At 46.9% G+C, this 254466-nt stretch overlaps 1 protein-coding gene, 1 long non-coding RNA gene and 1 other non-coding gene across 4 annotated transcripts; all 3 read left to right on the forward strand.

The window, feature by feature from the left end:
• Window positions 1–18036: 18036 nt before the first annotated feature.
• On the forward strand, window positions 18037–155481 carry ADCK1 (aarF domain containing kinase 1). Of its 2 annotated transcripts, XM_004010823.5 has the most exons (11): window positions 18037–18112; window positions 41149–41294; window positions 45628–45711; window positions 79733–79936; window positions 112926–113084; window positions 123831–123989; window positions 131382–131498; window positions 146545–146694; window positions 148139–148336; window positions 152392–152585; window positions 154065–155481. In XM_004010823.5, the coding sequence occupies exons 2-11, from the start codon at window positions 41160–41162 to the stop codon at window positions 154234–154236; spliced, it is 1572 nt and encodes a 523-aa protein (XP_004010872.1). In that variant the 5' UTR covers window positions 18037–18112; window positions 41149–41159; the 3' UTR covers window positions 154237–155481. The 2 variants fall into 2 exon arrangements, with proteins under 2 accessions (XP_004010872.1, XP_027827887.1); XM_027972086.2 differs by lacking the exon at window positions 41149–41294.
• Window positions 155482–174288: 18807 nt separating this feature from the next.
• Window positions 174289–191931, forward strand: LOC132660087 (uncharacterized). Its single transcript, XR_009601310.1, has 2 exons — window positions 174289–188294; window positions 188797–191931. It is a non-coding gene; the product is annotated as an uncharacterized LOC132660087 (long non-coding RNA).
• An 11518-nt stretch (window positions 191932–203449) lies between these two features.
• TRNAS-GGA (transfer RNA serine (anticodon GGA)) lies at window positions 203450–203521 on the forward strand. The gene has a single exon. It is a non-coding gene; the product is annotated as a tRNA-Ser (tRNA).
• Window positions 203522–254466: the final 50945 nt, after the last annotated feature.

Below are 254466 nucleotides of genomic sequence, written 5' to 3' on the forward strand. Positions count from 1 at the left end.
TCCAATGAGTCAACTCTTCGCATGAGGTGGCCAAAGTACTAGAGCTTCAGCTTTAGCATCAGTCCTTCCAAAGAAATCCCAGGACTGATCTCCTTTAGAATATGTAATTAAAAAAAAAATTGATGATGATAGTTACTGCTAACATCTGCCAAGCCAGGCACTGTGTTAGGAAATTAACAGATAATATATCATTATATTTATGATCTTATTCAATGGTTATGACCTCCCAGTGTTAGTCTGTTCCCAGGACAGAGATGTTAACTAACTCTCCCAATGTTACACAGGTAATAGAATTCAAAGGTAGGCTTGTCTGGCTCCAACACACTGATCAACTGCTCTTTTGACTTAGAATTTTTTATTAAGTAGGGAATATTAAATGTTTCCAGAAAAGTAAGGTTTCAGGAAAAGGGGAATTCTACTTCACTATAGGTAGAAACATAAGTGGATGACCTTTCTAAAGAGTGATTTGGTAGTTGTATTAAATACCTGAAAATGCCTGGTCTTTTAAACACTAATTCTACTTTTTAAAAATGAGTGGTACCCTCAAATAAAGATTTTCAAGGATGTTCATAGCAGCAACATTTTTAGCAGTAAAAATGGAGTTTTGAGTAAATAAATGTTAGAAACTAAAACACTATTATAGCCATTAAGAACAATGCTTTAGAGTTTTTAAGGACAAGAAAGAATATAATATCTTAAGTGAAAGAAGCAGTACAAATAATATTCACAGCAGGGTTTCTTTAACATGTATTATTTAAAAGTCAAGAAGGATATACTGTAAAATGATAGTAGTGATTATCTCTGCAGGGTGGGATTATGGATAATTTTTCTTCTTTTACTTTTCTGAAATTTTCAAGTTTCAGCCATGAACTTCCAGAATATTTTATCAATGAAAATTTCAAAGGTCTTAAAAAATAGAACAGGGAAATGAACCTGATGAATTCACCGTTGACTTTAACAATTTTTAATACAGGCCAGTCTTGTCTATGATCCCCTTTCCCACTTCCTCTGTTGGATTATTTTGATGCAAATCTCAAGCATCATATTTCATTTGTAAAAACTTTCATTATGTTCTTTAAAAGACAGACTCCTATTTAAAAACACAGCCACAGTATCATTGTCATGCCTAAATTTAAAAAATCCTTGATATCATCAAATATCCAGTGCTTGAATTTCCCTGATTTTGTTAAAATTAGGTTTCACATTAAAAAAAACAACAACGTGTTCTTGGGTTTTACTTTACACGCACGTGCATACTTGCATGCAATTTGTTTGTCTGAATCGAGATCCACTGTGTTAGGTTGATATATCTCATGGAACAGAGCAGAATTCTGCAGAGCCCCTCCAAGCACAAAGGCCCCTCCATGTCTCCTGCCTCTTGTCTGCAGAAAAGCTGGTCTCCCAGGCTTCTCCCAGGCTTCGGAGAAGGCAATGGCACCCCACTCCAGTACTCTTGCCTGGAAAATCCCATGGATGGAGGAACCTGGTAGGCTGCAGTCCATGGGGTCACTAGGAGTCCGGCACAACTGAGCGACTTCACTTTCGCTTTTCACTTTCATGCATTGGAGAAGGAAATGGCAACCCACTCCAGTGTTCTTGCCTGGAGAATCCCAGGGACAGTGGGCTCCTGTCTATGGGGTCGCACAGAGTTGGACACGACTGAAGTGACTTAGCAGCAGGCTTGCTGGTGTCACAAAAGTGCTCAGTCCCAAGCGGTTAATGATTAGGACAATAGAGTCACAGAATCCTTCAGCATGAGTTGTTTTCCAGATTCTGTGACTGTCATCACAGGGAAAAAGCTAACTGCACGACGACCAGATGGCAACCGTGACATAAGCTGCTCTATCTTGGGCAGTACTGAATCTCTGGCTAGCACAGTCCCAAGCACTGGCCTTAAGAGAATGGGATTAACACTACTGCTCATAATTATCTGTATCTTTTCGGGCATCAAAATAATTATAGCTTGTTCAACCCATATACGTAAGCAGGCAGCTGAAAGTGTCAGCACAGAGAGGCTACAGACCCGTGTCAACATCTTGTGTGCTGAGAATATGGTGCCCTATGTTAAGTGAAGTCGCTCAGTCGTGTCCAACTCTTTGCAACCCCGTGGACTGTAGCCCACCAGGCTCCTCCATCCATGGCATTCTCCAGGCAAGAATACTGGAGTGGGTTGCCATTTCCTTCTCCAGGGGATCTTCCTGACCCAGGGATTGAACCCGGGTCTCCCGCACTGCAGGCAGATGCTTTAACCTCTGAGCCACCAGGGAAGCCTATGTTACCCACTCCAGTATTCTTGCCTGGAGAATTCCATGGATAGAGGAGCCTGGCGGGATATGGTTCATGGGAGTGCAAAGAGTCAGACACGACTGAAGCAACTTAGCATGCATGCATGCTAGCATGAAGTTGTCATTGTTCACTCACTAAATCATGTCCGATTCTTTGTGGCTCCATAAACTGTAGCCTGCCAGACTCCCCTGCCCATGGAATTTTCCAGGCAAGAATACTGGAGTGGGGTGCCATTGCTTCCTCCTGGTTATCTTTCTGCCCTAGGGACTGAACTTGAGTCTCTTGTGTCTCCTGCATTGCAGGAGGATTCTTTTTTTTTGGCTGTGCTGGGTCTTTGTTGCGGTGCGAGTTTTTCTCTAGTTGCAGACAGCAGGGGCTACTCTCTAGTTGCCGTGCTCGGGGGCTTCTTACTCTAGCGGCTTCTATTACGGAGCACGGGCTCTAGGGCACAATGTCTCAGTAGCTGGGGCTCCGGGGCTCCGGAGCACAGGCTCAATAGTTGTGGCAGGTGGGCTTAGCTGTTCCATGGCATGTGGGATCTTTCTGAATCAGTGATAGAACCCCTGTCTCCTGTGCTGGCAGGCGAATTCTTTACCACCATTAAGCCACCCTGGTGGCTCAGACAGTAAAGCATCTGCCTGCAATGTGGGAGACCTGAGTTCGATCCCTGGGTCGGGAAGATCCCCTAGAGAAGGAAATGGAAACCCACTCCAGTACTATTTCCTAGAAAATCCCACAGATGGGGAAGCCTGGTAGGCTACAGTCCATGGGACAAAGAATCGGACACGACTGAGTGACTTTACTTCACCAAGCCACCAGGAAAGTCCTGGCAGGTGGATTCTTTACCACTGGCGCCACCTGGGAAGCCCCCTTCATCCATAATTTCACAGAAATGGAATGATGTTCTGACAAGTGGGGATTTATAAGTAGCTTTTTGCAGAGAAGAGCTCTCTGCAGGAGGCCCCTTTTGTCTTGTCACTTTAGCAAAGCTATTGTAACTAACCTTAAACCAGGCATCTCCAGCCCAATCCACTATTCAAATCTTTTGATCACAAAATACTTTGCTTAAACTGTTAGTTCTTTCCATTCACCAAAGTAGAAATTATTAACAGATATTATTTACAGAAGTAGAAGTAATTAACAGATGAACAGATCTTTTCCCCAGCTTCCCCTTCAGTAATCTCATGGAAAAACTGTGAACGAGACAGCATGTAAGGTAGGATCAGGAGGAGTTGACAAGCCTGCACGCAGCGGGAGATGACGATGAGTCCCATCCCCTGTCTTAATGATTAACTGACATCACTTCCCCATCTTCCTTTTGAAAACTTTTGTGGTCAAGCAGAGTCTTCAGAGTTGGTTTTAGGACATAAGCCTGTCTTCTCCCCAGAGTGCTGACTTTTTAATTAAAAGTAACATTTGCCATTTCGACCAACACTTGCCTCTTGAATATTGATTTTCTAGTTGTGGGCAGTTGGACCTGAGTTCAGTAACATCAAATCTCTTTCACTCATAGGTTCCCCTTCCATCTCGTTTATTGTTTTTTTTTTTTTCATGCAATATTTTGTTTGCTTTGAGAGGTTCCCATAACCTCTATTTTGTATATTTGTAATGTTGTTCCTTCTCTGTTTCCTATAAGTTCTTCATTAGGTCTAAAGGCCTGTTTAGATTCAGAGTTTTTTTTTTTTTTCTCTTTTCTTCATTTTTGTGGTGGGGTTAGGGGAGGGAATAAAGGAATTTCACAGATAGTAGTGTTTACTTCTATTAGGCAGATCCAAAGTTGGTGGTCTTTCTTGTGAGGTTAGCTGCCATTTATGATCATTGTTACACCCATAAATCATTAATTAGTGATGTTCTATCACTCCTTTTCCATTTATTAGCTGGAATACTTCGGTAAAAGAGAATCTTCCCTTCATCAGTTATTTGGCTACACTTTGGAACAGATCGCAAAGGAAAGAGAGACTGAATGCTCAATTCTTTCTCTCTCTTTTTTTAATTCTTTCTCTTTAATGACCATCTAATTATTATAAATTAGATGGTTTCCTACTATTCTTTACACGTGACTTATTTTTTTGAGCATCATTGTAAACTTCATGAAGTTAAACATATTTGATGTGTGTCAATCCATTAATCATTTTAGCAGATTGATGATCAGCTTGCCCCAATTTTAGCAAATGGGAGACTCTTAATGTTGACTTCTGAATACTTTCGACCCAGCCCCCATAGTTTTCGATAACGTCCATGCTTTCTGGAATGATGAGATATTCCAGGATCATCTTCTATATTTCCATTCCCCAGATGTGAAATGAGACACAGAAACTACCCTTTGTGGAATACTGCTAAACAGACAAGCTGATAGAGAAAGTCTGAGGAGGAGGGTATATACTCAAAAGATTGCACAGTGGAGCTTACTTCTGAGAATTAAACCACATTTTTAAAACTTAGGGTTTCTTGTGCTGATTTTAAAAGGATTTTATTCTCTTTGGAAACTTTAAAAATAGAAAAGCGGACAGAAGAAAACAAAACCCACCTGCAATCCTATAATCCAGAGACAATTTCCATGAAGTTGCTGTATATCTTTCCAGCCGATTGAGGGGCATTCCAATAATTCTTTGGTGCCAGTAGACACCATCAGGGACTTGCCTGGGTTCTCTCAGCAAGTAAGCGAGAGAACCTACTCTGGAACTCAGCTGCTGAATCCTGAGCTTCACTGTGCTCCACAGGTAGAAGGAACGGAGGGCTCTCCCCTCCCCCAGTATTACTTTACACATTTGTCTATATAGCACTATAAAAAAATCCTTTATTGAATTTGTTACAATATTGTTTCTGATTTATGTTTTGATTTTTCAGCCACGAGGCATGTGGGGTCTTAGCTCCCCGACCAGGGATAAAATCCATAACCTCTGCACTGGAAGACAGTCTTGACCACTGGAAAACTGATTATACAATTACAAAAAAAAAAAAAAAATCTCTGTCTACTACCACACTATGGATTTCTCAGCAGTGCAGGGGCATCATTTTATTTACATCAGTGTTCTCAAAACAAGGTCTGGTGTTTGGGAATGGCTCAGGACCTGGATCATGGCAGATCTCCAGTAACTGTTCCTTTTAGGCAGGGAGGCGGGGACAATTCGGTCTCCGTGTCCTCCCACGGACCTGCATTGCAGGTGTCCTAGATTTTCCTAGACTGACCTGGTTTTCTCCCAAAGAAACAGTTTGTAGCACCCCAGCATTTGAGAAATAGGATATCTTCTTCAAAGCACGATGTAGGAATGGAGAGGGTGTAACCTTTCAGACATTCCCTGGTGACGCAGCCCCCTTCAGCCCATCAGTGTTCCAGAGAAGGAAGCCACTGTGAGCTGTTAACAGCCAATACTCATAGCAGTTGGGTGATGGGCATACTAGCTGGTCAAGGGAACTGGACACTAACGGTGTGTGTATCACACCACCTAAAATTGTCTACCACCAGAAGCACTTAGTTTAGAAAGTGCTATAGTTTAGAAACTCTGGGTATACACGATGGCATTTTTTTTTTCCATTTTATTTATTTATTTTTTTTTTAAATTTTAAAATCTTTAATTCTTACATGCATTCCCAAACATGAACCCCCTCCCACCTCCCTCCCCATAACATCTTTCTGGGTCATCCCCATGCACCAGCCCCAAGCATGCTGCATCCTGCGTCAGACATAGACTGGCGATTCAATTCACATGATAGTATACATGTTAGAATGTCATTCTCCCAAATCATCCCACCCTCTCCCTCTCCCTCTGAGTCCAAAAGTCCGTTATACACATCTGTGTCTCTTTCCCTGTCTTGCATACAGGGTCGTCATTGCCGTCTTCCTAAATTCCATATATATGTGTTAGTATACTGTATTGGTGTTTTTCTTTCTGGCTTACTTCACTCTGTATAATCGGCTCCAGTTTCATCCATCTCATCAGAACTGATTCAAATGTATTCTTTTAACGGCTGAGTAATACTCCATTGTGTATATGTACCACAGCTTTCTTATCCATTCATCTGCTGATGGACATCTAGGTTGTTTCCATGTCCTGGCTATTATAAACAGTGCTGCGATGAACATTGGGGTACATGTGTCTCTTTCAATTCTGGTTTCCTCGGTGTGTATGCCCAGCAGTGGGATTGCTGGGTCATAAGGTAGTTCTATTTGCAATTTTTAAGGAATCTCCACACTGTTCTCCATAGTGGCTGTACTAGTTTGCATTCCCACCAACAGTGTAGGAGGGTTCCTTTTCTCCACCCTCTCCAGCATTTATTGCTTGCGGATTTTTGGATCGCAGCCATTCTGACTGGTGTGAAGTGGTACCTCATTGTGGTTTTGATTTGCATTTCTCTAATAATGAGTGATGTTGAGCATCTTTTCATGTGTTTGTTAGCCATCCGTATGTCTTCTTTGGAGAAATGTCTATTTAGTTCTTTGGCCCATTTTTTGATTGGGTCGTTTATTTTTCTGGAGTTGAGCTGCAGAAGTTGCTTGTATATTTTTGAGATTAGTTGTTTGTCAGTTGCTTCATTTGCTATTATTTTCTCCCATTCAGAAGGCTGTCTTTAAAATACTTAGGAATATATCTACCTAAAGAAACTAAAGACCTATATATAGAAAACTATAAAACACTGATGAAAGAAATCAAAGAGGACACTAATAGATGGAGAAATATACCATGTTCATGGATTGGAAGAATCAATATAGTGAAAATGAGTATACTACCCAAAGCAATTTACAAATTCAATGCAATCCCTATCAAGCTACCAGGCACATTTTTCACAGAACTAGAACAAATAATTTCAAGATTTGTATGGAAATACAAAAACCTCGAATAGCCAAAGCAATCTTGAGAAAGAAGAATGGAACTGGAGGAATCAACTTGCCTGACTTCAGGCTCTACTACAAAGCCACAGTCATCAAGACAGTATGGTACTGGCACAAAGACAGACATATAGATCAATGGAACAAAATAGAAAGCCCAGAGATAAATCCACACACATATGGACACCTTATCTTTGACAAAGGAGGCAAGAATATACAATGGAGTAAAGACAATCTCTTTAACAAGTGGTGCTGGGAAAACTGGTCAACCACTTGTAAAAGAATGAAACTAGATCACTTTCTAACACCGCACACAAAAATAAACTCAAAATGGATTAAAGATCTAAATGTAAGATCAGAAACTATAAAACTCCTAGAGGAGAACATAGGCAAAACACTCTCCGACATAAATCACAGCAGGATCCTCTATGATCCACCTCCCAGAATGCTGGAAATAAAAGCAAAAATAAACAAATGGGATCTAATTAAAATTAAAAGCTTCTGCACAACAAAGGAAAATATAAGCAAGGTGAAAATACACGATGGCATTTTGAATGCAATGCCTTAGGTCATGTTTTGTGGAATGTTTGGAGGAAGGGGGGCTGGATGGAAGTCTAGTCAAGGAAGACAAGGAAGTGTGTGGAGCTTGACAATGCTTGTGGTGATACGCATGGGGAGGAAGAGAAAGATGGGAAAGGTTATAGAAGGACGTGTCAAAAGGGACTTCCCTGGTGGTCCAGTGGCCAAGACACCACATTCCCAATGCAGGGGGCCCAGGTTTGATCCTTGGTTAAGGAACAAATCCCACATGCTGCAACTATGACCCAGTGCAGCCAAATACATAAGTATTTTAAAAAATAATAAAAAGAAGGAAGTATCAAGAGACTGAGTGAGTAATGAGGGGTTGAGAAGAATGAAGGGAAAAGGATGACTTGGGTTAGAACGTGGGGGCCTGGGAGAACAGAAGTGCCTGGGAAGGCATAGAGATTTGGGGTGAGGAAGCCAGCTTTGTTCTTCTGTCGAGACATAGAGAGCAATTCTCCAGTGTGAATGTTTGTGTAAATATCTTCTCCTTTGCTTTTGTCTGGAATATCCATCGTTAAAAAGTAAGGATTTGCTGCCCCCCAGATTTTAGCAGGGCTTCCCAGGTGGCAGAACCCGCTTGCCATTGCACAAGACGTAAGAGATGTAGTTTTGATTTCTGGGTTGGGGAGATCCCCTGGAGAAGGGCATGGCAACCCACTCTAGTATTCTTGCCTGGAGAATCCCATGGACAGAAGAACCTGATGGGCTACAGTCTATAGGGTTGCAGAGTGTTGGACATGACTGAAGTGACTTAGCACGCAGCACAGATTTTAACAAAAGAAGCAGACTAGGTGGTGGTCAAAACCCATCTGCCTTGTCTTCCTACAGAAATGGCAACCCATCCACCTGCCCCACAATTAGGGTAAGGCCAGGGTGTCAGGAACTCTCAGCAAAGCTGTAAGACTTTCTCCTCTTTCAGGACTGAATTAGTCCTATACAGCGAGTCACATTTCAGTTGCCTTTCTGGCCAGAGGGTCCTCGCTGCCTCCGCTGCCCTCCCTTCCTGGCAAGAGAAGAGTGGTATGAGATTTAATTTCTTAAGAAAGCTAAAAAAGACACAAAGATCGCCAGTCTCCGTCTCACGTGAGCCAAGATCGTCTTTGGGTGAAGAGGGTCAGTGCAGACAAAGGCGCTTTCATCACTTGCGATGCTTCTCTCTCTAATTATAGAAAGTATTTAGCTATTGTTCCCTAATTGCTTGCTGCAGTTGGGTTTCAGCATTGTTTTTTTTTTTTTTTTTTGACAAAAGCCTAGTTTCTGATGGGTTCTTTTTTTTTTTTTTTCTGTCTTGGTCCACTGCAGTATCAGCCCCTGGCTATTCCATTGGAGAACTGAAGGAGGTGGTATGGGATTTCTAGAGAAGCCACTTTAACCCTTTAATTGTTCCGATGGCTTCCTCCCTCTTCCTCCCAGTGGCCTAATAGAGAAAGACAGTTAACATTTACTGAGCATCTCTTTAGAATGTGCCAGGAATTGCATAGATTGTCATATTCAATCCTTGAAGCAAGGTTGAAAGGCAGATATTATTTTCCTCAATTTGCCTATGAGGACTCGACACAGGAAGTTTTACAGCCCGTAAGTGACTGGGTCAAGGTTCAAACCCAGTGAGTTTGCCAACAAAGGTCCGTATAGTCAAAGCTATGGTTTTTCCAGTGGTCGTGTATGGATGTGAGAGTTGGACTGTGAAGAAAGCTGAGCGCCGAAGAATTGATGCTTTTGAACTGTGATGTTGGAGAAGACTCTTGAGGGTCCCTTGGACTGCAAGGAGATCCAACCATTCCATTCTGAAAGAGATCAGCCCTGGGATTTCTTTGGAAGGAATGATGCTAAAGCTGAAACTCCAATACTTTGGTCACCCCATGCGAAGAGTTGACTCATTGGAAAAGACTCTGATGCTGTGAGGGATTGGGGGCAGGAGGAGAAGGGGACGACAGTTGATGAGATGGCTGGATGGCATCACTAACTTGATGGATGTGAGTCTGAGTGAACTCTGGGAGTTGGTGATGGACAGGGAGGCCTGGTGTGCTGCGATTCATGGGGTTGCAAAAAGTTGGACACGACTGAGAGACTGAACTGAACTAAGCTAAATAGAATATTGATACTGATGTTACCACCACTGGAACAGAATCAGAGAATCTTGCCCGCTCACCTGAAAGTGCCTATTTCTAGGCTCTCTGACTCCGTAAGGATGCCTGTGGGACTCCTAAAGGAGGTCTGGCATTCCTATGCTGGTTTATGACACATGGAGAGATGGTGGCAGCGATAAGGAGGAAAGCTATCCCACACTTAGGGGCTGCAGCAGTCAGGGGCCTGTGGAAAACAGATGGCACATTGGAGGGTTTAAATCCAGAGCGCTGAACGAATGGACTGCTTTGAGGAGGCATGGATGTTAAGGGGAAGCAGCTGGGCGTTAATCGAGCAGGAAGCCATCGTCATCCCTGCTGCTGCTGCTGCTAAGTCGCTTCAGTCGTGTCCGACTCTGTGCGACCCCATAGACGGCAGCCCAACAGGCTCCTCTGTCTCTGGGATTCTCCAGGCAAGAGCACTGGAGTGGGTTGCCATGTCCTTCTCCAATGCATGAAAGTGAAAAGTGAAAGTGAAGTCGCTCAGTCGTGCCCAACTCTTAGTGACCCCATGGACTGCAGCCTACCAGGCTCCTCTGTCCATGGGATTTTCCAGGCAAGAGTATGGGAGTGGGGTGCCAATTGCCTTCTCCTCATCATCCCTAATCATCCCTAAATCTAAAGGGGTGTGGGATGGCAGTGGTGTTCCTGCAGCCCGGTGGGAACTGGGACCAGGGCAGTAGTGCTCCATGGGAGATGTGTCAGGAGAGAAGCCCGGCCGCTGTCAGAATGGAGACAGGAAGGGCAGGCGCACACGTGGAGGGTGTGTCTGTGTGTGTGTCTGTGTGTGCAGACACAGGGTCTCTCTCTCCTTTGGCCTCCCTGCCTCCTGCTCACACTTACCACTGGCTGTACTCAACTGGAAGACAGAGGGCAGGTGTGGCCTGGGGATGCAGCCTGTACTGGTCAGCCTCCTGGGCACAGGGCAGGGCAGAGAAGGGTGGAAAGACACAGAGGGAGGACACAGAGGCTGTGCAGCCCTGGGGCTTACTCATGCCTGCCTTCCCTGTCAGTCTATAGGGATAGGACACTGCTTACACACTCAAAGAATCATGGAATGTGAATGTTGGAAGAGCCCTTAGAATTCTGCCCATAGAATCCCTTTACTTTACAAAAGGGGCTTCCCTAGCTAGCTCAGATGATAAAGAATCTGCCTGCAGTGCAGGAAACCTGAGTTTGATCCCTGGGTCAGGAAGATCTCCTGGAGAAGGGAATGGCAACCCACTCTAGTATTCTTGCCTGGAGAATTCCATGGACAGAGGAGCCTGATGGGGTACAGTCCATGGGGTCGCAAAAAGTTGGACACAACTGAGGGACTGACACTTTGCTTTACAAAAGGGGACACTGAATCCCAGGGAGGGGGAAATGACAGGTCCAAGGTCAACTGCTAATTAGCATAGGCAGGACTGGAACCCAGCTCCTTAGCTCCCAGTCCATCATGCCTCTTAATGTGAGACTGGTAATAAAGGATTACTGCTGAGCCAGCTTGCCTTTCTCCTGATAAAACTGCTCAAAGGTCTCAGGGTGTATTTTACTTTCACCCCAGACATTTGCCTCAAATGATTCCCTTTCTAAGTAGATCTGTGATCATTGTGGGTTGCCCATTCCAGAGAGTGGGCTCTGAAGTCAGACTCATGGGTTGGAAGTCCAGCTCTGCCCTTCCACATGACCTTGGTCAAGTTGCTTAACTCTCTGAGCCTTAGTTTGCTCAACTATAAAATGGGGACAATGATGATATCTACGTCATGTGTCATGATGATTATATGAGAAAATGTCTATACTTAAAGCACTTAGACTACTGTCTGGCAATAATAAGTGCTTTATAAATGATAGCATATGTGTGCTTATAGAACATCTATTAGAATATATAAATGTACATGGGAAATACATATATAGTCCAAAAAATAGAATTGGAATTCTGCTTAAGAATTTATATGCATTTTCTTTACTGAGCTATATCGGCTATTTTTTCACAAGGAATTTTTCTTCTCCCTTATGACAGATAAGAAAAGTGAAGGGTATGTCAATTAGATTTCAATAAAGCTGGAGGAAAAAAAACCTGAAGAGCCTGGGTGACGTGCTTTATGTGGGATTTCTCAGCCAGTCAGAGTCAGATAAGAAATCCCTGTTCTCCATATCACTCTAGCCCCTGGGTTGGAAATTAATTCCAGATTACTTATCTTGACTTATTTCCTCCCAGGTATTAAAGAAAATCCCTTTCAACCTTCCATCAGGTTCAGGCCAGTTTGACCACCTCCTGGGGCAGGCCTAGCAGGTTTCTGCCCTTCCACTCTACTACATAAATTTTTATGGATTGGCTTGCTGATCCTCTGGCAAATGCTAAACTGTCCTCTGGGGTAGCTGGATCCTGACCTTCTGGTTCTGGGTCTGAGTCAACTTCCTTTGTTCTACTGGAACATTCTAACTTGGGCAGGTGCCAACACAAGATTCAGGCCAATAGCCCGTGCCTCCTTCTGCTGCTGCTTCTGTGGACAGACTCCTGCCAGCATTGCTCCTCTCTGAGATGCTGCTGGGAGCTAACGCAGCTTTTCTGCTTTCTTTACCACAGACCCTAAGCCCCCTTGTTCCTTCCTCTGCAGTGCTCTTTTCTCGTAGCCTCAAGGAAGAACCTTGTACTTTGGTTTCTCTTGCTTTTCCTCTGGTTGGCTATGGGATGCTTTCTCACAGATGGTCCACCTCTGGGATAAGCCACACAACATCCTGAACAAAAACCTCTCTTGGACGGCATTCAGTCAGTAAATACACAATGTGCCAACCCAGGTTGTGCCGCCCCAGAAATGCACCTGGGACTCTGGGAGGTTCTGGGAAGAGTGAGTTGCTTCTCTTCATGGTTTTGGTTGCTCAGTGCATTTTCCACTTAGTTTCTCTGTTCATGCCTCATGTCAGTTTAAAACCCTTCAATGTGGGAATTCCCCGGTGGTCCAGGGCTTAGGGCTCTGTGCTTCCGCAGCAGGTGGCATGGGTTCGATCCTTGGTGGGGGATCTAAGATCCTGCATGCTGCATGGTGTGGCCAAAGGGGGGGAAAAAAAAAACCCCAAGCAAACAACAACCACCAAACTTTCTACAGCAGAAACCAACACGACATTGTAAAGCAACTATCCTCTAATTAAGAAAATAAAAACAAACCCCAAACCCCACAAAATGAAAAACAAACAAAAAGCAACCTTCAGCGGCTTCCTATTGTACTTGGACTAAAACCCAAACTGTCGAGCCCTCTAAAGGTCCCCTGTGGCCCAGCCCCTGCCTGCCTCTCCTACTTCCTCCCATACCAATCTCTCTGTTTAGTTACTCTGGGTACCTTCCTGTTCCTCAAACATGCCAAGCTCTTTTCTACCCCTGGGCTTTTGTGCTTATTGTTCCCTTTGCTTGGAATATGCGTCCTCATCTTCCTCGTGGTGGACTTCCTTATCCATTGGGTTGTGACTTCCTCAAAGAGGCCTTGTGTGACTACTCTATCCAAAGACACAATACTGATTGCATCCAGTTACTCTTTACTACACTCCTCCTCCCCTCGCTTTCTTCCTTCACAGGGTTTATTACGTCGTGCAACTATCCTGTATGTTCTTTGCTAAGTCTATTGTCTGCCTCCTTTTCCATCTCAGCCAAATGATGCTCTGGGAGGGCAAGGACCTTGCCTGTTTTCTTCACTATTATATCCCCAGCACCTACTGTGCATCACAGTGCTAACAGTGTATCAAGCATTGTGGAACAAAATCCCTGCTCTTATGGAGCTTATATTCTAGTGGAGGAGACAGAGAACAGCTGTCTTAAGCAAATGAACGATGTAATTTCAAGTACTGATGAGTACTTTAAAATATAAAGCAGTGTAAGGGGATAGAATGTGCCTGAGGGAATGCAGACGGGTGGTGGTAGATAAAAGTGATCAGGAGAGGAGGTGTTGAAAGAGAGAACAGATTTCTGTGACAGGGCAGAACTTCGAAATTCTTGGGGGACAGCAAGTGTAAGGGCCTTAAGGCAGCAGCCAGATTGAGAGGTTGAGGAACAAATAGGAAGCTGGTGTGGCTAGAGTGTGGTGTGAGCCAGAGGAGAAGGGTGGGAAACAAGCTGGAGACAGAGGGAGTGGTAACATAGCCATGTGGAGAAGGAAGGGTTGGGTAAAGAGTTTGCATTTTCTTCTAAGTGTGATGGGCCACATCTGTACAGCAATAGTCAATTTCCAAAGCACTCACGCTGTCTCACTTGATCCTCACAAGAACCTCTGAGGTTAAGAAGAACAGATGATAGTTAATATCTTTTATCAGGAAGGAAACCACCATTTGATCACTTTATCAAGAAGAAAGCGAAGTGCTACCAAATTAGAAAACTTGAGTCATACAGTTCAAACAAGGTGATTTATTAAAAAAAAAAAAAAGTTTGTTTTATTTCTTTGGCTGTGCCAGGTCTTAGTTGTGACATGTGAACTCAACTCTTAAGTTACTCTTAAGCTGTGGGATGTGAACTCCTAAATTGCAGCATATGGGATCCAGTTCCCTGACCAGGGATTGAACCTGTACCTCCTGCATTGGGAGCACGGTGGCTTAGCCACTGGACCACCAGAGAAGTCCTTCGTACGAGAGTCTTTAAATCAGTGATGTTTAACCTTGGCTATGCACAGAAATCCTCTGGGGGAGCTCTCTGCAAAATACTCCTATCTGGGACCTGTTTCCTGCAGATGGATTTAAGAGGTGCAGGGCATGGCCCAGGAGGATTGTTAAGGCTCTACAGGTGACTCTATGGGGGCTGAAAGCACTGCTTTCGATATACCCACTTTTCACTACATAAACTGCCAGCTTGACAGAGCTTTCCCACTAAGCCGCCCATTAAAATCACAGGGGAGTTTTCTTAGAATCACAGAGGCCCAGACCCCAGACTAGACTCTAAAAATCAGAATTTCTGGGGTTCTGGGGACTTCCCTCTAGGTCCAGTGGTTCAGTTCAGTTCAGTTCAGTTCAGTCGCTCAGTCGTGTCCGACTCTTTGCAACCCCATGAATCGCAGCACGTCAGGCCTCCCTGTCCATCACCAACTCCCGCAGTTCACTCAGACTCACGTCCATCGAGTTGGTGATGCCACACAGCCATCTCATCCTCTGTCGTCCCCTTCTCTTCCTGCCCCCAATCCCTCCCAGCATCAGAGTCTTTTCCAATGAGTCAACTCTTCGCATGAGGTGGCCAAACTACTGGAGCTTCAGCCTTAGCATCATTCCTTCCAAAGAAATCCCAGGGCTGATCTCCTTCAGAATGGACTGGCTGGATCTCCTTGCAGTCCAAGGGACTCTCAAGAGTCTTCTCCAACACTACAGTTCAAACGCATCAATTCTTCGGCGCTCAGCCTTTCTTCACAGTCCAACTCTTACATCCATACATGACCACGGGAAAAACCATAGCCTTGACTAGATGGACCTTAGTGGGCAAAGTAATGTCTCTGCTTTTGAATATGCTATCTAGGTTGGTCATAACTTTTCTTCCAAGGAGTAAGCGTCTTTTAATTTCATGGCTGCAGTCATCATCAGTGGTTAGGACTCTGAATTTCCTTGCAGGGATGGGGGGTTGGAGGCAAGAGGTGGGGTTTGTCTAGGAACTGGGATCCAGCATGCCACCCTAAGAGGCCAAAAAAAGAATTTCTGGGGTTGGGGCTCAAGCACTTGCTTGTTTAAAATCACTTTACGTGCCTATCTGCTTTGGAGCTACCCACATTTATTTTTAAATTTTTCCTGTCTGTTCTTGTCTCCTTTATTGTTTCTTTTGGGGTTTATGCCTTTTTATTCCTTTTCTGTCATTTTCATGGAACTTTAGGAAGACATGAATTTAAATGGGTATACCAAACATACCATGTTGAACTGGAAATTTGCTAAATTAAAATTAAAAAAAAATATTTTTCCTGGTCACACTGCACAGCTTGCAGGATCTTAGTTCCCTGACCAGGGATGGAACTTGGGCCTCTGGCAGTGAGAGCATGGAGTACTAACCACTGGACCATCAGGAGATTCACAAACCACTAAATTTTAATTATAAAAGTTATACGCACACACAAAACAAAATTATATGCACATTCACTGTAAAAAAAAAAAAAACACTACAAAAGGGTACAGTATACACTGAAAGTACTCCAGTCTCACCTTTCCCATTCCCGTTCCTTAGGGTTAGCTGCTAGCCTGCTTGTAACAATTTTATAAAGTTCAATTAAAGTAATTGTTTTTAATGTATTTTCTCTCTGTAGTTTACAAATTTCCATTTTAATTTAAATGTCTTTATGCCTTTTACTGTGTTCTGCATCTTCATGCTTTTTAAAAAAACTATTTTTATTATTGCTATTTTATTTTTTGACCATACTGCTTGGCATATGGGATCTTAGTTCCCCTAGACCCCAGAGATCAAACCTGTGCCCTCTGCATTGGAAGTGTGATGTTAACCACTGGCCCACCAGGGAAGTCCTCATGCTTTTTTCTATAACTTTTCCTGCGCCTTGGCTGCTCCCTAACACCCTTCTCCTGGGGGCCCCCCGTTCAGCCTTTGATTCTCAGCCTATCAGGTCTTAGTTTGCAAAACATTTCAAAATCGCTTGGGCAAAATTAATGTTTCCTTCTTTGTGTTCTTATACTACTTTGTTCATGACTCTATCTTAATGCTTCTGATATCATTTGGAAATTATTCATTTTCTTGTCTTAGCACCTATATATTGGTACTTCCCAGGCAGTCCAGTGGTTAAGATTCCGAACTCCCAATGCAAGGGACAGAGGTTTGATCCCTGGTCAGGGAACTAGATTCCATATGCCAAAAGGTGTGGCCAAAATATTAAAAAAAACACACAAAAAAACACCTATATATTGCAAACTTGAGGTGGTGGGGGCTGTATCATGCACCTCTGTACTACTGCTAGTTCTGTACTGTGGCTTTTACTGCAGGTGTCTTCTCCCAAGTGGTCTTGTGTTTTTCTTCATGCCTTTTGATGAGGGAGTTCTTAACTTTCATGTCATCCACATTTACCAAAGTTTTCTATACCATTTGTGCCAATGCTATTTAGTAAACCCTTCCCCTGAGATAGTAAGTAGGAAATTTTCCTTCAGAAGTTCTGATTTTACTTTTTTCTTTTACATTCTTTAATCTATTTAGAGTTAGATTTTGTGTTGGGGAACCAACAGATAAGCAGTTGGTTCAGCTCAGGTACTGAATAATCTATCTTTCCCTATTGATCTATTAATATAATGCCAGCTCTGTCATATATCAAGATTCCACATATGCCTGGACTGTTTCTGAGCTCTCCAGACTGTTTCATTTCCCCCCTTGGCCTATCCCTATACTAATATCCCATGTTCTTAATTTTTATAGTTTCATACTAAATGTTGATATATAGAAGGATAAGTCCTTGAAACATGTTGCCCTTCTTCAAGAGTGTTTAGGCGATGCTTTGTCCTTTGTTTTTCCATATAAATTTTAGCTTAGCCTGTTGGGAAATTTATTAGAATTGCTTTGAATTGGTGGCTCAGAGAGTAAAGCCTCTGCCTGCAATGCAGCAGACCTAAGTTCGATCCCTGGGTGGGGAAGATCCCCTGGAGAAGGAAATGGCAACCCACTCCAGTATTCTTGCCTGGAGAATCCCATGGATGGAGGAGCCTGGTAGGCTACAGTCCACGGGGTCGCAAAGAGTTGGACACGACTAAGCAATTTCACTTTCTTTCTTTGAATTGGCAGATGAATCTTCCACCCCATCTCTACCCGACATGAAGTATTAATAATAGCTCGAGATGTTTGTAGAATGAATGAAAGTCTGATGAACATCTCCAAAGTACATCTTACAAACAAACATTCCATAAATAGAGGTCAATGAATCAATGGATGAGGGACAAAGATGACTAAGATGGATCAGCAACTGTGTAAAATTTTTCCTTGCCTGTTCGAATACCTTATTTTAAATACACAAAGCCACAACTCCATCCTCTTACTGAACATAAATCTATGACCAGTTTGGAAAGCCTCTTGGAGATAATTCTTTTCAGCGCAGGCAAAGAAACAGGCTACCTGCTACCCGCAGGTCAAGTGTCTGCGACTCCTCGGCCTCCGGAGGTGGAGCGTTCCAGAGGGAGCGCGGTGTTTCTCCGGACCCGTCCCCGCGGCTGAGAGCACCAAAAAACTACAACTCCCGGCAGGCCGCGCAGCGCCCCGGCTTAACCAAGCGCAATCTGGGGGGTGGCGGCAAAGTTGCCCGCGAATCCCCGCCGCCTAGGCTGCGGCTGGAAGCCTAGCGCCGCGTCTTCTTGCTTCCCCACCCTGGTGAGTAGGAGCAGCCCTCCTTCGGAGGCCGGAGCCGGACCCCGGCCGCCTGGGGCCGCGGGAGCGCGGGGAAGTCGAAGTGGACGCGCCTCCGCCGGGGCCGCCGGTCGGGAGGGGACCCTGCGCGAGTGCCCTTGGCACCCGCGGGCCCGGCGCGCGGCCACGTGATTCGGGCGACTGGCAGGGCCCCGCCTCCTCCGCGGCCACTCCTGCCGGCTCTCCCGTGGGCGGATGCGGGGCGCGGCCCCGCGTGTCCGGTGGAGCCGGCTGGAGGAAGGCAGCCGGTGGCTCACCCAGACCTCCTCAGGCCCTGTGGCCCTGTGGCCTCCGGGGCGCAGGCGTTCCGGGGCCTGAGCGCGGTCTGGATCAGAAGCAAGGGCGCGCGGTTATCTCTGCCCTCCGCTTGGGCCCGCGGCGCCCAGCAACTCGCCTTATCTGTAGCACTGGCTGGGGCTTCCCTGGTGGCTCAGATGGTAAAGAATCTTGTTCAGTTCAGTCGCTCAGTTGTGTCTGACTCCTTGCGACCGCACGGGCTGCAGCACCGCCAGGCTCCCTGTCCATCGGCAACTCACGGAGTTTACTCAAACTCATGTCCACCGAGTCGGTGATGCCATCCAAGCATCTCATTCTCTGTCGTCCCCTTAAGAATCATATCTGTCTGAAATGCAGGAGTGCCAGGTTCGATCCCTGGGTGGGTAAGATGCCCTGGAGAAGGGAGCATGGCAACCCACTCCAGTAATCTTGCCTGGAGAGTTCCCACGGACAGAGGAGCCTGGTGGGCTACGGTCCATGGGGTCACAAATAGTCGCACAGGACTGTGCCACTTTTTCACTTTGCTGGGCTCTGAGTTTCTGGATTGCAGGGTAGACTTGTGTTGATGACAGCCGGTTGGAGAGCTGCCTCTAGAAGACATCTACCAAGTACAGCCCTCTCCCCAGGTTAAGTGACATTTACTTTGTACTGACTAGGAAGTCATTCGATTCAACAAATACTTATTGATCACCTGCGTGATTCTTGGCACTTGGTGCTCAGGAAATGTTTGCAGAGTTGAAAGTGACTTTGTGCCTTCACACGTTGTTTTAAAGCAGTAGTTCTCAAACTTCAGCATGTATCAGAATCACCTGAAGGGCTTGGTACAACACAGAAACCTGGACCACATCCCCAGAGGTTTTGATTCAGTAGGTCTGGGGTTCCCAGATGAAAGCTCAGTGGTAAAAAAAAAAATCCTCCTGCCAATGCAGGAGATGCAGGTTCAATCCCTGAGACGGGAAGATTCCCTGGAGTGGGCAGTGGCAACCCACTCCAGTATTCTTGCCTGGGAAATCCCATGGACGGAGCCTGGAGAGCTACCGTCCATAGGGGTCATAAAGAGTCCGACACGCCTAAGCAGTCACACACGCACAGTTCTAGGGTGGGGAGCAAGTATTTGCATTTCTAACATGCTGGTTTGGGGATACACTTTTGAGTATCACTGTTTTGTAGGAAAAAAAAATCCTGTGAACTTAAAGCACCAACTCTTCACTCCTGGACCTGGGCTTTTCTATGCTGGTGCCCGTTTAACTTTGGTAGTGATAGTAAGCATGTACGTATTACTTTGTTCGTGGTAACTTCCCCCACGTTTTATACAGATTTTCATGTATAGGTCTACATGTGTCAGTTTTCCTGAGTTACACCGTATTTTATCATACTGTGTCTTTGCTTGGCCATTTCTCAGCAGCCCTCAGGATGTAAAATTTGACCTCTGCTGGTAGAGTTTACTTTTTTTTTTTCCTTTCTGATATACACATTTTCTTCTCACACAAGGGACCTGTAAGATAAGAATAGTGCTTGGTTCAGGCATCCACCCCTCCCCACCACGACTCACTGAATAAATTATTTCCAGTTAGCTATATGCATCAGAGGTGCCCAGCAAGCCCTGTTCTCATCCACCTTGTGTGCTCTTGTTTGGATCAGATACACTTGTATTCAAGTTCTGGCCTCATCACTTAGTAGCTTTCCAGCCAGGTTTCTTACCTTTTCTAAAACTCATCTTCCTCTGTAGAATGAGGGTATAATAGGATGCACCCCAGAATGCACTTGGGTGAGTTTCATGAGATGTTTAAGCACCCTGTTCTTCCTGAGTCCCCCTCTCTCTGGATGAAATGAGTGGTAAATTCTACTCCTTGCCTGGGTGAGATTTATTTTTCCTGTCTACTCCAGGACTTTGGCATCAGCTGGGGATTCCTCAGCATTGATTTGAGACATCAAGTCAATGGATGGCATCATCCCCTTGGTTGCTTTTTGTCTACATCAGTAGCTAGACCTCCCTGAAAACCTGATCACTTTCCAAAGGTATTATTGGGTCTTTTCCAGTCTTGGGAGCAGACCAAAAGAAATACTGTTCATCTGTCTAACAGTCTTTCTAGGAAATGGGAGGGGTGCTGTGGTCACTTTATGGGATTAATGGGATTAGAGCCTTAAATTCTTTCCTCTGTGGTCATTCTCACCTGTGCAACCAAATAGGATGCAGTGATTCTAGGCTTATTGTCCTGGAAAATGGCTTGGGAAACAAGCAGCAGATGGATGGTAGTTGAAAAGACCCAGCCCAGTGAACAGTAAGTGCTTGGTTCCCTATTTCTGTACAGGGGATGGAATTGGATTTGACCATTTTATCAGACTCTGCTCTTGCCTTGTCTCATGACTTGCTGGTATGTTTCCTGTGGTCCAGCAAGATGGATACCATTCTCATCCTTGACTTGACAATAATGTAGCTCTCCTAAACGTTTCATAGCCTGGAGTGGTGGCTTCTAGTGAGGTGCTTTGATTGATCTTGGGACATGCTGTTGATTTCTGGGGTGCCAAGCAGTGACGTCCCTGTGCCTGGCTCTGTTTGGGGTTCGTAGAGGGTCAGAAGTCATAGTGACTGATGCAGTTACTTGAGAATGGAAGTGAGAATGATGATGATTGGAGGTCTGCATCTGGTGATTGGAGTCCTCAATCAGGAAGGTCTGAGGTCACGTACCATAAAGAGATAGCGCTGAAGGGATTTCCCTTGTGTGTCTATGTGTATTAGTTGCTCAGGGGTGTTGGACTGTTGGTGATTCCATGGACTGTAGCCCGCCAGGCTCCTCTGTCCTCTGTCTACTCTGCCGTTTACTAGCTGAGCCACCTGTGGGTAAATCCCTCACCCTTTCTGCCCCTTGGTGTCCTCATTTATCCCTGGGGGTGGCGGTGGTATTTGTCTCACGTCACTGTGTGGTGAGGGGGATGTGTGGAACAGGTGTCCTCAGCCTCTGAGATCTAATGCCTGATAATCTGAGGTGGAGCTGCTGTGATAATATTAGAAATAAAGTGCATAATAAATGCAATGCATTAGAATCATCCCAAAACCGTCCCCACCCCTCACCCTAGTCCATGGAAAAATTGTCTTCCATGAAACCGATCCCTGGTCCCCAAAAGGTTGGGGACTGCTGGTGTGGAATAACTAATAAGATAATGAGTGCAGAGAGCTGTGTGAAGGTCAGTTATTGCCAGTATTATTATCTGTTGGTTAGGTTTTGGGGTCCAGTGTCCTCAGGCACTCCCCCTCCCACCCTCAACTGAAAAAAAAGCAGGATGCGATGGTATGAGAGACAACTCAGGTGAAAGTCAAAAAGGCAAGTAAATAGAACAGGGCAGGTGATTCATTAGCAAAAGGTTTAATAATGAAAGGTGTTTCTCATCGACAGACATATTTCACGGCTGACAGAGTCTTTTAAAATACCCCGAGGGAAGCAACTCATTTACATGTTAAAGACTCACTGGCAGGTTTTGGAAAACTCCAGCTCCAGTCTATTTAGACACAGTTGGGCTCCTATGTCATCTATTTCTGTTTTTCAGTTTCCACCTCTTTTATTACTGAGGACATTCGCATGAAAGCTGGGACTTGGGAGTTGTGTCTCCTTCAGAGCTGCTTCCCCATTCAGAGGCGGGCTCAAGGCCGGGGAGGCCTGTCGCCTTGAGGGCCAGGCCTGGAGGGTGGTGCAACCTCAGGGGGATGGGGTTGGGGAGGGTGGGCTGGGAGCTGGGGCCAGGGATAACTGGGGGAGGATGGCAGCCTTGGGGTTGTGATTCTTACCTGGGGACCTGTGATGTTACTGACTCAGTACAGGTCTCACAGGGTGTAGTTTATCCATCTCAGAAGGCCTCCAAATATGAGGTAGTTAGTTTTTATGAGCTAGGTCATTTCATAGGCTAATAAGTGGGAGGATTTATCCTATTTGGGGAAAGGGGTGGGGACCTCCAGAAATTGGAAATTCCCACTCCCAACAGTCAGCCTCAGAATTGTCATGGCACCTGTGGGTGTGTCATTTAGCACGTGCTAATATACCACAATGAGGAGAGGCTCAAGTCCTGCTGGAAGGCAAATCTTCTGCCATCTTGGGCCTAATTGGTTCTAACTAGTTTACGTCGTTTCTTTAACGGCTATGCCATTCTTTTAAAGGTTGTGCCCTGCCCCCTTCCCTCCTGCTTCACTTTCAGTGAGGTGGGCGACATTGGAGAGTTAGAGCAGAGGAATGCATGGTTGGACTTAACGTTTCCATGTTGAGGATAGACTGGAATATTTCACTCTTTCATTCATTCAGTGGCTTTTTTTTTTTTTTATTAGCAGGGTTACTTTTTCATTTATTTATTTGTTAGTGAATTCTGCCCTTCACATCCAGTGGAAAAGGCAGACACTGGACCAGATTATTAGATGTGAAAGCAGTGCACAATAAGACCAGAGAGGAAGGAGCAAGGAAGGCAGGAGGCTGACGGACAGAAGGCTTCATAGAAGGTGAATAGAGGATTGCCTGCGGGAGATGAGGCTGGAAGGGTGGATTGGGGTGAGAATGGGGGGGGTCTTGAATGCCTTACTAGAGAATTTGGACTTTTTGGTAGATAGTAGGGAAGTCTGACAGAATGTGGTCCACTGGAGAAGGGAATGGCAAACCACTTCAGTATTCTTGCCTTGAGAATCCCATGAACAGTATGAAAAGGCAAAATGATAGGATAGCGAAAGAGGAACTCCCCAGGTCGGTAAGTGCCCAATATGCTACTGAAGATCAGTGGAGAAATAACTCCAGAAAGAGTGAAGGCATGGAGCCAAAGCAAAAACAATACCCAGTTGTGGATGTGACTGGTGATAGAAGCAAGGTCTGATGCTGTAAAGAGCAATATTGCATAGGAACCTGGAATGTCAGGTCCATGAATCAAGGCAAATTGAAAGTGGTCAAACAGGAGATAGCAAGAGTGAATGTCAACATTCTAGGAATCAGCGAACTAAAATGGACTGGAATGGGTGAATTTAACTCAGATGACCATTATATCTACTACTGTGGGCAGGAATCTCTTAGAAGAAATGGAGTAGCCATCATGGTCAACAAAAGAGTCTGAAATGCAGTACTTGGATGCAATCTCAAAAATGACTGAATGATCTCTGTTCGTTTCCAAGGCAAACCATTCAGAATCACAGTAATCCAAGCCTATGCCCCAACCAGTAACGCTGAAAAGCTGAAGTTGAATGGTTCTATGAAGACCTATAGACCTTTTAGAACTAACACCCAAAAGAGATGTCCTTTTCATTATAGGGGATTGGAATGCAAAAGTAGGAAGTCAAGAAACACCAGGCAAATTTGGCCTTGGAATGCGGAAAGAAGCAGGGCAAAGACTAATAGAGTTTTGCCAAGAGAACACACTCGTCATAGCAAACACCCTCTTCCAACAACACAAGAGAGGACTCTACTCATGGACATCACCAGATGGTCAACACCGAAATCAGACTGATTATATTCTTTGCAGCCAAAGATGGAGAAGCTCTATACAGTCAACAAAAACAAGACCAGGAGCTGACTGTGGCTCTGATCATGAACTCCTTATTGCCAAATTCAGACTTAAATTGAAGAAAGTAGGGAAAACTGCTAGACCATTCAGGTATGACCTAAATAAAATCCCTTCTGATTATACAGTGGAAGTGAGAAATAGATTTAAGGGCCTAGATATGATAGAGTGCCTGATGAACTATGGAATGAGGTTCGTGACATTGTACAGGAGACAGGGATCAAGACCATCCCCATGGAAAAGAAATGCATAAAAGCAAAATGGCTGTCTGGGGAGGCCTTACAAATAGCTGTGAAAAGAAGAGAAGTGAAAAGCAAAGGAGAAAAGGAAAGACAGAAGCATCTCAATGCAGAGTTCCAAAGAATAGCAAGGAGAGATAAGAAAGCCTTCTTCAGCGATCAATGCAAAGAAATAGAGGAAAACAACAGAATGGGAAAGACTAGAGATCTCTTCAAGAAAATTAGAGATATCAAGGGAACATTTCATGCAAAGATGGGCTCAATAAAGGACAGAAATGGTCTGGACCTAACAGGGGCAGAAGATATTAACAAGAGGTGGCAAGAATACACAGAAGAACTGTACAAAAAAGATCTTCATGACCCAGATGATCACGATGGTGTGATCACTAATCTAGAGCCAGACATCCTGGAATGCGAAGTCAAGTGGGCCTTAGAAAGCATCACTACGAACAAAGCTAGTGGAGGTGATGGCATTCCAGGTGAGCTCTTTCAAATCCTGAAAGGTGATGCTGTGAAAGTGCTGCACTCAATATGCCAGCAAATTTGGAAAACTCAGCAGTGGCCACAGGACTGGAAATGGTCAGTTTTCATTCCAATCCCCAAAAAAGGCAATGCCAAAGAATGCTCAAACTACTGCACAATTGTACTCATCTCACATGCTAGTAAAGTAATGCTCAAAATTCTCCAAGCCAGGCTTCAGCAGTACATGAACTATGAACTTCCAGATGTTCAAGCTGGTTTTAGAAAAGGCAGAGGAACCAGAGATCAAATTGCCAACATCACTGGATCATCAAAAAAAGCAAGAGAGTTCCAGAAAAACATCTATTTCTGCTTTATTGACTATGCCAAAGCCTTTGACTGTGTGGATCACAATAAACTGTGGAAAATTCTGAAAGAGATGGGCATACCAGACCACCTGACCTGTCTCTTGAGAAATCTGTATGGAGGTCAGGAAGCAACAGTTAGAACTGGACATGGAACAACAGACTGGTTCCAAATAGGAAGAGTACGTCAAGGCTGTATATTGTCACCCTGCTTATTTCATTTATATGCAGAGTACATCATGAGAAATGTTGGACTGGATGAAGCACAAAATTGGAATCAAGATTGGAATCCTGGAATCAAGATTGCCAGGAGAAATATCAATAACCTCAGATATGCAGATGACACCACTCTTATGGCAGAAAGTGGAGAGGAACTAAACAGCCTCTTGATGAAAGTGAAAGTGGAGAGTGAAAACATTGGCTTGAAGCTCAACATTCAGAAAACAAAGATCATGGCATCTTGTCCCATCACTTCATGGGAAATAGGTGAGGATACAGTGTAAACAGTGTCAGACTTTATTTTTTGGGCTCCAAAATCACTGCAGATGGTGATTGCAGCCATGAAATTAAAAGACACTTACTCCTTGGAAGGAAAGTTATGAGAAACCTAGATAGCATATTGAAAAGCAGAGACATTACTTTGCCAACAAAGGTCCGTCTAGTCAAGGCTATGGTTTTCCCAGTGGTCATGTATGGATGTGAGAGTTGGACTGTGAAGAAAGCTGAGCACTGAAGAATTGATGCTTTTGAACTGTAGTGTTGGAGAAGACTCTTGAGAGTCCCTTGGACTGCAAGGAGATCCAACCAGTCCATTCTGAAGGAGATCAGTCCTGGGTGTTCATTGGAAGGACTGATGCTGAAGCTGAAACTCCAATATTTTGGCCACCTCATGCGAAGAGTTGACTCATTGGAAAAGACCCTGATGCTGTGAGGGATTGGGGGCAGGAGGAGAAGGGGACGACAGATGGTGAGATGGCTGGATGGCATCACTGACTCGATGGATGTGAGTCTGAGTGAACTCCAGGAGTTTGTGATGGACAGGGTAGCCTGGCATCCTGTGATTCATAGGGCTGCAAGGAATCGGACACGACTGAGCGACTGAACTGAACTGAGGGAGGTAAGAGTGATAAGAGGGCTTCCCTGGTGGTGCAGTAGTAAAGAATCTGCCTGCAGTGCCGGAGCTGTAGATGTGGGTTCAATGCCTGGGTGGGGAAGATCCCTTGGAGGAGGGCATGGCAACACACTCCAGTATTCTTGCCTGGAGAATCCCATGGACAGAGGAGCCTGGCGGGCTACAGCCCAAGGGCTGCAAAGAGTCAGTCATGACTGAGGGGACTGAACACACACACAAGAATGATAAGAATGTACTTGCACTGGGATGATGGTGACTTGAGTGGCAGAATGAAGGTTGCCTGGGATGTGGGAAAGTGTTTGGAACAGGGAGTGGTCGAATGGCTCAGGCAAGATGTGATGTGCTTCCCTCACTCGCCTTTATTAATTGTACAAGGTCATGCTGGATTCTTGCCCCTGAGATTTAGGAGTTCTTCTGCATAAGCTCTTCAGCTTTGCAGAAAAGGAGAAATGAAACTTAAAGTACCAATAAGGAGAGGAAGTCTCATTTACTGAGCCTTTGTTAAAGCAGCATCTCATTTCATTCTTGCAGTGGCCCTGTGAGGTAGGTACTATCAAGAACATTAAAAAAATTTTTTATTAAAGGATAATTGCTTTACAGAATTTAGGTGTTTTCCATCAAACCTCAATATGAATCAGCCATAGGTATACATATGTCCCCTCCCTCCTGAATCTCCCTCCCATCTCCTCCCCCATCCCACCCCTCTAGGTTGATACAGAGACTCTGAGTTCCCTGAGACATACAGCAAGTTCCTGTTGGCTATCTATTTTACATATGGTAATGTAAGTGTCCATGTTACTCTTTCCATACATCTCACCCTCTCCTCCCCTCTCCCCAGGTCCATAAGTCTATTCTCTATGCCTGTTTCTCCACTGCTGCCCTGTAAATAAATTCTTCAGTACCATTTTTCTTGATTCCACATATATGCATTAGAATATGATATTTATATTTCTCTTTCTGACTTACTTCACTCTGGGTTCATCTACCTCATTAGAACTGGCTCAAATGTGTTCCTTTTCTTGGCCGAGTAATATTCCATTGTGTATATATACCACTTATTTATCTATTCAACTGTCTGTGGACATCTAGGATGCTTCCGTACTCTAGTTGTTGTAAATAGTGCTGTGGTGAACAATGGAATACGTGTGTCTTTTTCAATTTTGGTTTCCTCAGGGTATATGCCTAGAAGTGGATTTCATATGGTGGTTTTATTCTTAGTTTTTTAAGGAATCTCCTTGCTGTCTTCCATAGTGGCATTATCAGTTTACATTCCCACCAATAGTGCAAAAGCATTCCCTTTTCTCCACACCCTCTCCAGCATTTATTGTTTGTAGACTTTTTGATGAGGGCCACTCTGACTGGTGTGAGGAGATATCGCATTGTAGTTTTGATTTGCATTTCTCTAGTAATGAGTGATGTTAAACATCTTCATGTGTTTGTTAGCCATCTGTATGTCGTCTTTGGAGAAATGTCTGTTTAGGTCTTTTCCCCACTTTTTGATTGGGTTGTTTGTTTTTCTGCTATTGAATTTATGAACTGCTTGCATATTTTGGAAATTAATCCTTTGTCAGTTGTTTCATTTGCTGTTATTTTCTCCCATTCTGAGGGTTGGCTTTTTACCTTGCTAATAGTTTCCTTTGCTGTGCAAAAGATTTTAAGTTTAATCAGGTGCCGCTTGTTTACTTTTGTTTTTATTTCTGTTACTCTAGGAGGTGGGTCATAGAGGATCTTGCTTTGATTTATGTCTTCAAGTGTTCTGCCTATGTTTTCCACTGAGAGTTTTATAGTTTCTGGTCTTACATTTAGGTCTTTAATCCATTTTGAGTTTCTCTTTGTGTATGGTGTTAGTTCAGTTCAGTTCAGTTGCTCAGTCCTGTCCGACTCTTTGCAGCCCCATGAATTGCAGCACGTCAGGCCTCCCTGTCCATCACTAACTCCTGGAGTTCACTCAGAGTTGCGTCCATTGAGTCAGTGATGCCATCCAGCCATCTCATCCTCGGTCATCCCCTTCTCCTCCTGCCCCCAATCCCTCCCAGCATCAAAGTCTTCTCCAGTGAGTCAACTCTTCGCATGAGGTGGCCAAAGTACTGGAGTTTCAGCTTTAGCATTATTCCTTCCAAAGAAATCCCAGGGTTGATCTCCTTCAGAATGGACTGGTTGGATCTTCTTGCCGTCCAAGGGACTCTCAAGAGTCTTCTCCAACACCACAGTTCAAAAGCATCAATTCTTCGGCACTCAGCCTTCTTCACAGTCCAACTCTCACATCCATACATAACCACAGGAAAAACTATAGCCTTGACTAGATGGACCTTAGTCGGCAAAGTAATGTCTCTGCTTTTGAATATGCTATCTAGGTTGGTCATAACTTTTCTTCCAAGGAGTAATTGTCTTTTAATTTCATGGCTGCAGTCACCAACTGCAGTGATTTTGGAGCCCCCAAAAATAAAGTCTGACACTGTTTCCACTGTTTCCCCATCTATTTCCCATGGAGTGATGGGACCAGATGCCATGATCTTCGTTTTCTGAATGTTGAGCTTTAAGCCAACTTTTTCACTCTCCACTTTCACCTTCATCAAGAGGCTGTTTAGTTCCTCTTCACTTTCTGCCATGAGGGTGGTATCATCTGCATATCTGAGGTTATTGATATTTCTCCTGGCAATCTTGATTCCAGCTTGTGCTTCTTCCAGCCCAGCGTTTCTCATGATGTACTCTGCATATAAGTTAAATAAGCAGGGTGACAATATACAGCCTTGATGTACTCCTTTTCCTATTTGGAACCAGTCTGTTGTTCCATGTCCAGTTCTAACTGTTGCTTCCTGACCTGCATACAGATTTCTCAAGAGGCAGGTCAGGTGGTCTGGTATTCCCATCTCTTTCAGAATTTTCCGCAGTTTCTTGTGATCCACACAGTCAAAGGCTTTGGCATAGTCAATCAAGCAGAAATAGATGTTTTTCTGGAACTCTCTTGCTTTTTCGATGATCCAGTGGATGTTGGCAATTTGATCTCTGGTTCCTCTGCCTTTTCTAAACCCAGCTTGAACATCTGGAAGTTCATGGTTCACGTATTGCTGAAGCCTGGCTTGGAGAATTTTGAGCATGACTTTACTAGCGTGTGAGATGAGTGCAGTTGTGCGGTAGCTTGAGCATTCTTTTGCATTGCCTTTCTTTGGGATTGGAATGAAAACTGACCATTTCCAGTCCTGTGGCCACTGCTGAGTTTTCCAGATTTGCTGTTATATAGTATGGTGTTAGGAAATATTCTAATTTCATTCTTTTACATGTAGCTGTCCAGTTTTCCCAACACCATTTATTGAAGAGGCTGTCTTTGCCCGTTTGTATATTCTTGCCTCCTTTGTCAAAAATAAAGGTACTTCTAGCTGCATGGGTTTATTTCGAGGCTTTCTATCTTGTTCCATTGGTCTATGTTTCTGTTTTCGTGCCAGTACTATACTGTCTTGATGACGGTAGCTTTGTAGTGTAATCTGAAGTCAGGAAGATTGATTCCTCCAGCTCTATTCTTCTTTCTCAAGACTACTTTGGCTATTTGGGGTCTTTTGTGTTTCCATATGAATTGTGAAATTTTTGGTTCTAGTTCTGTGAAAAATGTCATTGGTAATTTGATAGGGATCACACTGAATCTGTAGATTGTGTTTGGTAATATAGTCATTTTCACAATATTGATTCTTCCTATCCAGGAACATGGAATATCTCTCCATCTGTTTGTCATCTTTGATTTCTTTCATTAGAGTCTTATGATTTTCTGTGTACAGTTCTTTTGTCTCCTTAGGTAATTTTATTTCTAGTTATTTAATTCTTTTTGTTGCAATGGTGAATGGGATTGATTCGTTAATTTCGCTTTCTGACTTTTCATTGTTAATATATAGAAATGCAAGTGATTTCTGTATTGATTTTATATCCTGAAACTTTCCTAAGTTCACTAATTAGCTCTAGTAATTTTCTGATACTATCTTTAGGGTTTTCTATGTATAGTATCATGTCATCTGCAAACAATAAGAGCTTTATTTATTCTTTTCTAATCTGGATTCCTTTTATTTCTTTTTCTTCTCTGATTGCTGTAGCTAGGACTTCCAGACTATGTTGAATAATACTGGTGAAAGTGGACACCCTTGTCTTATTCCTGATCTTAGGGGGAATGCTTTCAGTTTTTCACCATTGAGAATAATATTTGCTGTAGGCTTATCATATGTGGCCTTTACTATGTTGAGGTAATTTCCTTCTATGCCCATATTTTAAAGAGTTTTAATCATAAATGGGTGCTGAATTTTGTCAAAGGCTTTTTCTGCATCTATTGAGATTATCATATGGTTTTATCTTCAATATGTTAATATGGTGTATCACATTGATTTGTGTGTATTGAAGAATCCTTGCATCCCTGGAATAAACCCAACTTGGTCATGGTGTATGAGTTTTTTGATGTGTTGCTGAATTCTGTTTGCCAAAATTTTGTTGAGGATTTTCACATCAATATTCATCAGTGATATTGACCTGTAGTTTTCTTTTTTTGTGTTGTCTTTGTCTGGTTTTGGTATCAGGGTGATGGTGGCCTCATAGAATGAGTTTGGAAGTGTTCCTTCCTCTGCAATTTTTTGTAAGAGTGTTAGAAGGATAGGCATTAGCTTTTCTCTAAATGTTTGATAGAATTCTCCTGTGAAGCCATTCTGGTCCTGTGCTTTTGTTTTTTGGGGGATATTTTTGATCACAGCTTCAATTTCAGTGCTTGTAATTGGGTTGTTCATAGTTTCTGTTTCTTCCTGGTTCAGTCTTGGAAGGCTGAACTTTTCTAAGCATCTGTTCATTTTTTCCAGGTTATCCATTTTATTGCCGTGTAGTTGTTCATAATAGTCTCTTATAATCCTTTGTATTTCTGCATTGTCTGTAGTAACCTCTCCTTTTTCATTTCTAATTTTGTTGATTTGATTCTTCTCTCTTTTTTCCTTGATGCATCTGGCTAAAGGTTTGTAAATTGTGTTTATCTTCTCAAAGAACCAGCTTTAGTTTTATTAATCTTTATTATTGTTTCTTTCATTTCTTTTTCACTTATTCCTGCACGGATCTTTGTGATTTCTTCTACTAATTTTTTTTTTTTTTTGGTTCTTTTTCTAGTTGTTTTGGGTGTAAAGTTAGGTTGTCTATTCGATGTTTTTCTTGTTTCTTGAGGTAGGGTTGTACTTCTATAAACTTCCCTCTTTGAACTGCTTTTGCTGCATCCCATAGGTTTTGAGTTGTCGTGTTTTCATTGTCATTTGTTTCTAGAAATTTTTTGACTCCCTTTTGATTTCTTCAGTAACCTGTTGGTTATTTAGAGATGTGTTGTTTACTTTCCATGTTTGTGTTTCTTACAATTTTTTTCTTGTAATTGATATCTAGTCTCAGCATTGTGGTTGGGGAAGATGCTTGATATGATTTCAATTTTCTTAAATTTACTGAGGTTTGATTTGTGACCCAAGATGTGGTTTATCCTGGAGAATGTTCCATGTGCACTTGAGAAGAAGGTGTATTCTTCTGCATTTTGATCGAATATCCTGAAGATATCAATGAGATCCATCTCATCTACTGTATCATTTAAGACTTGTGTTTCCTTATTAATTTTCTGTTTTGATAATCTGTCCATTGGTGTGAATGGGGTGTTAAAGTCTCCTACTATTATTGTATTACTGTCAATTTCTCCTTTTATATCTGTTAATGTTTGTCTTATATATTGACATGCTCCTATCTTGGGTGCATAGATATTTACAATTGTTATGTCTTCCTCTTGGATTGATCTCTTGATCATTATGTAGTGTCTTTCTTTATCTCTTATAACCTTTATTTTAAGATCTATTTTGTCTGATATGAGGATTGCTACTCCAGCTGTCTTCTGCTTCGCATTTGCATGGAATGTATTTTTCCATCCTCTCACTTTCAGTCTATATGTGTCTATAGGTCTGAAGTGGGTTTCTTGTAGATAGCATATATATATAGGTCTTGTTTTTGTATCCATTCAGCCAGTCTGTGTCTTTTGGTTGGAGCAGTTAATACATTTACAGTTAAAGTAATTATTGATATGTATGTTCCTATTGCCATTTTCTTAATTGTTTGGGGTTGATTTTGTAAATCTTTTTTCTTTTGCTTTGTATTTCTTGACTATATAAATCCCTTTAACATTTATTGTAAAGCTGATTTGGTGGTACTGAATTCTCTTAACTTTTGCTTGTCTGAAAAGCTTTTTAGCTCTCCATCAATTTTGAATGAGATCCTTGCTGGATACAGTAATCTTGGTTGTAGATTTTTCCCTTTCAGCACTTTCCTTTCTGGCCTGCAGAGTTTCTGCTGAAAGATCAGCTGTTAAGCATATGGGGTTTCCCTTGTATGTTACTTGTTGCTTTTCTCTTCCTGCTTTTAATATTCTTTCTTTGTGTTTAGTCTTTGTTAGTTTGATTAGTATATGTCTTGGTGTGTTTCTCCTCAGGTTTATCCTGTATGGGACTCTTTGTTCCTCTTGGACTTAATTGACTATTTCCTTTTCCGTGTTGGGGAAATTTTCAACTATAATCTCTTTAAAAATTTTCTCATACCCTTTCTTTTTCTCTTCTTCTGGGACCCCTATAATTCGAATGTTGGTACATTTGATATTGTCCCAGAGATCTCTGAGACTGTCCTCAGTTCTTTTCATTCTTTTTACTTTATTCTGCTCTTCAGAAGTTATTTCTACCCTTTTATCTTCCAGTTCACTGATTTGTTCTTCTGCTTCAGATATTCTTCTATTGATTCCTTCTAGAGTATTTTTAATTTTAGTAATTGTGTTGTTTGTCTCTGTATGTTTATTCTTTAATTCCTCTAGGTCTTTGTTAAATTGATTCTTGTATTTTCTCCATTTTATTTTCAAGGTTTTTGATCATCTTCGCTATCATTATTCTGAATTCTTTTTCAGACAGTTTGCCTATTACCTTTTCATTTATTTGGACTTCTGTGTTTCTAGTTTGTTCCTTCATTTGTATAGTATTTCCTAGCCTTTTCATTATTATTATTATTTTAAAACTTACTGTGTTTGAGGTCTCCTTTTCCTAGGCTTCAAGGTTGAATTCTTTTTTCCTTTTGGTTTCTGCCCTCCTAAGGTTGGTCCAGTGGTTTATGTAAGCTTTGTATAGGGTGAGATTTGTGCTGAGTATTTTTGTTTGTTTTTCCTCTGATGGGCAAGGAGAGTGAGGTGATAATCCTGTCTGATGATTGGATTTGTATTTTTGTTTTGTTTGTTGTTTAGATGAGGCATCCCACACAGGGTGCTACTGATGGTTGGTTCATGCTGGGTCTTGTATTCAAGTGGTTTCCTTTGTGTGAGTTCTCACTATTTGATACTCCCTAGGGTTGGGCAGAAAGTGAAGAGGAACTAAAAAGCCTCTTGATGAAAGCAAAAGAGGAGAGTGAAAAAGTTGGCTTAAAGCTCAACATTCAGAAAACGAAGATCATGGCATCTGGTCCCATCACTTCATGGCAAATAGATGAAGAAACAGTGGAAACAGTGTCAGACTTTATTTTTGGGGGCTCCAGAATCACTGCAGATGGTGATTGCAGCCATGAAATTAAGACGCTTACTCCTTGGAAGAAAAGTTATGACTAACCTAGATAGCATATTAAAAAGCAGAGATGTTACTTTGGCAACAAGTCTAGTCTAGTCAAGGCTACGGTTTTTCCAGTAGTCATGTATGGATGTGCGAGTTGGACTGTGAAGAAAGCTGAGCGCCAAAGAATTGATGCTTTTGAACTGTAGTGTTGGAGAAGACTCTTGAGAGTCTCCCTTGGACTGCAAGGAGATCCAACCAAATCATTCTAAAGGAGATCAGTCCTGGGTGTTCTTTGGAAGGAATGATGCTAAAGCTGAAATACCAGTACTTTGGCCACCTCATGTGAAGAGTTGACTCATTGGAAAAGACCCTGATGCTGGGAGGGATTGGGGGCAGGAGGAGAAGGGGACGAAAGAGGATGAGATGGCTGGATGGCATCACTGACTCGATGGACATGAGTCTGAGTGAACTCCGGGAGTTGGTGATGGACAGGGAGGCCTGGCGTGCTGTGATTCATGGGGTCGCAAAGAGTCGGACACAACTGAGCGACTGAACTGAACTGAACTGAACTGAGGGTTAGTTCTCTGATAGTCTAGGGTCTTGGAGTCAGTGCTCCCATTCCAAAAGCTCAGGGCTTGATCTCTGGGTTTTTTTTTTTTTTTGCCAGGATTCAGTCATTATAAGATCCTTAAGATCCAGGTACCAAGTCTCTCTGTGCCTGTAGTCAGTAAGGTTGATGAAGGCACCCTGAGTCCTGCACCGAATACATAATCGATCTCCATCTGCTTCTTCCATTCCTTGAGAAATTGTGTCCTCAAAAACCCTCCATTACGGGGTCTTCTAAAAACTGTTTTCAAAAATTCTTAATTTTTCCCACCTTCAGAAGTGAAAGGTCACAACGGGGAGATGTGTGAGTGAAGCAGGCAGTTAACCCGCCAGGGAAGTTGAGTGGCCCTCAGGAGTTCAGAGGAGTTCCGAGAGCATTTTTTGTAAATCAGAGTCTAAGAGGCTGTGAAGGTCGCAGAACTGGTAGGCAGCAGAGCCAGGATTCTTCCCGGCTCCAGAGGCTGAGTTCCTGACCCCTGGTTGCTCTATACCACCTTCTCAGTGTCAGCGTTTCATCAGGCCCCACAAGGACGGTCCTCATGGGCCTCCTTGAACTGATGATCTCAAAGGAGAAAGGTGTGTGAGGACCTGAGGGCACTCAGCCTAATTTCAGGCCTGCTTCCGGGTTCAGCTGGGAACCTGCGTCTTGGCAGAAACAAGGTGGAGGGACATCAAGTGTACTGTCCCTTTTGATAGAAGATACTGCAGGCTGAGGCTGTAGAGAGCAAGGCGGAAAGGTGGGGTTAGGTGGGGGACTGCCAAAATGTTAGAAGTGGGGCATGCAGAAGTTGATGGACTGGGGAGTAGTAAGACGCTTTACTAAGCCTGCCATTGGGCAAGGAAATAGCCCACAGTGGTGGTGGTAGTGGTGGTCATAGTGTTACTGGAAGGGACCCCTTCCAGGGCCTGGGAGTGGGCTCTTGTCTAATTTGGAAGTGAATTGTCTGAAGAGATGCACGTACTGACAAACCAAAGGGCTGTATTGAAAAGTGGTGTTTGAGCAGAGGGCAGCAAGGTAAGGGAACCCAGGAGACCTATGCTGCCAGGTGGCTTTCAGTCTCAGGTTCTATGGAGGTTGGGTTACCTTTCTGGGTTGTCTCTGGCCAATCATCTTGTTTGTGCCTAAATCTGGTCTGACTCAGGGTCCTTCCTAGTTGGGTGTGCATCTCTCAGCCAAGATGGATTCCATTGTGAGGATTTCTGGGAGATTGGCAGGACATATGGGCTGGGCTCTCCTCTTTCCTCTTGACCCCTCCCAAATTCTTCTTGGTCCAAGATTCCCTAACAATAGTGGCTTCTACTGTGTTCTTGCTGTGTAGGTGGCACCTTGCTAAATATTTGCATGATTTCCTCATTCCTCATCACCTCATCAGGTGGGCATGGCTTTGATCACCCCCATGGCATAGACAAGGTCACAGGACTCAGTGTAAGAGAGCGTGTTGGGGCTCAGACTCAGGCCACTGGATTCTGGTATGCTTATTCTCAACCATGGTGCTCTCTCTTATCTGAAAGGAACCAGGGATAGCCAACCACTAATGCCAAAGAAGCAGAAGTTGAACGGTTCTATGAAGACCTACAAGACCTTCTAGAACTAACTCCCCCCCAAAGATGTCCTTTTCTTCATAAGGGACTAGAATGCAAAAGTAGGAAGATACCCAGAGTAATAGGCAAGTTTGGACTTGTAGTACAAAATGAAGCAGGGCAAAAGCTAAATGAGTTTTGCTAAGAGGAAGCCCTGGTCATAGTAAACAACCACTTCCAGCAACATGAGACTACCCTACACATGGACATCACCAGATGATTAATACTGAAATCAGATTGATTATATTCTTTGCAGCTGAAGATGGAGAAGCTCTATACAGTCAGCAGAAACAGGACCAGGAGCTGACTTTGGCTCAGATCATGAACTCCTTATTTCCAAATTCAGACTTAAATTGAAGAAAGTAGGGAAAGCCACTAGGCCATTTAGGTATGACCTAAGTCAAATCTCTTACAATTATACAGTAGAAGTGACAAATAGATTCAAGGGATTAGATCTGATAGACTGAGTGCCTGAAAAACTATGGACAGAGGTTAGTGACATTGTATAGGAGGTGGTGATCAAAACCATCCCCAAGAAAAAGAAGTGCAAAAAGGCAGAATGGCTGTCTGAGGAGGCCTTACGAATAGCTGAGAAAAGAAGAGAAGTGAAAGGCAAAGGAGAAAAGGAAAGGTATACCCATCTGAATGCGGAGTTCCAAAGAATAGCAAGGAGAGATAAAAAAGCCTTCCTAAGTGAACAATGCATAGAAATAGAGGAAAACAATAGAATGGGAAAGACTGAAGATCTCAAGAAAACTAGAGATACCAGTACTTTGGCCACCTCATGAGAAGAGTTGACTCATTGGAAAAGACTCTGATGCTGGGAGGGATTGGGGGCAGGAGGAGAAGGGGACGACTGAGGATGAGATGGCTGGATGGCATCACGGACTCGATGGCCATGAGTCTGAGTGAACTCCGGGAGATGGTTATGAACAGGGAGGCCTGGCATGCTGCGATTCATGGGATCACAAAGAGTCGGACACGACTGAGCAACTGAACTGAACTGAACTGAGGGATACCAAAGGAACATTTCATGCAAAGATGGGCACATAAAAGGACAAAAATGGTATGGACCTAACAGAAGCAGAAGATATTAAGAAGAGGTGGCAAGAATACACAGAAGAACTATACAAAAAAGATCTTAATGACACAAATAACCATGATGGAGTGATCACTCACCTAGAGCCAGACATCCTGGAATGTGAAGTCATGTGGGCCTTAGGAAGCATCATTATGAGCAAAGCTAGTGGAGGTGATGGAATTCCAGTTGAACTGTTTCAAATCCTAAAAGATGATGCTGTGAAAGTGCTGCACTCAATATGCCAGCAAATTTGGAAAGCTCAGCAATGGCTACAAGACTGGAAAAGGTCAGTTTTCATTCCAATCCCAAAGAAAGGCAATGCCAAAGAGTGTTCAAGCTGCTGCACAATTGCACTCATTTCACATGCTAGCAAAGTAATGCTCAAAATTCTCCAAGCCAGGCTTCAACAGTATGTGAACCAAGAGCTTCCAGATGTTCAAGCTGGTTTTAGAAAAGGCAGAAGAACCAGAGATCAAATTGCCAACATCCGTTGGATCATAGCAAAAACAAGAGAATTCAAGAAAAATATCTACTTTGGTTGCATTGACTATGCTAAAGCCTTTGACTATGTGGATCACAACAACTGTGGAAAATTCTTCAAGAGATGGGAACACCAGACCACCTTAACTGCCTCCTGAGAAATCTGTATGCAGGTCAAGAAGCAACAGTTAGAACCAAACATTCAACAGCAGACAAGTTCCAAACTGAGAAAGGAGTACGTCAAGGCTGTATATTGTCACCCTGGTTATTTAACTTATATACAGAGTACATCATGTAAAATGCCAGGCTAAATGAAGCACAAGCTGGAGTCAAGATTGCTGGGAGAAATATCAATAACCTCATATGCAGATGACACCACCGTATGGCAGAAAGTGAAGACGAACTAAAGAGCCTCTTGATGAAAGTGAAAGAGGAGAGTGAAAAATATGGCTTAAAACTCAACATTCAGAAAATGAAATCATGGCATCCGGTCTCATCACTTCATGGCAGATAGATGGGAAAACAATGGAAACAGTGAGAGATTATTTTCTTGGGCTCCAAAATCACTGTGGATGATGACTGCAGCCATGAAATTAAAAGACGTTTGCTCCTTGGAAGAAAAGCTGTGACAAACCTAGACAGCATATTAAAAAGCAGAGATATTACTTTGCCCACAAAGGTCTGTGTAGTCAAAGCTATTTCCAGCTGAAGTAGCTCAGCTGGAATTCCATCACCTCCACTAGCTTCGTAATCATGTATAGATGTGATAGTTGGACCATAAAGAAGAACTGATACTTTTGAACTCTGGTGTTGGAGAAAACTCTTGGGAGTCCCTTGGACTGCAAGAGATCAAACCAGTGAATCCTGAACTAAGTCAACCCTGAATATTTATTACAACGACTGATGCTGAAGCTGAAACTCCAGTAGTTCGGCCACCTGATTCAAAGAGCTGACTCATTAGAAAAGACCCTGATGTTGGGAAAGATTGAAGGAGGAAAAGGGGATGACAGAGAATGAGATGGCTGGATGGCATCACTGACTCAATGGACATGAGTGTGAGCAAGCTGCAGGAGATGGTGATGTACAGGGAGTTCTGGCTTGCTGCAGTCCATGGGGTCACAAAGAGTCAGACAGGACTGAACAACAACAGGGAGGGGGTAAAGGGGACACTGCAAGCATGGTTTAATTTATTCTTTTTATCTACAAACCCTTTACTTGCAGAGTTAGGAACTGATCCCAGGAGTTGGGCCAGAACATTTGTGTTTAGTGAAAGAAATGAGTTTCTTAAATTATCCCTTTAAAAATAATTGCTTGCAGTCATCCTCCTGGGGTGAATGCAGTCATCTGGGGTGTGAATGGGTAGGATAAACTTGGAAGGCTTGTTTGGGGGCATGGTTTCACTGAGGAATTTGAACACATGAAGCCTCTATTAAAGATGAAATATTAACAAGAATGGTTCTCAAACTTTGCATAAAAATAACCCATTATGTTTCCTATTAAAATGAAGATTCCCAAGTCCTACCCCCAGTGTTGATTCAGCGGGCCAAAGGGTGGGCTTCAGAAATCTTCATTTTTTTTTTTACTGATACATCATTATCATTATTAATTTTTAATGAAATATAGTTGATTTACGATGTTTCAGGTGTATAGCTAAGTGATTTATTTAAGCATATTTTTGTTTTTCAGATTCTTTTTCCATTATACGTTATTATAAGATACTGAGTATAGTCCCCTGTGCTCTGCAGTAGGTCATGTTGTTTATTTTATACATAGTAGGGTGTCTCTGTTAATCTCAAATTCCCAATTTAGCTCTTCCCAACCCTTTCCCCTTTTGGTAATCATAAGTTTGTTTTTTGGGTCTGTGAGTCTAGCAGAAATCTGCATTTTTGAAATGGCACCCAGATTGATATTTTTTGCAAGTGTTCTTCTAACCACACTTTAGAAATGTTGGCTAGGAAAAGAAGACTGCAGAAGGAAAAACAATGGGATTATAAAAAGAACTGGGTCCCAAAAAGTCAAGAAAGGAGAGAAAAAGACACAGAACAGGTAGGAAAATAGAAAGCACAGAAGATGATAAAATTAAGTCGGAATACATAAGTGACTATATTAAATGCAAACAGACAAAACCCACTATATACTATTTAGAGAGACAGTATAAAGTGTAAGTTGAAAGTAAAAGAATGGAAAAAGCTGTCCCTGTGGATACTTTAAAAAAAATCTGTGACTATATTATGAGGCATGAGTCAAAACTGACTTTAAAGAAAGTGGAGACAAGGCTATTTGCAGCAATTGTCTCCATATGGAGGGGAATCAGAGGCACAGATCAGGGAGGGGATGGTCATAGACTGAGTCCAGAGCAGAAACAAACGGGGTGATGACCTAAATTTTCCTGCTGCAGGGAAATTTCCCCCTCTGAGTCTGTGGCGGATTTGTACTTGCGGGTGGCTTGGTGGTGGCGCTTCTCCTGGGTGGGTCTTCTTCACTGGTAGCTGCAGCTGTGGTCAAGGATGTTAGATGGAATGTTCCTCAGAATTGAAGGGGAAGGTGCCTGTTGGGTACAGTGGCCTCAAAGACTGTGCAGCCACTTGGTGGACTGAGCGGTCCAAGTAGGGTGGGGAAAGTAGCAGAGAGCTGGGAGCCCACTTGGTTCAGCTGAGCGGAACTGTGAGTTTGGTTAATCAGAGCATATCTGCAGGGGGACCTTGAGCCGTAAAGCAGCCTATGGGACTGGGAGTGGACGAAGCGATAACAGCCATGGTGTTGGCTTTCAAGGAGCTTACAGTCTAGAAAAGGGGCCGTCTATATTCCATCCAAAAGAAATAGTTTGAAATTCGATCAGATGTGGAGGGCTTACCTGGCAGCTTCTGAGCAACTGCCGTTTTGGCGGTGGCCCCTTCCAACCTGGGCCAAGAGGGCTGACGATGCTTGTGCGAGCTTAGTGGTGTAATAATAGTTTTCAGGGAACAGAAGTTACCATGCTCTCGCTTCTCTTATCTAAAGCAGTATGCTTGACTACATATTCATCATCCTTTCTCTTATCCGCTTTGATTTTCTTCTTGGCACTGATTGCCTGCCGTTCTTCTAATACATACCTTATGGTCTGCCACCCCCTCTAGAGTGTTAAGAACTTTGTTCTCTTGGCTCTCTCCATAGTGCCTAGCACAGTGCCTGGTGCTGTGAAAGGAAGCACGGCTTTGAGCATTGACCTGTGCTGGATACTGCGCTCCGCATTTCATACATGTGATCTCATTTTCTCCCAACAACTAGTTTTTTTGAAATTTAGTTTTTAGTTTATATTGTTTTGGCTGCACTAGGTCTTCGTCACTGCGCGTGAGCTTTCTCTCGTTGCGGCGTGTGAGCTCAGTAGCTGGGGCTCTAGATCACAGCTTGGTCGTTGTGGCACATGGGCTTTAGCTGCCCCTTGGAATGCGGCATCTTCCAGGACTGGGGATCGAACCCTGGTTCCCTGCATTGGCAGGCAGATTCTTAACCACTGGACGACCAGGGAAGTGCTTCCCCAGCAACTTTTGAGGTAGGTATCATCACATTTCTCAAATGAGGCAATGTGGATGCAGTGAGGTTGAGAAAATGACCCCAAAATCGTACAGTCTGTTAAGTTGCAGAGCCCGGATTTGAGTTTGGCTCCGTCTGACACTCTTTAACTGCTCCCCTTCCTCTGCTTTCCCGCTGCAGGGTCTGGGGACATGGCCAGAAGGGCTCTCAAGCTCGCCTCATGGACTAGTGTGGCTCTCGCTGCCTCTGGCATCTGCCTCTACAGCAACAAGTACTTGGACCCCAGCGACTTTGGTGCTGTCAGGGTGGGCCGAGCAGTGGCCACGGTAGGTTCTTCTCCTTTCGGGAGGGGCAGAGGGACTGCAGCACTGCTTGCAGGCGTTCATGCATGTGGCCGATGGACTCGCCAGTCTCACATATGTGGCGATCCACATGTGCGAAGCCCTCACTACACATTTGCACCGCCATGGAGGTGCACTGCCCCCCGCGCTGCCCTGTGTCCCTGTTCACACAACCTCTGCCATCCTGAAGTTAAACATAGAGTGGGATTGCCCAGGGTCTCTGTTCTGGAAAGTTACCTTTGCAGAACCTTCCATATCTTATTTTAGGGATCGACTCATCAGGCGGTCTCCTCGGCAAACACATAGGGAAAGAGGCATTTGCAGCTTTGCTTAAATCCTAGCCGAAAACTTGGTCTGCCTCCAGTGAGCTCCTAGGAACGGTTCATGACGGACGCAGGGCTCACACTCAGAGTGTCGGGGCCTGAAAGAACTTTGGGGATGTGCCCCAAGCCCCAGACTAAGAGAAGCAGAGCCGAATATTCGACTGTTGGAGGTTTTCTCCAGTGGCTCAGCGTCATGTTCTGGTGTGATGGTGCCCTCTGTACCTCTGTTGAAGGCGGCTCCTCCAGACAGCGCTGTGTAATTGCTCCGTGGTGGGCAGGTGGCCACACGCTTCGCGCCTCCTCTCCTCCGTGGTCTGCTGTAGGATGAGCTCATGCGTCCCTCCCCTTGGTGCAGATATATACTCCGAAGCACAGTCTGTCTGGGCTCTCGTCTGATCATTCCTTTAAATTCTCCCCAGCCTGGCTCAGACATGGGGCCTGTTCCTCAAGGTAAACTGGAACTTATCATAGCTCACGATAAGCAAATAGACACACAGGCCATGGAATATGCAACGATTCCCACGTGCTTGCTAGGGGCCCTTTCTGAGCCCAACATTGTCTTATAGCCTTCAGGGGTAGAACCGAACTGTCTTGAAAGAGCTTCTGGTTGAGGAGTGTCCACACGTGGATGGGTCAGAAAAATAGTCTAAAGCCCGGGATTGTGTCAAGCTGCGTGACTCAGGTGATGGCTGCTGTGGGACCTCAGACACAGGAGTGAGTCCTGTGGGCTGGGAGTCAGGATGCATGTCTTAGGGGAAGCGGGGTTGGATGGAACCTTAGGAATTTGCATAGTCAGAGAAGAGGGAATACGAAGGTATAAGTCTGTGCTGTATAAACCAGCTGCTGGGTTGTGCGTTCTTTTCTTCTTTAAATAAGTGGTTTATTTGGGGATCATTTTAGGTTTATAGAAAAGTTGGAAAGATAGTACAGAGTGCCCATATGCCCTTCATCCAGTTTCCCATAATATTATAATCTTACGTGACCATGATACATTTATGAAAACTAAGAAAGTAACATTGGTATATTGCTATTTGCTAAACTCCAGGTTCTGTTCAGATTTGATCGGTTTTATGCTGTTTCTGTTTCTGGATCTACTCCAGGATATCACATTGCATTTAGGGCACTTGATTTTTGTTTTTGTTTGGCTTAGTTTTTTTTTTTTTAATTTTTATTGAGGTTATTGTAGATTCACTGGGCTGTATATTCTTTAAAGATCCAGGCTCTGGTCTTTTTTTTTTTTTTTGAGGGGGAGTGATATTTAAAAAATCCTCTTATTGAACTATGGTTGCTGTAGGATATTATATAAGTTACAGGTGCACAATATCGTGATTCACAGGTTTTAAAGGCTATGCTTCATTTATAGTTATTTTAAAATGTTGGCTATATTCCTCGTGTTGCACAATATATCCTTCTAATTTTATACCTGATAGTTTGTGCCTGTTAATCCCCTTCCCCAATTCTGCCCTTCCCTATTTCCCTCTCCCCGCTGCCATTGTTCAGTCACCAAGTTGCATCTGACTATTTGCAATCCCGTGGACTGCAGCACACCAGGCTTCCCTGTCCTTCACTGTCTCCCGGAGTTTGCTCAACCTCATGTCCGTTGAATTGGGGATGCCATCCAACCATCTTATCCTCTGTTGCCTCCTTCTCCTCCTGCCCTCAATCTTTTCTGCATCAAAGTTTTTTCCAATGAGTTGGCTCTTTGCATCAGGTGGCCAAAGTGTTGGAGCTTCAGCATCAGTCCTTCCAATGAATACTCAGGACTTATTTCCTTTAGGATGGACTGGTTGGATCTCCTTGCAGTCCACGGGACTCTCAAGAGTGTTCTTCAACACTGACGCTCAGCCTTCTTTGTGGTCCAATTCTCACACCTGTCCATGACTACTGGAAAAACCATAGCTTTGACTAGATGGACCTTTGTCGTCAAAGTAATGTGTCTCTACTTTTTAATATGTCTAGGTTTGGTCATAGCTTTTTTTCCAAGGAGGAAGCGTCTTTTAATTTCATGGCTGCAGTCACTGTCTGCAGTGATTTTGGAGCCCCCAAAAAATAAAATCTAGGGCTCCAGAAAAAATTGCTTCCATTTTTTCCTTTTCTATTTGCCATGAAGTGAGGGGACCAGATGTCATGATCTTCAATTTCTGAATATTGAGTTTTAAGCCAACTTTTTCATTCTCCTCTTTGACCCTCATCAAGAGGCTCTTTAGTTCCTCTTCACTTTCTGCCATAAGAGTGGTATCATCTGCATATCTGAGGTTGTTGATATTTCTCCTTTCAATCTTATTTCCAGTTTGGGATTCATCTAGCCCAGCATTTCGCATGATGTACTCTGCATAGAAATTAAACAAACAGGGTGACAATATACAGCCTTGACATACTCCTTCCCCAATTTTGAACCGATCCATTGTTCCATGTCTGGTTCTAACTGTTGCTTCTTGATCTGCATACAGGGTTCTCAGGAGACAGTAAGGTGGTCTGGTATTCCATCTCTTTAAGAATTTTCCACAGTTTGTTGTGACCCACACAGTCAAAGGCTTTAGCACTGTCAGTGAAACAGAAATAGATGTTTTTCTGAAATTACCTTGCTTTCTCAATGATCCAATGGATATTGGCAATTTGACCTCTGGTTCCTCTACCTTTTCTAAATCCAGCTTGTATATCTGGAAGTTCTCTGTTCATGTACTGCTAAAGTCTAGCTTGAAGGATTTTGAGCATTACTGTGTGATCATGTGAAATGAGCACAATCGTATGATAGTTTGAGCATTCTTTGGCATTGCTGTTCTTTGGGATTGAAATGAAAACTTGGCTTTTCCAGTCCTGTGGCCACTGCCGAGTTTTCCAAATTTTCTGGCATATTGAGCGCAACACTTTGACAACATCATCTTTTAGTATTTGAAATAGCTCAGTTGGAATTCCATCACCTCCACTAGCTTTGTTCATAGTAATGCTTCTGAAGGCCCACTTGATTTCACACTGCAGTCTGGCTCTAGGTGAGTGACCACACCATCAAGTTTGTTCTCTACATCTGTGAGTCTGCTTCTTTTTTTATATCCTCTAGCTTGTTGCATTTTTTAGATTCCACATCTAAGTGATACCATTCAGTATTGTCTTTCTCTGTCTGACTTATTTCACTGAGCATAATGCAGGCTCTGGTCTTAATTATCCTTGTGGACCACTCAGGCCGGGTCTTGCTAGCGGCTGGTATTCAGTAAGTATATGTGGAATGGAATGAAACTTTGGGAGTATAGACAAAGGAATGGATTTGGGAATATAGACAAAGGACTCTTCTTAATATCAGCCTTGTTAAGCCCCTTAATTTCTAAGGGCCTCAGTTGCTGAATTCTAAAAAGGAAGGTTTGGGCTCAGCAACCCTCAAGGCTCCTCTGTACCTGAGATCCCTGGGAGCCTGTAACTTTCTGATTCATCAAACATAAGGGAACCTCTTCCGGAGTTTTGACCAAGGGACCTAGATTTAAAACTTATGCTGTTAGAGCAAGCATAAATATGAAATGGTGTTTATTTGTGATACAGAGAGATGGGATAAGTTTATCCAACAGCATTCATCTAACTAGTATTTGTTGAGCACTCACCTGGGCACTTGGCACTGTGAAAGATGCAGGGGATACGATGATGAATAGGAAGGATGCGCCTTTGTGCTTATACAGCTTAATTTCTAGTGAAGTGGAGACTGACCATATACAAGGAAACCAATGAGCAAGGTAACCTTGGATGGTGGTTTGTCATGATAAATAATTGGGAGTTCCCAGTGGGTGGGGGTCTCTTTAGATTGAGGGTCTCTGCAGGGGTGGTATTTGTGCAGAGCCTTGACTGATAGGGAGAAACCAGCTAGACCAGAATCTGGGGGCAGGGCCTCTATGAGATGGGATTGCTTCTCTGAACATGCCACCTGTGTCAGGGGCCTGGTGATGCGGGCCTTGGATAGTGGAGTAATATTTGATGTCTGGTGCTAAGCCTTCCTCTTTCTTGGTTCACAGACGGCTGTGATCAGTTACGACTATCTTACATCCCTGAAGAGTGTCCCCTATGGCTCAGAGGAATACCTGCAGCTTCGATCCAAGGTAAGGACCTGTGGGACCCATCTGAGCCGGGCCAGATAAGTCCAGAGATGACTGCAAAGCCAGCAAGCTTCTGGTGTGTAGCTGGAGATGGGCAGGGGATGGGTTGGAGATTGAGGCAGGTGGCTTGGGAGGAAGGAGGGGAGCTGTTTTAACGCCCAGGGGGTGGGCTGCTAGGCTGCCATGAGGCTGGGTCCCCTGGTTCTCAGGTTATAAATCTAAAAGGTGCTGTTGGGGAGGCGGGTGTGTGTTCCCGGGGAACGCAAGTGTCTGCGATGACTCAGGAGGGCAGAAGGCAGGCTGTCCCTGATAACTCAGCTGGCTTCCAAACTGCCTCTTCAGGCAAAACCCAATGGAAAGAGGTTCGTTGCTTTCCTGTCCTCTGAAGGCTACCCCTGCTCTAGCTAGGCCTCTGAGTGGCACTGTCGACCACACACTCTGGTCTCATTTGGAAGACGGTAGTTGATTTTGGTGCTCTGCCTGCATGTCCCAGAGAGTTGGGGGATTAAGCAAGAGGGCACTTGTGTGGGATGTAAGTTGAGTTTGGGGTCAAGTAGAGATATCTTTTGGCTTCCCAGGAGGCACGGTGGTAAAGAATCCTCCTACCAATGCAGGAGACACAAGAGATGCAGGTTGGATCCTTGGGTTGCAAAGATCCCCTGCAAGAGGAAATGGCAACCCGCTCCGGTATTCTTGCCTAGAGAATCCCATGGACAGAGGAGCCTAGTGGGTTAGAGTCTAGAGAGTTGCAGGGTCAGATATGACTGAGCGACTGAGCATGATGGATATCTTAATTCTTCCAGAGAGAGGTGTGTGATAGACAGAGGTGTGTGATAGATCTGTGTGTCTTTGCTCAGCCTGGAAGGCCCTCTGCCCCCTCGTTATCTTTCAGGACTCAGCGCAGACACCTTGCCTTTGTGACACTTTCCTCCTTAGTCATCCTAGCCGGCTGGAATAATTACTTTTAAAATTTTAATTTAAACTTTTCATTATGAAAATCTCAACCATCCACAAGGGTAGAGTAGTATGAACCCCTATGAAACTGTTAATCCAGCTTCAGGAATTGTCAGCATTTTGCCAGTCTTGTTTTATCTGCTGTCCCCTTTATTCATTGCTTCATTTACTTCATTCATTACTATTTTTTGCTGAAATACTTAAAAGCAAATCTCCAACATCATATTATTTGTAAAAAATTCAGTATCTATCTGTAATAGACAAGGACCTTAAAAAAAACACCTTAACTATAGGGCCATGATCATTCAGGCACTCAGTCGTGTCTGACCCTTTGTGATCCCATGGACTGCAGCACGCCAGGCCTCCCTGTCCATCACCAACTCCTGGAGGCTACTAGAACTCATGTCCATTGAGTTGGTGCTTCCATCCAACCGTCTCATCCTCGGTCATCCCCTTCTCCTTCTGCCTTCAATCTTTCCCAGCACCAGAATCTTTTCCAGTGAGTCAGTTCTTCACATCAAGTGGCCAAAGTATTGGAGTTTCAGCTTCAGCATCAGTCCTTCCAATGAATATTCAGGACTGATTTCCTTTAGGATGGATCGATTGGATCTCCTTGCTGTCTAAGGGACTCTCAAGAGTCTTCTTCAATACCACAGTTCAAAAGCATCAATTCTTTGGTGCTCAGCTTTCATCATACCTAACAAAATTGATAATATTTTTTTAATACCTCTAATAGCTAGTCCATATTCAAATCTTCCTCATTGTCCCCCAAAATTTCTTTTTCAAGTTGATTTGAACCTGTATCCACCCAAAGTGCATATATTACATTTGATTGATGTTTTCTATATCTTTTCAAGTCTCTAATATTTTCCCTCCCTCCTTTTCTGAGAAACTATTTGCTTGTTGAAGAAGCCAGATCATTTATCCTGAGAAATTTCCCACATTCAGGATTTGGCTGATTGCATCCTCAAAGTGTCATTAAATTGGAAGTAAATTCAGTGGTGCACAATTCAAAATATATAATATTTGAACATACAAAATGATCCTCCTCTCCCCGTTTCTCAGGTACCCAGTTTTCCTGCCTGGAGGTGATCATTGCTTCCTGGATATCTTTCCAGAGATATCTTCTTACTTGGATTTAATCACTCCATCTTTGTTTCTGTATGCACGATAGGTGGTTATGTGTCTTTCTCTTTAGACCATAAATTCCTTTAGATCTGGGACTGGGTCTTTTTTTTTTTTTTTTTTTTCGCAGCTTCTACCCCTATCCATGAGGCCTGAAACTGAGTTAACATCTGTTTCAATGCCAGGCTGTAACCTGCTAGCTCCCTGCCTTGGGAAACATCCAAGAAAGAGTAAGGTTTATAGTCAGAAAACCTGAGCTTGTGCTTTAAGAAGGTCTTTCAACCTTTTGGAGTGCCATGTTCCTCGTCTGTGGGCTACAGGTGGCTATGCCACTTAGGATTATATGGCCAGTGTCTGAGCCAGTTTTTTATAAATGTAACTATAAAACAGGTATCAAAAGTAAGTCAGATGTCTACTAGAAGGTATGTTCCGTGAGGACAGAGAACATCTGTGGCACCTATTACAGTACCCAGGACACAGCAGGTCCTAAATAAAGGTTTGTTGAATGAACGAACGAATGAATAAAATGTTAGCTTTTATTGGAAGATCTCGAAGTCCTAGTCTGGGAGACTCAACGCCACCTGCTTTCCCTTACTCCATTTTCTCCAACTCAGCAGTGCTATGTGTGGGCTTTGGAGCCCACCAGAGCCACGTTCTACAGAGAAATCTAGGCCATGGGAACAGGGGTAAGCCCTCTGCCTTGGGGAATCTGCAGAGGGGGTAGGGGAGCGGTTGTCCTGAAGACAGTTGGCCCTCATGTGTCAGTCATCTGGAAAGCATTGAGGCTGCAGGTCAAGGAGAAGCTGGGGGGATGCAATAAGGGATGCACGGCCTGGCAGTTAACGAAAGATCAGCAGCGGGTGGTGGCTGCCGCTGGATAACAGGGTGCAGGCTGGACCCCGGGAGGTGTACCTGGGAAGGGGGAGCTGGGCGGCATGAAAGAGCACACCTAACTACCGCAGGAGTGTTTTCTTCCATCGGAACTCTTATCTATTCTGGTCTGCGAGACTGATAGAGAAGTGAATGAAGGGGAAGACGTAATTATCTCACCTGTCAAGCCAGCATCCCTGGGTCCCAGAGTGTGTGGGCGCTAGGTGAGCCTGGCTGACAGTGACTTCGGGAAGCACTTTAAGGTTGGTGCTCAGCTGGTGGGCACCGTGATGACTCAGCTCTGTGTCAGGAGTGGGAGCCAGGGTGGAGGAGTGTCTTCTAGGGCACAGGGGCACTTTGCTATGCAGTAAGGGCACAGGACGGGACCTGGTTACCTTGGAGAACCAGGCTCCTGACGCCCAGAATGCTTATAAACAGAGACGGCGGGTGTGAACTTGCTTGTGCATAAAGCACAAAGAGAGCTTCTCTGGTGGCCTGCCCAGGCAAGTGACGTGGGGTTCGATGCCTGGGCCAGGAAGATCCCCTGGAGAAGGAAATGGCAGCCCACTCCAGGATTCTTACCTGGAAAATTCCATGGACAGAGGAGCCTGGTGGGCTACAGTCCATGGGGTCCCAGAGAGTGGGACAGGACTTAGCGACTAAAATAACAACAGCAGCAAAGCACAAAGAAGTCACTGCTGGTCCCGACATCCAGACAGTGGGCTGGAGGAGGCAGCACTGGCTTGATTCTGACCGAGCTCGGGGTGTAGTGGACGAATGTTAATTTTGCAGTGCAGGAATCATTCTCGTTTTAGGGAGCAGCATCTAAATTTTCCTTTGGGGAACCACCCCTATCTCACACATACACGCGTGAGGTTTGAGTGGGGTTCACCCCATGTTCAGGGTGGACATGTGACTTGGGCTGTTAGTGTGGTCCATTCCTCTGATTCCAGGGTGAGTATCTCAGCCAGTTCTGGTTAGTGAGCGTCAGTCAGCTCTAGAACTTTTGGGGGTGTCCCTTGGGGGACACTGTCTTTTCTGCTGGATTAGTTGAGAGTATCAGATGTTGGCTTAGAGCTGCTGGCAGCCATCTTGGCACCATGAGGTGCAAGCCCATCTGTGAATGGAATCAGTATTGCAGAGGGATGTGTCATTTGAATCTAGAGAGCATCTGGAGCATCTAGCTCACATCTAGCTGAGTCTGAATCTAGATCACCAGTGGGCTTTTCGTTTACTTATGCCAGGAAATTCTCTTTTTGTTTCAGATGGTTTGAGTTCAGTTTTCTGTTCCTTGTAGCCTGATAAGTCCTGATATATTCTAGGGAAGCATACTGGATCTCTGTGTGTGTGTGTGTGTTTGCAGTGGGAAGAGCAGGAGAGTGAGAGGGATCGGATATGCCTTTTCCTTCCTTGATCAGAGTCCTAATATCAGGAGGGGACCTTGGTTGCTCTTGTGACTGAGAATCTTTTTACCTGAATGCAATTTCTTGTTACGGAGCTGGTCACTGGGCTCCTGTGGTTTGCCTCCTGGGATACTTCAGGTCCTCAGTGTGTGTGTGTCATATTAATTACTATAGTTGTTAATAAATATTTGAGCTCAGGAGGTAGTGATGTAAATATTCTTTTCCTCTTGGCCTGAGAAGCAGATCCAAGGAGATGCAGGACTCTGCCGGGTGAACAGAAATGTCAGCTTTATTACTGATTAATGCTGCGTTGAAGCAGGTGGACTTCACCTCTGAATTTGATAGACTTACCTCCGCAGGTATAGATGAGGCAGGACAAGCCTCTCAAGGGGGGTCCTGCCTTTTAGGGCAGGGAGGGGCTGGTGGACACAGCTCCAGATCCCAAAAGGGAGGAGAGAGGAAGAGGTGAGCCAGACTCACCAATCCAGTGATGAGTGCTCCTTCCACAGGGAGGGCGAGAGAAGGGAGAGAGAGGAGCTTACTCCTCTGGGGGGCTCCCTCCGAGTCCTGAAACTTGAGGGCAGGAGCTTCACCTGCCGCTCTTACCCTCAAAAGGGGAGGCAGCTGTCCATTTGCTTAAGACCCCTTGCTGCCCGTTAAGCCCTGTTAACCTTCACACCTGACTTTGTTTAGGGACACAGGCTGTTTCGGGCTGGAATATGGGATGACTGTTTCAGCATTCCTGAATTCTACATTTTAGGGGAAGGAGTCATACTCTGTCAACCTTTAGAACTACGGCACACGGTGAGGTATTTGGGGGGTGGAAATGGACTCTACTTCTGAGTAGTGGTTATTGGTCAGAGGAGCGGAATAAGTGTCTCAGGTAAGGCGATGGCTGTTTATACTTGATCCATTGAAACACATCTTTGGCATTAGCCCGCTCAAGGCTCCAGTGTATAGATATGGGCCTGGAGACTCAGAGGCAGCCTTTGATTTCTTCAGAACCATGCAGGTTTGTGGCAGATTCTGGACTTGCTCTTGGATATCCAGATCTTGCCGAGTCCCAGGTTCTTTGCCCTCTATACTTGGTTGTCTCCCTTTTTATCCACTTGCAACCTCAGGGAAAGCACCAAGTTGGATAAAAAGTAGAGCCAAAGATGTCTGTGTGGTTTCTCCCCTAGTGGGAGCCCTGAAGCTGTGGTTCTGCCTTGGGTAGGCTTGGGAAACAGTGGAGGAGAGACAAGGGCAATAGTGCTTTCTCCCTGGGATCCTTTTACTTATTTAATCCACCAACCAAAGAGCTATTAATTCAAATATTGGGAGGTTTGCATTCCCCAACAGAGGGGAGTGTAGACCCTCCAAAGGAATCAGTAGATGCTAGCTCTTGGCTTTGGAAAAGTGTTTCAACTCTTGAGTTGCTGAACAACTGCTGGTTTTGAGGATAACCACGTTCTCAACTTTGGATAAGGGAACAGCTACCCACTCTAGTATTCTGGCCTGAAGAATTCCATGGGTTGTAGAGTCCATGGGGTCGCAAAGAGACACGATTGAACAACTTTCACTTCACTTTACATTCTCAGCTTAGTGAGGGTGTAATAATTCAATAAACATTTTAAAGATCTACTTGCTGTGCGAGGGGAACTGTAGCAGTATCTGGCTCTGTAAGAATATTCTCTGAAACATGGGACTGTCTGGCCAATGGTGAAGTGCATGCCTTCACCATTCTTCCACCCACCTGTTATTTTAACCGGCGTTAACCGAGCCTGCTTTGTGCCAGGTGCTGTGTCAGGCTCAGGCTCAGAGGATCTAAAGGGAGATAAGGCTCAGCCTCTGCCCTTCAGTTGCCCACAGCCTGGTGGGGGGAGCAGGCATGAAATCTCCAGTTGCAGAAGATCAGTGTGTTTTCATTGTAGCTCTGGCCCTGGATAGCAGCTATCCTAGCCAAGAGGTTTAGGGCAGGAGCCCTGCATGGGAGGGCCTGCTAACCCAGCTGGGGCTGGGGGTACCTGCCTGGATGGCTTCCTCCACGGTTGCCTTTTCTAGTGGTGCCACTGTTCATGGCACGTTCGGTGTCTGTCGACCTGGCGCAGGTGCTTTTCAGTGAGTTTTCATGGACTCTGTCCCGCAGACTCCTTTTGCTGCTTTCGTTTGTCATCATGGAATATTTTGCCTCAGAGTGTGCTGCTCAGAGCGGGAGGGAAATTGAATCCTTGCCGCCTTGATGACTGGCTTTCTCAGAGTTTGTGATAATTTCTGCAGGAGCATGAGCTGCATTTAATTTGCTCTGGTTGGGTCATCTGAGGACCAGGCCTGTGGTGTAGGGAGACCAGAGTCTGCTGTTGAATCTAGCACCTCCTTTTCAGTATATGCAAACCTTTCTGAGTATTACCTTGCAAACCTCCATGACTTTCTGCAGTGGCCCTGACCCCAGCATCTTTCAGAGAGAATTTCATTGCAGGAGGCTGTTGGGCCTTGGTGTGAGCTGCAGAAAACCTTTTGGGGGTCCATTTCCATTAGTGGGGGCCCTGGGGGAGAATGTGGCAGGCTTTGTGCTTCCCCTGGAAATTGGGCCCACTGCGTGGCTTTTCTGTGGTTCCCAGGCAGCCCACGCAAATGCCAAGTTGTCTTCTTGGCTGCCCTAAACTTCCCAGTGACTTATGAACCATGGCCAGAAACAGTACCCATGTCTGCATGCCTCTTATCTTATTAAAACAAGTGAAACATAGAACCTAAAAAAGATATAAAATAATTTAGTGACCACCCTTACACTCTCTGCTCAATTTCAGAAGTGATACCTTACCCATACAATTGTAGACTCCTAAGTACTTCTTCCCTGATTCCAGCCTCCCTTCTGTATAACCAGCAGCAAGCACTGTCTTGAATTCACTGGTTATCATTCCCACTCACTTCTTTATATCCCACTATTCGTGTATTGGTATGACCTTTTGCATTTTATTGACTCTTTTTTCCTTTATTTGGTTTTGTTCTAAGCAAACATATCTGTGAAACCACAGATTTGATAGCCTAGCTTTCTTTCTGTGGGTCTAATGCATATGCAAATAAGATTTGTTTTTCTGGTGTTCTGGGTACCACCCCAAATCGCCTCTTGTGCCACTTTTTTGCATACCATCCCTGATAACCAGGTCACACTTGGGAAAACACAGGCTGCACCATCTGTAACAGATGCTGGGCCAAACTCTGGCTTGTGCCCACCATTGCCTTGGTCTTTCCCCTGCTGGGCTTGGCCGCTCTCTTTTTAGCTTTTCTCTCCCTCCAGCTCATCCGGTCTATCTGTTAGGGCTGCTTCGGGCTTGAAGCTGTCTGATGGGATGGTGTTTGTTCCTGCTGCTCAGAAGCAGTGATCTCTTTCCAAAGGCCACAGCTGAAATGAAACAAAATAAGCCCTTGGCTTTCCGGTGATGGGAGGCCATTGCCTGTGCGAGGCATCTCTCCACTCTGATCAGCACGATTATCATCATTAGCCAATTCCTCATGTACAGTGTCTGCAGCTCTCTTGCCTACACGGGCTGCCTTGATCCTCAGGGCTGGCTTCCTGCTGCTGCCCCTGAGCTGTTCTCCAACTGCTCCTGCCCCCTGGTTCTGTGGGGGAGCTGGCAGAGGGCAGAGGGCCCTGCTCCCCAGAGATGGTATTGTGCTGATGGGGCAGGAGCTGGAGAAACCGCAGCTTCAGCCCATCTTTGCTCATATCAGAGTCCATCCCAGATTAACCGCAGCCAGGCTTCTCACTGCTGATTGCTTTTTCCACTGAAAACCTCCCTGTAGTTTCCTTTTTCACCTTGGATGGGTTGCTTTCACCATGACCAAACTGAAAAGCTGGTGCTTTCAAACTGCGGTGCTGGTAAAGACTCTTGAGAGTCCCTGGGACAACAAGGAGATCAAACCAGTCAATCCTAAAGGAAATTAACCCTGAATAATCATTGGAAGGACTGATGCTGAAGCTGAAGCTCCAGTGCTTTGGCCACTAATATGAAGAGTCAGCTCACTGGAAAAGACCCTGATGCTGGGAAAGATTGAGGGCAGGAGGAGAAGGGGGCAATAGAGGATGAGATGGTTGGATGGCATCACCGACTCAACGGTCATGAGTTTGAGCAAACTCCAGGAGATAGTGAAGGATGGGGAAGCCTGGCGTGCCGCAGTCCATGGGGTCACAAAGAGTTGGACTGAGCGACTGAGCAGTAACAGTGGGGCAGGAGCTGGAGAAACCCCAACTTCAGCCTCTCTTTCCTCCTCTCAGAGTCCATCCCAGACTGACTGTGGCTGGGCTTCTCACTGCTGATTGCTTTTTCCACTGAAAGTCTCCCTGCAGTTTCCTTTCTCACCCTGGACTGGGTGCTTTTGGTCTAACCAAGCTGTTTCTACCACAACAGGGAAATGGGGTGAAGCTACACGATGGGGGATTCGGCAAAAGCTGGACCTTCTTACTGTGAGGGTACTTGAGTGCTGGACAGGGTAGTTTAGTACAGCTGTGAAATCGGCATCCAGAAGGACAGCTTCCTGGAAACAGCAGAGACTCCGTTGTGGAGGGGGAATGTGACAGCTCACAGATGGTTCCTAACCTGGCAGATGATCAGAGGTACCCGGGGAGCCTTGAGAGTATAGACTCTTAGACCCTATAGTCTGAAATTTGTTTTCAGTGATTTTGGAGTGAGGCCTGGAGAACCCTTTTTTTTAAAATGGGTTCCCCAGGTGGCTTCTGCTGCTAAAAGCAAGTGTTTACGTCGACTGAACACCACAGGACAGGCATTGTGCCAAGAGCTCTCTCGGTGTTATAACTTCACAAGGACCCCAGGTGGATCCTGTTGTTATCATCCCTCCTTGGACAGACTGAAGCACAGATTAAGTGACTTGTCCAAGGCCCCACAGCTAGGAAGCAGGTATATTAGTTTCCTGTGATTGCCATGACAATGAACAGAAGTTCGTTCCTTCACGGTTCTGGAGGCTGGAACTGTGAGGACAAGGTGCCGACAGGGCCAGGCCTCCCTGGGGGCTCCAGGGACGCCTCCTTCCTGCTGCTGCTGCTGGCTCCAGGACTTCCTGTGGCTGCACCGCTCCAGTCTCTGCCTCTGTCTTCTCTTTTCTTCTGAGGACACTTGTCATTGGACTTAGGGCCTATCTGGGCAATCCGGGAAGATCTCATTTCAAGATTCTGAACTTAATCACACCTGCAAAGACCCTTTTGTCCACTGAACGTCACAGTCACAGGTTCTGGGGGTTAGGACGTGGGCATATCTCTTGGGCACCATCATTCAGCCCACTAAGAGGGTCTTTTTTTTTTAAGTTTATTATTTATTTTGGCTGCACCAGGTCTTCACTGTGGCATTCAGCATCTTTCGTTGTAGCATGCAGGCTCCTTAGTTGTGGTGTGCAGGATCTAGCTCCTCAACCAGGAATCAAACCCGGGCCCCCTGCGTTGGGAGCGCAGACTCTTAGCCACTGGGCCACCAAGGAAGTCCCCAGTGTAGGGTCTTGAATTTAATCGCCGGCAGTGTGGCTCCCAAGCCTGTGCCTCTAACCACTCAACTCCCCAGCGCTCTCTCCTGTACCGGATGAGCTTCCAGTCTTCCTCTCAGCCAGCAGTCAAGGCGTGGGTGAACTTGCTGTTTCAGGGAGTTTGACAGTCCAGGGTTTTCCCTCTGCCTCTCTCCCATCCCCCAAGTCCTCCACCATTTCTCCTGAAACCCTCTGGGCTGTTCATCTCAGACTCTGAAATTCTCGCCCCTTGATGTGCTTGGAAGGCTGCAGGGGCCGAGGCCACACTCATCCTGGCTTGGGCGAGATGCATTTTTCTTGCCTCAGTGGCCACGTCTCTCCAAAATGGGGATCGCTGGAATAGCAGGGGTAGATGGAAGGCCATAATACAGCCAATAAAGTTGATGGAAGGCGTTCTGCAGCTGTATGGGCGATGGAGGCGCTTGTTAACAACACTAATAATCTAATAGCCTGTTCTTGATTTCCTACTTCTCACTGTCTTGGCCCCAAGCAGCTATTTTCTACCAAATTAAAATCCACTCAACTCCCTTCCTGTTCCTGAATAGAACTACCCTCAAAGCTCTTGCCTGTTACAGCAAGACTTTTTAATAGACTTTTCCTTGTAGAACCATGAGACATATGTCCAATTAGCGGAATAACTTCACTTAAATATACAAATAAACTGTTGACAGATAATGGTGGGACATATGTGAGGCTGATTGATGGCCACATGCTTCGGGAATGGGGCACTGTCCTTCTCTCACCCCAAGTCTGTCTCCAGGCCTCTCCTTCCCTCCAGTTTCTTGCTCTTGGGATGTAACTTTATGCTCCACCCTCTATAAGATGAAGAAGGATGTCTCCATGCTGTGCCCAGTCATAGCCCAAAGTACCTGGGCCATTCATTTTCACACAATCAGTTGTGCAACAAATTGTGGGTTTTTTTAAAAAAATTTTTAATTTTTAAAATTTGAGATGTGGAACATTTTTAAAAGTCTTTACTGATTTTGCTTCTGTTTTATGTTTTGTTTTTTTTTGGCCACAAGGGATGTGGGATCTTAGCTTCCCGAGAAAAAGTATGAAAGTGAAAATCTCTTAGTCATGCCCAGCTCTTTGTGACCCCATGGACTGTAACCTGCCAGGCTCTTCTGTCCATGGAATTCTTCAGGCAACCATGCTGGAGTGGGTAGCCACTCCCTCCTCCAGGGGATCTTCCTGACCCAGGGATCAAACCTGGGTCTCCTGCATTGGCAGGCAGATTCTTTACCATCTGAGCCACCAGAGAAGTTCAGCCAGGGATCAAACCTGCAGCCCCTGCTTTGGAAGGTGAGGTCTTAACCACTGGACCTCCAGGGACGTCCCTGCACAAATGTTTTTGGGCACTTCATGCCAGGCACTGTGTGAGGTGCCAGGTGTAAGCAGTCTGCTCCTGAGGGGATAGCAGATTGTTAGCAATTGATGACACTCAGGAGTGTGTGGTCCAGCGGGGCAGAGACTCAGTCTGTTTTTCTTGCCGCTGTACCCTCAGCACTTACAACAGTGCCTGGCATAAAATGGGCTCGGTGAATACTTTTTAGTGACTCAAGGAGGTAAGTGAACCAGATAATGTCAGCTCTTGCTGAGTGCCCTCAAAGAGATAAAACGTGGTCATGGGATAAAGAGTGACTGAAGCTGGGCTTAGGAAACGCTCTCTGACGTGGGTTTTTTTTTCAGATGAAACTGAGAAGTGCTGAAAGAACCAGCACGTTCAAAGCTGAGAGAATATGGAAGAGACAGGGCGGGTTATGTAATTCACGGGGTCCAGTGCACAGTGACCATGCTGGCCTCTGGCTGGGTGGGGAGCCAGTCTTCCCTTCCCATAGCCCTGCTGCCCCAGCCCACAGTGGATGGGAAACTCCCAGGAGCTCACAGCCTCTGTGCTGGGAGGTGCTCAGGCTGTGGACTGGGCATGAGAGAAGCTCCTGCTGAGTCACCTGCTGAGCTTGTCTTGGTGATGCTGGTCTAGGATGTGGAGGGACACTGCTTGACAGTTCTATGACCTTGACCCTTCTTTTTTTAAAAAATTTTAATTTGTGTATCTTTTTATACTTCATTCAAGATATGGTTCTTAAATTCATTCCATAGCTCAAGTTCAATGTGAACATGCAGAAAAACTTATGGGGAAAGAGGGAAATAGATATTTAAATGTTATACTCTCATCTGTTAAACTAAAGGGTAACCAACATAAATCATAGTCCTTTGTAACCTTAAGTTATCCTATCGCAACCCCCCCAAAAAAAACCAGCAACTGTTTTTTACATTCTGAAAATGACTATTTGAGCATATGTGCAGGAGTGAAGCAACTCATTCCAACTTGCCCCAGTCAGCCCAGCCAGACACCTCCCACTTCATTTTGTGTTTTCACTGCTGGGATGAAGAGGAATGTAACTGGGCGTGAAGTGACCCTGACCCTTCTTATGCCTATACCAAGGCCCCCAGTGGGTGCAAAGGGCAACGGAAGAAGGTATGCCTCCCCCACCAACATGACCTGGTTGCCTTGCTGGGAGAAGAGCAGCTGTAACTGTGGGGAGAAGGCAGGGAGGCCAGATGGAGCTGGGGTACTGGGCTTGGGGTGAGGAAAGGGCAGCCAAGAACCCACTGCGGAGATGGGACTGTGTGTGAGCTGCATGTGAACTTCCATCAACTTTATTAATTGCATTATGGCCTTCCATCTACCCTTGCGTGTGAGCTTGCTCCATCGTCCCATTTGGCTTTATTTGCAAAACCCACATCCAAAGATAAAATTCAGAATTTCAAGACAGCTATGCTGTATTAGTTTCCTAATTGCTGCTTACGCAATTACTATAAACTTAATGGTAGCCTATCCCTTCTCCAGTGGATCAGGCTCTCCTGCATTGCAGGAGGTCATGCATTGCATGACCAGGGTCTCCTGCATTGCAGGTGGACTCTTTACCAACTGAGCTATCAGGGAAGCCCCTATAACAGTACAGATTTATTCTTTTACAGTTCTGGAGGTCGGAAGTCTAAACTGGTTCTCACTGGACTAAAATGAACGTGTCAGCATCAGCAGGGCTGTGTTCCTTTTGGGAGCTCTGGGGGAGAGTTCCCTGCCTTGCCTTTTCTAGCTCTTATCGGCCACCTGCATTCCTTGGCTCAAAGCACTCTTTCTCCGTCTTCAAAGCCAGCAGTGTCTGGCTAGGTCCCCATGCTGCCACATCTCTGGTTCTCTTCTTGTGCCCTCCTCTTCCACTTAGAAGAACCATTGTGATTATACTAGACCCACCTGGATAATCTAAGCCGATCTATCTCAAGGTCAGCTGATCAGGGACCTCAATTTCTTCTGCAGCCTTAATCCTTCTTTGCCAAGGAAGGTGACATAGTCACAGGTTCCAGGGACTAGGTCGTGGACATCTTTGTTGGGGGTGTTGTTCTGTCTCTTGTTAAACCACGGTGTGAAGCCCTTTTGAGTGCAGGGTGCAGTCTGACTGTAGCACGGGTCACATGCTCATGAAGCTGGCCCTAGGAAAAGGAGGCTGCAAGCCTGAGTCCTGAGGTGGGAATGAGCATGGCTGTTCCAGGACCCAAAAGGAGTCTGACATGATGGACTAGGGTGAATGACAGGGCATGTGGTACACAGTGAGACAAGAAAGGCTGGCCCAGGTCTAGAGCACACGGCCTCCTGGGCTACAGTGAAATGTTAGGAACAACAGGTAGGGATCTGCCTTAAATCTTAAAACAAAAGCACAGACAAAAACTCTATATGAAAAGTTTCAGATGTATTTAAAAAAAGAATAATAAGGTGAACCCTATGCCTGGCACCTGGATCTAAAATAGTTTGCCATAATTCCTTCATTTATTTATTTTGCTGAAGACTTTTAAATTATAAAATCAGGGCTTTTCACGTGTAATTTCAGTGGGCATCTCTAACAACTGACATTTTTGTATGTATTCATGTCATTGTCACAATGAGTGGAATTAGCAAGAATCCATTAATTTCATTGAATTCATGTGGGTGTTTAGTTGTCCCTCAAATGCCCTGCTCATTGATCTTCACCTTGTACCTGAACTTTGCACGTTTTCCCCCTTCTGAGGTTAAAGTGAGTCTTCCTTCTCTGTATCTTTCAGGATTTGTTTTTTTTTTTTTTCCTTCGCACTCCTGTTGCACACCCAGGTCCATGGCCTGAACAGGGTTGATGCGGAAGGGAAGCAAAGCAGGCTGGATGGATGTGTGATTCTGCCTGTTACATGACATTTTTTTGTGTGTGCCTGTAATTGCCATTCCAGAAATGCCCTCACTCTTCCAGCCACAGAGCGACTGTTGAGAACAAATTAATTATGCATCTTCTCAGTGTGTGTGATTAAGTGGCAGATGGAGGGAAGGGTTCTCTTCAGTTTTTCTGGCAACTAAGTTCCCAAATGGATGCTTTCCAGGCCAAAGAGTGTGTGTCCTGGGCTCCCATGAGCATCCGAGTTTGTCTCTGTAGTGGCAGGCTTGGTCACTGGCAGGCAGAGTCAGAAGTTGTCAGTAATAATATTATTGATCCCTTAAATTTGCAGCTTATTTGCTATTTGCTGAGGGTTTGCGCACTCACGTCAGCTCATTTGTTGGGATTTCAGGGGTGCTGGAACAACTTCCTTTGCTTATTACCTCCCTAAATCATTGCTGATGCTTGTAATTCCACCATTAGAGATTAATTCTTTTGGCCCCAAACAGTTCCCTATTAAAATGCAAGTATCCTTGGCAGCTGTGTAGCATGTTTTATTCATTAAGCTTTCTCAGCCACTCCAGTGGCTCCCCTCCCCAAATGCCCCCTCCCACAACTTTCTTTTTAGGATGACCTTCTCTGAAACAGAACCTGTGTTTGGAATCTATCCCATCCCACAGAACTGGGCTATCGACTAGTTGCTGAAGCTGGAAGAAGAGGCAGAAACTCACTCTAAGGTGTCAGTGACTGATAATAATCTCCCGTGTTACTATTTCTAGGGAGTATTTGTATTTTAAGTGGAACTTTTTGGAAACACAGTGCTTAGCACAAAGGAACCTGCACTCCTTCATCCTGTTATGTCAGTGGCTTTGGCCTTAGATCTCCTTTTTGTTGGGCTCCCTTAGAGAGACCGAGGAGAGAGAGGGCCAGCATGTCCGGTTCGTCCATTGCGGGCTGGGGAGACAGTGGAGTGGACCACGTGTAACATAATGTCCATCTTGCAGAAGGAAGATTGAAGTGAAAGGACAAAATCTATTTGGAATGGGGCTAAAGTTTTGTCTTTACAACCCCAGTAACACAGTTGTAGATTTTGAGAGTCAGAAGACACCTTAGAAACAAGCTTAACTCTGGGAAAGCAAATGCATTTCATCTGTCAATTCCAGTTGATACATAGTGGTTGAGTACAGGGTAGAGAATGAGTGAGTCTTCACCTGGGCTCAGTGTGTTGTGGTTGATTAGTGATGTCTGATGGGTGCCATGGTGATAGAGGGGAGGCATGTATGCCGCACGTGTGTTCCTGATTCTCTGCAACCTGTCTTTGTATGTATGGGCCAGCTGAGGTCCTGAAACTTCAGATGGTTTGTTCAGGATTACATTAAGTAGGGGCGATAAATTAGGAGCAGAATTGGTCCAGGATCCAGGTACCATGAATCCAGGTTCAAAGCCTTTTCACTTGGAATATCCAGGTATCCTGAGAAGCTTTTCACTGTGGTTAAAGAGCAGGCGGTCTTGCAACCAGACTGCCTGGGTTCAGGTCTTAGCTGAGTACCCTGGGCCAAGATGTTTAACCTTTCTGAGCCATTGCCTCTTCATCTCTGAAACAGAGGATAATAATTGTGCCTACCTTATAGGGTGGTTGTGGGATTAAATGAGATATAATGCCCATATAAAGTGTTTGGACTAGGGCCGAAACACAGTAAGTATTAATAAGCGTTGGTAACAGGATTAAAGTGTTCATTGCATTGTCCTTCTAGATTATTGCTGGATACAGACACACACCTCCCCATGGTCAGCTCGCTCTGCAGTCTCCCGCGGAGTTGCCCCTCAGACACCTGCTTGTCTTCCTTCCCTATTGAATGCTCTGGGATTTTCTGTGTTTGATGTGCTCTTGGAATTTGTCATTGATGATGGAAAGTCCCACAGTGCTAACAACCGAGCGTGAGATGGTGCTGGGTCTATAAATGTCCACGTTTGGGGTGTCACACTTCACACTCCGCAGGAGTTTGTTTTGGTTTGGAGCACTGACAAACCCCTGGAGGCCTGGTGGGGTTCACTAAGGACCACCTGCCAAAGGGCCTCAGTGAGACCCAGTTTTGCTGGGTCTCTCCTCTGACCAGAACATCACGACAGCATCTCCCCAGACCACCCCTGCTCCCCTGAGCCGGTATGTGCCCCCCAAGTGCCAACCTAGTTTGCAGACTGGACATCAGTGCCCAGCTGTGCCAGCCCCCTCCTCCTCAGGCCAGCTTGTCCTGTGGGCTTAGAAAGCAGGGCTTTAACAGAGTCCGGACCCAGAAATTGCGCTGGGGTCCTCTTTATGTCTTTGTCCAGCCATGCAGACCCTTGTCAGTTGTCCCTTTGGGTGACCTTGAGGGGACCCAGGGAGGCCTTGAGAGCCAGGCAGAGTCCACGATCATCCCAGATGTCCGGCCTGGGGCAACATCCTCTAGGATGATGGTCTGCCCACTGCCTTGTTCAATTTTGCCTCTTGTTAGCATGCTCAGTTCCTCGTGGAAGCAGCGCTTGGTGGCTCCTCTTGGAGTGTGTAGGGAAGCGGGGGGCCGCAGTGGTGGGGTGTCTCTCTGGGTGTTGTGATGGGCACGTGGCTTCTGCTGAGTGAGTCATTGGTGATTCCAGTCCTTGGTTGTGCAGGAAAAGCCGCTGCCCTGGATGCTCAAATGGAGTCCTTCTTAGGGTCTGCCTGTCCATTCCCTACAGAGAAATGAGGGGATAGGGGCTGTGGGAAGGGGGCTGTCCCCACTGGAGGGTGGTCACATCATCGCCTGTGACATTCGGAAGCTCTGTTGCTCTGGGCCTTTCACCTTGGATCACAGCCAAGCGTGGCTGCAACCTGGCTGAGTCTGCGGCATCTTCCTGCTTTTCGTGGTCTGGCCCCAGAGCAGGTGGTCCTACCCAGAGCTGCAGCCCACTTGGGAGCTTAGTTTTTTTTTTTTTTCCCCAAGGGGGGTTCAGAAAATCAGAGGATGGGGAGGCTCGCTGGAGATGAAGCCCTGGTTGCTGCTGTTGGTTCTGGGCTGGTGGGCAGCAGCTGCATCTGGGAGAGGAGACAGGGAGGACAGGAGCACGGGCTGGGCTGGGACTAGGAAGACGCAAGAGGACTAAGGCCAGGGTCTAGGCTGAAAAGGGTTTTGACAGGTGAGAGAGAGGGATGGTGAGGTTGTGAAGCTGCTTGTGCAAAGGCTGGGGCAGGGGGGCGGGGCTGCGGGGGGCAGGGGCTGGTGCAGGACTGATCCCTATGGTTGGGGAGGGGGAGAGAGTGGGAAGGTAAGAGATGAGCCCGGAGGACACCTGGGTCGCATCACGATGGGCCTGGTAGGATTGTGGATTTCATACAAAGGACAGTGGGGACTTTTGGAGGATTACCGTCTGGTGGCTCAGACAGTGAAGAATCTGCCTGCAATTTGGGAGACCTGGGTTTGATCCCTGGTTCGGAGAAGGCGATGGCACCCCACTCCAGTACTCTTGCCTGGAAGATCCCATGAACTGAGGAGCCTGGTAGGCTGCAGTCCCTGGGGTCGCTAAGAGTCGGACACGACTGAGTGACTTCACTTTCACTTTTCACCTTCATGCATTGGAGAAGGAAATGGCAACCCACTCCAGTGTTCTTGCCTGGAGAATTCCAGGGACGGGGGAGCCTGGTGGGCTGCCGTCTATGGGGTCGCACAGAGTCAGACACGACTGAAGCAACTTAGCAGTAGCAGTCAGGAAGCTCCCCCGGAGAAGGGAATGGCTACCCACTCCAGTATGCTTGCCTGGAGAATTCCATGAACAGAGGAGCCTGGCGGGCTATATAGTCTGTAGGGTCACAAAGAGTCGGACATGGCTGAGTGACTAGCGCTTTCACTTCTGTTGAAGGCCGTGTCCCTGTTCCACTGTGGCCAGCGTCCTGCCCCTTTGTGGCCTGCCTCCCGGGGCTGCACAGTCATGACCAGTGTCTGCATTGAGACCCATTATGCCTCCTGGGCCTGCCTTGTGCCCTGCTTCCAGTGGCTCCCTGATTGCGGTTTGTGTGACTGGTGTTTTCCAGGTCCCCGTGTACTCATGGGTTTGTTTCCTGTCTTGGTAATAGCTGGCTTACAGGGATGACTTCTGGGGCCCCAGACCTGCTGGGTGTGGGAAATCACTGGGGGTAGGAGTGGGGATGTTATGCGCATATGGGAGGGCAGCTTTGAGGGCCCTTAGCAGGCCTTTTCCTTCTCGTTCGTGTTAACAGTGTGTGTGGAGGGGCAGCAAAGTCTAGCAGAAAGCGATGGGTTTTGGAGTCAGAAGACCGTGACTCAAATCCTGGATCTCCCATTTACTGGCTGAGTAACCCTAGCAAGGCCCTTAACTTCCTTTGAGCAGTGGAAGTTCCCACACCTGTGCAATGTAGAGAATGATGATACCTACCTGCGGCTCTTACCTGGACCAGGTGAGATGATGTGAGTGCTGTAGAGGATCGTGCATTTACTGCTGAGGACCAACCGTTGTTGCAGAGTGTGTGATGAACAAGGTTTTGTTTCCCAGCAGCTTATATCATGTGCTGATATAGTGAATCAACAATTGAAATGAAGCTAATGATTATAGAGTATGTGAAAATTATAAATCAGGGACCTATTTGTACTTGCATTGTGCTGACAAGTCATTCAGCATCTTGTGTGATTCTCATTTTAATATGAAATTATTCATTGAACTTGAGTGTTAGTAAAACGTAATAGGAAACTCATACATACTGGACACTCACAACCTTTATCAGCTATTAATGGGTACTGATAAACTGAATGAAGACAGACTTTTATTTCAAAGACTCAAGATAGATATTTATATAAAGTGTGACTAAAATATAATAAGATTTTAAAAAATAAAACAATTTATATGTTCTGGAATTAGATAGTGATGATATTAATAGTTATACTACGTAAGTGAATATAGTAAAAACCACAGAACTGTATATTTTAAAATGGTGAAATTTATGGTGTGTGGATTATAGATCAATTAAAAATAGGAAAACATTATTAAAGCAGTAGTGATAAAAATGTGCAGATTTAAGAAAAAAATACAATTTTACCAACTGAAACTTACTATGATTTTGATATGCTTTCTTTCTAACTCTTTCCTGTTCTGTCATTTGCCTGCTATCTTTAGCATTTTCCATGCTGTTACAATAATCTTCATGGTCTTCTGTTAAAATGGCTACTTAATACTGAACTGTGTGACTGTTCTATAATAAACCCTTTTTCTGCTTTTAGGATGCATCTGTTTATTGTTGTTGTTCAGTTGGCCAGTTGTGTCCAACTCTTTGTGACCCCAAGGATTGCAGCATGCTGGGCACCCCCCTCCCCATCCCTCACCATTTCCTAAAGTTTACCAAGTTCATGTCCATTGCATCAGTGATGCCATCCAGCCATCTCATCCTCTGATAACCTCTTCTTCTGCCCTCAATCATTCCCAGTATCAGGGGCTTTTCCAGTGAGTTTGCTGTTTGCATTAGGTGACCAAAATACTGGAGCTTCAGCTTCAGCCTCTATTTACATATATGTTTTTCTGTTCTAATTGGCACTGTGCTGAATGTCTCTGTTCATAGGGGTTTTGCCTATGTCCTAGATTATTTACTTAGGAGGAATTCCTGAAATGATATATATGAATTTAAACACTGCTGAGAGAAATTAGAGAGAAATAAATAGAGAAATATATTGTGTTCATGATATAGTACAGAGAAGCCTGACGTGCTGCAAGTCCAAGGGGCTGCAAGGAGTCAGACACCACTTAGTGACTGAACAACAGCAATCATGTTCATGGGTTGGAAGACTCAGTATTGTTAAGATGCCTATTTTCCCCAAATAAATTTCAGTTCAGTTCAGTCGCTCAGTCGTGTCTGACTCTTTGCGACCCCATAGACTGCAGCACACCAGGCTTCCCTGTTCATCACCAACTCCTGGAGCTTAGATTCGTAACTATCCCAATCAAAATCCCAGCAGGCTTTTAAAATAGAAATTGACAGGCTGATTCTCTAGTTTATATAAGAATGCAGAGGGTTTTAGAGTCAGTTCTAGAAAATAACACTGAAAAAGGAGAACAAAGTTGAGGACTAAAATTATCTGATTTCAAGACTTACTATAAACGTATAGTAATCAAAATAGTGTGGTATTGGTGTAAAGATAGACAAAATAATCTAGGGAACAGATTAAATGATCCAGAAATAGACCCACACATAATATGAACAGTGAATTTTTTTTCAATGGTGAAAAGGCAATTCAGTGTAGAAAGGTGTGTCTTTTCAACAAACAGTGCTGAAACAGTTAGATATTCATGTGCAAAATTGAACTTTGATCTGTATGTCACACCAGGTAGAAAAATGGCTTCCAAACAGATCACACAACCAAATGTAAAACCTGAAAATTGGACATTCTTAGAAGGCAACATAGGGGAAAATAGTTATAATTTGAGTTATGCAAAGATTTTCTTAGATACAACACCAAAAGCATGATCCATGAAGGAAAAAGTGGCAAATTTTACTTCACTAAAATAAAAAAATTTCTTTTTGGAAAAATGTTAAAGGAAAGACAAGCCGCAGACTGGGAGAAAGTACTTGCAAGTCATTTATTTGATAAAGTACTTGTGTATGGAATGTATACAGAATGCCTATAACCGAATGATAAGAAAACAAACAATTCATTAAAAATGGACTAAAGATGGACATTTCACCAAAGAAGATACAGAGATGGCAAGTAAACACATGAAAAGATTTTCAACATCATTAGTCTTAGGGAAATACAAATTTAAACCATAATGAAATACAATTGCACATATGTTCAGTTCAGTTCAGTCGCTTAGTTGTGTCCGACTCTTTGCGACACTGTGAATTGCAGCACGCCAGGCCTCCCTGTCCATCACCATCTCCTGGAGTTCACTCAGACTCACGTCCATTGAGTCCATGATGCCATCCAGCCATCTCATCCTCTGTCATCCCCTTCTCCTCCTGCCCCCAATCCCTCCCAGCATCAGAGCCTTTTCCAATGAGTCAACTCTTCGCATGAGGTGGCCAAAGTAATGGAGTTTCAGCTTCAGCATCATTCCTTCCAAAGAAATCCCAGGGTTGATCTCCTTCAGAATGGACTGGTTGGATCTCCTTGCAGTCCAAGGGACTCTCAAGAGTCTTCTCCAACACCAAAGTTCAAACGCATCAATTCTTCGGCACTCAGCCTTCTTCACAGTCCAACTCTCACATCCATACATGACTACTGGAAAAACCATAGCCTTGACTAGACGGACCTTAGTCAGCAAAGTAATGTCTCTGCTTTTGAATATCCTATCTAGGTTGGTCATAACTTTTCTTCCAAGGAGTAAGCGTCTTTTAATTTCATGGCTGCAATTACCATCTGCAGTGATTTTGGAGCCCCAAAAAATAAAGTCTGACACTGTTTCCACTGTTTCCCCATCTATTTCCCATGGAGTGATGGGACCGGATGCCATGATCTTCGTTTTCTGAATGTTGAGCTTTAAACCAACTTTTTCACTCTCCTCTTTCACTTTCATCAAGAGGCTTTTTAGTTCCTCTTCACTTTCTGCCACCAGGGTGGTGTCCTCTGCATATCTGAGGTTATTGATATTTCTCCCAGCAATCTTGATTCCAGCTTGTATTTCTTCCAGTCCCACGTTTCTCATGATGTACTCTGCATATAAGTTAAATAAGCAGGGTGACAATATACAGCCTTGACATACTCCTTTTCCTATTTGGAACCAGTCTGTTGTTCCATGTCCAGTTCTAACTATTGCTTCCTGACCTGCACACAGATTTCTCAAGAGGCAGGTTAGGTGGTCTGGTATTCCCATCTCTTTCAGAATTTTCGACAGTTTATTGTGATCCACACAGTCAAAGTCTTTGGCATAGTCAATAAAGCAGAAAGAGATGTTTTTCTGGAACTCTCTTGCTTTTCCATGATCCAGTGGATGTTGGCAATTTGATCTCTGGTTCCTCTGCCATTTTGAAAACCAGCTTGAACATCAGGAAGTTCATGGTTCACGTATTGCTGAAGCCTAGCTTGGAGAATTTTGAGCATTCCTTTACTAGCATGTGAGATGAGTGTAATTGTGTGGTAGTTTGAGCATTCTTTGGCATTTCCTTTCTTTGGGATTGGAATGAAAACTGACCTTTTCCAGTCCTGTGGCCACTGCTGAGTTTTCCAAATTTGCTGGCATATTGAGTGCAGCACTTTCACAGCATCATCTTTCAGGATTTGAAAGAGCTCCACTGGAATTCCATCACCTCTACTGGCTTTGTTCGTAGTGATGCTTTCTAAGGCCCACTTGACTTCACATTCCAATATGTCTGGCTCTAGATTAGTGATCACATCATCATGATTATCTGGGTCGTGAAGATCTTTTTTGTACAGTTCTTCCATGTATTCTTGCCACCTCTTCTTAATATCTTCTGCTTCTGTTAGGTTCATACCATTTCTGTCCTTAATGGAGCCCATCTTTGCATGAAATGTTCCCTTGGTATCTCTAATTTTCCTGAAGAGATCTCTAGTCTTTCCCATTCTGTTGTTTTCCTCTATTTCTTTGCATTGATCGCTGAAGAAGGATTTCTTATCTCTTCTTGCTATTCTTTGGAACTCTGCATTCAGATGCTTATATCTTTCCTTTTCTCCTTTGCTCTTCGCCTCTCTTCTTTTCACAGCTATTTGTAAGGGCTCCCCAGACAGCCATTTTGCCTTTTTACATTTAGAATGACTAAAATGCAAAAGACATTATGCCGAGCATTGGGAGAATGTGGAGGAACTCTCATACACTGTTGGTGAGAATGTAACATGGTACAACCACTTTAAAAAACAGTTTAATTTCTTAGAAAATTAAGCATTCCCTGCCATACATTTTGACCACTACATTCCTAAGTATTTGCCTGTAAGAAATGAAAGCCTGTCTGCACAAAGACTTGAGCATGAATATTTAGAACAGCTTTATTTGTTCTTTAAAACTGGAAACCACCCAAATGTATATCAGCTGATGAATAAGTAAAGAAATTGTGATATTAACATATTTATGCAATGGAATACTACTCAGTAAGAAAAAAAGAATAAACTGTTGACACATGTAAGAACACGATGGATCTCAGAAAAATTGTGTTGAGGGAAAAAGACTAGGTAAAAAAAAACATGTGATTCCACTTATATAAAACTCTGCAAAATTCTAGGCTATACTGATAGAAAGCAGATGAGTGGTTTTCTGGAGATGGGAGGTATGTGGAGGGATGGGACTGGAATTATCAAGGGAAATCAAAGCTTTTGGGGGTGATGGATATGTTTAACTAGCTTGATTATGGTGATGGATTCATAAGTGTATGCATATGTCAAAATTATCAGGTCATACATTTTAAATATGTGTAGTTTATTGTGTCAAAATATCTCAGTGAGGCTGTGAAACAAACAATGAGAGTAATGAATTATGATTCACTGAAAAAATTTAGAAATCCATGAGTCCATACTGATATAAATAAACAAATGAATAAATTGAAATATCAGTGAAGAACTGGCTATTTATATAATTTGAAATGACTTCCCCATACAGTACTTAATTATAAAAAGAAAACAAATAAGTGAGAAGGTTAGGTGGATAACCATCAAAATTTATGTTGCCTGTAGGGAGACAAATCAAAATTGTTCACTATATGATAGGTTGTAATAAGAACAGAACCCATTTATAAATTGGGCTCAATTCACTAACACTTTTTTCAAAAAAAGAATTTTTGCATCTGTGTTCACTATGGATATTGGTATATAGCTTCTTTCTCCCCCTTATATTTTCTGTCTTGTTTTGATATTGGCATTACATTGGTTTCATAGAATGGACTAGGAGGTATTCTATCTTCAGTTTTCTGGAAGAACAATATTTCTTCCTTAAGTGGTGTCCTTCAGCTCTGACACCATCTTGAGTCAGAGTTTCTTTGTCTGTTACATACATAGTCATTCCAGCTTTATTTTAATTGATATTGGCATGGTATATCCTTTTCCATCCTTTTCATTTAACCTGTTTGTGTTTTAATATTAAGAGGACAGTTTCTTATAGATAACATATACTTGACTCTTTCTTTTTTATCCAGTTTGACAATCTCTGACTTTTAATTTGGGTGTTTAGACCACCTCATGCGAAGAGTTGACTCATTGGAAAAGACTCTGATGCTGGGAGGGATTGGGGGCAGGAGGAGAAGGGGACGACAGAGGATGAGATGGCTGGATGGCATCACTGATGCGATGGTTGTGAGTCTGAGTGAACTCCGGGGGTTGGTGATGGACAGGGAGGCCTGGCGTGCTGCGATTCATGGGGTCACAAAGAGTCGGACACGACTGAGCGACTGGACTGAACTGAACTGAGACCACTTATATTTGATGAGATTATTGACATGGTTAGATTTACATCTTTCACCTTGTTACTTGTTTTTTACTTGTCCTGTTTATGCTTTATTTGTTTTCTCTCATGCCTTCTTTGGATTGAATTTTTTTCATGGTTGCATTTTTGTCTCCTTTGTTGGCTTATGAACTAGAGTTCTTTTTATTATTTTAGTGATTGCATCAGTTTATGGCATACATCTTTAACTTGTCATAGTCTACATACAAGTGACCTTGTACTACTTCACAGAGTAATGTAAAGAATCTTATAATAATATACTTTAATTTCTTTCTTTCTACCCTTTATGCTATTGTAATACATTTTGCTTTCACATATGCTATAAAGTTCATATTATACTATCTATGTACTAAGAAAGAAGTCTTGAACCTTCATCTATGAAGTTTCTATTTCTGGTCTCTTTGTTCCTTTATGTATCAGTAGATTCATACTTATTTCTGGTATCATTTTCTTTCTGCCTGAAGGATATCTTTTAACATTTCTTGTTGTGTAGGGAGATGAATTCTATCAGCTTTTATACGTCTTAAAGAGCTTTTAGTTTACCTTTGATTTTAAGAGATGTTTTTGCTGGGTATAGAATTCCAGGTTTTCTTTCAGTGCTTTCAGAGATGTTCCTCCACTAACTTCTGCTTATATTGTTCCCAGCGAGAGATCTGCTGCCATTCTTATCTTTGTTCCTTTCTCTATAAAGTGTCTTTTTTCCTCTGGATACTTTCAGGATTTTCTCTTAATCACTGATTTTGAACAAGTTCATTATGCAGTTTTCTTTCTTTCTTATGCTTGGGGCTTATTGAGACTCTTGGATCTATTGGTTTATAATTTTTTAAAAATCAAATTTGAAAAATTTCAGGTATTATTTCTTTAAGTATTTTTTCTCCCATTCTCTCCCTGACCTCTCTTTTGGGGATTCCAACATTCCAATGTTTATAAGATTGCATGAAGTTGTCCCATAGATCACTGCTGCTCTTTTCATTAAATTTTTTAATTTTTGTTTCATTTTGAATAGTTTCTATTACTAGGACTTGAGCTAGTAAAGTAATGCTCAAAATTCTCCAAGCTAGGCTTCAGCAATACGTGAACCATGAACTTCCTGATGTTCAAGCTGGTTTTAGAAAAGGCAGAGGAACCAGAGATCGAATTGCCAACATCCTCTGGATCATGGAAAAAGCGATAGAGTTCCAGAAAAACATCTATTTCTGCTTTATTGACTATGCCAAAGCCTTTGACTGTGTGGATCACAATAAACTGTGGAAAATTCTGAAAGAGATGGGAATACCAGACCACCTAACCTGCCTCTTGAGAAATCTGAATGCAGGAAGCAACAGTTAGAACTGGACATGGAACAACAGACTGGTTCTAAATAGGAAAAGGAATACGTCAAGGCTGTACATTGTCACCCTGGTTATTTAATTTATATGCAGAGTACATCATGAGAAACGTGGGACTGGAAGAAACACAAGCTGGAATCAAGATTGCTGGGAGAAATATCAATAACCTCAGATATGCAGATGACACCACCCTTATGGCAGAAAGTGAAGAGGAACTAAAAAGCCTCTTGATGAAAGTGAAAGAGGAGAGTGAAAAAGTTGGCTTAAAGCTCAACATTCAGAAAACGAGATCATGGCATCCGGTCCCATCACTCCATGGGAAATAGATGGGAAACAGTAGAAACAGTGTCAGACTTTATTTTTTGGGGCTCCAAAATCACTGCAGGTGGCAATTGCAGCCATAAAATTAAAAGATGCTTACTCCTTGGAAGAAAAGTTATGATCAACCTAGATAGTATATTCAAAAGCAGAGACATTACTTTGCCCACTAAGGTCCGTCTAGTCAAGGATATGGTTTTCCCAGTAGTCATGTATGGATGTGAGAGTTGGACTGTGAAGAAGGCTGAGTGCCGAAGAATTGATGCGTTTGAACTTTGGTGTTGAAGAAGACTCTTGAGAGTCCCTTGGACTGCAAGGAGATCCAACCAGTCCATTCTGAAGGAGATCAACCCTGGGATTTCTTTGGAAGGAATGATGCTTAAGCTGAAACTCCAGTACTTTGGCCACCTCATGTGAAGAGTTGACTCATTGGAAAAGACTCTGATGCTGGGAGGGATTGGGGGCAGGAGGAGAAGGGGACGACAGAGGATGAGATGGCTGGATCGCATCACTGACTCAATGGATGCAACTCTGAGTGAACTCCGGGAGTTGGTGATGGACAGGGAGGCCTGGCGTGTTGCAATTCATGGGGTCGCAAAGAGTCGGACACGACTGAGTGACTCAACTGAACTGAACTGAGGTTCACTAACGTTTCTTCTACAATGTCTCATCATCCATTTATCCTACCCAGCGTATTTTTTTGAGGGGGAGTGTTGCAAGGCATGTGGGATAGAACCTGCATCCCCCTGCAGTGGAAGTGCAGAGACTTAACCACTGAACCACCAGGGAAGCATCATCCAGAGTATTTTTCATATAAAAAATTACAGTCTCTAGAAGTTTCATTTGGATCTCATTCTTTTTTTTAATATTATCCCTGCCTCTGCTTAACATTTTGTTTTTGTTTTTTTTTTTAAAATAAATTTTTTTTTAATTTTTATTTTTACTTTATTTTACTTTACAATACTGTATTGGTTTTGCCATACATTGACATGACATTTTGAACAGTTATAATACAGTTATAACAGTCGTCCTCTTTTACTAATACAGGTTTCAGTTTTGAGTTGGTTTTGATTGATTGATTTTTTTCTTTCTTATAATGTGTTGCATTTTTCTGTTTCTTTAAATACCTGGTAAATATTTTATTAGGTGCTAGACATTGCAATTTTGTCTTTTTGGGTACTAGATATATTTGTATTTTTATAAATGTTCTAAAGCTTTGTTCTGGGACACAGTTAAGTTACTTGGAGCCAGTGTGATTGTTTTCAAGTCTTTTAGTATTTATTGCTTGGGAATGGAATGGTGTTTAGTTTGGGATATTCCCTTCTGGGTATTATAGCAAATGCCTCAAGAATTGTGAGATTTTCTAGTCCAGCTAGTGGAAATAGACCTATATGGACACACAGGGTACTGTTAACCCTAGTCTTTTGTGGTTATTATCTTTCTGGCTCATGTAGTTTTCTTGTGTGTATATGCTGACTGTTACTCAACCACATACATGAGGCAGATCGTAGGCAGCTCTTCAGAGTTCCTTTTTCGTATGGCTCTCTGCTCTCCAGTACTCTGCCCTGTGAACTCTAGCTGCTGTGGTCTTCCTGGACTCTCAGCTCTGTGTCTTCAGCTCAGAGCCGTCTGGGTGCTGCCTGGCTCCCCTTTCCCTGCGCTGTGGCCTGGAAACCCTCAATGCTGTGAATTCGGGCAACCATAGGTTCACTGTGTGTGCCTCGCATCTCTCAGGAATCACTCCCCTTCCTTTCCTGATGTCCAGTTTTTATTACTTCAGACGAGGAAGGTAATTTTGGCCCCTGTTTGGAAAGAGATGTTAAGGATGACATCAAGATTGTGGCTTCAGCAACTTCAAGTTTAGAGTTGCAGTTTAACCAGGATCTACCTGACAGATAGTCAGTCAGAGGAGGGACAGAGGATGCTGCTAAGGGGTAGGATTAAATCTGTGGTCAAGCTTCTTCAAAACTTTTAAAAACTGCAACTAGTCCCCCCCCCCCCCCCGCCCCCACAAGACATGATGAGTTTTACTTTGTTCATTAAAAGCTTAAAACAAAGGGTGACATCCAGAAAAGAGACTTTGGAGACCATCCTGGCTTGATTTCTTGGGGATGAAGGGGGCGTTGCAATTCCATTTTCATGATGAAAAACACAAATGTGGATCATAGCACCCTGCAAAATTGCAGAAACAGTGCTGGATTCTTCACCGAGCTGGTCCAGTCTGTGTGGTAGAGAATTTGGGGCTGGACTTCTATTTCTAGAAGATGTTGAAGAAGAGAATTTTTTTTAAAAAAATTCTCCTCTATTATTGATATAATAAATATTAGTTTTAGGAAATTTGAGAAATACAGAGAGACCTATAAAGAAAAGTACTCTTGTAACCTCACTGCCCAGAGATAACACTGTTTGCTTGTCAGCGCATTTCCTTTGGGTGTTGAGTCTTTGATTGGAAGAATCTGTCAAGAGGCTTGTGTGCTTTGGGGCCTGTCTGTGACCTTCTCTTGTACCGTCTCTTCCTATGATGTGTGGGGTTGTATGTGTGTCTGTCTCTTTCATCTGTGTCTCACACTCAAATCCCGAAACCCCATTGCAGATACTGCCCAATCGCCCAGTTCTGATGGGGGAGCCCTGCTGATTCAGGCTGGCTTTGGTACTTTTCTTCCCTACTCTTCGGGATTTAGGCATGAGTAAAGGATTGCCCTCCTTGGGCCTTTGCTCCATCCCTCCCAATCAATAATTAATCAGTACTGAGTTGATTTTATTAGCTATTCACTGTCCACTCCCCCCTCCCCCCAAATCCCAACCCAAGCTGGCTAGTGACAATGCTTTTAATTAATATGAGGCAGATTAAAGCTCATTACAACAAGGTTATTGGTAATGAGATCATCGTAAGGCAAGTTATTGAGCTGGGAGTGAAAACGAAGTTGGAGGAGGGGCAGAGAGATGGTGCCAGCTGTTCCCTGCCCTGTTTTGGCAGGAATGGAACCGGGAGTGTGGGAACTCTGCAATGAGGACACGCTGCAGTGACACACACCCAACCAGCTCATGAAACCAGGGGCTGGGTAAGAGCAGGCCTCGGGGCCAGTGAGCAAATGGGTGCGCAGTGATTAGGGCAGTAATGTGTGTTGAGAAGCCAGTGCTGGTGTATTCAATTAAGAATGTGCAGATTATGACCTGCTGAGTGGGGGGCACAAGCCACCCACACGGGGTCCACAGACAGCTCTCTTGGCATCCAAGCTCCCACTGGAGAAGTGAAACTTACTGGGGTGTTTTGATTGAAGGTGCGGTTTAAACACATCCACCCGGAGGAAATAGAGTCACAAGGTTTATTAGTACAGATCCCAGAAGCAGAGATGCTCAGTGAGCAGGAGAAGGGCAGTCCTCCGTCCCAAGTCACCAGCAAGCAGGAGATGAATGCTCAAAGAGGGACTTTGCACTAAGCCAGCAGTTTCTTGAAATTCTGAGTGAGCCCTGCCTTCTGATCCTAAGGGACAATGGAACTGTAGGAGCTGAGGTGGAAAGGGACCCTGGAGATCAGAATGCCTGCTCTGTTATTCAGCATTTCTGTCTTTTGACCTTCAAAGAGCATTTACATTTTTTTGGTGAGTGGAATATCCCTCATCCCCCTATTACTGTGTGTGTGTGTTTATTTAAGATGCTGGTTGAAATATGGGTGCCATTTGCAGTGGATGCTGATTCAGTTGCATGGATGATGGTTTTGTGTGTGTATGACCCATGGTTGTCATCAGTCTACACTTACAGCTCATCATGGCTTGCCCTGGGGTACACAGAGTCTACAAGGGACACACGCGGTCTCTGTTCCCAATGGCTGGTGTGCCAGGTAACCAGAGAGTCGGAGGTAGACGAGCCTTCCTGGGCTTGTGTGACCAGAGAGGGCTCCCTGCACTGCCCAGACAGTCTGAAGGTGACCTTTACTTTGTGCCAGGAGACACCCTACCTGGGACTGGCTCAGGACACAGGAGGGAGGCAACAGAGCCCTGGCTCTGCTCCCTGGTAGAACGCCTTGTTGGTGTGAGGCTAATGCTTTCTGAGTTCTTCCAGTAGCCGAGAGAAATGCAGATGTGAGTCTAGTCTATAAAAATGGTGGAGCAGGTCTTAAACACACACACACACACACACACACACGTGTTGTGTTGTTCTCTTGACCTGAAATGCTCTCCTTTTTAATCCTAATCTATTCACATTCAATTGCAGGGGTTGTATCAGCCAGGGACCAGTCCCACCTGTAATTTATTTTATTAAAAAATATTTATTTATTTAAAAATTTTATTTAATTATTGGCTGCACCACACAGCATGTGGGATCTAGACCCCTGACCAGGGACTGAACCTGTGTCCTGTGCATTGGAAGGCAGAATCCCAATCACTGGACCACCCAGGGAAGTCCCAATAATTATGTATTTGGCTGCGCTGGGTCTTAACTGCAGCACGTGAGATCTTTCAGTTGTGGTATATGGGATCTGGTTCCCTGACGAGGGATTGAACCCAGGCCCCTTGCATGGGAATCTTGGAGTCTCAGCCACTGGGCCACCAGAGACGTCCCCATATTTGTAATTTAAATGTAAAAACGTATTAATTAGGAAAAGGTAGTTAACTCCTAAAGCAGTAGTAGAAGAATCTAAGGGGACAGAGGTAGTAAATGCATAAAGCACCTGCTCCCTCTAGGATCAGGGTGGTGAACAAGAACAGACCTGAAGTCTTGACTGGGGCCCTCCAAGGCCGGGATCCCAGGCTGCCCTGGAGACAAGGAGGCATGGGCCATGTCACAGCCTGCCCTGTGGCAGAGAGATTTGTAGAGGACAACCTAGAACTAGTGTGTGGGAGCTGCCTGCTGGGTGGTCAGAGCACTTGCTGGAGTGTATGGGCCTGAGTTGGTCCACAGAAGGGGCCCACTAGGTAGTGAGGGTGGGCTGGTCCATGAGGGCCACCGGAGGGGTCCCCCTCAAGCCCCTGTCCCACTGGCTGATGAGCTGGAAGCTGCCCAGTGGGGTTGGTAGGGCGCCTCCTTGTGCTGCTGCAGTCTTGCAGTGTCCACTCCTGCCCCCACACCCCACTGTTGACCAAGCCTAATAGTGACCCATCAGACACAGGAGAAATGGCACAGGGTCACTGCAGTATCACAGCATGTGGCAAGGAAGGGTGGGTTGGCAGGGCCTAGGGACAGCCTCCGAGTGCCTGGGGTCTGGGGCATCCCTTTGCTATAGACGGAGCGGGTAGGTGGGCTCCCTGGCTGCTGGGACCAGGGTATTTGGGGCTGCAGTATTCTGTTTTTAATTCTTAAGGGAACAGTTTTCTGTACGGTTCACTTGGCAACTAATCATGTAGAATCTTTGAACGTTTCTTCCGTCTTTGTTGCTTATCGTTATTTAACTCTTCACCTGGTTTCTTGCCTCCAACACTCTCTTAATTATGTCAGCATCCTTCGTAGCACTTGAGAGCATCAGTTCAGTTCAGTCGCTCAGTTGTGCCCGACTCTCTGCAACCCCATGAATCGCAGCACGCCAGGCCTCCCTGTCCATCACCATCTCCCAGAGTTCACTCAAACTCACGTCCATCGAGTCGGTGATGCCATCCAGCCATCTCATCCTCTGTTGTCCCCTTCTCTTCCTGCCCCCAATCCCTCCCAGCATCAGAGTCTTTTCCAATGAGTCAGCTCTTCGCATGAGGTGGCCAAAGTACTGGAGTTTCAGCTTTAGCATCATTCCTTCCAAAGAAATCCCTGGGCTGATCTCCTTTAGAATGGACTGGTTGGATCTCCTTGCAGTCCAAGGGACTCTCAAGAGTCTTCTCCAACATCACAGTTCAAAAGCATCAATTCTTCGGCACTCAGCGTTCTTCACAGTCCAACTCTCGCATAAGTCCATCATAAATATTCACTCTCCTGGTTGACTTATGGGAGGAAGAGGGTACCAGGTTCCCACAGAGCCGTGGGCCTCCCTTGTCTTCTGTTTGTGCCCGTGGCTCCATCCTGCTCAGGAACTATAGCTCCAGGAAGGCAGGACCCTCAAAATTCCAAGATCCTCAGCAGAGTTGGGGTGGTGACTGCGGATGTGCAGCCTGGGGGCGTGTGGGGGCCACATCCCACTCCAGAGGGATAGGTGGGCATCAGGCAGTGAGTTAAGGCTGGCCTGTCTTGTACCGCCTGGCCTGCCGCCCACTCAATGTGCCTAATGCCCCGCTGTGAAGTTTTCTTCCAGTTAACAGGAGATCCCTGCTAAAGTCTGCTGAGTTAAAGAGCCCTAGGATTGAAGTGCTTTCTAGACCTTCCTTTGACATTTATTAGCTTTTTCTTTATAATCAAAACATCTGAGTTTCTTATCCTTAAAGATACCTGTACTTGCCTCCCTAAATTGCTGGAAGGATTAAAAAAATGACTTCAGCATCTTTGAAAACTGTAGACCTCTAAACAAACAGACAGTATCATTAGTATGGCTGAGGGTGGGTGGCAAATGTGTGAACTTAGCGTATCCTTGAATGAATCATAAGTGGATCAGAACTGGTTGAAAACCTTACACATGCTTGTTTCCGTGGGAGTGGGACTCAGACCAGGTAAGTTTTGAAGGAAAGGCGAACAGAAGTGTCTGGCCACGTTGGGCCATGTCTGGAGGCTGGCTGCAGTTGGAGGTTGAAATGTATCAGAAGACTGAAGATGAATGATGGTGTGTGTGTGTGTGTGTGTGTGTACCAGGAGACTGAAGGTGAATGGTGTGTGTGTGTGTACCAGGAGACTGAAGGTGAATGATGGGGTGTGTGTGTGTACCAGGAGACTGAAGGTGAATGATGGGATGTGTGTGTGTGTGTACCAGGAGACTGAAGGTGAATGATGGGGTGTGTGTGTGTACCAGGAGACTGAAGGTGAATGATGGAGTGTCTGTCTGTGTGTGTACCAGGAGACTGAAGGTGAATGATGGGGTGTGTGTGTGTACCAGGAGACTGAAGGTGAATGATGGGGTGTGTGTGTGTACCAGGAGACTGAAGGTGAATGATGGAGTGTCTGTGTGTGTGTGTACCAGGAGACTGAAGGTGAATGATGGGATGTGTGTGTGTGTGTACCAGGAGACTGAAGGTGAATGATGGGGTGTGTGTGTGTACCAGGAGACTGAAGGTGAATGATGGGGTGTGTGTGTGTACCAGGAGACTGAAGGTGAATGATGGGGTGTGTGTGTGTACCAGGAGACTGAAGGTGAATGATGGTGTGTGTGTGTGTACCAGGAGACTGAAGGTGAATGATGGTGTGTGTGTGTGTGTACCAGGAGACTGAAGGTGAATGATGGGGGGTGTGTGTGTACCAGGAGACTGAAGGTGAATGATGGGGGGTGTGTGTGTACCAGGAGACTGAAGGTGAATGATGGGGTGTGTGTGTACCAGGAGACTGAAGGTGAATGATGGGGTGTGTGTGTGTACCAGGAGACTGAAGGTGAATGGTGTGTGTGTGTGTACCAGGAGACTGAAGGTGAATGATGGGGTGTGTGTGTGTACCAGGAGACTGAAGGTGAATGATGGGGTGTGTGTGTGTACCAGGAGACTGAAGGTGAATGATGGTATGTGTGTGTGTACCAGGAGACTGAAGGTGAATGATGGGGTGTGTGTGTGTACCAGGAGACTGAAGGTGAATGATGGGGGGTGTGTGTGTACCAGGAGACTGAAGGTGAATGATGGGGTGTGTGTGTACCAGGAGACTGAAGGTGAATGATGGGGGGTGTGTGTGTACCAGGAGACTGAAGGTGAATGATGGTGTGTGTGTGTGTGTACCAGGAGACTGAAGGTGATTGATGGTGTGTATACACGTGCACGTACATGTGTACGGGGGGGTGAAGCAGGGTGTCCAAGCAGAGCGAGCAGGAAAAGAGAAGAGCGCCCAGTGGGCAATGAGCACTCACACCTTTCTGGCCTCCTCTGTCTCCCTGCAGGTGCACCTCCGCTCTGCCAGGCGCCTCTGTGAGCTCTGCTGTGCCAACCGGGGCACGTTCATCAAGGTGGGCCAGCACCTGGGGGCTCTGGACTACCTGCTGCCGGAGGAGTACACCAGCACGCTGAAGGTGCTACACAGCCAGGCCCCGCAGAGCAGCATGAAGGAAGTCCGCCAGGTCATCCGCGAGGACCTGGGCAAAGAGGTACCTGCCTCTACTTGGAGGGGTGGGTCCCTTCCTGTACAATGTGTTTCCAGAAAGACCCTGCAGAGTTCTTGGCTTGGCCCCAGGCCCTGGGGATCCAACAGAGGTGGGGAGCATGGAAACTTTCAGTGTGAAATCAGGGAGGTTAGAAGGAACGTGAGTGGCCCTCAGTAAAAACTATTACTTGGACCATATGAAATAGTTTTGATATGTTTAGACTGTTTTTGACCTGTAGCCTAGTACAATTCATATACCCCAATCCAATAGTTGCTGTCAGTTGCTGAGAGTTTACTATGTGCTCCAAGCTCTGCTGTTTCCCACATGTTATTTCATTTAGTCCTTATGACAAACCTACAAGACACGTACTATCAATAAGCCTGTTTGGTGGATGAGGGATGGAGGCTTAGAGTGATCAGGTAAAGCGTCCAAGGGGACTGTTAGTACATGGTTCCGGTGCCCTGCTCTATCAGTGAGCTGTCCTAATCATTCAATGCAGTGACTTCTGGGACATCGCTGGGCCTCTGCTTGATTGCCTCCAGTGACAGGAAGCTTATTCTTTTACGGGCTGCCTGATGTGGTCTGTTCTATTATCAGTCATTTCTAATGTAATAAGCGCTTCCTCCTAAGGGCTGATGCCTGCTTCCTCAAACGTTCCTGATCTTCATTCTGACCCTGGAGCCACAGACAAAGGGGCTGAGGGCCATTCTGTATGTGGCCCTGGTCATGCTCCTTTGGACTCACGCCAGTGACCTGCGGGATGTGTGGAACCCAGACTGGGCCCAGTGGTGTGGATCCTTGTTGGCCTGATCCACTCATCGTGATTCTGGGGTGGGGGTGGTTGGAATAGCCATCTGCAAGGATCTACAGAGCAGGCCCAGGCTTACAGACTATGTGCTAGAATTTCATGGTACCTACGAGAACTCTGTTCAGTAAAGCTTTTCTCTCTTCGCCTATTACTACATTTGAAATTCTCCTTTTTTAAAGACATTATTTGTATTTCTTTTTTCCCTTTTTTAATTAAAAAAAAATTTTTTTTTTGGTCTATGAAGCAGAGCATATGGGATCTTAGTTCCCTAACCAGGGATCAAACCCATACCCTCTGCATTAGAAGTATGGAGTGTTAGCCCCTGGTCCACCAGGTAAGTCCCAGCAATTCTCCTCTTAGAGAGAGAATCCTTTGGATCTTCTAGGATTTTTCTGAGCAAAATAATCTTAAATGTCAAGCCTAGATCAGCTGACGCCTTTCCTGAAATTATTTTATTACCTCTGATACTTCCCAGTTTCCCCAAGTAAAATCTTTAGCTGGGCTTTCGAGGTCCACCCCGTCCACTTTCAGCTTGCCGTGGTCTCCATCTGCCTGGACTCTCTTTACCCCACCCTCTCCCGGTCAGTCATTCCTTGTGTTCCTAGGCCACTGGCTCATCTGTCTGTCTATCTACCAAATGCTAGGCACTGTGCCAGATGCTGGGGGTCCTGGCCAAATCCCAGCTCTCCCATGAAGTCTTCTCTGACCCTCTGCACACCTTTGCTCCCTCCGCATGTGCTTCTCATGGGCTGGTTAGTTGTGTCTAGGTGGTTTCACCACAAGTTGTGAAGTCTGGGGATGAACACCACGGTGGTCCTTTTATTCCTGGCTGCAGTTCCAGAATAGTACATGGTGTATCGGGGGCGCGGGTGTTTGTTTAATCAACCAATGACTGATTGGTGACAGTTTCCTTCGGCCACTGCGAGCCAGGCAGAGAGTTGGGGCAGAGGTTCATAAAGCTCAGTTCCGTTCCTGCTGATCTGCGTGCAGCTGGCCCTGACTGTCGGTCCCTTAATGTAGAGCTGGCATCACATGCCTGGCATCCCTCCAGAGATGCCCCACTCCTCACTGATGGCCTGGCCTGGCCCCGTTATCTGACTCTCTGGGAGAGGGGTGGGCACTGGATCACACAGGAGGGCTCCTTTCTCCTGGGTCCTGGTGCCCACAAGTTTTTTTGTTTGTGCCCTCCAAGAGCCTGTCTCCCCAGTCCTGTGTAAGTTCTGTAATCAAATCCCACTGGCCTCCGAAGTCAAATTCCCTGGGGGTTCTCAGTCCCTTTGGCCAGATCCCCAGGTTGGGAAATCTGCTGTAGGTCCTAGAACTTTCTCAGCAGCGCAAGAATTTATTTGGTATAATGGTTCTGAGCATAGACACCTCTGTGGTCTTACTTCCTATGGAGGAACATCTCCTCCAAGGGGATGGGGCGGGGGTGGAAGACTGAGTGAAGAGCAGACCTGATTTAGGGCTGAGTCAGGAGCAGGCCACAGGCTGGGCAGAGCGGGATGAGGACGGCGGGGCCGCAGGCCGAGGGGACGGCAGCAGTGTGGCTCAGCCCTCGCGTGCCTGTGCTTCTTGCCAAGACGGTTGGCCTCCTGCTTCCTACAGCATTGAGGCACCCCCAGATGAACACTAAATAAGTCACTGTAATAGCAGTGTGAAGTGCACCATTGCTGGGCACCGTGGCAGCTCAGCGGGGGCGGAGGCAGGGAGAGAAGGCAGCAGCTTAACCCTTGGAGCTGGAGGGGGAGGCGAGAGCAGGGCAGCGGCTTTCCTCCAGGCCAGGGTGGGGCGAGATGGGAAGCTCAGGGCATCAGCAGTCACGGTGTGCCCTCCCGCCCAGCCGGCTGCAGGGTGTCTGGGGTTGGGAGATGCTGCCTGCTTCTTCACGGCCCCTTGTCTTAGCAACCCCCCAGCCAAGCCATCCTGAGCATGGTGGCCTGTGTCTCCTGCCCCAGAGCTGGTCTTGAGCCAGCTGAGAGGGAGACTAATGTCAAGGCCATGGTTTGGAGAGGGCGCCCCTCCTGGCTGGGAAGCTCAGAAGCTTTGAGGTTCTTACCCCGGCACAGACACACAGTCAAAGTCTTGCCTCACCCCTTCCTCCCCCTCCCTCCTGGGAGGATGGCATTTGTTCCCGGTGACACACTTTTTCAGCGTGTGGGAAGCAGGGTAGGTGGGTGTGGGGGAGTCAGGGCGGGGAAAGTCACTCACTCTGCCCTTCCCTCCTCCCTCAGCCCCTCCCGTGATGTTTCTTGGGGAGCAGCCCTCCCCGCCACCTCCCCCTCCGCCCACCCAGGAAGATGCTTGAGCTGGTACCACGCCTGCCGCGGGACCCTCCATTTCATCCCTGGTTCCAGGAGCGGTTAAAGGAAGCCGAGTCTGCCGTGCATCACTGTCTTCTTTCTAGGTGCGAGTCCTCGGGTGGACCCTGAGGTCACTTGGAGCTCAAAGGCTGCACGCGTGTTCAGTTGCTCGGTTGCTCTTTGCGGCCCCTCCAGGCTCCTCTGTCCGTGGTTTTTCCAGGCAAGACTACTTAAGTGGGTTGCCATTTCCTTTTCCGGGGGGGTCTTCCCGACCCAGGGATGGAACCCGCGTCTCCTGCATTGGCAGGTGGATTCTTTACCACTGAGCCACCAGGGAAGCCCCAAAGATCGGTCACGTGGCTGCCCCTAAATCTCACACCCAGGAGAGGAGGGGGGTGGCCAGAGAGGAGCTGGAGGCTGCTGTGCCCCAGCCTGCCCCGACTGGCTCCGTGTCTGCCTCGTGAGCAGAGCCCTTAGCGCTCTCAGACTGATCCCTGTCCCTGGGGGATAGGGATGGCCCTGAGAGGAGGTCCCCAGCGTGGGGCGTGAGGTGAGGATGCAGCTCTTCTGGACTCCGTGATGTACGTTTGGTGTTAGATCAGTTCACATCCCTGGACAGCAGGCAGTGCCGTCAGTGTCGAGGTGAGGGCAGGTGAAGTGATCCTATTCCCGGCGTAGGGACTGGCCTCTTTCTGGAGGTGGGGTGCTGCTAGTGGGGGGACCACGTACCTAAGGGAGTGGCATGTGAGGGGTGGGACGAGGCCTCAGATCTTCGGATCTGGCCAGTGCTTTGTCTCCTCTGTAGCAGAACTTCTGTTTGGCAGAAACCCTTTAGGAATCACTTTTTTGTGTCCTGTGCCTCAGGAGTTTCTATCATTACCAAAAAGAAGCTTACTTTTTTCCTTTTATTTTGAATGTTAGGCTTATGTCTTGCACGATAGGTTGAGCAGTCAGCAGTCAGAGCTCTAGGAGGTGGAGTCATTGCTGCTGTCTGCAAAGTGACTTGGATCTGGAGTGGGTTTGGGGTTCGTCTCGGCCTTGGTCTCCTGACCGCCCATGGGGCGGCGGGCCCAGGCGCAGTGCTGATCCTGACCAGCAGATGGCGCCTGAGCTTGAGCGTCAGGGAGGGCTGTTGAAGTCCTTCGGTCCTTCCTTACGGAGGGGAGCCCTGACGGCTGGATGAGACTCTGGTTCTTTCTACTCCTGGGCGTGGTCCCTGCTGTGGAGCGAGCCTGGGCTGACAGCTCTGCACCCTGAAGGGGGCAGACGCAAGCTTAAGTTACGAGACTGTTGACCACTCTGGGTCTCAGGAGCTCTTGGCGCTATGCGGGAGGACCTGGCCGGGTTCTCCGTGCTGACCACCATGGCATCCTGCAGCTTCTTCATTTGGAGTAGGAGTTCTCGAAGGCCCCTGTAGGCTCTAACAGCGTTCAGTTCTGTGGTTCAACACCTTTTCCTTCACTATCCTATATATATATATTTATATTTTTTTAAATTTTTATTTTTATTTTTTATTTTTTCATTCTGTCTGTTGTCTAAGCAGCTGGTACTTAGGGGGAAAGGTACAGAGCTGGAAGTTGTAGCTACAGTCAAAGTGGGTAAAACCTTCCTCCTGGCCTGTGTAGTCTAGGGTCATCAGGAGGTACACCCATTGTAGTAATACCTGGTCCTGTGGGGAGAGGGGAGAGATGGCGGGGGAGAGAGAGATTACATTTGCGTGGGTGGAAGCTTTTTGAAGCCCGTGGTGTCTCATCTAGGTTCTCAAAGATGGGTGGGGTTGGGGGAGGTGAAGGTTGGAGGAGCCGGTCACCAGTTAATGAAATGGGCCAAAGATGCAGGCAGTGGAAAGCATGAAACACAGGGAGGGAGTGCATGGTGAATAGTCTTGTTGACTGGTAGAGGCAGTTCAGGCTGGTGACCAGAGCAGCCGAGGTGTAAAGCTGGGGCTGAGGTTACGTTCCGAAAGGTCTTTGGATGTTCTTTTCATAAGGTGAGCCTGAAATAGGAGGGCTTGGAGAGGGACTCAACAAAGAGGGATGGAGTGGAGCTGAATTGCCTTAGTAACATGGGAGATGAGGTCATCTTTCACGGGTTGGGGAGGTGAGGCTGGAGGTTTGACGTGGGTGGAGAGCTTGGGGACAGGAGTTACAGTGGGACTCAGGAAGAGGTAAGGGAATTCTCAGCTGCACTGGTACAGTTATCTTTGGTTGCACACACACACACACACACACACACACACACACACACACACACCCCTCCCCAGTCCCGGAACACACATGGACAAGTCCAGTCTCCTTATAATACATTTCAGTGAGTGATCCAGTTTCACACACACACACACACACACACACACACACCCCTCCCCAGTCCCGGAACACACATGGACAAGTCCAGTCTCCTTATAATACATTTCAGTGAGTGATCCAGTTTCACACACACACACACACACACACACACCCCTCCCCAGTCCCGGAACACACATGGACAAGTCCAGTCTCCTTATAATACATTTCAGTGAGTGATCCAGTTTCTTCTGTTGTCCTGGAACATAGCTGTATCAGATGATGTTCTTTCCAACTCTGGAACTCAATGAAAAAACGGAAGTAAATGAGATCAGGGGCCGGAGCTCAGAAACACCTTCTGAGGGGCCATGTTTCTGCTGGTGCTGAAGGCTTGGGGTTTGGCTTCTGTCCTCCGAAACACATTTTATCAGTCTTTTCTCCCCTGAGCTTCTGTGGGGTGGGGTTTCTAGACTTGACCCGGTTTTGTAACCCCCTCGTGGCACCCAGGGACAAGTGCTCAAGTGTTTCTGAGAGACCATCTGACCCGAGTGGCTGTGAGAATGCAGACGAGAACCACTGCAGTTCAGTTGGGAAAACGCACCTACAGATATAGGTGGAGGGTGGCGTTTCCGGTGTCAGCAAAAGTTCAGAAAGGAGAGAAGGAAGCCCTGCTCCCAAGAACATCGTTCATTTATCGGGCTTGGTGGGGGTGGCAGAGAGAAGGCCCTGCGGACAGGAGGAGCAGCGGAGGCAAAAGCAGACGGGGAGGTGAGGGCAGAGCGCTCTTGGCCCGTGTGCGAGGCTCCTGGTGAGCGGAGCCCCGGGTGGGCACAGCGCAGAGACTGGGGCAGGGGCTCGGGCGGGCTCGGCGCTGGGGGAGGGGACTTGCAGAGGAGTGGCCAGCTCTGGGGAGACTCTTACCATTTCTGCACGTCTGCACACACGACCTCTGCTGGCGTGCGGAGAACTTTGTGAGAACGAGGACAAGGCACCCCAGCTGGGTCTTGCTTTCACGTGGCCATCAGACTCTTATATTGAGCCTTCGAGGTGGGCAGGAGCCAGAAACTGCCTGTTGGCTTTATTGACCTCGTGACCAGGGCTTCCCTGGTGGCTCAGACGATAAAGCGTCTGCCTACAATGTGGGAGACCTGGGTTCAATCCCTGGGTTGGGAAGATCTCCTGGAGAAGGCAATGGCAACGCACTCCAGCATTCTTGCCTGGAAAATCCCATGGACAGGGGAGCCTGGTAGGCTGCAGTCCATGGGGTCGCAAAGAGTCGGACACGAGTGAGCAACCTCACGACCTTGGACGAGCAACTTATCTTCTCTGTCCCTCAGGTTCCTCTTTAGTACAATGGAGTTAATAATGGTACCTTGCCTCCTCGGCTTGCTGCAGGGATGAAATGAATCAGTGAACGTGGAGCATGGAGCCCACGCCTGGCACAGAGCAGGCGGCCAGCAAACATTAGCCACCGTTCCTGTGCTGTGCTGGATGCTTTCAGTGTGTGAGGAACCAAGGTCCTGAGGGACTTGAAACGGTGGAGTTGGGTCTTTAACCATGTTTTCTGATACAAGATTATGGTTCTCTGTCCCTGATGCTATTTTGCTAGAAGAATCGGCCTTTCCCTCCCTTTCCCCTCCCATTGGTACCCAGTGTTCCATCTACTGGCCAGCCACAGCCCTCACCGGTAGAAGCCTCCCGCAGGCTGCCTTGGAGCCTGTCCCCCAGGCTTCTTGAGAGCCTCCCTCCACCCTGGGAGGCTGCCAGCGGCTCACTGGGCACTTTCCTGAGGCTACTCAGCAGCGCCTGCGGTGTGGTCTTGGACTGACTCCACAGATGAGATAGAGCCATGGGTGCTGGGGGTCAGGGAGCTGGTGGCTGTGTTGTGTCTAGTGATAGCTGACGGTGAACGATGTTGGATTTGTGATCTCCGAAGAAGAAGATTTAGCTTCGGGACCAGGGACCAGGCTTGATCACTCCAGAGCTTTTGTGTAGCAGAGTTTTATTAAAGTGAAAAAGGGACAGAGAAAGCTTCTGACACAGACATCGGAAGGGGGGCGTGCCCCTCTCACTAGTGTGAGCAAGGGAGCTGTATCCTTTTTTAATTGGTTATTACAATAAATCAAAAGAATTTTACCAGACCCACTCCCTTACTTATATTTTAGGATGACAGGGTTAGAACTGAACAGTCGGAAGATCCTACCAGACCCACTCCCATAATATACATTCTAAGATATCAGGCTGAGCGCCGAAGAATTGATGCTTTTGAACTGTGGTGTTGGAAAAGACTCTTGAGAGTCCCTTGGACTGCAAGGTGATCCAACCAGTCCATCCTAAAGGAGATCAGTCCTGAGTGTTCATTGGAAGGACTGATGTTGAAGCTGAAACTCCAATACTTTGGCCACCTGATGTGCAGAGCTGATTCATTTGAAAAGATCCTGATGCTGGGAAAGATTGAGGGCAGGAGGAGAAGGGGACGACAGAGGATGAGATGGCTGGATGGCATCACCGACTCAATGGACATGGGTTTGAGTAAACTCCGGGAGTTAGTGATGGACAGGGAGGTCTGGTGTGCTGCAGTCCATGTGGTCGCAAAGAGTCAGACACAACTGAGAGACTGAACTGAGCTGACTGAAGAGATCAGGATTAGTCAGAAGGTTTTCAGGAAGGAGAAACTGTCCTCAAGCAGGATACATTGTTGTTGTATAATCCCTAGTACAGAGTTTAAACTGAGTTGTGTAATCATCAGTTCTAGGCTTAAAGAGGAGAAACTGTTTTATGTGACTCAGACTAAGGAATGTATAGGAAAAAAAAAAAAGTTTGTCCTTTCCTCCTCCTTGAGAGCCCCAGACCCCTCTCGCCTCCTCAGGGACCCCGGACTTCTCATCAACCTGCCTAGGAGTTGACTCTCTCACTAGGACCCCTTGTGCCCGCCTCACCTGAAGGATGGCAGCTGGACTCAACTTCCTTTGTCCTGGAGGAGTTGGGTATGGGATGAGTGATGAACATGCCCCTGGTTGAACTGGGGCTGGAGAAGAGCGTAGGGGACAGGCTGCAGGGGAATTGCGCCTGCCCTGGGGCCTGTGAAAGCTTTCCTCCTCGGTGACAGCCGCCTCCATAGTCCCGTGTTCCCTGCTGCCTTCTTTCCAAGGCCTACCCAACTCCTCCCTGTGTGTCTCGACTTCCCTCATACTTTGATAGAGTTCTCCTCTGTGTCAGCCCCTGGGGGTCCCCGCCCTCGGGGTTGGGGGGCTCCTGCCTGGTTCTCATACACCCCAGCGCGGGGCCGGGCCAGGGTGGGCTCGCCCTTTATACCACCCCCAGGGCTGCCCTGCTGGCCTGGAGCTGGGGACCACGTCGAGGGCTTCAGCTGTCTGTAAACCTGCTCCTCTTGGTCTTCTGCACAGCCTTGGAGTTTGTTTTGGCCTCTGGTTCCTTGTCTCCCCAGACAGCGCCCCGCCTCCCCCAGGCTACCTCCGGAATGTTCTGGGAGGGGAGCAGAAGGCGCTGGACTGCCGGCAGGACCCGGTGTGCCAGGGGGAGACGACCCTCCCTGCCGCCTTGGGCTCCTCCAGCCTTCCCAGCAGCTCTCAATAAAAACACATTTATATTAAAAAACATAATGAAAAATAGAAAAACATTTTTCCCCCGAATAATGCCGAACATCCAAAGGAGATTTTTATCAATTATGGGAGAGAGAGTTGGGCCATAAAATGGTAATTTAACGAGCGGGAGATGGATGGCGGGCAGTGTCCCTGTCAGCGGACGGACGCCCTTAGTCCCGGGGACCGAGGCACCGCCTGCTCTCCCGCCGGTGCTGGGCCGGCCCCGGGCCCACGCCCCTTCCCTGGGCGGGGGCTCCCGACCGCCTCGGTGGACCCCTCCTGCCTGTGCACCGAGGCCCCGGCAGGCAGCGGGGCGCCTCCTCGCACCCACGTCCTCCGCAGCCTCACACAGGCGCCCTGACTGCTCAGGTGTCTCCCGTCGGCCGACCTCTGCTCCTCAGGCCCGCCCTCTCGGCCCTCCGTGGTCCTCAGGCCTTCTCCTCCTCTAAGCTCCCACTCTAACCACCACCGCCGCGACAACAGCAACACCACACACACACAGAGACACGTAGACACACACACATAGACACAGATGGACACACACAGAGAGACATGTAGACAGACACACGCACAGACACAGATGAACACACACAGATGGATACACACAGAGACACAGATGGACACACAGACACGCAGACACACACATAGACACACGCACAGATGGACACACAGAGAAACATGCAGACACACACACATAGACACAGATGGACACACACAGACACACATCCAGATGGACACACACAGAGACACAGATGGACACACACGTAGACACACATACAGATGGACACACAGAGAAACATGCAGACACACACATAGACACAGATGGACACACACAGACACACACACATTGACACACGCACAGATGGACACACAGACACACACACAGATGGACACACAGACAGACACACACATACAGACACAGACACATACACACTGTGGATGCCTGTGACACCCACAGATGGACACAGACAGACATGCACACACACTGTGAGTGCCTGTCAGGCATTGCTTTAAACTTTCACATGGATCAACTCACTTCTCACTAGAACCCTCTGAGATGGGTACTGGTTTCACTCACTTCACAGCTGGGAAACTGAGGCACAGCATCTGCTGAAGTGGTCCCACGGGCCTCCCCAGGTACCCCCCAGTCAGGATTAATGGCTCTTTGTGTTTCCCCCCTCTGTTGCTGCTCTTAGGCAGTTGTCTGTTGTGTTAAGATTGGTTGCCTCCCCATTTTGAATCCCTAGTGGGGCCTAGTGTGGGCTCTGCACATAGTAGGTGTTGTAATGTGGTTGGGTTGACTTCTGAGCTTCCAGATGCCCCTGTCCCCTTGAACAGGCTGGCCTTCTCTTTCAGCCTGGTGGTCTGGTTGTCTCAGAGGGCAGTTTATGTTCCCGGGATGGCAGGTCCCTTCCCCCTCATCTTGGGGTTTCCTCAGGACGCTGTCCATGCCCAGCACACAGAAGGTGCTTAACAATGGGTTATAACATGCACCGAGACACTCCATTGGAGGCAGGGCATCATGGCTCAGGGTTACGGGGCCTGGGGTTCTCAGGGAGACCAGCTCAGCCCGCCTCGGTCTTGGTCCCACTGTCCCCTGGGATGTTCCTGTACAAGCCTGTAGAGTGCTGTATGAGGGTGTGTCTGAGGCTATTTAAATGATGGGCTGATGGGAGGCCAGGGTTTGGCTTCTAGAAGGAGCAAAATGATCATTTCAGAGGCAGCATGGCATAAAGGTTAATAAAACAGGCTCTGGATTCAGCAGACCTTGCCCAGACCCTGAATCTATCATATTCTTACTGTATCGTTAGTTCTTTCTTTTTTTTAAAAAAATCTATTTATTTCATTCATTTATTTGGCTGCACCTAGTCTTAGTTGCGGCATGCGGAATCTAGTTCCCTGACCAGGGATGGAACCTGGGTCCCCTGCATTGGGAGCTCAGAGTCTTAGCCCTAGGCCCACCAGGGAAGTCCCTCATTGGTATTTTTTTTTTTTCCCTGAGCTTTAGTTTCCTCATCTGTAAACAGGAACGATAATAGAACCTTTGCATTAATAGGGCTGTGATGAGGATTGAAAGCTAGACCATCTAACGTGCAGCACCCAGCTTATCGTGAGTCCCAGAAGCTGTTAGCTGTGGTTGTCGTGTGTGGGGAGGAGCACCCAGCCTCTCACCTGGGTGCTCGGATCTTCCTGGGGTTTGACAAATGCTGTATCTTCTCATTGAGCCCTCACTGACCAGAGGCAGCTGCTTTAGACAGCGGTTATCCCAGAGTGTCACTAACTCATGGGTTATATGGGTTTTGAAATCATCTTGTCCAAGCCTGTTTTTTTGTTTTTTTTTTTTTTTTGCAGGCGAGGAAACTGAGGCTCAGGGAGGGGAAGTAGCTTGCCCAGAGTGGCACAGCTGCTTGGTGGTAAAGGCAGGAGTGGAACCCAGGTCTCCCGACCCCTGACCCAGGGCTCATCCTCCTGGACTCTCTGTTCGGGGCTGGAAGCTTTGTGCCCGGAAGGAGGGGGCTGGCATGGGAAACAAGGCCATTCTTGTTCTCAGCGAAACCCAGAGGGCCTCAGGTAGCTTCCACCCGGCTTGGGACCGTGGAGTACCCTGTGGACTTCGAGGAGGCTGGATGTCCCTAAGTTCACCCCCCAAGGGGATAAGATTCTGTTCTTTGTATACTTCCGTCAGCCCCATCTGTGGTTTGAGGCGATTCTACCCATTTGCTCACCAGTTCGCTCTCAGCCCACAGGCCAGGCTTGGGGTGGTCCCCGTCCCTGGCATCTGGCATGTAGGGATGCCTACATCCTCTGCTGAGCTGCCGTGCCCAAGCTGTTCTGTGAAGAGAGAGCCTCAGCTCATGGTGGCCCCACTCACGGCCTGATACTTTGCTTGCTCAGAAAATACAGGTTTGTTGAGTGACTGTTAAGCTCTTACCTCTGTGTCAGCACTATGGAGGATACAGAAAGTGTCAAAGCCACGTCCCTCCTTCCCACACCCCCAAAACCAGGCAGACAGAACACTCCACAGGGGGCGTAATTAGAGAAGAATGAAGCGCTCAGCTGTGGGGCTGATGCAGGAGAAATGCAGGGCTCAGTTGGTAAAGAATCTGCCTGCAATGCAGGACACCCCAGTTCGATTCCTGGGTCAGGAAGATCTGCTGGAGAAGGGATAGGCTACCCACTCCAGAATTCTTAGGCTTCCCTAGTGGCTCAGCTGGTAAAGAATCCCCCTGCAATGTGCAAGACCTGGGTTCGATTCCTGGGAAGATCACTGGAGAAGGGATAGGCTACCCACTCCAGTATTCTTGGGCCTCTCTTGTGGCTCAGCTGGTAAAGAATCCTCCTGCATTGCAGGAGGACCTGGGTTCGATCCCTGGGTTGGGAAGATCCCCTGGAGAAGGGAAAGGCTACCCACTCCAGTATTCTGGGCTGGAGAATTCCATGGACTGTACAGGGTAACAAAGAGTCAGACGTGACTGAGCGGCTTTCACTTTTCGCTTTGTGGGGCAAGTTCAGAAGGGGGTTCTTGGATGCGGGGGGCCGTGAACTGACCCTCAGAGGATGAGGAAGATTTAAGGAGGGAGATATCAGAGCACGAGAAGCTGGGCGGTGTGGTGGCCAGGGCTGACCGCAGCTTGTTTCCCACTGAGAGCAGGCCAGGAGGGCTGGCATGACAGGGAGCTTGGCTGAGGGTCTGTTAGTTTGCAACAGCTGTTGTAATGAAGTACCACAGGTCAGGTGGCTTATGCAACAGAAATCTGTTGTCATATAGTTCTGGTGGCTGGAAGTCCAAAATCCCAGCGTCAGCAGGATGGCTCACCTGTGGGCGTCAGGGAGGCCCTGTTGTGTGCCTCTCTCCTCGCTTCTGGAGGTCTGCAGGTAGTCTGTGGGTTTCCTTGCCTTATAGAAGCATCACCCTAATTTCTGCCTCACCCTCACCTGGCCTTCTCCGTGTGTGTGTGTGTGTGTGTGTGTGTGTGTATCTCTGTGTCTGAATTTCCAGTTTTCATAAATGCAGTCCTGTTGGATCAGGGGGCCAGCCTGTGCCACCATGATCTCATCTCAACTAATTACATCTGCAAGGACCCTGTTTGCAAGCCAGTACGTGTCCTAAGTGCTGGAGGCTAACACATGGATATTTGGACACAAATCAATTCATTATGGGTGGTGTGTTGGCTGTGAGGATCAGAATCCAAGCTTGAACTAGCAGAGGCAGAAAGGCAGATGCTTGGCTCATGGAACCACATCTTAGCAAGAGTTGGAGTGGAACTGTGCCTTCTGGGCCCGGACTCTCCTCTCTGTCTCTCAACTTCTTCCTGAGTGACCTTCATGACCCTCATGAGTGAAGGTCAGCTTCACTCATGGTTCCCTCCATGACCACTGGCCACCAGCCTCTCTTGGCCTCACCTCTTCCCAGCTGTGGCCCCAGGAGAGACTCTCTGCCCCCTTCTAGTTTCACTTTACAAAATAAAGTGTTCCTCATCATCCCCCTCCCCAGCTCAGGTCTATCTGGAACCTCAGACTGAGATGGAATTTTGCAGATGTAAGCAGGCAACCTGAGATGAGTTTATACTGGCTTAAGGTGGGCTGCAGTGACTGGTTTGTCCTTCTAAGAAGGCCATGAGACAGTGGGAGCAGAGATCTGAGTGATGTAATGATGATGAACTGAGAGCCTCAGAAGATTGTGGGATGCCAATAGAAACCAAGAAGATGCAAGAAAGCATTCTCCCTTAGAACCTGCAGAGGGAATGCAGGCCTGCCATCACCTTGATTCCAGGCTTCTAGTCCCCAGAACCGTGAAACAATACATTCGTATTGTTCTAAGACCCCCAGTCAGTAGTGATTTGGTGTGGTAGTCCTAGGAAGCAAACACAGCATCCGTTCCGTACAGACCAGTCACTGTGGTCAGAAGTGGTGGGTCTGTGAGATGTCACTCCCCCCGCCCCCACTCAAACCCCAATACAGTTGGGGTTGGGTGGAAGGGGCAAGGCACACAAAGGCATCAAGAAGAGGGGAAGACCAACAGAACCAGAGATGTTCATGTCAGCAGATGATAATGGTAGTTTCTGTGTATTTGGTGGTTGCTATGCAAATATCTGTGAAAAGAAGAGAGGCGAAAAACAAATGAGAAAAGGAAAGATATAAGCATCTGAATGCAGAGTTCCAAAGAACAACAAGAAGAGATAAGAAATCCTTCTTCAGCGATCAATGCAAAGAAATAGAGGAAAACAACAGAATGGGAAAGACTAGAGATCTCTTCAAGAAACTTAGAGATACCAAGGGAACATTTCATGCAAAGATGGGCTTGATAAAGGACAGAAATGGTATGGACCTAACAGAAGCAGAAGATATTAAGAAGAGGTGGCAAGAATACACGGAAGAACTGTACAAAAAGATCTTCACGACCCAGATAATCATGATGGTGTGATCACTCATCTAGAGCCAGACATCCTGGAATGTGAAGTCATGTGGGCCTTAGAAAGCATCACTACGAACAAAGCCAGTGGAGGTGATGGAATTCCAGTTGAGCTGTTTCAAATCCTGAAAGATGATGCTGTGAAAGTGCTGCATTCAATATGCCAGCAAATTTGGAAGACTCAGCAGTGGCCACAGGACTGGAAAAGGTCAGTTTTCATTCCAATCCCAAAGAAAGGCAATGCCAAAGAATGCTCAAACTACTGCACCATTGCACTCATCTCACACGCTAGTAAAGGAATGCTCAAAATTCTCCAAGCCAGGGTTCAGCAATATGCGAACCATGAACTTCCAGATGTTCAAGCTGGTTTTCGAAAAGGCAGAGAAACCAGAGATCAAATTGCCAACATCCACTGGATCATGGAAAAGCAAGAGAGTTCCAGAAAAACATCTCTTTCTGCTTTATTGACTATGCCAAAGCCTTTGACTGTGTGGATCACAATAAACCGTGGAAAATTCTGAGAGAGATGGGAATACAGACCACCTGACCTGCCTCTTGAGAAATCTGTACGCAGGTCAGGAAGCAACAGTTAGAACTGGATATGGAACAACAGACTGGTTCCAAATAGGAAAAGAAGTACGTCAAGGCTGTATATTGTCACCCTGCTTATTTAACTTCTATGTAGAGTACATCATGAGAAACACTGGACTGTAAGAAACACAAGCTGGAATCAAGATTGCCGGGAGAAATATCAATAACCTCAGATATGCAGATGATATCACCCTTATGGCAGAAAGTGAAGAGGAACTAAAAAGCCTCTTGATGAAAGTGAAAGTGGAGAGTGAAAAAATTGGCTTAAAGCTCAACATTCAGAAAATTGAGATCATGGCCTCTGGTCCCATCACTTCATGGGAAATAGATGGGAAACAGTGGAAACAGTGTCAGACTTTATTTTTTGGGGCTCCAAAATCACTGCAGATGGTGACTGCAGCCATGAAATTAAAAGACACTTACTCCTTGGAAGGAAAGTTATGACCAACCTAGACAGCATATTCAAAAGCAAAGACATTACTTTGCCGATTAAGGTCTGTCTAGTCAAGGCTTTGGTTTTTCCAGTGATCATGTATGGATGTGAGAGTTGGACTGTGAAGAAGGCTGAGCGCCGAAGAATTGATGCTTTTGAACTGTGATGTTGGAGAAGACTCTTGAGAGTCCCTTGGACTGCAAGGAGATCCAACCAGTCCATTCTGAAGGAGATCAACCCTGGGATTTCTTTGGAAGGAATGATGCTAAAGCTGAAACTCCAGTACTTTGGCCACCTCATGCGAAGAGTTGACTCATTGGAAAAGACTCTGATGCTGGGAGGGATTGGGGGCAGGAGGAGAAGGGGACGACAGAGGATGAGATGGCTGGATGGCATCACTGACTCAATGGTCGTGAGTCTGAGTGAACTCCGGGAGTTGGTGATGGACAGGGAGGCCTGGCATGCTGCGATTCGTGGGGTTGCAAAGAGTCGGACACGATTGAGTGACTGAACTGAACTGATGCAGTACACCCTTGGATGGATGTTTTATCGGTTTTGTTTCTTACCCTTACAGTCATCCTGCAAGGATGGAAGGTTTTACCATTCCAGTTTTGCATATGAGGCCGCAGAGGCCCTAGGAGGTTGAGAAACAGCAAGAGTCACAAAGCTAAAGGAAGCGGAGGCAGGTTTTGAACTCTGTTGCCTAAGGCCCTGCCCCTCCTGCCTTCTAGCTGCTAGCCCTGCAGAGGAGCTGGTTCCTGGAGGGCATTAGAATAGGTGTTAGGGTGGGCTTGGATATGTACGCTTCAGGGAGTGGCCCCAGGTTCCAGCTCTTAGGAGTAATGTTACATCAAATCAGCTAAGTGTGTGTGTGTGTGTGTGTGTGTGTATGTGTGAGCGCATGTGCATGCGGGGATGCGTATGCACATGTGTTATGAAAGCTCCCATGACTAATGAAAAAAACATTTCAGGCAGAGTCAGTCAACAGTGCAAGATGGATGGAGTGGCCCAAGGCAGGAACCTTGGGAGGGGGTGGGGAGGGGACTCTGTCCGTCATTCACATCTGGCAGAGGTGAACTCTCCCTGATGTTTAATCGCTCAGTCATGTCTGACTCCTTGCGACCCCACGGGCTGTAGCCCACCAGACTCCTCTGTCCATGGAATCCTCCAGGCAAGAATACTGGAGTGGTTGCCATTCCCTTTTCCAGGGGATCTTCCTGACCCAGGGATCGAACCTGTGTCTCCTGCATTGGTAGGTGGATTCTTTACTGCTGAGCCACCAGCCTTTTTTAGCTGTCTCCTGGGGCTGAGGCGGGGCCACGTTCTTCCCTCACCATCCCATCCTCCTGCAGCTCCGAGCGAGTGCCCTCAGCTGAACAGTGAGTCAGATGGCTACAGGCCAGAGGATGAGTGCCATCGTCTCTGCCCTTGAAGGAGCTGCCTGGACAGCTGACACCCCATGTCCTCTGGGGCTGCTGCAGGGACTGCAGGGCCCTCATCTTCTCCTTGAATGAAACTGTGGCCTTTTGTCCCCTTCCTGTGGAAAGTGGGTCCCTACTTGCATCTGTCAGGGCTGGGATTGGTGGTACGGGCAAGGTGGATGTGATCGCAGTAGTTTCTGTCTCCATATGGGCCTGACAACTGTCTTTACTGGTGATAGCCAGCGTAGAAGCAGTGGTTCGGAGGAGTCCCAGGTTCTGCCCCATCCTACAGAGAACATAAATGCCAACTTTGGCCCAGTGCTAATGGCATGAGAGGTGCTCATCCTGGTTGGGGGCTCCCAGAAGATGACTCCAAGAAATGGGTTCCAGGGGAAGTGGTTTTGGGGAAGCTAAGATGCTTGGGCTTCCCAGGTGGTTTAGGGGTAAAGAATCCACCTGTCAAGAAGGAAGTGCAGGTTCAATCCCTGGATCGGGAAGATCCCCTAGAGAAGGAGGTGGCAACCTCACTCCAGTATTCTTGCCTGGAGAATTCCATGGACAGGCGAGCCTGGTGGGCTATAGTCCATGGGGTCGCAGAAGGGTTGGACACAACTGAGCGATTAAGCAACAAGAACAAACAGCAGGTGCTCCCAGTAGGGAAGTGGGAATGTGGTCCAGGGCAGAGAAGGCAGCCGTGGCTGTGTGCTCTTAAACCAGCTGCCACGGTGGGTGAATGAAGGTTAACTCTGTGGGGAGACTGGGAAATGGTACCAAACAGTCTCCTTAGAATTATCCCACCCAACAACCAGGGAGAAGGCAGGGTGTTTACATACCAGCTAACTTCCTAAGTGAGGGCTACTCCTGAGGGCTGTTAATTCCTATGGCTTTGGAGGTGGAGTCCTCAGGCACAGATGCAAATATGGAGAATGGCAGTCAGGCCAAGAACCAGAGCAAAGACCAGAGGGAATGTGTGGGACCCTTGCACAGTTTGCAGACATCACCTCTTAACAAACCTCACAGCTGCCCTCTGAGGGGGAAGTGCGGTTATTCCCATTTCACAGAGGAGCAAACCAGACCAGAGAGGCTGAGCTACATGCCTGAGGTCACACAGAGAGTATCAGGCAGAGTCAGGAGCAAAAGCCAGGACCAACTGAAGACTCCAGGCTCCTAACCCCTGAGTTCCCTTGTTCTCTGTAAGGAGCCCCTGCTTTTCACAAGGTTTCCTATTCTGTCGCTTGATGGCCTCTCCTTGCATTGCTGAGTGGGAGCTGGGGCAGGCAGATGGGCAACCCTGGCAGGTCAAGGAACTGAGTATTGATGAAGGGCTTGTTTTCTCCTTCCTCGGCACGTTTGGAGGTTTCCAGATACTCAGGGTCTCATTTAGTCTTCACAGCAGCTCAGCGAGGGGGGTATCCCTTTCCCCGTGTTTCCCAGGTGTGGACACTGAGATTCAGAGATGCTCCGTAACTTAACTGAGGGTCACACAGCAGGACAGTGGCTCGACTGGTGACTGAACCTTAGCAGTGTCTGACTCCAGAGACCCACACCCTTCAGTTACACAGCCTGCTTCAGGGAGGAGAGGGGCTGGTTCAAGGCCCTGCTGTTCTTTACGTCTGTGTCTCTTTTGCTGTCTTGCATAGTGGGTCATCGTTACTATCTTTCTAAATTCCATATATATGCGTTAATATAATGTATTGGTGTTTTTCTTTCTGACTTCACTCCGTATAATAGGCTCCAGTTTCATCCACCTCATTAGAACTGATTCAAATGCATTCAATAGCTGAGTAATATTCCATTGTGTATATATATGTACCACAGCTTCCTTATCCATTCATCTGCCGATGGACATCTAGGTTGCTTCCATGTCCTAGCTATTGTAAATAGTGCTGCAATGAACATTGGGGTACACATGTCTCTTTCAATTCTGGTTTCCTTGGTTGGGCTCTGTGGGAGAAGGCAAGGGTGGAATGATCTGAGAGAACAGCATTGAAACACATATATTACCATATGTGAAACAGATCGCCAGTCCAGGTTCGATGCATGAGACAGGGCACTCAGGGCCTGTGCACTGGGATGACCCTGAGGGATGGGATGGGGAGGGAGGTGGGAGGGGGGTTCAGGATGGGGGACACATGTATACCCATGGCTGATTCATGCCAATGTATGGCAAAAACCACTACAATATTGTAAAGTAATTAGACTCCAATTAAAATGAATAAAAAAAAAAAAAAAAAGGCCGTGCTGTTGGACCTCTGAGATGCAGTCTGGCCCCTGGGGGCCAAGCTCCCTCCTGTGATGTCACTCCAGTCCTCCCCTATGCCTTCAGCCCCAGGCTAGCCCCAGCAGGTGACAGCTCAGCAGGTGCTCTGAGGAGCCTGGGGACGGGGTTTAGGCACTCTCGGGCTCTCCTCTCCAGCTACCCCCTGGACAGGGAGCCGCCCCTCTGTGCATGCAGGTGGGGGCCCTCCTCTCCTCCCACCGGCCCTGCTTGCCGTCTACCTGACACCGCTCTTCGGCAGCAGAGGGGGGCAAGCCCTCCACGTCCACCTGATTTATGTTCCTCGTTGAAACAATAATGTTTAATCTGGAAAGGGCTAATCAATTTTTTATGCTGATTATGAATAGGCCAGCTGTGCCTGCTTCTTTATTCATGGAGCTTTAGGAACAAGCCTGTGTCCCAGACCAGGCACCCTTGGTGATCTCTGCCCAAAAGGGGCTCTGCTTCAAGGAGGACCCCTCAAGGGCCTTGCCTGTGCCACTTGGGAGTGACTCTGAGTGTGTGTGTGTGTGTGTGTGTGTGTGTGTGTGTGTGTGTGACCAGAGAGGGTAAGCTGACTCCTGGTGGAGAAGCGGATGTAGTGTGTACGTGTGCAGGTATGTGTGTGTGTAGAAGGCAGCTGGGGGGCACAGTTAGGGGAGTGGTGGCTGGAAGGTAAGTGTTCCAGGATCACAGAATTGGGAAGGATATCAAGGATCACATGCCCTGACACCTCCTTTTGCAAGCGAGGAGGCGTTGAGATCCAGGGAAGGTGAAGCAGCTTCCCTCAGGTCACACTGCTGGTTGCTGGCAGGGGTGGGATTAGACCCGTGGACTCGGAGGGCGAAACACTTTCCCCAGCGGAACTGGCGGGGCGGAGTCAGAGGAGGGTGCTGTGTAGGCTGCTCTCCTCTAGTTATTGACATCGCGCAAGTGACGTCTCAGAAGAGCTTGTGTTTTGGATACAGAGTGAGCTGTAGATGTAACTTAACAAGAGGTTGAGACAGGACGAGAGGAAGTTCTCTGAAGTTTGGGCAAGTTTTCGGTGTTCTTGGAGGCCACAAATAGGGATGCAGGGAGGGCTGAATTAGGGCAGCTTCTGAAGGGGGACAGACACGGGCAGGACTTCAGTGCTGTAAAAGGAACGCGCACAGACAGGCCTGGAGGGCAGGTGGAACAGCCTGAGCGGACAGGCAGAGGCAGGGCTGAGGACCCCGGGGAGACCTTTGAATCCGAGCCGCACCGGTGGGCCGGGGCCTCCAGGACTGGGGTTGGGTGGCGTGGCTGGCCCACGGGCTGGGGCTCCTGCGTGGACCCTCTGCAGCCTTCCTCCCTCCCAGGACCTCGCCCATCTTTGGCTTGTTCATTTATCGGCTCAGCAGATGTTTACCGAGCTCGGTCGTGGGGGCACGGGGTGTCATGTGTGTGAGCATGCTGCCGTCACGGGCTCTTGCGATCCAGTTGTGGGGATGGCAGATGCTAAGCAAGCATTAGGGAAAATGAAAAGCCATTGGGGCGCTTGTGATAAAGGCCGCAAGAGAAGAGTAGTGCTCTTCGTGTGGGGGCCTGGGTGGCCTTTCTGAGGAAGTGAGGATGAAGCCAAAGCCAGAGGGACCTTAGTGGAGAGGCGGGACAGAGAATACAGAGGCGGCAGGCTGGGGCAGAGCGTGGATCTGTCTGGGGGCCAGAAAAGGGGGTGTAGTGGTTGGACAGAGAGACACTCCAAAAGGTGAGGCTAGAGAGGCACCGGGCATGTTCAGGAGATCTGAGGTTGGCAGGGGCACTGGCTCCCTGCAGAGACAAGCCCAGCCCAGCCTGCAGGCTCGCTGGGGATCGGGGTGGAACCAGATGACCAGTTATCAGGCTCTCGAGGTCATCCAGGCAAGAGGTGATGGTGGCTCGGATGAAGGGTGAACAGATGTGCTTTGGAGGCTGAATCCACAGGACTCAGGATGAATCAAACAGGGAGGCACCAGGGAGAGGGACGCCCAGGGTTCTGACTGCAGCGCTGAAGGGGATGGTGAGGGAAGTGAGTTAGCAAGTTAGCCTGCAAGCAGCTTGGGGAAGGGTCTTCCTACAGGGCTGGGTTTGCACAGTGGCCCCCTCTCTCCTTAAAGCTGATGATCAGAGAAGGCTGGAGAGTCCATGAGAGACTCATCAACTTGGGGTTCAGCCTGGAGAGGCTGGGATCCAGCACTAGGTTCCTGGTGTCCAGATATTTAAAAAGGTCGTCAGCACCCTGATCTGATGAGAGCTGTAGGAGTGTGTGTGTGTGTGTGTGTGTGTGTGTGTGTGTGTGTGTAAAACGGGTTTTATAGAAGGAGGGGCTGTTACTTCGGGCTGCTAGTTCCTGTGGCACCAGCATGATGATGATGAGGGGTCTCTCAGGCCCCCCGCTGCTCTTCCTGTCTCTGGTGCATGAGCTGGTGACAGGTGCTTCTGTGTGAGGTCTGAGGCTCTTTGGGAGGAAGGGAAGAGGCTGATTCAGGTATTATGGTTTGGCCTGGGGGCTGGGAGGGAATGTCGGAGGCCTCTGGGGGAGCAGAGAGTGCCCTGCCCTGGAAAGCAGGTGAGGACGGGGCTGGTTCTAGGTGCCCCCTGGTGCACCAGAACCGGAAGTCATGATGGGCCCTTCCTGGTCCACATCTCAGGGTTTGCACTTGCCCTGGGTTCCCCACACTGCCCGTGCAGCTCTTTGTCACAGTCTCCAGTGTTCTAGCCTCACCTCTATCCTGGGAAATGCAGGAAGAAGAATAAAAACTGACATACACTGAGAGTGTTACACTAGCTCTATTTCAGGGCCTGTTTTAGATTCCTATTGCTGCTATAACAAATTACCTCGGATTTAGTAGCTTAAAACAATATACATTTATTATATTACTGTCCTGTGTGTCATGCTAAGTCACTTCAGTCGTGTCCGACGTTTTGCAACCTTATGGACTGTAGCCCACCAGCTCCCCTGTCCATGGGATTCTCCAGGCAAGAATACTGGAGTGGGTTGCCATGCCCTCCTCCAGGGCATCTTCCCGACCAAGTCAGAAGCCCTAAAATGAAGGTGCTGGCATTCCGTCTGGAAGCTTGAGGGAAGACTCTCTTTCCTTGTCTTCTCCAGCTTATACAGCTGGTCATATATGGATGTGAGAGTTGGACTATAAAGAAAGCTGAGCACCGAAGAATTGATGTTTTTGAACTGTGGTGTTGGAGGAGGCTCTTGAGAGTCCCTTGGACTGCAAGGAGATCCAACCAGTCCATTCTAAAGGAGATCAGTCCTTGGTGTTCATTGGAAGGACTGATGTTAAAGCTGAAACTCCAATACTTTGGCCACCTGATGCAAAGAGCTGACTCATTTGAAAAGACCCTGTTGCTGGGAAAGATTGAGGGTAAGAGGAGAAGAGGACGACAGAGGATGAGATGGTTGGATGGCATCACTGACTCGATGGACATGGGTTTGGATGGACTCCAGGAGTTGGTGATGGATAGGGAGGCCTGGCGTGCTGCAGTTCACGGGGTCGCAAAGAGTCGGACACGACTGAGTGACCTGAACTGAACTGAACATGGCCAGCAGTGAAGGGTCTCTAAATTTCACTTTCTGTCATCCTTTCACCTCATTCCTTTTCACATCTTAGCTCTAATAGTGACCCTTCTGCTTCCCTTTTATCAACATAAGGACCCTAATATCCATGGCACTGGTTCCACATGGGAATTCAGGACACTTTCCCATCTCAGTTCAGTCACTCAGTCGTGTCCGACTCTGTGACCCCATGAGTCGCAGGACGCCAGGCCTCCCTGTCCATCACCATCTCCCGGAGTTCACTCAGACTCACGTCCATCGAGTCCTTGATGCCGTCTAGCCATCTCATCCTCGGTCGTCCCCTTCTCCTTCTGCCCCAATCCCTCCCAGCATCAGAGTCTTTTCCAATGAGTCAACTCTTCGCATGAGGTGGCCAAAGTACTGGAGTTTCAGCTTTAGCATCATTCCTTCCAAAGAAATCCCAGGGTTGATGTCCTGTCCCTCCCTGTCCGTCTTCAGAAGTTTGCCCACGATCATGAACGTTGCATTGGTGAGTCGTCCGTCTTTAGAGGGGGACATTTTTCTGCCTACCACAGGGCCAGATGGTAAACAGCTTAGGTTTTTCAGGCCACATACTCTCTGTGGCACTGACTGAACTCTTCAGTTGCAGGATGACAGTGGTCGTAGACAGTAAGGAATGAATGGGCATGCTGGGTCCCAATAAAACTTTATTCATGGGTGTGGAAATTGAGTTTCATGTAACTTGCACATGTCATGAAATATTATTTTTTCATCTTCTCCACTTGAAATGTGAAAGAGTATTCTTTGCTTGCGGGCTACAATAGCAGGCAGTGGCTGGCGTTCTTAACCCCTGCTCCTGTAGCTGGGCTCAGCCAGGACTGTGTGTGGTTTCCCCAAGATCCTCCTGTCTCTGGCTGTCTCCTATTGCCATGATGTACTCCCCTTATTCATGGTTCACACAGGCTGCCCCTCTGCCTAGAAGGCTCGTGCTTCCTTTCTTCAGCTGATTAACTGGCTCCTCATCCTTCAGAGCTCAGCTCTTTGTCACCTCCTCCAAGAAGTTCTCCCAGCCCAGGTTTAACACTCTGAGCACAGGCTCCTGTTTCTTTGTGATTTCATAATTAATTCCTGTCTCCCTACTGGACCTGACGTTCCAGTAGTGACTCCAGGGGGTGGTGACCATACTCAGTTAGGACTCACTCTCCCCTTCGGGTCCCCAGTGACTAGTCCAGGGGCCCTGCACATGGCAGTCATTCGGTGAGCATTTGTTGGATGAACAAATGAGTGACCTTTAGGGGCTGTGTTCTTGTGTGTGCAATGGGGGCGGTGATATCTCCTCTACCTAACCTCAAGAGAGGGTAGGGAATTACATAAGAGCAGCAAAGACTAGGAATTTCCCATGGTTAAACATTCAGCCCCCGCAGAGCAAAGATATTGTGACATCCCTTATTCTGGCCAAGGTTGAGTTCGAGGAAGAAGTGGTGAGTCCTCACATGGGCAGCCTTGCAGCAGGGGGTGTAGAGCTCAGCCTGTCTGGATCTTGGGTCTGAGTTCCTGGCACCTCCTGTGTCTGGGTGCTGTGATGGGATGTGAACACTTGGCACAGCCCTAAAACCCCACCTCCACTCCCCATCCCCACCCAGACACTTCTCATCTCCACAGACAACTCATCATCTCTGCACTCTGATCATCTATGGGATACCTGCCCTGGCTATGGGAGGGGGGTGGTCCTCAACTTCACACTGCACTGCCTGGGATCTCTGGTCTTGATACCCCAGAGATCTCTATCACAGGCAGAGACATAGACCTGCCACCCTGTGCGGCTGGACAAGTTATTAAGATGAGGAACGTTGAAAGATTAGATTTATGACAGCCCATGGCGGATTATGAAGAATAATTTATCAAATGTCAGCGCCTGCAGCCTACAATTTACAGAAGGTTTGCTTAAACTGAGGAGATCTGATTGGACTGCACCCTCCCCCCCAACCGCTAATGAAAGACAGATCTAATGGATGGCTTCCCGGGGCTGGCCAGCCACACTGGGTGTTTATCTGTTTTTTATTAATCATTATTATCACAACATTTCCATAGAGTCCCTTCACCCGCAGCGCTCAAGGTGCCCAGCCACCTTGAGGGAACTGTAGCCACTTTAGCTGCCCCGGATCAGCTGGAAGGCTCGGAGACCCCTCGCCAGGAAGAGAATGGGGACATTAAAACCTCACCTCCATTCATTCACCAGCTGTGTGCCGGGTGTCTTGACGGCAGTGCTGAGCAGGAGCAGAAGTCTGTCATCTGGACGGGAGGAGGGAGACGCAGCAAACATAAACTGAGGCAAAGTGCAACTCTGTGATGGCTGTTGAGGAGGGCAGTGAGCTCTGAGATTGTACACGAGGCAGCTTCCCTGCAGAGGTGACCATCGAGCTGTGATTTGAAGGATGAGTAGGAATTCCCTCGAGGAGGAATTCCTATTCATTCCTTCTAGGCAGAGAGGATGGCACGCGCAAAGGCCCTGCAGTGGGCAGGGAGGGAGTGCACTGGTCATCAGAAGAGGCCTTCTGTTCAGTGCAGAGAGAGCTGGAGAGGGCCAGAAGGAGGAGAAGGGGCAGGAGAGGTAGGCAAGGTCAGCCCCTGTGGGTCGTGCTAAGGATCTTGATCCTGGGAAGCTGGTGATGTGGTAGAAGCAAGGAGACGTGACATGATCAGCTTATGTTTAGAAAAACTCACCTGAGCTGTATGTGGAAGAGGGCTTGGCAGAGAAAGGAACACGAATGGGTAGACCAGTTAGGAGTCTTCAGGTGAAAGAGGATGGTGGCTTTCACTCACTCACAGAGCTGACGTGACAGCCTCCTTGTTCCAATGCCCTTTTCATTAGACCATGTGCTCTTCATGGAGACTTCAGATGGGGTACCCACTATTCTTGCTACCATTATTGGGGGGTCTTCTTTGGCTCTATCCTAGACTCTTTATGTATGATGTTTCATACAATACTATGAGGTAGGTACCAAAATTCCCATTTTACAGATGAGAAAGCTGAGGCACCGAGGGGTTATATCACTGCCCAAGCTGATGCACCTTGGAGCCAGAATTTGAGTCAGGGCAGTTTGACCCTGATCTTGTATTGGAATCGCTATGCCTTGCTGCCTCTTGGATCTGACTGTCCTGGCCAGCAGGTGGGCATTCCTAGGGAACACACCATGGCTCTCCTAGGGTGTGGCTGCCCCTGGCTTCTTGCTTCTCTTTCGGTCAGCTACTTATCACCATCCTGCAGGAGAAAAGAAGCTTAGTCTGACCTGTGATGCCCTTGGCAGAGCCCGATAGATGATTACCCTGTACCTGGAGGCTCTTCAGCAAATGGGTAAGAGTTGAGTGTTGTGCCAGCCTCCTTGCAAGAATTTCGACAGGAATGATGTTTTGTTATTTCTGCGGGTGACCCTTGTTGAGAAGGGCCTCAAGTTCTGCTGTTGGCCCAGCTTGGCAGTAGCAGTAAGTAACAGCTCTGCAGAACCGACGCTTTGATCTTTTAGAACCCCAGAGAGAACACAACTTCCATGAAAGGATCTAGGTGTCCTTGAGCTGTTATTGTTGACGTGATTTTTGTTATAACAAATTGTTCTGAGTGGGCAGCTGCAGATGGGGGTGCCCCCACCTTGAGGCAGGGCAGCTGTTGAGTGGGCAGATGGAGAGACACTTGGATGCCCTGTCCTCTCCCCTGGCCCCCCAGGGTCTGTATGGTGGTGTTGGAGGTCCCCTCTGCTTTCCTTACAGGAAGGTCCCTTTGGGGTTGGGTGAAGCACAGTGGGAAGGGGGCACCCTCTCCAGCAGGTCCTGCTGGAATGCAGGTGTGTTTTTCAGAGGCTGTCGCCTCCTTCCAGTAGGATATTCTGTTGGACCAAGGTCCCCTCATGGCTCGGGACTGCCTGTTGTGTTGGTCCATGTTCCTACCTGGGTTTCTGTCATGTGTGTATCTGTTGACTGATTGGCTTAGGCTTGCTGTTCAGTTGCTCCGTCGCGTCCAGCTCTTTGCGACCCCATGGACTGCAGCTCGCCAGGCTTCCTTGTCCTCCACCATCTCCCAGAGTTTCCTCCACCTTGTATGCATTGAGTCAATGATGCCATCCAACTGCCTCACCCTCTGTCTTAGGCTAAGGAATGGCAGATTGGTTTCATCTCATATGCTAACTCTGGTCAGTTGGTAGTGGCTGCCTGGAGCTCAGGGTTGAGAGCTTTTGAGGCATCTTCTGGGCCCAGCAGGAGTGAAGCTGTGATTGATTAGTGATATCTGGCAGGGTGTGCTCGGGGTCCATTAATCAGCTACTGCTGCATAACAAATCACCCCTAAACTTAGTGCCTTAAAACAACAGGCATCTGATGTTTTAAGGTCTCTGTGGGTCAGGAACTTCGGGGCGGCTCACTGGATGGCTTCGGCTCTTCATGAGGTTCTCGTCAGGATGTCAGCTGGGGTGCAGGCATCGGAAGGCCTGAGTAGGGAGGGAGGAGCTGCCTTCACGACGGCCCATGGTCGGCAGGAGGCCTCGGTTCCTTACCACGTGGGCCTCTCCACAGATTGCTTGAGGGACCTCGTGACATGCAGCTTGCTTTCCCCCAGGCAAGTGTTCCAAGAGAGAAAGCAAGGAGGACGTCACGGTGACAGTTGGAAACTGGACAGTGTCCTTTCCTCTACGTGCTCTTTGTTAGGAGTGATGATCACTAAGTCCAGCCCCTACTCAAGGGGCAGGAATTGCAGCAACTGGGACAGCAGTTGATGGGGCAACTCTGAGATGTAGGGATTCTGGGGGCAGGCTCCTGGGGAATGCTGCCCAGAGGGGGGAATGGATTTCCTATCCAAGGCAGGCTTGGAGAGTGTTTTGCAGAGTCTAGCCAGCTAGAGCTCTGCTGTCTGCCTCAGGCTGGGGTGGGTACTGTTCATTCCTGCCACTTCATTAGCACGGGGACTTGTCCTCCCCATCAGGCAGCAGCCAAAGCTGCTGGCACCCAGCCAGGTGTGGGGTGGGCCATCTCAAGACCGCAAGAGCCAGATGTCGTTTGCTGCCGATGCCATGGTAACCCGCTCAGGTGCCCCGGGCAGTCGTCCTGGCTCCTCACTGGGAACTGCCTGGCCCCGGCATCAAGGCCTGGATTTGCTTCTTTCTAGAGCTGGCCCATTCAGGGTCTGTTCGATTTGTTAGCTTTATCATATGGGGATGTCGTTTCTGAATCCAGAAGAGGTCTGAGGTGAATGAGTGTGGGGGCAACAGGAGAGGATATTTTCTACTGGACCATCCTGGAAGATCTAGGACATTCCCCACCCTGTGATTGATGCTCCAGGCCTCACGAGACTGCCTGGCTGTAGGCTCTGGTGGGGCTGGCTGAGAGACTCAAGTGGAACTCTCCCCAGGGATCATTATTGAGGCTTCTCCAAAGATCCTGACTTCCTGCCTCCTTATTTTGGGCTGAATGAGGACCTGGCCAGCACTTGGCTCCTCAGTGTGGCATTTTGGAAACATTGCCCGGTAACCTGGCTTCGTGGGACTCCTCCCGGCTGATGTTCTTGGGAGTCACTCTGCCCTGGACTGGGGTATCATGCATGTGGTCTCTCGATTCCTGGACCTCAGCTGAAGCCAGTTGACATCTTTTTCCTTCCAGTTTTATTGAGATGTAATTGATACTCCTTACTGTATAGTTTAAGGTGTACAGCGTGATGGTTTGACTTACATATATTGTGAAATGATTACAGCAATAAATTTAGTTAACATCCATCATTTCATGTCAGAGAAGGCTATAGCACCCCACTCCAGTACTCTTGCCTGGAAAATCCCATGGACAGAGGAGCCAGCCTACCAGTAGGCTGCAGTCCACGGGGTCGCTAAGAGTTGGACACGACTTTCACTTTTCACTTTCATGCATCAGAGAAGGAAATGGCAACCCACTCCAGTGTTCTTGCCTGGAAAATCCCAGGGATGGGGGAGCCTGGTGGGCTGCTGTCTATGGGGTCACACAGGGTCAGACACGACTGAAGCAACTTAGCAGCAGCAGCAGCAGCGTCTCATATATTCGTGTTACAAAGTCTTAACCTGAGCCTCTGGTCAGCTAACCCCCTAGGGGTGACATGTTTTTTCTGGCCTTTCTGATGTCCATAAACTCCCCAACACACACACACACACACACACACACACACACACACACACACACGCACGCACGCACGCGCACACACATCATACAAAGCTAGAGCAACTTTCTTTCTGATTATTTTTCCTTTTCCAGACAGGGACATCGATATATTTGAATCATGGGCCGACAGTAATTAAAAAGCACATAACTAGTCATTTTAAAATGTAGTTGTTTTACTTAATTGATTTTGCCGCCAGACCCAGAGGGGAAGAAATGAGAGCACAGGGGAAAGGAAGCCTTAGAAAGGGAGACAGGTTCCTGCGAGTGACTGGAGGCAGCTGAGGGCCCTGCTTGAATCTAATTGCTGCAAATGCTGCAGTTTGTTTCTGCTAATGGTTTTCTGCTGAAAGGGCTGGGGGGATGAGGCCTGATTGGAGGGGGGTGGCGTTTGTTTCAGCTGCATGGGGGGTATAATTCTGCTTTCAGGACAGGGTCTGTTTTTCCTTATTCTCTATCAGCATAAAGTACTTTCAGTGAACACTTTGAATCAAGGTTCCATTTAGAGATACTTTATTCATATTTAATTACAGGCTGTAGCACCAATCTTTAATTACCTTTTTTTATAAGCCAGCTAGGAACATTCACTAGCAATCAGTTAGTGTGTGTGTGTGTGTGTGTGTGTTTAACCACAGTGGGGTGTGGGTGTGTGATTACTGATCGAGGGGAAGGGTGGCCCCAGGGGCTCCGGGATGTGCTGGGTGGGATGGGCTATCTGTCCAGCAGGTTCCCTGTGCTCCGTGACTGGTGCACTCTTACTTCCCTCGCCTCTGTTTGCTTCCGCTGGTCAAGTGGGGGATTTGAGCAAGTCCTCACAGCTCAGCCTTGTTCAGGGTGCCGAATTGGCACCTGGGCTTAGGTGGTCCTGGGATCGCCCCCCATTCCAGCCCCTGGCCGGAGCAGGGGATTGTAGAAGGCCCCCCTCCCCATTTCCAGGGCCTGTGGGAGATCAGCCTTCCTCTTAGCCGGAGGCTAGGCTCTGCTTGCCCTGGCCGGCTCCCCCTCCCCCTCCCCCTGCCCCCTCCCCGCTCCTGGCGGCTCTTGTGGACACACAGCCCTAGGGATGCCATGTCAGCCTTCGGTTGCAGTGACTCTGCAATGTCCCTGCAATGACATGGATTCGAAGACTGGTTGTCCTTCCCAGAGCAAGAGCAAAATGTTCCCAGGGAGCCAGGCAGAGGCTTGGGGTGGGAGTAGGCTCGGATGACCCCCAAGACCTCTTTGTAGTGGGGAGATTGGCCCAGTCTAGCTGCCAGAGGTGAGGGTCTGAGTTCACAGCTTTTTTTTTTTCCCCCCCCCAGAAAAGCCTTCTCCTTGGTGCTCCCTTCAGGAATTACCAGAGGGCATCCTAGGAAGTGGTGTGGTTGCCGTTATGTAACGGACGGGAGCGTTGCTGAAATCCCACCCTCTGTTTCTGGATCTCAGTCCCAGCAAGAGGGTGGGGAGGGGATGGAGCTCACATGCACAGAGCCTCTTGGGGGGCACTGGGCACCATGCCCAGGTTTCTTTCATCTATTCCAGCTGGGGCCTGAGTGCACACTGCGTCAGTCAGAGCCCCTTTAGTTGTGTGTGACAGAAAACAACTCACACTGCCTTCAGCAAAAGAAAAAAAAAAGATATTATGGGGTGGGCACCGAGGCGTGGCTAGGACCAGTGTGACCGGGACTCACTCTTTCTAGGCTCAGCTCTCCTCTTTGTTTCTACTGTGTGACCCCTGGTAGCTCCAGACTTCAAGTTCAGTTTTCAGCTTCGGGTTGAACAGCAAGAAAGAAAAGCTCTTCTACCGGTCAAACAGAACAATTGAGTCTGATTGGACCAGTTGGGTCATGTGTCCACCTCTGATCTAATCAGGATGGCCCGTGGTCCCCAGGGTTCTGACTCAGCAGGCCAGGGGCTCACACCCACCCTGGAGAAACAGGTGGGGTGCCCCCAGGTAAATCCTACTCCCGACACATGCTTTTACACGTGTGAGGCCTTTGGAGTAGGAGGGCTGTGGGAGTGGGGTGGTCCAGCCATTTCAAAAAGAGGAAAGAGTTGATTCAACCCCTCTCCAACAGAATAGTGGATTCGATCCTTCAACAAATACTTGTTTAGCACCTACTAGTTCCAGTCCTGTTCTAAGTGCAAGGAAGTCAGCAGCGAACAAAACAGAAAAGAAAATCACTGCCTGTTTGGAGCTGGTGTCCTGATGCGGTATGGAGGGCGGGTGGTCCCGTCGTTCTTAGTCTACGCCCAGGCCCAGGATAATGGGTTCTTGTGTGGAGAGACCCTGGGTGATTCAGGGTGACGATGTGGGGAGGAGCTGGTCCTCAGGGAGCCCAGAACTCCCAAGGGAGGGAAAAAGGTTGCGTGGTTGGGGAAGGGGGTGCTAAGGAGAGGCACAAGTGAGGAAGGTGGGGGACGGGAAGCCAGTCTGGACGCATTGCCTGTGACAGAAAAGGGGAGCCCCCTCCCGCGTTTGCCTGGACCTTTGGCCCCCGCAGGATATTGACAAATGGCATGGAGTCAGGGAAAGCTACAACAATGATGACAGGACTGGAGGGAGTGATTTATGAGAGGAGATTAGTGGAGTGATGGTGCAGCCTAGCAAACGGAGGGATAGGGTGGGGGAGGCTGTGGGTCCTATGAACCTCCGAAGTCCAAGCAGAGGCGAGGGGCTGGGGGGCAGCATGGAGAGGCCACTGCAGAAGGAGGGCAAAGCGAGGCAGTGGGGGCTGGGAGCTGCATCGACCTCGGCGTGAGAGCCTGGCATGAGGAGGAGGGGAGGTGTGTGAGATGTGCATACAGGAGTGTGTGCATGTGTGCATGTGAATGTCTGGCTTTTCCAGAATTGTGAGGCTGTCCAGGGGACCCAAGAAATGGAGGGGATGAAGATTTCTGCCCTGGGGAAATTCTGCAAGAAGCTTTTGGGGCCCTCCTTCCCATCTGGGAGAGTATTCCTCTCTAGACTGTTTAGCTGATAACCACTCAAGTCAGAACGACCTTCTGCTTCAGGAGAACTGGGATGGCATTTCTAAGAGGGAAACAGGGGGAAGGAAGAAGGGAAAGTGAAGTTGCATAGTCCTGTCCGACTCTTTGCAACCTCATGAACTGTAAGCCTACCAGGCTCCTCCGTTCATGGGATTTTCCAGGCAAGAACATTGGAGTGGGTTGCCATTTCCTTCTCCAGGGGATCTTCCTGACCTAGGGATTGAACCCAGGTCTCCCACATTATAGGCAGACGCTTTACCGTCCGAGCCACCAGGTAAGTCCAGGAAGAAGGGAAGAGGAGATTAAAGAGCACGGGGTATACGGTCTGATTCGTAGAGCAAGTGAGGCACAGAGGACGAGGATTGCCCAGGATGCCTGGCATGGCATCACCCGTGAATACCAAAAGCCCGACTCTGGTCTGCAGCCTGGGAACTCTGCCAGGGGCCTGGGTCAGGAGTGAACTCTGGGACCTGCATTGAGGCTCAGACAGCAACAAGTGGTCGTTGCTGGTTTTGGAGCCTGCAGCCCACGCGTCTTTGAGCTTTCCAAGTTGGCGGGGTTGAAGCATCTTCCATCTGATGCCCTGTCTTGAGCTGCCCTGGGCCCAGGTTCTGCTGACTTTTGAGTGTGTCCATATGTGAGAGCCTGGGAGGCACACATGGTGCAAGTGTTCATTGCTCAGTCGTGTCCGACTCTTTGCAGCCCCGTGGACGATAGTCCACCAGGCTCCTCTGTCCATGGGATTCTCCAGGCAAGAATCCTGGGATGGGTGGCCATTCCCTTCTCCAGGGGATCTTCCTGACCCAGGGATCGAACCTGGGTCTCCTGCCTTGCAGGCAGATTCTTTACTGTTTGAGCCACCAGGGAAGCCCCTGGAGGGCCAATGGTAGGTGATTAAATGGATGGAAGATGCATAATCTTGGACATTCTAGATGGCCCTTTTTTGGCTTTAAGTAGAGATGAGCTGGGTTTCCAAGCACAGGTGAGTCATGTCCTCCACATGTGTTTTCTGTCTCACTTCCTGAGTGAGAACAGGTGTATGTGAATTTCCATGGCTGCAAAGGACCCAGGCAAAGCAGCTGAGAGAGGAGAAGTCTGTCATGGAGGCATTTGCCACCGCTGGCGGAGGCCCTGGCCCATCCTCCTTCCGCCCGTCTAAGTGAGTTGAGTCCTTGTAACTGCCCTGTCCTCTCTTCTCTTCTCCTCTCTTGACAGATTCATGATTTGTTCCTGAGCTTTGACGACACCCCTCTGGGAGCGGCCTCCCTGGCCCAGGTCCACAAGGCCGTGCTGCGTGACGGGCGGACGGTGGCCGTGAAGGTCCAGCACCCGAAGGTGCAGGCTCAGAGCTCGAAGGACATTCTTCTGATGGAGGTGAGAGCCTTCCTCCTCCCCTCCCTTCATCCTCATTCAATGTTCCCCTGGGATCTGGGCAGCCCCAGTGAAACTGGCGGAAGGCCTGTGGGGCGGAGTGTGGGCCTCTGAATCACAGAGTGAGAGAGGAGAGCTTGAGATCACAAAGGTGTCATGGCAACACTGTGACCCGGGGACCCAAGGCTGGGTTGGCCGATTTTTGATTCATTCCTGGGAATTGTTTGGATTCTTTCCTGGGAATTGTCTGTGGATGGTCTCAGAACATGTGGGCAACTGCTGGGGCCAAGGAGACCTGGTAGTGGGGGGGAATGTTGTAGAAACGAGGTGACCCAAATAAGTAATTTCCTTGGGGGTAGAAAAAGCTACATCCTAATCTGGTCTATTATAACGAACGGGAGCATGTGGTCAGCCAAGGAGTTTGAACATGACACGGAGATCACATAGAAATGTTTATGCAGAGAGCTCGTTTGCTTCTCTGATATTTGTTCTGCGTGAGCGAACGCGTGTGCCCTAAACTGGCCCTGAGACAGCTCTAGCGGATCCTGTGCTTCTGGACTTTTCTAGCTCCCTGCCTCGAGCAAGGGGAAAGGGTAAGTGGCCAAGGCTTGGGCCATAGCCAGCAGCCGCAGGGAGGTCCGCAGCCTGCTAACCCTGCCAGCATGTTCCCCTCCTTGATTTCCCTTTCCTTGGTTCCCTGTCCTCACTTTGGACACTTAGTTTATCCTTTCAGCTCTCTTTGACTAAACCTGACAGGTGCATAGGACACACGAGTGAGTGACCTGCCTCTTCATCCTCGGAGAGCCCGCCCCCCCACCCCTTTAGTGGAGGCCTGAACACAAACAGTCCTCGACTGTGAGCTCCATCTGAGGGGTGTTGACAAGGTGCCGTGGAGCCTGGACTGACGGGGGCGTCAGAGGGGCTTCACCGAGGCGCCCATGAGACCACTGGACAGCGGAAGGGTGACCCATCCGAAGGTCTTGAGTCTTAGGGGAGCAGGGTGCACGTGGAGAGTGTCAGCTGGTTCAGATGGTTCGAGCTGGGCGTGGGTGCAGGTGAGGCTGGGAAGGTAGGCAGGATGGAACACAGAGGTCCTTGGGTTCCAGGCTCAAGTACAGGGTGGAGCACATAGTAAGTACGCGTTTACTGGGGAACCAAGCAGATCTGATTTTCCCCTGCAGTCAGTGGGGAACCATTTAAGAATTTAAATCAGGGAAACATCGTGATCAGACATGCCTTAGAAATAAAAGTGTGTTAACAGTCTGGAGGATGTTTGGGGAGGCAGGAAGACTGCAGCCAGGGAGACTTAACTGAGGGGCTGCTGCACCGCTCTGAGAGAGCAGTGGTGTGAACCAAAGCAGCGTCATGGGGGCGGAGGAGAGGCGTGGATTCACGGGGTGGGAGCATCAGGACTTTGTGGCTAGCTTGGTTCACGTGGCTTGAGGGAAGATATCGGTATGGATGAGAATGGAAACAAATCGTATGTTTCTGGCTTCCATGATTAAACTTAGGGGCCGTTAACCACGTGTATCAGTCTGAGTTCAGCTGGGGAAAAATAACTTGCTCTAGGCACGTCAGAGGGAGTTTAGAACAGAACATGCAGTTCACCGGGGATGGAATCGTTGAGAAGCCAAATGGGATGATGAGATGGTCACCCAAGGCAGGAAGCCACTGCCGCCCTTGTAGCGAAGGGACAAGAAGAGGTGGCTCCCTGGATCCCAGGTGCTGGGGCCACCAGAGGGGAGTGGGTCATGGCCATCAGGCCCGTCACGTGGTGCTGGAGCCACAGATGCTGTTTGAGGTGGGGGGTGTTTCACCTCCTCCTGTCCCCCTGTATGCCACCAAACCTAGCTGGAAGCTGGTTGGCAAGGGAGCCTGGGGAATGTACTTTCTTATGAGATAAGGAGGTGGCATGGATGTCAGAACAAACGCAGTGGGTGGTGGAGCAACCATGTACTATAAGATTGCTGTCCGGGTCTCTCTTGTTTAGTCACTAAAGTCGTGTCAGACTGTTTGCGACCCCATGGAGTATATAGCCCAAAAGCCTCCTCTGTCCGTGGGATTTCCCAGGCAAGAATCCTGGAGCAGGTTGCCATTTCCTTCTCTAGGGGATCTTCCCAACCCAGGAAGTTCTTCCCGAGAATCTTCCCAAGCCCGCCATCTCCTGCTTGGCAAGCTAATTCTTTAGCACTGAGCCACCTGGAAAGCCTGTCTATAATGCAGGCTGGGAATACAGGTTTCTGGATTTATCAGCAAGGAGACTCATGGGAGACTCATACTCAGGTGGCCAAAGTATTGGAGTTTCAACTTTAACATCAGTCCTTCCAAGAAACACCCAGGACTGATCTCCTTTAGAATGGACTGGTTGGATCTCCTTGCAGTCCAAGGGACTCTCAAGAGTCTTCTCCAACATCACAGTTCAAAAGCATCAATTCTTCGGCACTCAGCTTTCTTCACAGTCCAACTCTCACATCCTTACATGACTACTGGAAAAACCATAGCCTTGACTAGATGGACCCTAGGCTTAAGGGGCAGTGAAATAGACTCTGCCTCGTGATGGGGGAATGGCATGGTTCCAGAAGAGCACTAGAGGGGGAGACATTGTTGCAGTCGTTTTGGAAAATAGAGTCTGTCAGAATTAATTGATATTGCCAAGTGGAATGTAAATTAGTAAAACTCTGAAAAGAGTATGTTGGATTTGGTGACTTAGAGTTTTTTGGAAAGAACAGGGACGATGGGGTGAGTGGGAGTGAAAGAGAATTGAGGACTCAGGGAGTGGAGACGGTTAATGGAGACTACCCTTTCCATGTTTGGCCTTGGATGGTGGGGGACAGTGAGGGTAGTGGTTAGATCTAAGCACAGGATTAGGTGGGGGTCTGGCAGAGGCTGTCACTGATGGGGAAGGGGCAGCAGAGTTGGGGGCTTAGAGATTCAGGAGAGAGCAGTAACTCATAGAGCTGGTGCGGGAGATGCCTGGAGGGACTGGGCCCCAAGGACACAGGCAGAAGCGTGAGGCTTTGGCAGCCTCTGTTCTGGGGCTAGAGCTTTGTTCTTGAGGCTGGGTCCAGATGAGTGAGTGGGGCAGTGGGGGAAGGCAGGGACAGTGGGCAGCCAAATTGTACCAGGCTGATAGCGTCTATTTTTTCCTCTGAAGTGGGAGGTAAGACCATCTGCTGAGAAGGAGGGGGTAGGAGGTGGCATGGAGGCTTGAAGGGGATGAAGGTTTGGAATCCTGCTGGGTGTGCTGGAGAAGGGAGCTGACCAGGACCCGGGAGCGGGGCTGCTGAGTGGCACTGGGCATCCACCTGGAAACCTGGGTTTTCTGAAGCATCAGTCCGTGGTATGCAGCAGCCACAGATGGAAGTGCACTGCCAGTCTCGGAGGGTCCCTGGGTGTTCCTGGGACCCTGCAGCCACACCTGAGTTGGGCTGGAACCTGCGTCTGCCTGGTGGTACCCACAGGGCCCACAGGGGCTGGGAGGACAGCTCACATCTCTCCTCTGCCCAGAGCCTCGCCCCTCCCTAAGTAACGGTGGCCGTAAGGTCAACCGCAACAATAGCAGTGGTGAAGATTTGGCATCTTCCTCCCTGAGATAAGCATCAGATGCTTTTCTTGAAATCACCAGCTGTGTGGCCATGTGCTGAATACAGAGTACCGGCTCCCTTGCAGTGGCTGGGGCTGGGATCTCAAGACGGACCAGAGACCTGCACTCACCGCCTGCAGGAGAGAAGCTGGAAACGAGGCCTGAGGTCTTCTGTGGACCGCCAGCAGCAGCAGCACAGAGTGGTACTGCCTTCTCACCGTGCTTGGCCTCTGGTGGGAAAAGTCTTAACTTGGTCACCCTTCTCTGGTTTACAACCAAGAAGCGCCAACTGGAAAAATCATTTTGTTTTATATGTGAAATGAGCATGACTTTTTTTTTTTTCAGACCTAAATTCAGCCCAGACCTACATGGTGCCTTGATTTTAGGGGTGATATTTTTTTGGGTGTGCTTGGTGGGAGAGAATGATTTCTGAGAGGCATTAGGACTGTCATACCTGCCGGAAACTTGAAGATAGAGGGGAGACAAAGCCGCTTTTCTGCAGAGCTTTCTGGTGCTTCTTTTCTTGCTAATTCCAGGTGTTGTGTGCCCTCGGACTTCTCTCCCACTGCCCACTATCGTCTCTATCTCCTCTTCAGCCCTGTGTTTGGTCCCGGCCTTGTCTTGAGAGGAAGAAAATTTGGGTAAAGTAGTTCATACTAAGGGGAGAGTGGCTCGTAGGCTTAACTTCTGGATATTTGCAGTTTACGAAGTGGGCTTGTAAATCCAAACACATATCTGCTGTAAGCATAGAGGTTTACAAGTGTGAAACTTTTGAGAATAAGGAGGTGGGGACTGCTAGCTATATCAGTTAGGATGCTTTTAGCTGTGTGTATCAGGAAATCCAACTGACAGTGGTATAAATAATAGTAACCTATATTATCTCACATTTCAAGACATCTACAAGTGGGGCCAACTGTTTCAGGTTGACTAATCCAGCACTTTGCTGTGGCTTTTCAGGACCTCAGTTCTTTGTGTCTCCCACTCTGCCAGCTCAGCTTCCTGGCTTGTCCTTCTAAGGTAGTGCTCCTCGTGGCCCTCAAACAGCTGCAGGGTTCCTGCGATTACCAGTGTCTTTCCTTGTATTAAAGAATAGCCGTTCAGTAGAATTTCTTTCAGTACTCATTGGCCAGAAGCAGGTCTACTCGCCCAAGCCTGAAGCAGTCTTGGCAAGAGGCTTGGGACCACTTTGACTGCCTCAGACTGATTGTGATTCACCTTCTCAGGCTAAGGTCTGCCTTCCTTGAAGGTCGTGAAACATGCACAGAATAGAGGTTCTTTTGGCCAGGAAGTGGGTTGCTGCCCAGGAGCATGTGCCACCCTGGTGTTTTGTGTCTCCTGTGAACCTGGGCCTTCTCCTGGGGAAGGAGACAGTCCTGGGGAGAGCTGCTGACTGGTGCCAGAGAATCAGAGACCGACTCTCAGTAAACGGTGATGAACCTGATGGTGTCGGTGACTTTGCACAAAAGAGAAAGGCACAGCCAAGGGTGTTTTCAGCTTTGTCATCATCACCTGATATTGTCCCTTTAATAGTTGGGGCAACTCTACTTCTCGATGCACGGCCAGTGACTCTTATTGATTTGAGTGGCTGTCCAGAGCCAGACTAATTGGGCCCAGAGATTGGAACAATGATTCAGCAGCAAGGGGTGAACTGACAAGGCAGAGTCTATCTGTCTGCTGGCGGGCTGGCTTTGCAGCAGTCCTTGCCTGCCCACGAGAGCAGGGAGCTTACTTAGCAGGCTGGGAATCACTGCCACTCTCCTGTCTAAGACCAGGGCAGGACTCAGTTGACCTGTGAGGCAGTGTTAAGACCATCATTCCCAGGTTTCAAGAGCGCTACCCTGTATTACACCCTGTTACCTCTCAAGCTTCTGAACTTGGTAATGAACGCCCCGTGCTGTATCCTAAAGAATCTAACTTCTGACCAGGTCCTTCGTGTATCACCTGTCCCCAAGGTCTGCAGCATTAGGGTGGGGCGCTCAGATCTGAGCACCAGAATCCCATCCCCCATTGGATGGCCTCCGGCTCACACCCAGGGTCTCTAAAAATAAAGACCTGTGACAGTTATGTTTTTGATTTTTTTTGAACAACATTTTCAGTGCATGCTGTCTGTCATCTTGTTTCTTTTCTGAGTGTGTTGATTGAACAGTGGGTGGCTAGGTAATGTTTGTGTTGGCACAGAATCCAACAGCTGATTTTATTTTTTTTAAATACATTTTTGAAAGCCCCAGAGATGTAGATCATCCCTTGGAAACTCCTCTTCACCCTGTAATTCTGTTTTCTAAACAGTATGCACTTTAATAACTTATCTGAACAAAGATAAACCCCATGAACGGTAAGCTATTTACATCACTCTGAATTGATTTTCGATCCTTGTCGAACATCCATTTTTACCAGCTCGGATCCATGCAGGCGTTCTATTTAGTGTCCTGTTTTCCCGTGGACCATTATTTCTTTTATAATACATAATAAGGTGATAGCAGTAACTCGAATTTCAGCTGCATTTTACAGTTTACAAAGCTCCTTTTATGCTTTATCTCAGGCTCTCTATTGTATTGTCCTATATTGTGTTGCCTGAGACAGGACTGCGTAAAGAAAGAAGTGAAAGGAAGAAAGAAAAAGTGAGTCCGAGTCCTGCATTTGAAATGGCAAGCTATGTGACCTTGAGAAATGCTTTAACCTCTTGGATCCAATTTCCTTCTCTGTGAAATGGGCAAGAAGAGGAAGAAATGAGAGCATGTATATCAAGTGCCTCATAGTGTGGTGCTTGTGTCTGAATAATGATAATTCCCCATTTTTTTTGCCATCATATATAGCAATCACTAATTTCCAAACTTTTATGTGACTCAATTTTTCCATTATGTTTCTGTGTGGTCCATAATTTAGTTTTCTTCCTGGGAGCCAACAGTCCTATGGGAAAATGACTTCATTATTCTCCCTTGAAGGAACTATTAATTGTTGAATATACCCTGATTAATTAACAAGGCTTCAAGTCTAGTAGAATATTCTCAGGCATTTCAAAACTGTGGTTCCCCCACATTCAGAGGTAATCTCTTCTTCCACCCAAATCTCCAAGGCGTACAGATGTAATCCATCTGTGTAATGCACATGTGAGCATATAACTATTTCTGGGGAGAAGGCAGACCTTTTGGAATGTTCATTTATTCACTCATTCATTCACATGAATATTCAGTAAACATCTGCTGAGTGTTGAATACGTGCTAGGCACTGGTGAAAACACTGGCAGTTGGAAGAATTTTATGGAGAAGATGAATTTGGGAGAAAAATCAAAAAGTCAAATTGATAACAACACCTGTTTTATTTTAGTTGATTGCATCTGTTGTCAAGAAAGAAAACTTAAAAGAATCTACTGGGGGCAGGCTCTTCAGAAGGGAACTGAATTAAAACAGAGGGTGAAATGGAATTTCGTTTTCTTTTCCCAAGCTCAGAAAAGTCCAAAGTGGCAGCAGCCCAAACTGTTTTAGATTTGGATCAGATGACTCTGTTTTTTTTGGACCGGATGCCTCTTAACCTGACCTCAACCCTCCGTTTGAAGTTCAAGGGGTGATAAACCCCCAAATTATGTACAAAATTATGGGAGTATGTATGTTTTCTGGGCTTCATTGCTGGCATCACATTTTCAAATTGATGACTTCCTATAAAGGGGATGACGTCCTCTAAAACTATGAACCACTAACTTCCATCCAAACAGACCCTCTCATTTTAAAGTAACCAAGGGAGTGACTTGCCAACCACCACAGAATGGTTTGGAAACCAGTTTTATGAGTCCTGCAAAGTCACAGGGGTTATGAATTAGTTTACTAACTTATTAGCAATTAATATCAACCAATAAAATCTTTGACTGCTTTTATGATTAATGATATAAAGTATTAATAATAACCAATAGTATTAGTAAGGACTAATTACATAATCGATTGGTAACAGAAAAATCTTTAAGGTGCCTTTCAGGGCTGTTTGGATATTAATGATAATTTAAAATTTCACAAATGACAGTGACCAGACAGCCAACAATGAGGAGGTAGTGTGTGGCCACAGGAGCCTCATCGCCTGATATAGACCTCACTTGGCTACATGTGGGTTTCTGTGTGTACCTGCGGCTGGTCCAGGGTCATTCAGTTCAGTTCAGCCGCTCAGTGGAGTCCGACTCTTTGCGATCCCATGAATCGCAGCATGCCAGGCCTCCCTGTCCATCACCAACTCCTGGAGTTCACTCAGACGCACGTCCATCGAGTCAGTGATGCCATCCAGCCATCTCATCCTCTGTCATCCCCTTCTCCTCCTGCCCCCAATCCCTCCCAGCATCAGAGTCTTTTCCAATGAGTCAACTCTGCATGAGGTGCCCAAGTACTGGAGTTTCAGCTTAAGCATCATTCCTTCCAAAGAAATCCCAGGGCTGATCTCCTTTAGAATGGACTGGTTGGATCTCCTTGCCGTCCAAGGGACTCTCAACAGTCTTCTCCATCACCACAGTTCAAAAGCATCAATTCTTCGGCACTCAGCCTTCTTCACAGTCCAACTCTCACATCCATACATGACCATTGGAAAAACCATAGCCTTGACTAGACGGACCTTAGTCAGTAAATACATTTTGGCTGAAAATGATGAGTGAGACTCACTGTGGCTCCTTTCTCGTCCCTCCTGGGTGAGAAGGTCTGGAACCTATGCTGGAGTAAAACACACAAGGACTTCCCAGGTGGTGCTGGTGGTGAAGAACCCGCCCGCCCATGCAGGAGACATAAGAGATGCGGGGTCAGTCCCTGGGTGGGGGATCCCCTGGAGGAGGCCATGGCAACCCACTCCAGTGTTCTTGCCTGGAGAATCCCACAGACAGAGGAGCCTGGCGGGCTACAGTCCCTGGGGTTGCAAGGAGTCGGACACGACTGGAGTGACTTAGCATGCAGCATGCACAGCACGCAGGAGGCTTCTTGCCTGAGACTTGGAGCCTAGAGACTGGAATTCAGGTGCCTCAGATGACAGCTGTGCCCTCGGCCTGGGCCGGGCGGGTGCTTCTGTTTCCTGTGCACCAGCTCTGCTTCCCCTCGGGTGGCAGCCAAGGGCCATCTGCGGGCACGGCGACGAGACGTGGTGCCCAGATCTGACACAGGCAGGCCCTTGCTGTTGCCACCTCTCCCTTCTCGTTTCATGTGACACCAGCAGAAACAAAACGTAAATGAAATCGATTGTCATGAGGTCGCAGGTCTGGCCCATGAAAGACTAGACAAGCCTTAAAAGAAATTAGACTGCAGCCAAATGTAATTAAAGAGGATTTGAGAGAAATTGAGTATAATAACCCTGTGTGGTGATTCTTTTAGAATGGCGTCTGTTACATCGCCTCGGACATAGGATTTAAAAACAAAGCTGTAAATGCCTTGTAGTTAATGGCCCTGCTCTGGATTTATTTCGCTGCGCTGTCTGTGCCTAATACAGTGTTGGAATCATATCAGAGACTAGGTCAAACAAAAGCAGGAGAGAAGGCTTGTGACTGGGACCCAGCAAGGCCTTCTGGGTGGAGTGGGTGGTGTTTTGGTCAGCTTCAGCTGCTGCAACAAAATACCATCAACTGGGAGGCTTAAGCCACAGACACTTATTTCTCCCAGCTCTGGAGGCTGGGAAGTCCAGGCTCGAGGTGCTGGTTGATTCTGTTCCCAGGGAGAGTCTCTTCCTGGCTGTAGACAGATGGCTGCCTGCTCTCTGTGACCTTACCTGGCAGGGAAGTGGGGAGCTTTGGTCTCTCTCTTCTTATAAGGATACTAACCTGTCATGGGGACCTCAACTTCATGGTCTCTTCTAGGCCCAATTACTCTCCAAAGACCTCCGAACACCGTCTCCCTGAGGTTAGGGCTTGACATATGAATTTGGGGGGCTATATAAGCATTACATTTCCTTAACAGTGGAGGAAGGTCTCTTGGTACCGATAGGCCCATGGTTCTTGAGTTCTTGCTCCTTGTCCTTCTGCTCTGACCAGGGCCAGAGATGGATTCTCAGAGGACTTGGACTGTAATCTATACCAAGAATCACAGATGAGAGACTCTGTCAGTGGTTCTCCCCAGGCCCGACTTTGAATACCAACAGGAGGGTTTATAGGAGAGCAGGAAAGTTGCCTCCTGCCCCACCCTACCCCGATGCTGGAACATTTACCATGGCCCCGGCATTACCCTTGCTTTCTCACTACAGAGCCATTGTTTGTGAACTTGTGAGACTATCTCAGATCCAGAGCTCCGGTGGTGGGGTAGCCTCAGAACTGAGTGTGTGCCCACAGAGGGGCTTTGCTGTGCCCTGCAGATACCTCTGGGCTCTGGTTCAGTGCCAGTCATGTTTCCTTCACATCATTAAACTGACAACTGAAATGCCAGATAAGTCTTCTAAAGCTCCCTCTTTCATCACATCCTGACTCAAGAATCCACAGTGGGCCCAGATTGCTAGAAATCCAAGCTTGTCATCCAAGTGGACAATCCCTTATTTCTTACTCTTGTCATGTCCACCCTTGGTTTCGTATTCCGATATAATTTTTTTTATCATGAAATATTTTAGATGTACAAAAAGCATAAAAGATGTTATAAATGCTCAGGTGCCAACCACTCAGCCGAAGAAACAGATAGAATGCAGTTACAGCCGCGGCCCCCTCCCATGGCCCTTTATCGACAGGACCACGCAGCACAAATCTAGGAGCAGCAAAGGCTTAAGATGTGATGTTCAGTGTGTTCAGTGATGTGCTTAAGAGGAAGGGTTTGGGGCTGAGTAAACCCAGGGTGAATTCTGGCTCTGGGCTTCCTTGCTGGGCACATTTAGGAAAAATCTTATAACCTCTGAGAGCCTCAACTTTCTTCATCTGTAATATGGGGCTGATAAGAGTGTATACCTCCCAGAGTTGCTGTGAAGGCTAAATGGAGGAATAAGGGGAGTAATAGCACTTACCCAGTGCTGGGCAAGTGGGGAACACCCAGCAAAGGATGGAAGCGGTTTCTGCTGGCGGTTGTTGGGCTTTTATGATCTAGGATTTGGATTACAGAGATGGGCCCCAGGGGGGCCATCCTTATTCCAGGGGAGGCCTGGGGACTTGTCAATGCCCAGACCAGGCAGAAGGACAGGGACTAGACTGCCCTTGGTGGGCGACATGGACTGGCTGATGGGGTGCTTGTGGGTTTCAGGTGCTTGTCCTGGCTGTGAAGCAGCTGTTTCCAGAGTTCGAGTTCATGTGGTTGGTGGATGAAGCCAAGAAGAACCTGCCTTTGGAGTTGGATTTCCTCAATGAGGGAAGGAACGCTGAGAAAGTGGCCCAAATGCTGAAGCACTTTGACTTCTTAAAGGTAAGAAGGCAGGGCCATGAGGGCCTGGTGATTGGGCAGAAGAGTACAGAGGAAGACCGGTCCCAGCCCTGAGCATCTCCCGTTGCAGGACCCACAGGGGGTGTCTCCTTGGGTCTTCTCTCTGAGGATGACTGATTTGTCCCTGGTGATGCATGTTCAAGAAGGCTAAGTTACAAATTACCAAAGGGGACTGTTGTCCTGTCAAGCAAACTGATGTCTACGGAATGGTCTACAATTGCAAGACCCTGAGCCCTCCTGAGGGCCTGTAAGCCACGGTCTCAGCCTCCATGAATCATGGGTTGATGACGCTGATGGTGATGGTGATGGCGATGATAGCTAACGTTACTATGCTCCGACGTATTTCCTAAAACTTTATTACATCAGCTCACTGAATACACAGGTCTGTAACATGTGTCCTAGAAATCTCCACCGTTTGCAGAATGGCACAGCAGAAACCACAGGGTTTATGGGCAAAAAGGGGGTTAGGCTGACAACACTCAAAAATGTCACCAGTGATCCAGAAAATAAAAGCAGATGGGAACCTAATGAAGTGCTAGCGTACTTTGGCACACGTTAAATGGCTAAGAAATATAGAAGACCACAGCACGCACGGCACTTTACTGGACATGGGCTTGCGGAAATGGGCATCAGAAGATTTGCTGCTTGGGAGTTACTGTGAAGAGGTGGTAGCGGGGGTCATCTGAAATTGAGCAGAAGTTGTGGGGGGCTGTGACCCATCACACACATGGCGATGTTTGAGCTGCGCCTGCTTCAGGTGTTCCTGTTTGGATCAGCCAGATACAAGTTTTCTGCACTTCCGAGTATTTCTCATGGATGGTGTTGCACCATCAACAAATGTGAAATCTGTGTTGTGATCAAATTGTTCCCTCACGTATCTATTACATTGGAACAGATTCGTGTTTTCAAGTCTTTACGGGAACTGCTGACATGACAGGCGACACTTACCGTGGGAGACAACATCCAATGACACATAGTCCCAGCTCAGTGAGAGATCCTGCTCTAAGGATTCAGAAGAAGGGGCTTCCGGGGGAGCAGGGCAGGGAAGGCTCTGCTGAGGAGTTGGCCTTGGAGCTGGTCTTAGAGGACTGTCCTGATGTTCCCCATGGGGCCCATGGAGGTTGGAACGAGACAGATGCAAGCCCATGGCACTTGCTCTTCCAACACATTTTGTGGCTGGGCTTGGACCCATTTACCAGGGGTACCCCTTTCGTCACAGCAATGCAGGGGTCAGGCGCCTCTGGTATCTATGTGGAGAGCTTGGCTTTCAACTCTTGGAAGAGATCCATTCTCTGCTTTTCCGCTGGAGAGGCCTGGAGATTGTGGGAAGATGGGGCGCAGGGCTCCAGGTCCTAGTTCCGGAGCAGACAGTCAAGTGGGGCTCTTCCTGGGCAGGGTGTCTCAGCATGTGGGCTGGAAGGTCTCTTGCTTGGGACTGAAGTGTCCACATGGCTTGTGAAGACATCCTGAGAAGCCGGAAGCAGTGGTTTGTACTTAGACTCTCCAGTTTGATGAACAGAGGTGGGGAGGGTGTGTCTAGCTGCCTGAGAATCCTAAATCTTGGTCCATGGGATGAAGACCCACAACTCTGGTGATCGGTGTGGCGTCTTGAGACACTGATTTGGTGGATGGTGTAGCCACTGGCAGAGTTCAGCTCTTTGAGTGAGTTGGGTCTGGCAAGACTCTCCCAGCCTGCTTGACTGGCTGGTCCTCACACAGCCCTACAAGGGAAATGCCACTGTGTGTGCAGACCTTCTTGTGTGTATAAATCCAGATGATCTGGTAACATTGCCCCGCCTTGAGGTTCAAACCACCAATTCAATGAAAACTTGGCTTTCTCACACAAGTGATAATATTAACTGATAAGCGTTGTATCGTCGGGTCTAAATGACTCTTCCGCTTACCTATTCCTTTTGTTTCATTCCATTATTCCACATTTATCGAGCACTTCCTGAGCCTGTGGTTGGGCTAGGATCTGGGGGTATGTAGATTAAGCCAGAGATGGTTGGCTCCTGCCTGAGAAGACTTCCCATTTGGTGGGGGACACGCACACAGTGGGTTGTGTAGTTCAGGTTGTGAGCACTATGGCAGAGACTGATCTCTGTTTCTGTGGATGCCTGAGAGGAAGTATCTAATTCTGCCCAGATAAGGAGCTCAGTGGGGGCTTCCAAGAAGTGTTGATTGTGCAAGGGGATAGGCAGAAGTTACTGAATGTTTCTTCTGTGGCTCTGAATACTAGGCAGACACAGGAACACGAGATCCTTCCAAAAACTATCATCCCATTTTACAGGTGGCAGTCTTAGAGGAGAAGAGCTGGGGTACAAACAGCATTTTCTGACTTCAACTCTGGTGCTCATCTAAGGACATTCTGTTGCCTCTTACCCAGCAGGGGTTGTCCTCGGCGCCAGTACTGTGAGCCAGACAAACAGAACCATCTCCTCCACTGTTCCCTTGGAAACAGCAAAATTGTCCCCTGGCTGGGGCCAACTAGCATCTGTCAGACCAAGACATGTAATAATAATAATAACACAAATTTTTGAAACGAGGTTGCCAAATGGGTGAATAATTAATGTAACGATTTGACCTGCTGCTTCTCAAGCCCGCACCCCATTCCTAAGAGAATGTTAGAATTAAGGCTCCCGAGTAATTAATTTTGCCTAAACACATAACAAGTGGGAAGCGAATTTTGCGCCGTGCACCCAGTTCAGCTCTTCAAACAGGAGATAGATTGCTTTTGCACACTGGCACCCCATCACAACATCTGTGCGTAATTAAGCCTCAGTGCAGTTTACCTCTCGGTGTGTGCGGCCTCTTCCAGTGGGTTTAATAACCTCAGCCCTGTGCTATAAATCGCCGCACCTCAGACGAGTACCGACTGCAAATGCACGTCAGGGAGACCGGGCCAAGGTGAAGGGGCAGCCAGGCCGAACGGTCAAGACCAGGGCGTTTGTGGATCTGGCATCAGAGTGTGTGGGGAGGCTACAGGACAGCCAGTGAGGTCTGCGACTGACCTTGTGGACAGCTGGGCCAAGATAGAGGCAGATGCCTTAAAACCACAGGGTTTGGGACTGCAAGGGGTGGGAGCGAGTCTGTATATGTGGAGGAGGGGCTTGGTGGGGGGTTGTCTCTGGAGCAGGGGCCCCTCTAGGGTTCTCTAGTGCTGGGTCAGGAAGATCTCCTGGAGGAGGAGATGGCAGTCCGCTCCAGTATTCTTCCCTGGGAAATGCCATGGACAGAAGAGCCTGGTGGGTATTGCTAAGGGCATGGGGTTGCAAAGAGTTGACCACCACTGAGCAACTGAGTGTACAAGGGGCCTGGGACTCTTTCGAAACTGGGGGCAAACCCTACTGGGATGAGCATGCTTCTGGTGAAATAACTTTCTAAGGATCTCAATGATTAAGAGGAACTGATGTCTAATTATTAGTACTGTATCAGTTAATTTTTTTTTACATACCTAGGCTGTGTTAGACATTTTTTAAAGTGCATTATGTCTGTTTACTCATTGGTTCCCTCTTTTTCGGCCATGGGATGCAGCACGTGGGATCCTAGCTCCCCAACCAGGGATCGAACCCCTGAGCCCTGCATTGGAAGTGTGGCGTCTTAAGCACTGGACTACCAGGGAAGTCCCTGTATATTTCCTCCTTGATACTTACACAGCCCCGCAAGGGAAATGCCATTATTAACTTCATGTCAGCTGTGGGGAAGAGGAGGCCCGGAGAGATGAAGCCACTCGTCCAAAGTCACACAGCTTCCTGGGAAGGGGCAGAGGTAGCCTGGCCCTAAGCTCGCCTGTTAAACTGCTGTGCTCTGCTCCCTCTGGAATAATTGATGGGCAGATCTGAGTTTGTGGCTCAGCTGGTAAAGAATCCACTGGCAAGGCGGGAGACCTGGGTTCGATCCCTGGGTTGGGAAGATTCCCCTGGAGAAGGGAAAGGCTACCCACTCTAGTATTCTGGCCTGGAGAATTCCATGGACTATATAGTCCATGGGGGTTGCGAAGAGTTAGACTCGACTTTCACAAAACAGTCTCAACAATATGAGTTATGCTGAACTGTCTGTAGCATCAACTCTCAGCCCTGGTTCTATATCAGAACCACCTGTGAAATTCTCTGTGGCTGTCATATGCTGTGTTGAGCACCAGGACCTCATCCATGCCTGTAGGAAGCAGGGAACGTTGCTTTCATTGTAATTGTCATCAGCCTTTTACAGGCAAGGGGACCGGTGCTCAGACAGATTACGCAACTTACCCAAGTCACACAGCTTGGCAGAGGCAGAGCTGGGGCTCCAGCCTGGCCATCTGACTGCAGGCCTGGGCCCTGCTCCACTGGCCTCAGGTTCGGGGAGCTCCGTGGCCCCAGATAATGGGTGCTGGCCCGGACATGCCAGGACTTGCTTCCCAGGTGTGCTTGCCAGGCACCGGAACAAAGAGGAAGCGCAGGTCAGGGCCTGTTAATGAGGCTGAGGTCAAGGTCTTGGGCTGGAACTTTCCCTACTCTCTGTTCTCCTTCTTGGGGTCAGGATTGGCTCTGGTATGGGGGGCAGACAGGGCCTACGGGAGTGGGCCCTCCTGCCGTGAGGAGGTAGACCCCCCCCCCAGACCTGGAGGTCCTGAGGGCTGGGCGTGACCCTGCCTCTGGGGTCAGCAGGCACCTTGATCGCGAGCCTCCCTTGATTTTTGTTTGGGCAGGGGACAGGGTGGTTCTTATTGCCTCTTTCAAAATTTTTCTCCTTCATTTTCCCTTATTTGATGGAAAAAGCTGAGAAAGGAATGGTGCTGAAACATGAGTGTTAGGGTGAAGTGAATTTCACCTGGTGCCCCTTAAGCCTCCTGCTCACGTGCTGATTTAGGGGCAAGTCGCTTGATCTTGTATCCCTTCAGGCCAAGTGTCTCCTAAATGAGCAGGAAGCACTTCTGCATTTTGCAGTCATTTCTGTGTTACATCCATCGAGGGGCAACCACAGCTCTCCCTCAGCTCCCATGACAAACCCCTCTGCCTTGCTTTTTTTCTGGTCGGGGGGTGGGTGCTGTCTCTGCTGTTTCAGAGCTAAGCAGTGCCTCCGCAGACGCACATTCTGTTGTGAGGCTGGGTTGGTTGCGTTTGGAGGGAGACCTGGGGGAAAGGTAGGGGATGGGGTCCCAGCACGCTCAGAACTCTGGCCAGCAAGCCCAGGAAGTCTCCAGCCTTGGGGTCTCCTCTTTGCACCTCTGGCTCTTGCATGGCTGTTTTCCATGTTGCTCCAGGCAGGCACAGAGGGGTGTCTGACAGCGAGTCTCTAGAGCCCCAGGCACCCCGCTGTCAAGCTTCGGTCCTAGGCATACCAGGGGAAAGACTTAACCCCCAAGTACATCCCTTTTACTTGGAAGCCTCAAACAGCATCTTCCCTGGTGGCTCAGCTGGTAAAGAATCCGCCCGCAATGTGGGAGACCTGGGTTTGATCCCTGGGTCAGGAAGATCCCTTGGAGAAGGGAATGGCTATCCACTCCAGTATTCTTACCTGGAGAATTCCATAGACAGAGGAGCCTAGCAGCCTACAGTCCATGGGATTGCAAAGAATTGGACACGACTGAGCTGCTTTCACTTTCTTTCAAACAGCAGCAGCAAACTTGCACTCGTATTTTTAAAGAGACTTTTAAAAAATGCCAAGCGAGACCGAATTTTGAGTTCACAGTGACATAGGGTCCCAGATTTCTCCATTTTTAAATGGCAAAAACCGCAGGAAAGGAGAAAACAAAATGATGGCTTGGTTTCAATAGGAACCTTTGTTCCAGAGGGTTCTCCGGTATGTATGGCCCCCTCTGTCCCCAGAACTCCTTATTGAGATGAAGCAGGAAGAGTCTCCTTCCCTTTTTTTTTTTTTAAAAAATTTATTTTGGCCATGCCCAGGGCATGCAGAATCTCAGTTCCCTGGCCAAGGATAAAACCTGTGCCTCCTGCGTTGGGAGCCCAGACTTTTAAACACTGGACCACCAGGGAACTCCCACAGTCTCCTTTTCAATGAGAAAAACGGAGGCATGGAGGATTTAAGTGGCTAGATTCAAACACAGCAGTTGTTAGTAGAGCAGGGAATAAAAAAAGTTTCTTGGCTCAAGCCTGCTGTCTTACTGCTATGTGAACTTTGAGAGCTGGGATGAGGGAAGACCTTATTCCCCCTAAGCCCTTGAATTAGCTGCCCTTGCTTCTTTATTTGTAACTGGAATAAGCCCATTAAGTTGTTGGGGAATTGTGGCTTGCTAAAAGCCTGGTCCTTCCTCCATCCTGACATTGGTGGGACTCATAGGTGTCATTCACTCACATGGCAACTTGGCAGTCCTTGGTGTAGCCCAATGTCTTGGCTGCTTCTAGGGAAATCTAGTATCTTTTTGATTATTGGGTGTCCTTAGAATCAGAGGGGATTAGAGAGTATATCAGTTAGGAATGCATTTGTTTGTACATAACTGACAGCTCTATCTAGAGTGTCTTAAACAAAAAGAATGTATTTTCCTCACATAACAGGAAGACTTGCCTGTTGATATTGTCTCAGTGGTCTGACAGTGTCAAAACTGGCATCTCTGTGATTTTCTTAGAATTTTCCTCATGGTTATAAAACAGCTGCTGCAGCTCCAGGTATCACTTCACTCTCAAGGTAGGAAGAGAAGGGTAAGAAGAGTTGCAGTATTTATAAACATCCCTTTTTATTAAGAAAGTAAAAGCCTTCCCACATCCTCTAGCAGACCTCCACTTGTGACTCACAAGCCAGAACTGTGTCACATGGCCATAACTACTGCAAGGCAGGCAGGGAAAGTATTTCATTTTTCCTGGGGAAGAGGAGGATTTGGAATAGGTGTTGGGTTAGGCTTCAGCACACTGTCTGACACAGAAAGCTTACAGGGAATGGTCATGAGAAAACTCAGGACTTCCTAACTGAAAAATTTATCACCTGGTTAAAATTTATTCATTCACATATATAATAATTACACCCATTGTACAGGTGTTGAAACTGAGGCAGAGTGTTGATATTCACATGAGGAGCCTGAAATAAGCCTGCGAGAGAGAAACAGCTTTTAACCCCAACTGTGGCTCAGATCTGAGAGGTTCCATGTATTTCCCCCTAAGCCCCACTTTTAGCGTGTGCTCTTCTTGTGTCTGGAAGGTGCTGAGCAAGGTGGGGGACTTATTCTCTGGTCCCCAAGCAGGAGGGTCCCTGGAACAGCCTGCCCTTCTTTCTCGGCCTGCCTCCTGCCTTCCCTGCCTATCTCTGCTGGGGTCCCTCTGGGCCTTCCCTCCTGTTCCTGGAAGGTGTGTGAGCTGATGTCTGGGGCACGTGCCTATCTGTAGCCCTTGCCCAGAGCCCCCAGCCTCCCAGCCCCTCCTGACCTGCTCTTTCCCACTCCAGGTCCCCCGCATCTACTGGGAGCTGTCCACCAAGCGGGTGCTTCTGATGGAGTTTGTGGACGGCGGGCAGGTCAACGACAGACACTACATGGAGCGGAACAAGATTGACGTCAACGAGGTGAGTCGAGCTCGCTCTGCTGCAGGCGGGGGCTGCCCGGCAAGGGCAGATGTGTCCAGGGGAGGTCGGGCCTGTCTTTTCTGAAGAGTTATTAAGTCTCTGGAGCATGAAGCAGTCTTCCAGGTGCTCTAGGGCAGCCCTCCGCCCATCTCCTGAGCCGGGCTTGGCAGCGGGCAGTGGGGTGTGGGCACGCGCTGGGCCCCTCCCGCAGGCCCTGCCCAAATAGGGGATTATCACCATCTGTCTTGTGTCGTCCGAGCCCCACAGCTCGCAGAAACCCAAGAACAGTGGTGCAGACCCTCAGGACTTAATCTCCCGTCCTGCGAGGCCTGGGCACACCTCCTGCCTCTCCCTGCCCTTCCTGGGTCTCCAGGTATCAGGCAGAAAGGACACAGCCAGAGCCAGCGAGTAGCCTAGAGCTGAACACAGAGGGGCTTCTGTCTCCCGCCTGCCACCCCCTGGCCTTCAGGGAGTGCTGGCTGGTGGGCCAGGGGGCCTGAACCCCATTTCCTTCTTCTTGGTTGCCAGGGGGTCCCACAGGTAGGGGTGGAGGGGGGTACCTTTTCACCAGAGTTCATCATTGTTTAGCCCCTACTGTATGCGAAGGGTGTGGGTTCAGAGGGGAACCAGACACAGTTCCTTTTGTTAAGGAGTTCCCAACTCAGCGTTGGAGTCGGTCATACAACTTAGCACCATCCTTCAGGCAGCGAGGGGTATGAGCCCGTCCCCAGGGAGCCACATGGAAAAAGTGCTCATCTCTGTCCCAGGTCGGCTTCTCCAGCCGTCTGAGTGGGGATTTGCCAGACGTGTGCCTGTGTGTGCATGTGTGTGTGTGTGCGCACGCGCGCACATCTCGGGGTGGCGGAGTTGTGGGAGCAGAGGGGTATTGCAAGGAAGAGGAGAGGAGTGGCGAGGTTCTGCAGGGCTGCAGGCAGATGGTGCAGACCTCAGCCATGACCCCAAGGTCCTGGGGAGTCCCTGAAAGGTGAGGGGTGCAGTGACATGCCCCACGTGGCTGGTGACGGGAAGGAACGCAAGGGACAACAAGAGCTAGTGGAAGTGAATGCTCTTCCCTACTTTCTCCAGGGCAACACACAAAGATGAGCCTAGGGTCCCTGTGGGGGGACGGCCCAGGACGAAGCCACTCCTTGGCTCCGCAGAAGAGCCAGGGGACGTGGCCGGAGAGTGTGCAGCTTGGGCGCCTGGGCCTCGGTGCCGGTGTGGCCTCCATCAGCAGGGACGATGAGAGCTCCGTTTGTGAGACGGTCGTGATGACCACAGGTTTGTGCACCACCGCGCTTAGAACAGTGTGTGTGTGAGCACTCACTGTGTGTGAGCACACTGGTGTATGCTGAGCACTCCAGCATGGTAGCGAGATTATTGTCCTCACTCTTTGGGCTTGTCCTTTTCTCCCTGATCAGGTATCTCCTCTTACTGTTCCTGTTTGCTAAATGCCTAACACCCTGTGCCAGGCCCTTTCCTCCATAAACATCTCAGAAGGGAGGCCTGCATGCCTCTGTCTTGCAGATGAGGCATCAGAGATTCAGAGAAGGAGGGTGCGTTGCCTGAGGTCACACAGCTCGTAGAGGTAGGGTTGAAACCCACGTCTCTCTGACTCCAGGACTCCTCTTGGTTCATAAAAAGTGAAAGTAAAACCGCTCAGTTGTGTCTGACTCTTTGCGATCCCTTGGACTGTAGCCCACCAGGCTCCTCTGTCCATGGGATTCTCCAGGCAGGAATTCTGGAGTGGGTTGCCATTTCCTTCTCCAGGGGATCTTCCTGACCCAGGGATCAAACCCAGGTCTCAAGTATTGCAGGCAGATGCTTTACCCTCTGAGCCACCAGGGAAGTTCATAAAAGGAGAGGCTGCCAAGAACATGGCTGGGAAAGGTGAGCCACAGCTGGCCTTGGCCCCCGACTTGGGAAACAGGGCTCCCGGAACGCTTTGGGGGGGCCTCTTGGGCTGGTGAGGAGGCTGGAGGGGCCTCCCTACTCTCTGCCCTGCTTCACCCGGGGGCAGCTTGGCCATTGAGAGTTGCCTGTTGGGCTTTCCTGGAGAACAGTCTCATTCCAGTTCAGACCTCTGCTTTAGAGATAGGCGGAAGCCCAGAGACAGACAAAGGGCTCTCCTGGGGTCACTCGGCAGGAGCACAGCTCGGGGCTTCTGACGCCTGCTGCCCTCACCGTTGGCTGGGAGGTGTCTGGGCAGCACTCCCTGCAGAGGAGGGTGCAGTGAGACCTGCTCGCCTTTCTCTCACACCGTTGGTTGGGATGGGGGTACATCCCTGCCTCTAGCCAGGGGTTGTTTGTCCTTTGTCCACCAGGACCCTTGAGTACAGAGTCTTTGGAACCAGGGGGGCGGGGAGGGGAGGTCACCTCTTATTTATCCTGAACAGTCTTAAGGGGGAGCAGGGTCTCTCTGCCCGCTGAGTAGGGCAGACCCCAAGGGCTTCAGGTTACTGGAATTCACTTCCTGCCAGCAGCAGTGGGCTTCTCATGTCAGCTGCACCCCTGAATCCATTCATCTCTTGGGGTCCAGTGAGCCCAAAGCTGTGATGGTGTTTAATCAGAGGCAGCTTTGATTTTCAAAGTCCACGCAGAGATGTGCTCTGATGTAATTGCTTGCTCCTGGCTGAGTGAGGCTACCTGGGAGAAGGCTGGAGGTGGCTGGTGGGAGCTGGGGCTGCGTGATGTCCTCTGGGGGCCTGGGCTCGACAGCTCCCGCTTCCAACCCTCTTGAATCAGCTTTGCAGATAAGGCCGGCATTCTGTGCAGAGCAGACTCTGGTGGACATCCTATGAATTAGCAGACAAATTAAGCCAGCCTCATGCCCTGGGTTGACCTCTATGAGGCAGGGCTGGAGTAGAGTGTTGGTTTTTATTTTCTGTGAACGTGCAAAGTCCAGCAGGCTGATATCAGAGTGGTCTGGGGAAAACAATAGCAATAATTATTAGCAGCTCAGTTCAGTTCAGTCGCTCAGTCGTGTCCGACTCTTTGCAACCCCATGGACTGCAGCATGCCAGGCCTGTCCATCACCAACTCCCAGAGTTTACCCAAACTCATATCCATTGAGTCAGTGATCCCATCCAACCATCTCATCCTCTGCAGTCCCCTTCTCCTCCTTCCCTGAATCCCAGCAACAGAGTCTTTTCAAATGAGTCAGCTCTTCACATCAGGTGGCTAAAGTATTGGAGTTTCAGCTTAAACAGCAGTCCTTCCAATGAATACCCAGGACTGATCTCCTTTAGGATGGACTGGTTGGATCTTGTTGCAGTCCAAGGGACTCTCAAGAGTCTTTTCCAACACCAGAGTTCAAAAGCATCAATTCTTCAGCGCTCAGCTTTCTTTATAGTCTAACTCTCATATCCATACATGACTACTGGGAAAACCATAGCCTTAACTAGATGGACCTTTGTTGACAAAGTAATGTCTCTGCTTTTTATTAGCAGCTACTATGAACCAAACATGTGACAACATATAATCTACTTCTTACAGATGCCCTGTCAAGGATATCTCATTAATCCCATTTCTAGATGAGAAGCTGAAGCTCAGAGAGGTTAAACAGATTGCCCAGCATCACAGAACTAGCAGGGACAGTCAGGAGCGGAAGCCAGGTCGGCATGAGTTCTGAGTCCTTTCTCCTCCACCTTCTCCATCCCCCTCCCAGGCATCTCTGCCCGGGGCTGCAGGGGAACCGGAACCTGAGTCTAGCGGGCTGATAGCCACGCCAGTAACTCCTCGGAGAAGGAACTGGAATACTGACGGGACCTTTGCCAGCTCCCAGGGCGCCATCGAAATGCAGCCCTCCTCTCTCTAGCTCACGTTAAGTTCATAGAAGCATTGTTCCATTTTCTAGAGGACTAGGTTCACCTTCCTAGTGCATGGCTAAAGCTCCGAATTGGTAGCTAGTTGATGGCTGTTGCTGTTTTCATTATTATCATCATCCCTGGGGCTTGCCCTTTCTGTCCGTTACCTCCTTTGACCACTGATGTTTACCCACTGCCTGACTCTGGGTGTTGTGCTCATTCTGTGTCACAGTCTTAGGAGGGAGGGAGGTCTTGTCTCCATTCTAGGAATGAAGAATCAAGAGACTCAGGGAAGGAAGTAACTTACATGAGGTCTCAGATCTTCGTGGAACACCTCGTGTGTTGTCATTTGGACGTCCCATGTACTCACCAGCTGGGCAAAGACACAAGCTGTTTCTAGCCCCCGGCAGGCCCCTCATGCCCCTTCAGAGTCCACACCCTTCTTACTCCCCCAGAGCCACCACTGTGCTGACTTCTGTCACCAGGGAGCACCTTCTCCCTCCCTGAACTGTGTGTTAATGGCACCATACTGCATAGTTTAGACCTGGCATTTTTGTCATCAAGCTGCTGCGGGTCGTTTCTGAAGGCTCTGTTCTCTTCCGTTGGTCTGTAGGTCTGTCTCTCTGATAATACCATACTGTCTTAATTCCTTCTCCCCTTAAGCCCCTGCCCCTGGCTTCTGGGATTTACGTGACCTGGGAGGCTCTTTGGTAGTGTTCTGAGATGATGTCATTCAATCCTTGCACAGGAACCTTAGACTGGGCCGTGGGTGGTGGGCCATGTGCTCTGCTGACCATCGGTGATATTAGGAGAGGACGAGGAACAGGCCTTGCTGTGCAGAAATTAACCTATTATTAGGTTAATTTCCTAATTCCCAACCAACGTCAAAGCCACAGGCCTCATGGAAGACTAGTGGGGTGTGTATGTGTATTTGTGTGTGTACGTGAGTGTGTATTTGTGAGTAGCATGAAAGACTCCATGTGACTGGAACTTTCTAACAAACTTCTGAGGTTCTGAAGCCTCCCTAGGACTATGGGCTGGAGTGGGCCTGTCCCTGGCGTGACTGTCCCTGCTGAGGACTGCCTGGCTGAGTGTCGCTTGGGGAGGGAGGTGCAGGGCACAGGGGGGAGTGACCAGAGGCAGATCTTGCCGCAATCCTGGGGGAAGGGTAGTTAGTGGCATCCTGGCTGCTACAAGCTGTTGGCTCAGCAGGAAGTGGCTCTGGAGGGAATTGCTCTTGAGGGGAGATGGGCAGGGCTGCATACCCCTCCAGTACTTGTTAGTCATCCCCACTCCACTTGAAGAGGGCCTCCTCACCCTGCAGCACCCCAGCCCAATTGGGCCTCCTATGTGAGGACCTGAAGACCAGTCTAAGTGGCCAGTTCCTGATAGACTCAGCTAAGAAAACACCATGTTAGCAGGCCAGAGACCTGGGTTCAGGCTCCATCTCTGCCGGTGGCCCGGTGTGTGACCTTGGACAAATTGCTTCCTTCTCTGGGCCTCAGTATGCTTACTGGAGGTGTTGGGTTAGTTGGACTCTTAAGGGTCTGTTCTGCTCGGATACTTTACAGAAGAGCCACTCTTAGCTTGCCAGGAGATAAGACCTGAATGCAGTTTCCTGGGCCCCATCCCAAACCGACTTATCAGAATCTGGGGTGGGAGGGCTTGTGAGAATCAGCATTTTAACAAACTCTCCAGGTGGTTCAGACACTCACTGGATTTCAGGAGCCACCTTCCACGGGGCCAGGGGGCCCCTGGCTGCCCCAGGTGGGCCCTCAGGCGTCACCTCCGCTGTTTTGAGCATCCAGACATGTGGCTGCCCTGTCTAGGTGTGCTCTCTGCCCAGCATGGGGCTTGCGGTGCTCGCAGCCTGTAGGGGCCCTCGTTCGTCTCTGCTCTGAGCCCAGAAGCGACATATTACTGAGGGCCTGACCCAGTAATCATATTTGCCAGTCACTTTAAGAGCTGGTGACAGTGACTGTCATTGATTTCATTAAGAATAAAGGTCGTGTAGGAGCGCGCTTGCCCGGGCTGGATGCAGCCTCCTCAAGCCACAGGATGACTATTGATTGCGGGACCTTTATCGAAGGTTAATTGGATTTCAGTGAGTGTGTGTTTAAGACCCTACCTGGGCCGAGGCCCTATTGAATTTGTGTGAAATTAGCCGAGAGAAAGGTGAAAAAGTCAGGAGCTGGGGTTGGGTGAGACGGGGACTGGAGGCCTGGTGGCCGACTTACACAGTCCGGTAAGGATGAGCTGGATGCAGAGATGAGGGGCTTGCAAGAGACACCAGCCTGTCCACTCCAGAGGCCCAGGAGCCTGCTGGGGAAAGAGGGCCAGGTGCTCTGCAGTGGTCATTATGTGGAATTGGGCCGGGTCCTCTGTCCTCAGGGTGGCCCTCTGGTCTGTGGTGTGTGTGGCAAAGTCTGTCTTTTTACCACTCAGAGAGCAAATCTTGTCTTCCATCAGGATCGGGAGGGGATCTGGAGGTTTAGCTCTTACTTTGCACCCCCAGCCTGTGTCTCAGAGGTGCCAGGGCCCTGCTGGGCTGGCCTCTCTGGTCTGAGACACCTGTCAGCAAGCTCCCCACTGTCGCCTGCTGAGCCGTTTCTCAGTGGCTGTCCGCTCCCCCCTGCAAACATAGCCTTGCTAATCGCTTTGCCTGCCATTGTTGGCCCTTCTACTCTCTACTGGGGTGGGGTGGGGGGGTCTCAGCCTTTTTTGTCTTCTTTCAAGTTGTTTTAGCTGGGCTGGTGAGGAAGGGCACTCAGGGCCTGGGTTCCATCTGCACGTGTTTCCAACTGCCCTTGCCATGTTCCTTCTTTCCGGTAGTCTTTCCATCCCGTCTCACTGGAGAAGCAGTGAAGAGATCTCAAATGTGTTTTCCAGCAGATGTTTCTTGAGTACCTACTGTGCGCAGGCCTGGCATGTCAGTGCCATAGGAGAGCTGTGGACAGAGTGTGGGAGAGTGGGCTGCAGGTGTCACTGAGGCTGGGCGTGTGGCGGGCGGGGCAGAGGGTTCGAAGTTGGGCCCCCTGGGGGTGTGCATGGCTCTGCCATTTATTGGCCAGGTGCCCCTGGGTTTCTCATCTATATGATTGTAGTGATAACAGTACTTCCTTCGTGGGGTGGTTGTGCAGGCCTTGCAGGCTGTGAGGTTCTGTGCGTGTGTGTGTGTGTGTGTGTGTGTGTATATATATATATATATAAAGTAATTTATAATTCATGACATTATTAGTCATAGCGGCACATCTTCCTCCATAGAATCTTTGATAATCTTCTTACTTCTCTTCTGTCCACCTACCTCTGCTGTCCATGAGTGTGCAGACTCGGGGGTAGTGGTTGAACATTGGTTTGAACAGTGGTTGAACAGACTCGGGGTTGGTGGCTGAACATTGGTTTGACCATTGGTTGAACAGCGGTCATTGGTTGAACATTCTGTTTCTAAAAGCCATACTGCCTGGGGTTTCCTCTTGTCACCCGATCCCAGCTCACGCTTTTCAGGACTCTGCCTTAGTGCTCAGTGTCATTTCCCATTTGGGGGCCTCTCTGATTCTGTGGTGGAAGGCACTCAGAAGACCAGGGAGGAGAAACTGGAAAGGCACAAAGACTCTGGTTACTGAAATCACTGGGTTTCCCTGGTGGCTCATGGTAAAGAATCCACCTGCCAGTTCAGGAGACGTGTGTTTCATCCCTGGGTCAGGAAGACCCCCTGGAGAAGGAAATGGCAACCCACTCCAGTATTCGTGCCTAGGAAATACCATGGACAGAGGAGCCTGATGGGCTACAGTCCTTGGGGTCGCAGAAGAGTCAGACATGACTGAGCGACTAAACAAGAATAACTGAAATCACGGGAGTGAAAACATCTCCTCCCATCACCCACCCTCTGTAACCTCTCACACCAGGTCGTTAGAAGCTCGGGGATGTTGGAGGGGTCTAGGTGCACAAGTGGGCTCCTGGAGACTCATTTCCCCAACAGCAGGGGTGTCATGAGTGGGGACAGCATCAGAGGTGGCCTTCCTGGATTCTCACGCTGGCTCTGCTGCTTAAGAACTCTGTCACCTTGGGGGTGCACATCACCCTTGGGAAGCCTCAGATGCCTGCTGTGAAGTGGATGCAAGAGAGTATCAGGGACTTTTCTGGTCCAGTGGTTAAGACTCATGCTTCCAGTGGTTAACACTCCATGCTTCCATTGTAGGGGGTTCAGGTTTGATCCCTGGTCAGGGAACTAAGATCCCATATGCCCTGTGGTGCAACTGAAAAAAACAAGTGTTGGATTGTTTGATGATTGAAATGTGAAGCCGGTGGAGCAGGGCCCACAGTCCATGCTCAGTGCAGCCTATTTTGTTGGAACTCTGACAATAAAATATTTGCCAAAAGAAGGGGGAAATTTAAGGAAAAACTCTTTGCTCATTTTTTTATACTGACCTCGGTAGGATGGATGGATGTGGACACATATTTCTTCGGAGTGAATTGCTGCCCATGCGGGGATGTCAGAGGTTTATATCTGTGTCTTCCTGGAGCTGTGGCCCCTGGATCCATTCCCTACCCCACTGGTAGCCGTGACCCTGTGAGTCTTACTAGCCAGGAGCCCGCATTGGCCTGTGGATACTCCACGCCCTGGTTCTCAAGCACTGTCCCAGTTCAAGCCAAGTCTAGAGAAGCTCTCACCGAGCTCCTGGAGGCTCCGAGATGAGAGAAACTCCCCCAGGTTCCTGTCAGTGAACCCAGCTCCTCTTTCTTCCTCACTACATCTCCCAGGCGCGTGTTGCTGAAGAAGTTCCCACTGTCTTCACCCTCAAGGATTTCATCGCAGTGTTTGCTGGCCCAAGATTGACCGCTCTGTGAATGGGAAGCAGTGAGGAACTGAGGCTTATGTATCCCAGGGGTGGGATTGAGGCGGGCTGGGTCGGGGGGTGGGGGGGTGGAATGCTCGGGGCAGTTATCTGGCCCTGGAGGCTGTGGTTCTGCCTCTAGAAGCCTGGGCGGCCACCAGGGGAAGGGCAAAGAGAGCTTGAATTACTAACCTTCTTATACTTAATATCGGGCTACTTGTGTGATTATTAATATCCTGCAACACCGACCTCCTGTTTCTTTCAGAGATCTTGGCCTTGCTTCCATGACACCCCCAAGAACATAGACTTTCCCTTGGGGGGTTGGAATAAATTAATCCATGCAATTATAGAGTAATTAAAGTACTTTCAGCCAACTCAAGTTTTGAGAAAAATAAAAAAAAACCCTCTGATTTAGATATTATTTACTAATTTAATTCTTTATTCAGACTTTAAAAAAAAATAGATTACTGTTTTTTTTTCCCCCTCCCTACTGTTAGAAACATAAAGGGGTTGCGTGATTACTGAAATCACTTATGTGAGTGGCATGTTCTTTTTACATGGAATCGTTAAAAACTTGTCACTGATTTTTTTTTTTTTTCCTAAAAAGAGCTGTACTATGGCTTTAGTTAATAGCGTATTTTTGGTTAGACAAACAGTCTTGGATTTCCCACTGTGACTCTTTTCTCCAAATGGAATGCTTTCTTGGTTGCTGTGGGGACCTACAGAGGATTTCTGGCGCAGTTTCTGCCTCCAGTAAGGAGCTTTCCCATGAGTGGAGAGGCAGAAGGGGTTTGTGAGGGGAACTGTGTTCCCTGTAGCCAGGCCGCCTGGATTGGACTCTGGTTTCACTAACTGCCGGCCAGGTGACCAAGCTGCCTCCTCTGTTTGTATTTCTCTCCCCTCACCTGGCTCCTGCAGAGGCGGCTGTGAGTCCAGATAACTTGCCTGAAATGGTGGGTTGCACAGAGTGTCAGCTGTTACCACTGGGAAACCAGTTATCTGGTCTTTACACAAATAACTGCCCTTAACAGGGTAAGGGGCAGCCTTAGAGGAGCTTAGAGGGACATTTCTCCCAAGGAGATGTACAGATGGCCAAGGGGCACACGAGAAGGTGTTCACCACCACTAGTTGTCAGGGAAATACAAATAAAAACCACACAGTGAGAGATCCTCTCATACTTGCTGGAATGGCTGTCATCAAGAGGACAAGAGATAACGGCGTTGGTGAGGAGGTGGAGAAAAGGGCACCCTCGTGCACTGTTGGTGAGATGTGTTGGTGCATCCGCTATGGAAAACCATATGGAGGTTCCTCAAAACACTGAAAATAGATCTACCGTATAGTCCAGCAGTTTCACTCCTGGGTATACGTCCAAAGGAAATGAAGCCCGCATGAAAAGGACAGCTGCTCGCCCATGCTCCCCGCAGCCTTATTTAGAATTGTTTGTTCTTGAGGAGGAGATGGAGCTAAGTATATGGAAGGGGTGGAGAGAGGGTTTTGTGCCCAGGAATGGCCTTAGGCTTCCTCTGCGACTCCTGGTGCTTCTGTGAGTAGGAGGGAGGGGACTGGCTGCCTTCTCTCGGCAGTTCACAGTTCACTGCGACTCTGACGGGTAAGAAGGATGACTGAGGTACTTCCCTGGTGGTACACTGGTTAAGACTGTGCTCCCAGTGTGGGAGGCCTGGGTTCAGTCCCCGGCTAGGAAACTAAGATCCTACATGCTGCATCGTGTGGCCAGAAAAAGGAAAAGCTACCCAAAATTTAGAGATGGGAGTGTGCAGTTTGTCCTTTCAAAGTCATCCTTGGACATTTGTTTAAGCAGCCTACCTGAGGATTTTTTAGTATCTAAGGGAATGTACTTTTGTTTGACTCTGCTATTGAAAATTAAGGGCTTAGGCTGAAGTCATATGTCAACCTGTAGATCTTATCCAGTAGAGATGCCAATAACTTCTCCCCACTGGAAAAGATAACCCAAAGGTTATGATTTCCTTATTACCCAGTCAGCCAATAACCAGTTTTGTATCTAATCCTGGAATCTTAGCCTCTTATTCCTGTTTAAATGCCCATAAAGTCCCAGTCCCTGAAAATTCTCAATTTGAACCAGCTCCACCTGCTTGCAGGCTCCTGTATTGATGAGTTTCACAACCTCTGACACATGTTCAGTCTATATTTGTACCAGAGTTAAGTTTTTAACTTTTTGAAAAGTACTCTTTGATGGTGATAATGGGTATATTTCCCCCAAGTTTAAAATGATAAGACGCTTCGTTATAGAAAGCAAGCATATTTGTGTCATATAGTGTACCGTGTAAAGTGCTTTCACTTTTATGCAGTCACATTTTGACCTTGAATCTCAAGGTTGCTCTGTGAGGAAACAGAATAGATGGGGCTAGTCCCACTTAACAGCTAAGGGAACTTAGACCCAGACTGAGAAGGGAGGTGACTTGCCCCCCAGGTTGCTTGTGCCCGCAGTAGCAGTGCTAGGATAGCCCCAGGGTGAAGCCAGTGGCACAGGCTGGACCCCACTCCTGTCTCTGCCTTCTCCATCTGTCTGTCTGGGTGATATCTGGTTAAAATGAACATCAGAAACAGCCCCCAAAAGGAAAGACACGAGGTAGGGGCAGCTGGATGGGGAGGGCTTCCCTGGTGACTCAGGTGGTAAAGAATCTTCCTGCAGTGCAGGAGACTCCAGTTCAGTTCCTGGGTCAGGAAGATCCCCTGGAGGAGGGCATGGCAACCCACTCCAGAATTCTTGCCTGGAGCATCCCATGGGCAGAGGAGCCTGGTGGGCTCCAGTCCATGGGATCGCAAAGAGTCGGACACGACTGAGTGACTAATGCTTTGCATTTGAGCCGCAGTCGGCAGCCTCTTGCTCCTCCTCCTCCCTTAGCAGCAGCTCAGTTCTCATGGGCCAAGGCTTCCCCAGCCTGAGTCCCCAAACCCCACGGGGCCACCTCTCAATGTCATAACAGGGGGCCCACAGCGATCAGCAATATTTCAGAAAGCTTCGAGGAGATCATACATCTCCCCATGACAGGTCGGCTCAGACTAAATGAAATGTCATTTCTCTGCTTTGGGCTGAAATTCCGTCATCTCCATCTGGCTGCCCTGCTTATCTTGGGCTGATCAGGAGCCCTGATTGGACCTCATATGCGTCCTTGACAAATAAAAATGAATTATGACTTAATAAATGCAATTGGTTTGGCAGATATGGCCCTTCAGGGCTCGGCTCCATAGAGCTCCCAAGAGCCTCCCTACAAGGGGTTCTTGGGGGTGCTGAGGTAGAGACCTGCTGGCTCATCCAGGGACCTGCTCTGGCTGGGCTCCCTCTCCCAGGAAACACCCCCTATCTCAGCCGGAGTCTGAGACTTGACACGGGGCAAAGGCTGTTCCTGATGCCAGCAGACACTGAGTACTGGGTTCCTTTCCCCCCAGGAGAAATGACAGGAGCTGGAGAGCGTGGTAGCAGGGCCCTGGTGGCACAGTTGGAGCCTCTCTAACCCTCGTTCCATCATTCCTTTAAAAGGCGCAAGTAGGGACTTCCCTGGTGATTGATTGAGATTCTGCTCTCCAACGCAGGGAGCTCAGGTTCAGTCCCTGGTCGGGGAACTGAGATTCCGTGTGCTGCAGAGCAACTGAGTCCACACACCCCAGCTACTGAGCCCACACGCCCTGGAACCTGCATGCCACAGCTCAGAACTGATGCAGCCAGAGATAAATAAGTAAATAAACTAACTTCTTAAAAAACAAACAGGTACATTGAAACCTAGTCTTTGGCCCCTCCGGGAGCATTATGAGGAATCAGGGGCATTAGCCGGCGTCACGCTGGGTTCCAAGCACCACGATGCTGTCGTTTACCCGACTGTCATCTGTGAGAGAGGCACTATTGTTATTTCCATGTTACTGAAGCTGACAGTTTGACTAACTTGTTTAAGGTCACGAAGTTCAATTGAGAAGGGCAGACGTCCTTGTGAACTGGTATAGAATATCGGTTCCTAGAAGCCTAGGTCTCACCTGGTTTGAATCCTGGCTTTGCTTCTTTCCAGCCAGGTAGCTCTGGGTAAGGTAAACCTCTCACGAATCTCAGTTCCTAATCTGCGAAATGGAGATAACAGTTGTGCTTAGTTTTAGGGCCCTTTAATAAGGATGACAACTATGGTTTCTAAAGTAGAATTATTCCTGATGATTGAATTTGAGGCCAATTATCATGGATTGGGATTCAAAGGAGACTAATGGGGTTAGGATAAGCATCAGAGGTGAGAACTGTGGCATCTCAGAGAAACGTGGAGAGACCAGGGTCTCACTCATGTTGAAGGCAGAGTCTTGTATTCACATGTTTGGCCTGTTTACAGGCAAGGGGATGGATAACAGAGCCAGTCTATGATATGGAACTTAGACCTCAATGAAACTATGTAACAAAATAATCAGTTCCAGTCATCATAGGAGCTTACAACAGTGGGCTAGATGGTTGTTAATCAAATAAGAACACAAAGAGTGTGCTAGTGATTAAAAAAAAAGAAAAACTACAGGCCTTCCCTCATGGCTTCCTGGTAAGGAACCTGCCTGCCAGTGCAGGAGACACAGGTTTGATCTCTGGTCCAGGAAGATCCCGCATGCCGCAGAGCAGCTAAGCCCGTGCACCACAACCGTTGAGCATGTGCTCTAGAGCCCAGGAGCCGTAACTCCTGAGCCCCTGTGCCCCAAGTGCTGAAGCCTGCGTGCCCTAGAGCCTGTGCCCCCGAGAAAGAGAGCCCAGGACAATGAGAGGCCTGCACACCACAGGTGAGAGCTACGCTAGAGAGGAGCCCTTGCTTGCTGCAACTAGAGAAAACCCCGCACAGCAACGAAGACCCAGCCCCATCAAAAATGAATAAATAAAGCTTAAAACAAAAAGCAGCACTGTTTAAAAAAAAAAAAGGAAAAGGAACAGTCTGCAGCATCCTATGAGTGTATGGCAGGAGAACCTCGTTTAATCTAGGAGGTCAGGGAAGCCGTCCCCAGGGAAATGATGCTCAGCTGGGATGGGAAGGAAGAGAGGAGTGCACCAGGTGAAGGGGAAATGGAATGATGCTCCTGGAACAAGCATCATGTGCAAAGGACCAGAGGTAGGAAGGCACAGGGATTATCCGAGAAGAGAAAGAGATCAATCATGGCTGGAATGTCAGTGGTACAAGATTGAGACCAGGGAGGGAGGCTGGGCCTGGCCAAAGCAGACTTTGCAGGCCAAGGAACCAATGCAGAGAATGCAGGAGGTGTGGGTTCGATCACTGGGTTGGGAAGATCCCCTGGAGGAGGAAATGGCAACCCACTCCAGTATCCTTGCCAGGAAGTCCCGTGAACAGAGGCGCCTGATGGGCTAAACAGTCCAGGGGTTGCAAAGAGTTGGACACGACTAAATGACTGAACACACACATGCAGGCCAAGGAAAGGACTTGAGTCTTTATCTTAAGACCCTAGTCCTGTGTTCCGTACCCTGGGGGCCTTTCCTCCCCTCTGGTTGCGATATATTTGTTAGTGCTCGTGGGGTCCAGGCGAGGCTGAGGGATACTGAGGGCAGCGTGTGCCCTCGGGACACCAGCTTCCTGGGACGAGCATCCCTTTGTCCCCTGGAAACCCATCAACAGACCATCTGTGGGGCCGGGTCTGCCTCTCTTCAGCAGCTGTTCCCTAGCTGGAAAAAGGCTTTTAGCTTTAATAAAAAGGGAATAGAGATAAGGAGGCTGCCTGGCCAGGGAGAGCGGCAGTGACAGGATGATTTAAATGGCCTCTCCAGTGTCATTTCTTCTGTGCAGACATCATAAATCAGATTAGCATTGGGCTCTGGTGGGGAGGGGAGTAGGGAAAGGGGCCTGAAGGGAGAGGGGAGGTGGGCATGTGACTCCAGGTGCCCCTGGTGCTGACCTGGAGATGCTGGGGCCACCTGTCCCTGGTGCTCAGCAGCCCCGGCCTTGGAGGAGGGGCAGAGAGAATGATCCCTACCCTCAACCCAGCTTTCCAACCCGCATTCAGCTTTTGGGGGGGTGGCGGGAAGTGAAGAGGGACTGATAAGAGAGAAGGAAAAAACACAAAAAAACGGGGAAGTGTGGAGAGGTGGGTGTTACAGCCTTTAGGAAACCTAGAAGCAGCGGTTCTCCTGTCTTGTCATCCATTAAAATCACCTTGGATGCTTAGAAAACTACAGATGCCTGGATGAGTTCCAGCTGAATCGAACGTGGAGCTAAAGTTAGGAGAAGCCGGATTAGCGATCAGCTTCTCTTGTCAACTCAAGGACTACAGGGTCTCAAGCCATCACTTCCACTGTGATCGCTCAGGCCTTCCTCTTGAAGGTGGCCAGCCTGAGCAGCCAGCGTAGAAGTCTCTGAGGCAGGTGGTAACCCAGTGCAGCTCCCACCTGGCTCCCTTCTCTTTCAGATCTCACGCCACCTGGGCAGGATGTACAGCGAGATGATCTTTGTCAACGGTTTCGTGCACTGTGACCCCCACCCGGGCAACGTGCTGGTGCGGAAGCAGCCAGATACGGGAAAGGTGGAGATTGTCCTGTTGGACCATGGGCTGTACCAGGTAGGAGGGCCCTTTCCCCACCGGCCAGCCCCAGGCTCTGCTCCTGCCTGGTTCAGAGCCCTCTGAACTCCCCTGTCCACCACAGAAATGGGATCAGATGGCAAGGTAGCTGGAGAGGGTGCTGCCCTAACCCCTAGGGCCATCATTTTGTGGAAGTCACGCTCACGTGAGCTCTCCAAGCTCTCCGAGTCCCAGCTTCCTTTGGAGAAGGGGGTGACAGAGGACGAGATGGTTGGATGGCATCACTGACTCAATGGACATGAGTTTGAGCAAATTCCGGGAGATGGTGATGGACAGGGAAGCCTGGTGTGCTGCAGTCCATGGGGTCACAAAGAGTCAGACATGACTAAGAGATTGAACACCAACAAGAGAGTGAGAATGATAATACCTTGTTTAGAGGCAGCTTTGAGGGGTTGATGAGATTGTACCTGGATGTGTGAATTGACTTTGTCAACTGCGAAAAAAAAAAAAAGAAAAGAAAATCCCTTTTCCCCAGGGAAACCCAGGCCAGCCAGCCAGACCCTGAGAGGTGAGCTGCTCTCAGATGAGCTTAGATGCGGCAGAGGGCAGGGTCACTCAGCTCCAGTGAGAAGGTCATGTTTAGTGGGGAAGTGTGGAGGGGTGGGAAACTCACAGGGGTTGGATGACCCTGACTCCATCCTCTGGAACTGGGGACAGAGAGCTGGTGCCAGTGAGCCGTGTGTTGCTGCCGGAAGTTGAGAAGTTCCCTGCCCATCCCAGGTCCTGGTTTGACTCCATGAAGCCGATGGTCCTGGTGAGGTTTCCCTGCTGGTCTCTCGCTCCTCCGTTCAGAGCTCTGATCGCACGCACATCCCCAAACCTGGGATTCCTTTGAAAGGCTCAGTGATGCTGGGCATGTTAGTTTTGGGCGGACACAGCCCCTAAATAAGTGATGGCCCAGACACAACAGACGTCTCATGGCCTGCTCGTACACCAGTCCGAGGTGCATGGAGGAGCCCGCAGGCAGGGGCTGACCGACGCTGCACCTCCCGGCTTCTCTTTGAGGGTCTCGCCCACAGCCCCCAGGAGCAGGGTGAGGGCTCAGAGGAACATGCCTGGGAACCTTTTCACGGACCAGGTCTGGAAGTCGAGCTTCTGACACATCCCATCAGTCAGCGCTCAGGCAGAGGGCTACATCTAAAAAGGAGGAAGGCCCAGTGGTAGCCTGTACGTGGGAAGAAGAGGGGAGTGTAGATTTTGGTGGGCCGGTGGTAGTCTCTAACACTCTCCAGGACCAAGGCTGACCCAATAGTAGCTTTGTGCTTGGATCTTCAAGGATGGCTGACTATGGAAGGGGGAAACGGACGTTGGGCAGGTGTCACGGTCTCCCCCGCCCCTGCTCACGGCGGTCACACCAGGTGGGGACGAGGTCTTTCATGGTAGGGGAGGAGGCCCCCAACCTGCCACACTGCCCCCGCTGTAGGCACTCACCGAAGAGTTCCGCCTGGACTACTGCCGCCTCTGGCAGTCACTGATCTGGACCGACATGCAGGGCGTGAGGAAGTACGGCCAGCGCCTGGGAGCCGGCGACCTCTACCCCCTGTTTGCCTGCATGCTGACAGCCCGGTCCTGGGACGCAGTCAACAGGGGCATCGGCCAGACTCCCGTCACCGCCACAGAGGTGGGTGCCCCCTGGTCCTGGTCCTGCCCTGTCCCCAAGGAGGCAACGGGGCAGGGCCGAGGGTGGAGCCGTGCCAACCCAGGGTCTGAGAGCACTCTGGTGGGCAGTGGGGTTGGAGTTGGGTAGAATTAGAGAGGTCCTCCCCGAGGAGCGGGGGGTGGGAGAAATAGTGTCTCTGCGGGGAGCAGGGGACAGGGAGCGGCGTGCCTCTGTGTCCCCCTTCCAGCCTTGTCAACCTGGAGGATTAAGTAGGTCATGTTGACTGTATAGTCCGGGCCCTGTGACATTCACTCCAACCTGCCCTCTAAAGACTTCAGCATTCCGCCACATTCCCCCGCAGGACTTCTGGGCATCCCCCAGAGACCTGACTCTTAAGTGAATCTGGCACTGCCCACTGTCTCCTGCTGGGCACTGTCTCCCATTGTGGGGTTCATCTAGGGCGCCCTGTGGGGAGGGGGCTTCAGTTCCTCATGCCATGCTCAAAGGCTTGCTTCTGTGCCATTATCCTATGGAGTTTGTGGTGGAACAGGCTCTAGACGAGAGTCCCCAGGGCTCCAGAGTCCCTGGGGCCAGGGCGAGGCCTGCCCTAGCAGCACCCTTCTCTGTATGCGTCCGCATCTCTGCCCCACAGCAGGGCCGGATGTGGGGCTCACTATTCCTCGCTCGGGGTGAGCTCCCGCCCAGGCGTCTCAGTTCCTCATGGAATCGCCTCCCATCTTCCTAGGCTGTCAGCTGGCAGGCCTGTGCAGACTTGGCTCGTGTCCATGTGGGGAGGGGCTCACGCTTGCTGTGAGGGACTGGATTCTGCTTGTGCGGTGGAGGGCCCTGGGCTCTGATTCCGGCCCCTGCTTCTCCTGGTGGCCTGCCCTTGGAGGGTTCTCATCACCTCTCTGAGCCTCAGAGTCCTCCCCCATGAGCTGCCTTGGGGTGGGGGCTTTAGCAATGGCTGGGTCCAGAGTCTCCAGCGACGTCCCCCAGCAGGCCACGTCTTGCCGTCTCTTGGCTCCGCTTTCCACTAAGTTGCCATCATTTCCCAGCAAACTTGGTGGCAAAGATGACCGCCGGTTGCCCCAGGCTCACGAAGCTTTCAGCGCATCGTCTCAGAAGAAGAGAAACCCTCTCCCTCCTTTGCTGCACAGAGGGGATGATTCTGCTTGATAACCCATGCAGAGGGCCTCCTCATAGTCTCTGAAATTTGTTCATGGAACAAAAGTTTTTTTGTTGCTGGAAGCTGGACTGAGTGCCTGTGGACCCCAGTGATGAACAGGCAGGCCTTCCATATAGTTGTCACTGTGACAGAGGGAGACAGATGGTAAACAAGTGAACCAACAGGTTAATGGAGTGATCGCAGGTTAGAGGTGCCAGGGAGAGACCAGCAGCGCGGCAGTGATGTGGGGTGGGGGGCCGCTATAGAGACATCGCTGGGGAGTCGACATATAAGCTGAGGCCTGAAGGATGAGAAGGGCACCAGGGACTGCCTTGGTGGTCCAGTGGTTAAGATTCCACACTCCCAATGCAGGGGGCCCAGGTTCCATCCCTGGTCAAGGAACGAGATCTCCCATACTGAAACCAAGAGCCCGTGTGCGGCCACTGAGACCTGGTGCAGCCAGATGGATAAAAGAAAGAAAGGCGTCAGCCAGAGGAGGGACTTGGAGAAAGCAGCCAGGTAAAGGGAGGCCTAAGGGGGCAGGCTGGGGAGTCTCGAGTCAGTGAGGGGCATGCTGGGCTGAGATGCGTATGGCAGCTGGACTGGGAGAACATCACGCAAGGAGCAGTTCAGATTCTTTCTCAGGACAAAGCAAAGCCTTTGACAGCTTGTGAGCAGGAGATAGATATGCTCAGACTCACTCTGTTAAGTCTCTGGAGTGGGGCAAGATGAGCCGTGGGGCTGAGGCAGGTGGAAAGACCTTGGGGCTGAGACTGCTAACAGCAGTGGAGGTGGAGAGAAGTGGATGGAGCCAAGATGCATTCTGTTTGTTTGCTTTTTATTTCTTTTCTTTTGGCTGTGCCAGGTCTTACGGGATTCCCTGATGGCTCAGCCATAAAGAATCTGCCTGCAATGCAGGAGACGCAGGAGACCCGGATTCGGTCCCTGGGTTGGCAATATCCCCTTGAGTAGGAAATGGCAACCCACTCCAGTATTCTTATCTGGAAAATCCCATGGACAGAGGAGCCTGGAGAGCTACAGTTCATGGGTTCTCACAGAAATGGACATGACTGAAGCAACTTAGTGTGCACACAGCCTATAGATGGGATTAAAAACACAGAGATGGAAAAGATCGCATGGCACTCAGTAGGTGCTTGGTGAATGATACCTGTTGATATTAACTAAGTTAGAATTTTATCTTTGCAATCAGGTAGGCATCCAGCAGGAGCCAAGCTTGAAGACTGTGCTGCTCTGAGAAGTAGCCCCTTAGGGTTGCCTGGGTGGACTCAGGGGCTTCCTTTTGAGTCCAGAGGGGCTGTGGCCAGGCCAGTCCCACCTTGCTTAGAGGGGCCTCTGTGGTGAGTGGGGCCTTAATCTGGCCTTAGCCCCTGCAAGCAGCCGGGGACGGAAGGTGGGGAGGCAGACAAGCTCTTGGCGCCTGGCTTCATGCTGAGATGTTCTAATCTGATAGCTCCTGCCTGGGGGACATTTCAGGTTTCACAGCGAGGCAATTGTTGGCGGTGCACCCGCGTGCCTGAAAGGGCCTAGAGTCCTGCTCCTGCTGCAGAGGGCAGCTTCGGGGCGAAGTGCTGGCCAGCACCTCTGGGCCCTGGTGTGACTTCACCCAGCCCCGTAGGCCCCCCAACACCTTGCCTCTGGGGACCCTCGAGGTTCTGCTGGGAGGCAGGCACAGCATGCCCGGGTTTTAGGGGAGGACCCTGGGCCACACAGCACTCTGTGAGATGACAGGCAGTGTAGCCTGCTGATGAGGGTGCAGGCTTGGGAGCTGACTGACCAGGGTTTGACTCCTGTCTCACTAGCTGTGGACCTTGGGGAGGTTATTTTACTTCTCAATGCCTCAGCTTCCTCCTCTCAAATGGGAATATACGTTCACCTAATAGGGTTGTTGTGAGGCTGAGATGAGTTAATGCATGCAAGGCATGTCAGAGTGCGCGGGTTCCTTAGTGATGCTCAGTACACGTGGATTCTTGTCATCACTATCGCCATCATTGCTTCCCTGGAGACTGAGACGGGATCAGAGCCTCGCTCTATACTCAGGACTCTGGCTGGAGGCAGTTATCTGCCCAGAACCACATGAGCTCAGGGAAGGGGAAGGCTGGGAAACCAGCCCTGAAAATTACCCACCAGGATGGGGCAAGGGCTATCCCTGAATCCTCCTCCGAGGTCCTGAGGACCTTGGGCGTGGGCGGGCTGACGCTGGCTCCAGCCTGGAGGACAGTAATGGGCTGTGGCTGTACGAACAGGTCTGGTGGGGCTCAGGGTCAGGCAGAGTGTGGGGCAGGACTTTGGGTTTGGGTTTGGGGTCAGGAGCTCAGAGGTCTCGACTGCACCAGCCTGGGTTTGGCTGGAGCAACAGGGACCTCAGCCAGTACTGGTGACTCAGCCAGTACCAGCTTGCAAGAGTCCTTCCCGACCTGGCCTGAAAATTGGTGGCCAGTGCAGAGCCTTGGAGAATAACACAAAGGTGGACCCCTAGGCTGAGAGGCAGGACCCATGAAATGGTTGGTGGGGAGGTAGACTCCCTGCCTCATCGGTACTGGCCTGGGGCCTTGGGGGATGGGTATTGGTGACCTCGGCTGCAAGGAGCCAGGACGGCAGAGGCAGTAGAAATGAGGCCTGTTTCCCCCTCCTCCCCTCATTGACGGGCACTGATGCTGTGTCCAGTGCTGGGCTGGAAGTTGGGGAAGACTTCCTGTCCAGGTTCGTCTGGCTACACCACCGCTTGGGCTGAGCTTTTTACCCGGGAAGGTTCCTAGCACTGCTGAGGCCACTGTGGTAGACCCTCCCTCCCGGAGCCTCCCCACAGCCCTTTCCTATCGCTGGCAGCCTGGACGCCTGCTGCCGCCCCAGGCCCCCCGCCCCACTCAGGCCGCCTCTTTCTGTTCAGGACTCAGAGATCCGCAACCACGCGGCCAACTACCTCCCCCAGATCAGCCAGCTCCTCAACCGCGTGCCGCGCCAGATGCTGCTCATCTTCAAGACCAACGACCTGCTGCGGGGCATCGAGGCCGCCCTGGGCACCCGCGCCAGCGCCAGCTCTTTCCTCAACATGTCGCGATGCTGTATCAAAGCACTGGCCGCGTGAGTGTGGGCTCCGGCCTCCCCCTTCCACCTGACCCCAGCTTCCTGATCCACCCCAGGGGTCGGCACACCCCCGCTTTCTCCCCCAGCCCCCAGGGCCTGGCCTGAGCTCCCCAGTCTCCAGCTCTCCCTGCAGGAAGTTAGGGGCAGAAACCAGCTCCAGGAAACTGGCTGACACCTTGGGGTTATGTTTAAGGTGGTCCAAGAGAGCCACCTCTGCTGGTTAAAGCTGTGGGTTCTGGGAACTCACCTTCCTGGGCAAGCTTTCCTCATGACCCTTACGCTCAGTAAAGTCTGCAGCATTTTCTGACAGTCTCAGTCCCACCCAAGAGTCCCCAGGCTTGGGATCAGGATGGCCTGGCTCATATCTCATCCGTGCCTGGTCCTGGGACTGTGTCCCCAGCACCCGCCAGGCAGCAAGGCCAGTGTCCTTTTCCCTGCGAGTGTGGCTGTGACTCAGGAAACGTGTCACTAGCCGGCTCTCTCGGGATCTCAGGTCTTTTCAGATGCCTCAGCATCTGGGAGGTGTTGATGAGGAAGGGAGTGGTGCTTCCCCAGGGAGGCAGGAGTAGAGGAATGAGGATCCCAGGCTCTTCTACTGGATGGTAGCACATACATGGGAAGGCCCATGCTCTGGCTGAGTGTGCTCACCCAAGAGGGGAGGCCTGGACTGGTCAGCTCCGAGTCATCCATCCATCCTAGGCTGCGAGTGGGTCACTCTGGTAAATGGGTGACGGCAGTGTTGACCCATGCATCATGCACCTGCTATCAAATACTGAGTTACAGCAAAATACACTGCCTAGGGAAGGGCTGAACACGATCCATTCTTCCTCTGAGGTTCCGGAAACGAAGTCTTGGAAGTTCTCTGGCGGCTCAGTGGTTAGGACTTGGTGCTTTCACTGCTGGGGCCTAGATTCAGTCCCTGATTGGGGAACTAAGGTCCTGCAAGCTGTGTGGTATGGCTAAAAAAAAGGCAAACGAAAGTCTTAAATAGGTGATCCTCATAAACACTAGTTTCCATCATGTCCTTTTGTTGGTGCAGAAGGCCTCGAGCTGGGTGGAATCCGTCATGGCCTCAGCCTCCCAGGACCACCTTGACTAGGTTTCCTGGTGATTCTTAGCCTCAGAAAGTTTGGGAGAGCTCTTTCATTTGAGACTGGGGGATTCTGACTTGATGAATGTTAACTCTGCTTTTGAAAAAAGAGAAACTTTGGAACGTGATACACAATGGGTCCTCCAGGCCTTTGATGAGGTGTGCAACACCTGCTCTTACTTACCTCACTTGCCTGGAAAACGCCTGTAGACTAGCTGAGTTCCTCTGGTCCCGGATTGGACAGTGGTCTGATCACGTGACCTGGAGCCGTGTGTCCTGGGGGAGGCGGAGTGGTGAGTTGGCAGAGCCACCACCTTCCGTTTCTCTAAGTGATGCTGTGCGTCTCAACGCTGCATTTCTTCTCTCCTTTCACGCCCCTCCTGCAGGCACAAGAAGCAGAAGACCCGTTCACTCTTCAGAAGGGCCCGGATCTCTCTCAGGGAGTCCTTCAGCTTATGGAAGATCAACCTTCACGAGCTCGTTCTGCACGTGAAGGGGCTGAGGCTCACCGGCTGGGTCTGGGCTCTGCTCTGCTGGCTGCTCCCTGCTTCCCACTGAGTGGTCGCGGTGCCCGCTGCCCACTCTTCTCTTCACCCCTCACTCTTCCGTCGTGTCTCCACCTGCTTGCCCCGTTTCTGCCGCGTGGAGCTCCGCGATCCCTGTCTATGGCACTGTCATGCTCCGCCTCTGGAAGTCCTCTCCAGTGAAGCCCGCGTCTCGGGGCCCCAGGCCGCATCTCGGGAAGGTTTCTGGCCATTCCAGGGAAGGCTCGCGGTCTGCTTTCCCGTTCCCCGTCTTTGCCTTTGGGTTGGGTACCTGCCCCACCTGCTTCTGTTCACCTTTCTTGTGGTCAAGATGGACTACGGAGCCCACCGAGGGCACATTTAACTCGCCAGACGTTTGGTTTTGCTGCAGAGGGGTGTGGTCCCTGAACTGCTGGAGAAGAGTTTTCTTTCTTTGTGCCATCCCTCCCCAGAGGTGCCAACCTTCCTGGGGTGGCTTGGCCCCCAAGCCAGGTTCTGTTGCAGCTGTGAGTTCACAGCTGTTGTGGTGAGCCCTTTTGGTGACTTTATGTACTGTGATTCAATAAAAACCACTTTGGGGCTTCAGGGCAAGAGTGTGGTCAGCAGGCCATTTATTCCAGGTTGGGAATGAGTCTACTCAGGCCACGAGGTAGGAGTGGCCGCGGATGCCACCTGCCATTGTGATCTGCTTGACTTCTTGTCCCTGAAATCCTTCCAGCCTTCCACTGTACGTCTGCTTTCTGATTCTTGTATATTTCTCTTCCTTTCTAAGACAGATCTTGGTTTCCCCTGTTATGAAGCTGAAGGCCAAGAACTCAGAGGCTCAGCAGAAGCCTCTGACCTTGCTTCCCCTGGGTTCTCCCCTCATTCCTTGTGACCCGGCACCTCCCTTGTTCTGTTGATTGGCTCCTGGCTTAGCCCTCAGATTCATCATTCGATACCCTCATTCCTGAGACTGTTGTCTAAACCTCAGTCATGTGGCTGGGCTTCTGCTCTGAAACCTGCCGGTTACCTGCTAGATGCTGCTTCTACCTTGTTGCGTGCTGCCAGCCTGCCCCCTTCCCCCGCTGCCCCGATCATCCGCTCCAGTTTTGGGGATAGCTGCAAACGCCTGCTCTAACTCCTGTGTCTGTAGTCTCCAGATCCCTGTGACCCCAGATGCTGCAGGTCCCAGCTCTCACTGAGCACCCAGGCTCACGGTAATTGTGTCTGAATCTCTCTGATCTTACTTTACCTCATTCATGAGGGTAGGAAAAAAAAATCCTAAATTTGAATCTCATTTTCTGTTCTCTTTATTCATAATACAACAAGCAGAGTTTTCACTGACCAGAGATGGTTCGCCATCCCTTTGAATTAATTGTTCTCAGTGACCAGTTGGATGCACCCAGGGACCTGAGAGAATAATTTGCAAGATCTGCTATGAATCATGAGGATGCATGCTGCATATTATATTTTATGGTGTCTTTTATAGCCACTGAAGTAAATATAAATGTCCTTTTTGTTCAAGGTAATGGTTACTTGCTTTTCACTTTTGGTTTAATGGTTGGCTTCCTGCTGCCTTGGGATCTGAAACATCAGCATGTTGCCAGAACAGTTATCCAGAGAGAGCAGAGAGGCCGAGACAGTTTGGGGTACAGGGCAGTTTGAAAATAGAGGGCTTGATGTGTGAGTGCCTTCCACGTGTGAGAGAATATGCTGGGCTCTTGGTAAATAAGTTGCGTCATTCATTTGTCTAATCAGTTCTATGAGGGCGAAGGGTCATTAGCCTCATCTCACGGAGATGGGAACTCTCGAGGCTCAGAGAGATTTAGTCATTTGCGTGAAGTCGCACAGTTGCTGGATGAGGGTCCCTGCTTTGCTGTTTATTCCACGGTGCTGGCCGTGTGACTTACACCTGCTCCTTGGGCAGTCATATGCGCCTGAATCGTGACTCTAACACTGACTTCAGAGGAAGTTGGATTTTCAATGGATTTGGGGGCATGGTTGGGTAAAAGAGACCAAAAGCCCTGGAAAATTCAGACCGAGTCCTACATGTTCCTCAGGCCTAAGACAGGGTTGTCCTGCACCCCTGTGATGCTGCAGTGCGATTCTGATGTGGACGACCCGGAGAGAGTGCAGCCTCTCTTCCCTTAAGGATGCAGTTTTCCTGTGAGCCTGCCCTCACTTCAGATACTTGCTGCAGGCTTGGGGTCCCCAGGCCATGTGTACTTTTGACCAACTGACTACAAATTTGGGGGTTCCCACCAGCCCCTACCCCCCAGATTTGATAATTTGCTAGAATGACTCACAGAGCTCAGGAAGTCACTTCACTTGAGACCAGGCAAATGAAGAGACACTCAGGGTGAGGTCTAGGGGGTTCTGTGTGCGGAGCTTCTGTGTTCTTGCCATGGAAGGACTCTCTAGGCACAGAGACTCATCACTGAGCTTCAGTGTCCACAGTTTTTATCAGGGTTTCATTGTATTAGCACAATTGATTGAATCATTAACTAGGTGATTGAATAAAATCTCCAGACCCTCTTCCCTCCACACCGCCATCCCCCATCACTAAGAAAGTCCAAGGATTGGGACTTCCCTGGTGGTCCAGTGGCTAAGATTCCAGGCTCCCAGGGGCCTGGGTTCATTTCCTGGTCAGGGAACTAGTTCCACAACTGAAGGTCCACATGTTGCAACCAAGACCCAGTACAGCCAAATGAAGAAAGAAAGAAGGTCCAGGGATTGAGAGGTCATCTTCCAGGAGCAACCAAGGGACGAAGACCAGACAGGTTCTTCATCATGTAAATATAGCTCTGGTGTCATCTCGTCCTGTGTACTTGGCCTGAGGTGCATCTTTATCAGCTGACGGCTGGCCTGTACCTTCTCCTCCTCCAGGTGGAGCTGTGTCTGGAAGGAGAGCTCTAGGAGCTCCCATCATCTCTGTTCTGCAGTTCAGAGAGCACCCGTGTGAGCTCTTATGCCAGATCCCTGCCCCGCTCCCTTCTCTGTCCTGCGGAACTTGGCATACGTTGATTGGGTTTTGGCGCTTCGAGTAAAATCCTGTGAGTTTCTTCCCCCAGCAGTGGCGATGTGTCAGGAAGTCAGCACCAGCTTACTCTGAAGGGTGCTTTTTCTTTTAACCCTTGGATCCTAGTCCTATATAGGTGTTGGCTTCTCTGATTTGGGCAACATGGCTATAGTTCCCCTCCCCTCTTCTCGTCCCCAGGAGGAGAATTCCAACTCACTGCCCATTTGGCTTCTCAAATATCTGCCCAGCTCATAGGAAGTGCAGATGTCCTGGTCTGTAGTTCAGTTCAGTTGTTTAGTTGTGTCCAACTCTTTGTGACCCCATGGACTGCAGCACGCCAGGCCTCTCTGTCCATCACCAGCTCCCAGAGCTTACTCAAACTCATGTCCATCGAGTCAGTGATGCCATCCAACCATCTCCTCCTCTGCTGTCCCCTTCTCCTCCCGCCGTCAATCTTTCCCAGCATCAGGGTCTTTTCTAGTGAGTCAGTTCTTCACATCAGGTGGCCAAAGTATTGGAGTTTCAGCTTCAGCTTCAGTCCTTCCAGTGAACACCCGGGACTGATTTCCTTTAGGATGGACTGTTTGGATCTCCTTGCAGTCCAAGGGACTCTCAAGAGTCTTCTCCAACACCACAGTTAAAAAGCATCAATTCTTCGGCGCTCAGCTTTCTTTATGGTCCAGCTCTCACATCCATACATGACTGCTGGAAAAACCACAGATTTGACTAGACGGACCTTTGTTGGCAAAGTAATATCTCTATTTGCAGTAGGTGCTCAATAAGCATGCGAAAGTTAGACTCTGAGGTTACTTCGCTATTTTCAGGGATGTTGAAACCTGTGTATTTATAAAAAAGTCTCACATGCCGCTCTCCTTCCCCTGGGAAGGCTGCCTTATTTGATTGTCAGGCTAATTTCTGCAGTGTTCCGAGCCCACTCCTGGGACCAGGGATGGTCACTCTCAGGATAATTGGCTTAGAGACCACTGGCCCCCCACCCCCCATAGCCGTAAGGGTGTGAGAATGCTGACTTCTAGTGACATCTCAGAAAATGAAGGTGGCTTCAGGAGACACAGATCCTCAGGGACAGCGCTTGGGAGGTTTGGGACTACCCTCCATGTAAGCAGACCGTAATAAATCGAGACAATCATGAAGATCCATCTCTTAAATGCCAGAGGAGAGATAAAGACTTAAGAAAAAGCACAAATTGCTTCAGTCACTTAACTGGCAATATTACCTCCATCTCCCCACTAGACGTTTGTGATAGTGAGCTATCATTTGTATGATTTCTAATATTTTAGCATTCAGTTACTTTAGCATTGAACCCTTTTGTTTTATACTAGCTGGCTTCCCTGGTGTCTCAGCTGGTAAAGAATCTTCTGCAGTGCAGACCTAGGTTCGATCCCTGGGTTGGGAAGATCCCCTGGAGATGGGAATGGCAACCCACTCCAGTATTCTTGCCTGGTGAATCCCACGGGCAGAGGTGCCTGGCGGGCTACAGTCCATGGGGTCGCAAAGAGTCAGACACGACTGAGTGACTAACACACTCCGTGTAAGCAGAGGTGAGAAGGAGGGGATGGGGCTTTGCCCAGGGACACTTCGGGCTTCAGTGATCTTAGGATGTGGCCTGGCGGAGCTCAGGTCTGAGTCAGGAACTGGCATCTGCTGAGATCTGAATAGACAGGGTGAGGAAAGTCGCAGAGAGTTCCTGGCAGCCTGGCCTGCTGGTTTGTCAGGCTGGATTGTGCGGGGGTGGAAGGCAGGGGCTATATTTAATGAGAGACCTTGAATGCCAAGCAATCTGGTGCCACGGTGATTTTCAACTGGCCAAGGGGGACTGGGGAGGCGCCATCTCCTAAGCCTTGGAGGTGAAAATGTTCATCGCTTAGTCGTGTCTGACTCTTTTCAACTCCATGGACTGTAGTCCACCAGGCCCCTGTGTTCATGGGATTCTCCAGCCAGGAATACTGGAGTGGGTTGCCATTCCCTTTTCCAGGGGATTTTCCCAATCCGGGATTCAACCCAGGTCTCCTGCATCACAGGCAGATTGTTTACATCTGAGCCACCAGGGAAGCCCCTCCTAAGCCTTAAGTCTGCAAACTTTTATAAAAACTCATTTGTTCAGAAAGGCTCTGCAATCACCTCCTTCCCTCCCTGCCTGACTCCTTCCTTCCTGTGAGGTGGAGCCTATTACAAAGCTGCTCTCTGCTTTTCCAAAGGGAGGGTGAGGTCAGCTCTCAGCAGAGGAAATATTAACCCTTGGGCTGTGATGTCTGTTCTGCAGCCAGGGCCTCCCGGCCCGGTTTACTTGACTTCTCTGAGGGTGGCCTCAGCCAGCTCCCCTCTCGGCCAGGTCACCGTGCCCCTGGCCAGCCCTGCTGGGGACAGAAAACACTCTTTTCTACCCAGTTATGCTTTTGGCTTAATTGACTCTTTAGCAAAGAGCCTCCAATGTTTCTTCCTGATTTTTCTCATTCCCACGTATAAAGGGAAGGCCACGCTGGTGAAGTGGTGAGGTGATGGGTACCAATAACCCCGTGATCCCCAACATTTCAGCTCCCACTTCCCTTCTCCCTGAGCAGTGCTTTTTGAACTTCTCTGTTTAAATAAATAACCTGGGCTCATGTTGAAACACTGATTCTGCTCCTGTGGGTCTGCGTGGGGCCTGAGATTCTGCATTTCTAACCAGCTCCCAGGCGGTGCTGATGCTGTGCATCTGAGGACCACGCTTTGAGCCGCCAGGTTCTGATCAGTGGTTCTGAAGGTGTGGTCCTAGGACCGACAGCATCAGTGTAACCAGGGAGCCGTTTAGACAGGCAAATCTCAGACCCCGCTCTATATGCGCCAAAGCAGAGACTCTGGGACGGGACCCAGCGGTCTGTTCTGCTAAACCCTCCAGGGAGTTCTGACGCACACGCTCATGGCTGAAGTCTCTGGTCTGTGGTTCTACCTCAACCTGCACATCCGGATCATGGGCAGAGCGCTGAATGCCCAAGACCCTGATTAAATTGTTTCGAATGAGGGTCAGGCATTTGAACCAGTTCTCTAAAAGCCTTTTTATTTTGAAATAATTTAAGGTTTACAGTAGAGTTGTAAAGATAGTACCCAGAAGGTCCTCCATGTAGCCTTCACCTAGCTCTTGCTAATGTTAATACCTTACATAACCACAGTACCTTTATTAGCACTCCACATTAACTTTAGTACAATACCATCAGTTGAACTATTCTGATCTCACTGAAGATATTAGGAGGCGGCAAGAATACACAGAAGAACTGTACAAAAAAGATCTTCACGACCGATATAATCACAATGGTATGATCACTCACCTAGAGCCAGACATCCTGGAATGTGAAGTCAAGTGGGTCTTAGAAAGCATCACTATGAACAAAGCTTGTGGAGGTGATGGAATTCCAGTTGAGCTGTTTCAAATCCTGAAAGATGATGCTGTGAAAGTGCTGCACTCAATATGCCAGCAAATTTGGAAAACTTAGCAGTGGCCACAGGACTGGAAAAGGTCAGTTTTCATTCCAATCCCAAAGAAAGGCAATGCCAAAGAATGCTCAAACTACCACACAATTACACTCATCTCACATGCTAGTAAAGTAATGCTCAAAATTCTCCAAGCCAGGCTTCAGTAATATGTGAACCATGAACTTCCAGATGTTCAAGCTGGTTTTAGAAAAGGCAGAGGAACCAGAGATCAAATTAGCCAACATCCGCTGGATCATGGAAAAAGCAAGAGAGTTCCAGAAAAACATCTATTTCTGCTTTATTGATGATGCCAAAGCCTTTGACTGTGTGCTTCACAATAAACTATGGAAAATTCTGAAATAGATGGGAATACCAGACCACCTGACCTGCCTCTTGAGAAACCTATATGCAGATCAGGAAGCAACAGTTAGAACTGGACATGGAACAACAGACTGGTTCCAAATAGGAAAAGGAATACGTCAAGGCTGTATATTGTCACCCTGCTTATTTAACTTATATGCAGAGTACATCATGAGAAACGCTGGGCTGGAAGAAGCACAAGCTGGAATCAAGATTGCCAGGAGAAATATCAATAACCTCAGATATGCAGATGACACCACCCTTATGGCAGAAAGTGAAGAGGAACTAAAAAGCCTCTTGATGAAAGTGAAAGAGGAGAGTGAAAAAGTTGGCTTAAAGCTCAACATTCAGAAAATTGAGATCATGGCATCTGGCCCCATCACTTCATGGGAAATAGATGGGGAAACAGTGGAAACAGTGTCAGACTTTATTTTTGGGGGCTCCAAAATCACTGCAGATGGTGACTGCAACCATGAAATTAAAAGACGCTTACTCCTTGGAAGAAAAGTTATGACCAACCTAGATAGCATATTGAAAAGCAGAGACATTACTTTGCCAACAAAAGTTCATCTAGTCAAGGCTATGGTTTTTCCAGTAGTCATGTACGGATGTGAGAATTGGACTGTGAAAAAAGCTGAGCACTGAAGAATTGATGCTTTTGAACTGTGGTGTTGGAGAAGACTCTTGAGAGTTCCTTGGACTGGAAGGAGATCCAACCAGTCCATTCTGAAGGAGATCAGTCCTGGGATTTCTTTGGAAGGAATGATGCTAAAGTTGAAACTCCAGTACTTTGGCCACCTCATGTGAAGAGTTGACTCATTGGAAAAGACTCTGATGCTGGGAGGGATTGGGGGCAGGAGGAAGAGGGGACAACAGAGGATGAGATGGCTGGATGGCATCACGGACTTGATGGACGTGAGTCTGAGTGAACTCCGGGAGTTGGTGATGGACAGGGAGACCTGGCGTGTTGCAATTCATGGGGTCGCAAAGAGTCGGACACGACTGAGTGACTGAACTGAACTGAACTGAATATGCATGTTTCAATGCTATTCTCTCAAATCATCCCGCCCTTGCCTTCTCCTGCAGAGTCCAAAAGTCTGTTCTTTATATATGTGTTTCTCTTTTGCTATCTCACATATAGGGTCATTGTTACCATCTTTCTAAATTCCATATATATGATTTAATATACTGTGTTGGTGTTTTTCTTTCTGACTTGTAGATCATCTCTCAAGTTTAGCTGGACATTTTCTTGTGATGAGAATGGGGTTATGGGTTTGAGGAAGAAAATCACAAAAAAGGAGCACCCCCTCATCATGCCACATCTGGACAACATCACATCACCAGGGGAGATGTGCTGATTTTGTTCTTTAAACCTCTGCGGCCAGGGTAGGGAGCCTGCATTAGGCTGTACCTTCCAGGTGTCTTTTGGAGAAAGAAAAGTATTGCAACTTATAAATGTCTCCACAGGTGGGTGTTAGCCAGAGCCTCTTTAAGATTAGGGGGGGCCAGTCCTGACTGTTTCCAAATTAAAAGGCTCCCAGGAACGCCCCCCTCACAAATATGCAGATATACCAACACAAGGTAAGAGAAATGGCTGGGTACTTTGAATGTTTACCACACGGGAACTCTGTAAGCAGACACACAATGTAGTGACAAATGGACGTAGTGACATGAACACCAAGCCCCTCCCTGGAAAAGACAGGCCTGGCGCTAGTGATTGTGTTCCCACGTGCATTTGCAGCTCTAGAAATGGAAGTCACTATGGTAGGTTGGCAAGAAGCCCTCCAGTCAGTCACCACTGAGTGGTGTCCTCTGCATCAGCCTGGCCTGGCAGCCACCTCCTAGTGCTCCGTGGGGAAGACAGAGTCTCTCCTAGGGTAGTGGCCGACTGTGTCGAGTCCACAACTGACTGCCAGAGCCATGCGTGATGGAAGCGATGGTGACCTTCTCTAGGTGAGTAATCACAGACAGGGAAGGCTGGAGAATGGCGCACCAGCAGCGTGGCTTGCCTCCCTCCAAGGTGACACTGGGTGGGACATGAAGTCCTTCCGGGCTGATGGATTGGCTCAGGGCCTCTGGCTATGCCCTGCCCTCTCAGGGTTTCCAAGTCTGTGTGTAGGTGGTGGGTCTTCTGCCCTGGTCCCTGGGTGCTTGCTCCCTTTCATGCCAAATATAAGTATATTCACATCAGAGTATCTACAAAAATCATTTGACAGTGGCTGCTGCCGTCACAGAGGTTATGCCCTCCAGCTCAAGAGCCTGGACTCTGCAGCTGGCCTGAGTTCAGATTCTGTTCTGTGGGATCTTGGACAAGTAACACAACTCTTCTGGGCTTCAGTTCCTAGATTTGAATAGTGGAGATAATAATACACACCTCCTAGGGGTCATTGAGAGCATGAAGTTAGGTGATATATTCAGTGTACTGGCACAAGTGCTTAGAGAAGAGAAACCGTATTACGTGCTCAATAAATGTCATTTGCTTTTATGATCAGCCCCGATGGCAGACCCTGTCCTCTACCCCTTTTCTCAACCTTGCCCTCTACTTGAGAGGCTGAAAAAGTGAGGTCTTGGTTTCCCAGCTTCTGCAGCACATGACATGGCCAGTGAAGAGGAATCTTTTGGAGGGATTTTGGCAAGTTTTTTTCTTTAGATATTGATAAGGGTATAGTTTGTTAGTATTGCCCCTTTCTTTTCATTCCAGCAGGGGAGAGTGGTGTGTGATTTTGCTGTCTGGAACTTTAGCAGCCATTTGGTGATCTTGAGATGGTAAGCAGAACATGATGTTTTACTTGGGCATGTAGTTTGCTCTGCAGGATGCTGGGCAGTGCCCCGTTCAGGCACATGGCAATCTTTTGAAGGCTAGGGGCCATTCTTATCCCCTTTATACAGGTAAGTAAACTGAGGAGCAGAAGGTTTAGGTTGCTTGCTGGAGGCGCACAAGCAGTGACTGACATAACCAGGCTTTGAGCTGAGGTAATCTGTAGCCAGAGCCTGGATTCTCAGCTCCTGCCTTTCCATTTTCCTCTGCTGAAGTGGCCACATCCATCAAGCCTGCTAGAGGTTGGACCTATCCTGCCTTCCTGCAGCCTCCTAAGTCTGGAGCTGGTGAGCTTCTGCATCGGTGGGCTTCTGTGCTTCCTCCAACGGGTGCAGCTGGGCAGTGGCACCCCAGGAGGAGTCATTTCTCTGTAGAGGGTGGCCTAACCCTCTATGGCCCTGTATGGCTCTATATGGCCCAGAGCTCACTCAGCCAGTGAGTTTTCGCAGCAGGCCTCTTAGCAACTCTGGGTGCTGGGATGAACCCCTTTCTAGGGAAATCCCTCTAAGGGCAGTTGACATTGATGGAGTTCAATTTTGCCCTGTAGTAAGTAGAAATATGGGCTTCCCAGGTCGCTCAGTGGTAAAGAATCTGCATGCCCATGCAGGAGACGTGGGTTCAATCGCTGGGTTGGGAAGGTCCCCTGGAGGAAGGCATGGCAACTCACTCCAGTATTCTTGCCCAGAGAATCCCATGGACAGAGGAGCCTGGTGGGCTTCAGTCCACGGAGTTGCAAAGAGTACGATACAACTTAGCAGCTAAGCACTCAGACAAACAAATAGGAACATAGAGGAAGTTCTGCCTTTTTCACGTCTTCTCTCCCCTTCCCTCACCCCCAGGTGTTCAGGTAAGAGTGATAAGACTACCAGGGAATTTAGGAAAGAAACCATAAACATTCTGGATGTTAGAATGAGTTTGTTATAAGAGAATTCTGACTTATAACAGTTTATGTTCATAATAATCAGATGGCATGATGTGTCCAGAGTAGGATCTGATCCCTTTCCTACCTTTGTCCTGGACCATATTCTCCGGACAGGGGCAAGTGTTGCCTCCACTGAGCCAGGCAGCTGGAGGTCAGGCCCATCATCCTAATTCTGTTATCACTAGGCAGGTTGCTTTGGTCTCTGAGCCTCTGCTTCCCCTGCTGTGAAATGGGGTGGTTGTCCACAGGTTACCCTTCTTGGAGGGCTGTGATGGATGTGAATAGAGAGTGCCAGTGAAAGTGACAGGAAAAAGCAACACTAAGAAACTTACAAATAACAGAGTGTAAGTGAACAGTTTATCCAGCATCCCTTGCAGCTTTAGCAGAACTCCCTTCTCCTGCAGTGACACCCATTTCTGCCAGCATGCAATCTAGAATCTCCCATTAGCCTTGGGGGTAGACAGATGGCCATCTCTCTGGCCACAGACATTAGTTCGGGTTCATTACTCCAAGAGCATTCCTGTGACTTTCAGCTAATACTATGAAGTATGACTATCTCTCTACAGGTTGCTAAGCTCCAGTGACTATCTTGTGTGTCTCTCTTTTGAACTGATAGCTTCCCTGATAGCTCAGTTGGTAAAGAATCCGCCTGCAATGCAGGAGACCCCAGTTTGATTCCTGGGTCAGAAAAAAACCAGTGGAGAAGGAATAGGCTACCCACTCCAGTATTCTTGGGCTTCCCTGGTGGCTCAGCTGGTAAAGGATCTGCCTGCAATGTCACAGACCTGGGTTCAATCCCTGGGGTTGGGAAGATCCCCTGGAGAAGAGAAAGGCTACATACTCCAGTATTCTGGCCTGGAGAATTCCATGGACTGTCCATGGGGTCACAAAGACTCAGACACGACTGAGTGACTTTCACTTTTGAACTCCTGGATCTCACCATTCCTACAGACCAGATCCACCCTTGGTTTTTCATGACATGAGACAATACATCTGCCTCTCCCTTTTTTGGATGTTACTTGAAGTTGAGTATCTTGAAATTGAGTAGCTATTATCTTTAAGGGCCCTGGACCCATGATTGGAAGGTGTAGAGAGCCCAGAGGAAGTCTGGAGGAGAACAATAGAGATATCTATAGGGATAGAAAATAAAGAGATGATTATAGACTGGACACTCTCCACAGAGCTGAGTAAGAGAAAACAGTTAAATTACAGTAAGGTCTTCTTGTTCCTGCTGTTGTTGAGACAATGAGAGTAAGGGCTTCTGATTGGTTGCTTTATATGTCATTTTCTGGTCAAAACCAACACAAAGTTCATGCCATTCTGGCTGGCTGGATACACTTTCTGTAATTGTCATGGCTATTTTCTGATGATCCATAGGGTATTTAGAAACTGGCTATTTGGCTGAAATAGGCTTAATTTCTCTTATCGATTCTGCTAGTTGCTGCCCACACAGGTTACCCCCTCAGAGAGCTGGCAGGAGCTCTCTCTTTAATCACAGTATTAGCTTGAAAGAGACATCCTGGGAGCATTTAAGATAAGGACAGTCTCGTGGAGGTGTTCCCTGTTGGCCTGAGAGCTGAGCTGGCCAGTTCACAGAGCCCGTGTCTAACCAGGGACACATCTGGGAACTGGGACTGTGTGTGTAGAGGCTTTTCTGCTTTGCTCTCTTCTGCTATTCCTGTATCACAGCCTGGTTTGAGTGAGGTGAGAACTCACGTGAGGGTTGTAACCTCTCTCTGCCTGTCTGGGTGGTGAGATTCCTAAACAGGCTGAGCTTGACATTTTATAGAATAATCAAGTTCACCCCATCTCTATGGTCTTGCTCTGGGTGTTCTCTGCCTCTCTCAGCTTTTCCTTATACTCAAAGCAAAGTCCTCTGCTTTCTATCTTTGTGATGTCTCTCCAGTCCTGCCTTCTGCAGGGAGCTTCCTGAGATGGCTGCCCTAGTTGAGTTGCCTTCTCCTCCCAGTTCTCGTGATGCTGCTCCCGCCATCCGCATTCTACTGTCCACCTGCCCTGTGCAGTCCTTGGAGGGCAAGGAGCACTTCTTTGTCCCTTGCAGGCTCTTTGACATCAGGACAGTGGAGGCCATGGTTGGCCTTTCACTGGTCACCACGTGGCCGCTCACTCACGCCTCAATTTGTGTATGTCACATGCATTCCTTCGACACCCTTTTATTGGGGAGGGGAGTGGAGAGAGAAAATAAATCAGACATGCTGCCTGCCTTTAAGGAACTAGGGTGTCTTTCGCTAGAGCACCTAACTTTGTTTAAGGAGGATGCAATTGCTGGTGGGAGCAGCGGTGAGCCGAAGTCTGTGGTCTGGGAGGAGAGAAGAAGATTTCAACAATTCTTGGGGACCCGTGATGCCAGCTGGAAGCAAAATTTGATGAGACCATCTCTGCATTTCTCTTTGGGGCCAGTATGTCCCCAGATTTCGTGTTTACTGAAGGGTTTGTACTCACTGTCTTAGTGGATAGTGCCACTGGCAGTCACCCAGGTCCGAAAGCCAGGAGCCGGTCTTTGAAGTCACGCTCTTGACCTTCTTAGAAATGCCCTATAAACTATACCTTCTTGTATGTCTTTTATCCACCAACTCTTCTCTCGCTTGCTACCACCAGCATCCTGGTTCAGATCTTATCTCCTCATTAGTCTCCTTTCCTCCTTTCATGTCCCACTAAACTGGCTACTGTTCAATATACCTAAAACCAGCTGGCCTACAGTCACATGACCAAAATTCTGTTTGCCCAAACATCAGTTCTCCCAAAGACAAGTCTACCTCAAATTAAGTATTCTTGAATGTTTTCAGATCCACTTAACCTTCCTATTACTGATTGCTTTTTCCCTCCTCACCTTAAATATTTAAAAAAAAACAATTCATGCACAGGTATTTGACTTAATTTTATATTTCTCATGAGTATTTTTTTAATAGGCAGTTTTGAATAATTGTCTTATATTCCTAAAGATATCTTTTCTTAGAATACCTACTTTCATTAACTTTAAAAATAACCAATATTTAGCCATTTTTTCCCTAAAGACATTTTCCTTCAAATATAGCTGTCCTAGCAAAACAAAATATTCAAGACATTAATTACAATCAATCGCTATGCACTGTGTTACCTTGATCTCATAGCCTAAGTGAAAGTGAAAGTTGCTCAGTCGTGTCCGAACTCTTTGCGAATTCTCCAGCCCAGAGTACTGGAGTGGGTAGCCTTTCCCTTCTCCAGGGGATCTTCCCAACACAGAGATCGAACCCAAGTCTCCCGCATTGCAGGTGGATTCTTTACCAGCTGAGCCACCAGGTAAGCCTAAGAATACTGGAGTGGGTAGCCTATCCCTTCTCCAGCGGATCTTCCTGACCCAGGAATTGAACCGGGGTCTTCTGCATTGCAGATGGATTCTTTGCCAACTGAGCTCCTAGGGAAGCCCAATAAGGGTCCATAAATCTCAGAGGGAAGTGTTGAATATTAATGTTGAGTTTTGTGTGGTGTATACTGTTTTATGAATTAGAGACTTTGGAAAAGGATGCTTCTTTTTAAAAAAATAATTTTATTTATTTGTTCATTGGCTGTGCTGAGTCTCGGTTGCTGCGCGGGCTTTCCTCTAGTTGTGGTGCACAGGCTTCTTATTGCAGCGGCTTCTCTTATTGTGGAGCTCGGGCTCTTGGCCTTGCAGGCTTCAGTAATTGTGGCACGTGGGCTCAGTTGCCGTGATTCCTGGGCTCTAAAGCACAGGCTCAACAGTTGTGGCCCACGGGCTTAGTTGCTCCACAGCACGTGGGATCTTCCCGGACCAGGGATCGAACCCTGTCTCCCACATTGGCAGGTGGATTCTTTACCACTGAGCCACCGGGGAAGTCCAAGGATGATTCTTATATGCAATGTGGCAGGTTGGCTACATCTCCCTATTGCCAAGGCTAGTGCATAGAATATGCTCAGCTCACAGGTCCTGAGGGAAGGAGTGAGGTTCTGAGATGCGAGTCTAGTACTACCACGTGTGGCAAAGCCATTTATCTCACGATCAAGCTGTGTCAACCATCAGGAAGAAGACATTTGCCTCAGATTTGAGACAGAGAAACCAGTGGTATGAACTAGACTGTCGCTGGCAAAACCAATGAGCTTTTGACCTAAGAAATAGATTGGGTTTGTCTAGGGTTCTAAGACAGACATAAGAAACACCTGGACCCTACCACGGCCAATGCAAACTCCACAAATGGACCCTTGTATCCTCTCAAGTTGAACTGGGATATGGCTCCAGAATCTTTCTTAACAGAGCACACCATCAATGGCTCCTGACTGGGCAGCATTGGTATGTAATGCCCAGTTGCTATTTTGGGCCTAGAAGTAGGATCCTTTCTTTCCCTGGCATAGTTTCAGGGCTGCATAAATGAAGACAGGAGGACCATCAGGTTAACTTCAGAATGACAGGATGGTCCTAGCTTTCTGGAGGTGGGGAGGAGACATCTTAGGCTCATTTGGGCAGATTAATTTCAAGGAGTTTATATGTCATTCCCTAGCTTGGAGGATTTTATTTGACACTGAATGGCTGTTTTCTTTTGTAGGGACTTTGATCTCCCATGGGGTGTGGGGAGAGATTCTAAATCTGTGCATGGGAACCAAAGGTGTTCCAGCCAAGAGCCTGACCTCCTTCCACAGTGTTCAGCCTGGAAGCTGCAGTGTGGAGCCAGCAGGGATCCCAGCTCCCTGGGAGACTGAATGACCAGTGGGTGCTGACCAGCTAGTCACTTAGGGCAAATCTCCTCCCCAACTCTTTGTTTTCTTACCTGTAAGTTAAGGAGACTGAGTGGCTCTCCAGGGACATGCTACTATCCCCAGGCACTTTCTGGAAATGTGTAGGACATTTTTGGTTATCATAATGACTAGGAAAAAGCAGAGACATTACTTTGCCAACAAAGGTCTGTCTAGTCAAGGCTATGGCTTTTCCAGTAGTCATGTATGGATGTGAAAGTTGGACTGTAAAGAAAGCTGAGCACAGAAGAATTGATGCTTTTGAACTGTGGTGTTGGAAAAGACTCTTGAGAATCCCTTGGACTGCAAGGAGATCCAACCAGTCCATCCTAAAGGAGATCGGTCCTGGGTGTTCATTGGAAGGAATGATGTTGAAGCTGAAACTCCAGTATTTTGGCCACCTGATGCAAAGAGCTGACTCATTTGAAAAGACCCTGATGCTGAGAAAGGTTGAAGGTGGGAGGAGAAGGGGACAACAGAGGATGAGATGGTTGGATGGCATCACTGACTCAATGGACATGAGTTTGAGTAAACTCCAGGAGTTGGTGATGGACAGGGAGGCCTGGCATGCTGCGGTTCATGGGGTTGCAAAGAGTCGGACAGGACTAAGCGACTTAACTGAACCAAAGGGGATTGCTACTGGCACCGATTGGGTGGGGTCAAGGATGCTAGACATCGCCCTGTGGGTAGGGCAGCTTTACCTACCAAAGAACTGTCCTGTGACCAGAGTGGTGTCCCAGTGTTCCACAGGCTATTCATGCAGACTGAACCGAACCTACAGCCTAACTGTGTTACATATAAAGGCAACCCCCCACACACTTTTTTTTCACGGTATTGGTGGTGGTGGTTTAGTCTCTAAATCATGTCTGACTCTTGCGACCCCGTAGACTGTAGTCCCCCAGGCTCTTCTCTCCATGGGATTCTCCAGGCAAGAATACTGGAGTGGGTTCCTGTTTCCTTCTCCAGGGGATATTTTTATTCTTTACCACTGAGCCACCTGGGAAGGCTTTTCAAACCCTGTTGAGTTTTCCAGGAATTCCATTACCGTGAGAATTGAGGGATGGTTGTTTTTCTTGAAACCATTGTTTTGGGAAAGCACATAACTGATGGCAATGCAGAGCCTGCCCTTGAGTGTATCCGCATCAATCAGACTTTTGAAAAGTACGCACATAGATTAATTTTATATCTACATAGATAGGTGATCGTGTCTACGGATTTTGTTTCAGAATGGTCAGTGGCATTACAAAATATTTGTTGTGAGAAAGGGTGCGTTAGGTCTGACTGGGCTAAAATAAGCACTGGTCTAAAGGTCCCCCAAAGAGCCTTTTTAGCTGTAGCATGCTCTGAGCACGATGGTTGAGAGGAGCCTCACTTGAAATGAATAATGGGAAACATGCAGTGGGAGAGATGGTTCAAGGCAAGGATTAATGCCCTCAAATTGAGTGGACTCTGCTGCCGGGAGTGCCCGCCGCTGCGTGGCCCTGGCACTGGGGTGAAGTCCTTGATTTTGGATTCTGTGTTCAGATGGAATTCAGGATCAGAACGTCCTAGTTAGGCAGACACGTGGATCTTTTTATTTTCCATAAGGGACCCAGGTTCATGGGCACCTCTTGTGCCTGTGTGGAAGCTTACCTGCTCCCCTTCCATCCATAGCCCTTCCTCATGCCACATTCCCATGATGTAATTTTAGGAGAATTAAACTTGAGCAGCCTCAAATTATATAATTAATTACATTCAGCTTCAATTACAGTCACTAATTGATCCAAGCCTGCTAGCACAACACTTTCATTATTCAGCACCCAATTATTGAGCGCCTATTTTGTGCTGGGAATAAAGTAGGAAATGGTCAATTTCTCCTGAGAAGCAGGGGTCTAGAAGGGAGGTTAGGACTTAAAACAAGCCTCATGGGGACACTGAGTAGTGGCTAAGGCTTTGCTGGGAAAGTGGCAAGTGGGTACGTTCTGCTGGCCTTCTAGTTCACTTCTAAATGTTTGTATGCTAAAATCTCACTCGGGCCGCTCTGGGATCAGGCAGGCTGGTTTTGGCACCAGATGTCACACGTGGTACTCTCGGTCTCTGCGGTTTTCTTTTGACTGTTGAATCATAGTTAGTTGCATCACCTCACTCGTCTCCCCAGTCCTAACTCTGTCTCTCTCTGTAATGGAAGGCCTTGCTACTCAAACTTGAGTCTGTATTCTGGTTAAATGCAGACTCTGACTCAGCAGGTCTGGTGGACCCTGAGACCCTGCAGTTGCAACAAGCCACGCGGGAGATGCTGATACCTCCAGACTAGGGGCCACACTTGGGGTCACAAGCTGCTAGGATCGCCAGATTACCCTCCTTTCAGGTGCTGTCATTTTTGAAAGACAAGCCAAAGCAAAGTTCTGAAACCCCTCACTGCAGTCAGGAGTCTCCAGAGTAGGACAATTACTGTCAAATTGCACCCGTGTTGCTTCCTCCTTTTCCACTGTGTGTGTGCTTTTTGATATTATTAAAGATTATAATTGTACAGTATCAAGAAGTATAGAACAAAATACAGTTATTGGAGAACAGTATTGCTGTTCAGTATCGTGTTGGCCTCTGCCACACATCAACACAAATCAGCCACAGGTGTACATGTGGCCTGTCCCTTCTGAACCCCCGTCCCATCTCCCACCCCATCCCACCCTTCTAGGTTGTCGCAGAACCCTGGGTTGAGCTCCCTGTTTTACACAGCACATGCTCATTTCTGCTGGTTTCCTTTTTTTTCTTTATGGGGCAGGGCATGTGTTCTTATTGTTCCTGGTAGTGGTTGTATTAAATAGCTCACCAGGTGAGTTCAGAGGTGGTAACAGAGGTGATGTGTCCCAGACATTGTTTAGGCATTTGTGAAGTGACTTATTCACTAAAAACTTCCTGTCCACATTGGAGGAGCTGGATTTTCCAGAAAAAGGAGAGATAGAGGAAAAGGAAAGATATCCCTTGGGGTGGGAGAGGCAGGCATGCAAACAAGCACATGGTCTTACAATGTGATCAGTACCCCACGTGGGGCAACTTGTGTGGGGCTCTGTTGCAGGGGACGCTGGGGACCAGCTGTGCCCTGGCCTCAGGGTGATTGTACACCTGCTTCACCCCAGAATTGGGCAGCCTGGTCCACTTGGGAACCTGAGTTGGAGGGCCCTCTGGGAACCAGCAGGGTGAATGGAAAGCGCCCCACTCCCCGAGTTCTTCACGTCCATCTCCTACTCACCTCTGTGTTTCTCCTTGTCCTCCCCCCCTCCTTAGCTTCCAGTAGTGCCCAGTCTGACTGCTGGGCAATCAGAGGGGAAAGGGGTGTTGGTATTGGCTGTTTCTCAGAAAGGAAGAGCTGTAGAGATGTCTGTTGGCACTGCAGCAGGTCTGCTGTTGTCTCATTAGCCTGAGAATCCCCGAGCCCTGGGACCCCCTTCTCCTCCTGGCTCAGCCTCTGCCAGCCGCCCCCCCTCCACTTCGGCTCCCCAAACAGTGCTCCAGATCCAGGTTCTGTGTCTCTCACAAGGAGGCTGCAGTCAGGAAGGCCACTGGATTTCCCCACTTCAGGCTCGAACCCGTTAAGCCAGGAGGGAAGTGTTTTATTGTAGTCATTTCTTTCCTTCCTGAGGGTTTCCACAGGGCCACCAAAGCATCCAGAGGGCCCTACTTGCCCCCTGATGCTGTCTGGCTATGCAGGCATCCACTGGGCTGGACCAAGGGGCTGGACCGATGTTCCTCAGCCAGTTTAAGTCACTGCTTACCTTTCCTTGACCTTCCCTGGTGGCTCAGCTGGTAAAGAATCCATCTTCAATGCGGGAGACCTGGGTTTGATCCCTGGGTTGGGAAGATCTCCTGGAGAAGGGGATGGCTACCCACTCCAGTGTTCTGGCCTGGAGATGTCCATGGGCTATTCCATGGGGTTGGAAAGAGCTGGACACAACTGAGAGACTTTCACTTTACCCTTCCTGGAGACATTTATCTTGTGAACCTCAAACACCATGTTTGGCAGAATGATGACCCTCATCCCTCTCTGCTCCACCCCGCTCAGGGCAACTTTGTCACGATTTCTGGATGTAGCAATCCCTGGACCGCTGTGCTGGGTGACAGGGAAGCCCTGAGACCATAAAACTAGAGATACCACGTGACCGCTTCTTTTCCACTTCTTTTTTGGGGTCTTGCCTCCAGGTCAGAGGCAGCTCTACCTAGAAAATGCTCACAGGTATCCTCTGACCAATCTCCACCACCCATCCCCTCCGGAATCCTGAGGCCTAAATCAGGAGCAAGGAACAGGATGTAGGGTCCTTCTCTGGGACCCATTATGGTTTCAGCTCTCATCAGTTTCCCCTGTCTCCCTTCTCACCACCTCAGGGAAAACATTTTTGTTGTTGGGGTTGGATTGGGGGAAGTGATGGAGGGTGCAGGGGGAGGAGAGAATCTTTCCTCTTTCTCTTACTGTTTTCTCCCAAATCCTTTGCTATGGTCTACTCCATTCCCTAAGGGAAAATCCAAATAGCTGGCTTTTTGACTCAAAAGCCCCCTAAAGACGCCCGTCCCCTTGCCATTTTGCAGCCTCGAATCTTCCCTGGCAGAAAACAGAGAATCCTGATTGCTGTCTGACTGGGGGTGGGGAAAAGGGAGGTGAACAGGAACGAACAGGGTCGGGGGAACCCCATCACTGAAGAGTCAGAGTCTTAATCTGCCTCTGAAGAATGCGTCAGGAGATCCTTCTGATCTCTGAGTCCTCTTCTGGCTTGCAAGCCTGCCTCACTGCCCAAGGATGCCTCTCCCTCCCTTTGGCCCTTTTCCTCCCTGAGTTCTGCCTGCAGCCTTTTCTGAGCTCAGCGGAACTCACAGCAGAGCCTGGTGGTGGTAAAGCAGGAATATGAAAGATCACTCACTGGGAACTTTGTTTTCTTTTTTTTTTCTTTCAACTTTCAGTGATTTTGAAGTTTAGGCATTTTCTGTCTTCCAGCTATGCCGAGTGTGTGTTTATTGGGTCACTAAGTTTTCTTCTTGTTCTCTACTGTCTCTAGGGGAAACCTAGGGAGACAGACATGAGGGTCTACCAGTGTCTCAGTAAAACGGAAGGGAGAGGAGTCCTTTGGAAGGTAGGTGGCAAAGGAGGTAAGAAGCAAAGAGGACCACTGATGATCCCACAGGATAGCAGTGGATCAACAAGAGTTTGTTTGTGTGGATTTACCAGACAGAGCTGGGTTAATTCTGGCACTGTTTTCTACCAGCTGTGTGAGTCCTTGGGCCAGTGATTTACCTTTCTCTTCCTCTGTATATTCCTCTATAACATAAACATAATAAAGATACCAACTTCTTACCTCTTAGTGTTACGAGGATTGGAACGGAAGAGGCTTGGGGCATCATGTGAAAGTGAAAGTGAAAGTCACTCAGCCATGTCTGACTCTTTCCAACCCCATGGATAGTCCATGGGGTTTCCCAGGCCAGAATATTGGGGTGGCTTGGGGCATACTAGGCACTTAATAACATTACCTATTATTATTACTGGGCTTCCCTGGTGGCTCAGACGGTAAAGAATCCACCTGCAATGTAGGAGACCTGGGTTAGATCCCTGGGTTGGGAAGATCCCCTGGAGGAGGGCATGGCAACACACTCCACTATTCTTGCTTGGCAAATCCCCATGGACAGAGGAGCCTGGCGGGCTACAGTCCATGGGGGTCGCAAAGAGTCTGACACAACTGAATGACTAAGCAGTCATTATTATTACTACTACTGCTGCTAATTTTATTGTTCATTCACTGTCTCAAAGAAACTCATCCTTGTCAAGCATAAGCTCTGATGAGAGTGGTTTAAGGAGACTTACATTTCAACATGAAGCATTTCCCCTTTAATTCTCTTAGGAAGCAGCAGTAACAAATTTCCTGTTTTGGTTTCTGATCCTGATTAAGTTCTTGGTCCATTGCCTTGCATAAGTAAGTAGATACTCAGTAAATACTTGTAGATTGAATGATACTCCATACTGCCAATTATAACACAAAAATAATGGAACCATGTTTTGAATCATTCCATCTTTTTCTTTCTCTCTCTCTCTCACATGCAGTCAGGCACACCCAGTTTTAAAACAGAATTCAACAAGGCTTTAAGCAGACATAGACTGTATGTTTGTTTTCTGTTGTTGTGTAACAACATCACAGACTTATTCACTGCCAACAGCACACGGCTTTCTCTCATTTCTGTAGGTCAGAAGCCCCACAGCTTAGCTGGGTCCTCTGCAAGGTTGTGATCAAGGCTGTACACCGAGTCAGCCTGGCTGTGTTCTTTCCTAAGGCTCGAGTCTCTCTTCCATGTTCCTTGAGGTTTGTGCTTGTAGGATTGAGGCCCTCACTTCTTACAGACGGCCCTCTCCACAGGCAGTTCACAAGAAGGCTTTACTTTTTCAGGGCCAGCAAGGGAGTGTCTCTCTAACCTCAGGAAGGACCTAGTCCTGCTTTTAAGGACTCACCTGAGTAAGCCAGGCCCACCCAGGATAAGCTCCATTTTGGTTACCTCCAACTCAAGGATGCTGCGAAATCCTTCCACTTTTTCCAAGTAATATGCCCCCAAACCTTATAGTGGCATCTCATTGTAATCAGTCTCACCCACATTTAAAGGGAGGGGATTATACACAGTGTATGGGGTGGTGTGTGGGCATTGGAGGGGTAGGAATATTGGGGGCCCTCTTAGAATTCAGTCTCACAGGATGTCTCTTTCAGCCCGGAGGATATCATGATAAGTAGAAACTCCAAAATGTGTTTCTACATTCCAGTTGATATAAACTCAAAGAAGGTGGGGGCCTTGCTGAGGGCTGATCCTGCCTAGGGCGCCATGAAGTCAACGATGGTGATAGTCTCCATACGCCGGGTGCTCCCCGCGACTTTGACGTCCCTTACTCTCATTGTCACGACTGCAGCGTTTACAGAGGAGGCTGGGATATGAACTGGTGCATTCCGACTCTGGGGCCTGCTCTGACTCCCGTCCTAAATTGAATTTAGAAAAATATGCCCTGGCAAACAAGCACATGATAAATGATTTGCAATGGCGAGCGTGATGGCAGATTTTAGGCCGGTGCTTTTGTTCTTTCTCTCTGTCTGTTTCCCGCTTTCTCCCCCGTTCCCTCCCTCCCACTCTCTGACATTAAATGCTTGGTTACTCAAGGCCACGGTTACAGGATGTTAAGTAAACAACCCCCCCTCCCCATGCTTTGTTTATTTTTCAAGACAAGAAAATAGAACAGAACATTAGGGAGGGAGGCTTTGTGGCATTTCAGAGAGGCTGACTGCTCTGGGCAGAGGCTGTGGGGCCGCCTGGCTGGGCCCCCTCCTGCTGATCGTTGCTGGGGGACCGACCCTCTGTGCTGCTCTAACCACAGGCAGCTCCAAGGGCTCCAGGAGGCCCCTGCTCAGCGCACGCATGTCTAGAATATTTACTCGCATCCACAGTCCATGCTGACTCTGGAGCTGGTCCCTGGCTCCTGCAGAAGGGTCTGTGAGGACCAGGAGGTCAGCCAGGTGGGCTCAGTAACTGCCTCCCTCCCCCTTCCATGCCACTGTCTCCCTGCAAACCAAAGCTCAGCTTTTGACCTCCCCCAGCCTCTCCTGATCCCACTCGAGAGGGCTTTCCTGCTTTCTGCTTATGGGGAAGGGTAACCATAGCACTGTGTCTGCTCCCCAAGGGTCATAAAGTCCCAGCTCAACACCGCACACAAAAATAAACTCAAAATGGATTAAAGATCTAAATGTAAGATCAGAAACTATAAAACTCCTAGAGGAGAACATAGGCAAAACACTCTCAGACATAAATCACAGCAGGATCCTCTATGATCCACCTCCCAGAATTCTGGAAATAAAAGCAAAAATAAACAAATGGGATCTAATTAAAATTAAAAGCTTCTGCACAACAAAGGAAAATATAAGCAAGGTGAAAAGACAGCCTTCTGAATGGGAGAAAATAATAGCCAATGAAGCAACTGACAAACAACTAATCTCAAAAATATACAAGCAACTTATGCAGCTCAACTCCAGAAAAATAAATGACCCAATCAAAAAATGGGCCAAAGAACTAAATAGACATTTCTCCAAAGAAGACATACGGATGGCTAACAAACACATGAAAAGATGCTCAACATCACTCATTATTAGAGAAATGCAAATCAAAACCACAATGAGGTACCACTTCACACCAGTCAGAATGGCTGCGATCCAAAAATCTGCAAGCAATAAATGCTGGAGAGGGTGTGGAGAAAAGGGAACCCTCCTACACTGTTGGTGGGAATGCAAACTAGTACAGCCACTATGGAAAACAGTGTGGAGATTCCTTAAAAATTGCAAATAGATCTACCTTATGACCCAGCAATCCCACTTCTGGGCATACACACCGAGGAAACCAGAATTGAAAGAGACACATGTACCCCAATGTTCATTGCAGCACTGTTTATAATAGCCAGGACATGGAAACAACCTAGATGTCCATCAGCAGATGAATGGATAAGAAAGCTGTGGTACATATACACAATGGAGTATTACTCAGCCGTTAAAAAGAATTCATTTGAATCAGTTCTGATGAGATGGATGAAACTGGAGCCGATTATACAGAGTGAAGTAAGCCAGAAAGAAAAACACCAATACAGTATACTAACACATATATATGGAATTTAGGAAGATGGCAATGACGACCCTGTATGCAAGACAGGGAAAGAGACACAGATGTGTATAACGGACTTTTGGACTCAGAGGGAGAGGGAGAGGGTGGGATGATTTGGGAGAATGACATTCTAACATGTATACTATCATGTGAATTGAATCGCCAGTCTATGTCTGACGCAGGATGCAGCATGCTTGGGGCTGGTGCATGGGGATGACCCAGAAAGATGTTATGGGGAGGGAGGTGGGAGGGGGGAAAAAAAAAAAAAAAAAATAAATGCAAAGCCTCCCTTTAAAAAAAAAAAAAAAAAAGTCCCAGCTCCCTAAGCCTAGCCTCGTGAGTACCAGTTCTGAGTCCAGGGACCAAGGAATTTACACTCTTCCACGTGGTGTTTGCATATTAATCCAGTAGAAATCTATTTTTCTGCTTCCATCACGAAATACTAGCTCTCCTATTTTTTTTTCTAGAAACATGCAGCTGTATCTTTTATTTCTTCCTGAGTATATAGAAGAAATAGGCAGCACTTTTCCACTCAGAAAGTCATTCCGCAAGGTTTGGATAGAACTGAACATCCTCCCCGCCTCCTGTCCCCATAAACTTAGGAGTGGGAACACAGCTCAGGCCTCCCTAATCAGATCATCTCATTACTCTGGCTACAGCCATTGGATCAGAAATGGTTGGATGGGCTGCGCTGGACCAGTCAGAGTGTTCCCTGAGACTTTTCTATTCCTAATTTCTGGGGTGAGAGCTCTTCTTTCTGAGGCTAAGCTGGACTCCAGCTGCTGGCAGCTGTTCTTACCCTAGAGAAGCACTCGAGAAGGCTTGCGTGGGAAACGGAAATGCAGGGAGAGTGCTGGTGACATTGATTGAGCTCCTGGATCCCACTATGCCTGAAGCCTGCCCACTGCTGCACTTAAATAAACACATCAAAACATCTCCCCACACACTTCTTTTCTTCTTAAGTTGGGATCATCTGGGATCCTGTCCCTTGTGACTGGAGAGTCATTACATAAGAACCAACATCCTGGAAATTTCTACCATGTGCCAGGCACTGTGCAATGCATTGTAAGTACTTACATTATCTGTGTTAATCTTCTGTTTAAGGACCTGGCATAGCAGGCCTGATTACCCCAGTCATGCAACCGGAAGAGGGAGGCTCAGAATAGGTTAAGTACGTTGCTCACGAGCAAGGGACAGAGCAGAAATCTGTGCTTTCTTCGCAGAACTTCTCTAATGCTTACCATCTTTGCTGTTCCTTGGGCTCGTGTCACCTGATTGTGTTATTTCTCTACTCCACGGCCTTACGTCTGGCCAAACCATCTAAGTCGTAAGATCCCTGATGGCAGGGACTGTGGCTCCGCTGTCGTCACTGCTACGCAGGCCCACGACACTCAGCATCGGGTGAGACAGTTCATAAATCCTAAACAAACCCTTGCCGAACTCATGGCATGCCCATGGCACTTCGCAAAAGGCTTGTCATAACCCGATTCATGGGTGAGGAGCCATGGGCAGAGAGTACAGGCGTATCTGATGAACTAAGCGTGCTTTTCGCAAACACTGCCACCAGTTCTCCCCAGGAGCTGACCCTGATGAGTCTCCATCTTTCATTCATTCATTATCCATCCATTCTTATATTCGACCCACATTTTCTGAACACTTATTTTATACCAAACATGTAAGACTCAGGATACTAAGTGAATAAGACATGACTCCTGCCCTCAAGGATCTTATTTATAATCGCCTTTTAATTACCCAGAGCAAATTCCCCCAGTCATTGGCAATTTGCTGTTTGAATTGTTGAGCTCCTCTTTGTGCATCACTGGGGCTCAAGCCTTGCCCAGCACCCCCATCCTGCTCTTCGTCAACTAACATGGCCCCATTTCCACCAACAGGGCTGCCACAGTGTACAACTCCAGGGGACACCATTCACGCAGACACACGGCATTCTTGGAAATGGAGCAATGCATGGCCTGTACTACTGTACACGGCAGCCTTGATGACTCAAAGCGGACCCATTAAAGATAGCCCTTCGCATTCACAATCACATTTGTGGAACACTTTATAGTTTGCAAGAAACTTCACCTCCATGGTGTCAGTTGAACTGAGAAATTCTGTTTTGGTTTCCATGAAGCATCCTCTCTCCTCTGCCCTTCACCCATGGGGTTCTCTGTTGGTTCCGTGAGCTCCCCCCATAGCCCCCTCTCAGATGGCGACAGTCCTGCTGAACTGTGACAATTACCGAGCACCGAGTCACATTATCAGCCCCAGGCTTTCTTCCACCCCACAGCACCTACCTGGAATTAGCAGCGGCTGTGGCTTGGCCGAGGTGAATGTGCTGGTGATTACGAGCGTACTTCTTGTTTGTCTTTTCAGCCCTGAAATCCTGTCAGTGAGGAGAAGCGATAATAACATGTTATTAAGTTCTTTCTGGGTAATGTAATTCAGGAGTCAGAAGGCAGTTTGGTCATTTATGTCTTTGGAAAGCTTAGAAAATTTTCAGCATCATTATCCCCCATTTTAAAGAGCCAGGCTCTAATATATAAATATAGATCTGGCCACTCCTGGGGGTATATATAGATACACATGTACCCTTAGATGTTCACATGTGACTGTGTATACGGACAGGTACACATAAGCACAGGAAGTGGGCAGGTATGTGGCGAAGTCAACACAAACTTCTAGTTACTTATAGATCTATATAGGTGCCTAAGAACACCTCCTTTTTAGGATCACGGCTTCTATTGTCCAGGTTTTCAGGAATTAAGTTTTATTCCTAGCCTCTCCCTTGGCATGTTGTGGACTTTCTGTTTTTGCTACTTGTTATAATAACGAAAGGAAGAAGAACTCTGTAAACACACGCCTCCAGGTGTGCAGTGCCAATGCAGAGGGACTATGTTTCAGTTGTCCAGTCCTTTTCTTCATGCCCCTTTCCAAGCTGCAGGTCCTAGTTACGTTCTGAGAACTTTTGGTTCCATCAGAAGAAGTCTGTCTCAGTTCAGTTCAGTCACTCAGTTGTGTCTGACTCTTTGCAACCCCATGGATGGCAGCATGCCAGGCCTCCCTGTCCATCACCCACTCCTGGAGTTTACTCAAACCCATGTCCTTTGAGTCGGTGATGCCATCCAACTATCTCATCCTCTGTCATCCCCTTCTCCTCCTGATTTCAATCTTTCCTAGCATCAGGGTCTTTTCAAATGAGTCAGTTCTTCACATCACGTGCCCAAAGTATTGGAGTTTCAGCTTCAACATCATTCCCTCCAAAGAAATCCCAGGGCTGATCTCCTTCAGAATGGACTGGTTGGATCTCCTTGCAGTCCAAGGGACTCTCAAGAGTCTTCTCTAACATCAGAGTTCAAAGCACCAATTTTTTGGTGCTCAGCTTTCTTTATAGTCCAAATCTCATATCCATACATGACTTCTGGAAAAAAACATAGCCTTGACTAGATGGACCTTTGTTGGCAAAGTAATATGTCTGCTTTTTAATATGCTGTCTAGGTTGGTCATAACTTTTCTTTCAAGAAGCAAGCATCTTTTAATTTCATGGCTGCAGTCACCATCTGCAGTGATTTTGGAGCCCCCCAAAATAAAGTCTGCCACTGTTTCCCCATCTATTTGCCATGAAGTGATGGGACCGGATGCCATGATCTTCGTTTTCTGAATGTTGAACCCAACTTTTTCACTCTCCTGTTTCACTTTCATCAAGAGGCTCTTTAGTTCTTCACTTTCTGCTATAAGGGTGGTGTCATCTGCATATCTGAGGTTATTGATATTTCTCCCGGCAGTCTTGATTCCAGCTTGTGCTTCATCCAGCCCAGCGTATCTCACGTTTTACTCTGCATATAAGTTAAAGTCTGTCTATGAGGCACCAAATATTTGTTGATTTCCCCTAATGTGTCTTACCTGGTGTTACAAAAAAGCTGTGTCTACAGTATGTGGTAATCACCTTTGCTAAAGAAGCTGCTGCTTGTTTATAGACTGAAATTTCCCAACTGGAAGGGATTTTTGAGATTATACGAGTTGGCTCCTCTTCACATAATGAGGCAGGGAGTGGTCAGAGAGGGCAGCAACAAGACCATGGTTCCTGAGGGTTAGTGGCAAAGCTTGGATAAGAACCCATGCTTCCTGGCCCTTTCTCTACCCAGAGCGCTCTCTGCTAATGGGTTTCAGCCCTCACGGACCACTTTGCCTTCTTCTAAGTGTGCTCTTCCTGTATTTCTTGGTGAGCACAGAGTTGGAGACTGGAGATGGATCGTCCGCAACCCTGATGCAGTCCTTGTCAGCCCTTGTCAAGGTGGTCATGGTGCAGTGGGAAAAACATGAAGGCTGAAGCCCAGCTTCTCACTGCGGCATTGTCAAACGGCCCTGGCCAAGTCTCAAACCCTCTGTGCTCCTTTAGTTACCTGAAAGTTGGGAATGGTAATAGCATTGAACTCTTAGGGTTGGTGTAAATTAACACATATAAAGGGCCTGACACACCCTCACCTGCCCTATAGCATTTTCATCTTGTTTTCACTAAACTCTTCACCTCCAATTTAGACACTTAACTCTTTTCAGCTGAAATATAGTTAACTAGACACTTAACTCTTTTGTTTGTTTAAATGTGTGCTTTAAAAATTATGTGTGTTTTAATTAGAGTATAATTGCTTTATACTCTATATTATAATCAATAACCTCAGATATGCAGATGATACCACCCTTATGGCAGAAAGTGAAGAAGAACTAAAGAGCCCCTTGATGAAAGTGAAACAGGAGAGTGAAAAAGTTGGCTTAAAGTTCAACATTCAGAAAACTTAAATCATGGCATCTGGTCCCATCACTTCATGGCAAATAGATGGAGAAACAGTGGAAACAGTGGCAGACTTTATTTTGGGGGGTGGGGTGGGGCTCAAAATCACTGCAGATGGTGACTGCAGCCATGAAATTAAGGCACTTGCTCCTTGGAAGAAAAGTTATGACCCACCTAGACAGCATATTAAAAAGCTGAGATATTACTTTGCCAACAAAGGTCTGTCTAGTCAAGGCTATGTTTTTTCCAGAAGTCATGTATGGATATGAGATTTGGACTATAAAGAAAGCTGAGCACTGAAGAACTGATGCTTTGAACTCTAGTGTTGGAGAAAACTCTTGAGAGTCCCTTGGACTGCAAGGAGATCCAACCAGTCCATCCTAAAGGAGATCAGTCCTGAATATTCATTGAAAGGACTGATTTTGAAGCTGAAACTCCAATACTTTGGCCACGTGATGTGAAGAACTGACTCATTTGAAAAGACCCTGATGCTGGGAAAGATTGAAGGCAGGAGGAGAAGGGGACGACAGAGGATGAGATGGCTGGATGGCATCACTGACACAATGGACATGAGTTTGAGTAAACTCCGGGAGTTGGTGATGAACAGGGAGGTCTGGCGTGCTGCGGTCCATGGGGTTACAAAGAGTCGGACACGACTGAGCGACTGAACTGAACTGAACTGGTCATTGCCTTACACTCTTGTGTCAGTTTCTGCTGTGAAACAGCATGATCCAGCTCTATGTGTACATATACCCCACCCTGCCCGGTCTCCCTCCCCACCCCCTAGGCCACCGCGGAGAGCCGAGGTGAGCTCCCTGCACTGTGCACGGCTTCCCACGGGCTGTTTTACACAGGGTGGTGTGCATATGTCCGTGCCACGCTCAACCATCCACGCTCTCCTTCCCTCAGTGTGTCCCCAAGTCTTTCCTCTGTGTCTGCATCTCTATTCCTGCCCTGCAAATACGTTCATCAGGACCATTTTTCTAGATTCCATATATATGTGCATTAGATACTTAACTCTTAATAAGACTTGTGACCCAGTTTCCCATCTATAGCTCTACCTCCTTTAAGTAACTTCATCCACTTTCATTGCTCCCCAAATTTATATCTCTCAGTCCTGTTTGCACAAAAATCTCATAGGTCTTATATTAGCTTCATTCATTCATTTATTCATATAGATATTTACTTAGTGCCTATTATGTGCCAAGAACTGTTCTACGTGCTAGGGATTTAGCAATAAATAAAACAGTTGGGCTTCCCTGGTGGCTCAGATGGTAAAGAATCTGCCTGCAATGCAGAAGACCCTGGTTCAGTCCCCGAGTTGGGAAGATCCCCTGGAGAACAGAAAGGCTACCCACTCTAGTACTCTTACCTGGAGAATTCCATGGACAGAGGAGCCTGGTGGACTATAGTCCGTGGCATCACAACGAGTCAGACATGACTGAGTGACTAACACCTTCACACTTTTTTCAAAATAACTCCAACTCCTTTATCCTCACAGAGCTTGGATCCTAGTGGTGGTGTTGGTGAACAGGATCTCAAATCACGATACATGCTATGACAAGAAAGCTTGAAAAGGAGATAGGGAATTCTGGAGAGAGGGTAGAAGCTACTATTTAAGTAGGAAAGGCCCCCTTGATGAGATGGCCTTCAAACACCAAGAAGACATGGGACCAGCAGCTTGGCTGTCTAGGAGATTACTCCAGGCTGAGGGACCAGCAAGTGCAAAATCCCAAGGGCTGGAGTGTGCTTGGTGTACGTAAAGCACAAGGAGACCTGTGTGGCTGAGCAGGAAATATGAGAGGGAAGTAGAGACAAAAGACTGGAGAAGGACTGGCAGAGGGCAGGTCAGAGGGCTTTGTAGACTCTTGTCGGAGCTGGTTGTTACTTAGAGTAATATGGGAATCCAATGGAGTGTTTTGATTGGAGTGACTGGATATGAGGTATGTTTTCATGGAATCATTCTGGCAGGCGTGCTGCCAGCAGCTGGTAGGGAGCAAGGAAGTCATTTGGAGGACACTCCAATAAGCCAGGGACGGTGGACATGGTGTTCTAGATGAATTTTTAAAGTAGTGCTGATAATTGGAATCGACACATATACACTATTGATGCTATGTGTAGCATAGATAACTAATGAAAACATACTGTAGACACAGAGAACTCTACTGAATGCACTGTGGTGACCTGAATGGGAAGGAAGTCTAAAAAGGGAGGAATATATGTATACATACAGCTGGTTCATGTTGCGGTGTGGCAGAAACTAACACAACATTGTAAAGCAACTATATTCCAACAAAAATTAAAGCAAACAAGCAAAATAACAACAACAAATACAATAGGGCTGACAGTTTGCCAAGGATGAGATGAGGGGGTGCTGAGACAGAGGAGTCAAGAACAGTTGCTAGGTTTTTGGCCTTGGGACACCGGCACAAAGGTGTGGTGCTATTAACTGAGATAGAGAAGGCCATAGCAGGAGATTTTATTTATTTATTTTTTGAGGGAGGAAGGGATTGAGTTTGATTTGGACATGGTTAGTTTGAGATGATGTTTAAACATCCAGGTGGAGATTTTGAATCAGGGAGGGGGTGGAGCTGGAGACACAAATTTGGGACCGTCAGTGTAAAAATGAGTGAAAGCCCTGAGATTAGGGGAGATCACGCATGAATAGGCATTGGTGGAGGTGGCCCAAGGACTGAGGCAATCCAGTGCTATAGAGGTGGGGAGATAAGAGGGAGCATACGAAAGGAAAACGAGGAGACGGTGGGCCCTGGGAGTCAAGCACAACAAGCATCTCAAAGAAGAGCCCTGGCCATCTTTGTTAAATGCTGCTGTAATGCAAATAAAATGATCCAAGATTATTCACTGGCTTTGGTGACCTGAAATCACCTGGGATCCAAGCCTTCTGGTTGCAGCTAGGTGACATAGCAAGCTAGTGCACAATTCACACCGCTTCTAAACATGTGGAAAGATGTTCACTCTCACTGATAGTAAATGAAATGCAAGCTAAAACTATATTAAGATACCTTTTTTATGAGCTGTCAGATTAGCCCAAAGACTTATAATAATAAAAAGTTTAATAATTCACTGTGTTGCTTAGGGTCCAGGGTAAACAGACATTCTTCAACTTTGCTGATAAGAATGCAAATTGGTTCAAACTCTGGAAGAGTGTATCAGAAGTCAGAAACCATCTTAGGTATTTCAAGCAGAAAGGGATTTAATACAGGGACTTAGATGATGGTAATAACCACTGGTGGGATTTAAATAGCAAAAGTTAGGATTATAGGATTGTGCCACTATTTTCATTTTTTCTTTTTCCTTTTGATCGCATTGCCCAAAGCTGTGATCAAGAGGTCTGAAAAGCTGTTGCTGCCACTTGGAGAATATAAAGTCAAAGCTGCCTTGCAGTCTGAAGTCACTGATGTACTGGCTACTACAAAAACTCACAGTGGCCAAAGCTCGTGTGAATAGCTTCTACCCTCCTTAATCTTTTGCACCTCACACTGCAAAAACTAACTGTATTCATAGCCCACTTGGGAAAGAAGTCTGGGAAATGTAGTTCCTGAGTTTCTAGTCCCTGTGAGCTATATCGTATTTCCCATGGGAGAGGATGGTGGTGGTGGTGGTGGGGATAGAAAGAGGTGCTGAGTCCCAGTTGACAGTATCTAATATGGTCCAGCTCTCTGGCTTCTCAGCATCCATATACACCCTTTGTCCATATTTAAATTCGCAACAGCATTAATAAGGACAATATGCTTCTATCTAAAATAAAGCAGAGTTACATAAAATAATGCAAATGAGAAGACAGCCACACTCTCCCTCAAGAGGAAAGACCCAGACTCATCAGTCATCGTGTCCCTGTCTGGCTGACGTTTTGCTCCCTTCCAGTCCTGTCACCAGAATAGTTAATAATCTTGTTTATAGTCTTTAGAATATCAAATGGGATATTCTAAAGATGATAAGATTTGCTATTCTAAAGACTATAAGATTAACTACCACTATCATTCCTTGTATAAAATAATAGGGGAAAGAAAGAAGAAGAAAATACCTAACAAAGCAAGGAAGAATAAATGCATATTTGCTACATTTTTTTGCAACCAGCCCTCTGTTGATGATTGCAGCTTCCTTCTTCTGCTATCTGTCCCATCTTCCTTTTGTTGTCAGCCAGCATTTAGCTGTTCAGAATTCTCTCTCTGGTAGAATGACCCAAGCCTTCTTCCTGAAGAATGTGCTCTCTTGATGGTTCTTCTTGTATTATTGTAGTTTTCCGTTAACTTTTACTAATGGACGTAGAAGTACAAAAGTTATAGGAACCCAATGTTCAAAATTAGTATCATTAACTGTGGGACAACTAGATATCATTTGCCTGCAGATGTGATATAAAGTTCAATAGCGAGTTCAAAACATCCATTTATTTTGACCAGTTGTGTTAAATCTGAATCAAACCAAGCTTTTAGATTACATTACTGCTTGCATTTGTCAAAACACATAGAACTGTAAGTTAAAAAATACGATGCTTACCGTATATAAATTATACCTCAATAATATGGCTTTGAAAAACCCAAGCCTTTAGATCCATCTTATTTCATGGGAAATTCTAGGAATAATTAAATGAAAGCATAAGAAAGCAGACATATTTAGAATTGGGACAGTCTACAGGACAGCTGGCCTGACCTCTTTATAAAGTCAATGTCATGAGGGACAATTGTCCTAGATAAGAGAAAACTTAAGAGCCGTAATAAACAATTTTTTTGCCTGAAACATTATTAGATCCTGGTTTCAAAGAAACAGGTACACAATTTTTTTAGGATAATTATAGATATTTGAATATGAAGTGAGTTTTAAGTGATGTTAGGGGATTATTGCTGTTTTTGTTACATATGATAGTGGTATTGTTAATTGGAGAATTATCCCTGCTCCTTGGAGATACATGTTGAAATATTTAGGGGTAAAGTATCATGATGTTTTCAATTTACTAACAAATGACACAGTTAGGCCAAAAAAAAGGCAAAATAAGAATGAGGATTGAAACTGGGTGGATGGTACATAGATATTTGTTATATTCTTTTCCTTTCTGCATGTTTGAAATGAGAATTGAAATTACGTTGAAACAAGCAAGGAAGAAATTGGAGAAAGCTGCTGCTGGATCCACACAGCTGCCCTGCACAGCCTTGTCTACACAGTGACAAGTCATAGAATATAGAGCCTAACGGCCATCACAAAAATTCCTGTCACTGAAACTGGTACTTCAGCAACTGCCGCTGGCAAAGGAAGAGGGGCCTCGGCCTCTCTTCCATCTTCCAAAGCACCGGTGTGCGATTAACCCTATTGGCCAGGGACCTCTCACCATGCAGGTAATGGAACTTGAGCCTCAGAGCCCTTCATTTGCACAGGCATCTTCCAAGGTGCTTTTGTAACCATCTTTGCAGAAATCAGTTATTTCAACTGTAAACAGTTGAGACTGCCGTCTAAATCAACTCTGATTTTCTGTGTCTCACACTTTCCCTTGTGTTGGATGGTGTTGGAATGGCCATGGGAAGTCTGGGGATCCAGCTAAGAGGAAGTTGAACTGGGGATACATTTGTGTGGGTGTTTAGTCACTAATTCGTGTCTTTTGCCACACTATAGACTGTCACTCACCAGGCTCCTCTGTCCATGGGATTTCCTAGGGAAGAAGACTGGAGTGGGTTGCCATTTCCTTCTCCAGGGGATCTTCCTGACCCAGAGACTGAACTTGGGATTGAATAGCATTGTAGGCAATTCTTTACCACTGAGTCAACAAGGAAAACATTTAGTTGGTGTTGAATGAGATCTGCTTTGGTAGCTTGCGTTCATTTGCAGGTTGTTCTGTTGTAGGAATGGCTTCCACGAAGACCCCTACTGCTCACCGTGACAACTCCCTGGCTTTATGACTTCAAGGTGCAGGGCCAGAGGCGACATCACAATGTGAATTCGGAAGCATCCCATGGTGGAGGAGAAAAAAAGGCTGAAATGTACAAAGCCAGAAGCTAGCCTGTGTAATTTTCTTCCACTTACCAGATGTATAAAATTGTAAGTGGAGAATTTGGGACTCACTGATGCCTAGTAAAATGGAGGCTTTCTCCTATCAAGAACATGCTCAATAACTGAGCTGACACATTTATGAACATACCAGATATTTTCTGATGGGCATTACAAATCTTAGAGTTTATCAGCATTCCATTTAGAGGGCAAAACCCTCAGTAGTCCTACAAACAGTGTATCTCATATGTTTATGCATATCAACTATCAGCAATAGAAATAAAATTTTAATGAATCATGCTGAAAGAAAAATTCAGTTATCTTTTTATTTATTTTCCATAAGATATTACAAAATCTTATGGAAAAGTGATCTAAGATTGTATAGCACAAAAAAGTTGGAAAAAACTTACAAAGGTATCTTGGGAAGTTGAATAATTGTATTTTTCATGGATATAGTGATGTTTGTGTTATTTTAGCTTTTAAAAAGCTACAATGCATTATGATTCCCCCCCTCATTCTAAATAACTGTTTGCAATTTTGTGTTCTGTCATTTAAAGAAGGCCTCCACAATCATATAAGCTTTAGGCAGGAAGATAGCAGAGCAAAATGATAGAAATCCTGGTCTCTATGACACTTAGAAGCCCATGACAGCCCTGGATGGCCCATCTCCAGACTCTCTTTATTTAAGGGAGAAATAAATATCTGTCTTGTTTAAGTGACCGTTGTTTTGGCTTTTCTGTTATGAGCAACCAAACAGAATCTTAACCGATATGCCCTTTGACTCAGCAGTTTCACTTCCAGGAATTTGTCCTACAGATATACTGGCTCATTTGCAAAAGGATGTATGGTCAAGGTCATTAATTACAGCAATAGATGAGAAACAATCTATATGCTCCTCAATGGAGACTGGCTGAATAAATTATGTACATCCATACAGTGAAATAATAAGCATTGTATATTAGGAGGAATTCCTTAGGAGGAATTCATACTGACATGAATTCTCTCTGACGTACATATATTTTAAAATTAATTGATTTTAATTGGAGGCTAATTACTTTACAATATTGTAGTGGATTTTGCCATACATTGACATGAATCAGCCGTGGATCTGATGTATATTGTTAAGAGAAAAGGTAAGTGCAGGAAAATGTGAGTACCATGCTATTATTTGTGTTAAAAATGTATACCATAGGTTGTCTCTGGGGGCGACTGAGTGGCTGAGGAGAGAGAGAGACTTTTTCCTGTTTCTTTTGAATAATTGTGAACTTTTATTAAAAAATAAAATAAGAACTGGAAAACATTCTTGTAATTGATACCTGTATAACACAATGTTTGTTTAAAACACTCAGGTTAAAAAAATAAATAAAAATTCCATAAGTCACCAAAAAATACAAATGCGATATGCCTGGCTTGCCCAGGACAGCCCCAGTTTATGTCTCTAGTTCTGGAGTAATTACAAATATCATCTCATTTCCCTCTGTCTTGGTTTGGGTGCTAAATTGTCTGGTCAACCCATCCATGAAATACATCAGAGTCCTTACATGCCTCAACCTGGCCAGTGATGAAACTGATTCCATTTCTCTGGCTGATGACCCAGATGAAGTAGTTGGCTTCAGTTTAGGGAACCTGAATGATGAAAAATGTTTTTAGTGAGAACTGTATGTCAGTGAGGTGGGCAATGATCACACCGAGAAAGGCAAGAGAGAATGGAACAAACTGAAGGTCTGATCGCTTTTCTTTATCCTCTTGTGCTGGTGCTGGGGCATTGCTTAGTGGGAAGAATGGTGGATGGGTGAACCATTGTGTTATTTCTCTGATGATTTTCTCTCTTCTTGCTGTATTATTGCATGTACAAATGTTATATGCACATGTTATGGTTCAACTCTGTAGAACTTACTGTATTACACTTGCTATATTTTATTTGCAACCTGCTTAGTCTTTCTGGACTGTGAGGGTATATATATATATATATATATATATATATATATATATATATATATATATATATTCTTTTTCATACTCTTTTCTGTTATGGTTTATCACAGGATATTGAATATAGTTCCCTATGTAGGAAGGCTCCCTTTCCTCCATACTCCCTCCAGGAGTCTAGCTGATTCACAATGCTGCGTTAGTTTCCGGTGTAGAGCAAAGTGATTCAGTCATACAAACACATGTTATCTATTCTCTTTCAAATTCTTTTCCCATTTAGGTTATTGCAGGGTATTAAGCAGAGTTCTCTGTGCTATACAGTAGGTCCTTGCTGGTTATCTATTTAAAATAGAGCAGTGTGTAAGCTTCAGTCCCAAACTCCCAATCTATCTTGCCCTCACCCTTCCCCATGATAACCATAAGTTTGTCCTCTAACTAAATGAATTTGTTTGTTTTGTAAATAATTTATTTTATTTTATTATTTTTTTTATTTTTTAAATTTTAATATCATGTTTTTTTTTTAAGATTCTGCATATAAGCTATATCATGTGATATTTGTCTTTCTCTGTCTGACTTACATCACAGTCTGATAACCTCCAGGTCCACTCATGTTGCAGCAAATAGCATTATTGGATTCTTTTTGAAGGCTGGGTAATATTCTGTTTGTATATATGCACCATGTCTTCTCTATCTGTTCATCTGCAGATGGACATTTAGGTTGCTTCCATGCCTGGGCTGTTGTAAACAGTGTTGCCATGAACGTTGGAGTGCATGTATCCTTTCAAACCATGTTTTCCCATGGATACATGCCCAGGGGTGGGGTTACTGGATCATAGTAGCAATTTTGTTTTTAGTTTCTCAAGTAACCTTCATGCTATTCTCCAAGCGCTTGTACCAATTTACATTCCCACCAATAGCATAAGAGGGTTCCCTTTTCTGCATAACCTCTCCAGCATTTATGGTTTGTAGACTTTTTGATGATGGCCATTCTGATTGGTGTAAGGCAATATTTCACTGTAGTTTGGATTTGCATTTCTCCAATAAATAATAATGTTGAGTTTCTTTTTGTGTGCCTCTTAGCCATCTGTATGTCTTTAGAGAAATGTCTATTTAAGTCTTCTGCCCATTTTCCAATTGGATTGTTTGTGTTTTTGTTATTGATTTGTGTGAACTGTTCATATATTTTTGCAAATTAAGCTCTTGCTGGTTGTATCATTTGCAAATATTTTCTCCTAGTCTGCAGGCTGTCTTTTAGTTTTGTTTATGGTTTTCTTTGCTGTGCAAAAGCTTATAAGTTTGATTAGGTCCCATTTGTTTGTTTTCATTTTTATTTCTATTGCCTTAGGAGACTGACCTAAGAAAACATCGGCACAATTTATGTCAGAAAATGTTTTGCTTATGTTCTCTTCTAGAAATTTTATGGTGTCGTGTTTTATATTTAAGTCTTTAAGCCTCAATGATTCAGTTTTTTTTTAATTTTTATTTTTACTTTATTTTACTTTACAATACTGTATTGGTTTTGCCATACATTGACATGAATCCACCACGGGTGTACCTGCAATCCCAAACATGAACCCCCCTCCCACCTCCCTCCCCACAACATCCCTCTGGGTCATCCCCGTGCACCAGCCCCAAGCATGCTGTATCCTGCATCGGACATAGACTGGTGATTCGATTCTTACATGATAGTATACATGTTTCAATGCCATTCTCCCAAATCATCCCACCCTCTCCCTCTCCCTCTGAGTCCAAAAGTCCGCTATACATCAGTCATCTGAGGACCAATCTCTTTTACTGATCATTCTCATCACTCAATGGTATCCCCCCCAAATTCACATGTTGAAGCCCCGAGCCCACAATGGGATGGTATTTGAAGACTGAGCATCGGGGATAGTTAGGGTTAGTTTAGATCGTGAGGGTAGGGCCCTCATGATGGGATTAGTAGTAGCAGTGTTAGTTGCTAGCCATGTCCAACTCTTGGCGAACCCACGAACTATAGCCTGCCAGGGTCCTCTGTCCATGGGATTCTCCAGGCAAGAATACTGGAGGGTATTGCCATTTCCTTCTCTAGATGATCTTCCCGACCCAGGGATTGAACCCAGGTCTCCTGCATTGCAGGTAGATTCTTTACCATCTGAGCTACAGGGAAGATCCCATGAGGGGATTGGTGGCCTGTATGAAGAAGAAGCTTGCGCACATTGAGGAAAGACCATATGAGGACCTAGCAAGAAGGTGGCTGGTTTCGAACCAGGAAGTGAGCTCTCCCCAGGAAGCCAACCTGCTGGCCCCTTGACCTTGGACTTCTCAGCCTCTATGATGGTGAGAGATAAACTCCTGTTGTGTAAGCCACACAGTCTATGGCGTTTCATATGGCGGCCATGAAGATTAAGACAGGTGGTTTACCTGGCCCTGGTGTAGGACAGGAGAGCTCCCTCGCACTGGTGGAGGAAGACTGCATGGAGGAGGCCGGGTTTTGGGGCTTCCTGAATGAAGACAGAGCGTGCTTTCCAAGCTGCAGGGGCCTCCTCTGGATCTCGGGGCTCCCCCTCCTCTGCCTGTGGTTTCCTTACAGCATCTCTTCCCACGTGGGGAATATACTCTCCTGACTACTCAGGTTTTGATAAAGTCTTAAAAAGATTGGATGGGAGAAAGTAAAGTGCTATAATTTCTAAATGCTGCAACTATAAAGAATGCACAGGTCCTAATTATTCACTTGGATTGTGCCTTGTTCCGAATGGATTGTGAGTTACGCAGTTACTAGTGAACTATTTGCCATGCCATCTTCTTTCTTCTCCTCGAGAGTGCATATCGAATTCAAGGGACTGTGATGTTGTTTTAGGGAAGGTAATTTTCCAAGAAGGAGCTCAGTCACAAATTTTAGTAGACTCACTGTTATTAGTAAGACATTACCTTACAACTGATTGAGACACTGTAAGCTAGAGCATGGACTATTCCTTTGTTTCAGCACTGCCTTTTTCTTTCTTTTCTTTTTTAAAAAGTGTTTGTTGTACTGGGTCTTAGTTGCAGCATGTTGGATCTAGTTCCCTGACCCGGGATCGAACCTGAGCCCACTGCACTGGGAGCGTGGAATCTTAGCCACTGGACCACCAGGAAAGTCCTTACTACTGCCTCTTCCTAAATCTGCTTTAAAACTGCAAATATTCTCCAAAGGATGACATATCACTGACTTGCTATCTACTTCTCTATGTAATGATGGAGTCTGACCAGATGTGATATGGAGTTGTGTCTGTGTAGGTGTCTGTGTGTATGGTGTGTTAGGGTGACATGGGGTAGGGCTGTTAGAAGGGGTGTGGGGTAGAGAAGGGGGCTGAGTGCTCCAAAGCCTCACAGTTTTACTTCGGGCCCTGGAGCAAGGCTCAGAGGCAAGCACGGGGCCCTCTGAGGGTGCTGATCCTGGGTCCTTATGGCAGTAGTCCCCATCTCTCCTGGCCTGTGTGTCATCAGGCCCTATACCTTGGCTCTGGGATGCTGTTTTCCGAAGGAGTGGCGCCTGGCTCACGCTGTCCTCCCTGTTGGTGTTCAGGACCACTTGGATCTCCGGGAAAGAGTGAGTGCTTTGGAGGAGGGATGTGAAGGGTTCGGGATCCGATGCACTGGGCTTGAACTCTAGTGCTATCACTTATTAGCTGTGTGGCCTTGGTCACTTGACCAAAGTCACTTGACCTTACTGAGCCTCAGTTTCTTCATAAGTAATTGCATTGGTAATAAAAGCTTCTGCCTTATAAAGTGAAAGTGGAAGTGAAAGTTGCTCAGTCGTGATTGACTCTTTTGCAACCTCATGGACTACACAGTCCATGGAATTCTCCAGGCCATAATCTGGAATGGGTAGCCTTTCCCTTCTCCAGGGGACATTCCCAGCCCAGGGATTGAACCCAGGTCTCCCGCATTGCAGGCAGATCCTTTACCAGCTGAGCCACAGGGATAGATGTGCTGAATCAAAACCAATATCATTCTTAACATAGCTCTTGGCACATAATAAGCCTCCAGTAAATGTGAGCTATTATTTTTTCTGTATATGTGCTCATTCTCTTGACAGACTAAAGAGGGTATAAAAACAGTTTGATTGGGATACTTCCTAGTCATCATTCATAGTCTACAATTCAGCTTGTCACTAGGACAAAAACCAGAATGAGCTAGCAGGGTCTAGTGTGCTATCAATCGGGGGAGCTTGCCTTTACTTGCCTTTCCCATCTGAGTGCCATCAAGATGCCCAGAGCATCCTGTGGACGATGAGTTTCTTGGAGTTCTGAACATGCAGGAATAAGGTGAGAGGTCAACCCTGCGAGAGGTAATTGAAATCCAAAGCCCGTGTTCTAGAAGGTGGGAGTTGGGGCGAGGGGCAGGGGCGGTCTCCCCAGAGCAGTCCTTTGGTGAGAGACAAGAAGGTGGGAGTGCCAGGCCAGAGGAGAGGGGTCTGGCCACCCTATAAGTCCCTGCTCGCTGATACCCGGAAACTGTCTTTTACAGGACAATGAGCTGCTCACTGTTGATGGCAGTGATGCGGGAAGCTGGGCCTACAGCCTGGGATGGGCCCTGCTGAGCCTCAGATTTTAACAAGCAAGAGCAATGAGCTCTTCCTTTGGAGGGTTGTCACTAACTGTGGGTCTTTCCCTAGGCCAAGGCAGCTCTCTGAGTCTTGGTTTTCTTACCTATAAGATGAGAGCATCAGTGGTTTCTGAGACACCATCCATTGTTGACATTCTGTGGCTAGGAGATCATGAAAGAGGAAGAAATGGTTTCTTGTGTTGGCCTTGCCTTTCTGCATCTCACTGTTTCTCCCCCTTGTCGCTATCTCTGGGTCCCAGGGACTTTCTTGCTTGTCACTCAGTGGTCTAGGACACCAACATTTGTGTTCATCTCAGTCACCAGTATTGGCGACATTTTCCTCCTTATCTGCTTCTCCTTGTCCATACATGAGGATGAGCATCTCACATCCCTTCCTGCCCAGCACTCACAAGAATGGAGCCACTAGCTCACTCATTTGCTCATCCATTCATCCCCTAGGTGCCAGGCCCAGTGCGAAGGGCCTCGGCCACCCTGAGAGTGAAGCAGGCATCATCTGGTGCTCGTGCATATGATGGTGGAGGAGACGGGTCTGATGACAGGGGTAAGGGGGATCGAACAGAGCCGGGAGGGCAGTTCTCAGGAGGGAATTAGACGGGGAAGGGCACAGGCAGATCAGATCTCAGGGATCTTTGAGCTGAGACCTCAGCGGTAAGTAGGAGTGAGGCAGGAGAAGCACCACCTGTATTGGGGAGGAGAAGAGACTGGGGCAGGTGGGGGCCGGATGCCAGCGGCAGGGGGGAAGGATTTCCGGCTTTGGTTTGCTGTGTATCCCAATGTGTGAAGCGGTAGGCACTCAACCAAGACCTGTTGAGTGGAAGAGTAGACCAGTCACACAGCAAAGTCCCTGTGGCCTGGAGGAGACTGCAAGGCTGGTTCTCTGCAGCGATGTCTTTAGAAGCTCAAAGCAACTCCTGAAGCAGAGGTCCAGGAGCCAGGCAGGAGGCTCGTTAGTTTGGATTCCTCCCCAGAGCAGGTGCTGAGAACGAGATCGAGGTGCTGCTAGTTTCTACCTGGGAAGCACAAGTGAGGGGATAGGGGAACTGAGACGAGAAGAGAGAAAAATAAATAAAGGGTGGGAGAGTGAAAGGTGGGGGGAGTGCTGGATTTCAGTGCGGGACCTCTGAGAATCTTGTGGACTAGGCCTCAGCATGGTCTTCCCTGGGGTGGGGAATGGGTGGTCAACTGTGCCTCTTACGGAGTGTCCCTGGGGGCCATCAAGTCTGTAACAGTGCGGGCTGCCCTGCTCTGGGCAGCTGAGCTCAGAGGAGGCTAGGGGATCTGGGGTGGGCTTTGCAGCATCTCTAAACAGGAGAGAGTGGTCAGCAGTGGCGTTGGGTGGGGAGAGAAGTAGGCAGGTTTGAGGTACTTTGGGGAAGTGACGGTGATAATAGCAAAGAGTTGAACTCTCTCTTTCATTCCACACACATGTGCTGGACCGCTCTGGCTTCCTGGGAAGTGGTCTCTGAGGCCGAGTTTATTGAGTGTGAATATTAAGGAGCATTCTTGCACGAACACCTGGGGAAAGGAGGGAACAGCTGTAGGAGAGGGTAGAGGAAAACAGCAAAGCCTCAGCCAACCCCACAGGGAGCTCTGGAGCAGGACCAAAGATCCTTCACAGGGGTGTGCTGGAGCTTCAGAGGGGTCTGGCTCAGGCCTCGATGCTGGGCCTCCCTCAGTCCAGGGATGTGGGCCAACCTGGGAAGGGCCTGCGTGACTTTGGCCCAGGCAGCTGTCTTCAGCAGAGGCCATTGCTAATACAGCATCCATTGCCTTTATTGAGTCTTTTGCAGGTCAGGGACGGTTGTAGGTGTTGCATATATAGCAAGCAGTGCACGGGGCCCGGGTGAGAGACAGCAAACATATAACACTGGGCAGTGAGAAGTGCAGAGCAGAAAACCACACAGGGTGAGCTGGACGATGGCTGGACAGGGAGGTGAAGGTCGGCATGGAGGTGACGGAGCCTGGAGGGTAAAGGTAACCTGATCCTGACGGTCTGGGCAGCCTCTCCCTGCACCGCAAAGCCCCAGACCTCCACCAGAGCTGCCAGCTGCCCCATCTCTGGGCTGCAACTCCAAGGCTTTCTGTAGGAGGTAGGGGCAGCCCCACAACCATGAGAAGTTTGCCATGGGACCCACTGTTTTCTTGTTGGCTGGCAGCCTGGGGTTTTCTGAGATGGGGATCGGTGAGACGGGCACTGATGGCTGGAGGTTGGCGAGTCTCGGCTGCCTCCATGTCCTTCCACTCAGAACAGCTGGCATAGCCTGGGGCCCGATGGTTCATGTGGGGAGCAGGGTGGGTTGGCAGAACGGTGGCTGGGCCCGAGGCACGGCCGAGACTCTGGATGTGCGGGACCCCTCCTGCACGCGACCCTGCTGCCCCCTCCTCAGTTGCCTCACCCGGGAATGGGCCTGTAGGGGGCATCATGCCGGCTGCTGCTGGGGGCCATGGATAGGGGAGGCCCCCAGGCAGGCCTGCTCAAACTGCTGCCTTCCCCCTCTCTCCCCAGGCCCTTGTGTTTGCAAAGGAAGGTCAAGTGTCCCCGGGAGTCTGGCTGCAGTCACGGATCATTAGGGCCAGGAGAGCGGGCACAGCCTCCTCTTCCAGGGGTGCGGCGCCTGGTGGACTGGCGGGCAGGCGGGCAGGCGAGGGCTCGAGGAGCCAGCCCAGATCACCCCACTGTCCTAGGATGCCCTGAGGCTCCTGGAGAGTGGAGATCTCTCTGCCCTGGCTCCAGCCAGTGGGGCATGTAGCATCCAGCCTGGAAACAAACCCACCATTGAGTTAGTCGGGAACCAGTCCCTCTGTTTCTGACAGCTCTGGTTGGCTTCCTGGTTATTGCCAGAAAGGAAAACCTGAATTTAGGTTGTGGCTCTGCTAGCCTTTGCCTGAGGCACTCTTGCACAAGTTACTGAGTCACGCGGAGCCTCAGTGTTCTCATCTGTAAAACGGAGGGATTCAACGTGTGCTCGGAAAGTTATTTCTGTCTCTAAAGCAGGATCTGTTCTGTGGTCCTCTTCCTGAGCTCCTGTGTGGTTTGCTCTGCCTGCCTCCCTTGGCAAACTGTCATTCCTCAATAGCTGTGTTTCAGGTGAGGCTGTTCACTGCCTGTTCCTGCCCAGCAGTGGGAATCTGACCTAAGCTGGGACTTATGAGTCATTTTCAGGGGCCTGTTTTGATGGTGAGGGAGACAGCGGCAGGCTCCTTTCTCTGGCTTCGCTAGCTGTGTGGATGAGGTAAGTCTGGAACTGTTGGGAACATCTTTGATGCCACATGGAGTGAACCTGCCTGAAAATGGAGCACACTCCAGGGAAAGCAAAAATAGAAACAGAAGGTCCTAGTGACATAATCTGAACTCCTGCCTAAATATCCAAGCCTAAAGCCAGCGCCACTCTCAAATTTTCCCATTTATTTGTACCAATAAATTCCTCCTTCTGATTATTCCAATTTGAGTTGGATTTCTACTGATTGTGGTTGACAGAGTTTTGGCAAATATATTATCCAATAAATAGAACATCACTTCAGGGTGATAAGCTAGATCGTTTCTAGTCAAAGTGGTCCAAAGACCAGCATGGACATCCTCTGGGAGCTTGCTGGAAAGGCGGAATCTTGGGTCTATCCAAGACCTATTGAATAAAAACATGCATTTTAACAGGAGCCCAGGCTATCCATATATACATAGCGTTACTCTATACCAGTAGCCCTCAGCTCTGAATGTACACTTAGAGTCCCAACACCCAAACCACACCCCAGACCAATTAAATCAACATTTCTGAGGGTGGATCCTGATATCCTCATTTTTAAAAGTTCCCTGGGCGAGAACAACATACAGCCAAGGTTGACCATCACCGCTTTGTTCTGATTTGCTTGTTGTTCAGTTGCTAAGTTGTGTCTGACTCTTTGTGATCCCATGAGCAGCAGCACGTCAGGCTTCCCTGTCCTTCACTGTCTCCTGGAGTTTGCTCAGACTTGTGTCCATTGTGTCAGTGACACCATCCAACCACGTCATCCTCTGTCACCCTCTTCTTTTGCGTTCAATCTTTCCCAGCATCAGGGTCTTTCCCAATGAGTCAGCTCCTCGCATCAGATGGCCAACGTATTGGAGCCTCAGCTTCAGCATCAGTCCTTCCAATGAATATTCAGGGTTGATTTGCTTAATAGGAACTGAAAGTTCTCATGTTTTATAGGTTTAGCCTACAGTCAAAGCCTGCTTCTCTTGTGGACACAACAAAGGGACCTTGATAGTGGTGGGGTCCCTTTAAAATGAAGTGGGAGGTGCCCCACTTCAGTGCCAGGTGCCTGGCAGAGGGACAGGGACTTGACCATAAGCACAACCTGAATCCCAAGCTGAGCCCAACTATTATGTTTTTACTGAACCATGAACTACCCCCCAAATATGTTCTGAGTTTTTATTTTCCTTCTAAAAAACCATCATTGTGGTGAATCAATTCACTCTGGAACTAATCCGGATGCTTTCTAAAATCAGTCAACTAGAAGATGGGGATATCAGAAAATTCTCTGAATTGAACATGAGCAAAATTCTTTTCATTGGAGACTTGACTCTTGACTGGTTGCGGTGGGAATTTGGCCTGTGGCCTCATGTTTCCAGTGGCTGGTCAGATGCTGTATTCTCCTGCATTTCTATTTCTTTCTGAGGCCCTCGCCAGGCCCCAGGGGGCACCTGTGACCGATTATGTATGGTCCAGGTGGCATCGTTAGGATGTTAGTAGGTGGCAGAGATCAGGGTGCAAGGAAAAAATGGATAAGAGGGAGGTAGACTCCTGGGTGAGGGAGAAGAGGGATGGACAGGGAGGTCTGGGGCCGCTTTGTGTTTGTTCTTTATGGTTTTAACTGCTGGCAAAGAACCCTTTCCTGCCTGGAGCTCTGCTTGGGAGCAAGGAGAGGTATGGGGGGAGCTGGGGGAAAAGAGCTGGAATCTGGCCTTTCTCTGCTCACTGTCATCAGCAGCTCATTCGGGATTCTAATCAGGGAGAAATATTTTCCTGTCCGCTCATTACAGACTCTAACAAGGTCCCCGCTCCGGGTCGTGGCTGCTTTTCTCCTGCTGGGGATCGCAACGAGCAGCTTATTGGAGCCTTTGGTAACTCGTTTGTGATAACATGTGATTTCCAGCAGCGAGAGGGCCCTGGGATGCAGGAGGCAGAGCAGACAGCAGGGGGAAAAATGGAGGAACAGTCCCCTTGGCAGAGGACAGGAAGGCAAAAGCACCCAAGGCTTTGGGGAAACCAAGACAGACCCTCTGGGAATCTGGGCCCAGCTCTGTGTGAGGTGCAGACCGGCTCCAGCTGTGTGTGGAGGCAGGTAGCATCATGACCATTGTCGGCTGGGGAATAACGGGTTAGTTTTTAACCCTGTGGAGACAGTCTTCAGGACCTCTGCTTTGCCTGCTTGCATGGCCCTAGATGCCAATCCTTGAACTGACTCAGTGATTTGAAAAATGTTTGCATGCCATAATTTCCAGCTCAGAACCTGTCAATGGTTCCCTAATTCTCATCGTCTTACATCAAAACTTTATTACTTGCCTATCAAGGTTCTCCTAAAATCCGGCCTTGTTGTTTAGTCACTAAGTCATGTCTGACTCTTTTGCAACCCCATGGACTATAGCCCACGAGGCTCCTCTGTCCATGGGATTTCCCAGGCCAGAATACTGGAGTGAGCTGCCATTTCCTTCTCCAGGGGATCTTCCCGACACAGGGATCAAACCCCCATCTGCTGCATTGGTGGCGGATTCTTTACCACTGAGCCACCAGCCAAAGCCCTTTCCATAAAATACCCCTACTCCAGCTAGCTGTATTTCAAGTATTTCTCCCATACCAAATCCTCTATTTCAAACTCTTAGAGACTTGCTCTCTTCAACATCCCATAAAAATTGTTAATTTTATTTTCGTCTGAGTTATCCTTCCTTCCTATTCAAGTTCTATCCATTCACCAAAGCTTAACCAAAGAATTATTATATGGTCTGTAAATCCTTTCATGATTATGCAGGTGGATGGCTACAACATGGCTTAAAATGGGGATCTGACAGATTTGGCCCAACTCTTTTTATAAAGTTTCATTGGAACCCAGCCATGCTCACGCACTTACTTAGCCGTTTTACACGATATCAAAAGAGCTGAATAGTTCTAACAGGGACCATATGACCCACAAAGCCTAAAAGATTTACTATTTTTCCCTTTTCAAAAAAACTTGAACAATAAAGTTTATAACTTGAATTTATATTTCCTTAAATTCTTTCAAAAAGCCTTTCCAGATGATTCTTTTTTCTTCCTCTTTATCTATACTTTTCCCATCTTCTCTTGCTCTGAACTTCCATCACATTTTATGTCTTTGTTTCTTACGATGTGTTTCTCTTTTTTTAAAACTGAAACATGCTGTATCCTGCGTCAGACATAGACTGGCAATTCAATTCTTACCTGATAGTATACCTGTTACAATGCCATTCTCCCAAATCATCCCACCCTCTCCCTCTCCCTCTGAGTCCAAAAGTCCGTTATACACAGCTGTGTCTTTTTTCCTGTCTTGCATACAGGGTCGTCATTGCCATCTTTCTAAATTCCATATATATGTGTTAGTATACTGTATTGGTGTTTTTCTTTCTGGCTTACTTCACTCTGTATAATTGGCTCCAGTTTCATCCATCTCATCAGAACTGATTCAAATGAATTCTTTTTAACGGCTGAGTAATACTCCATTGTGTATATGTACCACAGCTTTCTTATCCATTCATCTGCTGATGGACATCTAGGTTGTTTCCATGTCCTGGCTATTATAAACAGTGCTGCGATGAACATTGGGGTACATGTGTCTCTTTCAATTCTGGTTTCCTCGGTGTGTATGCCCAGCAGTGGGATTGCTGGGTCATAAGGTAGTTCTATTGGCAATTTTTTAAGGAATCTCCACACTGTTCTCCATAGTGGCTGTACTAGTTTGCATTCCCACCAACAGTGTAGGAGGGTTCCCTTTTCTCCACACCCTCTCCAGCATTTATTGCTTGCAGATTTTTGGATCGCAGCCATTCTGACTGGTGTGAAGTGGTACCTCATTGTGGTTTTGATTTGCATTTCTCTGATAATGAGTGATGCTGAGCATCTTTCATGTGTTTGTTAGCCATCCGTATGTCTTCTTTGGAGAAATGTCTATTTAGTTCTTTGGCCCATTTTTTGATTGGGTCATTTATTTTTCTGGAATTGAGCTGCATAAGTTGCTTGTATATTTTTGAGATTAGTTGTTTGTCAGTTGCTTCATTTGCTATTATTTTCTCCCATTCAGAAGGCTGTCTTTTCACCTTGCTTATAGTTTCCTTTGTTGTGCAGAAGCTTTTAATTTTAATTAGATCCCATTTGTTTATTTTTGCTGCATGTTTGGGGCTGGTACATGGGGATGACACAGAGAGATGTTATGGGGAGGGAGGTGGGAGGGGGGTTCATGTTTGGGAACACATGTAAGAATTAAAGATTTTAAAATTAAAAATAAAATAAAATAAAATAAAAAGAAAAAAACCCCACAAAAACTGAAACAGTCATGTGTTTAAATGTTTGTTCTGGTATTTCTCTGGTGTCCAGTGGTTAAGTGTATGCTTCCACTGCAGAGGGCGTAGATTTGATCCCTGGTTGGGGAACTAAGATCTGGCATGTCACGTGGCGTAGCTAATACATAAATAAATACCTGTTCTGTATAATCTCTAGAGCCTGTAGTTCCTTTGCAGGCAGAATCTCTTCAGATCCATCTCTGCAACCCCTCAACTCTTTTTTTAAACGTTTATTTATTTTTAATGGAAGGATTATTGCTTTACAATACTATGTTGGTTTCTGCCATACATCAACATGCCTCAGCCACAAGTATGCAGATGTCCCCTCCCTCTTGAACCTCACTCCCACCTTCCGCCCCATCCCACCCCTCTAGGTTGTCGCCGAGCCTGGTCTGAGTTCCCTGAGTTGTAGAGCAAATTCCCACTGGCTATCTATTTTGCATGGCTTCCCTGGTGGCTCAGAGGTTAAAGCGTCTGCCTGGAATGCTGGAGACCCAGGTTCGATCCCTGGGTTGGGAAGATGCCCTGGAGAAGAAAATGGCACCCCACTCCAGTATTCTTGCCTGGAGAGTCCCATGGAGGGAGGAGCCTGGTAGGCTACAGTCCACGGGGTTGCAAAGAGTTGGACACGACTGAGCGACTTCGCTTCAGTTCACTTCAGTGTGCGTGTTTCCCTGCTCTCTCTCCATCCGTTCCACCCTCTCCGGCTCCCCTGCAGCCCTCAGCTCTTTTCACAGAGTTCAGTGAGTGGGGAAAAATCCTTGTTGGTTGCATAATCTGCCTTAGCTCCTGAATGGCCTTGAAATTGTCACAAGGGGCATCAACAGTTTCAGACAGTTCTGTGTGGGGTTACAACATCATGAAGATCTGTGTTCCTTGTGGGTGAAGGCTATCTAATCCTGCCTTTGAACTAGGAGCCAGATCCTGCTTCCTCAGTAGTAAGACCACTGTTTCATGGAGGGAGGGATGCCCTGCAACTCTGGGGATGACTTACAGAGGGTTGTTGATCCTGGTTCGTTTCAAGCCCTCCTTTCTATTCTAACAGGCAGTTCTATGGAGCAAAACGAAAAGTTCCTATCTTTCAATCTTTGTTATACAAACTTACAGTGAAATCGTGATAGGCAGAATAAAATGTCGGTGTTCTAATCTCTGGACTGTAGCCATGTCACTTTATAATGGGAGTGGGAAGATACGATTGGTGGTTGGTGCTTTAGTCCCTAAGTTTTGTCTGACTCTTGCATTTTGGGATAGTTATTATCTTGGATTATGTGCCTGGTCTATGAATTTTGTATAAATGGAATCATACAATATATGATTCCATTCAAGTCCTTGAAAGTAGAACAGGCAGGGAGGAGAGTGGGTCAGAGAGCAGTGACATGAGAAGGACTCCATCCATCATTGCTGACTTTGAAGATGAAGGAAGAGGCCATGAGCCAAGGAGTAAGGGCAACTGCTGCTGCTGCTGCTGCTGCCATGTCGCTTCAGTCACGTCCGACTCTGTGCGACCCCATAGACGGCAGCCAACCAGGCTCCGCCGTCCCTGGGATTCTCCAGGCAAGAACACTGGAGTGGGTTGCCATTTCCTTCTTCAATGCATGAAAGTGAAAAGGAAAATGAAGTCTCTCAGTCCTGCCCGACTCTTCACGACCCCATGGACTGCAGCCCACCAGGCTCCTCCGTCCATGGGATTTTCCAGGCAAGAGTACTGGAGTGGGGTGCCATCGCCTTCTCCGAAGGGCAACTGCTAGAATCTGGGAAAATAAGGAACAGATTTTCCCCTAGAACTTCCAGAAAGGAAGGCGGCCCCGACACCACACCACACCACACTGTAGCTTCCCGAGGCCCACGTCAGAATTCTGACCTTTAGACTAGTCAGATAACATGTTCGCATTGTTGAAGACACTACATTTCTGATCATTTATTTATAGGAGCAGTAGAAATACAAGTACCACCATTTTTTTTTTTTTTTAGCCAATCATGACCCTTGCCATTTACACAAAATAGTTCAGTGACTCAGGCAGACTGGGGAGGTTGAGGCAAGATGGTATTTGTCTATCCATTCTAGAAAAAAAAGCAGTGTTGTCTAGAATCCTGGAGCTAAAACTGGCCTGGTTGTCTTGGAAATTGTTACCTTTAACCCTAGGACTTAAGTTAAATTGGGAAATGTGAATGGCCTTCTGCTGGCAGTCTCTTTGAGAAAGGCATGGACTGGCTGTGTGGAGTTTTTGTTGCAGGGGTAGAGTGTACATGCTTTAGGTTTTAGCACCAATTGGTAGAAGTCTGGTCCACAGAGGGTCAGGAGCACCGAAGTTCAGGGCCTGGGGTGATTTCCCCTGGGCATTACTTTGGTTGGTTACTAAAACCATTGGATGAACTCTGTTATCAGTTCCCTATTGACAGTAATGCTACATAAAAAACCATCCCATCCCCCAAACCTTGCTAAGTTAAAACAATAACCGTTTATCATTGCTTATAAACCATTTAGTTTTATGGATTGGCTGCACAGCTCCGCTGATTTGGGCTGGGCTCAACTGGGCTCAGCCTCTGTGGTCAGGTTGACTGGAGGCTGATTGGTCCAGAATGACCTCAGCTGGGGAGACTTGGCTCTCTCCCCCCACCTCCAGAAGACTGGCTGATCTTCTCCTGAGGGGTGGGGGAAAGGGAAGAGGGAGGAGAGAGATCTCTTGAGGCCTAGCCTCGAGCTGAGATGTTGCGGCCCACATTCTATTGATCAGAGTAAGTTACAAGGCAGCCTAGATTCAAAGAACAGGGAAATGGATTTAACTTTTTCTCTTTTTAAAGAAACTTTTCATTTTGTATTGGGATATAGACAATTAGCAACTGAACAAAAAAGAGGAAATCAAACCAGTCAATCCTACAGGAAGTCAACTCTGAATATTCATTGGAAGGACTGTTGCTGAAGCTCCAATACTTTGGCCACCTGATTTTGCAAAGAGCTGACTTCGCATCATTGGAAGAGCCCCTGATGCTGGGAAAGATTGAAGGAGGAAGGGGAAGGGGGCAGCAGAGGCTGAGACAGTTAGCATCACTGACTCAATGCACACGAATCTGAGCAAACTCTGGGAGACAGTGGAGGACAGAGGAGGCTGGCGTGCTATATTCCATGAAGTTGCAAAGAGGTGGACACGACTTATCGACTGAACAGCAACAGCAACAACAGCCGATAAATAGCCGATGCACAATGTTGTAACAGTTTCAGGTGGACAGTGAAGGGACTCAGCCGTGCATATACACGTTATCCATTTCCCTTCTAACTCCCCTCCCATCCAGGCTGCCACATAACCTTAAACAGAGTTCCATGTGCTACACGGTAGGTCCTTGTTAGAGATTTAACTTCTTAATGAGGGGAAGTACCAAGTCATGTTGCAAGGGATGTGGGAAAGATGGAGAATTAGGGCCATCTTTGCAGTCAGTCTGCCCCAGACTCTCTGGGAAGGAAAATGTGCCCTTCATCCCAACTAGCTCCAGTCCTCTCCTGGCTGGAGGAGTCTCTGGATCCTGTCCACTGTTCACTCCATGCCCCCCTCTCAAGGAAAGCCACAGTTTTCCCATGAACTGCCAGCCGTCAGCCCCTCCCTTCCCTGTCTCTCTGCTGCAAGCCTGAGGGATGTTGGGGTGAGACCAGCCGGCTTGATGAATGCCAGACTCTGTAAACCGTCCCCTGGCCTCTGTCACAGCATCAGCGTGAGATGAACTTGCTAATACTCTGAGAGCCACAGACCTTTTCCTCTTCCCCGGCACAATGCATCGAATCGATCTGGCTGGGTGAGCCGCAACAAACCCCACAGAAAAAGGCATCAGCAAATTTAAAGCCTCGTTCGAGGTCTTGATTCACCATAAACTAAGTTGCCGGCAGCAGGCATTGACATGTCTTCTACTGTGGTTGATACCAGGATTTATCGACTTGCCGTAAGATGTTGATATTGACCAGGACTGAGTTCCAGATGAAAAGGCCTATGGCAGTATATCTTTATTGCTCAGATAATCCTCGGATTTGTTACTCCTTCCTTGTCGCACTCAATACTGTAGCAGAAATTCTTTGGGAATGGAGAGACCATCACTTAGATACAACAAGATGCTCTTTGCCTGCAAGGCCTCCTGAAACAGGGCTGGAGGTACAAGCAGCATGTTGGGAACATAGCCGGCTTGGGCAGATCTATTTATGCTGGCACCCAAAACCATAATACCTTGAACTCTTTAGAGACCCAGCTCTCTCCTCTTGGAAGACAGCCCAGGACAAAACCCAACAGGAATTGTCATGGGACCTGTTCACGAAGAGTGTCCACTTCCCTTTCCCCACTGGTCCACTTCAGGGCCTCAGGCTGCCTTCCTCCCACCCAGGCTAGTGGATTCCAGTCCCAGGGGACACTATGATGTCACCCTTAGTGCTGGCTCCTGACAGTGAAATTAACGTGACATGTGGTTCTTGCGAATTTCAAGGCCCACTAGGAAACAGAGAAAGGAGAGACAGTTTATTACTTGCTAATTTATTTTCTCATTGAAATATAGTTTGCAGCCCTCACTTTAAGGGAGGGTATGCTTGCAATAGTGTCACATATGGTGACTTTGGAGTTATTTTGGATATCAGGGACACTGGGGAAACCAGCAGGGAGCAGAATGAACAGGGCCAAGAGAACAACCCAGAGTGGCTGGGCCAGGGGGCAAGGTAGAGAGGCAGACTTTTACAACTCAGCTCCCTTACCCAGCTCTGTTTCCCTTTATAGTCTCTAAGGGCCTGTTCAAAGATGAAGATGGAGGCCAGTGGGGAGAGACCAAGGGAGACAATCACAGGAAGATGGAGATTTCACAAACATGCTTTCCCTGGTGTCAGGTGAGCAGGTTCAGGACGACCCAGATGCGGGTTCACTATGAGCGTCCTGCTCTGCTCTCTCTTCTAAGGCTTGTGTTGCCATTAGCAGGGCAATCTCCACTAGCCCTCCTGGCATGCTGCCTTAGAGAGGGAACTGATCACAACATCACCTGCATTCCAAAGAGCAACAGACAGGGACTGAGAGCACTGGCTTGGCTGCCAGACAGTTTTGGGTTTGAAATCTGGCTTCTGCACTTATCAGCTGGGTGACCTTGGGCAGAACCATGACAGACAGTGTTTATCCTTTTCTCCTTTGCCAGTGGGATATTAAGTTTGTTCAGGTATCAGTTCCTGTGATCTCTGGGGAGGTGGGCCCAGGTCCTGATCTTAGAGTGAACAAGTGATCAGTTCTGCTTAATGAGATGAAAAGGGAACATGTTGGGGATAGTTCTGGCATTTTTACTCCCTGATATGAGAAGGCAGACAAAAAGTATCTCTCTATTCTGTCTGACACCTGCTTTCTTCTTGATGTGAAGCTGGTGGGTGGGCGGGATCTCCCTGTTCATACTGCCCTCCTGCTTCCTACAGTGGAAATTCGTTGACTAATGATGTGGCTTTGGAAGACATTTTACTACCAAGAGGCCAAGAAAATGTGGAGACACCTATCTGGGGTCCTGCCACCAAAGAGCAGGCTTCCCACCTGGCGCTAGTGGTAAGGAATCTGCCCGTGAATGCAGGAGATGCAATTGAAACGGGTTTGATCCCTGGGTTGGGAAGATCCCCTGGAGAAGGACATGGCAACCCACACTAGTATTTGCTCCTGGAGAATCCCATGGATAGAGGGGCCTGGCAGGCTACAGTCCATAGAGCTGCAAAGGGTTGGACGTGACTGAAGCGACTTAGTGTGCACGCATGCAGGCATGCAATGGCTAATAATGCTAAATATTTGTTTGACATCCACATATCCTCTTTAATGAAGTGTTTGTTTCAGTCCTTTGCCCATTATTAGGTTGTGTTATTTGTTTTCCTATTGTTGAGTTTTGAGAATTCTTTGCTTATTCTGGATACAAGTCCTTTGTTGGATATATGATTTGAAAATATTTCCTTCTAGTCTGTAGTTTTTCTTTTCATTCTCTTGATAGTGTCTTTTGCAGACCAGAGTTTTTAGTTTTGAAGAAATCTGATTTTCAATGTTTTTCTTTTATGCATTTATATTTTTGGTGTCATATCTAAGACTGTTTTGCCTAACTTCATATCTCAAAGATTTTACCTATAACTTTGGTGAATTAAAAGATGCTTACTCTGTAGAAGACCAACCTAGATAGCGTATTCAAAAGCAGAGACATTACTTTGCCGACTAAGGTCCGTCTAGTCAAGGCTATGGTTTTTCCTGTGGTCATGTATGGATGTGAGAGTTGGACTGTGAAGAAAGCTGAGTGCCGAAGAATTGATGCTTTTGAACTGTGGTGTTGGAGAAGACTCTTGAGAGTCCTTTGGACTGCAAGGAGATCCAACCAGTCCATTCTGAAGGAGATCAGCCCTGGGATTTCTTTGGAAGGAATGATGCTAAAGCTGAAACTCCAGTACTTTGGCTACCTCACGTGAAGAGTTGACTCATTGGAAAAGACTCTGATGCTGGGAGGGATTGGGGGCAGGAGGAGAAGGGGACAACAGAGGATGAGATGGCTGGATGGCATCACGGACTTGATGGCCGTGAGTCTGAGTGAACTCTGGAAGTTGGTGATAGACAGGGAGGCCTGGTGTGCTGCGATTCATGGGGTCGCAAAGAGTCGGACACGACTGAGTGACTGAACTGAACTTGGTGAAGTTTTTTTTTTTTTTTTTTTTGTATAACAACACTGTTTATTTAATGTTAAACAAAAAAACCCCCACTACTGTCCATTGTTTATGACTACACATGGAGTAAAAGTATGAATGCATGCTTGAGAGAGACACTTGCACATTTCACGGTAGGAATCAGCACTTTAAGTACAATGGAATCATTGTATCTATTTCTTACTCAAAAATCTAAAGGAAATGAGGCCGCGTTTTAAGATTTGCTGGAGGGATACATGAGTGTTCATGGTATTATCTCTGTTATGGATGTTTGGAAATGTTGTACAAGAAAGACTTTTTAAAAACTGGTCAATTTGTAAACACATGTTTTGTAAACTTTGTAGTTTTATTTTTTTTGTCTTTTAAAATACAGATATATTTTATTGTACTTAACTTACAATGTTTCAGGAGCACAGCAAGGTGATTCAGTTATACAGATACAAAAATATTATTTTTGAAATTATTTTCCATCATATGTCATTACAAAATATTGACTATAGTTCCCTGTGCTATACAGCAAACCTTTGTTGCTTGTTGCATATCTATTTTTTAATTAGAAATCTAGCATTCTAGTCATACTAAGTCAAACATGCTAATCTTCTCTGTATTATTCCAATTCTAGTATATGTCCTGCCGAAGTGAGCCCTGTAGTTTTATATTTAGATATATGATCCAATTAATTTTTTTATATGGTGTGAAGTTTTTTTTTTTTTTTAGCGTGGTTGTGTTTTACATGACTGTTGCAGTACCATTTGCTGAAAACACGGTCTTTTCCCCACTGAGTGGCTTTTGCACATTTGTTTAAAAAAATGAGTTTGCCATGTTTCCGTGGGCCTGTTTCTGGGCTCCATTCTATTCATCTGATATGTGTATGTCTATTTCTTTGCTAATCCCATGTCTTGTCTGCTATCACTTTATCAAAATTTGGGTAGTGTGACTTCTCCAGTCTTACTCTTCCTTTTCCAAAATTGATTTATTTATTTGTCTTCCTTAGTCTGGGCTGCTATAACCGAATACCATAGAGTAAATGGCTTAAACAACAAACATTTAGTTTTCAGTTCTGGAGGTTGGAAGTTTGAGATTAGGGACTCAGCATGGCTGGGTCCTGATGAGAGCCCCCCTCTTGGTTCATAGTTGATTGCCTTCTTGCTATATTCGTCACATGGACGAAAGAAAGAGAGGAAGCAAGCTCTCTCTTGTCTCTTCATGTAAGGGCAGTAATTCCATTATCGGGACTCCACTCTCATGACCTAATTACCTCCCTAAATCTCCATCTCCATATACCATCGCATTGACAATTAGGGTTTCAGCATATGAATTTTAGGAGCACACAAAGTCAGTCCATAGCACTATTCTAGTTTCTTTGCTTTTCCATATAAATTTTAAAGTTAGCTTGCCCAAATCTATAGAAAAAATCCTGGTGGAACTTTGAAATTATGTGAATCCATAGATCTAGCTGGAAAAAATGAATATCTATACTACATGGAATTTTCCAGTCCATGAGCATGGTATATCTTGCCAGTTCAGTCAGTTTAGTTGTTCAGCCATGTCTGACTCTGTGCCCCATGCTTGCCATTTATTTAGGCCAAATTTGAATTCTTTCATCAGCATTTTGTAGTCTTTTCAGCACACATATCCTTTGTTTATTTTTTAGATTTGTGCCTAAGTATTTAATCTTTCTTGAAATATGAAAATGGTATGTATTTTTCAGTTCAGTTCAGTCACTCAGTTGTGTCTGGCTGCGACCCCATGGACTGCAGGACACCAGGCCTCCCTGTCCATCACCAACTCCTGGAGCCTGCTCAAACTCATGTCCATCAAGTCGGTGATGCCATCCAGCCATCTCATTCTCTGTCGTCCCCTTCTCCTCCTGCCTTCAGTGTCTAAAACTATGATTGATTTTTGTGTGTTGACCTGGTGACCTGTGACTTTGTTAAAATTACTTACTGTTTCTAGGAATTTTGCTGTTATTGTTATTGATGTCTCAGGATTGTATACTTAGAAAATTATGTTGTTTGTGAAGAAAGACATTTTTAGTTTTTCCTTTTCAATCCGTATTTTATTTCTTTTTCTTGCTTAGTTACACTAACTACAATTTCCAGTATGATGTTGATTGGACTGGTGAGAGTATATCTTCTTCTTTAGAGGAGAAGAATTGAGTCTTTCTCCACTAAGTGTGATGTTAGCTGTAGGCTGTAGGGTTTTTGTAGATGTCGTTTGTTGAGTTGAGAAGGTTCCTGTTTGCTGGGATTAAAAAAAATGATTATATACTGAATTTTGTCCAGTGCTTTTCTGCACCAGTTGATATGATCATGAGGTTTTTCTTCTTAGAATGTTGATTTAGGGGATTGCATGGATTGACTTTCAAATATCAATCCATCTTTGAATTTCCAGGATAAACTTTACTTGTTTTTAGTGTATTATTCTTTCTATATTCTCCTGAACTTAATTTGCTAATATATTTTGAAAATTTTGTGTCTGTGTTCATGAGAGATATTGTTTCCAGTTTTCTTTTTTCTTCTTTCTTTCTTTTCTCTTTTTTGAGGCAGGGAGTACTGTGTTTGATTTTTGGTGTCAGGGTAATGCTAACTTCATAAATTGAGACATAGTGTTCCCTCCTATTTTCTGGAAGAGATTGTCTGGATTATTTCTTCTTTAAAAGGTAGAATTTGCCAGTGAAATAATCTAGTCCTGTGGGTCATTTGGGGGGAAAGATTTTAAATATTATAAATTCTTTAATAGTTATAGTTCTATTTGGGTTATTTATTTCATCTTGGGAGAGTTTGAGTAGTTTGTGGTTTTTAAAAAATTGGTTATTTTATATAAGTTGTCAAATTTATATGTGGATAATTGTTTATAGTGTTCCCTTACTATCATTTTAATGTCTGTGGGGTTTATAGTGATAGCCCTTTTTAAAATTTCTATATTGATAATTTGTATTCTCTTTTTGTTTCTAGAAAAATTTCAATTTTATTCATCTTTTTATATAACCAGCTTTTCTTTGTATTAATTTCCTTTAGTTTTTTCTGTTTTCAATTTCACTAATTTCTTTGATCTTTATTACTGATTTCTTCAGTTTTTATTGTTTTGTTTTCTTTTGCTTGTTCTCTGTTTATTTTGTTCTTCTAATTTCTTAGAGTAGAAACTTAGATAATTGACTTGAAATCTTGATTGTTTTCTAATATAATCACTTAATGCTATAAATTTCTCTAGAACTATGGCCTTAAGCTATATTTCATAAATTTTGATGTGTTGTGTTTTCATTTTTGTTTAGTTAAAAATATTTTCTGATTTCCCTTGAGACTCTTCTTTGGCATATGGATTATTTAGAAGTTTATTGTTTAATTTCCAAGTATTTGGAGATTTTCCTGTTATTTTTCTGTTCCTAATCAATTTAATTCTTTATGGTCAGAGAACATCATTTAAATAGTTTCAGTTCTTTTAGATTTGCTGGTTTATTTCATCACCCATGATTTGGTCTATCTTTGTGAATGTTCCAAGAATGTATATTCTGCTGTTCTTGAGTGGAGTGCTGTATTGAGAAGGATGAATATTCTTCTATTGTGGGATGAAGTGCTGTGTAAATGTCAATCATTGTAGATCTAGTCTGATGATGTTTAGTTCTTCTATATTCTTGTTGGTTTTCTGTTTACTGGTTTTAATTATTAAGAGTGTTGAAGTCTCCAGCTATAATTATAGAGTTGCCTACTTCTCCTTTCAGTTGTTATTAGTTTTGGCTTTGTGTGTTTCGAAGCTCTCTTGTTAGAGACACACTTAGAATTGCTATTTCTTCTGGTGGATGACTCTCAGTAATTTTCACATCTCTGAAATATTTTTTGTCTGATGTTGATATAATACTATGACCTTTTTATAGTGTTTGCATTGTACGTCTTTCCTTTTCATTTTTAATAGGTTTCTTGTAGATAGCACATAGTTGTGTTATGGGTTTAAAAATGTATTCTGATAATATTTGTCTTTTAAGTGATGTGTTTAGGTCATTTTTACTTACTGTAATTATTGGTAAGTTTTGATTTAGGTCTCCCATTTTATTATTTGTTTTCTAGATTGTATTGCCTTTTTGTTCCTCGGATTCCTTTCTCTATTTTATTTTATTTTGGACTTTTATTTTGTATTTAGTTTACAGCAATTTGATTATGATGCATTTGGACATGGATTTCCCTGGGTTTATCCTTTTTTTTTTTTTTTTTGATTTAGTGAGCTTCTTGAATTTGTATGTTTATTTTTTTTCTATTTAGACAATTTAAATAATTTTTAGTGTTTCACTTACATTTCTTTATTTTTTTAGTCTATCTCTTTGTACTTTATTTTTAGTGGTTGCTTTAGGGATTACAATATACAGTCTTAACTTTTCACAAACTACTGAGAGTCAATATTTGACTATTTAAAGATCAAAGAAATTAGTGAAATTGAAAGCAGAAAAAATAAAGGAAATTAATACAAAGAAAAGCTGGTTATATGAAAAGATAAATAAAATTGAAAATTTTCTAGAAACAAAAAGAGAATACAAATTATCAATATAGACTAGAATGGAGGAATCTTGCCACATCAGTCCCTCTATTCTCCTGACTTTAGGCTGTGATTCTCTTACGTAATGTATCTGCATACACTAAAAGCTTCACCAGATGGTGTTATAATTCTGCTTTTAGTCATCAAATATATTTTAAAGAACTTAAGAGATGAAGAATAGCTTATTATACCTAACCAGATATTTATCCTTTCTGAGGCTCTTCCTTCATTCTGATGTTCCAAATTTTTCTTCTGGTATTACTTTCCTCTGTCTGAGAAATATCCTTTAACAATTCTTCTAGAGTGTATCATCTGGCATCTCAGTTTCTCTTCATCTGAGGAGGTCTTTATCTTAAATTCTGAAGGATAATTTTTGATGAGTATGAAATCCCAGTTGAGAGTGCTTTGTTTTCAGCACCTTAAAAATGGTATGCCATTTCCTTCGGGTTTCCATGGTTTCTCAATACAAATCCACAGTCTTGAATCACTCTTTTCCTATAGTTACTGTGTTGTTTTTCTCTGATTGCCTTCAAGACTTTTATTTTGTATTACAGCAATTTGATTCTGATGCACTTGGGCAGAGATTTCTTTGGGTTTACCCCTTTTTGAATTTTCTGAGCCTCTTGAGTTTGTATGTTTATTTCTTTTTTCCAAGTTGAGGGGTTTTCAGCCATTATTTCTTTAAAAAATTTTCAGCAGCATACTATTTTTTCTCTCTGGGATTCTATTAACACAAAAGGCTCTGTTCCTTTTTTTTTTTCATTTTATTTATCTTTGTTCTTCGTTTTGAATAAATTTATTCATCTGCCAGTTGGTTGATGCTTTCCTATGTATTATCTGTTCTGCCATTGATCTAATTGATGGCCTCCCTTTAGAGGAAAAGTACTGTTTCTTGGGCTCCTCGAGTTGATTTAAGTTACTTTTTTTTTTTTTTTTACTGTTCTTTTTGAAATTGGAGAAGGAAATGGCAACCCACTCCAGTATTCTTGCCTGGAGAATCCCATGGGTGGAGGAGCCGGGTGGGCTACAGTCCACGGGGTCGCAAAGAGTCAGACACGACTAAGCGACTTCACTTTCTTTCACTTTCTTTTTGAAATATATTTTCTTTTTTTTTTTTAATTTAAATTTAAGGGAACCCTCTTACACTGTTGGTGGGAATGCAAACTAGTACAGCCACTATGGAGAACAGTGTGGAGATCGTGGAGATTCCTTAAAAAATTGGAAACAGAACTGCCTTATGACACAGCAATCCCACTGCTGGGCATACACACCAAGGAAACCAGAATTGAAAGAGACATGTGTACCCCAATGTTCATAGCAGCATTGTTTATAATAGCTAGGACATGGAAGCAACCTAGATGTCCATCAGCAGATGAGTGGATAAGAAAGCTGTGGTACGTATACACAATGGAGTATTACTCAGCCATTAAAAAGAATACATTTGAATCAGTTCTAATGAGGTAGATGAAACTGAAGCCTATTATACAGAGTGAAGTAAGCCAGAAAGAAAAACACCAATACAGTATACTAACACATATATATGGAGTTTAGAAAGATAGTAATGATAACCCTGTATGCGAGACAGCAAAAGAGACACAGATGTATAGAACAGTCTTTTGGACTCTGTGGGAGAGGGTGGGATGATTTGGGAGAATGTCATTGAAACATGTATAATATCATATAAGAAATGAACCACCAGTCCGGGTTTGATGCATGATACAGGGTGCTCAGGGCTGGTGCACTGGGATGACCCAGAGGGATGGCATGGGGAGGGAGGTGGGAGGGGGGTTCAGGATGGGGAACATGTGGACACCCGTGGTGGATTCATGTTGATGTATGGCAAAACCAATGCAATATTGTAATTATCCTCCAATTAAAATAAATAAATTTAGATTTAAGTTACTTTTATCATTTTGTTCTATAAATATGCATTGAAGACAACTAGGTCTCAGATTCTTGTGCTTACAATGTTTGCTGCTGCTACTACTGCTGCTAAGTCACTTCAGTCGTGTCCGACTCTATGCGACCCCATAGACTGCAGCCCACCAGGCTCCGCCGTCCCTGGGATTCTCCATGCAAGAACACTGGAGTGGGTTGGCATTTCCTTTTTCAGTGCATGAAAGTGAAGCGTGAAAGGGAAGTCGCTCAGTAGTGTCTGACTCTTCGTGACCCCATGGACTGCAGCCCACCAGGCTCCTCCATCCATGGGATTTTCTAGGCAAGAGTGCTGAGGTGGGGTGCCATCTGAAATTTATAAATTAAATTCAAACAAAAGTACAACTCAAAACAATGTAAACCAGGATCATTTATTTAATGTGATAGATGATGCTGTTTGCTGAAACTAAATGGCCCTTCATACTGTGAACTGTGGTGGATGACTGTGGTGCAGGTTCTTTGGTCTCATCACTGCTCCCTCGTGCTGAGTCATGACTCAGTTCTCTTGCTAATTTCTCTGTTTAACCACTGCACCACTCTGAAGCTTCCTTTTGTACCACGTGATGTGACATTATTTGGCCCATCTTCAACTCAGAGCAACATTTACATATTAAGCATCTCTGCCTCTGTTGGTCTGTATCTCTTTTTTCCTACCAGCCCAAGAGGTCACTGGTGCCAACATTTGTGCAAATGCCATCAGAAAGTTTGATACTGAACTTTCCCGGCAGGATTTAGTTATGAGGCAATCATCCAGATGATCTAGAATATGTTAATATTATGATTTTACTCTTACTACCCAATTGAGAACTTGTACGTTACAAAATGTAGTTTTAGAAAATTCTTTAGACTCAGAAGATGTATTTGTGCATCACTGCAATATTATTTAGTGGAATCATTATAGTGGTAAAAAACCTGCCTGCCAATGCAGAAGACGTAAGAGATGCGGGTGTGAAGATCAGGAAGATCCCCTGGGTCAGGAAGATCCCCTGGCAGAGGGCATGGCAACCCCACTCTAGTATTCTTGCCTGGAGAATCCCCATGGATAGAGAAGCATGGTGGGCTACAGTCCACAGGGTTGCAAAGAGTCAGACACTACTGCACCAACTTAACATGCATGCATTACTTCACATTGAGGAAAACGAGGCTTGGTGAGAGAGGTTAAGTAACTTGGCCAAGGTCTCATAGCTGATAAAGGGCAGGTTCTGGATATGCTGGGAGCAGTTAAGTCTGTCTGTCTCCAGAGCCTCCACTCATAGCTGTGACTCAGTCAAGCCTACTGTTTTTCCATAAAAGCTCATGCCTTGATCCGTTTTTTTTCAAAGTGGGCAGAGGCTACCATCTGTGAGGCAGAGGAACCATCCAGATTGCCTCACAATCTCCCTTCACTCCTTTGATCTAAGTCCCTATGTTCCCCTAACTGGAAGAAAGACTTGTTTTATTATGCCCTCAAGACAAGGAAGAGTACAAGGAACCTAGAAACGTATTCATTTTATTCCTTTGAATTCTTTTTATGTCCTGTTACTGAACAGAAATGCATTTTCCTATAGGTGTCATCAGGCCCATGTTGATGACCCTTCTGAGAAGCCTCTCTGTCTTCTGAGACATGGTTAATCATTCCCTGTTCTCTTCAACATATAACTCTCTGCTCACAGGCCAAATGTAGTACTTTATACATTAGATCATCTTGATTTTCTTCCCCTAAATTGTGAGCACCTTGGGGACAAGGAACTCATCTTCCTCATCTTTGCAGCGCTGAAAGAGCCCCAACATAGTTCAATACATGTTTGCACAGTTCAGTTACATCATGAGCTATTAACTGGCCATATGTTCAAATAAAACTCATCTATGGATTTTTCTCCCTGATCATTTTCCTCCCTTCGTCTCTTCTCGATCACAGAAAGGGATATTGCCTCCCCCTTACCGTAAACTAGGGCTTCCTTTATTAGGAAGGTAAAGAATCTGCCTGCCAATGCAGGAGATGTAAGAGCCGTGGGTTCAATCCCTGGGTCAGGAAGATCCCCTGGAGGAGGGCATGACAACCCACTTCAGTATTCTTGCCTAGAGAATGCCATGGACAGAGGTGCCTGGCAGGCTACAGTCTATAAGGTTGCAAAAAGTTAGACATGACTGAAGCGACCTAGCATGCACTGTAAACCACCTTCATCTCTTGCCCGAGCAATAGCAATCGCCTCTGGTGAGTTTCCCCACATCCACTCCAATCTGCGGGGATCTCTGACAACCAAGTTTCCCTCTGTCATTTCTCCTCTATGTTTATCTGCTTCTTTCTCTTCTTTCTTCAGCGTGGCTTTCCTTTCTCCTCCTTGTCAGACCATGTATTAGTTATCTGTTGCTGTGTAACCAGTTACCCCAAAATTTAATGCCTTAAAACATCATTTATTATATCAACAGTTTTCAGGTTAGGCATCCTGGTGGAGCTTAGCTGGGTCATCTTCTTCTCGTAGGCTGTAATCAAAGATGCTAGCCAGAGTTGTGGTCACTTCAAGGCTCAACTAGGGAAGGATCTAAGCTCAGCACATGGCTGTTGGTAAGATTCAGTTCCTAGACAGTTGTTGGACCTCAGCTCCTTGCTAGCTGGTGGTAGAAAGCATTCCTTGATTCCTGGCCATGTGTGCTGCTTAAGGCAGCTCATAATATGTGGCGCTTATTATCAGAGCAAGCAAATGTGAAGAGCTGGAGAGAAAGGGAGCAATATGGAAATTGTAGCTTTTTATAACTTAATCTCAAGAAGTGACATCACTTTTCCTATAGTCTGTCTGTAAGAAGCAAGTCATTAGGTCCAGCCCACAATCAAGGGGAGGGGATTGTATATGGACATGAATGTCAGGATGTGTAGACCACCAGGGACTCTTTCATCAGTAGCTGACCACAGAGCAGATCACAGGCTGTGAAACATGGCTGTCCCTCCATTCTCACATTTATAAATATACCCACAGCATCATGGAGAGACCCAGTTCTTTCTCATGGTCCTAGCTCTAGATTTCTTAAGGAGAGCTCTCTGATTGGCTAGCTTAAATCATGTGCTCACTCTTGGTTCAATCTACTGTGGCCAGGGTAGCTGAGTTAGGTTGAATAAAGTTGGCCTCTGGGAGTCCACTAGGTCATGTGGACTGAGTGTGGGAGAGGAAAGAGGGGCTCGGTGGTTCAACTGTGGACTACCAGCAAGTATCCCCTAGAGACGTCTAGGTCCCTAGGCTCTATAATCATCATTCTTGCTTTCCCCAACTCCCTAGCTTAAACAGCATCTAAACAGGAGAGGACATTGGTGTACATTGGACTCTTGGGAATGCAGTGTTACAGATGCCCCAAGTAGGCCCCAGACAAGGGTGCTTCTGCCTGGCGTCACTCAGGCCAATAGAGTGAGACTGAGTTTGGTTTAGAAGCAAAGGTGAACTTGATTCTTCCTTGGTGGTCTAGTAGTTAAGACTCTGCTTCCATTGCAAGGGATATGACGCGGCATGGCCAAAAAAATAAAATAAAATAAAAATAGAGCACTTGCTCTCCCCTTTCCCTAGGGGCCAGGCCAGGAGTGGTGCTGCTTTATAGGGATCTTGGCAGCAGAGAGGGAGGTGGAATTCTCCTGAGCAGGTACGCCCGCTCGCAGCTCCTGGCGGTCCCAGGTGCAGAGTGTCGTCACATGGCCCGGACCGCCGTCTTGAATCGCAGAGTTGTGAGCAGCACTTCTGCACACGGCCCGCTGAGCTGAGGTGTTTGTTTGGCCCTGGAAACTGGTTTGAAAAATGGGGTTGGAGGTCCTTGCACACAGCACCCTATGAGCAAATGGAACTAGACTAAGCACCAAGGGGAAAAAAGGTTAGACTTTATAATTACCAGATTATATTTTTATTTCCTGGAAATTGTCAGTGGGCTTTGCCAGTGACAACAGAACATTCTGGAAGGTCCTCAGAAAGAGAAATAGAGACCATTGTCTTTACATTGCAAGATAAACTCCTGGCTTTGGAGAAGTTGGCATGTCCCCACTGGGCTGGGGTCTCTTGGGTCAGAGGAGTGAAGAAAGGAAGGCAAGACAGATTCAGAGAAGTGCATCCTTTTGAAATATCTTGGGTGGAATCCCTTCTCCTTTCTGGTGTGTTGGGCCCTTAGGAATGTGACTTGTGGTGGGGGCATGATCCTTCACAGGGTAGGTGACACCTGCTTGATTTTAGGACTTGAGCAACGTCTGCATTAAGCTGGGGCACTTAGAATGCTTTGTCCCTGGCCCTGTTCTTCCCCTCACCTACTGTTTCCAGTTGGCTATGGTGATCCTCAGGCTTCCCAGTGGCTCGGTGGTAAAGAATCTGCCTGCTAGTGCAGGAGATGCAAGAGACCCAGGTTCAATCCCTGGGTGGGGAAGATCCCCTGGAGGAAGAAATAGCAACCCCCTCCAGTATTCTTGCCTAGAAAATCCCATGGACAGAGGAACCTGGTGGGCTACAGTCCATGGGGTCACAAAGAGTCAGACATGACCAGGCACACACAGTTTCCAGTTGATGGTGATCATATCCAGAAGGGAGCCCTTGAAAATGCCCTCCCAAGGGTCCCTGGACCTGTCTCTTGGACATTGTTGGATTGTGGGCCAGTAAACAGCAGACTTTGCCCTGTCTCTTTGGCCCCAGGGCTGTGCTCTTTGTCTCTTGCCCCAGACCCTGCAACTGGGATGAGACATAGGATGGGCTCTCTGTCCTCAACAGCTCATAGTAGTATGGGCAACTCCTCAGGGTGGGTCTGCTGCTGCTGCTGCTGCTGCTAAGTCACTTCGGTTGTGTCCGACTCTGTGTGACCCCACAGAGGGCAGCCTACCAGGCTCCCTGGTCCCTGGGATAATCCAGGCAAGAATACTGGAGTGGGTTGCCTTCTGCAATGCAGGAAAGTGAAAAGTGAAAGTGAAGTCGCTCAGTCGTGTCCGACTCTTAGCAACCCCATGGACTGCAGCCTACCAGGCTCCTCCATCCGTGGGATTTTCCAGGCAGGAGTACTGGAGTGGGGTGCCATTGCCTCCCAGGGTGGATGTAGGGAGCCTTTATGTCTTCTGTTTTTAAAAAGTTGTGGTGAAATTCATGTAATGTGTACATGCGTGCTCAGTCATGTCCGATTCTATGCGACCCCATGGGCTGTAGCGCACCAGGCTCCTCTATCTGTGGGATTTCCCAGGAAAGAATACTGGAGTGGCTTGCCGTTTCCTACTCCTGGGGATCTTCCTGACCCAGGGATCAAACCCGTGTCTCTCGCATCTCCTGCATTGGCAGGTGGATTCTTTACCACTGTACCACCTGGGAAGCCCTCATATATCATATAATTAAGCATTTTTATTTTAAAAAGTAATTAATTAACTTTCATTTTTTGCTTTCATTTAGGTCTTTGCTGCTGTGCTCAGGCTTTCTGTGATTGGGGTGGGTAGGGGCCACTCTCTAGTTGTGGTGTGCGGGCTTCTTGTGACAGTGGGATAGGAGTGTGGTGTGCATAGCCACATGACTGTGAAAATGCAGGTCGCTGGTGTATTCAAACAGATGGAGTGATGTGGCCATGAAGAGCTGGAATTCGAAGTCAGGTGACCTGAATTTGAATCCCGATTCCATTGCTTAATAGCTGTTTGAATTAAGGCAGAATATTTAGCATCATGGTGCTTTGGTTTGTCATCTATAAAGTAGGAGGCATCATAGTTTTAAGATTGTTATGAGGATTACATGAGTTAATACAGTGTATGTATAGCATCTGAACAGTGCCTGGCACAGATCAGTGCTATTGTTAATGCAAGCTCTCAGTAAGGCTCAGCTTTTATTGTTCCTCTGGACTGATCACAAAAACCACTCATTAGGGTCAAGAGCCATAACGACTACTACACAAGGCCCTGGGTGATTTACATGTCGTATCATTTACCACTCTTGGTGAGGGAGGCTAAAAAGAGAGACTTGACAGATGAGTAATCAGGCTTGGAGAAGTTTCTCCCAAGTGTGCATGCATGCTCATTTGCTCAGTTGTGTCCGATTCTCTGTGACCTATGGACTGTAGCCTGCCAGGCTCCTCTGTCCATGGGATTTCCAGGCAAGCACACTGGAGTGGGTTGCCATCTCCTTCTCCAGGGGATCTTCCAGACCCAGGGATCAAACTCATGTCTCCTGTGTCTTCTGCATTGGCAGACAGATTCTTTACCACTGTGCCATGTGTAAAGCCCTTCTCCCAAACCACATAGCTAACAAGGGATGGAGTCAGCATTTGGACCTGGGTTTGCCTGATTTCAGAGCTTCCCTGGTGGCTCAGTGGTAAAGAATCCACCTGCAATGTAGAAGGCCTGAGTTTGATGCCTGGGTTGGGAAGATCCCCTGGAGAAGGGAAAGGCTACCCACTCCAGTATTCTGGCGTGGAGGATTCCATGGACTGTATAGCCCATGGAGTCGCAAAGAGCTGGACACAACTGAGCAACTTTCACTTTCACTTTGCTGATTCCAAAGACCTTCTGTTAACCACTCATCTATATTGCTTCTCTTAGCTGGGGATTCTAGAACATGCATGGGACTGGGGATTGTGTGATGGGGGTCATTAGGTATTTCAACACAACTTTTGGGAACTTTGGGCATCTTTCCTTTTCTTTTACAACTCGAGCAAAAATCTTCCAGTTTGAAGAGCCCCACTCACATGGTCCCTGCTCCCTATGTACCAGATTAATTTCATGTTTGTCCCATAAACCCAAAGGAAGGGGAATGTCTTTCCTGGGACAAAATCTAGCTGGGCACAGGGGCCATGCTTTGATTCTGGGGAGGGAGATGGGGCATGCCAAGTAGATTTAGACCCCACTCTGTTGTTGTTCAGTTGCTCAGTCAAGTCTGACTCTTTGTGACCCCATGGACTGCAGCACGCCAGGCCTCCCTGTCCATCACCAGCTCCCAGAGCCTACTCAAACTCATGTCCATCGAGTCAGTGATGCCATCCAACCATCCCATCCTCTGTTGTTCCCTTCACCTCCCACCTTCAATCTTTCTCAGCATCAGGGTCTTTTCCTGTGAGTTAGTTCTTCCCATCAGGTGGCCAAAGTATTGGAGCTTCAGCTTCAGCATCAGTCCTTCTAATGAATATTCAGGACTGATTTCCTTTAGGATTGACTGGTTTGATCTTGCTGTCCAAGGGATTCTCAAGAGTCTTCTCCAACACCACAGTTCAAAGAAAAAAAACATCAATTCTTCAGTGCTCAGCCTTCTTTATGGTCCAACTCTCACATCCACACATGACTGCTGAAAAAACCATAGCTTTGACTATACAGACCTTTGTCAGCAAAGTAATGTCTCTGCTTTTAAATATGCTGTCGAGGTTTGTCACAGCTTTAGGTCCTAATTATACTGTAAGTGCAAAACTGATTCTCAACCTGCGGTCATGGAGTTGACCTGAGGAGGAGTGGCTTTTGAAGGGATGCCAGAAGTGGTGAGCCAACTGAAGGGGCACAGCTCTTCTGTGAGGGCTGTGGGAGCATCCTCTGGGGTAGGGATACCAGCACCTTTTGGGACCCAGGGCTTTTCTAGCTGTTAGACTTCTGGGTCACGGTCTGTAGGCTCCCAAGGGTTAACTCTGCAGCCTTGTTCTGCAGAAGTTGGCATTCATTTGTGGCTGCTGCTTCTGTCTTCATCATGATGGAGAGATAATTTTTGCTGAGAGCTGTTAGAGTGCCTGAGCCAGTAATGGGCTGGAGAGAGTGGCCGTAACTGTGTTTGCTGCTTCTGTCAGGACCTTAGGTCCTGCAAGACACCAAAGCATCCTGCTGGAGGCCTTCCCAAGTGGGAACTATCAGGAGGGGCCCGGAAAAAAACATGGCTGTGCCCATCCTGCTTGTGGTCTACAGGGTATGGGCTGAGAAGGCAAAGATCTTCAGAAGTCTGGAGACTGAATTCCGTCCATTTTGTCGTTGTTGATTTTAGAATTAGAGGAGGCAGATAAGTAGGGGATCTACGAAGGAGGTTTACATCTGCCTAGAGACTTGTCTGCTTTGATGGGACATAAGCTGGGTAGGCAGTAGGTTCTTTAAGATGCTTGATGTGGGCAGTGAGGGATAAAACGCTCCTGGGCTCTCTGGGAACACACATCGTCTTGGGAATCTCTCTGCAATTAGAAGCGAGAGAATAAATCATCGTTCCCCTCCCCTCCCCACCCATCCCTGCCTCCTCTCTTTGCTTCTTCCCTTCCTTTCTCATTTTTCCTTCAAGAATTTATTGAGTACCTACTGTGTGCTAAGTTGAGGAATACACTTGTGGAGAAAACACAGCAAGGAGTTCTCCGTTTAGCGGTGGAGGCAGCCGACAATTTCAACCTAGAGTGATGATGAAGTCTGTGCAAGGAAGCAGGGGAGCAGAGGTGAGAGCAACAGGCTGCTTAGAAAGGGAGGTGGGGGCAAAGGGCAGGGGCTCCACTGAGGGCCAGCAAGGGTTCAGAGGGAGCCTAGCATTGGAGAGGAACACTGGAGGAGTTTGCCAGGTAGTGAAGTGGGGAAGGGCCCCCCAGAAAGACCAAACAATATAAGAAAAGGTTTGGGGGGATTAAAGAGAATTGGAAAGGTATTCAGGAAAATGGGAGTCGGTAGTGTTCCAATAACCTTTGCAACTCAAAATAAATGCCACTCTCTTGTAGAGTATTACTAGCGATACATTCAGGTTGGTTGTGGACATTTTGGCTATTTGTGACTTTAAGGAAACCAAGATCAGTATTCTTTAAGATCTTGGTAAAATATGTTAATAAGCTGTGAGTGTATTTTATTAGATAACCAAGGGTTTTAGTGTATCTGGAACAGAATATGTCTTGAGGGTGAGAGAAAGAAGAAAGAAATGAAGATACAGTCGGACATGACTGAACGACTTCACTTTCACTTTTCACTTTCACGCATTGGAGAAGGAAATGGCAACCCACTCCAGTATTCTTGCCTGGAGAATCCCAGAGACAGAGGAGCCTAGTGGGCTGCTGTCTATGGGGTCGCATAGAGTCGGACACAACTGAAGCGACTTAGCAGCAGTAGCAGCAGCAAGGCCAGCTTAATGCTTAACTTGCTACACATTTTAAGGTTTTTTCTCTTTTTACTTTTTATAATGGAAACATCTCACACATAAAAGTAGGGATGAGTATAAAGGAAGTCTTTCATACCTACAACCCAGCTTTAATAACCAGTGACTTTTTCTATTGATTACTTCCAGTTTCTGTTTTAATTGCTGGAATATCTGAAGCAGATCCAGTACCCATACATACTTCAGTATTATTTCCTTGTTGCTGCTGTTCGGTCACGTTGCAAACGTCTTCTTGACTCCATGGACTGCAGCACGTCAGGCTCCTCTGTCCTCCACTGTCTCCTATATTTGGCTCAAATTCATGTCCACTGAGTCAGTGATGTTATCTAACTCTCTCATGCTCTGCTGGCCCCTTCTCCTTCTGCCTTCAAAATAATTTCTTTACAAGAATATATAACCACAAGAGCACAACAGACAGCTTCTTTAAAAAAAAAAAAACACTAAAATATAATTTGCACACTCAACAAAATAAAAAATTGTTAATATAATTTAAAATCTGGCCCCTTTTCAGTTTTCCCTTATTTTTCTCAAAAAATGTGTTTTGCAGTTGGTTTGAGTTAGAATCCAAACAGAGTCCGCAGGCAGCACATAGATGGCTTGTCTCTTAAGCCTCTCTTACTCTGTATTTGTTCTCCACCCATCCGCCCCTTGACTTAAAAAATCTTTTTGTAATTAAAAACATTGTTAGGGAGCTGAGGTTTTTTCCTGCGATGCCCCTAACGCTTGGATTTGGCTGATTGTTTCAATCCTTTGTAGTGCCCTTTAGCAAGCTCCTAGAAACCCCAGCTTTGCCTGTAAACTGGTAGCTGGAGCTAGAGGCTTGATCAGATTCACATTCGCTTTCTTTTGGCAAGAAGGCTTCATGGATGGTGTTGTGTGTTTCCCAGTGAATCATTAGTTAGTAAGGTTAACTTCGGTTACTGGATTCAGGTATGCCAGACTAATCCATTTGTTACAGAGTTTGTATCAGGGTTTTAAAGCAGGAGTGGCAAAACCAGATTTGTTTGACAAAGATCCCCCTGGTGACTATGTGAAGAATGACCTAATGACGTGATCTTAGAGGTGGCGAGGCCAGTTGAAAGCAGTTGCAGAGGTCTAGGTAAACATGCAGATTTTTGACTAAGAGAGTGGACGGGAGGGTCCACGTTTGAGAGGTAATGAAATATGAAGTGGGAGTCTACTGAACGTGGAGGTCAAGGAGGGGAATACCATCAGTCAGTTACACTGTTGTCTTCCTATCTATACGTCATACCCTGGGGAATCAGCCATTTCCACGGCTTTAATATCCCTGTATCAGTTGCAACTCTGGCCTTAAACTTTTATCCTGAACTTCACATTCTTATATCCAGTTGGCTGCTGAACATTTCCACTGGGATCTTATGCTTCCACATCCAAAACTGTACTGTGGTCTTGTCCCCAGCAACCTGCTTCTGCCCATGTTTTCCCCGCCCTTATAATGGCACTCCTACTCGTTCAGACAAAACCTCTGGGAGTCTCCTTGCCTTTCTCCTGTCTTTACACGCTCTCATCAAGTTCTGTGAGCTTATCTTCAAAACATATCTGAGTCTGAACAATTCTCAGCAACTTTGGCCCAAGCCAAAATATAGTCCTGTCCAGGGCCTTCAGGTGCTGTAAGAAGCCTCCTTGGCCTGTCTCTCAAACCTCTTCTTTTACTGTCTTTCTCTTTACTCATTTTGCTCTGGTGTCCTTGGCCTTGTCTGGACTCAAATTCCCAAGTTTGGATGTGCCCCAGGGCCTTTGTATTTGGCATTGCCTCTGCATGGAATGCTTTCTCTCCAGATATAGACATGTCTTAAGCTCTTGCTTCAATCTGAGCTGGCCTCTAACATCAGTTCCTCAGAGAGTCCTGTCCTGATCATTCTATCTGAAACAGACCTGTCCACCTCATCACTCATCATGAACTACCTCCTGTCCTGCTTAACTTTCTTATTAGTGCTCATCACTATGTAAGGTTTCATCACATACGTATCCTCCATCTATCTCCGCCTTTCATCTCTTTGTTCACTGCACTATCCCCAGATCCTGACTCATTGATGATGCTCATTGATGCTGTCCAGTGCATGAACTCTACAAATGTTCACTGAGTCCCTCAATTCAGTTCAGTTCAGTTGCTCAGTCGTGTCTGACTTTTACAACCCCATGGGCTGCAGCACGCCAGGCTTCTCTCCATCACCAACTTCCGGAGCTTGCGCAAACTCATGTCCATCGAGTCAGTGATGCCATCCAACTATCTCATCCTCTGTCGTACCCTTCTCCTCCTGCATTCAATCTATCCCAGCATCAGGGTCTTTCCAATGAGTCAGCTCTTTGCATCAGGTGGCCAAAGTGTTGGAGTTTCAGCTACAGCATCAGTCCTTCCATGAATATTCAGGAACTGATTTCCTTTAGGATTGACTGGTTTGATCTTGCAGTCTAAGGGACTGTCAAGAGAACCCACTGTATGCCAGACTGTGTGGGACTCACTGAGTCCTTACTATGTGTCAAATACTGGATTTGATTTTTGTCTACAGGGAAGATTTTTTTTTTTTAATTTTATTTTAGTTTTTTATTTTTTAAATTGAAGATTTTTTTTTAATACAGGGAGGAGTTTATTAATACTATTTAGTGACACAAGGGTTGAGATGGAGAGAATGGGGGACAGTTAGGTTAAAACTTGGAAGTAGCAGGTAGAGGTAGAGAAAGGCAATTGTAGTCCTGGGAAGGAATTCAAGGTTTCAGAGAGATTGGCAGGAATGCATAATAGAACATTCAGAATTCTATCCCAGGACTCAGTACCAGTCCATCCATTCTGGCATTCCATCTCTGATGGTGAAAAAGGGGACACTGAGGGAAGAATAGCTGTGGCAGTGCCTAATATTAACAGTAAGTTCCAGAGCCTTAAACGATATGGCTTCAGGAGCTTTGAATATGTGTCTGCTTCCAGAACCAGAGGCTTCTCCAGTTCCCTGTTGGAAATTCCTTTAGAGGGAAGCTGCTCACTTGGCCACTAGTTATTGTTCAGCTACTAAGTTGTGTCCGGCTCTTTGCGATCCCATGGACTGCAGTACACCAAGCTCCTCTGTTCTCCACTATCTCCCAGAGCTTGCTCAGATTCATGTCCACGGATTCAGTGATGCTCTCTAACCATCTCATTCTCTGCCACCCCTTCTCCTTTTGCCTTTCGTCTTTCCCGGCACTGGGGTCTTTTCCAGTGAGTTGTCTCTTCACGTCAGGTGGCCAAAGCATTAGGGCTTCAGCTTCAGCATCAGTCCTTCCAATGAATAATCAGGGTTGAGTTCCTTTAGGATTAACTGGTTGGATCTCCTTGCAGTCCAAGGGACTCTCAAGAGTCTTCTCTAGCACCGCAGTGTGAAAGCACCAGTTCTTTGGCGCTCAGCCTTCTTTACGGTTCAACTCTCACATCCGTACGTGATCACTGGAAAAACCATATTTGTGCTAAGTCGCTTCAGTTGTGTCCAGCTCTTTGTGACCCCGTGGACTGCAGCCCACCAGGCTCCCCTGTCCATGGGATTCTCCAGGCAAGATACTGGAGTGGGTTCCCATGCCCTCCTCCAGGGGATTTTCCTGACCCAGGGATCGAACCTGCACCTCCTGCATTCCAGGCAGCTTCTTTAGCACTCAGTCACCAGTGAAGCCCACTGGAAAAACCGTAGCTTTGACTATATTGGACCTTCGTCAGCAAAATGATGTGTCTGCTTTTTGATAAGATGTCTAGGTTTGTCATGGACAGAAGCTAAAAAGGCAAGCACTCCTATGAGGAGGCCCCTCCACTTCAAGTCTGTCCTCAGAGATGGGTAGAAGACTTACACTGAAACCTTCCAGAAGCCAGGTTTTGGAAATAAGACAACATGAGGTCTGGGGCAAAGAGCAAGAGGGAGCATGAAGACTAATATATACGGAATATTCCTCATTTCTCAGTTTAAAGTCACTGTCTACAAATTTCTTAAAGAAATTTACTCTAGTGCTCGACAAATATAATCTGCTCTTATATTTGTCTAGCACTTTCATAGTTTATAAAATACTGCATTGAAAAATCAGGTCCTCCTAAATTTGAATTCTGTCTACCTGTGGAGATCTTTGGAGAATTTAGGTAACTTCTACAAATGATCTGATTTGTAAACTGCAGGTAATAATAACATGGTTAAATGAAGCAAGGTATGTAAGGTACTTATCCCACTGCAGCGTATACACATTAAACATTAGTTTCTGTCTCTATTTTTTTTTAACCTTTATCTCATTTGAGCTTTACATCATCTCTGAGAGGTAGGTTTGCCAGAAATTGTTATCCAACTTCACAAATGGAAAACTGAGACAGGGAGTTGTATTCCGACTTCCCTAAAGCCACAGAGCTTTCAGGTAAGAGAGCTAGGATTTGAATTCAGGTCTTTGGTGCCCATAACTGTCTCTACACATCATGTACCAGTAGCTCCTTTCTGATCATGGGGTATTGATGTCACGTGGTGCTGATACTGGGGAAAACAGGGTCTAAACAGTTCCCGCATGCTCTGTCCCATGAGCCAGAAGGACACCACCGCTTTCCTTTTGTTATAATAAACCCTTGGACACATATAGAAGTAGAATGTCTGAAAGCTAGAATAGACTTAAGCATTATCAAAGATATTCTGATCAAACTATATCATCCCTAATTTCATCTTGTTTTTTAGATGTAATCTTTGCTGCTCTGTTTTAAGTCCCTCGGAATGCCTTTCATTTAAATTTTTCCCTTCATGATTGAACACAGACTTGGGTGGCCAGTCACTTTTCTCTATTGCCCTAAGTTTATGAGAATTTTACCTTCTTACTAGTTTCTGCTCTTTCTTCAAATCTTTCCCAGTTATTAAAAAAAATATAACAGCAAGTTCAAGACATTATTTAGATAGTTTCCAGCTAAACCTGACTGTACAAAGGGTGGTGATCTTACTGACCCTAACTGTGGAAGAGGAAGCAACCTTATGCTGCGGTTCAACAGAGGCTGCTAATTTCCAAAGCCTCGAAGGGGCCGTGAATGACCATCACATAAGGCCCTGAAGACTGTCTTAATGTCCTTTAGGAGGTGTGACTTCCTTGTCAACTACCTGTATTGGGCCTAAACTTGTGTCTGGCCAGGAGGTGGCGCCCTTTCTCTGCCCTGTTGGTAGTAGTGGGTCCTTACTGTGGGGAGGGAAAAAGAAGAGCTTTGCTTGGGCTGTTGTTTCAGAGGCGCTGAGACGCAGTGGCCCTGTTTCCCTCCTCTGAACAGACAACAGTTCCCTGGATGCGGGATTCTGGTTGGGGCTTCTTTTCTGCAGGGTCAGAGCCATTTCTCTGTCCAGGGTATGGCCTGCAGCTCTTTCCGTTTAGAGGTGCCTCTAGTATCTCTTTTCTTTGAGGTTCTCTCCCCTTAGAATGAGCAGTCGGTTCTGAGAGAATGATCAGAATAGAGGACTGTGTTGAGGGTAGAACAGAAATGGAAAAGAGGGCCAGGGTGGTGAGGGGCTGCTTTTTGCGGTGGTTTCTTCTCTCTCTCTGTGTTACAAGCAGCCCTCTGCTCTTATTCCAGGAGTAGCAAACTTGTCCTGCATTTCTGCACGCAGAATCCAATCCCCAGTTAGGCTTGTCCCTTGAGCTGCTGTTTGTCCCAAGTCCTTTCTTTTGTTTTAGATGGATTGTGGAGAAACTAAGATCTGAACTGGGAAGGAAGAAGAAAGGGATTGGAAAAATGAAAATCAGAGGAGAAAGAAGGGAAAAGAGACAGTCAAACAGACCAGAGAGAAAAGACGAAGATTAAGACAATGAGGGATAATGACATATACGCATGGGCAGGGCCATTGATCTACAGGCAAAAGAATGGATTTGCATCCAAGCTTTGGGCTTCCCTTGTGGCTTAGATGGTAAAATTATCCACTTGCAATGCAGGAGACCCAGGTTCGATCCCTGGGTCAGGAAGATCCCCCGGAGAAGGAAATGGCTGCCCGCACCAGTATTTTTCTCTGGAGAATTCCATGAACAGAAGAGCCTGGTAGGCTACAGTCCATAGGGTTGCAAAGAGTCAAACACCTAACATTTTTACTTTCACTTATCTATTTCAAGCTCTGGGAAGTTGGGAAAGTCATTTGACTGCTCTGAACCTCAGTTTTCACATCTGAAAATGGGAATAATTGCACTTTATCTACACCCCTGGGATGAGGACCATCTGGAATGGATGGAGGAAGTCCATTTGTAAGTGATAAAACTTTATTTTTGGGGGGGTCCTAAATCACTGCAGATGGTGACTGCAGCAATGAAATTAAAATGCTTGCTCCTTGGAAGAAAAACTATGACTTTGCCAACAAAGGTCTGTCTCGTCTAAGCTATGGTTTTTCCAGTAGTCATGTATGGATGTGAGAGTTGGACCACAAAGAAAGCTGAGCGTGGAAGAATTGATGCTTTTGAACTGTAGTGTTGGAGAAGATTCTTGAGAGTCCCTTGGACTGCAAGGAGATCAAACCAGTCCATCCTAAATGAAATCAGTCCTGAATATTCATTGGAAGGACCAATGCTGAAGCTGAGCTCCAATACTTTGGCCACCTAATGTGAAGAACTGACTCATTTGAAAAGACCCTGATGCTGGGAAAGATTGAAGGTGGGAGAAGGGAACCACAGAGGATGAGATCATTGGATGGCATCACTGACTCAATGGATATGAGTTTGAGTAAGTTCTGGTGGTTGGTGATGGACAGGGAAGCCTGGTGTGCTGCAGTTCACGGGGTCCCAAAGAGTTGGACATGACTAAGCGACTGACCTGAACTGAAAGCTCTGGTTAAAATAGATGATACCTGATGTCAACCAGACCTTAAGAGAGAGGATGCGGTCCTGACTCATACTGAACCAGGTAGGGGGCATAGGTGGTCTCAGATGCTCAGGGAGGAAACCCTAGCTCCCTGCACCTGAATTTTATTTTCTCAGAGGACTTCTTAAGAGGGGAAGTTTGCTTGCTTCCAGCTCCTGGGCAGAGATGCCTCCTTGCCCTGGATGGCATTGGTCTGTGTGTGTGTATGTGTGTGTGTGTGTAAACACTTCAAGATTACTCTTTCCCAGACTTACTTGTTCAGTCGCTCAGTCGTGTCCAACTCTTTGCAGTCCCACAGACTGCAGCACGCCAGGCTTCCCTGTCCTTCACCATCTCCCATAGTTTGCTCAAACTCATGTCCATTGAGTCAGTGATGCCATCCAACCATCTTGTCTTCTCTTTTCCCCTTCTCCTGCCTTCAATCTTGCCCAGCCTCAGGGCAATGAGTCGGCTATTAGCATCAGGTGGCCAAAGTATTGGAGCTGCTGCTGCTGCTGCCAAGTCACTTTGGTCGTGTCCAACTCTGTGCGACCCCATAGAAGGCAGCCCACCAGGCTCCCCCATCCCTGGGATTCTCCAGGCAAGAACACTGGAGTGGGTTGCCATTTCCTTCTCCAATGCAAGTAAGTGAAAAGTGAAAGTGAAGTCGCTCAGTCGTGTCTGACTCTTCGAGACATGGACTGTAGCCTACCAGACTACTCTGTCCATGGGATTTTCCAGGCAAGAGTACTAGAGTGGGGTGCCATTGCCTTCTCCGAAAGTATTGGAGCTATTCATTGCTAATCCTGAGTTTACGATATGCTGGGTGCTTTTCTAAGTACACTCCATGGATTAACATTTAATCCTCATAACTGCTTTATAAAATAGGGACTACAGTAAGTCTTATTTTACAGATGGGGAAACTGAGGCACAGATGAAATTGCCGGAAGTTATGCAGGAAGTTGCAGAGGGGATTAGAATCCAGGCCCTCTGGTGCCAAGTCCTCATCCAGACCACCCTGCTACACTGCCTTTGCGGGTCCCTGTCCCCCACTCTCTCATCTGGCGGGGAGCAGGAGGAGATCTGAGCTGCCACGTGTGTGCCGTGTCGTCCTAGGAGCACACTCTGGGGGCCTGTCCCCACACTCAGGGTACTAAGGGGTGTCTTAGCTTGCAGTGCCTGTCTTTTGGGCCAGACGTGCTGTAATTCTTTTTTATCTTGCAGTGAGGTGGCAATTTTAGCTCTTTAAGAGACAGATGGAGAAAAGAACTTCACATGCCCTTTGTTCTGATCAAATGCAGCACCCAGACAGTGTCTAGACACTGCCAGCCACCCTGCTTCCAGCCTTGTTTCTAGAGCTGTCTGAAAGGTCCCGGACTCCAGAGCTGGGCCTTGGTCACGCAGTGGCTGGGAGCAGACAGCAGGGTTTGCAGTGAAGCTGTCCCCACCAAAGGAAGGGTCATCCACGATTTTAGTCACTTTCTTTAGGGCAGAAATTGTGAAACCCAGCGACAGCTTCATTTTGCCTTGTTTTGTGTTGGAAAGTGATATGACAGTGTCCAGATAAGCCAGATTCCAAACAAAGAGACCTCAATTACAGGCTTTGCAGATACTCTTGCTTTGCTGCCATGCGGATACACCTGAAACCCAGGGCCTGCAAACAAGGCTCAGGTTTATCAGTCTCATTTTTCCTCCAGGGAAGGGAAAACCTACACATGGGCCCCTGGGCCAGAGATCGAAGGCTCCTTTTAGGGTATTTTCCTGAGGGTTTTTTCTGACACACTCACTGCCCTGGCTTTCTTACTTCATTGAGCAGTTTTTAAAAGAAGGTGTTGGGATGCTTGACTCTTTGTTTTATCATGCTTGGGAACAGCTGGCTACCCAACAAGGTTTGTACAACAATCTGTGTAATTTGTAGTTACGTCAAGTTTGCTTTCCTTTAGAATTCTGTGGGCTTCCCAGGGCCCAGCGATAAAGAGTCTGCCTATCAGTGCAGAAGGTGCAGGAGACGCGGGTTTGATCCCCGGGTTGGGAAAATCCCCTGGAGGAGGAAATGGCAACTCACTCTAGTATTCTTGCCTAGAAAATTCCATGGACAGAGGAGTCTGATGGGCTGCAGTCTATGCGGTCCAGAGAGTCGGACATGACTGAGCTCGCATGCATGAGTAGGCATTTGTGGACATCTTACTGTCTTCTGGCTTTGAGTGTGGCTGTGAAAAGTCTGAAACCAGCCTGATGTTTTTGCCTCTTTTTTTTAATTGAAAATAGAGAGATTAAAAAAAAATTTTTTTAATGCCATATCAAGTTTATTTGAATAATAATTATATGCATATGATGTTTTCCTTCTTGCTTATTCTGTTTGTTTTTATCTCTGAGGTTCAATAATTCAACTAGGATGTGTCTTCTTGATGCCTATTGTGATTTATTTATTTTGATTATTATTTTCTTGGATGTTCAATAGTATAAATAGGCTACATCTTGATATCTATTATTCTGAAATAATTATTCTTTTTTTAATTTTATTTTATTTATTTTTTTTTTAGTTTTTTATTTTTTAAATTTTAAAATCTTTAATTCTTACTTGCATTCCCAAACATGAACCCCCCTCCCACCTCCCTCCCCATAACATCTTTCTGGGTCATCCCCATGCACCAGCCCCAAGCATGCTGCATCCTGCGTCAGACATAGACTGGCGATTCAATTCACATGATAGTATACATGTTAGAAAAAATAATTATTCTTGATATTTTATGATATATGTATCATTTTGAATGGCTGATTCTTCCTTCATTTCAATGAAATTTTCCTGTTTAAATTTCAGGATATTTCTTGATTCCCATTTTTTAAAACTTAGGGGCACCAGTTATTCTTACACTTGTCGATCTTTGTCCTCTATACCTGTAATTCCCTAATTTCTTCAGTCTCTGTTTTGTTTTCTCCTCATTATGACCAACCTAGATAGCTTATTGAAAAGCAGAGACATTACTTTGCCAACAAAGGTCCGTCTAGTCAAGACTATGGTTTTTTCAGTGGTCATGTATGGATGTGAGAGTTGGACTGTGAAGAAAGCTGAGCGCTGAAAAATTGATGCTTTTGAACTGTGGTGTTGGAGAAGACTCTTGAGAGTCCGTTGGACTGCAAGAAGATCCAACCAGTCCATTCTAAAGGAAATCAGCCCTGGGTGTTGTTTGGAAGGACTGATGCTAAAGCTGAAACTCCAGTACTTTGGCCATCTCATGCGAAGAGTTGACTCATTGGAAAAGACTCTGATGCTGGGAGGGATTGGGGGCAGGAGGAGAAGGGGACGACCGAGGATGATATGGCTGGATGGCATCATGGACTTGATGGCCGTGAGTCTGAGTGAACTCCGGGAGTTGGTGATGGACAGGGAGGCCTGGCGTGCTGCGATTCATGGGGTCGCAAAGAGTTGGACACAACTGAGCGACTGAACTGAGCTGAACATTCACTATGATTACATCAGGTCTTCCCCCAAACATATAGTTCTGTTTGTCAGCTGAGTCTGTTTCATTTCATGCAGCTCTTTCTAATTCATCTATTAGATTTGTAGAAAGTTTGTTTTGGTTCACAATTTGTCTCCTCAGCTTTGTGAAATTCCTTGTAATTTCCTTTTATTATTCTATCCTGCACTATTTGTTGATTTTATATTTTTATTGAGTTTTATAGACTAAAACTCTCACAGGGAACTCAGTTCTATTCCTTAGGTTACTTTTTTCCCTGACTTAGATTGGGTTTATAATCTTTCTCTTTCCTGTTGTCTCTGTCCCAGTGGCCATTCCTGCCTCTGCAGCGGCCTCATGGATGGAAGGGCTTCTGCTCGCTGGAATTGCCCCACAGCTCTTCCTAGATCTGACTACTTACTCTCTCCGGTCACATCTCCTCCAATTATAGAGTATACGTGAGAATTCTCAGGAATCTTTGGACTCAGTGCGTTCCTACGTTCTACTCTTGTAGAAAGTGACGTAGGCAGTCATTCTGATCACACCAGAATACCGTGTTTCTTTTCTTGGCTGTCCTTTTGGAATTCTATGGTATAAGGTTCGACTCCTCTTCAGTGGTGGCTGCTCCTGACTTTTTGCTGGCTTGTTTCCCTTTTTTGCTTTATTTCATTGAGTATTTGAAGAGAGAGATTCTGTGTTCTCGCGCAGGTGATTCCACCCAGAAGTCTGGACTGTTTTTACAATCAGAAAAAATACTTTGACTTCTAAGGCAAAGAGATCTCAGTTATTTCCACTGTCTTGACCAACGGTTCATGTATGCTTTTGAGTTTATTAACATCTGCCTGTACGAAAAAGTTTAATAAGAGCACCTCTTTTAGCTTGACTGCCTATTTGCACACAGCTTCGGACAAAAATATAGACAGCAAGTTTGAACCACACTTTCTGTCATTACATGAGCTTTGCTTTCACAGACAATTCTGAACGTGACCTCAGAGAAGTTAGACTTGTTAATTTGCTTTTGCTTTTCATTATATTGATCCTAGTTAGCATTCCTCTTCTTTTGGTGTAGAAACTTAGATTTTCCTTCAGAGCTTGCTTCTTGTTTTTGAATGTTGCCACAAGAGAGAAGGTTACGTGCAATCATTGCACAGCGGTTTCTCACACAAGGAACATCGAAGTTTAGATATATTTATGTCATAATTGTGTTTTGACAACAACAAAAAAACCATACAATGAGCCTATATACAGAATCCATATAATGAACCTAAGTAAATTTTACACTCTTAAGACTGATGGTTGGTTGTGACTCACTGTCCCTGACAAGGTCGTCAGTGGCAACCTAAAGGACAATACCAAGTCAGTTACCACCTTGGATAATTTTTGGAATGTTCTGAATATCTCATTATCAAGTTAATGTTGCAAACTTTTGTTTTTTTTCTATCTATCCCAGTTCCAAGTTTCAACTCAAATTTCATAATGTTATGCTTGGAAAAGATACATGCAACATTCCAGAATTTTTGGAACTTTGTGTTATTGAGGAATTTACTCCAACAGTGTGTGGGGGTTAGCTTTGGCTTGCTCTGACAAATGAAAATAGTTGGCGTGGCTCAATTGGCTTATTTGATGGTAGCCAGGTCCAACATTTACAAACTAGTGCTGAGCAGGCTGGGTGTCTGGAAAGCTCTTGGACAGGAGCTGCTGCTGCAGTCTACAGGCTGAGTTTCTTTTTCCTCCAGAAAACTTCAGGTTTGCTCTCAAGGCCTCTCAACTGGTTGGATGAGGTCCAGGTAATATTATAAAGGATAATCTTTCCTTAAAGTCATCTGACTGTGGATATTAACTAGATGGACATCTCAGACATCACACTTAGATTGGGGTTTGGTTGGATAACTGGGTGCTATGACCAAGCCATGCTGACATCCAAAACTAGCATCACAAATAGGAAGTGGGGGTGGAAAGGGAAATGACCAAATAGGAGAGGGGTTGGTTTGGCATGTTACTCTCTCCAGAATTTAATAGGCTAAAATCGCCTTCCCACTCCTTGGCTTTGGCAGACATAACCAACAATGAGAGTCACATCACATAACTCAGCAAGTGAGTTCTTGGAGACACACCCCGCAATGAACCGTCCATGCGAAGGTGCACTGTGTGTGTCTCTGCGTGCTATATCCCCCTGCTGGGATTCATTACGTGAGTCACCAGGTTGAAAACCATGAGAAATCCCATAGCAATCATCTGTTTGTTTTAATCTGGCTTTTCCCAAACTCATTTGACCATGAAACCTTTTCTTTCTTTTCCCCATGTAATATCCAGCAACGTGCTTAGGGAAAGGCTGGCTTAAGCTTCCCTCCCTAAAGTAATACCCCATTCTACTTGGATACCACTGAGGTTTCCTTGATGATGCAAAGAACAGCTTTTTCAATCACTCGCTGCACGCAGACATTACCTGCTTTCCTAGTATTTGTGAGAAGTACAAGATTGGCTGACACAGGAAAGTGGAGTTTTGCTGCTTCGGTCTTGTGCACATGACAAAAGCTTTTAAGTGATAAACAATTCAAAACCCCTTTCAGCAAATCTTTGAGCAAAATGGTCTCTAGGAAAGTGCTGCTTGTATATTACTCAGCAGACCACAAGGTACCCTCAGGGGCGTCAGAGCACAGGGGAAAGCGCGCTCTTGCACTCTTTTGAGATAGTACCCCCTGGCAGCAGGGGGCCAGTAATGAAGAGTTGTTGTTCAGTGGCTAAGTCATGTCCGACTCTTTGTCACCCTGTGGACTGTAGCCTGCCAGGCTCCTCTGTCCAGGGGATTTCCCAGACAAGAGTACTGGAGTAGGTTGCTATTTCCTTCTTCAGGGGATCTTCCCCACCCAGGGATCAAATCCACGTTTGCTGCATTGGGAGGCAGATTCTTTACCACCAAGCTCTCAGGGAAGCCCACAGTTGATCTTATCGAACAACAAATTCCTCAACTAATTCTTAAGTATCTACTGGGGACTGGACCACAGTGTGTGTGTGTGTCTGTGTGTGTGTACAGAAGTCAAGAACTAATAGTTTAAGTTAATGGGCTTTTGGGTAGGGTTTGATTTAGTAACAGAGACCCTTCAAATAGTACTTGCTTAAACAAGGCTAAGGTTTATTTGCCAGGGTCTACTAGGCAGACCACAGCTAAAACAGGGTTCCAAGGTATAAGGGACCTGGGTTCTGGCATTTCTGAGGCATTTCACTTATCATCTAAAATGGCTCAATGCCACATCCTCATTCCAGCTAAGAAGGAGGCAGAAATGGTGCTAAGAAGGGCATGTCTTCTCCTTTTAAGGATATAACTCAGAAGTTTCATACACCACCTATTGTATATCCCATTGTCATTTAGCCACATATAACTTCAAGGATCAGTTCAGTTCAGTCGCTCAGTCATGTCCGACTCTTTGCGACCCCATGAATTGCAGCATGCCAGGCCTCCCTGTCCATCATCAACTCCCGGAGTTCACTCAAACTCATGTCCATCAAGTAGGTGATGCCATCCAGCCATCTCATCCTCCATCGTCCCCTTTTCCTCCTTCCCCCAATCCCTCCCAGCATCAGAGTCTTTTCCAATGAGTCAGCTCTTCGCATGAGGTGGCCAAAGTACTGGAGTTTCAGCTTTAGCATCATTCCTTCCAATGCACACCCAGGGCTGATTTCCTTTAGAATGGACTGGTTGGATCTCCTTGCAGTCCAAGGGACTCTCAAGAGTCTTCTCCAACACCACAGTTCAAAAGCGTCAATTCTTCAGAGCTCAGCTTTCTTTATAGTCCAACTCTCACATCCATACATGACCACTGGAAAAACCATAGCCTTGAGCTTTGCTGGCAAAGTAATGTCTCTGCTTTTCAATAAGCTATCTAGGTTGGTCATAACTTTCCTTCCAAGGAGTAAGTGTCTTTTAATTTCATGGCTGCAGTCACCATCTGCAGTGATTTTGGAGCCCCAAAAAAATAAAGTCTGACACTATTTCCACTGTTTCCCCATCTATTTCCCATGAAGTGATGGGACCAGATGCCATGATCTTCGTTTTCTGAATGTTGAGCTTTAAGCCAACTTTTTCACTCTCCTCTTTCACTTTCATCAAGAGGCTTTTAAGTTCCTCTTCACTTTCTGCCATAGGGGTGGTATTATCTGCATATCTGAGGTTATTGATATTTCTCCCAGCAATCTTGATTCCAGCTTGTGCTTCTTCCAGCCCAGCATTTCTCATGATGTACTCTGCATATAAGCTAAATAAGCAGGGTGATAGTATACAGCCATGAACTACTCCTTTTCCTATTTGGAACCAGTCTGTTGTTCCATGTCCAGTTCTAACTGTTGCTTCCTGACCTGCATATAGGTTTCTCAAGAGGCCGGTCAGGTGGTCTGGTATTCCCATCTCTTTCAGAATTTTCCACAGTTTATTGTGATCCATACAGTCAAAGGCTTTCGCATAGTCAATAAAACAGAAAGAGATGTTTTTCTGGAACTCTCTTCCTTTCTCCATGATCCAGCGGATGTTGGCAATTTGATCTCTGGTTCCTCTGCCTTTTCTAAAACCAGCTTGAACATCTGGAAGTTCACGGTTTATGTACTGCTGAAGCCTGGCTTGGAGAATTTTGAGCCTTACTTTACTAGGGTGTAAGATGAGTGTAATTGTGTGGTAGTTTGAGCATTCTTTGGCATTGCCTTTCTTAGGGATTGGAATGAAAACTGACCTTTTCCAGTCCTATGGCCACTGCTGAGTTTTCCAAATTTGCTGGCATATTGAGTGCAGCACTTTGACAGCATCATCTTTCAGGATTTGAAAGAGCTCAACTGGAATGCCATCACCTCCACTAGCTTTGTTCGTAGTGATGCTTTCCACTTGACTTCACATTCCAGGATGTCTGGCTCTAGGTGAGTGATCACAGCATCGTGATTATCTGGGTTATGAAGATCTTTTTTGTACAGTTCTTCTGTGTATTCTTGCCACCTCTTGTTAATATCTTCTGCTTCTGTTAGTTCCATACCATTTCTGTCCTTTATCGAGCCCATCTTTGCATGAAATGTTCCCTTGGTATCTCTAATTTTCTTGAAGAGATCTCTAGTCTTTCCCATTCTGTTGTTTTCCTCTATTTCTTTGCAATGATCGCTGAGGAAGATTTTCTTATCTCTTCTTGTTATTCTTTGGAACTCTGCATTCAGATTCTTATATCTTTCCTTTTCTCCTTTGCTTTTCACTTCTCTTCTTTTCACAGCTATTTGTAAGGCCTCCTCAGACAGCCATTTTGCTTTTTTTGCATTTCTTTTCCATGGGGATGGTCCTGATCCCTGTCTCCTGTACAATGTCACGAACCTCATTCCATAGTTCATCAGGCACTCTCTCTATCAGATCTAGGCCCTTAAATCTATTTGCCACTTCCACTGTGTAATCATAAGGGATTTGATTTAGGTCATACCTGAATGGCCTAGTGGTTTTCCCTACTTTCTTCAATTTAAGTCTGAATTTGGCAAAAAGGAGTCAAGGCAAATTGGAAGTGGTCAAACAGTAGATGGCAAGAGTGAACATCGATGTTCTAGGAATCAGCTAACTAAAATGGACTGGAATTGGTGAATTTAACTCATGACCATTATATCTACTACTGCAGGCAGGAATCCCTCAGAAGAAATGGAGTAGCCATCATGGTCAACAAAAGAGTCCGAAATGCAGTACTTGGATGCAATCTCAAAAACGACAGAATGATCTCTGTTTGTTTCCAAGGCAAACCATTCAATATCACAGTAATCCAAGTCTATGCTCCAACCAGTAACGCTGAAGAAGCTGAAGTTGAACGGTTCTATGAAGACGTACTAGACCCTTTAGAACTGACACCCAAAAAAGACGTCCTTTTCATTATAGGGGACTGGAATGCAAAAGTAGGAAGTCAAGAAACACCTGGAGTAACAGGCAAATTTGGCCTTGGAATACAGAATGAAGCAGGGCAAAGACTAATAGAGTTTTGCCACGATAACACACTGGTCATAGCAAACACCCTCTTCCAACAACACAGGAGAAGACTCTACACGTGGATATCACCAGATGGTCAACACCAAAATCAGATTGATTATATTCTTTGCAGCCGAAGATGGAGAAGCTCTATACAGTCAGCAAAAACAAGACCGGGAGCTGACTGTGGCTCAGATCATGAACTCCTTATTACCAAATTCAGACTTAAATTGAAGAAAGTAGGGAAAACCACTAGACCATTCAGGTATGACCTAAATCAGCTTCAAGGAGTGGGGGCATAGAAACATAATCCTCATTCCAAGTGACTATTAACCAGGAAATATCACAGATCATATTATTCTGGAAAACAGGAGAGTGGATTTTAGGGAACAAATAACATCTACTTCCACAGGGTTATATAAAATACAAAAAGGCATTTATGAAGCCCTTGACTTTTCTAAGCAAGAGTGTACAATAGGCCTTCAATTACTTGGACTTGGACTAAGGCTTGGACTAAGAGATTTGGATTCTAAATGTTGAGAAACAGGAGGTGTGTATCATTTATACCAATGAGAAAACAGGAACCATTCTAGAATATGAAACATTTAAGGCTGACATCCCTGTTTCCAAAGTCTCCCAGAGCACTTTTATTTTTAATAGCAACTTAACTTTGCATTATAATTACTTCTGAGTGTGGATGTGTCTGTCTCCCCAATTATAGTGTGCTCCTATGGGGCGGGGACGCTGTTCCGTGTCTGACTCATGGTAGGTACTTAGTAAACATCATCTGATCCGTTGTGGGGAACTGACACACGTTCCCATTCCCCCTTCTGCCTTCTTGCTTACCTGAACTCTGACCTTCTCTTTTGAGAATTCGTTAGCAGTGCTGAGGGTGAATCCGAGTGATAGCTGAGGACCTGGATTCATGGCATCAACTCTGTTCTTGGGCTTGCTTCCTTAACTGAAGTTCACTTCATCTGGGGACTATCTGCTCCAGGTTCTGGACACCCTCTGTTCCGACTGCCCATTGACATGCAACAAACTACCCCAAAACTTAGTGGCATAAAATAATGGCTCAGGAATTTGAACAGGGCACAAGTGGAGAGGGTTTCTTTCTGTTCCACAATGTTGAGGTCTCAACCAGAAGACTCAGAGGCTGGGGGTGACTCAACATTTGGGTTTAGAACTATCTGAAGGTTTCCTCACCCTGATATCTGACACTTGATGCCAGCTGTTTTGCTGATACCTTCCCTGGGACTGTTGCTAGAGCACCCTTTTGCTAGGCCTCCCAGGTGGCTCAATGGTAAAGAATCCTCTTGCCAATGCAGGAGGCGATAGGAGATGTGGGTTCCATCCCCGGATGGGGAAGATCCCCTGGAGAAGGAAATGACAGCCCACTCAAATATTCTTTTTTCTGGGAAATCCCATGGATGCAGGAGCTGGTGGGCTATAGTCCATGGAGTCGCAGAGTCAGACAGGACTAAGCAAGAACACATGTGTCCTCAGTACCCAGCCTTGAGCACAGCACCCTGAACCTCCTCGCCTGAGCGAGGTGCTCTTAATCCTTTCCCTCCCCTGATGCTCCTATCCGCTTTGCCTCCTCCCTGCCCCCCTTCTCAGTGCACTCCCACCCCCACTTTTTCTCTCCCACATTCTCTGCACCCCATCTTTGTCTCTTTATCCTGTTCTCTCTTTAAAAAAAAATCAATCTGCAGAGCGATTAGATTTGCAAATGAGCGGGCAGGAAACAGGGGAACAAAGGGAACCAGAGCCGAAGAGAGAGCAGGTATAATTACTGTAATTAACTCAAGCAGCGGGGACACATCCCCTCGCCCTGAAGCGGCTGCTGAGAGGTGCTGCGAGGCACCACAGGGGAGGCCGAGGGGAGCCCCCCCATAATGACACTCAGACTGCTCCCCCTCCCCAGGGCCGGGGTGATTGGAGGGGCCCAGCTGGGAAGCCCCTCCTGGAACAGTGCCCATGCGAGAATCCACCTCATCTCCTTTCCTGGGCTCAGCCAGAGCAGAGATCGGGGATCTGGCCCTGGACAGAGTGGGGCCAGGGAATGAAATCACCGCTTTCCTCTCTTACCTGGATACCTAGCTCTTTACCTGCTCTATGACATCTGAGAGTCTCTCTGGTTTCCCTGGGGTCCACACATTTCTAGAGACCTTGGAGGAAGAAACTTGTCTCCCATCCCATGAAACTGTCATATCTATGTCCCCAGTTCAGTTCAGTCGCTTAGTTGCATCTGACTCTTTGCGACCCCATGGACTGCAGCACGGCAGGCCTCCCTGTCAATCGCCGACTCCCGGAATTTACTCAAACCTATGTCCACTGAGTCGGTGATGCTATCCAACCATCTCACCCTCTGTCATCCCCTTCTCCTCCCGCCTTCAATCTTTCCCAGCATCAGGGTCTTTTCCAATGAGTCAGTTCTTCACATCAGGTGGCCAAAGTATTGGACTTTCAGCTTCAGCATCAGTCCTTCCAATGAACACTCAGGACTGATTTCCTTTAGGATGGACTGATTGGATCTCCTTGCAGTCCAAGGGACTCTCAAGAGTCTTCTCCAACACCAGAGTTCAAAAGCATCAGTTCTTCAGTGCTCAGCTTTCTTTATGGTCCAGCTCTCAATCCATACATGACTACTGGAAAACCATAGCCTTGACTAGATGGACCATTGTTGGCAAAGTAATATCTCTGCTTTTTAATATGCTGTCTATGTCCTTAGGCACCCCATAAAACACACCTCTGGGCACTTGGGCTTTTCAACCGTACCTTTGCAACCTGACCTCTTGGAGTGCTCCTCATGTCTTCATCCTGTAGCCAGATCTGACCTCTCGATACATCCTAAACATGCGTTGCATTCTTCTCTTTCTCTGCCTTCTCCTGTGAGATCGTCCCTTTCGGCCTGTGCTGCACTCCCCCAAATGCCAGATGGTGAAACGTTATCCACCTTTTGAGACACATTTGAAACCAAAGCCATTTCTGTGAAGTCTATAGCGATCTCACCCCTCTACTGAGGCCCGTGGGCCTTGTCTCTTTTATGGACTTAACTTACTATACTTCCTGTCCAACTCCTGTTCTTCAGAGAAGGTAGACAGACCCCGACTTTGGATTCCTGGCGTTTGTCACCTCTGGAGGTCTGTGTCAGTCAGACCTCTTTCACCTTCCAGGGACAGACACCCCAAGGCAAACTGGCATAAACAACAAAGGGAATTTGCTAGTTTGCACTCAGGCATGGCTGGACCCAGGAGCCCAGATCTTATCGTCAGATCTTTCTCTCTCCTGTCCCCCTTTCTCAGTGTGTGTCTAGGCAGACCTCTATAGAATGTGGCCCCCCAGCATCCCACGCTAATGTCATTCCTAGAGCCAGCTGTCTTAGGGAGAGAGTTTCTTCCTCCCAAAGTTTCAGCACACACCTGAGATCGTCAGGCTAGATGGTGTTCAGACTGCTGAGTTGGGAGAAATGAAGCCCAGTGATTGACCAGACTGGCATTAAACCCTCGCCCCTGGAGTCTGAGGGGGTGGTGTAGTCAGGCCTATTCAAACCACATGGATACCCAGAAGGGAGGAAACTTCAAAGGACAATGGAAGAACAGAGCAGGGATGTTGCCCAGGTGGAAACAACAGATGCCTGTTGCTCCCTGAGAATGCCCAGGTGAGGGCCCCGTCCCTGGAAATGCCCCATATCTTCCCATGATTATACTCAGCCTGTCCTTCAGTACTCAACCCATGTCCATCAGCTCTCTGATCCCTCCCCACCTGCTCTAGGTGCCCAGTGAAAATCTCTCAGTCGTGTCCCACTCTTTGTGATCCCATGGACTATACGGTCAATGGAATTCTCTAGGCCAGAGTACTGGAGTGTGTAGCCTTTCCCTTCTCCAGAGGATCTTCCCAACTCAGGGAAAGAACCCAGGTCTCCCACATTGCAGGTGGATTCTCTACCAGCTGAGGCACCAGGGAAGCCTTAGGTGCCCAGAGTCTGTCATTTAGCCAGGTACACACCTTTATGCTGCCTTCTCATGATATTTATGTTTTCATATGTTATAACCTCATCTGAGCAACAAGATTACATGCTTGTGTGTTCCCCTTCCACCCTGATACAGCCCTGGGCACCTGGACAGCACTCTGGTGGACCCAGCCCAGCGTGCAGATGATGGCCAGCTCTGAGAAATGGCTGAGTCCCTTACCAGCTGAGTGACCTTGTGGAGTCCCCCAACTGCTCCAAGCCTCAGTTTCCACACCTAGAAATTGGTGATATGAAAACACCCATTTTACAGAACTGTGAAAATCTCTTCTTGGCTAAGCCCAGACTGTCATCCTGAGTGATGGGTATTTAATTACCACAGAAGTAAGAAATAGGCATTCATCTCCTCCTTTCTGTGACAACGAGCTCTTCAGGCTTCCCTCTGCCTCCCTAGTTATTTTTATTTTCTTGGCCAGCTCCTCTTACTTTTTCCCTAAATAGTAAACAATGTGTGTTTGCGTGGTCCATAGCACAGGTGTGGGTCCTACATTGTCCATATGGGGGTTGCAGTTACACCACTTGCGAGAACGTGACCTTAGGTGTTATTTTACTTCTCAGGGACCCAGCTCCTTCGCTAAGGGATCACTCCTCACAGAGTCAGGGACCCAGCTCCTTCGCTAAGGGATCACTCCTCACAGAGTCAGGGACCCAGCTCCTTCGCTAAGGGATCACTCCTCACAGAGTCTTTCTGGATGTCTAACCCCTCCTCCCAGGGTGGTCTGGAGCCTCGCCTACAGCACCCTGGGAATATTTCATCCTAGCAATTTGTCCTTTTTCTTGTCTGTCTCCTCCACTATGCCATAAACATTAAAAGACAAGGTTCTCATGTTCAAATGCCTAAAATGTTCAAATGAGAAATCTCAGTAGTATTGAGTGAGTTAATTTGTGTGAAGCACCTAGAACAGGAGTTGGTGGGAAGTGTTATAAAATTGTTAACTATTATTTCTATTTTAACGTTCCAAACTGAAATACATTATCCTTCAGCATCAAGTCCAGTCAATTCTTTCTCTGTAAAACTTCTCAAACTCATTCTTCTGCTGCTCTCCATCCCTTCTCCTAATTTCTTTTTTTAATTAATTAATGTTTTAAATTGAAGGATAATAGCTTTACAGAAATTTGTTGTTTTCTTAACTCAGGCCCTCAGCATATCCAGCATGGATTACTCCCTCATTCTTTTAATTGATTTTCCTTATCTGTCTTGCCCTCCAATCCATTTTCCACACAAAAATCTGATCATATATCGCCCCTGTATTAAGATTTTGAATGGCATACCACAATGATGAGGATACAAAATCCACACTCATAGAGTATGATGTACGATGTGCTTCATGATGTTTTTCTTGCTTATTTCTGTAGTCTCATCTATCTCCACTGGTCCCTCATGTCTGGACACATCCGCTTTCACTTCCCTCTTGGTCTAGAATGCTCTTACTCTCCTTTTTCTTCTGACCACTTATTTGGCATCCACTGAGGCTTCGTTGAGAGATCACTCCTCACAAAGTCTTTCTGGATGTCTAACCCCTCCTCCCAGGATCGTCTAGATGCCTCACCTACAGCACCCTGGGAATATCTCTATCCTAGCAATTTGTCAATTTACATGTCTATCCCCTCCACTGGACCATAAACTTATTACAGACAAGGATCTCACGTTCAAATGCCTAGCTCCTGGCACAGTTTCTGGCATCTCATCTGGGCTCAGTGCTTGTTGAATTAATTGAATAATGATCCCTACTGAATTTGTCAGGTGCCTTCTGATTGCAAGTGACAGAAATTGGCGATAGGCATCACTGGATCCCTGTACTCAAATGACACCACCAGGACAATATCTCTCTCCAGCTCTTGGCTTTGCTTTCTTCCGTCTTGGTTTCATTCTCAAGCTAGGGCCCTGAAAATAACCATCAGGAGCTTTGCAACTCTGAGAAATCCTGAAATTAATGGCATGTCTTTCCCAGCATTTTCAGGGAAAGTCTGGACACTACTGTCATTAGACCAATTTGATTTAGTTGAAATCCCATGAAATGTGGTGATTGGTCAGAAATAACAGAAATTTATTTCTTATAGTTCTGGAGGCTGGAAGTTCAAGATCAATCTACTGGTAGATTCTGTATCTATACTTCATAGATGCTTATCTTTTGCTGTAATCATACATGGCAGAAGGGATGATGGAACTCTCCAGCGTCTCTTTTTCTTTTTTAATCATCAGATAATTTGTATTTGGTTTAAGTAAATCCAGTCTTAATAATATATATGACCTGTTGCTTTACATAAATAAAAAAACTACGATTAGTAATAATTCAGCTAAGTGAAGTGAAGTGAAGTTGCTCAGTCACATCCGACTGTTTGCCACCCCATGGACTGCAGACTCCCAGGCTCCTCTGTCCATGGGATTTTCCAGGCAAGAGTACTGGAGTGGGGTGCCATTTCCTTCTCCAGGGGATCTTCCTGACTCAGGGATTGAACCTAGGTCTCCCACATCGCAGGCAGACACTTTAACCTCTGAGCCACCAGGGAAGCCTCTAAGCCACCAGGGAAGCCCTATTCAGCTAAAGGTAGATTTATTTATTTATTTAGTTTTTTATTTTTTTAATTTTAAAATCTTTAGTTCTTACAGGCGTTCCCAAACATGAACCCCCCTCCCACCTCCCCTCCCCATAACATCTCTGTGGTAAAGGTAGATTTAAACTACATAGATTTCATTACCAAATCAAATTTGTTTAACAAACTAGCTTTACTTTTTTAACTTTTTATTTTATATTGGAACAGTTTATTAACAATGTTGTGTTGGTTTCAGGTGTACAGCAAAGTGATTCGGTTATTCATGTACATGTATCTCTTCTTTTTCAGTTTTTTTTTTTCAAATCCAGGGGCTCTTATATGAGGGCACTAACTGCAGTCCTGAGGGCTCCACCCTCATGATCTAATCACCCCAGAGGCCCCGCCACCTAAGATCATGGTAATATGCCCATCTCTGGAACTGAGGGATGGTCACGTTCACCTGAGACAAAAGGACAACATTCAGTTCATCCGTGAGAAACCCGAGGCTCGGAGTGTTCCAGTGATTTGCCTGAGTTGAACCAGCTTACAAAAGAGGGAGCCAGATTCTCAAACAGTCTGACATTAGAGCCTGCCCTCTTATAAAACAAGTTTTTTAAAAGGAATTTATATACACAGTAAAAATTCCAAACAGTGAAAAAAGGTGTACAGTGAACAGGACAGGAAGCTGTACTTCAAGCCTTGACCTTGGTCCTCAACTCCCCATTTCTTCCCCACAATCATTCATCCAGGAGGTTTCATCACTTCTCTGCTTTATTATGCTGAAATAATAGTCTGTTGTCTAGATTTACCATGTCCCCACTTCCAGGGGTTTTACCCCATGCCCAGTTTATCATGAGGTCTTTCCATTTGGGCTGGCAGGAACACAAACTAGTTCCAGCCGGGTGTGAAGTTGAGAAGCTGTTGGACTTGCTGCTTTGCAGTGGTTCTTTGTCAGCCTCTAGTAACTGCTCACATGTATACTGACCAGTTCTCAGGCAGCAAGTAGAGGGAATCCTCTGCAAGTCACAGGAGCTCTCTCTTCTCTGACACCCTGCCTTGTCAATCTAGCTGATGTGGACACCGTGATACAATCTCTGCCTCCTTAGCTCAGGGAGGCCACCAGATTGCACCTGGAAGGCCCGCCTAGCAGTAAGCTGGGGCAGTTGTATGACCCTTTCCTTCCTCTCCCTTCTCTTGTTGTTGTTCAGTCGCTCAGTCGTGTCCAACTCTTTGCAACCCCATGGACTGCAGCACGCCAGGCTTCCCTTCTCTTACCCATCAGCGACTCTTCCAGCACTGTCTGCTGCACAGTGTCTTAAGCTGTTATTTCCTTTTGTCATTAAAAAAAAAAAAAACCTGAATAAGGAAAGAGGGTAAATCTGGTTCCTATTACCGCACCATGGCCAGAAGGAGTGCTGCTTTCACCAGAATTTATGAATCCTTCCAGAGATATTCAGTGCATAAACAAGTATATATACCCTCTCCTCTTTTTGCTGCGGTTTTGCACCTTACTTCAATTTCTTATTATCCTGCAGATTGTTCCCGATAGATTGACCTTAGTCTTTAAAGACAGAGCCTGCACTCCTAACCCTTACTCTAGTCTGCTTCAGCGAATGACAGCTGAGTTATAGTTGGCTGTAATTGATGCTCAGTAAATAGTTGACGAGTTGAATAAATTATGTTGAAACTGCATCCAGGTGGCTGGACTCTGATGTGCTGATGACTGGAGGAAACAGGATATACCATATTCAGTTTGGGGCCCTTTGTATTCCAGATTGCTCTGTTCTCTCCTTTCATTTCTCGGAAGTTTCTTCTTGCTTTCTGGCCCATTGAGGCTGAGACGCGGTGATATCTAAACCTCAGCTCTTGTCTTCTATTTGATAGTCTAATTTATAGGACAAAGCCACATCCTCTGTATAAAAAGAGGCACATGTACCCTTTTGGGGCAGCACTGTAAGTATTGGAAGATATGGAAGTGTGCCTGGATAGTGCTTGGCCTCTAGAAGCTCAGCAAATACTTTTTAGATGAACTTGGGGCTTACTTGTGTCTTGTGCAATTACTCTTTAGGCTTCTGACATCTATTTAGGATCTATTAAGTGAGGCTGTCAAAGATGAGTATATAGAGATAATTCATTCTTACAAATAGAAGTGGAAAATACCCTAAATAATCATAGCAACAGAATTTAGTTGTTAAATTTGTGAGATAAAGTTATTAAATAATGGTGAAAGATTAGCATGTAGCAAGACCTTGATGCTGGGAAAGATTGAAGGCAAGAGGAGAAGGGGACGACAGAGGATTAGATGGTTGGATGGCATCACTGACTCGATGGACATGAGTTTGAGCAAGCTCTGGAGTTGGTGATGGACAGGGAAGCCTGACGCGCTGCAGTCCATGGGGTCACAAAGAGTTGGAAATGACTGAGCGACTGAACTGATTAGTATTATCTTAGTCTGTTTGGACTATGACAAAAATACCACAGACTAGGTGCTTTGTACACAAAAACTTATTTCTCACAGTTCTGGAGGATGGGAAGGCCAAGATCAAGCTTCTGGAAGATTTGGTGTCTAATGAGAACCTGCTTCCTGATTCATAGGTGACCATCTTCCTATTGCATTCTCACATGACAGCTAGGATACAGAGCTCTCTGGAGCCTCTTTAATAAGGGCACTAACCCGGTTCATGAGGGCTCCACCTTCATGACCCATCACCTTCTAAAAGCCTTGAACCAGGAGATAGATGGGCCCCAGGCTGAGCAGCTGGGGTTGGTCCCCTGTGCACAGGTACTCCAAGATGAAGATAATAGCAGGAGTGAAAAGGAGTTCAGCACTGCCCAGAGGAGAGATGAACAGACCACGTATTTATCATTCTTGAGATCAAGGAGACCTTCCCAACTTCACAGGTACAAAAAGGCTCCTTGGGGGTCAAAAAGGGAGGGAGCGCCACCCTGTAGTAGGTGATGTCTACTACCATAGGCCTCTTTGTTCGAATCCTTTTTGACTAAGAGATGCATGTGCACACAGGGGAGGACCTTGGGATAAATTAAATATGGACTCAGAGCCCACAAGGCAAGATGATTGGCCAGAGGAAGCCCAGAAGAAATGCCCCATGTAAGTGATTCTAACTAGCATGAGAGCATGACTCTCTGAGGCCACCTGTGATAGTCTATTCACACATAAATTTTTCCTCCTAATAAACGCTTGATTATTTTCACTACTTTCCATCTCTTTATGGAAATTCATTTCTACAAAGTCAATGGGCAAGGCCTTGTTGCTGGCTGCTGGCCTAGTGGATAGGATTCAGTGTTCCAACTGCAGTGGCCTGACTTCAGTCTCTGGCCCAGAACTGAGACCCTGATTCAAGCCACCGGCCCCATCTCTTTAGAGCACCGCACTGGGGTGTAGGATTTAATCTATAAATGGGGAGGGGGATAAGCATTCAGTTTATAGCAAGTATTGACTCAATATATAGCTCTTCAAAATGCGTGTTAGTGTGTGTCTGTGTGTATGATAAAGGTTAGCAGGGCCCCCAGATGCAAGTCAGTCACTTTGTCTGGGTTTTAGCTTTTTCTTACCACAAATTTGGAATCCAACACCCAACCTTAGGTACAAGTTTACTACTTAACATCTCTTCTAGTTCTCACAGCACCCTGAAAAAGTGGCATTATTTGCCTCATTCCTACAAAATTAGTCAGGGACATATAGGTAATATATGGAGGAACTAGGATTTGTGTTCAGGTACTTCTGACCCTAAAGCCTGAGCTCCAGCTGCTCACAGGAGTTAAAACATTGCTCCCAAAGTGTGCTCTGCAGAAATCTGCTCCTGTGGATGGTTGTAAGCAAAAATGTGGCCTGTTCTTAGGGATATTTGCATTTGTCTTTGAAGAATTTGCGTTTTGGTTGTAATTTAAAGTGGGAGACAGCTCACACAGTGTAGGCACATGCCATTTTACTGGTATTTATGTGCAGGTAAAGTGTTTTATTTGTTTACAAATTGAAGGTTTATGGCAACCCTGAATCAGGCAAGTCTATTGGTGCCATTTTTTGCTCACTTCCTGACTCTGTGCACATTTTGGCAATTCTCACAATATTTCAAACTTCTTCATTATTGCTGTGTTTGTTATTGTGCTCTGTGATCAGTGATCTTTGCTGTTACTATTGCAAAAAAGATTAGAACTCGCTGAAGGCTCAGATCATGATTAGCATTCTTTAGCGAGACAGTATTTTTTAATTAAGGTATGTACATAGCTTTTTTAGACATAAGGCTATTGCACACTTCATAGACTACAGTAGAGTGTAAACATAACTTTCATATGCACTTGGAAATAAAAAAAAAATTGTGTGACTCGCTTTGTTGTGATATTAGCTATGCTGTGGTGTTCTGGAGCCTGCACTGTCTCCAAGGTGTGCCTGTATTTCCCATCTTCTGCCTGTGGTTCAGAGAGTTTTAAACAGATGGTGGCTGGGTTGACACCTTGGTAAATACGGTAGCCATTTCTACAAGCTGCCCAGATTGTAGAAATCAGAATATCAGGATGAGGAAGGCTCCAGAAATAATTATTCAGGCCTACCTCTTCATTTTAAAAATGAGGAAATTGAGGCAAATGGAGACTCCCTTATTTAAGGACACCACTTGCTTTGGCTGAAAGTATCTAGAACTCTCTGACTTTAGCCCAGTGCTCTTTACTCCTGTTAATAAGAGTGTGCATGTGCTAAGTTGCTTCAGTTGTGTCCGACTCTTTGTGACCCTATGGACTCTAGCCCACCAGGCTCCTCTGTCCATGAGATTCTCCAGGCAAGACTACTGGAGTGGGTTGCCATGCCTTTCTCCAGGGGATCTTCCCGACCCAGGGATCGAACCCACGTCTCCTGTGGCTCCTGCCTTGCAGGCGGATTCTTTACTGCTGAGCCACTGGGGAAGGCTGGGAATAAGAGAGTTCTTTCTAAACTTCCTGGCAATTGATGAGTAGTTTTATGTATATTTTCCCTCTGATTCCATTTCTCTGTGTTTTGGCTTATGTTCTTACTCTTTCTGTCTCAGGCCTCCTCTTGTTCACAGTGAGAGGACAGGTTGATCTAAGGAAAAGGCGGCTAGAGAGTTGAGTAGAGGGGGCCTTAGGATGTTGGACTACAGTCTTGCACCAACTCTGATAGGGAGAGCTGTGCGTCATCACACGCTGGATTTGTGACTGAAAAGCTATGCGTACAGGTAAGATTTTATAGGTGAATCATATTAGGGATGCTTCCCATATAAGACTACCACACACCCTTTGCTTTATCCATTCCATCTCTAGAGATTTAACTTACAAAGATACATGAAAAAGGATGTTTTGAAAAACACCGTATATAATGGCAAGAGACTATAAACCACCTGAGATACCACTGGTGGGGGCATGGTTATAAAAACTGGGGTACCTCCAAAAACAGCAGAGTAGATATGAGGTGCATCATGCCAGATCACATGGGCGAATATGGTGCAACCTACAAGATAGATTAAGTTAAAAAAACAAAGTGTATATATGTCTCGGTTTGGGCTTCTTTGAAGGAGAGCCTCAGACAAGGACTTGGGTGCTGAGTCGTATACCATTGTGCATGGGTGTTCATCTTGCATCTTCTTTATCCATTCATCTGTTGATGGACCCATAGAATGCTTCCCTATCTTGGCAATTGTAAATAATGCTACTGTGAACATTGAGGGGCGTGTATCTTTCCAAATTACTAGATTTGGGGACGTATTAATATACCCAGGAGTAGGGTTGCTGGGTCATATGGTAGTTCTGTTTTTAGTTTTTTAAGAAGCCTCCATATGGTTTCCACCAGTGGCCACACAAACTTACTTCTCCACCAATGGTGTACAAGGATTCCCTTCTCTCCACATTCTCACCAACATTTGTTATTTGTGTTCCTTTTGATGATAACCGTTCTGACAGGTGTGAGGTGATATCTCATTATGGTTTTGATTTGCATTTCCCTGGTGATTAGCGATGTTGAGCATCTCTTCTTGGCTGTCTGCATTTCCTCTTTGGAAAAATGTCTATTCAGTTTTTCTGCCCATTCTTTTTCTTTTTTTTGAGTTGTATGAGTTGTTTGTATATATTGCATATTAGTCCCTTATTGGTCTATCATTTGCAAATATTTTCTCCCAGTTAGTAGGTCATCTTTTTGTTTTATCAATGGTTTTCAACAGCTTTTAAGTTTAGTTAGATCCTATTTGTTTATTTTTGCTTTTGTTTCTTCTTACTTTAGGAGAGAGATCCAAGAAATATTCCTGCAATTTATGCCAAAGAGTACTCTGCCTATATTTTCCTCTAGGAATTTTTTATTAAGGTACCTGGTCTTACACTTAGGTCTTTAATCCATTTTGAGTTTATTTTTGTATGTGCTGTTAGAGAATGTTATATTTTAATTCCTCTATGTGTAACTGTCCAGTTTTTCCAGTACCACTTACTGAAGAGACTATCTTTCTTCATAGTATA

This window comes from Ovis aries, chromosome 7, assembly GCF_016772045.2.
Source record: "Ovis aries strain OAR_USU_Benz2616 breed Rambouillet chromosome 7, ARS-UI_Ramb_v3.0, whole genome shotgun sequence".
NCBI lineage: Eukaryota > Metazoa > Chordata > Mammalia > Artiodactyla > Bovidae > Ovis > Ovis aries.

Coding starts and splice junctions, on each gene's coding strand:
- ADCK1 (XM_004010823.5), top strand. CDS start 41,160: ATGGCCAGAAGGGCTCTCAAGCTCGCCTCATGGACTAGTGTGGCTCTC. Junction 45,712..79,732: donor ACCTGCAGCTTCGATCCAAG/GTAAGGACCTGT, acceptor GTCTCCCTGCAG/GTGCACCTCCGCTCTGCCAG. Junction 79,937..112,925: donor GCGAGGACCTGGGCAAAGAG/GTACCTGCCTCT, acceptor CTCTCTTGACAG/ATTCATGATTTGTTCCTGAG.